A 231,147-nucleotide genomic window follows, 5' to 3' on the forward strand; every position below is an offset into this window, starting at 1 on the left:
GAATTCGCTACACGTGTTGGAGAAAAATGGGCGCTGACGGCATTACGATAACAAACATAATGCCGCATCACGCTTTCACCATGCTATTCGCCATGCCGCTCTCTTGTCAAGGCCAACTACCGCCCTAACTAAACACGCAGAACTACCCCTAAGCGCTAACGTGCACATGGTTGCCTATGTTTAACGATTTTTTGATTGCATTTTTTTCTTTCAAATTAAAATTATTCGGTCACCACAAGTTATATCAGAAAAAATTGAAAGTAGAATTTCAAGTAGGTAGATTTCGAATATAAAATGACACATATACTATGATAAACTTCATATAAAATTAAAGGTGGTTAAAGTTTCAGAAAATAAAAGTTTGTTACTGAAGCACGTAAGTATGGCTTATACATATTTTTTTTTATAAAAAATTGGTGCATCTCTGAAAAATTATCAAATATGATTTTACGGAATTTTACTTTTTCGTGATAAGCTTTATGGAGTAAAAACAATATAGAAGGTAACAGTGTAATAGAAAAAAAGAAAAATGTTTCTTATTTCTTAAAATAAAACACTTGGGGCCCCACAGAAGGTTTCGCCTTCTTTAAAAAGGACAGTTGGGACTCCTGAGAAGTTTTCACATTAAAAAAAGACATTTGGGGCCCCTGAGAAGTTTTTACATTTTTAAAAAGAGACAGTTGGGACCCCCAAGAACGTTTTACATAAAAAATTCATTTGGTGTCCCCGAGGAGGTTTTACTTTCTTAAAAAAGACATTTGGGGCCCCCGAGAAGTTAAAAAAAGGTAGTTGGGACTCCCAAGAAGGCTTCACATTCTTAAAAAAAGACATTTGGTGCCCCCGAGAAAGTTTTACATTTTTAAAAAAGACAGTTGGGAGCCCCCAGAAGGTTTTACAATAAAAAAAAAACATTTGGGGCCCCCGAGAAGGTTTCATACTCTTAAAAAAAGATAGTTGGGACCCCCGAGAAGGTTTCACATTCTTAAAAAAAGACATTTGGTACTCCCGAGGAAGTTTTACATTAAAAAAAAACAGTTGGGAGCCCCCAGAAAGTTTTACATTAAAAAAAACATTTGGGGCCCCCGAGAAGGTTTTCCATTTTTTAAAAAAGACATTTGGCGCCCCCGAGAATATAGTACATTTTTAAATAAAGAGGGGCGTATTCCCACCTTTTCGTGAAAGTGGGGCAATTCTATCAATAAAAAATTTGTCATAAACATAGATAATACACACTGCGAGAGAAAAAGAGTGTTAAATGATGCCACACTTTATCAACAATTCAAACAAAGAATTTACATGATGTTAAATTATGGCCTGATCCAAGAGATTGATTACTTAAAATAATTAGGTTTGAGAGCTCATATCGTGGACCGTCTCCAGCTTATCCCAAACAAACACATGATAAATAAACACAAAATACATCCCTCGTCGCAAGAAATACGTCACGTTGATGTCCGAATGATAACTGCCTAGCTAGTACCTGCTATGATAAGGCTGATTTTGGCAGATGACATACATTCTAAGAAAAGAGAGGGTGGGTGGGCGGGGATAGTACCTGCTAGGGTAAGGCTGATTTTGGCAGATGACATGCCCTCTAAAAGAAGAGAGGGTGGGTGGGCGGGGCTAGTATCTGCTATGATAAGGCTGATTTTGGCAGATGACATACCCTGTAAGAAAAGAGAGGGTGGGTGGGCGGGGCTAGTACCTGCTAAGATAAGGCTGATTTTGGCAGATGACATGGGTGGACGGAGCTAGTATTTTAACAGGTACTAGCCCCAGCCGCCCGCCCTTTATTTTCTTAAAGAATTTGTCATTTGCCAAAATCAGTCTCAACAGGTAATAGCCCCGCCCACTCGCCCTCTCTTATCATAGATGGTGTCTTATTTGCCAAAGTCACTTTTACCTTAGCAGGTACTAGCCCCGCCCACCCACCCTCTCTTTTTTAAGGGGATATATCATTTGCCAAAATCGATCTTATTTTGGCAGGTACTAAACCAGCCCACCCGCCCTCCATCTTTTTAGAGGGTATGTTATTTCCACGGTACTTTTCCCAGAGTGGGACGTTAGATTGATTTAACTGGCGTAAATAAACTATTAGCAATCTTGTGTGAGGAATTAAGAAGTGTTATAATGTAACACTTACGTATAAGCATCCAAAAACCTTATTTATAACTTGATAAACAAAGGATAAGTCCACTAATGATTAAAATCCTAACATGAATTGTGAATTTACAAACAATAAATCAAATTTACACCACAGGTTGGCGTCGGTCTAAAATTCGCATATTTCCGATTCGAAAAAAAGCAATAATTAGTTACGCTTGTTGGGGAAACTGTGCCGTCGTCATCGTTACGATTAATTTTCGTTAAACAAAGGCTCTTTTTTTAACTACCAAACCAACTAAACTTAATCTAGCTACCTTACCGCGTACTTTCACCTATACCAAACAAACAACAGTGACGCATCTCGCCCCTCTAGCAAACAAGTGAATTTCACTACCAACCCTCTCACCAGATATTACCCAAAAATTCCCTACAAGAGCTACCAACTACCAAAAAAAGAACTAAACTTGCACATGGTTGCTTATGTTTAACGATTTTCTTGATTAATTTTTTTTTCAGCGTGAAATTTTAGTTCAAATTTGGCCACCACAGTATTACAGTAAAACCTGTCTATGCCGGAATCGCGCGGGTCCAGAATTTTGATCCGTCTTAAACAGGGTTCCGGCTTTTACAGGAAACCCGCCTATGACGGAAAGTAAACCTCTATAAAACGGAAAACAATTTTTATTAAATTCAATACATATGTACATCTAAAAGAATTATTTGAAATAGTCGTTTATTGTTCTTTGGTTCTTTGGCCATTGAGATATATTTTCCATTCTTGTTGTCAACTGCAAAAGGTTGGCTACACGCTCACCACTTTGGCATTCTTCTCTAATTTATTTTATGTTTTATAATTGCTTTTTTTTGCAACCGAACTTGTTACCAAAGTTCTTTAAGACTCAAATTTTGCGGCCCGTGTACATTAATTAAATCCATTTTGCTGTTGTTGTTGGTCTTGTTTTGGGCCATTACGAACACACATACAACCACGAGACACACTAATCAAATAAGAATTGAAAACAGTGACTTTGTGTTGACAAAAAATGCACCTGCAGGTCTACGAATTGACTTACATGTTTTTCGCAGAAATCATCAATTTTGTTCTCGCTTCCGTTTTACACAGAGTTGGGTGTATGTATTTTGACACGTTGGGACTTACAAACATTTTCCGTTTCCGCGTTATGCAGTTTCCGGCTTATACGGACCAAAATACATTAAATTAGGTATTTGAAAAAACGGGACTGCGGAATATTTCCGCGATGAGCAGTTTTCCGCCTTCTACAGAGTCCGGCATTGACAGGTTTCACTGTAATAATGAGATAATTTATTTTTCGAGGGTATGAATAGACAAGTTTTGGTGAGCATTCGTCATTTATCTTCAGGATAACGTTAGATCCACCTAAAATTTCAATTCGAAAATTTGTGTGTACCTAATAAAATCTTTAAGAGATAAGAGACAGAAGCTGAGAACCGGCGTTAATGGAAGCGACATTATTGAGGAAACTGTATTAATTTCTCTTATTACGAAAAGAAGAACAAAAATTTATTAAATTGTGATGATTCTTTTTTCTTCACCTTCGAAGTGCAACGCGTCTCCAGCTACTGTTTAATGTTATACAGGTTTTACACAGATTCTTAAATTTCTGAGAGCGAAATATACGTGGACCTAAGCCATTTTTGTTAGTTAGTAAAACAGATTGATTGCACCTCCACTTATCTCTTCCTTCTTTCAATGGAAATTCCGAAGACTTTACCATCTCTTCTGAGGGAGTAATGTGTTCAGATGACCGTTTAGATTACGGGTGATGCTTAACAACTTAACAAGTCATTTATTTTTGCGAGTTGCATGTGACTAGACGTGCATAGAAGCTTAAAATGAGATTATTGTTAGTGTTGTGTTTTATCATTTTTTTTAAATATGGTGCAGGCCAGTTCCAAGTTCCAGATGCGCTGGTTGAAGTTTTCCAACCTCGAGGTTTTCGAGTATCAATACCCGGTAGGTAAAATTTCATAAAGTTCAAGAAAAGTGCATAAAAATAATTAGCGGCATTCTTGAGCTGATAACCTCTTTGATACACTTTTAACACAAACTAAACTGATTTTTTTAAAAGTGTCAATAACAACAAGAAAAAGAGAAAATTTAGAAACACCTGTAGCTATCGACAGAAATGAAGGCTAAGTCAGTATTTTCAGGTCAGTCAGAATAACTAGGTTAGCACTAGTAGGTCAGAGTAGTTTATTATGGTTTCGTCTTATTAGTGCTCGTAATGATAGAGATAGAAGGGTCAGCGGTAGGTCTAAAAATAATAATAAACCTCTAGATTAAAAATCAATTAATTATTGTTTTTATATTTTATCAAAGAAATTCGTATTGCGTACCACCCAGAAAATAAAAACGCGTTCTGTTTAATCAGCTTGCAAAATTCACCTAAAAAACCCACAGAAAAACCCACAGATTCTATTTTTATCCGGAAAAACCAGAAATGATATCACACGAAAAGTTTATCTATTGATTTTACATATTTGTATTCTGAAACTGTCACCTCTCTGGTATCTTCAACATTCATATACATACCATGCAATTTCATGAAAGACAATAAATTCTTCATATGGTGAACCAATTAGGAGTTTTATTTTCCAGCAGCAACAAAATTTTATATGTGTACCAGCCTTCCTAAATTTTGATATCTTCTAGACCAGGAAGGCATCAAACTATTTGCTTTCCATGGCAAAATCAACGAAGAAATGAACGGTAGAGAAGCAGGAACATTTTCAAGGGACATAACAAAGGCAAAAAATGGGCGATGGACTTTTGACGATCCAAATACTGAACTGAAAGTCGGTGATGTCTTGTACTACTGGACCTATGTAGATTACTTTGATGGTAGACATAGACGCGGATACCCGAATGACGACCAAGAATTTGTTGTAGAAGAACGACTCGAAAAAGACACACCCAGGCGTAAAATAACTACGCCAGCACCAGAAGAAGTTACAGACTCATCAGGATGTAAATCGAGTGTTACAAGATCGAGCGAACAGGCAACCTGTAGCGGAAAACTCATATTCCACGACGATTTCAACAGCTTCGATAATAACTTGTGGAGTCCCGAAAATAAATTCGCAGGAAGTCCGGTATAACACATTAGTATTTATTTTGTGCTAACAAAAAAATTGTATTTGATTTCTAGGACTACGAGTTTGTATTGTATACCAGTAGACGTGAAAATCTAGAAGTAAATGACGGTCATTTAAAAATCCGTCCTGTTCTGTCTGAAGATTTATTTGGCAAAGGTTTCGTCTACCGGGAAAAAGATTTGGGGGCAAAGTAACAAAAAATCAATTTTGCTTGTGATTCATTGTAACAAAATTATTTCAGTTGTACAGGTGTTCCCGGCTCTCAAGACTGTTCTCAACGGGCTAATATTTACCTGATCCTTCCTCCAGTAGCGTCAGCCCAAATATCCACCAAAAATAAATTCTCTTTTAAATTTGGCAAAATAGAAATTCGGGCCAAGTTACCAAAAGGGGATTGGATCTATCCCGAGTTGTATCTGAATCCATTGAATGAACCATACGGTCCTGACTATGCTTCTGGACAAATACGAATCGCATTCTTGCCTGGGAACGAACATTTGAATAAAAATTTACAAGGGGGTTGTATTTTAGGGAGTAGTCAAGCCGGGAGGAACTACGGGATGAAGACTATTAAGACCGACACCGGGACCTGGGGCGATGACTTTCACGTATTTACACTTATCTGGAAGCCAGGTGAGCATTTATCGTTACTACTTCACTATTATTTATCGCGTTTATTTTAGACCAAATAACCGTTAGCGTTGATGATAGAGTGTATGGAAATATTTATGCACCACCAAGAGGGTTTGTCAGTCAATTCCGCAATTTAGAATTAGGTGACGTCGAGCGGTGGCGTTCAGGAACACCATTCGCACCCTTTGACAAAGAAGTGAGTTGTACATTTTGAACAAAGTGTTTGTTATTTTTGGGGTTGTAGATGTACGTGACTCTTGGAGTTGGTGTTGGTGGTCACACTTTCGAAGATCGAAGTGATGGTAGGAAACCATGGCGGAACAACGATGCAAAGGGACAGAAGAAGTTCTATAAAGCTCGGTCGCACTGGCGATCGACCTGGACAGATGCTAGTGGTTTAGATGTTGATTATATTAAAATTTGGGCTCTTTGATAAATGTATATCAATCTGTACAACGTTAAAAAACTATGCTAATTGCTAATAAATTATCTTCAACGACTTAAAAGATGCTACCTTAAAGCATACTATTTTTTATGCAGGTTTTACGCATTCTTAAATTTCTGCGAACAAATTCTATCTGCACCTCATACTAAACCTGTTTCGTTAGCTGCCAGAACAGATGATTATACCACCACTTATTTATTACTTATTTGAATGGAAATTCCGAAGACCTTGGCATGTGTTTTGAACCAGTAGTTAGTTCAGATGACCGTTTACATTACGGGTGATAAACAATCGTTTATTTTTGTGAGTTGCGTGTAAATAGACATACAAAGAATCATAAAATGAGATTATTAGTGCTGTGTTTTATTACTTTTTTCAAATATAGTGCAGGCCAGTTCGAAGTTCCAGATGCTCTGGTTGAAGTTTTTCGACCTCGAGGTTTACGAGTGTCAATACCCGGTAGGTTAAGATTTCATTAAGTTCAAGAAGAGTGTGTAAAAATAATGGGTCACATTCTCAAGCTGATAACTTTTTTGATACACTTTTAACACAAAATGAAGTGGTTTTTCCAAAAAGAGAAGATTTTTTTTTACAAACAAAACATTAATATATATACATATTTATTTATGTATTCTTATTATGTGTTATGTTTGTTATATTTTTAATGCTACAGAATGTTTTTAAAGTTAACTTTTTAACTTATTCGTCAACCTTCTTTAACGACAATGTCACAGGAAAACAGATAATAGAAAAGTGGCAATTTAAACATTAATAACATTAATTTCATGCAATTGTGGGCCTTATTAGGGAGTAAAAAGGGGCAAGTGCAAGTAAGTGGCCGCGGAGGTGGATTAAGATACTAGATAACAAAAATTGCACATAATTAACAAATACGTATTGTGATAAGCTAAACATCCCGGCTAAATGTGACATATGAAGAAGATTTTAAAAACCGCGAAAAATTCAAAATTCTTTAATTGAAACGCTGCGTCCTAAAGCGGTGCCGTAGAGAATAATTGTTCGAATTCAAGCCGCAAAAATATTGGGAAACCTACAAGAGAATATCATTAATTGCCCTTAGTGTTTTCGGAAATAACATCAACATTTTATTTCCGGAAATTCTGGTGAAAAAAGGTATCGTTATGTTCTTAGACTTTGATATCTTCTACTCTAGATCAGGAAGGCATCAAATTATTCGCCTTCCATGCCAAAGTCAACGAAGAAATGAACGGTAGGGAAGGAGGAACATTTTCAAGGGACATAACAAAAGCTAAAAATGGCCGGTGGACATTTTACGATCCTTCCGCAAAACTGAAGGTCGGTGATGTTATATACTACTGGACATATGTAGACTACTTCGATGGTAAAAATAAACTTGGTTACGCGAATGACGATCTACAATTTGTTGTGAAAGAACTCCTCGAAAAGGATACAAGCAGCACTAAAGCTCCTACTGTTACTACGCAAACAACAGAAGAAGTCACAGAATCGTCAGGTTGTAAATCTAGTCCCACAAAATTAGGCAACGACGCAACCTGCAGCCAAAAAGTCATATTCCACGAGGATTTCAACAGCTTAGACAATAACCTGTGGAGTCCCGAAAATAAATTCGCAGGAAGTCCGGTAAAATTTAAATACTTATCTTTTATTTAACATTAAAAAATGTGTATTTAATTTCTAGGACTATGAGTTTGTAGTGTACACCACTAGACGAGAAAATCTAGAAGTAAACGACGGTCATTTAAAAATACGTCCTGTTCTGTCTGAGGATTTATTTGGCAAAGGTTATATCGATCGTCGAGTAGATTTAGGGATAAAGTAACAGAAAATTCACTTTGGATTTTGATTCATTATAACAAAATATTTCAGTTGTACAGGTGTTCTTGGCTCTCTTGACTGCGTTCAAGAAGCCAATGCTTTCCTGATCCTTCCCCCAGTAGCATCAGCCCAGATCTCCACCAAAAATAAATTCTCTTTTAAGTTTGGCAAGATCGAAATTCGGGCCAAGTTACCAAAAGGGGACTGGATCTATCCTGAATTGTATTTGAATCCGCTGAATGAGCCATACGGTCCTGACTATGCTTCTGGACAAATACGAATCGCATTTCTTCCTGGGAACGAACAACTGAATAGGAATTTACGAGGTGGTTGCATTTTAGGGAGTAGTCAAGCCGGGAGGAACTACGGGATGAAGACTATTAAGAAAAATACTGGAACTTGGGGCGACGACTTTCACGTATTTACTGTTGTCTGGAAACCAGGTTAGTATTTATCGTCGCTACTTCACATTATTTTTATCGTGTTTATTTTAGATCAAATAACTGTTAGCGTCGATGATACAGTGTACGGAAATATCTATGCACCACCAAAAGGGTTTGTCAGTGAATCCCATAATTTAGAATTAGGTAACGTCGAGAGGTGGAGCTCGGGAACACCGTTCGCACCGTTTGATAAAGAAGTAAGTTGTTTAGTACGTTTTCAACAAAGCGTTATTTTTATTTTTAGATGTACTTGACTATTGGAGTTGGTGTTGGTGGTCACGTTTTCCCAGATCGGAGTGATGGGACGAAACCATGGCAAAACAGCGATGGAAAAGGGCAGAAGAAGTTTTATAAAGCGACGTCACAGTGGCGACCGTCTTGGACAGATGCTAGTCTTTTAGATGTTGATTATATTAAAGTGTCGGCTCTTTAATGAGTATAGTGATCTGTGTGAAGTTAAAAACGTAGTTAAAGTAAGGAACAAAAAGACTGTATTTTCTTGCAAAAAAGTAAAAAATATTAATTACCAAAAATGTGTTTCTTTTTGGTTTCAAGAAATTTTTTTACGTGATTTGTATACCATGAAATATCGTTTTTCATACTTCGTTGAACGTATTTTTATTTTTATTTTTTCAAAACAACCTCTTTAGAGCTTATAGTTGTTCTATAAAAAAACTTTCGACAATTTCTTGACTTGACAGAATTTTGCTTCCAGTGCTTCCTCTTTTATATGACTTGGCCCTTTTATTACGTCTCCCGTGACATTAGAATGTAATGTGTCTTGGACCGTATTTCGCGATTTTATAAGGTCTAGTTTTGTCGTTCGTAGGATTTGTGGCGTCATCTTCTTCGTTGCGTCAGCCTGAACCATCTTAGTTTTAAATTTTTCATGACATACTGTACAAAATTAATATTAAATTTTGATATATTCTAGATCTAGAAGACATCACAATATTTGCCTTCCACGGTCAAGTTAACAAAGAAATTACCGATGACTAAGGAAGAACATTTGCAAGGAACATAACAAAAGCAAAAAATGGCCGATGGACATTATATATACCACTGGATTTTGATGCTAAAAAAGTATTTGGATACACGAACAGCAACCAACAATTAGTTATAAAAGAACTACTCGAAAATGATACAACTAGTATTAAAAAAATATATATAGTTTTGCAAAAGGTAAAAGAACATTCGTTGCTAAAAACGGTTTTCTTTTTGATTTTAAGAGTAGTATTTTACATTTTTTGACTTGATTTAGCAGCTTAAGGTCCAAACACAATGCAAGAAATAAGGAACAAGCGGTAAGAAATAAGGAAGGTTTAGTTAACAAAGTCGTAACGTTAAATTTTTGAAAAAAAAAAAGAATTTATCACACGTCTAGCTAAAGTGATAATTAGGTTATTAGTAAATCGAAACGTGTTCTCATTAAATGACCAAATATTTGTTTAATTAACCAAAAGATAACATTTACGCAACACTAAACCCATGTGGGAAATTTGCTCAATAAACGTTATTTTCCTATGACGAATATGGAGATTCCCTGGCCCTGAACTTCAGGAACTAGGTCTTAAAAATTGTTAAAGTATTTTAAATTAAAATGTATTTACAGTTAAATGTGTGCGACTGAAGCATATCAAACTAAAAACGAATATTTTAAAAATGAGGCGTAATATTGAAGTTTATTTATATTACAAAAAAACAATGTAAACAGTAATTGTTTACAAATATGTGTTTATTCTATAAGCACACAAAAATTTCCCGACACGTTAGAAATGAAGAAATTTATGACATTATTTTTAAGAATAGGTATTTAGAGAATGCAGTCAACTGTTCGAAATGATGATCTTAAATAACTTAAAACAAAGAATTTACATGATTTTAAATTAAGCCAGACTTTCAATGATTTCAAACAACAAATAAGTTACACGATGTTAAATCATGTATTATTTCAAGTTATTAATTAAATCATGCCTTCACTGATTACCTTGTGGACCGTAACGCCCGTATCACATGCAAACAAACAAAAATACAAATTCAATGCCATCAAAATCACAGCAAGCTGATCTCGGAAACGCTGCGCTCTAGAGGGGCGCCGTCGGGAATAAATGTTCGAATTTGTGGCGTCGCGCCGCAGGCTGTTCGAAGGACCGTATAACCGTGTCGTACACGGTACGAACACGGCAAGAAAAGAGTGTTGTTTTATAACTATATATTAATAGTGTGTAAATGTATGTACAGTTTGTCGACCGATCGCGTGTACTGCGAGGTGCGTTCTGTCTGGGTCCGTACCACCCCGGTGCCGTCGAAGGGTGGGTGGTGGGGTTGTACCGCTCTTGTGCCGTCGAAGGGTGGGTGGTGGGGTTGTACCGCTCTTGTGCAGGGCTGTACTGCGCATTCCGGCCCCCCTTGAACCTGTGGTCTCAAACCTGGGTGTCGTCGTCGATGGGGAACGGGCAGATTCGGTTTGTGGCCCGCACGACAGGTCCCGATGATGTCCTGATGGTGGCTGTCCGGACGATCCCATCTTTTCCTGGATGTGTCTCCATGACGACTCCCATTCGCCAGCACATCGGATGGAGATTGTCTTCGCGTAGTAGAACGGGAAGTCCTGGCTTCACCTCTGTTTTAGCAGTGCGATTCCACTTCTTTCTTTGTTGCAGCGTGTTTAGGAACTCCCCTGACCAGCGCTTCCAAAAGCTTTGCGCCTGTTGTTGGACGCGTTGCCACCGTGACAGACGATTCTCTTTCACCATTGTAACATCGTCTTCGACTGAGGTTGTTAATTTTCCGCCGATGAGGAAATGCCCAGGAGTTAAGGCCGTGAGATCGCTCGGGTCAGAGGATAATGGAGTCAGGGGTTGGGAGTTGATGCATGCTTCAATCTGCGTCAAAAGCGTATAGAGCTCCTCATACGTCAATAAAGCATTACTCGCAACACGTTTTAGATGATATTTTATCGACTTGATACCTGCCTCCCAAAAACCGCCGCGATGAGGAGAGCGTGCTGGTATGAAGTACCATTTAATATTATTTTTTGCTAGAGATTGAACTACTTCGCTTTCAAATTGTGAAGAATGGAATAATTTGTTTAGTTCTTTATTTGCTGCTGTAAAATAAGTCGCATTGTCAGAATGAATGGTTGAAATTTTGCCTCTTCGCGCCATGAATCGTTTTAGTGTACTCAAAAATGCTTCTGAAGTGCAGTCAGTAACTAATTCTATATGGACAGCCTTTGTTGCAAAACATTTGAATAACGCAATGTAAACTTTGGTGGTTTTTTTACTACGACGGCCACCTTCCTTCATAACAATGGGTCCTGCATAGTCTATGCCGCAATTAAGAAAAGGACGGGATGGCTGCACTCTCAGAGCAGGCAAATTGCCCATTAATTGATCATTAGATTGCGGATTTGCTCGAAAACAAACATAGCATTTGTGTAGCAAATTTCTAATTACTGATCTGCCTGCAATCGGCCAATATTTTTCGCGAACAGCAGCAAGAGTCGCTGCTGGACCTGCGTGTAATTGCTCCTTATGTGTTTTAAGAATAATCAACTTGGTCACGTGATGTTTCGATGGTAGAACGATTGGAAATTTTTGTTCATAATTGATATCCGCGTTGATTAGGCGACCTCCCACTCTTAAAATACCCCTTTTGTCTAAAAATGGATTTAATTTAAGTAGTTTGCTTGACTTGTTAATTTCTCTGCCACGCTGTAAGTCATGTATTTCACTTAGAAATTCTGATGCTTGGACTAACTTAATGATTTTGTTGGTTGCGTCATTTAATTCTTTAGTTGAAAATGGACCTGATAATTTATTGTTACGATCAACTACATAGTTGTGAATAAATCTGAGACAATATGCTAGTATTGACTGGAGTTTATCGAAGGATGAATATTTTGTTAACAATGGAAGTACGTTGTTATTGGTCGCCACCAAAATTTTCAACTTGGCGCGTTTTTCTAAAATTGGTACATTTTGTGCATTTGAACTAACGAATGAAGCTGGCCATTCTGACTTATTTTTTGATAACCAATGTGGACCGTGCCACCACAAATCAGACGTAATAAGTTTACTAGGTAATTCACCTCTTGAGACAATGTCTGCAGGGTTATCAGCAGATTTAACGTGATGCCAATTAGAAATACTCGTTAATGTGCTTATTTCAGCAACGCGATTTGCAACGAAAACGTTCCAGGTACTTGGCGATGATGCTAACCAAGATAAGACTATTGATGAATCTGTCCACAAATACTGCGTTGTTATGTTTAGATTTATTGTAGGTAATAATTTGTGTATTAACCGGGCTAATAGCACGGCTGCGCAAAGTTCTAGTCGAGGCAGTGTAATAGTTTTTAATGGAGCAACACGTGATCGTGCGCATAATAATTCTGTTTTGTACGAATTTGTGTTTAAGTCCAACGTTCGGATATAAACACAGGCACCATAAGCCGACATGGACGCATCGCAAAATCCATGAATTTCGACGTTATTGTATTGATTTGATACAACCTTTCTAGGTATTTGTAGTGTGTTTAATATGGGTAATTCTTGTTCAAGTTTAAGCCACGTTTGTCGTATTTCTTCCGGTAAAGGATCATCCCAGTCGAGTTTAATGAGCCACAACTTTTGAATTAAGATTTTTCCCAAAACAAGGACGGGTGACAAGAGACCTAGAATATCATAAATTCTCGCGATTTTTGATAAGATGGATCGTTTAGTAGTATTTTCCACGGGCTTTGTTTCCACGACATATTTTAAACAGTCCGTTTTGCAATTCCACGTTGAACCTAGTGTTTTGACCTCGTCGTTATGGTCTAATTTAACTACATCGTTATTTTGACTACAATTGGGCAAAATGTCCGGACAATTAGATGCCCACTTTTGTAATTGAAAACCACCCCTATTTAAGGCGCCAATTAATTGATTGCGTAATTCTATGGCTTCTTTGACTGAATTAGTACCCGTAAGCAAGTCATCAACATAGAAATCGCGTAAGATAATTGTCGAGGCTAGAGGAAAATCGAGTTGTTCATCGATGGCTAATTTTTGTAAACATTTGATAGCTAAGTATGGGGCACACGCGGTACCATACGTTACGGTCTGTAACTCATATACCTCAACTGGTTTGTCACTACTCTTGCGCCAAAAAATCCTTTGGTAAGGTGTATCTGAAGGATCGACCCATATTTGACGATACATTTTTACTACGTCGCTACTGAATGCGAATTGGTAGGTCCGAAAGCGCGTAATGATTGAAAACAAGTCTTGTTGAATAGTTGGACCTACCATTAGAATATTGTTTAAGCTGACACCGGTACTTGTTTTGCAGCTTCCGTCAAACACCACACGCACTCGGGTGGTAGTACTCGAACTCTTTATCACCGCGTGATGTGGAAAAAAATATAATTGTTTAGTGTGAAAATCAGATTCACCTGTAACTAATTTCATGTGACCTAGAGCTAAATATTCGTCTAGAAAGTTTGTATAATCGGCTTTAAGAGAATTATTTTTGTTCAAACGAGTTTCTAGTGCCATAAAACGTTTTAGGGCGGTTACATCGGAAACCCCCAGCATGGTAATATCCTTCTTAAAGGGTAGGCGAACCATAAACCGACCGTTAATATCTCTTTTGACCGTTTCTGAGAAATGCCGTTCGCAGGTAAGTTCTTCCACGGAAAAGGAATTACTGGTGTTTACAGCTGTTTCTTCTAATTCCCAAAATTTATGAATTTCTTTGTTTAGCATATCTTGGGGATTTGCGTTTGAAATACAGGCGACAATATTGTTCTGCGAAGGACCGGAAATTTTACCTGTTAAGACCCATCCGAAAACGGACTCACGAAGGAATACTTGATTATTAAATATGTTAATTCGACCGTTACAAATTACTTGCCAAAAGTACTCTGCACCTAACAAAAGATCAACGGTACAGGGTTCATTAAAATTAGGATCTGCTAAATTAATATTTATGGGTATATTGAACTGAGATTTTGAAAAGAATTGGCATGGATATTTTGATGTGATGTTAGGCAATACTAAACAATTGAGATTGTAAAGGGTTGGATTAAAACGAGATTTTATGGTTACCCTAGTCGAATTTTTAACTGGTGTTTCGATTTCGCCTACTCCACTAATCGGGAATTCGATTGATTGTAATTTAAGTCCCAATTTTCGACATAAACTCGTACTGATTAAATTGCTTTGTGAACATGAATCAAATATAATTCTGCAATCTTGATAATTTCCGAAAGCATCTGCAATTTTAACCACTGCTGTTGCAAGAAGTACAGTGGTGTTGATTATATGTGACACTGATAATGACAAATTGCTTGTCGATTGTTCAGGTATATGAAGCAGTGTGTGATGTCGTAAGTGACATTTTTTGCAAGTATTAGTCGATTTACAATTTGACACAATGTGATTAGATTTTAAACAATTCGTACATGATTTGACCTTGTTAATATGAGAGAGGCGTTGTTCTACTGAAAGATTTACGAATTCTGTACATTGAAATATTAAATGCAATTCTGACTTGCAGTAATTACACCTAAGGATGTTTTTGTTAATAATTTGTACCAAAATACGTTGTTTTGTTGTAGACTCGCGCTGACAGTTTTTATTGAAATTATTATTATGTTTGTTGATATCTATGCTATGTGTTTTGTTTACTGATATTTGTTGCATTGATTCCAAAAGTTCGCAACGTTTTTCTAAAAATGAAATCAGATCCGTCAATTTTGGTATTTCACTATTTAATGTTGCCTGCCATTCTTTACGACTTGTATAGTCTAGTTTTTCTACAATTAATGGAACAATTAATGCATCCCAACTTTCTACGGGTAAATTTTGTATGCGAAGTGCTTCAATGTTTGTCGTAACGTCGACACATAATTTTCTCAGAGCTACAGAATTTGTTTTAAGGATAACAGGACTATTAATGATAGCTAAAATATGTTCTTGAGTAATTAGTCTTACGTTATTGTATCTTTTTCTTAACAAGTCATAGGCCGATTTGTAATTATCTGCCGAAATAGTGAGAGCGTCAATTGTCGCTAACGCTTCTCCCTTCAATGAGGATTTTAAATAGTGAAATTTTTGGCAGTTATTTAAACTATTGTTCTGATCAATTAACGAGCAAAATATGTCGTTGAATGACAGCCATTCCGAATATGAACCTGAAAATGTTGGTAAATTTAACGTAGGAAGTTTGATGGACGTTTCTAAGTGATGATTATTGTTAGGATTACTATTATTTTGACTAGACGCCGATGAAGGTGAATATTTATTTAATTTTTCTCGAATGTCAACTATTATGTTGTAATACTGTGCCTCGATAATTTCGCGATCGTTATCTGCGTTGTCTTGCAACTCAATTTGAGTTTGATAACTTTCGTATTCTTTGATCACGTTTTCTAATGTTTCTAACCGTACTTCAAGGTGATAAACGTTATCTGTATTTTTGAAATTTTTAACGAAGTTCTCAATGCGAGTTATTTTGGATTTAGCGATTCCTCGCCTGGAGCGTAATTCGGCTACCGTTTCTACAGGCATTTTAATGAAATAAATGGGATTTTTTGAATCGAATTATGCGTTATTGATATACGAGAACGCGGTACACGCAGATTGGCGCAGATTGAAATAAATATGCATACAGGTAATAGGACTTACTTGGATTGTAGATTTGATGTTTCTTGATTCGATGATTTGTTTGATCGCTGTTCTATCGGGCTCGTAGGACCAAATTCGATGATTTGTTTGATCGCTGTTTCATCCGGCTCGAAGGACCAAATGTGGCGTCGCGCCGCAGGCTGTTCGAAGGACCGTATAACCGTGTCGTACACGGTACGAACACGGCAAGAAAAGAGTGTTGTTTTATAACTATATATTAATAGTGTGTAAATGTATGTACAGTTTGTCGACCGATCGCGTGTACTGCGAGGTGCGTTCTGTCTGGGTCCGTACCACCCCGGTGCCGTCGAAGGGTGGGTGGTGGGGTTGTACCGCTCTTGTGCAGGGCTGTACTGCGCAGAATTCAAGCCGCAAAAATATTAATAAACTTGCAAGAAAATAATCAGACCTGAAACAAGTTATTAAAATTTTTGTTATATTTACAAATGGAAAAGCTGCCTGATTTTTTGCTTAACCGGGGCCTAGTCTTGCCACGGAAAATACAAAGTACGAAGTCATATTTAAATTTTAAACCAACTTCAGCATCGTCGTTGTATTAACTTTTTCAATTATCACTTCAGACGGTAATATTAAAACTCAATCAATGTCTTGGTGTGTTCGCAGTTGTATCTAGTATGAAACTGACAGTGATAGTGTTACTTGTGCAGCTGAAGTTCAGTTTTACTTCGTTCGTCATACCTGCGGCTCGAGTAGAAGAATGCAAACCTACAGGACTACGCGTATCAATTCCGGGTAAAGTAATCTACCTCGTTTTCGTTTAATGTTTGACAAAAATTTTCAGATATTAAAGGAATCAAACTATTTTCCTTCCATGGAAAAATCAATGAAATTTTTAATAAAAAAGAAATAGGGACAATTTCAGCAAATATTGTGAAACCAGTTAATAACAGGTGGACCTTTTATGATCCGAATATTAATCTCAGACAGACCGACATTTTTTATTATTGGTTGGAAATTGTTTACTTCGATGGAAAACACAATACTACATACACATCACCTTTTAAACAACATGTAGTAAATTTGAATAACCCACTTCCCTCGAACAGAACATTTAAAAGAGAATCAAACTCAACTTGTAAACTGGGTGTTACACAAGTTAACCTGCGTCGAGTTTGTAGCGGAAAATTAATCTTAAATGAAAATTTTGACCAACGAAATAGGCACTTATGGCTTTATGAATATAGGTTTTCTGGAAAACCAGTATGAAATACATTGTGTCATACTACTAGATAAAATGAAGGCATATAATTAATACTTTCAGGATTACGAATTTGTTGGTTACACTCCTTTTAGATCTGACATTCTTGGCGTATCAGGGGGTTACTTAAAAATTCGACCCACTTCATTTAGAGACAGTTACATTACCTCTGAAGGAGAAGTCGATTTAGGAAATTTGTAAGTAATAAAGAATACAATGAATTAGTTTAATAGCAATGAAAATATAACACGTTTTCTTAGTTGTACTGGAGTTCATGGTACCACCGACTGTGTCCAAAAACCAGATGCCTTCATAATCCGACCTCCTGTAGGTTCAGCCCAAATTTCAACTCGAACCAAATGGTCATTTAAATACGGAAAAATTGAAATTCGTGCCAAATTACCTGAAGGTGACTGGATCTACCCAGAATTATTCCTAAATCCGGCCAATGACGTCTACGGTCCCGGTTACGCTTCTGGACAAATTAGGATAGCATTCGTTGAAGGTAACAGAGCTACGAATTACATTTTGCAAGGTGGGTGTATTTTGGGAAGTAATAAAGCTGGCAGAAACTACTTGATGAGAAGTACCAGAAAAAACAACGCATGGAGCGCCAGTTTTCATGTTTTTTCTGTAAAATGGCACCCAGGTTGATACAACTTAGTTGTATGCCAGTTTATGACAGCGACGATTTGTTGTAGGTATAATTCAGGTCATGGTTGACAACATGGTTTACGCAAATATATTTCCTCCAAAAGAGGGATTTGTTAAATACGCTGATTATTTGAATCTAGAAAATGTAGAGAAGTGGCGGAACGGTAGTCCTTTAGCTCCGTTTGATAAAGAAGTAAGGAGTTTCTACGTATCAAGTGTTGTGTTAATTGTAACATGTTCTAGATGTATGTAACGCTTGGTGTGGGCGTTGGAGGTCAGAGTTTCGAAGATCGTCGTGCTAAACCTTGGAGGAACGATGATCCTAAGGCTCAAAAAAGATTTTATGAAGCGAAAGCACAGTGGAGTAAGACATGGACCAATTCTACTCTTTTTGTAGATTATGTGAAAATCTGGGCCTTATAATTTTTTAATAAATAATTTTCCAATTTTCATCTTAGTGGCTCTCTTTGGCAGGTTTCATAATTCAAGGTCCATATAAAAAGAGAAATCATAAGTTATTACGATGGTTAAATTATAGTAGTCAAGCAAGAAAAGACCGACGTTGGGCAGCCAACTAGACGGCTTGATTCACTGGCGGCGAAGATCCGCTACTTCAGATAAACATTTACATGAACAATGACATGAATAGTAAAAAAAATGTGTGCGGACTCGACACTCTGCTTCTGCCGCGCGATTGCGTCTGTTTATTTCGGCTAAAGTTAAAATCTCCTGAATTTTGGAGACAGCGTAATTAGCATAGAAATAATATTATATGGAAGTAACTTAGAGAGAGACGCGCGTTGTCAACACAGTGGGACAGAGATAGGCTCTCTGGGTGGCAAAATATTGACGCGAAACTGCAGATCACTGTGTTTCTGGAGGTTTCTTTCGTGCTGTCGCATGGTGTTTGAAGGTGTATTTTTGCAAATTTACGTTTTTTGGGCTCAAGTTACCTTATTTAAATGTCTACAGTCTTCTTAATTGTATTTTATTGGACTATTTGTTAAACACCGTGATGTGCGTATAATTGCATAGAACGTGCAAAGAAAGCAATCCTGTTTCATTTCATAGGTAATAATCACATACACAGACGAAGGATTTCGTAAATAAAAAATTATAATATAAATAAAAATTTTGTTAGATTCCCTAAACATGCCGAGTTACGAAAAAAACCGATTATTGCTACAAAAAAAGGAAATTTTATATCTATTGATTATTGTTTTAGTTATTTGTACGTGGATTTAGAAAAAGGATTTTAGTAGTCTTCCACACAATTTAATATGTTTAATTTAATTAGGCACCCTGTCACTTTTATCGAAAGTTTAATTACATTTATCCTAAAAATTTCAGAATTACCAATGAATATACACTACAAGATTAGTTAACTTGTAGATTATTGTACTAAGTGAATTCGTAATATATTGTAGATTCTGTATACATTTCATTTTATTAAAACACTATCTCCACCACTTAACATGATTTTTGTTGTTTCACGTTACACATAATTTTAATGTAAACTGTAAAAATATAGTTTTCATTAACAGACGTTTGTTATAATTGATTGTTTGAACAAATTCGTAAGAAAACGTATTAATTCCCGTTCAAATGAAGCGTTTCTTGCCACCCAGCACGTGCTACGTGGTCAGCCGTCCTTTCCCCACTGATGCATAACCTCTCTAGCTATTTCTTTCTTATGTTGGTTACACTCGCTTGCGTATGGAAACGTATACAAGGCTCCATCCACTCCTTTATTAGATCAATGGTAATTAGTTATAATTACCAAGAAGGAAACAAACAATCTCTAATTATGCATTAATTCTAGTTATTGATTAAATCATCGTGGACTCAACGTATCCCCATCTCACATAAAACACGGTGAAGATCACAAGAGTAATTCAAGAATAAATGTTCAAATTCAAGTCATAAGAAATTATTAAACCTGCATGAACATATTACAGCGCTCCCGTTTTCGACTCCACGATGATATTAATTTAACGGATAATAATTTTATTTAAGTAGTTTAAATGCAATCAATGAATTATTATAAATCTCTGGTGAGAAATTATGAAATGCGGATATTTTAATGACTTAAGTAAAAAGATCCAGAGCCTGAATAAGTCACTTTCCTGCCACATGTTTGACGTGAACATTTACAGTACACCATTGTTGTAAAATGGCGTTAGAACCATGAACGTTAGAAACCCTAACATGAACTGAATTTACAAACACATGTTAACGAATTCACCAGTTTCATAACATTTCAGATCGTAAAATCGTTAATAACTGATCTTACAATAATTATGCTCGTTGAGGGGGACTGTGGCGTCGAATGCGACTTATTTTTGTTTAAGCAATTGGTGAAATTGCAACCAAAAGTTTACGTACGCTCTCTATTTACAAATACGTGGTTTTCACAAACAGCAAAATAACAAGCGACGCAGCTAAAAACAGGAAGTGAGTGACTTTTTTAAAATTATGTATACCTGCACCTGCACTATCTTACAAAATTCCCTAGAAGTTCTAAGCTAAGGGCAATTTTTTTCGCTGTTCCCCCAAACGTAGTCAAACCTAGACGTGAAATTTAATTTTTCAAATCGGAACACCACAGTATATATAAAAAAAATATAAATTAACGTTTCGTTTTGTGGTTTTGCTAGCACACTTGTCAAATAACATTTTTGTTTAATAGAAACTAAATGTTTATTAATATCTTCTCGTAAATATCAAGATTCATCGAGAATTTTTGAATGTTTCATGGTTAGATATGAGATTTTATTCTAATAAATAATTTAGTAAAAATAAACCTTAGGTATTTTTGGTCTAAAAATAAAGATGATTTCCAAACAAATGAAATCCTCACAAATGACTTGTACGTGCTAAACTATGACTAATCAATAGAAAACCGACAATTTTAACATGAAAAAACTAGTAAACAAAATCGCAATGACTGAAAAATAAAAATATGTAGATTTGAAATTCATATACATATTATTTTTCTGAGTATTGTCAAAACTTACATGATCGTTTTCCGGGTTGGAACCGTGTAAACTGAGTTTTTGAGCTCAACGTTTCGCACACTTTCGTAAGTGGCATCTTCAGGAGCAGGGTTAAGAACAAGGCAAAAGAGCACGGTAACTCAGTAACTCTTAACTCAATTAACAGAAAAAAGATCATGTATTGATTCCGACCGTAGAAACCTCCGAAATTATTGACAAAACTTAGTATAGCGGTATTTTTTAATCTGACGACACTATAACTAATGATCCTTTTGGCAAGGTGTTGTATTTACACATCATACAATAACATAAACAAAAATTTGTTTTATTTACTTTTTTAAAACAACTTTAATCTATTCACAAATTATACACAAAATATTGAATTGTCATATAAAAACAACATGCAAAAATATTACAGTCACAATAATACTTAAGTCAAGTTTGTACAAGTCAACAATTTGTACTATTGCTCCGAACTCCCCCCATCGGTAGATTCGCCCAATCCGGACGTCTCACCATTCTCTCTTCCCTCCGTGTACACCTCATGTAGCGCGTCCAGTTTGTTTGAAATGGCCACACTCCTGCTTGAAGTGTTGGCCACCTGTTGTACTAAACTACTACACTGGCTTTCCAGCCTCATCAGCCTTTCTTCCCTCGCAGACAAAACATCGTCAATCGTTTTTTCTTCATTTTCTTGCTTCGGATTCCCCTCTGAGACGTCAGTTTCGTATCCAGGTTCGTCTTCACTGGAACACTCTTTGTCGTCACTGTATCCACTTTCGACACTGTTGTGGGAATCATCTCCTGCCGCTGTTTTACGTGACGCGAACTCGATCCGCAGTTGTTCCCACTGTTTTTCTGTATTGGAATTCTTCTCTCTGGCTTCTTGCCACTTTTCGCGACTATATTCTAATTCTGCTTTGAGTTCGGTGAGGAGTTTGCGTTTTTGGGCTAATTCGTAACGGAGAATTTTTTCTTGCGTGTGTAGAAGTTGGTGCTTCTTTTGAAGTTTGCCCACCACATGCCAAGTTTCGGACAGTTCGTTGGTGACAAGTTCTAGACGTTTTTCTTGTTCTTGTAGACGGCATTCTAGATGGGTGTTCAAGTGTTTCAAACGACCAGTTTCGCGTTCGAGACTTTTCTTCTCGAGAATAAGATCCTGGAAACGAATGTTAACAACAAAAACAAGACTAAGACATTGGTTTGGATTACCTTCAAACGAATAAAAGTCTGGCTAACGCTGAGGACTGGATTGAGTCCTTTTGGTGTTTGTACTAGTTTATAGCAAGGATTTTCGTTCTTTTGATCCTCGTTGGTGACAGGAGCACACTGGTGACTTAGGAGCTCAATCAGAACTTTCCATACTTTTGGCAAATTTTCAACAATTTCGGACGCACTATTCAGTTGGTTGGAAATTTGCGTTTCTGGGTTTGGTTTTGGTGCTTCTACTTCTTCTGTGTCTTTGGAATCACTAACTTCGTTAACTAGATCTAAAAGAACTTTGGGTAAGGCCGAAACTTGATTAGATTCTTCATTCACGGCAATGTCTTGAAGCAAGTGGTGGTTTTCTTCCAACAATTTGATTAATTTATCCATGTCGATTTCTTGGTTATTGTTGAAACCAAGCAGAATTTGGGAAAACAGCTACAATAACTTTTATTATTTTTTAAATACGTACAAAAAAAGCAAAAATACCTGATTTATAACGGACAATTCTGCTTCATACTGACGACACTCCGCCTTAGTCAAACCTAAATTCGATTCGAGATTCTTTATTTCGTCATACTTCTTCGAGTTTTCTTCTTCTAACCTTTCCAAATTTTCATTTAGCTCTCTATAAACGTTCAATCAAGATAAAACATCAAACTGATTTAAAAACTTACGCATTCTTGTTTCTCTCGTCTTGTAGTTCCTTCTTGACTTCATCCAACAATTTCCTCATTTCTTCTTTTTCCTTTTTGTCAGCGCGTTGTCGCTCTTCGTAGAACACCCTCAAGTTTCTAATATTCTGCAACTGCTTTTCATATTCCGCCCTCAAGTCCTGTGATAGCACTTTCAGTTCTCTTCCGGCTAAAGAAGCTTCAATTTCTTTAACTTTTTCTCTCAGTTCCTTCAACTGCGCTTCTCTGATCATCAACATCTGCTTAGAAACACTCACTACGTCCTTAAGAGCCACCACGTGAGCCTTGTAATCCTGCCGTTCCTTCTCAAAAGTAACCATTTCACCGTTCAAATCCTGTAGATCACTCTGCAGTTTCGCTATCGTCATCTTCAATTCGAGATTCTTTTGTCTAATATCTTCCAAGTCGTTCGTTCCATGTGTAAGTCTCCTATTCGCTTTCAATTCTTCATTTTCCAGTGTCAGCCGTTTCACTTCTTCGCGAAGATCTTCCATTTCTTTGCGCTTCTCCGCGATCAGCTGTCTGCGTTTTTCGTGCTTCCGGGCCAAGTCGAGCTTGAACTCGTCTAGTTCTTCTTTGATGCGGTTTTGTCGATCGAGTTTGGTTTCTTCTTCTATCACTTCGCTGGTGGGAGTGGAAGGTTTGTTGTCCCACCAGATATCAACTTCGTGATCTGCTGCACTCCGCGTGTTACCCATTCTGACTAAATCGTTTTCTGTCGACGAGAAAGATTTGTAGTGAGGGAGAATGAGTTGGATTTATTTTTAAACGACAACTCACGACATCATAACAGAAAAAATAAACGATTTACGCGACACTTTACGATATCAAACTGTATTCCAACAGACTCTACGTGTTATTATCAAAGATATTTTTAGAATTCCGTGAAAATTTCGACCACTGGAGATGCCAAAAGGTTCACGTGTGCGGTGAACAATTACACAGCGCATTTTTAAATATAACCTCGTGAAGCGCGCACAAAGAATTGCGTTGTTTTTACCTGATTTATGGGCAAGAAGGGTTGTTTTGGTGAAAATCGAGGCGTGTGTGGCCAAAGTACATAGCGTGGTTGCCAAAAACAGGAAAAAATTCGGGGCTTTGAAAGGCGTGGAATGCTGGGAATTTTATGGTAAGTGGTGTATATGCAATTTAGTATACGCCAAACGCGAGAAATGGGTCGTCTAAATACGGGATCGTTTTCCTTTAAGAAAAAATAAAATTTCGTGTTTTTTTTAACTCTTAAGATGTTCTCTTGTAATTTTGCTAAAAGCTATATATTTTTAATTGTATAACAACTAAATTCATCAATTTATAAGGTAAATTAGATTTCAAACTTGTAACTCTACGTCATCGCTAGGGTTTAAATGGATCTTCTACGTACAAGTGGAATCAAACTATATTTCTTGATAGTTTTAATATTAAAAAACGAATCCTTCAATAAAAAACACAAACACAAACAAACATATGTTTTGATATAACAGTGAATTAAATTTAAAAGCCAACCAATTTGAACGCATTTGACATCAAGGACTTCTTTTTATGACTTCAAGGCAACAGAAAAATATTTCGAAGTTAAGAAGGTTAAACTCCTTATTAGTTGTTGTACGTGTTTTTGAAACATAAGCTTAAAAATAGATCTGAGTTATCAGTATAAAGGCTGCTCATTAAAACCTGTAACTTAGATGGGTGTTAATTTATACGAGGAGTTGTTCATAATTCAGAATCATTAAAAGAGTAGGTATATTTAGTTTGAATTTTAAAACGTAAATCGTCTGTTTTAGATAGGTAGCATTGTTTTTTTTAGTGTAAAGTTGAGTTTTCGGGGATATTGTCAATCGGCTGCCATCTTGAAAATAAAAATGTAAATATAGTTTTCTGATTTTTCTTTGTAACTATGAGTCTAATTAAGGAATGAAAAATTGTCTTTTTAATTCTACAAAAAAATCTTCAGAGCTGTTTTATAGAGCATTCACTAATAAACAATTTAATCTACTTTTCTATTCGGTTTAGTTTTATTGATTTGTTAGCGTTGCCAAGGGACGTAGTGTTATGAAGCGTGGGCTTTAGGGAAAATCCACTGCAGACGAAAACCGTATGATGGACGCAAATGTTTTGAACTTCTAAGTATAATCAAATAAAAAAAAGAAATCTAAAATTTATAACTTGTGAAATCTTCAATCTTTTGATTGAATCCGTATTTTCTATATTTGTAACCTTAAAATTACAGAAAAAAGGTAAAAGTTTCAAAATATTAAACAAAACAAATCAGTGTTGTACGAAGTCCAATTTTAAATCCTAAACTTAAATTTATGCTAGTATTTATTTCCAATACAACTAGATTAAATTACACATTACACACAATTTAGAGACGCGTAAAAATCTATTACATTCTACCGAGGGAGCAATAAAAACGATCAAAGGAAGCGGTGGATTTTTGAAGGTTTGTCTTTGATCATTACATTTTAAACACCAATTGAAGGTTATCTGACAAGACGAAGATTGTATCAAAAATCCATGACTGCCTTTGATCGTGTTTTTACTGCTTTTTCGATAGAAATGAGTTTTAGAAGCTAAATTCTATTTTTATAAAATATACAAAATACCACGAAATATCCAAAAAAATCAGTCAAGTAGAACAATTTTAATATTGTATGATGCATATTGACAGAATTTTCGTCTTATCAAATTATCGTCAATTTAAATGCGTTTGTTGAAAATGCAATGATCCAAGACAAACTTTTAAAAACCCGTCCGTCTTTGATTGTGTTTTTTATTGATTTTTCGGTAGATTACTTTCGAATAAATAGTAAAAACTCAGTTAGCAACATTTTTAAACAGAAACTTGTCATAGAATGTTGTTAGTTTTTTAAAAACGTAGATGACAATGATATGGCGTCTATAAGAAAAAAATAAAGCCGAGTTATACACTCTAAAATCTAGAGGGTATTTTTTTACAGAGTTCACAAGTAATTTTAAATTTTTCTTCTTTTTTTAACGTAATAATAATTTTTGGCAGTCAGAATTACTAAATTTCGTTTTTATCTAAGAGATTTCAATACATCAAATATACGAAAAAAATAAAACTGACTTATGTAGGTACTCTGAAATTTAGATTTTAAGTTTTTCTTCTTGTTTTAATGTAATAATCAGTTTTGGTAGTCAGAATTACTGAATTTTGTTTTTAATTATAAAATTTCCATACACAGACGTCATCTGTCATAACAGAATTTCAGGGGTTCGACAAGGATGTCATCTTGAACCTGTGCCGTTTTTTTTTTTATGAATGATATTACTTGGGTGTTTTCCCTTTACCAGAAGTAAATTTAAAACCACTACATTTATAAGCCTTTTAATAATAATCCACAACAGACGTTTTATACCCTCGATGTGCAATAACCTTTAAAAAAATTCCTAAAGTTTTAAAAACAGAAATTTGTCAAAGAATGTTCTTAGTATTTCAAAAAACGTAGATGATAATAATATGCGGCACATATAAGAAAAAAATAAAGCCGAGTTATGTGTTCTGAAATCTTACGTTTAAAATTTTTCTGCTTTTTACTTCCTGAGCGTAAGCTAAGGAAGTATAGTAATCGAGTCCATCGGCCGAATTACCTCTTTCATATTTTCTCGATGTGTCATGATTTCTAAGAGTACGAAAAAAGTGATCCCCCGTTTCCGTCTGTCTGTCTGTCTGTATGTCTCTCTGTCTGTATTTTTATTAGACGAGTAATCTCCGAAACTCCTACAGCGATTGTTGTCAACTTTTGTATATATATTAGGAATATCGTGTATTGTAGATGGTTAAATACTAACTAAAATTTGGCTAATCGTCCCCACCACCAATAGGATGACGTCATCTCCAAAATTAAAATATATTTTTTTTAATTTCATAAAATAAGATATTCCTATCCTACACTTGTGGTGTGTGAATCCGTGTCGAATTTTCACCCTAGACTTCTAAAATTTTGAAAAAAATTCAAAACTGAATAACAATATTTTGCAATATAAGTTTGAAACTGCAAAACCGAATGCTCGAAAATATTGTAAATATTTTAAGGTTATCGCAATCATGGTAAATCGTCAAGCAAAATTTATTCGTTTATCTCCTCCCAAAAAATTGATGACGTCATCTCAAAATTTTGTCGAATAAATCCTATCCAAAATGTACAAAATATGACGAGTCTATACTTGTGATTGCTTTAAAAGTTTTTAAATTTCTTATACATGGTGACTCAAAAATAAATGAGAGAGTCAATTTATTTTTATGATTAAATCGGGAATGGCCCACTCCGTTTTCCCGAAAATTTGGGAAAGCAATACTGTTATCACTACACCTATCCAAAGTGATAGACGTGTCTTTGTAAAAATGTTGATGACGTCATCACAAAATTTTATTAAAAAAAAGTCATTTGGAACGTACGCTCAGCATGCTTCTTTACATTTACTTTAACGTTGCATACATATCCTTATTTTAAATTATAAGGGTTCTCATAAAAAAAATTAAATTCGTATAATCAAATTTTATAATTTTTCGAAAAAGCTGGATTTGTTTTATTGGAGTTCAGGAGCGAGGGAAGTTCTGTCGAAATAATCTTAGACCCATTTTTTTAACGTGGGTAATAATTTTTGACAGTCAAATTTGTTGATTTTCATTTGTAACTAAGTAATTTAAATTTAAAACCACTAAATTCATAAGTCATTTAATAATCCACAACAAGACAAAAGTTTTCACTTTCCATCTTATATGTTGAAACTTTACAATTCCAGAAGATCCAAAATATGAAATTTTTGCACAACGCGTGCAACTGATTGCGGTGCTTAGGGGCTAACTAAAATTTTCTTTGTTAAAAAATATAATTTGAAACAGGTACAAAATGATAAAACAAACGTTCTAAAATATAAACCAAAGCTGGAAGTAATGAAGTATGCAATGAAAATTATTTAACAACGTAAAAATCCCCAGCACAAAAAATCATCCCTTAAAAAGTTAGAAACTGGTTAAGATTCGCTGCAACGGTCGACGCGCTGTAAGACAATATTTCGAAGTTTTCCGTTTGGGGTTAAAAATTCAATTTCATTTGTAGAACTCTTAAAATTTTACAAAAAAAAAGTCATTATGTGAGCATGTTCCACGTTTGAGGAATTAAAAAAAATTGATGTAAAAACTATAGGTGTGCATTTACAAGATTAAAAAGCTGTTGAATACCAAATTTGGGTCAGTAATTTGTCACATTGCGATTATTCACGTTTCATGTGAAACGTGAATAATCGCCAAAAACCAAAAAATACGAATGTTGCCAACTTTGACTCAAAATTAGTCAAAGAGAGAATTTTTTAGACTAAATCATAGTTTGAATAGGTAGATTTTACGTCCACTTGTATTCAGTGACATTCTTATCCATTCTTATAGTACCTATTCACATTTTTCTTTTTACTGAATTAGTATGCAAACATTTCTTTAGAAAATACAGAATGGGTATTACTGTTTGTGATTTTTTTTGTCACGTTGGCAACATATTTAAAATTTTATGATGGCATTTTAATTGTAAAATTCTCATTGGTAGACACGCTCATCTCAAAATTGACAACTGTCAACTGATAATAATTCAGAATTGCCAACTCAAAAATTTGCTTCAATCAATAAATATTAGTCATCCGGTATTTAGTATTATATTTAGATCTGATGAAATTATTTCTTAGTTATATGAAAACTCGTAACTGTAATTTTCATTGGTATGTTTATTAGTCAGCGATGAGCACATTAAAGACTAAAATAATAAAATAACCATTAGATGTACCTGAATAAGCCAGGATATTATTCAGATACGACATTTTTCATCAGGCAACGTTTCATTATGTTCAAGGATAATAAATCAATAATTATACATCAGGTGTGAAATTCTAATCCGATGTACTAATTTAAAAGTGTAATAAATAAAAATTTGAAATTATGGTAAAAAATACAAGAAAATATCTAAGACTAACAGTGAAATCACATTTATAACAAAACCATATCGAGTAAAAAAACAGTAGTTTTCGCTGTTGCTCTTATGTTAACTTTTGTATTATTTAGTTTTCCTTTAGACACAATATTCCTTCTTACGAAAACTGGATACATTTTTATAAATTTTATAATGAATCGGGTATAAATAAGCATATAAGAAGTTAGATTTTATTTATTTTGGTAGCACAGGGTAGTGAATCATCTCTGAAATACTGCATTTCAGAGATTACATAACAAGCTTGGCTGCAATGTGATAAAACACTAAAACCGTTTCGGGATTGCAAATTATGGAATTCGTACCAAAAAAGATAAGATGACATCATCTCAAATAAACTGTGAACAAGCTGCAATCAAAATGAGCTCTGAGGTAGAATATATTTTTTAAAATTACTTGTAGGGTATACCTCAAAAATATGTGAACAGTTTTACGCATTCACCTCTGAATAGCATACCACGGATAAAGGAAAAAAATCTACCGTGGATATTGGAAAATTTCCAAGAAGGAAGTTCACACCTACCACGCAAAACTTACACGTGAATGGAAAAAAATTCAAGAAGACAAAAAATCGGCTTCAAAATAGCTAGTCTGGCATTATTTTTATCTTCCAGTGAATTACTGTGAATAATGACCATTCATTTTTTTTTATTTAACAGAAAAGATTTCAGGAACTTTTGATTAAAAAAATTACAGTACACTTAAATGAATCAAATTTAGAATAAAGTTTTCTTTGATGCCAAAGCAAACGTAGTAAAGAATCGGACTGAAAATTGCGTGAAAGTGTTGGCAAAAAGATGGAAAGTCTTGTGGCACACAATAGAAGCGTTATTTTTATCTAAATAAAATCTCACTTGTATTACGAGCTGGCTAAAAAAATTTAAACGGCAGTTTGAACTTTTCATAAAAAGTAGAGAAAAATATTTAAAAACAGTACTCAAAACTGAAACTCCACCTAACAACGTCTTATATTTTTTTTCAGACTGACTCGGAATCAGTTTCATGTTTTCTCGACGTTTCATGCCCCTAGAGTGCGAAAAAATAAGTATCCCGTTTTCGTCTGTCTGTCTGTCGTTTGTCCCGATGTTTATTAAACGAACGAAATAAATCTCACATTCAAAGTCGGTCTGATGTCTCTTTTAAATTTGATATTATTTGAAAACTGCAAATGTTGTGAAGTTGAAATTTTTACTCTTTTACACACTATAAAAATATACACGGTCGGACCGAAATAATTTTTTCTCATTTTTCAGTTCGTTGTTTGTATACGTTGTGTAGTTTTGGGAAAAAGCAAGGCATGCGCGTGACACATCATCAAAATTATATTTCAACGAAGTTAAAATCTGACCTCTACTGGTGTATAAAGTAATAAGTCCGTTTGGCACCTCGAACTGTCGAAAAAATTTTCTTAAAATCTATGTAAAAATTTAAGCATTGCCAAAATGTTTGGTTTATGTGGAAACATTCATGGGGATTTCCTAGTTAGATATAATTCAAGGAATAAGTGTTGTTATTGCACAATGAATGAGTAAGCAGCCTCTTTATACTTTCGTAGAAGAGCTAAGTTTAAAAAGATCATAGATATTTATTTTCAATGTTGCAAAAAACTTCACTGGAGTTTTTTCTTGAAAAAATATACTTCATTAACCGTTCAAATAAACACGTGTAGGTACGTCTATTTAGAAGCGATTTTTTTTCATAGTGTGTTGATATTTTTGTACCCTAGACGTAAACTTAAACATCTCTCCTTTCATTACTAGCATTTAAAAAGCCGATGAACCCAATTAGTGGCCACTGCGGTCTTTATTACAGTAATTTCAAACGAAGACAATCTTCATTCACACAAACCAAAAATAAATACAATGTCAACGTGTTGCTTAGAACACAAATAGAACCGTCATATTCTCCACAAAACAGTGACATATAGTCAAAACAAAATCCCGTCTAGACGACCACCAACTCAGTGCGGTAATCGCAAAAAACGAGCCTTCTGACCCATGGTGAAAAAATTCGCTTATCACACCTCATGATCAAATTAGAAGACAATTTTGGGACAGCCAAGGCCCCCTTTGACGTCACTTTAAATAATAGTTTTGTTTTTGACGCTTTTTTGGCGCACTTTTCGAAAGTTCGGCTCTAATTACAAGAAGGGGTTATGCAACGAGTCCAGATCTTGCTCGCACGTTTAAAAGTGGTAATCTTACGAAACAAAGAAGTCTAAGCTCTTGGCATCACACAGTGTACGTGAAAACACGAAAATCCGTCAGCAAACATCCTATTTACTTACTTCAAGATGGAAACTTACGCGCACTAACTATATAATAATGAAAATCGTACTGGTTCGAGTCTAGCTCTTCGGTCGGGGCGTCGTTATTTTTAGAAATTTATTTATCGAGTACGTAAGCAGTTCGAAGATTCAGTGCCAGGTTTTAAAAATACGGACACTACGTTTTTACTGCCATCTCGTTCCAACAGCGACCTAAATGAGGACGGAAGACCGGCAATACGAAAATTATCTAATAATTTTCAGTTTATTTTACGTTGCGAATTGAGACGTTCACCTATCAATGAGATTAACCTTCGATTTAGTGGGTAAAAGTAATCGTTCGACGCCTCTGCGTGCACCGTATTTATTTTCTTTGTTGCTACGATTTAAACACGGATTAAAGGATTTTCGGGAGAATCGCCTTATCAGGACAAACAAAGAAGTGTTTTCTATTTAAGAGGATCACCACACACCGACAGACCCATTTTGGGTGCTCACAATGAGGTAAGTGATGTTTGGTTTGAAGTTCCCGCTCATTTTAAGATTTCGCGCCAATTTTTTTCCAGGGTCGTAATTTGTTGCGCGCTGCTCTTTGTGTGTCTGGCAGTTATCCCTTCGGTTAACTGTGACAGAAAATATAAAGTTTCCCAGTTCGATGAACGTGATAAACGGGAAACAAGAGAACGCTACTCGAAACGAGATGAAGGTGACCAAAGATATAGAAGGAACAAATACCGAGGGAGTGACAGCGATGAAGACTACAGCGAGAGTAGATCAGATAGACTGAGAAGACTTAAACGAGAGGAAGCTGATGAGGAAGCTCCCCAAAGAACCCGAACCTACAAAAAGTACAACGCGAATGAGAACGAAGAAAGGGTGAGGAAAGTGCGCGTAAGGTTACAAGATAGCGACGAAGATTACACGGATGAAACAGACGAGAATGATCTTAGTGATAGCTGTGTTAATAGAAGAGGACGAAGATGCGAGTCCGACGATCTTACAGACGAAACCAATGAAGATTACACAGATGAAGACGACAGTGACTTTGTAAAGAAAAAAAAGGTCATCTATGTAAAGAAGTTTGCGCATGAGAAGAGGAAACGCAAGCAAGATAAAGAAACAGGCAACATTTTGAAGATACACAGGAGAGCTGGATTGGGCAGGTGAGTTTGCGTTACACGATGATGACCAGTCGTAAAGTTGACGTTTCAGGAGCGTCGACGACGACGACTCTAGCGAAGAAGTCGTTATTCCCAAACGTCGCCGTTTTCTCTTCGATGACGATGAATGAACATGTCTGATTCCTTCTTCAAAAATGTGTCCCAAATTCCGAATCTCCCGTGGATGGAGTCTAGGAAGACTAATCCAATTGTTGCTCAATTTAGCTATAAGAAACCTGTTTGCCTACTTTAGAGGCTTAGCCACCTAATTCCATTGTTAAAAATCCACCATGTATTACACCTTTTGTTACAATAAACATCATTTCTTCGGTTTAGCCTTTGAGACTGTCGTCTTTTTCAAAGCATTTGCCGGTGGGGTGACCTTTACCTTCTGCTCTTCACGGAAACTCCTCGCGGTCAATTGTAGGTCGCTCTCAGTGTTAAATATGTCACAATCTATTCTGTTCAGTTCGTTTTTGTTTTCAAACAATCGCCGATTGTCGAACACACCGGGTGCCAAGATCTGAATCAGCTCGGCACTCCATTCGGGTAAGCTCGCTTTTAACACCGCTAGTTGCCATCCGGGAGCACCTACGTGGGCCAAAGCCATTCGAAAATATGTAACTATGTCCTCACACAGGAAATAGAAAATCTTAGTCTTGTAATACAGCCAAAAGTTCGGTGGAGTGGATGGGTTGAATTGTGCTAGCACCACGTAATTGTTGTCGTCGATTTTGCTCAAAAGGTTGATCTTGTTATAAGGCTCCAAAATTTTCGTCCTACCATCGAACAAGAACATGGACTCGTTTATTGGAACTTGTTCCATTTTGGAAAGTGGGTAGATTTCAATGCCGGCAGTGAGAGTCCCGTTCTCTTCGCTTTCCGGTTTCTCATACTGAAATTTATAACTGAAAGAAAATCCGTTCGTGGAACGAAAAAAATTGCGTAGGTCTTCTGGCAGGGAGAGCTCGTTAGCGGCCTCCCAACACGCAACTTGGTCGTCCGTCGCTGGTTCAAACCGTTCTAAAATAATGTGGCTGACGAACTGACAACTTCTAATTACCGACAGCAGCCCCAGAAGTAGATTTTCATAAAACGAGTCTTCCGTAATTTTGTCAATCAAAAACGCTTTTTTCCTACAAAGAATAAAAATAACACAGTGGTAACTAAATGAAACTGTGTTACTTCAACGACTTCTTCATTTTAGTTAACGCACATGACACAAATTTTGACATCAAATGAATTTTCAAACGTCAGGTACAAAAAAATCAATGTAAAAAATAACATCACAAGTTTATTGAAAAAATCTACAATAATATTAATAATAATAGAAAATTCGAATATCTTCATGGAATTATTTATTAATCGTTTCCATTTATTGTTAGTTCACACCCCAAACTGTCACTGGAATAAGTCTCAAATTTTGCAGCCTTCTTTTGTTAATCCGCTCTTCTTGATTTGCGTTTCCTCGCGTTAGGACTGCTGGGATTGCTCTTACTTTTCTCTTGATCTGACACTTCGGCGTCGTCCAGCAGATCATCCTTTATGTCTTCATCACCCTAAAACATCCCTCGGTCAATAAATACACACGCCAGCCCATAATCCTACCAATTCATCATCAGATTCTTTTAACTTCCTTTTCTCCGTTGTGATTATTATGGGTTGCTTAGGAGGGTAGATAAGATCGATCAAACAAACCAGGACCTACGGACCTACCGAATCAAATAAAGCCTCCCACCGACCCTATAACTTACAAGACCCAGCAGCGCCCCCAAAATGATAGTTGCAATAGCGAAAATCAAATAGGATCCCCACGTCGGGAGACCGAAATCTTCCATCAATTTAGTGTGAATAAGCTTAAAAAACACGTTTTTAAAATTATTTCGATAAATTCGTCTAACTAACCCTTAAAGTTTGCGATAATTTGAAAAATGTGGAAACAATCGACATTTGTACGGAGTTGGGCGATTTCCAATAAGGCACCGGTTCGACTTGCTGCCATTTCTTTTCGACTACGAACGACATAAAGGACTCTTTATCCCTGGAACCTTTATATTGTCTAAATTCGCCGTTGAGGACACTAACAAAAATATTATTATTACTAGTTTTATCGGGGTAAGTACGAAATCATACTGAAATATGGTTGGCAAGGCGGTCACCATAAACCTGCCGCTCAAACCTGGGGATGCTGTAACGTCTACTTGGCCTACTTTGATACCCATATCGATGCCCCACGCAGCGAACTGCTTCCACGTGTCTTGGAGTCCTTTGCAAGCCGGACACCACGGTGCGTAACTGAAAGAAGGTAAAGGAACTATTTACACGATTACTATACTTTTTTTTAGAAAAGCTCACACTTTCGTCATATTAAGGTTGAAAATCTCATTTTTTGTCTTTTCTTTTGGAAAAAAATTATTAGATAAATCTTCCACGAACTGAATACGAAAATAACGCTCATTTAAAAAGTCATCTGACAGTGTAGCAATGCGATAAGTTACAGCAAACTTAAACACGTAACCTTTCGTCATCAGGTTGTTGGGACATTTTATGTGGGTTAAAAGTGCACTTAGTTTACCTAAACGCGATAAGAAGGGAATGTAATTAGTAAACGAAAAATGAAATAAACCTATTGTTTTGGAAATTTCCATTTGGGACAAAAATATTATAAATCAAATGGACTAAACAAATTGCTGCAGCGTGAATGTGGGCGAGGAAAAGAGAGAGAAAGAAAATAAGAGGAATGATAACAAAGCAAGCATACACGATTCGAGTTTATGGAATTTCTAAACAGTGCATCAGGTAATTAAAACTGACTCACTGTTTTGTCTGCATTGGAAAAATTATTTCCACATTTCAAAGCTGGAACGGATAAACTAAATCTCACAAAACGTTTTTTCTTTTGATCTATTTATTTCTACTACTGTTTGTTGACATTTTTCGGCTGTGGATCGATGGCGAGTGTGGTAATACTTTGTAGTTCGGCAATATAAATGGATATATTATAAACAAATAAATGAATTTTACACGAATGTACGTGTTATATTTATTTATATAGCATGTTAAAAAATAAGCAAACATACACTTAAAATTTAATGAGACAGACCGACGGCTAAAAAACTTATCTACAGAGTTACATCAATTAGAGTCAACTTTTGTTTAACATATAGATTACAGTTCGAGGATTATTATTCATAGAATGTGTATCAATAATAATTTCACGGATATATGCCAAGTTCGTGAGTATCAATTTTTTTTGTAATCTTAATTTATTAATTTTTCCCAATTATGAAGACATAACTTCTAATTTTGAAGATTCTTAACTACGACCTTTTACAAATTTAGTCGCAACTGCAGCCGACACTGCCGCTAACCATGAACACAGTAGGCAAACACGGTACCAAAAAAAAATTGTGTCCATGGAAGCGATTAATTTCTCCATTTAAAAGTTTAAAAGTCTGTTTAAAAATTGTTTAATTAATTATTATTTTTTAAACATGATCATGTTACGCTGCTTATAAGTAGTGGGAGATTCTGTACTATCCTGTGATAGTGTACACTTTTCCAAATCTGGTCCCGGACTTGACTTTTTTTGTAAGATTCTTTAAATTTAAAACACATGTAAATCTCCATCGAAAAAAGTTATGGCTAATACCAAAATTTTAACAATGCTTGCAAAAATTTTCAAATCTAAATGCACAGAATGTTCTCTATAAATTTTAACAATTTTGGTTACTTTTATAAGCATAGTTCAAAAATATTTACAATTTTACTAAACTATGTCTAGCTTTTTGTGACTTCTTTAAAGCACCTTCTAGAAAATCATAATTCACCCAGAATACATAATCTTTTGCTAAAAAACGTAACAAATCAGTTTTTCGAATTTGGCGTTTTTACTCACATTTTCAGTTCCTATAGCAATGTTTTTATTTCCCCAACGTAAGCTAAGGAAGTATTGTAATCGAGTCCATCGGACGACTGTCTAATTTCATGTTTTCTCAAAGTTTCATGACTCCCAAAGCACGGAAAATACGTCTCCCGTTTCCGTCTGTCCATCTGTCTGTCTGTCGGTCTTCGGTAGCCACATTTATTAGACAGATAATGTTATTGGACCGAATGTTGGTCAGATTTTATATGTGTATTAAATATATTGTGTAGACGGTAAAACGCTAACTAAAATTTGGCGAATAATCCCCACAAACTATAAGCTGATGTTATCTCAAAAATTTACATTAGTAAAGAAAAAAAAGGTAAAATGTAGCCCCGCCCACCCCCCCTGTCCCAATTGTGATGAATTTTTCATTCGTTGTCAGATCGATGGGCGGGACTTAATTGCAAAATCGATATTTCTCTACAAGAAATTACCATGTAAAACATGTTTTTGAGTATTGTGTTATTTAAAGAATACTATGTATATTAAGAAAAAATTAAAGCCAAAGATTAAGCTCCACCAATACCTGCCCTGATCTAAATAGTAATGAAGTTTTTATTCGTTGGCAGACCCAGGGGCGGAGCCTAATTGCAGAATCCAGATTTCCTTAAAAAAATTACCATTTTAAATGTGTTTTAAGTTTCTAAGAATAAAAAAAATCATCACAATTGAGATGGGGAGGGTGGGCGGGGTTTATATTTGGCCTTTTTTTCTTAATGTACATAGTATTCTTTGAAGAACACGATACTCAAAAAGAGGTTTTTAATTTCTTGTAAAGAAAGTAAGTTGTGATTAATTTTCATTCCTTGTCAGATCGAGGGGCGGGGCTTAATTGCAAGATCCATATTTGTCTAGAAGAATTTACCATTTCAAACATTTTTAAGTTTCTTGTTCTGAAAAGTTTTTCTTGTTTTTTTCTTGTTTTTTTTTTGGTATGTTAACACAACAGCCAAAATATAAGCCCCGCCCACCCACCCTAACTCAATTCTGATGTTTTTTTTTATTCCTCGTAAGCTGAGGGGCGGAGCTTAATTGCAAAATCGTTATTATTTCTCTGCAAGAAATTACCATGTAAGACATGTTTTTGAGTATCGTGTTATTTAAAAAAAACTATGTAAGTATATTAAGAAAAAAATAAAGCCAAAGTTTAAACTCCACCCATACCTGCCCTGATCTAAATAGTAATGAAGTTTTCATTCGTTGGCAGACCTAGGGGCGGAGCCTAATTACAGAATCCATATTTCCTTAAAAAAAGGTTTCTAAGAATAAAAAAAAAACATCATAATCGAGATGGGGTGGGTGGGCGGGGTTTATGTTGTGCCTTTTTTTCTTAACGTTACTAGGTCTTGCCTTACACAAATTCCATGTAGATATTGTAAAAAATTTGTTTTGTTGTATGTTGACGTGTACAAAAACAGTGTTATATGTTTATATGTACAAATAAATATGTTATGTTATGTTAATGTACATAGTATATTTTAAACAACACGATACTCCAAAAAAAATGTTTTTAATTTCTTGTAAAGAAATAAGTATTTTGCAGTTAAGCTCCGCCCCCTTGGTTCACGGCAAATAAAAAATATCATCACAACTGAGATAGGGCGGGTGGGCGGGCTTACATTTTGTCTTTTTGTTTTAATATGTGTAGACTTCTTTTCACACTATGAAACTTAAAACATGTTTAAAATAGAAAATTTGTATAAGGAAATATCGATTTTTCAACTAGGCTCCGCCCCATAATTACAAAATACATATTTCCTTACAAAAACGTACCATTTTAACCATGTTTTAAGTTTCTTGTTGTGATAAGATGGCTATATGTATGTTAAGAAAAAAATGCAAAATGCAAGCCCCGCCCACCCACCCTGTCTTAATTCTGATCATTTTTTTTTTAATCGTCGTAAATCGAGGGGCCGAGCTTAATTGTAAAATTCTTATTTTTCTACGAGAAATTACCATGTAAAATATGTTCTTAAGTAATCGTCTTATACAAAGAAAACTAAATCTTTTAATTAAAAAAAAAACCAAAAGAGAAGTCCCACCCATCCGCCTCGATTTCAGTCGTCATTTTTCATTCGTTGTCAGACCGAGGGGTGGAGCGTAGCTGCAAAATCCATATTTTCCTATACAAATTTACCACATGTTTTAAGTTTCTTGTTGTGAAAAGATGATGACACATATTAAGAAACAAATGCAAAATATAGTACTTGCTAAGATAAGACTGATTTTGGCAAATAATAACTCTCTAAGAAAATAGAGGGCGGGTGGGCGGGGCTAGTACTTGCTAAGATATGACTGATTTTGGCAAATGACTTACCCTCTAAGAAAATAAAGGGTGGATGGGTGGGGCTAGTATTTGTTAATATAAGACTCATTTTGGCAAATGATAAATCCTCTAAGAAAAAAAAGGGTGGGTGGGCAGGGCTAGTACTTTCTAAGATAATTGAATTGAGCTTGACGTAATTTGAATTAAGCCTACTCTAACCAATTATTTAAATTTTATAAACTATAATAACTTAACTTTGAAATTGCACAACCGAATGTTCTATAATTTTGCAAAGGTTTTAAGGTTATCGTAAGCATGGCAAATCATTAATAAAAATGTTTTCATTTATGCCGCCCTCCCAAAAATAATGATCTCATTTTACAAGTTTGACGACTAATCAATGTTTAATTTTATGAAACTCGATACTCCTGCAGGTGTGATTTATGAATCCGTGTTGAGTTTTTACCTTGGCACCCAGATTTAACTTAAAAAACCAAATGCTGATATTTTAAGATAATTGGAAGCACGGTAAATTGTTAATCAAAATTTGTTCGTTTAAGAAAAAATGTTACAATTTAGCGAATAAATTTCTTCAAATTTCTGAGTGTTTCCGCCAGATATCTAATTTTTTGAGAAAAAAACTGAATGTATTTATTTAATCAATTCTCGGCGTTGATGAGACAAAATCAGTCAGATTTTATTTTCTTTTAACCGCCGATGTTTGTAATCTGAACGTGCTTATAGCCGAATTATTTCAAAGTATAAACATGGACACTCGAAGTTAAGAATATATACATTTTTCCCATTGGTTATCTGCTTTAAATATATTTCACATTCTCCACATGAGGTGTGCGGGTGTTATTTACGCCACTGCTTTTTACTTAAAAAAAAAACTAAATTATGGCCAATTTTTTATTTATGATTTTTTTTTGGAATTATGCGTTACAAAAATACTATACCTATTTTATTTAGGAAGAAATTTCCCAAATACTTTAGTTACTAATGCCAAGTGAGGTGACGGTCAGAATATTTTGTTGAAAATTACTTTCACCGTTAGCGTTTACTTAACTGCACCTATGGAGCTCTACAGCAACCGAGTAGTTTAAATTTAGATTACTTTGGGCAATTTCCTGTATTTCGGACGCGAAGATTGCCTTCAGCTTCACACATTGTTAATAATAATAAATTCTTATCTTAAAATTATTTTTGAATACAGTAGACTTTTTTTCATACTTTTAATTAACGCCGTCGAAATATACATTAGCTTACATTTATTCCAAATGACGTCTCAGGATATTCAAAGTCCAATTTAATTTGTTAGTAACAATGCTCCACGGTAATGATCGTTGCCAGATTAATCCACGGAATAAAATTGGTACTTTGTTTTTAATCGTCTTGATAAAACAATAATTGCATACACCTACTAAATTATTTATTTTTTGCATATTTTTACAAGATTAAAATTTACAAAAATACTGCTTGTGTACAACAGCTGTAAACATCTCAGATTTGAAACTAATTTAATACACATGGTTTTTATTGTAACAATAAAACCTGATTAATAGTCGGCTACACGACAAACAATGCTTAAACATTATTACTATTATTATTCCTTCTTGACTGAACACAAATGCCAATAAATAATTTAAGTAACTTGGGTGCGACGGAAATTGTAGATTATTTCTAAATTTGAATTTAGTAATTGGAGTTATTTTTTTATCATTTGTACATATGATACTTTTTGATAAAATTTCAAAATCATGAATCCCAGTATGTACTCAAAGTGGTTAAAGAATTACACTATTTTTTATCAGTAAACTGTTTATTATCAGAATTATAGATTAGATAGTTGGCGGTTTTTAGCAAAATTTACAACATAAAACACACTTCGTATCAGATACTGCGTAGCAGTTAGTTTAACCAAGAAAACATTAAACGTAAGTTTTGTTGTTTAAAACTATCTACACAATTAGCTCGAGTCAAAACAGAGATATGGTCCTCACACTTTTATATTTTTAGTGAAATTGGATGAGTAAACTCTAAACATTTAACAACACCAATCTGTTTCTGATTTTAGTGCTGTGGAATGTACCTACACAAAATCATTGATCGAATATTTTCATCTATCTACACTGTCCGGTCAACGCATGATTTATACAGTGTGATTTTTTAAACTCCTGCTCTTATTGGCCATGACGCGTACGTCAGCAGTGCATAAGAAACGGCTGACGTAAGCGCCATGGCCAACTAAAGCAGAAATTTAAAAAATCACCCTCGCCATTGAAGCTCTTTTGAATCACCTGTTTATTAGTTTTGACTAATTTCGGTATGAATAGCTCTTGAAATTTGTGTGCAATTTTTTCTTAAAGATTTGTACTGGGTTTGTCTTTAATGATATATTTGACCCATTTAAATAGTTAAATAGAAAGGAGCTTTGTAGAAAATATAAATCTGATCCAATAACAACAGGATTGCGGATAAGATAGCACGAATTTTTTGGCATACGCTACCAACGAGAAGAAGACATTAGCTTCAAATGCTTTGGTTAAGAATGTATTAAAAGTAGCCTTACGTGGCTATTTTTAAACGGTTTTTTTGTTTAAATTTAAGTCTTTTGGTTTTTGTACGCCACTGGCATGGTGTCAACATGCTGATGTCACAGCACGAGATTTCAAGTGGGTAATGTAATGTCGCCCCCAAATAAATTAACTCAATTTCCGAAAAATTCCTTCTCCGCATAATTTTTCAATTTAGGCGAAAAATCCAGTTTGGCGAGTTTCTGCAATTAACAAATTGCCGATAATTGACCAATTACACACCCGACAACCGGCGTTGTACTCAGTCATCGTCAACGCCCAGTGTCGATACAAACACCAAGAAACGCCGGAAACACGCTTCACAACCTCCAATTTCATAAAACACGGCACTTTTCCCGATTTTTGTTTCGGTTTCGCATGAGATCATTTGACATGACAGCGGCGTTTTTGTTTTCGTAAAAAAAAACTATTTCTTACAATTCCACCATCCACTCATCCTTCAGCATGTCCGTCCAGTTGTCTTCATTTAATAATATAATGTCTTTTTGTCCTTTTACATTCAGAAAACCACAAATTACAACAAAAATAATCAAACACGTCACTGCACCACGCGCCATATTGGAAAAAGACGACGGAGGCGCCACTCGCGGAAAAACGTGTAAAAACTTCCATTGAAGGATAAAAAAACGTTCTACGGTTACGACGATTTATAGCTTTATTCAAGCAGTTGTAAATGTGCCACGTGTGATTTATGTTGTGTTGACTCGATTCGCCTGGAGATCAATCAACTCCGATTTTACAAAACAGCGAATTCATTCACCAGAGGACGGAATCTACTTTTGTTAGGTCAATAGTCGAACGTCATTTAAATTTGACGTACGTCAAAATGAAATCAGCTGTTCCTTAATTAATTCGTCACATCGAAGAATTCGATTGATTTGTGAAAGTTTTGTGCGTCTCCTAACCACCAGTTTGTCCGCTTGTAATGGACGGTAACAAAGATGAAGCAGATAAATGTATTAAGCTCGCCGAATCGTACATCCAAGAACGCAATCGCGAGAAAGCCGAAAAATTTCTTCACAAAGCTGAACGTCTCTATCCTTCACAGAAAGCCAAAGGTACGTCAAACAACAGTCAGGATAACTGACGTGTCCTTTATCCTTGCGTCTTGCAGATCTCCTTGCCCAAGTAAAGTTGATGGCGGAAAAGAAAGTGGAGACGGAGCAGCCGAGACGGCGCGCCAATGTGGCCCCCAAGCCTGAAGAAACTCCCAAAGCCCCCGAGTACACCCCCGATCAACTGGAGGCAGTGAAGAAAATTAATAAATGTAAGGATTACTACGAGATTTTGGGAGTCAGCAAGGATGCCACCGATTCTGAAATTAAAAAAGCGTACAAGAAATTGGCCTTGCAGTTTCATCCTGACAAGAACAAGTGTCCAGGGGCGGCAGAAGCTTTCAAGAAAATTGGTGAGTTTTGAGGGCGAAAAACATCATTAAGCAAGTGTGGTAGCGAGATATAAAAGATTTCTAAAAAAAGAAACAAAGATGGTGATCGAGTTACACATAAAATTTTCAAAAGTTAATCAAGTATAAAACTTCATATTAATCTTGTGGTGATCTCTGTTTAGCCTGTTTTGATTGGTTCCGCCATTTTGAAGAAAGTGTCAATAAGGTCAACTAACCTCAATTTCAATGCCTTAAAAGGTACTATATAACCTTAAATAGGTCAGCGGTAGTAAATACTATTAAGAAAACTAAACCATTTATATAAATAAGTGCTCAATTGCAACTATTTTAAAATTATATAGGTTACCTCTCAGATATTACTACTAGAGGTGAAACAATTTGAGAATAACATTAAGTGATCCACGTCTGCGCGATATTTGACAAGTAAAGCATGAACAGTGACGCAAACAAATACAATTTAAAAAATGATAGTTTCTCAACTTAAGTTTTTGGTGACTTAAATGGGTAAACCTTCACATTAAAAAAATTCTAATTTCCCTCCATATTTCAGGTAATGCTGTGGCTATCTTAACTGATGTGGAAAAACGTAAACAATATGATCAATTTGGACCCGAAGATGAACGATTATCATCCAGAACTCACTACAATAACACTTTCAGAGAATTTGACGCTGACGGTGCAGATGAAATTTTCAACATGTTCTTTGGATCGGGTTTCAACGGAGCAAACGTATATGTACGAAGGGGCGGAAGATGGCAGCGACAAGGTGCCGGCACTCAGGAAAGTCATCACAACCACCACCATCGAGAAGTAAGTTATCCTAATCAAGTCATTCCACATTTAACTAATTTTTTTCACCCCAGCAAAGCAATTACTCAGCATTCGTACAATTATTACCGATAATCCTCGCTATCGTGTTATCGATGGCTTCAAGCTTTTTCGTATCAGACCCCCCATACAGTCTACAGGCGAATCCGTAAGTTACTAATGACTATTGTAACCAAAATTCGATTGTGCTTTTTTAGGAAATACCCGATCGCGAGAAGTACAGCTAACCTGAAAATACCATACTATGTGAAAGAAAATTTTGCCGCCGAGTTTCAGGGTTCTGTGCGACGGCTCGAAATGTCGGTCGAGGAGGAGTACATCTCAACGTTGAGACATTCCTGTTATCGGGAGAAAAATTATCGTAGGTGTTTGCGACGTGTTTCGATTTTCGTCTCTATGTAATGTGTGTTTTAAGGTGATTCGATGATCTGGAAAGCTAGAAATTTTGGCGATCGGGAATTGTTTCAAGCAGCTCAGAATATAAAAACGCCAGCGTGTGATAAGTTGCAGACTTTGAAGAATTATTAACCTTAACTTTGTTGTTTGTTGTAGACCAGGTTGTTGTTTTATTATAGAGCTGTATTATAATAGTATTTATATTTATTGTAATGTCTTTTTATCATGGCAATCAGTATACTGGAAAAAGTGTTTTACTGTTGGTTGTGATTTATTCATTGACAACAGGAAGGAGGAAGAAATAAAGCACGTAATGCGTAGTTTGCGTGTTTGTATTTCAGGGGTAGAAAGTTACCGCTGATAACAGGGTTTAGCTTCTTTAGATCTTATGTGAATACTAAGTGAAGTGAATAATCTCAATTTGTTTCTAATATTCGTTTGAAATACATAGGAGACTGGAAATTGCTTTCTAGCAAAAATTAAGTTGATTTCTAGAATTAACTGATATTTTATATGCAACTCTTTATACATACACCATAAATCACAGATTTTTTCAAAGTTACACCATTTTTATCAATGCATAGAATTTCATCATCACACAGATTAGCACAGGTTGTTAAAAATGAAACTAAAAACAACTAGTATGATATAGAGTAGTAAACACAAAAATCAGAAATAACCTATAGAACTACTGAGAAGGCACTACATACGTTGGTGAGGACATGTCTGTATTCTGTATAGTGTATGTATAAATTTTCGTCCTCAATCAGGTCTTTGAATGTCATCTAAATAATGTAATAGTTTTCTATATCACTCAGATTATCCAAGTTAACCATTCAGATGATTTTGAAAATTTTAAAAGTTCTATAAGACTGTTTTAGCTTTTTGTTTTTATTGTTATGCACATAAATTTTATTGTATGATAATTTTACTTTTCATGGCTCCTGAACTATAAAAATGTACATCCGTTCGTCTGTCTGTCTGTCTGTCTGTCTGTCTGTCTGTCGTCCCTTGGCGAATTTATTAAGCAAGTAAAGTACATAGAATAAACTATTCTATTAATTATTGTGAAATTTTAAACACAACGTAATGTCATTGTGGGTTACCACAATTATAAAACTTTACCAACAGTGACAAAAATTAACTTGTTTCCCTTTGGATGCAATTACAGAAGAAGAATAAGACATGGTTGATGATCATAGTGACAAGCACAAACAGGTTATAGAAACAATTATGACGTGTGAGGATTATTATGAAATTTTAGATGTCCACGAAATTGCAACAGAGGAAGAAATTCACAAGGCTTATAAAAAATTAGCAGTGTTAGTTCATCCAGATAAAAATAAACATCCTGACGCAACCAAAGCCTTTCAGCTTTTAGGTAAATTATATAGCTCACACATTGTGATAAAGTAAAGGTACGTAATAAAATCTTCATGTTGACTGAACCACATTAGGTACTTATTAAGGACTTGTCAAGACTTACATATGAGACCAGAGCAAGAAGCTGCTTGTAATACGTCTCACATTGATGTTGTGGACTCTAGGCTTATCTACAGGCATGAAGATTTTATTATGCTGGGTGCCTGACTTTTTGGTCACACTGTATAATTTCCAATATGGGCACGTAACGGTTTAAATTCGTATTCTTGTACTGTAGGATCTATTTTATCCATTTTAACTGATGCAAAGGAAAGAGAAAACTATGATTGGGTTTTAAAAAGAAAAAGAGAAGAAAAACAATATAATAGTTACAATGACACAACTGGATTTAGTAACACTGTAAGTGAAAAGAAGTAGATAATAATTTAATTTAAACATAATTAACAAATATACTACAGAATGAAAGAAACTATGAAAATAAATCAAGACAAAGTAGTTATGATTCAGAAACTTATTTTGACTATCACAATTATTACAGTGACTATGAATACAGTTCTTACAATTACTATCAATGGGAGGTAAGTAAACACTATTTATTTTTTATTAATTTATATAATATCCTAACATGCTCTAGGGAGAAAAAGCCGAGAAAAACGAATCGAAAAAAAGTGGCTCAAAATCAAGCACTAGTGTAAGCACTTAAAATTTCAAACGTGGAATATTGATCTGTTTACTATTAATTTCAGATATTGAAGAGAAAATTTTACTCAAAACTTACGTTTTTTTTCCGTAACTTCAATAATAGCGTCAGCTTTAGTTTTAAATTTTTGTTGGAAGTGGTATCAGCAATATGAAATTGTAACTAATGAATCGGTAACTTAACACACTATTTGCATCAAATGTTTAATGTTCGTAATTTCGTAGGAGAAATTTGTATTCAAAGAAAGTTTTGCAACTTGGAATCCGTCAATATTCTGTAAGGAATATACTTTAATTTCGTTACGAACTTTTCGGGATGTTTGTATATACACAAGGAAGTGGTGGAGGAAAATGATTAAGATCTAAACATCGTATTTAAAACACATATAAGAATTATACAGATTATTTTTGTATTATATAAGATCTAAAAAAAGGAGATAAAATTTGAGTGTTGTATTTTTTAATGAATTAATCATTTTAACCGGCGCATCCACCATTATTTAATCCAGTTTGAGAGTAATGGTTGTTATAATGTTGTGTTCTGCAGTCACATGTTTTACACATTTTGAATTCCGTTATCTTTTGTTTTTTTTTTTCAGTTAAGTAGATTTCAAAAATTATTAAAGTAATAATAGTAGTTGTACGGAATTTAATAATTTCTTTGTGCACCTTAAATTACTTACATTCTAAAAATTTGAGTACATCTGCACTGACTTAAACGGATCATAAATTCTTTATTACTATCTCATTTAGGTAAGTAATAAAAAGACACCTAAACAGGATTTTTGTTTTGTTTTCATTTTGCGGTCAAGATTTTACTTTCCATCTCATTTATAAAATCACTTATCACTTATCAGTAGTTGTTTTATTAATATAAAATATTTATATGCACGAATGGTAAGGGCGTACTTTAATGAGTCTAAAAAAAATGTTGCACAATAGAATATTTATTAACAACACATTTCCGTTCTCATTCAATGTTAATATTTAATCTGTGGAATATTGCGATAAGTTACACATATCTAATCATTGTTTCTATGTCATCAATCTAAAAAACAGAAGATAAAGTTCATTACATTCGAAATTCGGCTCACAAAAAAAAACTCATCGATACTTTAAATCCATGTTTTCAATGTTTGCATTAAATTTGACTTTTTTGATGGCTGATAATTTACGTCTGAGAAAAGTTCTTCCCCCTTAAAGTAAAATTGTTTTCATTTATTCAATAATTATACTCTTCTAATTTTTTTTATATTTATTGTAAAAATCTGTTCTCCCAAAAAAAATCAAAAAGTTGTAATTAGGTAATTAACAGTTAATCGAACACATTTTGCCCCTTAGTTCTTTTATTATCACTCTTTGTTTGATTACACAACCTAATCATTATTAAAAATTGTCCGTAATTTGTGTAAAAGCTTTGTAATCAACGGGAGTGGCGTTTATTGTGTTCGCATTTTAACTAATGATTGATGAGACTGTTGCCAGCCAAATTTTTTATTAATAACTCCCAGTAACACTCATTTAAATCATTTAATATTGTCTAAACTACGCCGTAGAGTTGAAGAATATTTTAGTAAATTTATACACTATTTACCTACAAATATTGTTAAAGAATATTCGCTTTCGTTTATATTTGCTTTTTCGAAAAATATTTTGTCATATTTTTGGATATATTTGTAAGTACCGAGTGACTATTATCATTTTTATGATTTTTTTTGTCAGGTTGTCAACATATTTAAAATTTTATGATGTTTTAGTACTTTTGACTCTAATTATAGATGGGACTAATACAGTTCTGAAATTTAAAAAATATGAACGATTTTCATTACTTAAATGGAAATTCTGAGATAAACTTACGCCTAAAGGTGTACAAATGTATTAAATAATTTTATTGTGATAACCCAAACTTCCCGCCTTTAAATTGACCTTGAAAAAGTTTGAAAAGCCCGCGAAAATTTCAAAAATTCAAAATTTGGCCTTGGCTGTGATCGTCTAACAAATGGGAACCTACGTTGTGTTTTTCTTTTTTTTGGAAAGTGGCGGGAAGACGTTCTTTCATACAAGTGAGCACACTGCGTGTGAGTCGAGAGCGCAAGAAATAATAGACAAAAATTTGGGAGGGGATACTTTCTGGCGGTCCAGCAGGGACCAATCGCCATCGTTCTTCATCTCCAAAAACCCCCAAGGGCTATATTCACAGATATATTACATTTCAAACACCTTAAAAATATGAAAGAAAAAAACACTCGCGAATTGACATATGAAAAACGAACAAACACAAAATTCTATACATCTGTTTGGAGTCAATGTAAATATTTGAATATCACAAATTTAATAAAACAAAGCAAAAACTGAATCAAGTAACTGGATGCAAATACACAAGTCATTACGGGCGTGTCGCGTCAAATTTAAAGTTACGGCAGTTAACAGGAGCACAACAAAAGTACCCCTGGGGTGTGCTAGCACAAGCGGAGTTTGGGGCTACCGGTCTGAGGCTGTTCTCCTCCCACGACGGTGATTCTATCTATCGCAAAGCCTACCCGCACTCACACCTCCATTACGATCATGCGTTCGAAACTAGGCCAATACGGTCGCCAGAACCGCAGTGGGATCTCGGCTAAGGACAGAAGCCGAAAACATTACAACATCGGCGGGCGCCCCTGAATCTATCCAAACCTGTGGACTTGTACAGGTGACACGATAAATCTCGCCAGCCCGACTAGGAACCGCACTTCGCTTCTGTCACGTTTTCTCTGTTATTTAAACTCAATTCCATTTTTAAATGTTCAATTTCTTATGACTGATATTAACAACAACTGAACAAGTGTTAAAGTTTCAAAAGAGACATAAACAATATTTAAATTCGCCATACAATCTTGTGAAATTTTTTTATTCGCCGTGAACCAAGCTTAACTACAAAATACTTATTTCTTTACACGAAATTAAAAACATTTTTTTGAGTATTATGTTGTCCAAAGAATATTAAGTATATTAAGAAAAAAAGACAAAGTATAAAACCCGCCCACCCACCCTATCGCAATTGTGATGATTTTTTTATTCTTAGAAACTTAAAACACGGTTAAAATGGTAATTTTTTGTAAGGAAATATGGATTTTGCAATTAGGCTCCTCCCCTAGGTCTGGCAACGAATGAAAACTTCATTACTATTTAATCAGGGCAGGTATGGTTGGGGCCTATTCTTTGGCTTTATTTTTCTTAATATACACAGTATGCTTTGAATAACACAAACAACAAAAACATGTTTTTAATTGCTCCTAGAGAAATAAGGATTTTGCAGTTAAGCTCCGCCCCTCGGCTTACGACGAATAAAAAAAAATCATCAGAATTGAGATAGAGTGGGTGGGTGGGGCATATATTTTGTTCCATGTGTGAAAAAAGTCTACATACATATATTAAAACACAAAGGCAAAACGTAAGCCCGCCCACCCGCCCTGTCTCAATTGTGATGATTTTTTTTATTCGCCGCGTACCAAGAGGGCGGAGCTTAACTGCAAAATACTTATTTCATTACAAGAAATTAAAAACATCTTTTTGAGTATCGTGTTGTCCAAAGAATATTAAGTATATTAAGAAAAAAAAGCAAAATATAAACTCCACCCATCCACCCTATCTCAATTGTGATGATTTTTTTATTCTTAGAAACTTAAAACGCATTTAAAATGGTAAATTTTTGAAAGGAAATATGGATTTTGCAATTAAGCTCCGCCACTAGGTCTGCCAACGAATTAAAACTTCATTACTATTTAGATCAGGGCAGGTAAGATAGTCAAAAACGTGTCTTACTTGGAAATTTCTTGTAGAGAAATAATGAGGATTTTGCAATTAAATTCCGCCCCTTTGGCTCTCGACGATTAAAAAAAAATCATCACAATTGAAATAGGGTGGGTGGGCGGGGTTTATGTTTTTCCTTTTTTTTTTAATATACGTAGTCGTCTTTTCAGTACAACAAACATGTTTAAAAAAGCCCCGCTCCTCGATCTGACAACGAATGAAAAATCTTCCGCTTTACTTTTCTAAATTTACATAGTATTCTTTGAACAACACGACACTCAGAAACATGGTTTTAATTTCTCGTAGAGAAATAAGAATTTTGCAGTTAAGCTCCGCCTTCTTGGCTTACAACGAATAAAAAATATCATCAGAATTGAGACAGGGTGGGTGGGCGGGGCTTATTTTTTGTCTGTTTTTCTTAACATGTGTAGACTTATTTCGGCAACAAGAAACTTAAAACATGTCTAAAATGGTAAATTTCTTTAATACTTTGATGTTCAACGTCAACAGCAAGTTTATAAATCGCACTTAATGTCAGTTGCACAATCGAAAACAGTTCAATTAAAATTATACAACAAATGAAAATTACTGAGGTTAAAATTGTGAGATTAAAGAAATATTGTATGAGGTGAAAATTTGCAGAGTTAACAAAATTTACATGAGATTAATAATTGCCACACTTTTTCAATGATTCAAATAAAGAGTTTACATTATGTCAAATTATATCATGATCTAAGTAATTGGTTACTTAAAAAAAAACAATTTACTTTGAGAGTTTAAAATACCGCGAACTGGTTACCACAACAAAACACATAATAAACAAAGACAAAAATATCCAATCACCGCTCCGAGGGAAAAAGCATCATTCGGTGATGTAAATTTTAAATCGTTGGGAGGAATTGCCTCGATGATGTATATTTTAGCGGTGGGAGGAATAATCCTCGTTGATGTTATTAATGTCTAGCGTTGCGAGGACGAACCTCGATGATGTAATTAATCTGTAGCGTTGTGAGGGCATGCCTCGATGATATAATCAATCTGTAGTGTTGTGAGGAGATGCCCCAGTGATATGATCATGATAACGATGATAATAACGATGATAACCGCCTAAGCGAAGGGAATTATTTAACCCCCCGCCAGTTCGCAGTATAATGAACTTGTTTAACTGCCGTAAATGAACTATTAGCAATCTTGTGTGAAGAATTAAGAAATGTTATAATGTAAATCCAGAAACTTATTCGTAATTAAACAACAAGGTGTTTTCCTAACTAAGTGAATTGCGTGAAATCTTCTAGCAAGTGGTTTATTTAAATAATCCTGATTGTTAAATTGTTTTACCACTGGCTGACGATTAAGAAAAACTAACTTGATTGGTGAATTTACAAACAATGAAACAAATTTACAGCACGTGTTTGACTATCCAGCTAGCGTTAACGTGCACCTGGTTGCCTATGTTTAACGATTTATGATTTGAATTTTTTTTCTTTTCAAATTCAAATTATTCATATTATGATAATTTAAAAAATACTTAAAATAACTCAAAATAGAAAAGTATTTTCTACAACAAAAATTAGTGCTTGCATTCATTTTAATAAAACTTTGATCAAACGTGTTCGGAATTCTTTGAAAAGAAAGTATGGCGTTAAGAAGTTATAGCTTCTAATAAAAGATAAACTTTATAATGTCAATAGAAAATTTAAATTTATTTTAAGTCACTTGTTAATAGTTTGTCTAACACGTCTAACATATGACGCATCCATAGAAGATGTACTCGAGTATATATAGTTTTATCTGTTTACTGAACCACTCAACGTAAAGCAACTTCGCCCGAAAAAATAACTTTTATAGGAACAGCTGGGTCTGCTTTACACATATTTTACACTTGAGAATTAATCCTATTCCTTTAAATTTCGCTCGAAGTGGGGCTCAATAAGCATAAGGACCAGGTGAATGCTATAGGGATGGTATTTATGACGGGTATTTATTTTTTTACAGACAGGATTTCCATTAAAATAAATCAGTGACGTTATAACGTATGACATTATTATTGGGCAAAAATATATATAGTCTAACATGTCAACTTTAATTTTGGCCACTAATAAGTATCGAATTAAATAGTTTATTTTAATCGTTTAAAACTATTTCATGTGTATTAGAGAGATGTACAGATTTATTATTAATATTATAATTTATAAGTATTGTTTATATGTATACTGTGTCTGTGGTAACCAACAGTGACACATATTCGCTGAGTAATAATTCTTGTCTTTTGTTACCTTTCCTTTTTTTTTTTAATGATTTTTGAGTTTCTTTTTCAGATGAAACTGTGTTACTTGACTTGAGAAATTGAGAAATGTTAAAATCTTGTTCATTTTAAATTGAATATCACATAATTATATTAACAAATAAAATGATTATAAGAGCAGTTGTGAATTGTGTAAATATTCCGATAAGGGGTTCTAAGTTCAGTCTGGAATACCAAGCCACTAGGCATTAGGCAATTAGGTACGTAAAACTAAAAGTAAAAAATTATGACCACTGTAAGGATCCAATTCGAATTTTTAAATTTCAAATGGATTTCGCGCGCGCAAGAAACAGTTGGTGAGAAGAAGAAAAGAAGGTTGGCAACCAACCCCAAAGAAACAGACATGCGCAAATGTTAGGGTGTTTTTGTCTCGTGTAAGATCACCCACTTCCTTTTCATCGCTTCGAGAGAACGGTCGACTTTCTTTCGAGCGCTTCGAGCAACAGGTTGTATTTTTAATTGTGAATTATTCTGTGCTTTTTGCTGTTGTGTTTTGTTTTTCCAGTGTTGATCTGTCCCATTGGAAAACCTAGCAGCCCGTTGAGCCATTGGGTGTTCCTGATTTCTCACCGTTCTTACGACGAGGTTTTTGTGTTCCTGTTGGCGGTAAGCCGTGTCGAAATATTCGCATCTTTGGAGAGGTATGTTTTGAACACCTGTTTCGCCGCGAGTTTCAAGTCCCGACGATACTTGTGACCTCGTGACGCAGCGACGCGTGCGCTTGTTTTTTCCACTAATCTCGTTTTTTTTATCTTTCATTTAAAATCCATCGCAGTAGGGCTTTACAGGAAGTGATTTCTAGTTCGGGCCATGCTTTATTTAGCTATATTTGTGAAATCTGTATTTTGGATGGCGGCAAACGAGTTGTTATTTCACCGTTCTTTGTTCAGGCAGCAGCCATTTTGAAGCGTCCATTTTGTTTCTTTTAATCGAGCACATGTTTTAACTGAATCTATTGAACAAATTAACAACATTGTGGGTCATGGGGGGACGTGCCTTTATTCTTTGGATTTAGCACATCGTTTATACAACGCCACAGGATTCATCGTATTTTGCATCGCATATTTTCGACGCCTATTATTTGGAATGACGAATTCGTCCAACGCCATTTTGCAACTGCAGATTGTCTGCCATGTTTGTTTATGTGTTTTGTTTGGGGAAATGTATGTGTAATAATGGCCCACAATGCAGCTAAATAATTTCACGTTTGAATTTTAACCAATAACTTGACTGGACACGAATTAATATTAATCACATGTAAATCTGTTAACTTTACAATCTTCATCTCATGCAATTTGTCTTTGTCTCACAATTTTAGCTTCAGTAATTTCCTTTGCTGTATAATTTTAATTGAACGTAAATTTCCATGTTCTACAGTTTTGACCTAACATAATATTTTATTTGCACAAGCTTATTTCACACCAGATCTTTATTTTATAAATCTTTGCTAAGTTTTGCTCATGTAAATATTTTGTTGATGAATATTGCTATCATGTAAATTATCTGATGTCCAAATTTAATCCCAAGTAAGAATTATTTGTTGACTGAATTTCCGTAAGAGTGTATGGCGAATTTAAATGTTGTTTATTGCTCTTGGTTGAAACTTTAACACTTGTTCGGTTGTAATTTAATATTAGAGTCATAGAGATTGAACATTTAAATGAAATTGAAGTAAATAACACATAACTCGTAGTGTACGTGGGGCGCGCGACTCCTTCTCAAACTGACGGGATCAATCGCGGCACCTGCACAAATCCGCGGGTTTGTATAGCTTCAGGGGGCGATCGCGGGTCTTTGACGCTGTCGACTTGGCCCAATAGTCGAGACCCCACTACGGATCTGCGATCGTAACCGCCTCGTTTCGCAGGGCACGTTCGTAATGGAGAGATGCGTGTGAGCAGGCGTTGGTGTAGATAGAATCACCGTCGTGAGGGAGAACAGTGATGATCAGGAGTCCCAACCTCCACTTGCGCTACAACGCCCCCTCTGGGTATTTTGCTGTGCTCGTAAATGAAATTGATATATTTTGTTCTATGTTTGTTCGATCGCCACACTCTCATAATGATTCGGCTTCTGCCATCCAATTTACATATGTGTAGGTCTTGTATTTGTTCGGTTTTCATATGTGTATGTCTGTCAATTCGCGAGTGTTTTTCTTTCACATATCTTAGGGTGTTTGACATGTAATATGTCGGTGAATAAAACCCCAGGGGGTTTTGGGGAATGAAGACCGATGACACCTTGGCCCTGCGGACTCGCCAGAAGGGCAAACCGAGCGTCTGTCGTTCTTCGTTTCTTTTTCCTCCTTAGGAAGGCTCCTAATTTTGTCTATTATTGCTTGCGCTCTCGACAGTGTATGCACTTGTATGAAAGAACTTCTTCCCGCCATTTTTCAAAACCAAAAAAAAAAAAAAAAAACACACAACGTAGGTTCTCATTTGTTAGACGATCACAGCCAAGGCCAAACTTTGAATTTTTAAATTTTTCGCGGGCCTTTCAAACTGTTTCAAGGTCAAATTTTAAGGCGGGAAGTTTGGGTTATCACAGAATTGGTGCCGTGACCAGGATACAATGTTGCATACTGTGTTAGAGGAGCGCATTTAATGTTGCATAAATACTCATGTGTTTTGATTTAGAACAGGCAAAGTGATCAGCTGAAGAAATGGCCGAAAGACGGGAACGCAGCAGCGATAACCGTGACGACCCCGACTTCCGGATCACGGACGTGTGGACAGATCACACGCAAGCCACGACCTCCAAGGGTAGCCGAAGAAGCCCTAGCAGGGAACCGGAACGTTCCTCCGAAGGACGTTCGAGGAGCCCTAGCCAGGAACGCGGCAGACGCCGAGAGCGACGCGAGAGGACCCCAGAAGAACGACGCCACCGGTCCTACGAGCGAAGCCGATCCAGGTCCCACGACAGGGGCTGGAGGCGATACGCTTTGGACCTCGAGCGACGATTGGCGACGACATCTTTGCCCCGCCCTTCCTTTTCAGGCACGCGAAAGAAGACGCTGGAGTTCTTGCGGGAATTCGAGGATTACTGCGCCGAGACGCACACGCCCTCCTCCAGCAAGCTGGGAGAGGTGTTGAAGTGCCTCAAGGGAGACGCGAGGACATGGGCGACGGCCAGCCAAGACAGCTGGAGCACCTACGAAGACTTCCGCCACGACTTCGTGGAGTTGTATTGGCCTGCACACCAACGCAGGGCCGTGGCTGAGGAGGTCCGGCGAGGACGTTTTGACCCCCACCGAGACGGACTCATGGTGGACTATTTCATCAACAAGTACGGGCTCTTGAAGTCACTGATGTTACCAGACAGCGAGCTCGACACCATAGACGACGTCATGAGGGTGTTCCCGGACGACGTCTGGAGCGCATGGAGCACCATTCCACCGAGGGAAAGGAGTTTTGCCAGGGCTCAAGGGTTCCTCCTCGGACGTGGGTCCGGTCGAGAACACAGGGACTCTGACAGAGGGTCGCCCCATCGAAGGCGTGAGCGCCGGTCACCACCACGCAGGCGTCGTGACGATTCCAGGTCACACGCTCCTGTCCCCGCGTTGCCTGCTCAGGCACCCTTTAACCCCTTTTCGCTTCCTCCGCCCCAACACTTCGGGAAACGCCAGGAGGACACGTTGGTGAGGCAAATGTGTCTGACGAAAAGTTCCGAGTCCTCAAATAACTTCCCACTGATCAAATTCGTCCCTGAAGGGTACACGTCGCCCGAAATTGCTGATGCCCCCTCTGTTCTAGGTTCCCGAAACCGAGGTGTTGTGGTGACGTTTTCGCGCCCACTTGTAGCCCGCAAGCTGAGGACACGCTATGGTCGTGGGTATGCTGGTGTCCGCCGTATGGGGTGGATCAGGCAGATCGGAGGACTAGGCCCAAATCAGGCAGGGATTCCGACGCCACTCTGTGTGAAGCTTCACCCGGTAATCTCCATCCTGCAGCGCACAAACCTTGTGGGGGACGTTTTCGAACACAGCTTTTCCACACTTCAGCAACGCCCTTCAGGACCCCCACCAGATTTCGGAAGCTGCTCTTTTCTGCCCCACATTGCCATCACAATTTTTGGTAGGGAACTTCTGGCTCTGCTTGATTCAGGAAGCGAGGTGACTTGCATTAACGAGGACGAATTTTCCGCACTTTCGAGTGGGCGAAGAATCGCCACACTCCCCGTTTCATCCACCTTCATCCGAGGCGCCACAGGTCATCAAAGCCACCGGATCAAAACGCAGGCATGGTTGCAATTTTCAATTGGTAGCAATTTTCTTTCTTCTGCTGTATTTTTAGTTGTGAAAAATTTGGTTCGGCCTGTAATTTTGGGGATGGATTGGTTAAATAGCGCCAATGCTTCCCTCCTTTTTCAAAGTGGCCAACTCCGGGTTCGTGCAGACGACCGCACACAGAACTTCCCATTTCAAGTGGAATCCGCCGTGTCCGGGCCTGAACCCGCCTTGGACATTTCCCACACTTGCATCGGTGCAGACACCGACGCTCCCAATTTAGCCCAAACCATCACCCCGATTTCGATTCTTGAAGAAAAGGTCCGTTCCATCGCTTCTTTGGACCCCTCTCAACAACGCCTTCTCCTGACATTGTTTTCACGACACCAGACCGTTTTCAATGAACTTCCCGGTCGCACCGACAAATACGTGCACGTCATCCAAATGCACGACACCACCCCTTTTGTCAGGAAAGCATACCCAATCGCCTTCAGCCTTCGACCTGAAGTTGAGAAGGTCATCGAGCAAATGCTTGAATTGGGCGTAATCAAACGCGAGGCTTCACCGTTCGCGAGCCCCATGACTGTTGTGAGAAAAAAGGATGGGTCTGTGAGAATCTGTTTGGACGCCCGATGGGTGAATAAGCAGATGATTGCAGATTGCGAGGCACCCCGCCCCCCTGAAGATCTTCTGCAATCTTTCCGGTCCATCAGGTTCATGTCCACGATTGACTTAAGAGCTTCATATTGGCAAATTCCACTGAGTCCCGAGAGTACCCAGTACACTGCCTTCCTTTTCAACGGTCAATCGTACACCTATCAAGTGTTGCCCTTCGGCCTTAAAACAGCCGTAGGCTCTTTCAGCCGTGCCATGGACCTCATTCTCGGCCCCGAAGTTCGCCAATTCACCGTCAATTATATTGACGATTTGCTGATTGTTTCTGATTCATTTGATCAACACTTGCTTCATCTTGACATGGTTTTAACCCGCCTGCGTGACGCCAAATTGACCATCAACCTTGAGAAGTCCTCCTTTTTGCAAGAAGAAGTTCGCTTTCTGGGTCACATTCTTTCATCGAACGGCATTGCCACCGATCCCGACAAGATCAAGGCCATCCAAGAGTTTCCAGCCCCAAAATCACAAAAACATCTCCGAGCTTTTCTGGGTGTGTGTGGTTACTATCGGCGGTTTAGCGATCGCTACAGTGACTGCATCGCCCCACTCACTCGCTTGCTTCGAAAGGGCGTTCGTTGGATTTGGTCCACCGTTGAACAAGAAGCTTTCGATCGAACCAAACAACTTTTCCTCGACACTGTCATGCTGAAGTTTCCCGACTTCGAGAAAACCTTCTATCTTCAAACTGATGGTTCCGGTGTAGCTCTGGGTGTTGAGTTATACCAACTCCTGGAGGATGGTGAACACGGTGTCATCGGCTTCGCAAGCAGGGTGTTGCGAGGTCCGGAATTGTTGTACACCGTCACCGAAAAGGAGCTTCTGGCGATCATCTTCGGATTGCAGAAGTATCGAACTATTCTTCTTGGGCATAGGTTAGTCATCCGCACTGATCATTATGCCCTCAAATTTCTGAAGCAGTGTAGGCTGTTGAACGACCGCCTCACTCGCTGGTCATTGCTTCTTAACGAGTTCGACTATGAAGTTGAGCACATTCCAGGAAAACAAAATGTTGTCGCCGATGCACTTTCGAGGTACCCCTACGAAAGTAGTGGCATCCCTGTTCGCTCCCACAACTCTCCGGTTGTCGCCACATTTTCTGTGAACGAAACCGAAATCATTTCAGCCCTCTTCACCACTTCTGGCATGGGAGATCTCACGAAACATTTCCACAACCTGAGGAATCTTCAACTTCAGGATGAGTTTCTGGGACCCCTCTTTCTTGCAAAACTCCAAGGGAAAAATCTGTGGGGGAAGAATCGCCTCTATCGCCTGTTGAGAGTCCATGAGAACACTCTCATCTTTTTCCACCCGTCCGACGGCTGCCCCAAGCTACCACTTCCAGAAGTCTTAATCGACGATGTGATCCAAACTTTCCACGAGCAATATGGACATTTTGGCATTTCCAAGGTTCTCTCACTCATCCGTCGCTATTTCTTTTTCCCGAAAATGCGAGCTCGAATTGAGAGGGTTGTTAAATCTTGTGACCTCTGCCAAAGATCCAAATTTCCGAATAGGGCACTTTCCGGGGAAATGCACTCTGTGATTGCCGAGAAACCTGGCGACCTTGTCACCGTCGACTATTACGGACCCCTTCCGCAAAGTCGTTCTAGGGTCGCCTACATTTTCGTGGTCATTGATGCTTTCTCCAAATTTGTCAAGCTCTACCCGCTCCGCCGTGCTCAGGCAAAAATTTCTGCCAAAAAAATCGTCGATGATTTCCATCGAACACTCCCTGTCAGAGTTGTCCTTAGTGATCACGGTACCCAGTTCCAGTCCAAACACTGGCAAGAAACCCTCAAAGAGTGGGGTATACAACCCACTCTCTCCTCCATCCGCCATCCACAGTCTAATCCCACAGAGCGTGTCATGAAAGAACTCAGCCGTCTGTTCCGTGCCTATTGCCATGACTCTCATGCAAACTGGTACTCAATCCTTCCAAATATTGAGCTGCTTTTCAACGTGACACCTCATCTCAGTACTGGCTTCTCGCCATATGAGATCATTTCCGGCAAAAATCCCCCAAACCCCTTGACAAATCTCATCGAGCCTCTTCTTCCAGCCGTCGCAGCAAAACCTCTGCAACAGATTCACAGCGAGGCACTTTCAAACCTCCGTCGTGCCGCAAACCAACGGAAGAATTCCAGGAAAACTCGCTGCGACGTATTCCAAGTAGGCGACTTTGTCCTGTTAAGGGAAAATCCTATCTCAGATGCTGCCAACAAGATTTACGCCAAATTTTCCCTCCTGTATTCTGGCCCGTACCTTGTCACGGACAAACCCCATCCAAACGTCTACACCCTCAAGGATCCCGTCTCGAACTCCATCAGAGGCAACCATAACATCGCCAATTTAAAACTGTATTCATTTCGCCATTGATACTGCGTTTGCTCTGTTCACAGGTACACTTGGAATCGGGGGGACGTGTCCAGAAGAAAGAAGATAAAAATTCGATTGGCCTTCCTTTAGGTTAGCGTTTCCAGTCGCTACGCGTAGCTTCGCTCCGAAAACGCTGGGGGACGACCATAGAATACCCTCACTAGGGTTTTCTATGGGGACGACTGTAAGGATCCAATTCGAATTTTTAAATTTCAAATGGATTTCGCGCGCGCAAGAAACAGTTGGTGAGAAGAAGAAAAGAAGGTTGGCAACCAACCCCAAAGAAACAGACATGCGCAAATGTTAGGGTGTTTTTGTCTCGTGTAAGATCACCCACTTCCTTTTCATCGCTTCGAGAGAACGGTCGACTTTCTTTCGAGCGCTTCGAGCAACAGGTTGTATTTTTAATTGTGAATTATTCTGTGCTTTTTGCTGTTGTGTTTTGTTTTTCCAGTGTTGATCTGTCCCATTGGAAAACCTAGCAGCCCGTTGAGCCATTGGGTGTTCCTGATTTCTCACCGTTCTTACGACGAGGTTTTTGTGTTCCTGTTGGCGGTAAGCCGTGTCGAAATATTCGCATCTTTGGAGAGGTATGTTTTGAACACCTGTTTCGCCGCGAGTTTCAAGTCCCGACGATACTTGTGACCTCGTGACGCAGCGACGCGTGCGCTTGTTTTTTCCACTAATCTCGTTTTTTTTATCTTTCATTTAAAATCCATCGCAGTAGGGCTTTACAGGAAGTGATTTCTAGTTCGGGCCATGCTTTATTTAGCTATATTTGTGAAATCTGTATTTTGGATGGCGGCAAACGAGTTGTTATTTCACCGTTCTTTGTTCAGGCAGCAGCCATTTTGAAGCGTCCATTTTGTTTCTTTTAATCGAGCACATGTTTTAACTGAATCTATTGAACAAATTAACAACATTGTGGGTCATGGGGGGACGTGCCTTTATTCTTTGGATTTAGCACATCGTTTATACAACGCCACAGGATTCATCGTATTTTGCATCGCATATTTTCGACGCCTATTATTTGGAATGACGAATTCGTCCAACGCCATTTTGCAACTGCAGATTGTCTGCCATGTTTGTTTATGTGTTTTGTTTGGGGAAATGTATGTGTAATAATGGCCCACAATGCAGCTAAATAATTTCACGTTTGAATTTTAACCAATAACTTGACTGGACACGAATTAATATTAATCACATGTAAATCTGTTAACTTTACAATCTTCATCTCATGCAATTTGTCTTTGTCTCACAATTTTAGCTTCAGTAATTTCCTTTGCTGTATAATTTTAATTGAACGTAAATTTCCATGTTCTACAGTTTTGACCTAACATAATATTTTATTTGCACAAGCTTATTTCACACCAGATCTTTATTTTATAAATCTTTGCTAAGTTTTGCTCATGTAAATATTTTGTTGATGAATATTGCTATCATGTAAATTATCTGATGTCCAAATTTAATCCCAAGTAAGAATTATTTGTTGACTGAATTTCCGTAAGAGTGTATGGCGAATTTAAATGTTGTTTATTGCTCTTGGTTGAAACTTTAACACTTGTTCGGTTGTAATTTAATATTAGAGTCATAGAGATTGAACATTTAAATGAAATTGAAGTAAATAACACATAACTCGTAGTGTACGTGGGGCGCGCGACTCCTTCTCAAACTGACGGGATCAATCGCGGCACCTGCACAAATCCGCGGGTTTGTATAGCTTCAGGGGGCGATCGCGGGTCTTTAACGCTGTCGACTTGGCCCAATAGTCGAGACCCCACTACGGATCTGCGATCGTAACCGCCTCGTTTCGCAGGGCACGTTCGTAATGGAGAGATGCGTGTGAGCAGGCGTTGGTGTAGATAGAATCACCGTCGTGAGGGAGAACAGTGATGATCAGGAGTCCCAACCTCCACTTGCGCTACAACGCCCCCTCTGGGTATTTTGCTGTGCTCGTAAATGAAATTGATATATTTTGTTCTATGTTTGTTCGATCGCCACACTCTCATAATGATTCGGCTTCTGCCATCCAATTTACATATGTGTAGGTCTTGTATTTGTTCGGTTTTCATATGTGTATGTCTGTCAATTCGCGAGTGTTTTTCTTTCACATATCTTAGGGTGTTTGACATGTAATATGTCGGTGAATAAAACCCCAGGGGGTTTTGGGGAATGAAGACCGATGACACCTTGGCCCTGCGGACTCGCCAGAAGGGCAAACCGAGCGTCTGTCGTTCTTCGTTTCTTTTTCCTCCTTAGGAAGGCTCCTAATTTTGTCTATTATTGCTTGCGCTCTCGACAGTGTATGCACTTGTATGAAAGAACTTCTTCCCGCCATTTTTCAAAACCAAAAAAAAAAAAAAAAACACACAACGTAGGTTCTCATTTGTTAGACGATCACAGCCAAGGCCAAACTTTGAATTTTTAAATTTTTCGCGGGCCTTTCAAACTGTTTCAAGGTCAAATTTTAAGGCGGGAAGTTTGGGTTATCACACCACCAAGCCGCATTTCTGACATCACGGGGATTTTCCCTGGTGATTCAATTAAAAGCGCTCACAAGTAATAGCTTAGAAAACATATTTTTATAAACTGATTTTCTAATGACAGTACAATTATTATCATTATTATTATTATTATTTAATATAATTAAAAATTAACATCCCTGTTATTCTACGTGACATATCACACTTCCTCAAACTTTCTACAAATGGTCTATACGTGACTTCAGTCATTACGTGCAATGCCCTCGACCATATTCCATCGACTTTCATGTCTTTTTTTTGTGCTATGTAAGGTCTGGTGACATTCACTCTTTTGCATCACTATGGAAATTCTGGCGCAAGTTCAAAAAACAAGAAAATCCCTAGGGTCGTCTAGACGGAACGAAACTCCCCACTACCATGACCCAATTTGAAAAATATTTCAAATCGACTCCAGCCTCTTATTGCTACCATCCTTGACCCGGAGTTTAGGAGCATTTATGACGATATTCGCGGAATAATTGATGCAACATGTACTTTGTCACGGTTCCACGAGACAGCGATAATAAATGACGTCATGACTTTCGTTGAGTAAAAATCCTTGCCCGCCCTTGGAATCACCAGTCAAAGTGCAATCGTGGTAAATCGTGCACGAATTGGTAATTTGGAAGTATTTTGTGTTCTTTAAGTTCCTTTATATTTGGTTAACATGTCATTAAGTGAGTGTCCCATCGTTGTTTTATTTTGTATTGTTCTATGGTTTTGACTTATAACCTCAATCACTACATGATGTAATAATTCGCGTGTTATATATAATTGCGGAATTTTCCGCACACAGTTTCATCGTTTTTAAAATTCGTTTCAGTTATGATTGTGTAATAATAGCTACCATTATTGTTGCAGCTACAATGGGTGATAGGAAATTTAGTTTCGAAGAAGAATCTCAGTCGCAAAGGTTAGCGAGGAAATCCAAGGAAACCCCGTTTTTCCCCGTAGGTGAGTAATCACTAATTAGTGTGCTAGCGAACAAAGTTAATGAAAAGTACAGCACGCATCAACATTGATGACACTGACATTTAATATTTTGCAGCTATTGGCGTGTGTGCAATGGCAGTAGGCTATGGGGCGTATATGTTCAAAAATAGAGGGAAAATGAGTCCTAGTGTTTATCTAATGCATCTCCGTGTGGGGGCCCAAGGGGCAGCTGTTGCATCTCTAACTGTAGGTTTAATATATACCATGATAAATGAACATATATTAAAAAAGAAATGAGCCACTAGTATTAAGTTTAGTGCGAGATTAGATTAAAACGTGATCTAATTTATTGAATCTTATCTGATATTTAGTCTTAGTTTCGTTAAATTAATGGTGATCGTTTTTTTTTGTTATATATTTATTTTTATAACAAAAGATACGTAGTAACGTAATTGGATAAAACTTATTTTTATAAATTAATTTATGTGTACATAATTATTAAATAATAATTAAATTATTACACTTTATTTAAAATGTAAGTTGTTCAATGAATGTAGATAATGTTTGTCCATTTTTGTTAATAAAAATTGAATTCAAAATGAACATTTATTGGTCACCTACTTTCCAGACATACAAAAACCATTCATTGAATGCAGTGAAGCCTTTGATACGATCTTCTTATTTTTCTCTAGCAGTATCAGATTTACGTCCAGACAAATACCGGACCAATAACTCCTTAATGTCCCCTAATAACTCTTCAATATAACCCAATTCAAACAATTTTTTGAACATTTCAAATCTATCCTGATCTAGAATATAGCCAACCAAAGCAAACGTTACGCACTCCGTCCTCAACAAATTCGTCCTCGATTTCATGGACCAGTTATAAATTGTGGGGATAGTATCACATCTTAGTCTAAACTTCCACACGTGATTCGTCAAGTACATAATACAATCTTCCAGTAAAAACCTATCGCACAGAGCAATCACATCAAGGTGTGTATGCAAGTCCAAGTCACTATAAACATCCTTATCTATGTCACAGTTCATAAATTGCAGCAAGTATACTAGCGCTTTCTTCGCTACATTAGGTAAGGTTATCACGTCTTGACAAGACTCTTTGAAGTCGCCATCCAAAAGTCGCGCGAAAAAGTCCGACTTTTTGCTGAGCAGATCTCGGTCTGCGCTCACCAAACTACCGTCGTCTAATTTGAATGTGACGACAGTCGAAGGCAAGGGAGGTTCGTCGGCGTTTTTATTTGGTATGTACAGATGTTGGGGGTTTGGAATGCAAAGTCTTTTCGATGCAAGGACGCACAATGCTTGGATGCACTTGTTCTGTAGGGGCGAGTCGTCTTTGAGGAGTTGCATGAGGATTTCAAGACCACCGGAATCGAGCATGAGTTCCAACAGAATACATCTGTCCCTGTGGGAAACGGATTTTAAAATGAAAAATAAATAATAATAAAAAAAATAATTTCTTACCTTATTATATAGGGTATGACTAGTGCCAACTGTTGTTTTGTTTCAATGTCTCCACGTAATAACTTGTGAGCTATGTCGCCTTTTCCACCATCTGATTCAGCTCGTTCGGATATTTTGTTTATGACGATTTTACTGATTTCTTGGAACCCGCGACATTTTGAACACCAAGGGTTAACTGGATCTCCGGTATAATCGCAGACGTAGGGAATGAAGTCGGTTTTCATTAAAGGTAATAAATAATCGTCGGATCTACGACGGTGTTGTATAATTAATTACTCACTAATCTATGCATGCTTACTCAAATATTTTACAGACGATTTGACCAATTTCTACACGTGATTCCCTCTGTGCCCAGTCAAAGTATCCTGAACTTCTGATAAGTCCCAGTAAAAGATCTGGCGCTTCGAACTGTGTTATGGGAGGATTTATTCTGACATAAGTTTTGAGTAGATCAAGTATTTTTTTTAGAAATATTTTTTTGATCTGTCTTCTAGAATAGGAATCCACATTAAAACCTGCAAAATGAAAATTTAGTTTCATGTTTGTGTGTGCAAACGTAAAAATTACTTTGTGAGTCATCTGAATCTTTTGGTTCTGGTTCTACGAGCGGCAAGCAAACGTCATTATCGTCAAATTCGCTACACACAGGAAAGTAGTCACCAGATCCTGAAGTTTCTGAACCACCAGCAAACTGAGGTTGGGGACTAGGTAGTGGAGATAATGCAGACGTCCATGACAATACTGAATTGTTGCTTGACCCTGGACTATAATTATATCTTAGATTGCTTAATTGAACAAATTCTTCGTCACTGCTTGAGGAAGACTCACAATCATCAGAGAGTTTAAGCTTTTTGTTCCCTTTAAATCTGGCAACAAAATGAGTTTTTTTTGTGTTACAATTATGAATAAAGTTCAGTGGTTGAACGGCCCCAACTATTAACTTTATTTTTTCGGTTAATACTGTCACAGCGTTACTATTAATCTGAGCAGTAATTAAATTATTCCTATTTGTGCACTTGTTCAGTGTTGACAGAATCAACAAACAACACTCAATCTGTAAAAGAAAATAATAAATCGATTCATAGCCCACTACTTTCTGTTATAATAAACCTACTTTTCTATTGTTTTCAAAAGTTAGACCCTTTAATACAGTCATCAAGACTGGGATACTCTCCACAAACTTTTCATTTTCTCTATTTTCTGGATAGTCAAGTAAATAGCAAAGACCTCTAATACAATCTTCACACGTCGAGTTAAATTCTGAAAAACGGAAGTATAAATTTAAAACAAGAATATTGTTTTCTATACCTTGAATGATGGATTCATCGCGCAGTACTTTCACAATACTATCGAAAATTTCAAGGAGCGGCAAGTCGGCTTCGGACTGGCTGATCCTTAAAACATTCATCACTATTTTGGCTACTTGTAGTGGGGCCACAAAGAGAATTTTGCTGAGATAGACAATGGAGTCTCCCTTGCCGGTGTTTCTCATCTAACAATTTGTGCAACAATTATTTACAAAACAGAGTGTCAATAAATGACTATATCCAGTAAAACACGGTGTTATTTTGACAATTCGATTATAATTCGTGTCTTGACTAAACTAGAAAAGTCAACGTATAACGTATAAATCATTTATAAACATTCTGTATTCAGTTTACATGATGTAAAAATTACGAGTGTGTGGCGGCACAATAACACGTTGGTAAGCGGAGAAAGATAAGCGGCCTCGTGGTCTAGTGGTACGGGCCCGGCAAGCGGGTGACGTGTGGTTCGATTCCCACCGAGGCAGCAACATTTTTCTTCGATTACGCTCAAGTGTATTATGTCTACAGTGAAAGTGTATAATTGCACTGTTGTGGTAACGGAATAGTAAAAACGAAAGAACAGTTGGAAAGATAAATAAGTTAAATAAATGCTTACATCTAAAATTGATGGATAATATGTGTACCGCGAAAATTCATGCAACCCCTTAATGATGTTCAGAACAACTCCATCGCCTTGTTCAGTAGCTTGCCAAATAGTACCATATTTAATAAGTAACGTCCCCAAAGTTCTGGGGACCCCATATGTCACAACCAACGTTTCAAGGGTTTCTCGACACAATAATTCCCTTAGAGACCTTACTCCCATTGTGACTGTGGCCTCTGATACTTCCCCGTTCTCTTCTTCCACCAAACCATTCAAAAACTTTACAATATGTATTACAATCTCTGGTTCCTTATCAATAATATTGTTAGTCCATTGATACTTGTGTTGACACAAGTTGCCTACAATTTTAAACACGCGTCCGTTTATGCTGTCTTCCTTGGGGTACCGTATCAAAAGTTGGTTGAGATTTGATAAAATGCCATATCGCGTCACCTACAGAGATTTATTACTAACAAACATGACTTAAGTCTATGACGACACAGAACATACCATCTCTCTAGCACAGTTAACGTCCAAACAACAGTGACCAAGAATGCTCAAAGATAGCTTAATTATTCTTTCTTTAGACGTCTGAAGCGACGAAATAATTTGTTTGAAACTACCGCTTTCGCGGATTTTGGTAATGTTGTCATTGCTGTTGGCACAGTCGACATCCACTCTTTCTTTTACTTCAATGAGAAGCTGAAGTAGTTTTGTACTATTTTGAACACCTTGGAGAGACATCAATACGTCGTCGAAACTACTACTGGACATTATTGTATCGATTGTAACATTTCTTACACTTTTATTTGTTTTTTTTTTTGTTGACTTATAATAAAATTTTACAAAACACGAACACACACAAACCACAACATGACACTGAAAACAGCTGAAGCTGTAAACTGAAGACACTACTGAAGTGACAGCACTGACAGCAGTGTTGCCAGAATGAAATTTCGCTATTCGTCGCCGGAAAATTCCACAACACGCTGCCTACGTGCTGCCTACGCCCACTTTTATTTCGACGCGGGGGGGGGGGGGGGGGGTAATAAATAAAATTTAAAATTTAGTACAAAAAAATGTCTACTTTATTTATGACACGAAAGGAGGAAATACAAAAAATATAAAATGTATATAAACACAATAACGAAACAACAAAAAAAAAAACAACGAAACATGTAATTCATAGGTATGTAACTATATTCATAAACATAATTGAATAATATACCAAAACTTAATATCTATACTAACATTATTAGAGTATTGTAATAAATTGAGCTTGAAAAAGTTTGAAAGGCCCGCGAAAAATTAAAAAATTTGGCCTTGGCTGTGATCGTCTAACAAATGGGAACCTACGTTGTGTGTGGTTTTTTTTTTTTAAAGTGGCGGAAAGACGTTCTTTCATACAAGTATGTGCATACACTGCGTGTGATTCGAGAGCCCAAGAAATAATAGACAAAATTGTTTTGGAGGGGGGGCACGGCTGCGAAGATTTACTCCTCAGCGCAAAAACTCCCTTGTTATTATTCACGGACGTATTACATTTCAAACATCTTAAGATATATGAAAAAAGGACACTCGTGAATTGACAAACATACACATATGAAAAACGAACAAACGCAAAATTCTATACATCTGTTTGGAGTCAATGTAAATATTTGAATATCACAAATTTACTAAAACAAAGCAAAAACTGAATCAAGTAACTGGATGCAAATACATAAGTTGTTACGGGCGTGTGGCGGCAGATTTTAAGGTCACGGCGGTTAACAGGAGCATAACAAACGTACCCGTGGACGTTGTAGCATAAGCGGAGTTTGGGGCTACCGGTCTGGGGCTGTTCTCCCCCCACGACGGTGATTCTATCTATCACATCATTGGTCCAAGTCGAGAGCACTACAATATCGGCGGCCGCCCCTAAATCTATCCAAACCTGTGGACTTGTACAGGGGACACGATAAATCTCGCCAGCCCGACTAGGAACCGAACTTCGCTTCTGCCACGTTTTCTGTGTCATTTAACCTCAATTCCGTTTTTAAATATTCAGTCTCTTATAACTCTGACGTTAACAACAACTGAACAAGTGTTAAAGTTTCAAAGAGCAATAAACAACATTTAAATTCGCCATACAATCTTGTGAAATTTTAAACAACAAATAAATCTTACGTGAGATAAAAATTGGACATCAAACAATTTATGGTAGAAACATCCATCAACAAACTATTTACAAAACAAACTTAGCAAGGATTTATGAAACAAAAGATCTGGTGTGAAATAAACTTGTGCAAATAGAAACATTATGTGAGGTTATTATATTTTGTTCATGTTGTGAAAAAAAGTCTACATATAATAAAACAAAAAGGCAAAACGTAAGCCCGCCCACCCGCCCTATCTCAATTTTGATGATTTTTTTATTCGCCGTGAACCAAGGGGGATGAGTTTAACTACAAAATACTTATTTCTTTACAAGAAATTAAAAACATCTTTTTGAGTATCATGTTGTCCAAAGAATATTAAGTATATTAAGAAAAAAAGGCAAAATATAAACCCCACCCACCCACCCGATCTCAATTGTGATGATTTCTTTTAATCTTAGAAACTGAAAACATTTAAAATGGTCCATTTTTGCAAGGAAATATGGATTTTGCAATTATGGGCCGGAGCCTATTTGCAAAATCGTTATTTCCTTATACAAATTATATATGTTAAATATATTTTAAGTTTCATGTTATGAAAAGAAGTGTACACATATTAAAACAAAAAGACAAAATGTAGGCCCGCCCACCCGCCCTGTCTCAATTGTGATGATTTTTCTTATTCGCCGTGAACCAAGGGGGCGGAGCTTAACTGCAAAATATTGATTTCTTTACAAGAAATTAAAAACATGTTTTTGAGTATCGTGTTGTTCAAAGAATCCTATGTGCATTAGGAAAAAAAGGCAAAATATAAACTCCACTCACCCACCCGATCTCAATTGTGATGATTTTTTTATTCTTAGAAACTCAAAATACATTTAAAATGGTAAATTTTTGAAAGGAAATATGGATTTTGCAATTAAGCTCCGCCCCTAGGTCTGCCAACGAATTAAAACTTCATTACTATTTAGATCAGGGCAGGTAAGATAGTCAAAAACGTGTCTTACTTGGAAATTTCTTGTAGAGAAATAATGACGATTTTGCAATTAAATTCCGCCCCTTTGGCTCTCGACGATTAAAAAAAAATCATCACAATTGAAATAGGGTGGGTGGGCGGGGCTTATATTTTTCCTTTTTTTCTTAATATACGTAGTCGTCTTTTCAGTACAACAAACATGTTTAAAAAAGCCCCGCTCCTCGATCTGACAACGAATGAAAAATCTTCGGCTTTACTTTTCTAAATTTACATAGTATTCTTTGAACAACACGACACTCAATAACATGTTTTTAATTTCTCGTAGAGAAATAAGGATTTTGCAGTTAAGCTCCGCCTTTTTGGCTTACAACGAATAAAAAATATCATCAGAATTGAGACAGGGTGGGTGGGCGGGGCTTATTTTTTGTCTGTTTTTCTTAACATGTGTAGACTTATTTCGGCAACAAGAAACTTAAAACATGTCTAAAATGGTAAATTTCTTTAATACTTTGATGTTCAACGTCAACAGCAAGTTTATAAATCGCACTTAATGTCAGTTGCACAATCGAAAACAGTTCAATTAAAATTATACAACAAATGAAAATTACTGAGGTTAAAATTGTGAGATTAAAGAAATATTGTATGAGGTGAAAATTTGCAGAGTTAACAAAATTTACATGAGATTAATAATTGCGACACTTTTTCAGTGATTCAAATAAAGGGTTTACATTATATCAAATTATATCATGATCTATTTAAGTGATTGGTTACTTAAAAAAAAACAATTTACTTTGAGAGTTTCAAATACCGCGAACTGGTTACCCCAACAAAACACATAATAAACAAAGACAAAAATATCCAATCACCGCTCCGAGGGAAAAAGCGTCTCGGTGATGTAAATTTTAAATCGTTGCGAGGAATTGCCTCGATGATATATATTTTAGCGGTGGGAGGAATAATCCTCGTTGATGTTATTAATGTCTAGCGTTGCGAGGACGAACCTCGATGATGTAATTAATTTGTAGCGTTGTGAGGGCATGCCTCGATGATATAATCAATCTGTAGTGTTGTGAGGAGATGCCCCAGTGATATGATCATGATAACTATGATAATAACGATGATAACCGCCTAAGGGAAGGGAATTATTTAACCCCCCGCCAGTTCGCAGTATAATGAACTTGTTTAACTGCCGTAAATAAACTATTAGCAATGTTGTGTGAAGAATTAAGAAGTGTTATAATGTAAATCCAGAAACTTATTCGTAATTAAACAACAAGGTGTTTTCCTGACTAAGTGAATTTCGTGAAATCTTCTAGCAAGTGGTTTATTTAAATAATCCTGATTGTTAAATTGTTTTAGCACTGGCTGACGATTAAGAAAAACTAACTTGATTGGTGAATTTACAAACAATGAAACAAATTTACAGCACGTGTTTGACTATCCAGCTAGCGTTAACCTGGTTGTCTGTGTTTAACGATTTATGATTTGAATTCTTTTTTTCTTTTTCAAATTCAAATTATTCAAATGTGATTTCGCGCCGCTGTTAATTAATTTCAGCGCGAAAATTTTGATTTAAATTCGATCACCACACCACATTTCCAATATTATTAAACAATTGTTCATCATTATTTAAGCTCTTTAATTTCAGACCAAAATTGTACAATATCTGGTTGTGTTAACAACCGATTTTTTTCCTCGCTTGAAAAATATACTGACAACTTCCTTAATTCTAATAGAGCTTTGTCTGGATTAATCAGATGGGCAAGTTTTTTAAAAACCAAGTTACACAAATTTTCATAATTAATGTTCATAGGATTCAGAACATTTTCTGGTAATAGAAAAGATAGTTGCGAGAAAAATATGAACGCCTTTTTGGTAGTTAGAATCCTACAATTTTAATTTAAATTGTTCATTTAACGCTGGATCACAATTTTTTAAACACTGCATGGTTTCATTACCTACAAAGACTTGTTCAATTAGCCAAATACACTGACGTCATCCGAGGTCATCAAGATGGCAGCGTTTGACAACTAGCCGGTTTTCTCATAAGAGTCAATGCTAATATTTTCGGAATTCATTTAAATTTGAGAGTGTGTCAACTATGTTTTTATAGTTTGGTAAGTTTGTTACAGTTTCTAGACTGTGTAGATATCTGTAAAACGCACCATAACGTTTGAATATCCTTAAAAAATAATGTTTTCCAATATGATGTACAGGTTAACTTCGCTGCATCTTATATTATTTGTTTTGCAAATTAATTCTGTGTTAATGTACATCAATGTTTTTTAAATACACTAGCATCTTAATATTATAATATTTTGTATTTTAGGAGAAAATGCCTAAATTTTGTGCTGTTGTGGGTTGCGCGAATCGAAGCACCAGAAATGCGGACAAATTTTATTTTCTTTTCCCAGCAATTAGTAACAATAAAGGTAAATATATACAGGATGGGGAAAAAAGGCGGAAGTTTTGGTTAAAAGCCTTGAAACGAGTACAGTAACTACGTATTAGATTTACAGTTTCTAATAAATTAGGTAGATACTACATTGGTGCTCTTTTAGGTAAACCTGCAGATTTGTCGGATGTGGATCACCCTGATTATGTTCCATCACAAAATGTAGAATATCAAAATAAATCCACTCATAATACTTGTAATGTTGAAAGACACAGTCGTTTAAAAAAGAGAAAACTGAATAAATGCCTCCAGACTTTTGAATGCACGAATTTCATTGTGGGTTGTTTTACTTATTCCAAAAATAAAAAAGTTTAGAATGGTATTCATTGTTATGGTAGGGACATCGTCTAAACACAAAATAAAATCACTTGCACTGCAAGGATCTACGCCGTTTAAATTGTTTAACTTTTGTACATCTGTTTTTCTCTTTGACGGAAAGACATCGTGCATAATCACTTAAATTATCCATACTTTAAAAACAAATCACACCCCATCACTTTAAACCCCCCATCACATTAACCTCACACGAAAATATTAATTTCCGATTTACCGCTTAAAACACACGGATGTAACTATTTTGGGTGACGAGGAATTCAGACCAAAACAGCGTTCTCTATTTTTATTTTTATTATGTATTTTTAAACTCAAATCGCCAAAAAAAGCACCCTGACACACAGAAAAGATATGAAAGAAGCTAGTCACATGTTTATTTTCTAGATAAATACCCACACTTTTAAATAAAATGCGAAAATGTTAACATTGTCACTTATGGAGTTTCACGGCGCTTGTCAAACGCTGAGTTCCCGCCACAGCGTGACGTCACGTGTTATTGGCTAATTGGTAGAAGAACGTGTGGGTGATACACATTATTCAGTTTATACAACTCTTCATTTTGAAAAAATTGCGGTTGTATAAAATTTAGGCATAATTCTCTTACAAATCTTTCACATTCAACAGAGTACATTTATTAAAACTTTTTCGTTTTCGGATTGAAAGATAGCGTTAAATGTATTAAGATGGGCAAAACGGAATTCCGCTACTTCTGGCAACACTGTGACAGTTAGTGGGTTGGGCATAGAAAACCCTACAAAAATTGTTTATAAAACAATCTGTGGTACAGCATAGCGTCATCTCGCGTTTCTACCAACCATATGTCACGCATATGTCATGTGTCAAATAGGTGAAAAAGCAGTGGCGTAACTTAAGGTATATTGATATACGTTAGGAGTATTTTTTTTCACCGTGTGATTTTAAATATGTATTTTTGTGAATTTAAAAATAGTGAAAATAAAATATTATTAGTCTCAATAACAAATATTTATTACTTATTTTTAGATTTTGTTGGAAGCAGAAGTACACCACTTAGACAGACCCGGGATGTTTCTCTGAGAACTACAACGACTCCACGTATGTATTTTAATTTAATGAAAACTCTTATGTTCGTTTACTAATAATTTTTGATTGTCTATCTAATTTTGAGCTAATAACGATAAGCATAATTTGTTTAAAGATATTAAAGAAACTTATAACTGCATGTAACATAATTTTCATTGAACAGAACTGTACATAAAGTAAAAATGATGCAATTAATTAATACCTGTGTACATTTGCAGGTAAAATTTTGGAGCGCATAGGCGTAAAACAGCGGACAACGACCAATTTTACGTCTAACGAAGTAAAACTCTACAGAGAAGCAAAACGCCTGCAAAAACAAGTAGGCCGCTTGCAAAAGCAGGCTGAAAAGCGGAGACATGACCTACAGTCCGCAAGGAAATTTGTTCGGGATCAACGATTGGTTGATCTCGTAGAAGGGTTGACTCCTGTTCAGCAGCGGTTTTTCGAAAATCAGATTAGGAACGTAAATCGTAAACCAAAAGGCAGGAGTTTTACGTTTGAGGAAAAGGCAGACGCCATTGCCATATGGAAACATGGCCCGAAGACGTACAAACTTCTGTCTAAAATGTTTACGTTGCCGTCTATTGACACTCTGAGGGCAACCCTAAATAGAGTTCCAATAGAACCGGGTATCAACAAACCCATATTCGAAGTTCTCGGAAAGCAAGTACGTCGCAAAATGGACCCCAAGTACAATCTGTGTACTCTCATCTTCGATGAGATGTCCATACAGCCTCACCTTGACTACTTGCCTTGTGAGGACAGAGTTGTGGGTTTTGAAGATGACGGTACAACAAGGACGGAAAAAATTGCAGACCATGTTTGCGTCTTTATGCTTAGAGGAATTTTTGGAAGGTGGAAGCAACCTGTTGCTTTTGCTTTTTGTAAAAGTTCTTTAGCTGCCGTAAACATTGTCCGTTTTTATAAAGAGATTGTGAAAGAAGCAACAGCGATAGGCTTAAACATCATTGCTTCGGTTTGTGATCAAAGCACTACAAACAGTGCTGCAATCGATATACTTTTGCAGGAAACCAGGCGACGTGCTATTTTAGAAAATGAAGAGGAAACTGAAGAGAATGTGATAAAAATTGGTGATCACAAAGTTGTCCCTCTCTTTGATCCTCCTCATCTTCTAAAAAGTATGCGGAACAATCTTCTCACCAAAGATCTGCTTTATGTAGATAAAGCAGGTGTGGAGAGAAGAGCTTCTTGGAGTTTTTTTGAAAAGGCATATGGATTAGATCAGACGCTGGGTGACAACCTAAGAATGATGCCAAAGATCACCATAGACCATGTGAAGCCTAACTTAAGAGGCAAAAAAATGAAAGTTCGTTATGCTTCACAGGTCTTTAGCCGTAGTGTTTCTTCTTTCATAAATCTCTGTTCCAGCCGGACATTTGGGGGAATCCTGCCGCCTGATGCTCAATACACTTCCGATTTGTTTATGTTCATGGATTCTGTCTTTGACAGTGTTAATGGAGGATTTGGAGACTGCGGTGGTAAGAACTTACGTAAATTGGTAGGAGTTAAAAATTACCATCACACTTGTTGGCTAGAAGGGAAACGCATGTTCAGCAACATGAGATTTGTACCACGTAAAGCTGGAGACCGAGCAAAACCCCCAGTTTTACAGGGGTGGTATCGTACTTTAAATGGTTTTATGATTATCAAGGAAACTCTAACGAAACTTGGCTATAACTTTTTCCCAGCAAGAGCTTTTAACCAAGATCCGTTGGAAAATTTTTTTGGTCAAATAAGACAATATGGAGGACGATATACAAATCCTACTTGTCGAGCATTCGTGCCATTTTATAAGTCATTGATGATGAAGAATTTTTGCTCCTATCATTCTCGTGGCTCTAATTGTGAACAAGATGAGGACTCATTTGTGATCACAATTCGGGAGTTTCTTGGTCTTCAAATAAATCGGAAGTGTGTCGAAGATCAGTGGAAACCGCCACCAGTTCCTGATACTGTAACGAAGGATAAACTTTATGACCAGAATGTTATAGGCTACATAAGCGGATTTCTAGTCAAACATATGTCAAAAGAACCACTTGGCTGTGAAATCTGTCGATCTAACTTAAAGCACGATGGGGATCCAGATATACAGTATCATGGCTTGGTGGAAAAGAAAGAGTACGATGATAAAAACAGACGGTTACAATATACGAATGTGGGGGTGATTAAAACTCTGATTGAGACTCATAATCACCTGCGCATTCTTTTACCGTCTGCAATTTATCATTCTTCTCTTTCTAGAAGGATTATAAGCCACCTGCGAACTACAATTGATTTTGATTTTCAGGAATGCTTGCATACCGAAGAACTAAAAACTAAACTTTTCCATTTATTTGTAAGAGTGTTTATCTTTGGATACATGAAAAAACTGAGTAATATAGTATTTGGTAGGCAAGAACCGAACAGATCAATTTCGTTGGAGACAGAAATGCAAAAATTATATTTACGTTTTAAAAGAAAATAGAACATTTGTATAATTTTGCATTTTGCAGGTTATTAATCAGCTTTGTTTTGTGCATACCAGAAGAAAATGATGGCTATATGAGGTTAAATATTCGAACATTACCACTGAGATATATTGTACTGTGATACCTAAGGAGGTCGAAATTGCAATCTCCAGATTTTCATTGAGTTGTCTAAATCTTTAACCTATTGTTATGTTATCAAAGTGATTGTATTGTCACATTTCTTAAGGTATGAACAAAAAGTGCAAAGGCAGTTTGCGTTTCTACTGATGGGAGATTAAAAATTAATTTAGTTTTAAAAAGTCTCAGACTTTATTTTGTTATTTTAATGTAGTGGCTATTTTGTTAAGAATATTCTGCTTGCAACAAATACATGTTTTTTACTTGCATTTTAAAAATCTACACACTTTTATTAAGTTGTATATAGGTAATAATTAGGTGTGTATATAGGTATGTACTATTTGTTCTATTATTTTAAATAAAAGTACAAATGTAAGTTATCAGGGCAAGCCAGTTTCATTATCTCGTTTATCATGCGATTTCTGTTCAAAATATTTTCTTATGCTGTTTTATTTTGCACTGTTTTCTTTGACTTTTTGGTACTTTTAGAATTTTGTCATATTATGGTATTTTTATTGTTATTTGTAGTAGTATTTTCATTAATTATTCAATGTTACGGTTAAATATATTGTTTGGAAAATATTCCACATTTTTTATTGTACTGTTTGTGTCTGTGTCTTTTTATATGTTGGTTTCAAAGCCTATTTTGGCATTTTGAAACTAACATATAAAAATGCACAAACAATGTTTTCCCTTTAAATATAAAAAAAATCTATTAGCAAAATTCCCTTTCAAATTTGGCGCCGATTTTAGTTCCGTACCACACCAGTAGAGGCGTTCATTAGGAACAACATACAAGCATTGGAGATCGTATTCTATAGTGAGGGTATTCTATGGGGTTGGGTTTGGGAACATCGAAGTTGAAAAAGATAGAGAGCTCGAATTGGGGTTACAATTTTGAATAAAACTACACGAAAAAGCGCCGTAAAGAAATTACACCAAAATATTCAGGTAGGAGTCACGATGGGATTGATATAAATAATGGAATGCAAATGCATGCTGTGCAGAACTAATTAATCATTGGTAGTTTTAAGGTTAGGATGGCGGAGATAGATTATCAAATGGCCCTTTTACTCCAACACCGATTCGAACAGGAATATAAAGCATCCAGGAACGCGCAGAGCTCAGACGAGCAGTTGGCCCGACAACTTCAAGAGCAGTTTGAGCAAGAAGAAGCAGTCGAAAGACCAAAGTCCGATTTGGTTTATGAGCCTCCAATATCTGAGCACAATACTTCCAGATCACTAGTAGATCCTTCTTGGGAGCTCGTAGATCCCACTCCTGACATTCATAATTTGTTTATGGTTTTTAATCAACGGTTTTTCTGGAATAAATTGTTAGCTGTGTGTGTGGCTTGGAGCAAACGAATGACTTCTTGTGCTGGTATTTGCGCATACAATGGTAGAGGAGGAATGTGTAGGATAACTTTGAGCGCACCTCTCCTTAAGTTAAGACCCAGGAAAGATTTGGTGGAGACACTTCTCCATGAAATGATTCACGCATTTTTGTTTGTTACTCACAATAATAGGGACCGAGATGGTCATGGGCCAGAATTCCATAAACACATGTATAGGATTAATAAAGCAGCAGGTTAGTTTTAGGTATATATAATGATTAGTATTCAGCATTTCAACTGAATGCTGGTTGATCAGTTTAAAATTTTATTCACGTGACAGCTGGATACTGTGTTTGAATTTGGTTAGATGTGAGTTTGACTGTCTTGAGTTGAATTATGTCTGTTTGAGATAATGTATGATAAATTTTCGTGTATAAATTTTGGTACTTTTTTCACAGCAAATGTTTTATGTCACTATCATGGCAATTCTGAAATCACTTATTGTTAGTGATGTGAGAGTACGTATTAAAATATTCGTTTATTCCGAATACAGAAATATTCGGGTGAAGCCGAATATGCCCGAAAGGAACGGATTCGGAATAAATGTTACGCGAGAGTGGTATACGGAACACGGACAATGACAATTGTCGTTCGGAATCGGAAAGAGAATAAGGAATTACCGAGGGATGAAAATTTAGATAGGTAATATTTTTATTAATAAGTACGTTATTAAGGTCATGAAAGTTCGGAAATATTATTTTTTTTAGTTTCAAATATATGAAAAATCAAATTGTTTAAAATTCTTCTCGTTTGCTGCGCTAACTCGAGCGATATTTATAAAAAAAATTATCGAAAATTTAAAATAATCTTGACATTTTACTCAAGAATATTTTTCTTTCCTCGGCTCAACGGTCCAACGCTAGGGGCTGGGGGACTCCAGAAATGGCCCTTTGCGTTCAGTACTAAAGAAACGTAATCGTAAGCGAATTCTGAGTCGGTATCCGGATTCGGAGTACTCGGACTACTCGGTAAATCGGAGGCTCACGTACGAATTCGGAACCGGATGATTATTACGAATATTGCATTCATCCGATTCCGTACAATCCGAATATCAGGATCATCCGAACATTTCCAACGCTACTTATTGTCATATAACACGCACATCGTAACTACTTTTTCTGATACATTAGTTGGGCTCCTCTATTTCATTCCTCTGATTGTTGGTGTACCATTCCTCTATGAATTTTTTCATAAACTGTTGTTTGTAATTTTTGATTTATTCAGTTTCTGTGTAATTTGTTTTTTATGTACGAAACGTCAACTTTTAGGCACAAATATTACTGTTTACCATAGTTTTCATGACGAAGTTCGGTTATACCAACAACATTGGTGGCGTTGTAATGGCCCTTGCCAACACTGGAAACCTTATTTTGGTATGGTGAGAAGGGCCAGTAACAGAGCTCCAGGTCCAAATGATAGATGGTGGGGAGATCACTTTCAGCGGTGCGGTGGCACATTTGTCAAAGTAATTTTCAAATGTAGTTAATTTTTGTAATTCTATTTTTTGGTGTTAGGTAAAAGAACCTGAAAAACGTACTCAGAAGCAAGGAAAACCAGAACAGAAAAACATAGTAAGTGATACGAAATCTAAAGATATTAGAAATTTTATGGTCCCAAGTAGTACAAGTTCGAGTGTTAGTAATGTTAAAGGGTTCAAAGATTTAACAACTAAAGTTCAGGGCAAATATAACTCCTCTAGTACCATAGTCGTTACCAAAAATACTAAAACTAATAGTGAGACTATTTATAAACCGACTGTATTTAACGCCACTACTACGGGTGCTACTGTTAAAAAGACTGAAACTAACAATAGAGTAGACACAAGTACAACCAATGAGTGTACTGGAGATTTTCTTGCCGTTAGAAATCATTGGGCAAACAAGTTTGGTAATACTAGTAAGCCCAATAATAAGCGGCCAGCTCAAAGTGAACCATCTACCAGTTCCAAAATTCAGAGGGTACCCAACTCAGTTCCTCCCGATGATTTTTGTGATTGTCCAGTGTGTAATAAAAAAGTCTTATTGTCAGAACTAAATAACCATTTAGATAAATGTTTGTGTGAACCATCAAAGGCCACAGAACCAGAAGTTCCAGGTTCTTCCAAAGAAGAAACGAACGAATGTCCTGTTTGTAATACACAAATTAAATGTTCTCTTTTCGATGTTCACGTTGAGCAGTGTGTGAAGAGAATTTACGATGGAGTAGAAGAAAAATTAGGGAACAAAGAATCTCCGGAAACGATCTCGTGTTTAGCGTGTGGGAAGAAAATACTTAAAACAAATCTGAGTATACACTTGGAGGATTGTATGATCGATATTTTCGATGTAGATTTTGACGAGGCAAAGGAAGAAGTGAAGAATAGTGTCGATACGGACGATAAGCAAACCAAATCGGAGTTTAATTGCCCTTTTTGTATGAAGTTGGTAAACGAAGCAGGAATGAAGCAACATCTTGATAGCTGTCTACAAGCTGATAGTGCTGACATAGTGGAGTCTTTGGTGGACGATGCCTTTTAAGTTGTTTACATTTTTACGATTTTTGATACTTTAAATACATTTATTTTTTAGAAAATGGAGTTTTATATTGACCTACTAACTATATGATTTTTTTTGTCAAGTTGGCAATCTATTTAAAATGTTCGTAATTAAGTGCTGCCGCTGTAAAATAGAGTTGTAATCAAATTACGTACATATTAGTTACCATTTCTTAAAATTAAGTACAGTGGGCACATGACCAATAACTTCGAAGACAAGAGATTTGCGGTGACTGAATTACACAGGTGGGCTTTGCAAATGTTGCAGTGGACGTCTGGTGTATTTTTTTCGTGGTCACACATTAGTGCATATCTCATCACGTGATCAGTGAGACACCCCTTTGCTTCAAATTGGACTGAAATGAATTGGATACACGTTTGTTATTGAGAATACATAAAACAAATACTTTCTTTAAATACAAAACTGAAACACTGTGTCGTTGAGTAGTTTCCACTGCACATGCGCCTTTCATATTTTTCCTCGCAGTTAGGCCAATTGTTCTGTGGTAGCCACATAGGCTGATGTTCTTTAGGGGATGCCCAGCATTCGTAACAGATTAGATCTGACTGTTCCTCCTGTAAGCTTGTTAAGACAAGAGTGTAGAAAACGGAAAACTTCAATAGAATCATATTTCAACTATTTTTGTCTTTAAACCATGTGTAGAAGGTCGATACATAAAAGTGACAAGAAGGTGACGTTTTCAGTAAAAAATGATCCAAGGAAACGCTGTTTTTCCCGGTAGGTGAGTAATCAGTATATTAGAGTACAAAGTTAATGAAAAGTACAGTATGCTTCAACATTGATGACAATAATATGACGGATGATGACTTGACTGACATTTGATGTTTTGCAGTGCAATTGCATTAGGTTATGGGGCATATATGTTCAAAAATAGAGGAAAAATGAACCCTAGTGTTTATCTAATGCATCTCCGTGTGGGGGCTCAAGGAGCAGCTGTTGCATCATTGACTGTAGGTCAATAATAATATACCGGGTGTCTAGAACTCTTCGCTGCGCTGTTAACAATCAACTGGTGAGTCTGGGAAAAATCGTAAAAAATCCTTCTCACATTTTGGTGGAATTATAATGATTTTAAAATTGGTTATTTTGCTACGTTTAACAACTAAACAACACATTCATTATCACAGTAACTAGTAATAAAACTTTTTGTGAATATTTCTCTCCCCCATGACCATGTTTAATTACCATTTCAGTTAGAATGTTGTGGTAACCCAAAAATCCCGCCTTAAATTGACATGTGAAAAAAAAATTGAAATCCCACAAAATGGAACCTACGTTGTGTGTTTTTGTGGCGGAATGCGCTCAGATGTAAGTGGTGGACCTCAAGGTTGGAAAAATACCGCTAAATAAAACACAAAATATATGGAGGATACAAAATGTTTTATCCGTCCAAACTTTGAATGAAATTAAATTAAACGTTCCGAACAAATGCAAATGTTTAAATATCACAAATTTAATAAAAGCAAATAAAAATCTGAAATAAAATAACTGGATGCACATACAAAAGTTATTACGGACGTGTGGCGGCAAATTTAAATTATGGCAGTCAAGAAAAGCACAAACTTTTAATAAAAAAAACTGCAGCGGCAGCGGCACTTGAGCGCTACAATTGTGTGGCGATCGAACTATTTCAATTTCCTTCTAAAGCACAGCAGAATTACCCACAGGGGGCGTTGTAGCACGAGCGGAGTTTGGGGCTCCTGGTTGTGGCTACTCTCCTACTCACGACGGTGATTCTGTCTATCGGAAGCACTGCCGCACAGCACCTTTCCATTACGAGCAGGCCGTTACGGTCGCAAACTCGCGGTTAAGTGCCGGCTTTGGACAGCACCCGATAGCGTCACGTCATCTTGACATTTAGTTGTCTTTGCATAACACGATTACTTAAGAACATATTTCACATGGTAATTTCTCGTAGAAAAATAAGGATTTTGCAATTAAGCTTACGACGAATAAAAAAATCATCAGAATTGAGATAGGGCGGGTGGGCGGGGCTTATATTTTGCCTTTGTTTTCTTAACATACACTTAAGTTTCATGTTGTGAAAAGAAGTCTACATATATTAAAACAAAAAGGAAAAGTCAACCCGCCCACCCGCCCTATCTCAATTGTGATGATTTTTTTATTCGTCGTGTACCAAGGGGGCGGAGCTTAACTGCAAAATACTTATTGCTTTACAATAAATTAAAAATGTGTTTTTGAGTATCGTGTTATTCAAAGAATACTACGTATGTCTAAAAAAAGGCAAAATATAAAACCCCGCCCACCCACCCTATCTCAATTGTGATGAATTTTTTATTCTTAGAAACCTAAAACACGTTTAAAATGGCAAATTTTTGTAAGAAAATATGAATTTTGCAATTTGGCTCCGCCTCGAAGTCTGGCAACGAATGAAAACTTCATTACTATTTGGATCAGGACAGGTATGGGTGGGGCTTAATCTTTGGCTTTAATTTTTTCTTTATACACGATACTCAAAAACATGTGTTACATGGTAATTTCTTGTCGAGAAATAGTAAGGATTTTGCAATTAAATTCCGCTCCTTTGGCTCTCGATGATTAAAAAAAGGTCCTCACAATTGAGATAGGGCGGGTGGGCGGGGCTTATATTTTGCTATTTTTCTTAACATACGTAGTCGCCTTATCAGAACAAGAACCTTAAAACATGTTTAAAGTGGTAAATTCTTGAAGACAAATATGGATCTTGCAATTAAGCCCCGCCCCTCGATGTGACAACCAATGAAAAATTCATCACAGCTGAGAATTGAGATCTGGGCGGATATGGGTGGGGCCTAACCTTCTACCGTACCTTCACGGTCTTTTCCCATAGTGGGGCAACGTTAGATTGATTTTAACTGCCGCAAATGAACTATTAGCAATCTTGTGTGAGGAATTAAGAAGTGTTATAATGTAACACTTACGTATAAGGATCCAGAAACCTTATTCGTAATTAGGTAAACAAACAACGACTCCTTACTAAGTGAATTTCATGAAATCTCCTAGCAAGTGTTTATCTAAACAAATTCCTGATTGTTAAATTATGTTAGAACTGGTTAACGATTAAAATCCTAACATGAACTGTGAATTTACACCACATGTTAGCGTCGGTTAAAAATTCACTTATTTCCGCTTGGAAAAACCACAAGAATAAGCTACGCGTGTTGGGGAAGCTGTGGCGAAATTTTAATTCAAATTCGGTCTTATTTTAGCAGGTACTAGCTCCCTTGGTTGTTATGGTTATTGTCCTAAAAAAAAAAAATAAAAGGTGGATTTCAATCACCCTCGTTACTAGGAAATCAGAAAGTAAGCCGGAGGTATTCACGCATTAGGTGCGTGCAATGTTGCCAATTTTACTTTTGTAAAACTACGTTTTTTTGTAATCTATAGTCTTTAATTTGCCATTTCTATTGAAACACCACTTGTTGTTCGTAAATTTGGCAACTTTCATATTCAGAGAGTTTTCTAACTAAAAGCCGTTGTCAATCAACTGAAAGTTGTTACCAATTGCTAAATTTTAAGCAAAATCAACAGGTGGTGTTTCAACAGAAATGGCAAAGACAATACATCATAAAGAATTTTTTTATTATTTTCTGGGACTCCCGACATACCATGATAAATGAACACAGGTATATGAAAAATGAATTGAGCCACTAGTAATACGTTTAGTGCGGGATTACATTAAAACGTGTTCTAATTTATTGAATCTTACCTGATCGTTTTTTTTATTATATATTTATTTTTATAACAAAAAATATGTAGTAACGTAATTGGATAAGACTTATTAATTTTTGTGTACATAATTGTAACGCGACTTAAATTATTACACTTTATTTAAAATGTAAGTTGTTCGATGAATGTAGATATGTTTGTCCATTTTTGTTAATAAAAAATTGAATTCAAAATGAACATTTATTGGACACCTATTTTCTACATATAAAAAATACATACATCTAATAAATACAGCGAAGCGTTTCATCACATGATCTTCCCTTTTTCCTCTTGCAATAGCAGAATTGATTTACAGTCATATACCTGACCAGTAACTCCTTAATATCTCCTAATAACTCTTCAGTAAAACCCAGTTCAAACAAATTTTTGAACATTTCAAACCTTTCCCTGTCTACAATATTGCCAACCAAAGCAAACGCAATGCACTCCACCCTCAACAAATTCGTTCGCGATTCCAGCGACCAATTATAAATTGTTGGAATAGTATCCCATCTTAGTCTAAATTTCTCCACACAATCCGTTAAATAAACCCTATACTCTTCCATTAAAAATCTATCGCACAGACCAATCACATCAAGGTGTGTATCCAAGTCCAGTTCAATATCAACAATTTTAGTCTTATCTATATCACATTTTATAAATTGCAGCAAGTATTCCAGCGCTTTATTCGTCACGTTAGGCAAGGTTATCACGTCTTGACACGACTCTTTGAAAGCGCCGTTCAAAAGTCGCGCGAAAAAGTCCGAGTTCTTGCTCAGCAGATCTCGATCTGCGCGGACCAAACTACCGTCGTCTAATTTGAACGTGACGAGAGTAGAAGACATGGGAGGTTCGTTGTCGATCAAGTTGGATTTATATGAACTGGACACTTGCTGGGGGTTTGGAATGCCAAGTTTTTGTGATGCAAGGACGCACAACACTTTGATGCTTTTGTTCTGTAAGTGCGAGTCGTCATTGAGGAGTTGCATGAGGATTTCAAGACCACCGCAGTTGAGCATGAGTTTCACCAGAATACTTCTGTCCCTGTGGAAAGTGGGTTTTAAAATGAAAAATCTTTGTAGTCATTTCTTACCTTATTATATAGGGTATGACTAGTGTCAACTGTTGTTTTGTTTCAATGTCTCCACGTAATAATTTGTGAGCTATGTCGCCTTTTCCACCACCTGATTCAGCTAGTTCAGTTATTTTTCTAATGATGATGCTGCTGATACATTGGAAGTCGCGACATTTCGAACACCAAGCGTTACGTAGAGTTTTGGCACGATCGTAGACGGCGGGAATGAAGTCGGTTTTCATTAGAGGTAATAAATAATCGTGGGATCTACGATTTGCTGATATTTTATAATTACACTCACTAATTTAAGCATTCTTACTCAAATATTTTTTCGACGATTTCCACAATATTTAAAATTGTTGACGTGTGTCCCCAATCAAAGTATCCCGAACTTTTGATAAGTCCCAGCAAAAGTTCTGGCGCTCCCAACTGTGTTATGGGAGGTTTTATCTTGACATAAGTTTTGAGTAGATCAAGTATTTCAATTATAAGTTTTTTTTTAATCTGTTTTACAGTATATGAATCCACACTAAAACCTGCAAGATGAAGATTTAGTTTCCTGTTTGTGTGTGCACAACTAAAAATTACTTTGTAAGTCTTCTGGGTTGTCTGGAATGTCGTCTGAATTCTTTGGTTCTGGTTCTGGATTAGTGCAGTCATCTTCTACAAGCGGCAAGGAAAAGTCATTAGGGTCAACTTCGCTACACACGGGAGAGTAGTCGTCAGAATCGGATCCTGAAATTTCTAACGCACAAATAAATTTGAAAATACACGAATTTTAAGATTTACCAGAAAACTGAAAACGGGGACTAGATTGTGGGGATAATCCAGACGTACATGACAATACATCTGAATCGTTGCTTGACGCTGGACTAAAGTCATATCTTACATTGCTTGAATATAATTGATCAAATTCTTCGGTACTACTTGAGGACGATATAATTTCACGTTCATTCTACAAATACATATTTTTTAGTCGTCATTGTCAACATTAAAAACTACATTCATTACGTCACAATCATCAGACAGTTTAATTTTTTTGACTCCTTTAAATCTGGCAATAAGATTAGTTTTTTCTTTTTTGTTACACTTATGAGTAAGATTCAGTGGTTGAACGGCCCCAACTATCAACTTCAGTTTCTCAGTTAATACTGTCACAGCGTTACATTTAATCTGAGCAGCAATTAAATTACTGCTATACCTGCACTTGCCCAGTGTTGACATAATCAACAAAGAACACTCAATCTGTAAAAGAAAATAATAAATCGATTCATAACCCACTACTTTCTGTTATAATAAACCTACTTTTCTATTGTTCTCAAAAGTTAGACCCTGTAATACAGTTATCAGGAGTGGGATACTTTCACCACACCTTTCATTTTCTCTGTTCCCTGGATGGTCAAGTAAATAGCAAAGACATTTAATACATTCTTCGCACGTCGAGTTAAATTCTGAAAAACGGAAGTATAAAAATTTAACACAAGAATATAGTTTTCTGTACCTTCAATGATGGATTCATCGCGGAGTACTTTCACAAAACTATCGAAAATTTCAGGGACCGGCAAGTCGGATTTGAGCTGGCTGATTCTTAAGAAATTCATCACTATTTTGACTACTTGTCGCGGGGACACAAGGAGAATTTTGCTGAGGTAGGCAATGGAATCGCCCTTGCTGGTGTTTCTCATCTAACAATTTGTGCAATTATTTATAAAATAGAGTGTCAATAAATGACTACATCCAGTAAAAATTATATTATATTATATTGAAAGAACACTTGGGACGATAAATAAGTTTAATAAATGCTTACCTCTAAAATTGATGGATAATGTCTGTACCGCGAATATTCATGTAAAAGCTTGATGATGTTCAGAACAACTCCATCGCCTTGTTTAGTAGCTTGCCAAATAGTACCATACTTAATAAGTAACATCCCCACAGTTTTGAGGACCCCATATGTCTCAACCAACGTTTCAAGCGTTTCTCGAGACAATAATTCTCTTAGAGATCTTACTCCCATTTTCACTGTGGCCTCTGATACTTTCCCGTTCTCTTCTTCCACCGAATCTTTCAAAACTTTTACAATATGTATTACAATCTGTGGCTTCTTATCCATAATAACTTTAGTCCATTGATCCTTGTGCTGACACAAGTTGCCTACAATTCTAAACACGCGTCCGTTTATGCTGTCTTCCTTGGGGTACCGTTTCAGAAGCTGATTGAGATTTGATAAAATGCCATATTGCGTCACCTACAGAGATTTATTGCTACTAAACATGACTTAAGTTTATGACGTCACATAACATACCACATCTCTCGCACATCTTGCGTCCAGACAACAGTTACCCAGGATGCTCAAAGAGACGTTAATTATTCCTTTTTTGGACGTCTGAAGGGATGAAATAATTTGTTTGAAACTACCCCTTTCTCGGATTTTGGTAATGTTGTCATTGTTCTTGGCACAGTCGACATCCACTCTTTTTCTTACTTCAATGAGAAGCTTAAGTAATTTTGTACTATCTTGAACACTTTGGAGAGACGTCAAAACGTCGTCAAAAGTACTACTGGACATTATTGTGTCTATTGCAACATTTCTTACACTTTTGTTTGTTTTTTTTTGTTGAGTTTTACAATAAAATTTAACACGAAACACGCCGTATGTCACTGAAGTGACAGTTGGGAGCACTGAAGTTGAAAAAGATAGAGAGCTCCAATTGGGGTTACAATTTTGAATTAAACTGCACCAAAAAGCGCCGTGAAGAGAATACACCAAAATATAAAGGTAGGAATCACGTTAGGATTGATATAAATAATGGAATGCATGATTTGCAGAACTAATTAATTATTATTATTAGTAGTTTTGAGGTTAGAATGGCGGAAATGGATAGACAAATGGTTCTTTTACTGCCACACCGATTCGAACAGGAATATAAAGCATCCAGGAACGCGCAAAGCACAGACGAGGAGTTGGCCCGACCATTCCAAGAACAGTTTGAGCAAGAAGAAGCAGTCGAAAGACCAAAGTCCGATTGGGTTTATCAGTTTACAACATCTGGCCATAATTCTCCCAGATCACTAGTAGATCTTTTTTAGGAGCTCGTACATCTCACTCCTGACGTTCATAATTTGTTTATGGTTTTTAATCAACGGTTTTTCTGGAATAAATTGCTGTATGTATGTGTGGCTTGGAGCAGACGAATGACTTCTTGTGCTGGTATTTGTGCATACAATGGTAAATGAGGAATGTGTAGAATAACTTTGAGCGCACCTCTCCTTAAGTTGAGACCCAGGAAAAATTTGGTGGCGACAGGTCTCCAGAAAATAATACACCCATATTTGTTTGTTACAGTAATAGGGACCGAGATGGTCATGGGCCAGAATTCCATAAACACGTGTATAGGATTAATCAGGAGGCAGGTTAGTTGAATTGAATGTTGCCTGAATCAGTTGAAAATTTGACAGTGTTTTGAGTAAATTTTAATCGTGTAAGCATGTGATTGTTGAATATTGTGTTTGAACTTGGCTAGAATGTGAGTTTGGCAACGTCTGACTTTCTTTTAAAGAATCTTGAGTTATTTATTATGTCTGTATGAGATAGGGTATGATAAATGCAGAAGTATATATGTATTTCTATCTTTTATTTTTGTGTATAAATTTTGCTAGTTTTTTCACAGGAAATGTTTTATGTTACAATGATGGCAATTCTGATCTAACGTATTATCACATAACACGCATTTCCTACTCACGACATTCCATTACCAAAATCTTAAAATCTACGAAATAGGCTCATGAAACTAATTAAAATTAATCTTAAAAATCCTCTCATGCGGTTAAAAACTTAAGAATAACCTAACAAATCTCTAAATATTTGGGATACATTCTAAAACATAATAATAATACGTGTGTGGTAACTAAGCCTCGAAAACTGCAATTCGAGTAATCTACTTAGTCATTTATTAAACTCCGATTGAGTATTTACAGGCTAGCTAAGTACGCTAAAACCTCTCTACAACGGACAGCTGTGGTGACTAAGAAGGTGTCCGTTATTGAGAGGTGTCCGTTGGAGAGGTTGATAAAAAAATAAATATCTATATTTGTTGTATACATATATTGAAAACCTATTTGATGTATGCACATATAGACATTAAATATTTATATATACTTTTCCACTTAGTGAAATAGCCGCCATTATTTTCATTACGAAGTTTCTATCATATTTGCCAGAAACATACACATACATAGGTAACAATAAGAAGCTTATCGAATTACAAAAACTTAGCAGATTTAAGAATTTAAACAAATAATGAATTATTATTAGTGCAGTGCTGCCGGCAATCATTTGAAAGGATTTAAAATACAATTTTAAAATTAATTTTTGGGAAAACCGGTAAACCTACAATGGATTAAATGGAATAACGAGAAAACCATTAGTATGTCATAATAATTATTATTATAATAGGGTGCCGCGGGCGGTACTCAAAATTAGTTAATCTGTTAAAAGTGCATGAGCTGTTTACCAGGTAAAATCGTAGTAACAAATAAATCTGTCCGTTGTGTAGAGGTAAATTTCTAAGAAATGTCTAGCAAATTTTACTGTCCGCGTCTGTTGTTGAGAGGGTCCGTTGTTGGGAGGTTTTACTTCATTACATTTCCGTGTCCGTTAAGGGAGGTTTTGCTGTACTATTAAAACTGCTAAAAACAATTAAAACGAAAAATCCAGTGGAAATCAAAGAAATCTTCCCCTGAGAATAAAGAAAAACTAAAACTAACCGGATTAAAACATACACTTAAATCTACGCTGAAAATAAGACATTCAAAAAGAGAGATAAGTAATTTTTACTTTAATTAATTCGCTAAATACTCTCATAATTTTCAAGTTCATTTAGGCCAAAACTAAATGCTACTATAACAGATGCTTACACTAATAATAATCTTTCTTTTATTATCCAAAATGTTTCCGAAGATTAAGTTATATCTGTAATGTCAACCTTAGCTAATAAATTGACAGCCGGAGATGATCTCGTTCCTAGTTTCTTGATTCATGATACTCGATTTGTCATTAAGACAGCAACATTTCCAAATAAATGAAAGATAGAGAATTGTTCGTATCTTTAAAAAATGTGATTGCCACTTAATAAAAAACTATAGACCTATTTCAGTCCTTTCCAACTTCGCTAAAATCATCGAAATTCTCCGGTTTATCGAAATATCTATTATAATATTAAGTCATCTCTCCATTCACCAACATGGATTTCTGCCAGCTCGATCAACAATTACCAATTTAGTAATAATTATACAGTTTATCTCGCAAGAATTAGACAGAAATAATAATTAAGTCGATGTTATTTATACTGATTTTTCTAGCGCTTTTGACTCAATAGATCATTATACTTTATTAAATAAGCTAAGCTGTTTTGGATTTGCGGCCAGTTCTCTCAAGTTATTGCAATCGTATTTAAATAACCGTCCTAATTATGTTTCGTACAATGGTTTTAAGTCCAAGAATTTTATTTTCAATTCCGGAGTCCTCCAAGGGTCTAATTTCAGTCCTTTGCTTTTTATTATATTTATCAATGATCTATTAGAGCTTCTTAATTGTAAAGTACTGGAATATGCAGACGGTATAAAGTTATACTCTTCAATTAATAATATCAATGATGTTAAAATTTTTCAAACTAACTTTGATAAATTAGTAAATTACTGCAGTAGTGTTAAACTAGTATTAAATATTGAGAAATGCTTTTATATAACATTCACAAAGAAAGTAAATCCAGTGCATTCTACGTACCTACTATAAATGGTCAACATTTAAAAAAACGCCAAAAGAATATCTGTTACCGCTAAAAATTCCTTCCGCCTCCGGCGCTGTCTGTTCACACCAAATGCATCGAAAACCCCTGACAAAAATCGCATATTTGTGATTATTCAGTTGTTGCAGTCGTATGTGTGATGTGATCGCAGAATTTAGGGTTGTGCAGAGAACTGAGCATAAATTTAATTTGTCAAAAACCTCTTTTCAACACCCAAGTTTGCATTTGCTGATGTCCCACATTTATCGAAATTGATACGAAACCACATTTTTGGACCGTTCAACTTTCAATAATTTCGTTTTTATCATTATTAACTTTCGTTAACCGACAACTAATTGACGTATTTGACAGAGCGATTACAATTCAAGCTGAAATTCTCTAGACTTCCCTAGCGAAGCTCACAAGGTCGTTGATGCCACCTGACGTCACAAATAGATGCGCGGACGATTTTTAAATTGGTACATCGGATGCCTATACCATGTCCCCTTCTACCATGGCGTGGCCCACGGCAACTCGGAACTTGCGTGAAAATCGCTTCTACTGCTTTTATAGGGACTTTTGCCCATTTATTTTGTCTCCCGCGACGTTAGTGAGCCATTATGGGTTGCCCGGAACACGACTTTTAGGCCTTATTTTGCTGTTTTATAAGGCTTAGTTTGGTTTGACTAGGCTTTCGTCTCGGACGGATTTACACGAGTTCGGTGTCGTAAATTTGTCGATTTTTTCAACTTGCATTGGCGGGGTTCTTTGATCTGTTTTTTATGCGTCTGGGTTTTGCCTGCTACTGTTTTAGTTTGGGTAGGAATTCTAATGAAAATAACTGCGATTGGCGGCTTTTGTGGATGTACGGTTCTGCACATGTTGTACGCAATGTCTGACAGGCGCAATGATGTTTGAAATTTACGAATTTTGTTCTTATGTTTGGGGATTGGTGGTAGAGTCTGACTACCTGTTTGAATGGTACTATGTGCAGATTTGGACATGCGTGTTAAGTAATTAACATTTAAAAATTTGCGAATTTTGTTTTTATGTTCTGGAGATGTGTTTTTCGTTTTTTTGTTGTAATTTTCTCGTGAACTGATTTAGTAACGGCCCGTCACAACCAATAACATTGGTGGCGTTGTAATGGCCTTATCTGAGTATGGTGCGGAGATCACTTTCACATTTGTCAAAGTAATTTTTGAACGTAGTTAATTTTTGTAATTTTATTTTTTGGTGTTAGGTAAAAGAATCTGCAAAATCTACTCAGAAAGAAAGGAAGTTGTAAGTAATGCGAAATCTAACGATATTCCTCTGTTCCTCCAGATGTTTTTTTGTGAGTATCCAGTGTGTAATAAAAGTCTTATTGTCAGGACTAAATAGCCATTTAGATAAATGTTTGTGTGAACCATTAAAGGCCAGAGAACCAGAAATTTCAGGTTCTTCTAAAGAAGAAAAGAACGAATGTCCTGGTTGTAATACGCAAATTAAATATTCTCTTTTCGACGTTCACGTTGAACAGTGGGTAAGGAGAATTTACGATGGAGTAGAAGAAAAATTAGGGAACAAAGAATCTCCGGAAGTGATCTCGTGTTTAGCGTGTGGGGAGAAGATACTTAAAAGAAATCTGAATATACACTTGGAGGATTGTATTATCGATATTTTCGATGTAGATTTTGATGATGCAAAGGAAGAAGTGAAGGATAGTGTCGATAAGGACGATAAGCAAACCAAATCTGAGTTTCATTGCCTATTTTGTATGAAGTTAGTAAACGAAGCAGGAATGAAGCAACATCTTGACAGCTGTCTACAAGCTGATGTGCTGACATAATGGAGTCTATGATGGACGATTTCTTTTAAGTTCTTTACATTTTTACGATTTTTGATACTTTAAATACATTTCTTTTTTAGAAAATGGAGTTTTATATTGACCTACTAACTATAGTATGTACCGAGTGAATGTTAATGTTGTGATTTTTTTGTCAAGTTGGCAACCTATTTAAAATTTTGATAACTGTGAACCGACGTAGTAGCATGGATGCCAATAATTCAGAATTGCTAATACAAAAATTTCTGTAATATCGGTATTTGTTTTTTTCGTTTAGCTTATTCTGCAAAAATAGTGAAAATGTTCGTAATTAAGTGCTGCCGGTGTAAAATAGAGTTGTAATTAAATTACATACTGTGGTAAGTTATTATGATAACCCAAACATCCCACCTTAATTGACATGTAAAAGAATTGAAAGCTCGCGAAAAATTCAAAAATTCAAAATTGGCCTTGTCTGTGATTGTCTAACAAAATGGAACCCTACGTTGAGCTTTTAAAAAATGGCGGGATGCGTTCAGGTGCAAATAGTGGACCCCAAGGTTGGAAAAGTACCACTAAATAAAACAAAAAATGTATGGAGACACAAAATGTTTTATTTCTCCACTGACAAAAAAAAAAACGAAAAAAAAGCAAATTTAAAATTATGGCAGTCAACAAGAGAACACAATTTTAATAAAAACTATGCAACGGCAGCGGCACCAAAGCGCTATAAGAGTCTGGCGATCGAACTATATCAATTTCATTCTAGGGCACAATAAAAATACCCAAAGGGGGCGTTGTAGCACGAGCGGAGTTTGGGGCTCCTGGCCGTGGCTGTTCTACCGTCGACGGTGATTCTGTCTATCACAAGCACTGTCGCAAAGCACATCTCCATTACGCACATGCCGTACTAGCAGGCAGTTGCGGTCGCAAACTTGTGGGTGGGTCCCGACAATGGAGAAGACGCCGACAGCGTCACGTCATCTCGACCCCCCTGAGTTTTATACAAAGCCTGCATTCTTTGTGCAGATGTCGCGATAAATCCCGCCAGCTCGACTAGGAACCGCGCACTCCACTTCCACCATGTGTTTCTGTGTTATTGAACCTCAATTCCGTCTGAATGCCAATTTCTATAACTGACATTAAACTACAACTGAACAAGTGTTAAAGTTTCAAAATGAGCAATAAACAACATTTAAATTCGCCATACACTCTTGTGAAATTTGAAACAGCAAGGAAAATTACTGAGGCTAAAATTGTGAGATACAGAAAAATTGCAAAGCTAACAAAAATTACATGATTTTAATAATTTATGTCTATTCGAATTATTGATTAATTTTTAAAAGTGAAGTTATTCAGCTGCATGTTTGGTCATCGTTTACATTCCCCAAACAAACACATAAAAAGCATAGCAGTCAATCTGAAGGTTCAAATTGGCGTCGGACGAATGCGTCGTTAAAAAAAAATGCGTCAAAAATGTGTCTCCCAAAAATGCGATCAATCCTGTGGCGTTAAGCAAATAATGGCCTAAATCAAAGGAATAAAATGCACGTCCCCCCCCCATGATCCACAATGTCGTTAATTTGTTCAATAAGATTTTACAGTTCAAACATATGCTCGGTTTGAAAATACTCTTTCAGTATGGCCGCTGCCAGAACAAAGAATTTAAATAATTAGCTTTGAGAGTTTATATCGTGCAGTGTTTATCCTAAACAAAATGCATGATAAATAAACACAAAATGCGTCCAGCGTTGCGAGGAAAATGCGTCTCGGTGATGTGATGATGGTAACGATGATAATAACTGCCTAAGGGTGAAAATTAATCCCTCAGCCCCTCAGTCCACGATTTCATGAATTCTGCCGCACTTTTCTACGGTCTTTTTCCACAGTGGGACAACGTTAGGTTAATTTAACTGCTGTAAATGAACTATTATCAACCTTGTGTGAGAAATTAAGAAGTGTTATAACGTAACACTTGAGTTTTAGCATCCAGAAACTTATTCATAACCTGATAAACAAAAGACTGAGTCTGACTAAGTGAATTTCATGAAATCTCCTAGCAAATGATTTATCTAAATAAATCTAATGTCTGTTAAATTGTGTTAGAACCAGTTAACGATTAAAATGTTAACATGAATTGTGAATTTAGAAATAAAACAAATTTACACCACCCGTTAGCGTCGATTGAAAATTCACCTATTTCCCCTTGAAAAAAAAAGGCTTCCTCATTTTTATTAACTACCAAACCAACTAAATTTAACCTAGCTAACTCACCACGTGGTTACACTCACAAGCAACACACCAAAAGTGCCGCTCTCCCCAACCTCTAAAAAACAAGCACCCGTCTCTTTACTAACCCTCTAACTAAAATTCCAAGCAGAACTAACAACTACCCAAAAAGCGTTAACGTGCACATAGTTGCCTATGTTTAACGATTTTTTTGATTGAGTTTTTTTTTAATTCAAATTATTCAAATGTGATTTCGCGCCGTTTTTAATTTTTTTTCAGCGCGAAATTTTAATTAAAATGCGGTCACCACAATACATACTAGTTACCATTTCTTAAAATTAAGTACAGTGGGTAGATGACCAATAACGTGGACGTCTGGTGTATTTTTTTCGTGGTCACACATTAGTGCATATCTCATCACGTCATCAGTGAGACACCCCTTTGCTTCAAATTGGACTGAAATGAATTGGATACACATCTATTATTGAGAATACATAAAATAAATGCTTTCTTTAAATATAAAACTGAAACATTGTGTTGTTGAGTAGTTTCCACTGTACAGTTAGGCCAGCTGTTACCTGGTAGCCACCTAGGTTGATGTTCTTTAGGGGATGCCCAGCATTTCTAACAGATTAGAACTGACTGTGCATCCTGTAGGCCTGTTAAGACAAGAGTGTAGAAAACGGAAAATTTCAATAGAATCATGTTTCAATTATTTCTGTATTTAAACTACATTTAGAAGCTCTATACATAAAATTGACAATAAGGTGACGTTTTCACCAAAAAATGATGGCGGTAGCGTTGAAGCTTTGTGTGTAGCTTGCAATATAGAAAAATGTGAAAATTTTGCCACAGCTAAAGTAAACAAAAAGAGACATTTATATATAGTTTTTTATTTTAAAATTGGATGTATAAGTCATACATGCGTCTTTGAAACATCACATTGAATACATTCTTAACAGTAAAAACAGTCTTATAAAGAAAAATACTTTAACAGATTTCTTTCTTTTTCTACTAAAAAAGGACTAGATCGCTATACGATGTGCTCTGAATGAACATCGATGACGTACATCAAACATCTTGATTGACATCGACGAATATCACAAAAATTTAAATAGGGCTTAAAAGTCGTTCTGCACCGCCATCTTGAGTGTCTCCTCGTTGATCTCCGTTACCGACCGTTTTTTCCCCGAAGTATGTTCGATACAGAGCGTCGTCTCGGCCGTCTGCAAACAAATGAAAATTACTGCATACAGATTACTTCCCGATCACTTACAGGAGGTATAGATCCTGTAAAATTGATAGGTTGGGAATGTCTCTGCGATCTCGAGTTCCTTCTCGACGGATTGTAGCAGATATGGTCTTTTGCTTTGTCACCTTGAAAGTATGTGTGACAATCGACCAGTCGCTTGTTGCCGTACTCACCTTGTTTGAGTTTGGGGATGGAATCTAGGCGACATTTGCTGTTGCGGTGGAGTACTCCGTTTGTGTAGAGGGAGCTACATGACATAGTTGTGCATACTGATGACCTGCCCACAACTGATCTAAAAAAAACTGAATTATTTTATTGAATTGGTCGAAGGAACTAGAACCTTGAGAATCTATTCCGGCAGGGGAAGAAGTACTTTGAGTATTTTCGGTTAGCAAGGTATGTAAGAAGGTAATAGAAGTGGGGTTGGATCTCTGATCTGACTTCGCCGTTAAGAAAGCAGTAGAGTATCGCCACGAAGAAGCCCTAGAAATAGATTCGTGAGTGTGACACAAGTACTGATTAATATGTACCTGAAAGCTTCCGAAGAGTAAATCGCAGAATAACCAAACGACTTCCACTATCCAGTGTGTTCCCTTTACGTGGAACAATATCGAAAACAGGGCGTAATGGACTCCAAACAACGGTACTAGGACTAAAGTTGATTTGAACCATTTTTGGTACCTTTGTGCATCTTCATTGATTGGTGATCTGAGTTTGCTGTATAGTACTACCGAGATTCTCGTGAAGAGGCATAAGTTGAGCTACATATCATTCTTTCAAAAATTTTATTCACCATGGGACCAAGTATATAGTTACCAAATTTGATATTATTGTTGGTATTCTGATGATCAAAATTACATGGCTTTCGTCCGTAGTCCAACAGAAACTGTCCTCGACCAGAAGTCTAGCAGGAATCCAAAACCCAATTACGATCAAAGGGAAACCTGTATTCACCACCAAAATTACAATAGACTAGACAAATAGTGTCGTACTTACCCCAACCCATAACGACATACCACTTGATACTATTACTAGAGTCCGTGAATAGTGCCCTGAAGATAAGATTATGCAAGTACAATCCTTCCATTAATATCCACGAGTAGTTTGCAGTGACAAAATAATGCCAGAAGCTCGTGATGAATTTACAGGTCCAGTTGTTTGTCTAAAAAATAAAAAACTAATAAAATAAGAACAACTAAAGAAAGAAAAAATGAACCTCTGAATTGACAGCAAAATACATAGAGCCATTTTGTTTGTTAAAGTCTGACGGCAGACCTAATCCTTCAAGAAAAATAACTTTAAAAACAATCGAGGTAAGGGCTCTGAGAATAAAGGACGCAAACAGATGCATGTGGAGAATGTTTCTAGCGCAGTGAAGTTTTCTTGAAAACAAAAGAGTTAACACAATATTTTTCCGAGCATGACAACTTACTTGATGAAGAGCATGATGGCGAAAGCGATGATGAGAGAAGCCAAGGATATTATATATCCGGTTTGTGATATGACGTGGACGGCAGGAGCATATTGCTGTATGAGAGAAAAGTAGGAATTCTTTTTTTTAACAGGGTTATACAAAACTTACTTCCATGAATCTGGTGTAAAGGAGGTCTGTTTTGTTTAGGTCGATGTATATAGTTGTAATTTTGTCTTTGTAACAACCTGTGTAATTGGTCCAAGGCATGTTGTCGTGAAAGTACCAGTTGCCATTTTCCATGCATTGACGAGTAGCATTGTTTGTCTGGAAAATTGTTAATTATAGAGTGAGATATGTTGTTTCGTTGAGTTGTGGTACCGGAATGAAGCCAGTGAAGTACGATGGACAGTTCTGGACAGCTAGAGTTCCAGCGGGTGTGGCATTCCAGCAGAGGATTTCGTCCCAGAAAGGTGGACACATGTAAGCTACCATTGCCATGAAACAAAATACCAGTTATTGAAAAATGGACTAGAATTGCAAGAGAACTGTTTATAATGTTTTCGTATGACTTTAGAAGTCTAAGGAGCTATAATAATTATAAATGTATATAGTTTTTGCCATTTCTATTGAAACACCACCTGTTGATTTTGCCTAAAATTTAGCAATTGCTAACAGTTTTCGGTTGATTGACAACGGCTTTTAGTTAGAAAATTGTCTGAATATGAACGTTGCCAAATTTACGATCAACAAGCGGTGTTTCAATAGAAATGGCAAAGGCTATACGTGACACGTTGGTTTATATTTCGTAGCTGCTTAATGTTAGCCGTTTTGGAGATAACAAATATAAGCACATCTGCTTTAAGCTACAGGTTACAATTTAATTATTCACCAGAGCAATTAAAACGGGTTTCCTGGTACTAAAATTAAAAAAAATTGTTGCTTTATCAAATTAGGTTAGGTGTTGTATGTAGAGCTTTCAACTCTGCCATTACGAGAGGAAAAGGAGTTCCTAAACACGTTTATTGGTATGGTAATTTTTTTCTATAATTTTAATTTAAATTATGCTACTTTTAGTTTAAAATTTTAGTAGATAAAGCCTTATTAGTTGAGTTGCTAAAATATGCAAAGCGAACGGCAGATATGTTTGTGACCGGGATCATAACTAATTTCATCCGTTTCTAAGTCAGTTTTAACGTTTTCATAATCCCCAATTAAAACTTTGCTCATTCTCATTTGTTATATCAGTTTAAAGCCGTTTAGTTTTTTACTGAAATTTTCAGCGCGTTCACTTTAAAATTAAAAGGTAACAAATCTAAAATTATTTAGGGATGAATTCATAATTCCATATAGCACAAGTTCATGATTCCGTTTTTAAAACTCGACATTCTGAAACCGTGTTGTTTTTGTTGAAATTTTATATGTATGTGAGGCGTTTGCTATAGACGGTAAAATGTTAACCCAAAGGTCACCTCAAAATTTTGGTTTTTAGATGCCATTTAAATTTTAGAAAGGCGGTGAGAAAAGTAAGATATCGCAAGTATTCAAAGCGTCTGTGAGATTCAGTTTTTTAGACGTTCCCTATTTTCAGTTATAATGTATTCCAAAGTCGTAACATTTTACATAAGTATAATGTTATTTGCATGGTGAAGACGTTCACTTTTTGCGTTAGAGGGCATCAAGTATTGACTGTACTCAGTGAAGGAATGCAGACATTTACGACACAATAAATTTTCTAATTTTTTGTTTTCATTTAATAATGGCTTCATGTAAGCAAAAATTAAATTAATTCAGCGTTCGTTTAATGGAAGAGAAAGTTGTCCAGCTTTTGTTCGAGTTTAATTATAGGTATTCATGTTTTGTTATATTTTGAGGGAAGTCAGCAACTAATGTGTTTAGATTGTATATAATTTAATTACAAAGCACGACGGTGTTACTGTTTATAAATTATAATTAATTTCGTAATTAACTTAACTACAATTGTGGTTGCTTTTGCAATGTTGAGATTTTTTTTATAGATTGTTTCTTAATCGGTTGTTAAGTCTGTTTTTCATGCCAAAATTTTAGGAACTTGGAACTATTTTTGGTTAGATGAGAAAGTGCTTCAGATTAATGTTGAACAACGTAAAATTTTAGTGATGTAAAAACGACTTCACGAAAACATCTCCCACAGAGCTAAGTAAATAGATTTTACTATGCAGTTTGTCGTGTCAAACGTTTTAAAAGCCTCGAAGAAGGATGTTAAATAAATACTAAACTTTGGTTTGAAAGTAATCTCACTTGCATCTTTGTTTACCCCTATAATTGATACTTTCAGATAGCTGTCTAATAATAATAATTTTTGAGATATCTCAGTGGAGGTCAAGATTATATTCGTAAATAATAATCGATATACATTATATTGAAATAAATTTACAGAGCTTACATAATTCGAAAATTTTTGCATTAATTTTGGGCTTTTTTGTACTTTTTACTTTACTTATTTTACTTACTTTACTTATATTTTTATGCATCTCTGCGTCATCTTAGAAATTTATTGCTAAAATTTTTAGTGAAAAATATATCTCGAGCGTGTTGCTGTTGAAAGTATTGTTTGTGTTTGTGTAATGTGTTTTTATTTTTTGAATCGCACAGACAGGATGTTTCAATATGAAGTGTGTTATCTCAGGAATGCGTCATCTATTTTTTTTTCATAATTTTGCAGTTTATCTCACAGATTACACAGCTGATTTATTACAAATTTTGTCTGAATATTATTGATTTAACTGATTTGAGACTTATAGAACAGCAACTAAGACTTTTTATTCATTCCTTTCGAAAAATTGATGACATCATCTTAAAAAGAACTATTTATTGATTACTACCTGTGCTTCATAGAATATGCTTTTATTTCCGAGAATTGCTAAGAATTGGTCGGAGATTATTTGAACAGAACTTCCCTCGTCCCTGAAGAACAGTCCAACAAATTCCGCTTCTTTGAGAATAATAAAATTTACTTAAAAAATACATAATACTTGCAGAAACAGTGTAAGAAAAAAAGAAAGGCCCATGAGAGGGGGATTCATAAACGACAAGCATGTTATCACATGATTACATTTTTGGTGTGGAAGATTGGCTAAAATTTTGATTAGCGATTTACCATCTACACGAAATTCTTAACATGCATGCAAAATTTAACAAAAATCGGTTCGGCAGTTTTGAAGATAATGTGTTTAGTAAAAATCGATATGGACGACAGGCGACAGACAGATGAAAACAGGAGACCTATTTTTCGTGCTCTAGGGGTCATCAAACGTCAAGTGTGGTTTCAAATTGTCATTTTTTATTTTTTTTTATGATGTACAAGCGTCTGGTGGTAGAAAATTACACATTTCCTCCAAATTATTGAAAAAAAAAAGTTCAATCCAATTAGGTAGAACTACACTACTAGTCTACAAGTTAAAATATATACAGTGCATCTTTTTAAAATTGGCCACAGGGATTCCTACACACCGGGGTTGTATTTTTTTTTAATGTAACATCTTAGATATATTTTTAGATTTGAATTTTTTACTTCCCGGCCAGTGGCTACTTTCATGCTTTCTCGACGTTCACGACCGACATCTAGAGTGTGACAAAATAGATCTCCCGTTTCCGTCTCTTTGTCGTCTGTATCGGTATTTATTAGACAGATAATTTCTGAAACTACCAGACCGATTTTATAGGTACATAGGGTGATCATAAATCGAAAAAAAGGTAAACTAATCTCTGAACCAAAATTTAAAATGAACTTCATAATTCTGATATGTTTTAATGTGAATTTAATCGACAGATTAAAATTCCGGTAAACATTTTCGAAAATGTTGAAAGTTAAAAATTACGTTGTGGATCGTATTTTAGCATATTATTATTAAATTATTAATAACTTTTTCGAGTTTTCAGGGTCTTCTTCACAACGTATCGTCGAGCTTATCTGTAATTTTTGATCACCCTGTATGTATTAGAAATATCGTGTAGATGGTAAAAGGTTAATCAAAATTTGTTTGATCATCCCCACCAACAATGTGATGACGTCACCTCAAAATTTTGTACGGTACACGTTATTGAAATTTTATGAGATAAGATGCTTATTTTTGTTATTCATACTATTGTAAAATAAATGTTCAGCAACCGATTGTTGGGTCATCGGTTAGAACGAAGTTGATTTCTTACACTGTTACTGGTATTATCTATATTTTTCAAACTGGATTTGTTTGATTATATTTCAGGTGAGAGAGTAGTTTTGTCCAATAACATGAGACAATTTTTTATGAAAAAAAGAAAAAAAAATGGTCCAAAGAGTTTAGACAGTATTTAATCCCTCGCTGTCAGAACCGTGTCTCTATGTCTACCATAATTTCTTCTCATTAGAGTTCTGTGACGGGACATTTTAATAAAATCGCTTCCACTCTGAAACTCACGGCTTGTCCTTAATTTGATCAATAATAAATTGACTGACCCATTAATTTTTTTGAGTCTCATGCTGTGATAAATTACAAGTATAGTCTGACAGGATGGCAGACAGACGGACAGACAGACGGAAATGAGAGACTTATTTCTTCGTACTTTAGGTCGAGAAAACATAAAAGTAGAGGTTCGATCGACGGACTCGATTACAATACTTCCTTCGCTTACGCTCGGGAAATAAAAAAGAAATTAGAGAGAAAGGTGTTTTGAGAAAGAGGTTTTAATATATTTACAGATGGAAATTTGAAATTTCGAAAACAAAACTTTTTATTTAGTTTCTCTTTACAAAGTTATAAGAAATTGGAGTATTGCAAGTCATTTTATCGTATTTTTCAAAATGTTTGCAGAGATTTATCTTGATTATTTTTTACTTGCCGAGCGTAGGCTATGGAAGTATAGTAATCGAGTCCATCAGCCTAATTGCCATTTTCAGATTTTCTCGACGTGTCATGTTCTCTAGAGTACGAAAAAAGTGGTCTTCCTTTTCCGTCTGTCTGTCTGTCTGGTGTCTGGACCCATTTTTATTAGACAAGTAATCTCCGAAACTACTGAACCGATTGTTGGCACATTTTGTACGTATATTAGTAATATGATGTAGATGGTTAAATGCTAATTAAAATTTGGATAATCCCACTACTAATGGGATGACGTCATCTCCAAAATTTATAATATATTTTTTTTAATTTCATAAAATAAGATATTCATGCACTTGTGGTGTGTGAATCCGTGTCGAATTTTCACCCTTGACGTCCAGAATTTTTGGAAAAAATTCAAAACTGTTATCGTACTCATAGTAAATCGTTAAGCAAAATTTATTCGTTTACTCCTTCCCAAAAAACTGATGACATCATCTCAAAATTTTGCCGAATAAATCCTCTCCAAAATGTGCAAAATATGACTCATAAAAATTAGTGAATGAGTCAGTTTATTTTATTGATTAAATCAGGAACGGCTCACTCCGTTTTCCCGAAAATTTGGGTACTGTTATCACTAGTATTAATTACACTGCACCTATCCAAAGTGATACGTATGGAAAAATGTCGATGACGTCATCACAAAATTTTGTTAAGCCAAAACTCATTTGGAGCCTGCGCTCAGCACACTTCTTTACATTTACTTTAACGTTACATACATATCTTTATTTTAACTTATAAGGGTTCTCATTAAAAATGGATTATTTTATTGTATTTCAGGGGCGAGGGAAGTTCTGTCGAAATAACTTTGGACCAATTTTTTGGAATTATTGTTAGGATAAAGGTCAAATCTTACTTTAAGACAAATTGAAAAATGTCAAGAAATACAGCGTATATAAAATTCCAAGTTCTCGTTTTCAAAAATTATGAACTATATAGGTCTGGCAATTCTACATGAACTTTTGACATTTAGAACATTTAGAATTTTTATTGTCACTGAAACTTCACACATTGAAATATTTTTAGTCTCCAAAATTACGCTCTGTGTCAAGTTGTAGTGGCGTTTAAAATTTTTAGCAGACTTTTTTACAAATTTGATACAATGTTTAAGATATGTATGTATTTTTTAGCTTTTCAGCAGTTAAGCACATGGATGCTTTGGAAATAACCCACAGAACAAAAAAGTTTATATATAGAGATAATCACAAACACAGAAAAACTGTCATAATACAAATTTGAAGCTTAATTTTTCACTGATTACTTAAATTAAACCATATCTTAATTCTGAAGTTTATATTTACAAGGTTGTAAAAATATTTAGTAATAATGTCTAGACATTTTTTATTATCAATTCTACATTTGATTATAATAAAGTTGCATGGAAATTATAACCTTTCCCAATATTCAAAGTATCATGACTGAAAAAAAAAAAATGAACTAGTAGGTCATGAAATTTACTTTTATAATAATGATGTTCACAACACCAAAGTATTCCTTGTCCAGTTTGATATTCTAATTTGAGTTAAATAACTATCAAATAACGTGTTTGCATTACCAACATGATTATTTTAAAAATAAATTTCGTGGCCTACTAGAGAACTTTTTTTCGATCATATGATACCACAGGCTTAATTACTGAGATAATTAATTTTTAGATACAAAATTTAAGAGTTCGTAGGTAAATAAACAACTAGAAGTTTTAAAATTAGGGGAAAAAGGAAACAGAGTATTTTAACTTGTTATGTTTGCGATTTTGGTATGTAAGGGATTGTTGAAATGTTTTCTGATAAAATAGTTGACACGTTCCAGAGTAACACTAAATATTTATTTGACCTTTTTTAGGATATCGCAAAAACTTTCACTTTAACAATACACTATAATTTTTTGAAGTATTGTAGGAGGATCATTCCCGACATTTTTCTTTTAACTTAAGAATTGTAACCCGTTGGAAATAAAAGTTAAATCGTTATTGTAGCATCAGCAGGATAAAGTAGAAATACGCTTCCGTGAGCGGAAACGTATAAGTTATAAATTCACAAACTGCTGAGAAAACCACGTGAAATAGAAAAAAAGGTAGGTGCCTACTTACATTTGACAGTTTTATTGTAGAGGGGTGGAATCACGTTCACAACCTCTTCTCCATGAAGTTCAATACACTTCTCCTTCGCCAATGCCCTGGCCGTTTCCTGTTCATTAATTACCTGCTTAACGAAAATATTCGTCATTTTGAAATGTTCAGGTCAAAAATTCTTCTAGGCCTCTTTAATGGAGAGTCGAGGGTGAGCCTTCTCAAACTTCATGGCTGAAAGTTCCGTTAAGTACCTCTCAGAGATGTGTCACAAACTTTCCAGGTGCTCAACACTCGCCAGCAGTTCAAATTGACACTTTATGGACGATTGGTGCGTGTGATCGATACGGTGCGACTGGAAATAAATCCAAATTATGTAATTTGTGAGATAAGTGCGAGATCACTTGTGTTTATTATTAGATCGTTTCAACTTTTTTCGAAAGGAATCATTGTGGGAATGCTAGAAACTGTTTTATGTGTTTGGGTTTGTTCCGTCTAAACCTAATATAAATTCAAATGTGTTGTACACACTCTGGTTTATTATTCATACACAAATCGTCGGACTCGCGGGATGTGACGTCTTGAAAAAGACACTTCAGCCGTATTTACATTAAAATGTATTTTTCTGAGATTCAATGAATGATGTGGTTTGAATTTTCAAGGTTCTGCGAGATTTATCTCAGGTCGGCGTAATGGACTTTTCGAATAGCTGATCAAAGATCGATGAGTGGAAAAAAATCAGCGAGTTTGATTTTACATTTTTGCGATTAGTTGTGGTGTTTTCGGAAAAACCGCAAAGTTGTTTATATCATCGCGTTATCTGAACTTGTTTTGCTAGTTTGTGTTAGAATTAGAAAAAATATGTGGCGATTTATTGTCGCGCACTTCGTAAAATTCCGACGAAAATATTTTACTGGGAATTTAGAAATATTTTTACAATTTTTATACGATTTTTATTGCGAATATAAGTGGTGCTTGCATCGGTTTTGCAACATTTTATTATTTGTATGACCACTACAATATTTTGCCGAATTTTTCTTGGCAGTGGATAATTTTTCCATATATCTATCGAGATTATTGAAATTAGTTTACAACTTACAAGGTTGTTTTTTTTTGTGGATTGTTTTTTCTAGAATTCGACTTATTCATTAGTGGAAATGCCTTGATTTATTCTATATGCAATTAGTTTTGATTTTACCAATTTGAATACCATGAATATTAATGGTTGTTATTTCATTTAAATTTTGTTAATGTTTTTCTAATAAAATTTTGATACCTACCTAGTTTTCTCACAACTGAAAACTGGAAATGGCAGTGACATATTTTTATGCGTTAAAATCTACAAAATTGTCTTATATACCTTAAATAATTATTTTCTGAAAACTCGTCCCTAACGTTTATTGAGGACAATATGTATATCGGGTGTTCAATTAAAAATGTCATCAAGTTGGCCACCATTTTTTGTAAACATTTATTTATTATTTCTACAATAAACTTAAAATTTGTTTTATGACAGCTGACAGCTCGGAAATGTCAATTATACACAACGTTTTTCGTTAGATTTTTTTTCTCAAAAAAGTAACGCCAACTTGTTATCGGACCTGCGACCGTCGCATTGGTAAGACATCATTTGAAGTCAATAGTTACTCTTTATATTAGCATAAAATTTGAATGGCAAGGGTAAAAAATCAAGGCGAGTTCATAAAACACAGGATACAAAATGTTATTTTATAAAATTTAAATAGCAATTACCACGCCAAATTTTGAGATAGCTTCATCAAATTGTTGGTGGAGATGATTATCCAACTTTTGGTTACTGTTTTACCATCTACACGGTACTTACAACACCCTTCTAAAATTTGACAATTTTGGGAGCACCTTTTACAATACTTCCTTAGCTTATGCTCAGTAAGTAAAAATATATTTTTCAGTAATAAGTTTTATGATGATGATCTATGCGTCTACTAGACGGAATAAATAAATAAATTAACTTTAGTTAGCGTGTTTTAATTTCTCCAGCAATACTAATGGTTGTTCAAAATGTCAAAAGTTATCTTGTTTTGAGGTAAACTAAAAAATTTGATAGTTAGTGGCTAATTTTATGTTTCCAACGTTTCATAAGTTCCTAGAAAATGAACAATTAGGTTTTCTGTTTCCGTTTGTCTGTGGTCTGTCGCTGTAGTCCATCCTTCCTTGTTTGGGGGCAATTTTAGTAGAGAGATAATCTCCGAAACTACTAACCTGATTGTTGTGAAATTTTAAGAACATCATGTAGGTGGTAAAACGGTGACAGAAATTAGTCTCATCACCCCTATCAAAAATTTGATAACGTCACTTCAGAACTTTGCTACGTAAATCACATTTAAAATATATAAGATAAAAATTATGCTTCTATATCTTCGATCCACGCCTATTTTAGCCTTCTGAATTATTTACTTCTGAATGTACGTTTTTGGAAAAAAGTTAAAAAATCTAAACTAAACTTTACAATATAATTTAGAAATTACAACAGCATTGTTCTAAAATTTTTGCACATGCTTTAACATGAATTTAACAGAACACATATTTTGTGTGATATATTGTTTTATTTGTTTAACAAACACTGTAAAAAATTTTTAACGATTCGACCACGAGTTATCGTAAAAAAAAATTTAGAAAGAGCAATTTTTACCGTTTGCCTTAAAATCTATGCACGAATTGCGATTTTTTGAAATTTTACTATGATATAGATACCAATTTAATGATTACAGGACAACAATTAAAATTTATTTATCCCCTCTAGAAAGTTATTGACGTCATCACAAAAATTATTTATGAAACACTAATACATACCTACTTCAAAGGTTTGTTAATAATTTTTAAGAATTCCCAGTCGATGAAAAAATTATTTCTTCCCCTAATAATTATGCTGATTTGTTAATATTTACTTACATCGCTTATTTGTGTCAATTTTTGTGTACTTTCTATTTGTATGACGATGAGATAATAAATATAATTTTTTGCGGTTTTAAATTATTATTATACTGTTACTTCCCGAGTTTAAGCTAAGGAAGTATTGTAAGCCATTCCATTGGACGACTAGCTCCTTTCATGTTTTCTCGACATTTCATGATCCCTACAGGACGAAAAAATAGGTCTCCCGTCCGTGTATATGTCTGCCTTCCTGTCTGTCATCTGTCCCGGATTTTTATTAGACAGATAATCTTCGAAAGTACTGCACCAATTGTTGTCAAATTTTATAAGTATATTAGGAATATCGTGTAGATAGCAAAACGCTAACGAAAATTTGGCGAATTATCCCCACCAACAATAGAAGGACGTCATCTCAAAGATTTCCATTACTAAATGTTATTTAAATTTTATAAAATAAGATACTCCTGCACGTGCCAAGTTTTTATCCTAGACATCCAGATTTTTGAAAAAAAAATCAAAATTAACCTTTTTTTTTGAAAGCGTAAAACTGAAATGTTCTTTAAATTTTTTAGAATTACATACTCCTGCATGTGCGATTTATGAAACCGTGTTGAGTTTTTACCTTAGATATTCAGATTTTTGAAGAAAAAATCAAAATTGTATTACAGCTTTTTTACAGTTTAACTTTGAGGCAGCAAAACCGAATGCTCTACAATCTTGTAAACATTTTGAGGTTATAGCAAGCAAGGTAAATCGTTAATGAAAATTTTTTCGTTTGTGCCCCCATCCTAAAAAAAAATGTCATCTTACAATATTGCCAAATAAATGTTTTTTAACAACATGCTCCTGGATGTGTGATCTATGAATCCGTGTTGAGTTTTCATTTTTGGCATTTAGATTTTTGTGAAACGAAACAAAACTGTATAACAACTTAATAATAATAATAATAATAATACCGTAAGCTGCTGACTCTCCCCATATCGGGACTTTTTGGTTTGACATAAGTTCGCGAATACCGAACACAACAGTATGTAGGTAGGTATAACTTTGTTTATTTGTTATCATGTTCCTCAGTGACACAATTTTTAAGTAAACAACACTCAATATACCAATTTATTTTTTTCCTACAGTCTTTTATAAATAAGCAATAGCCCCGCCCACCCTCACCCATTTCATTCCAGTTACTACTCTTAATATTGTTCAGTCTTATCGTTGTAAGTACTAGCCTCACCCACCCACCCTCTATTTTCTTAAAGATAAGTCACTTGCCAAAATCAGTCTTATTGTAACAAGTACTAGCCCTGCCCACCCTCCCTTTTCTCATTTTAGCGACTAATTTATTTCTGTATAAGATTCACCTTTCATTCAGAGCAGATAAAATTAATTACCGAAATAGGGGCGGGTGGGTGGGCGGGATTAAATATATGTTCCTCTGTAGAGTGGCAGTGGGAATTGAGCGAAACTAGACTGTAAAAACAGCGCTAATCGCGACTTTTTTGCAGGATTATTTGTTATAAAAGTTATTTCTTATTTCAGAAGGAAAATAAATTAGAGAATGGGTGGGTGGGCGGGGCTAAGTTTAACTTTTTCCTAGAGAGTCTTTTATAGACCAACAATAGCCCCGCCCACCCTAAACCAATTAATTTTATAATTTAACTCAAAAGCGATTCATCAATTTTTTTTAAATTGTGGAAACGTGCTACTATTTTTATATATACAGGGTGTTTACCAAACATAGGGCAAAAATTCAAAATTTAAGATTTTTTTGTCCTTGAATTGTAAAGTAAAACTACTATGTACTGCACTGGGCCTACGGAATACATGAACTGTCCAGAAATACGTTTTCGTGACGTGTCATCGTTTCCATAGTGGCCTGGATTTGTATTTATGAAGTCATTTAAAAACATTAGTGTACACTACTCTAGTGGAAGGTAAATAATAAATAACTCTGAGAAGATTGCATCCTAACTGATGGTAGTCATTTTCAGCAGTTTTTAAAAAAGGATTTTTATATGCAATAGGAATTATTAAAGTATTGTTTTTTCTCCAAAAAGCTTTTATTGCCCTGTAACTTCGAAACAAAACGTCTTTTTGAAAATCATCTAAGGAAAAAAAAATCTTAAAATAACCCAAGAAATAACACCCTGAACTTATTTTTACCCCATCTTCAGTAAACACCGTGTATATATATTTATGTATTACAGTAAAAATTAGATTTGCAGAATCAACTCTTACAACTTATCTACGAAACTGGACTTAAGCAAGTAAGGGCCAGGGGAAGTTCTATTTAAATAACTTTAGACCGATTTTTGTAGAGCTTATTTTTGTAAAATAAAAAAAAACAGACAAGGGTGATTTATTGAAATAGCTGAAACAAGAACAGCAATGTTTATTGTTAAACGTTAACTTAAATGCTGTGTAGACAAATATATCATTGCTAAATTTATCTTAAATTATCATATCACATGTAATTTAATATTAAGACACCAATCCCTTTCCCCACCGTTCTAAATTCTATGAAGTCGCATTCAATAAAGCAGATGAGAAGAGGGTTAATTTCCGAAGCTGGTTTAAATCTTAGGACACCAACTACAACGTTATAACACAATAATTTCATATCTTGAAAAACAAAGCGAAAGCACCATTAGTTTTCTAATTTTTTTAATAATTTTGCTATTTATTTGTGTTATCGATACCGCAAAAATTAAAAAAGAAGGAATCTTGTATTTTAAATTTGTTCCTTTTTTCATTTTTGTTGTGCTGTTATAAGTTGGGAACGTTTTTTTTGTTTAGATTCAAATCTGGATTTAAAACTGGTGACGTCATTCCGAATAAAACCAGACATACTTCAGTGGAAACTATTTATGATTTAAATTCAAATACAAAGTATCGGGTGATTTTTTAAATTCCTGCTCTAGTTGACCACGACGCTTAGATCACCCACCTAGAGCAGAAATTTAAAAAATCACCCTGTAATAAGCTCGGTTTGCTGCGTCGCATGAGCCACTTCTGCCGCCGGTCATTGCCACTGGTGTTTAAATAATAAAATTTCAATTACTTTTTTAAATAACTTCTTGAAATTTAACCGTTACGTTCCTTAGGCGAAATGATTACACCATTATTTATTTAAAAAATTTCAGACACCAGTAATAAACTAGTGAAAATTATGTGCTATTTATTTGCTTAACCTCTATGGTTTATTCATTGTATTATTAAATTTAATTGTCCAAAAAAAAGGTAATTTCATTCAGCAACGGTCATATAAAAATAATAGAGCTGATACTTTAACCATCTGTTATATCTGTTTATTAAATTTAGTGGTTTCATTGTGATAAAAATGTTTGCTCGCGTGCGGTTAAAATTACTCACATTTACAAATGTTTAAGATAGTGCGTTATTGATAAATAAGGAGGTTACAGTTTTTAAACACCAACAAATTTTATTTAACCATGAGGTAATTATTTACTTGTTCGAAAACAAACTTTTTTGCAAGGAAACCTCAAAAGTAAAACTCCCACCACAGCTTATTTTCCACCGGCGTAACCGTGTCGTCTATCGTAATACCCTCTTCTCGTCAGTCTCACAAACATGAAACAAACAACCAAAATAATACAGCCGACCGAAGTTATCCTCTTATGTCCATTATATTCGAAAGGTGATTCCAGGCAATAGGATTTCGAGCTTTTGCGCAGTTTCAAAGACCAGGTGTCCCTCTAAATTAACTTCGCTACTTGCTTTCCACTGATTTCATGTCAGCGGGAAGAGAAATCTCGATTGAAACGATTCCAGTTTAGCAAATCTCGAAAATACACCGACCGTTATCGGCAACATGAAGCGAAAGGGAAAAAGTGTGGAAGCGGTAATAATAGGAACGGTGCTTGTAATGACTCGATAATCTTGTTGAACACCACTTGCGCGGTAAATTTATCACAAAAGTTAAACATAAAAACATTTACGGATCACGTTAAATTCATTCGTTTACATTACAAATCGCGATAAGTTCATCAAAGCGAGGGTTTCAATAGTGGAGTGTCAGTTTGTTTTGGCAAACGAGGTGCTGATCTTTGGTGAATTGTTTGGCTTGCACTTTAACATTAAAAAAATTCGGTGTGATAATTTTATCTTTTGGTTGGTATTGTTTTATTGTATGTAGATAACGGCATGTTTTTAATTTCTGTGGTATAAAAATTTCGAAAGTTATTTACCTATAACAACTGATATCAGAATTTTACAAATACGCGTACAATAGAAACTCCAAAATATTTTTTTATAGAACAACACGTGTAGCAGCACTACAAATTCGTACCTTATCATTGTGCTGAGAATTTAAATCAATTTACCTTAAAATATTTGAAAATTTTGGCTAGAGTTTTGCCATCTTCAAGATAATTCTAAGTTTGTCTAAATAGCGATCTGGTCCGTATAGTCTGATTAGGTCTATTTGTTTTAAACAGAAACACGAAAAGTGCATTTTGCGACTTGTGATACCCAGAAAACATGAAATTTGATTTTCGTAAAATTACAGGATTAGGCATCACAGTTCGCGTCGAAAAAAGTCCAGTTAGTCAGCTAAATATTTTATTTTAATATACAGGGTGAATCAATAAAAGTGCACTCCTTGGTGTATCATTAATCATTAAAGATAGCGAAAAGTCGGGACCAAAACTATACGGCCTTTTCAGTAGTAAATATACACTAAAATTATTTTTGGACTGTTCGTTTTACAGTGCTAATATAATTACAGAAATATTAATATAATCATTATTGTTATTTTTCACTTTTTCAAAAAGAAAATCATTGCATTTTTTAAATTTCCCGATAAAATAATGTATACAAAATTTTCTCAGTTTACATGCAGGGATTAAAATATAATTTTCGCCAGTCACAGTTCACATTTGTTATATGGTAAAACGCTAACCAAAATTGGTCTGATTATCCCCACCAATAAGTTGATGACGTCATTTAAAATTTGTATGGTAAAGCAATTTAAATTTTCTAAAATAACATACTTTTGTACTTGCGGTTTATGAATCCATCTTGAGTTTTTGATTTCGGCATTTAAAAAATCTAACCTTACTGTAACTGTTATCTATATTTTTAGAACTCTTTGTACAAGCTGAATGTGAATAAATGAACCAGTTTACGTTAACTCAAATTTTATAATATTTTTAAGAGACTGGATTTGTTTGATTGGGCTTCATGGGCGAGGAAAGTTCGGTCTAATTTTTCCTTTCGTTTTTCATTTTCAATTTGATTAATCTGGTTTCCCTCTTAATTTAATAATATTATTTGACTATTCCATTAAATAGATTCTTTGGGTGCCTCGATATTAATCAATTACCTAACCACGAAATTTCAAAGAAGACTATTGAACTAGGTATATTTAAAACATAGATTTTCCGAACTTTTATTTCTGATAACCTTGATTTTTACTTCCCGAGCGTAAGCAAAGGAAGTATTGTAATCGAGTCCGTCGGCCGACTCTCTACTTTTACGTTTTCTCGATTTTTCATGACCCCTAGAAGACGGAGAAATAGGTCTCCCATTTCCGTCTGTCTGTCCGTCTGTCCGTCTGTCTGCCGTCCCGAATTTTTCTTAGACAGATAATCTCCGAAAGTACTGGACCGATTGTTGTGAAATTTTGTAGTTATATTAGGAATATCATGTAGATGGTAAAACGCTAACCAAAATTTGTCTAATCATCCCCACTAATGTGATGACATCACTTCAAAATTGTACATAGTAAATGGCTTTTAAATTGTATATAATAATATAGTCCTAAACATATAGTTTACGACTCCGAATTGGGTTTTACCCGAAACGTCCAGATTTTTGGAAAAAAAATCAAAATTATAAAACAACATTTTGCTATTTAATTTTGAATCTAGTAATCTGAATGTTTTGAAATGTTGCAGATGTTTTAAGGCTATAAAGAGCATCATAAATCTTTACTCAAAATATATTTGGTTATCCCCTCCAAAAACTTGATGACGTCAGCTCAAAAGTTTGCCAAATAAATCCTATGTAAAATGTACAAAATATGATGAGTCTGTGCTTGTGATATATCACTCCATTCATATTTTTTGGATTTGCATATACCGGGTGACTCAAAAAAATTAATGAATGCGTAAATTTATTTTACTGATTTACTCAGGAACTACAAAACCGAATGCTTTGAAATCTTGAAGGTGTTTTAAAGTTATCATAAGCATGGTAAGTTTTTGATTAAAATGTATTTGCTCATACCCCCTAAAAAATTTATGACGTCACCACAAAATTTTGCCGAATAAATCCTATCTAGAATGTACAAAATATGGTGAGTCTCTTCTTGTCATTTATCATTTCATTCAATTTTTTTCGATTTCCATATACAGGGTGACTCAAAAAAATTAATAAATGCGTGAATTTATTTTATTGAGTTAATCAGGAACTACAAAACCGAATGCTTTGAAATTTTGCAGATGTTTTAAGGTTATAAAGAGCATATTAAATGTTTAGTCAAAATATTTTTGCTTATCCCCTCCAAAAAATTGATGACGTCAGCTCGATAGTTTGCCGAATAAATCCTTTCTAAACTGTACAAAATATGATGAGTCTGTACTTGTAATTTATCACTCCATTCATATTTTTTGGATTTGCATATACAGGGTGACTCAAAAAAATTAATGAATGCGTAAATTTATTTTATTGATTTACTCAGGAACTACAAAACTGAATGCTTTGAAATCTTGAAGGTGTTTTAAAGTTATCATAAGCATGGTAAGTTTTTGATCAAAATGTATTTGCTCATCCCCCCTAAAAAAATTATGACGTCACCACAAAATTTTGCTAAGTAAATCCTATCTAAAATGTACAAAATATGATGAGTCTTTTCTTGTAATTTATCATTCCATTCATAGTTTTTGGATTTGCATATACAGGTGACCCAAAAAATTAATGAATGGGTAAATGTATTTTATTGATTTAATCAGGAACTCTAGAACCGAATGTTTTGAAATCTTGCAAATGTTTTAAGGTTATAAAGAGCATAATAAATTTTTAGTCAAAATATATTTGGTTATCTTCTACAAAAAACTGATGACGTTAGCTCAAAAGTTTGCCGAATAAATCCTATCTAGAATATACAAAATATGATGAGTCTGTACTTCTAATTTCTCATTCCATTCATATTTTTTAAATTTGCATATACCGGGTGACTCAAAAAAAAAAATGAAATCTACTGCGAAAAAAAAACATAATAGACATGCAGTCGTCACGTTTCCGACAGCGAGGGAAGTACTGTCTAAACTCTTTAGACCAATTTTTTTTGTTTACGACAGAGAACGACACGCTTTATCTTTTTTAGAAATTCTTGTAGAGCTTGTTTTTCTGAATTCAATAATGTAGCATACTTTAATCACCCATACCCCGCCACTGTCTATGATTCGAATACATTTTGTTACGAAAACACACAAATTTGATCAATAAAAAAATATAAATAATAGCAGTAACAGTGTAAAAAAAAACAAAAAAACTTAGTGTCACCTTGAATGTGCGCCTAATTGCTATGAAAAATTTTGGGGAAATGTTATGATAGTGATGGTAGGGATGATTTATATTGCTAATTTACATATAAAATTTAGCAACAATCGGGCTGGTAGTTTCGGAGATTATCAGCCTAATAAAAATTTTGACAGCCGGCAGATAGATGGAAACAAGAGACCCATTCGTACTCCATGGGTCATGAAACGTCGAAAAAACGTAAAAGTAGTCAGTGGCCCGATGGACTACTTAACCAGCCAGGCCTCAATGTATTTGGCACATTAGGCACATGAAATACATGGAAAATATTGCATGAAAATTTTTTTGTTAGGTTATTGTGGTAAAAATCAAGGTGGATTCTTAAACCAGAAGAACAGAAGTACCTACTTTATTTAATAAAATTTAGATACTTTTACCACGCAAGATAATGAGGGGACGTCATCAAATTCTTGATGGCGATCATTATACAAATTTTGATGACGGTTTCACCATCTACACGATATTCTTAAATTTCATCTAAAATTTGACAACAATCGGTCCAGTATTTTCGGAGATTCTGTTTAATAAAATATGACACAGACAAACGATAGACAGATGGAAACGGGACTTATTTTTGCGTACTGCAGGGGTCATGAAACGTCGAGAAAACATGAAAGTAGTGATCCATCATAAATTATTGGCATATTTTAATAACTATAAAAATCTGTTGATTTTTTACACCTAAAAATCATTATTTTTCTGTCAGTCTGTATTGTAATATCTAATTTTTGGCTAAAATTCGTTTAATTAGACCTAAAAATCGTTTTTGTACTTAACAGCGTTATTTAAGTAGTAGTGTTTTAAAATAATAAAAAACTTTATTTGAGAACATCGAAAACCTAAATCGTTTATGATTATGAATATCTTCTGTAAATTTATTTAAACCGAATTTCCCTCACACCTTTAGTCAAAACATTCAAACAAATTCTGTGTCTACCAGGAGCTTCTCATGTGTGCAAGCCAGACATCGGTTACGTGAAACGCGTTGCACAAAAATATTTGTAAATTAATTGTGATAAAAATGAAGGCGGATTTATAAACCACAAGTGCAGGACTATGTTATTTTATAAATTTAAATATTATTTACTGCGCACAGTTTTGAGATGACGCTATCACATCCCATTTACAAAATATTTCTAACACATATCTAAAATTTGACAAGAATCGGTAGTTTCAGAGTTTGTATGTCTAATAAAAATCAAGACAGACGACAGCCGAACGACAGAAAGACGAAAACGGGACACCTACTTTTTCGTACTCTAGCCATCAAGAAACGCCCGTTAGTGTAGAGCGTCCTGCTGTTCGATCACCTTATGCACCTTACCTTTTTCTTACACTGTTACTGGTATTTCCTATTTAAGAATAGGGATTTGTTGGACTGGCCTTCAGGGGAAGCTCTGTTTAAATAACAGACCAATTTTTTAAGTTGTCATTGGTGTTTGCATAAAGAGAACAAATAAAATCTGTTTCGGTAAGTGGTTTATCACAATTTTTAAATAATTCCAGTTTGTTAATCGGATTAAAAAAGATTCTAAAATTAATTTCTTTTTTCTGATAACCCCGAGGTGCTAAAATAAAAATAACGAATGATATACGTTTTAAGTGAGATTTTCTTCATAAAATGTTAAAACAACGTTTTTTTTTTAGATATATGAGAAAAATAACCATTGTCACAGTAGCATTGCGTTTCGAGGTATATTTTTAGCAATTTGTTTAATAAATTTTTAGAAATAACTTTCTAGAGGATAAATAAACAACACGGAATCTGCATGCTCGACATTGCTTGAAGGTGATTTTTTTCGAAAATTTGGAAAAACACAAGGCATATTCATAAACCACAAGTGTAGGAGTATATTACTGTATAACATTTAAATCATTTTAAACTACAAACTTTAAGGTTACGTCATCAAATTGTCGGTGAGGGAGATTGGACAAATTTTGATTAGTGTTGTACCATCTACACGATATTGCTGTTATGTATATAAAATTTGGCAACAATCGATCCAGTAGTTTCGGGGATTATGTGTCTAATAAAGACGGAAACGGGAGACAGATATTTTCAAATTCTACACTTTGCTGGGTGTTTATCTGTCCTAATAATGTATAAGCAAACAAGCAAACATAAAGTCGTCTGAAAGTGATACAGGGTAAACTGATAATCGTTACGTTATAATAATGCCTAGATAAGTGATAAATATGAGAATTAGTTGTCAAGTGGTTGTCTGTAATAAGTATGATTTCTAATTGATTGACAACTGAAACAAAAAACAATTCTATTTATGAGAAACAGAGCACGATTTTTACACATTGTTACATTTCTGTTATTGTTTACAAATTTAGAATTGAAACAAAATTGCGAAAACCCTTTCTAGATAATAATTCGTTTCCTTCAAATTTTTGTTCAAACAAACATACCAAGTAATATAATTTAGAAGCAATCAAGTGTATAGTGCCCGGGATGCTTTATTTCTGTAGGTAATTAAATGGAGCTTCAAAATTGCATGAAAGCAGTGGCCTAGATGCTGACAATTTTCTAAATGAATAGATTTGTAAAGTTCGTTTCTTGCAAATTGCTGATACAATTTGTTTCTTAACACGCTTTTCCGATGTACTTATTTTAACAAGAGAGATTGGCCGGAAACAGCCCTTGAATAAATGACAAAGCGCTTGTGAAGATCTCATACAACGTCTCAGCTTGCGAATAAAGACACGTTTACTACCTTTAATAAAATAATTTGACATTAATTGTGTTCAGATGGCGCCTGCAAATAATTAACATGATGGAGTTTTGTTCTCAAGTCGTTACACTTTCAAGGAAATTAAGTTACGGTTCTGTCTGTGAAAGCACCCCCTATTAAAAATAATTACAGAGCAAACACGACCTTGATTATTAGGATTACTAGATCAACAAGTAGCTTATTATATAGAAAATAAACAATTAACTAATTGGTATTTATGTCACAGCTAATATATTGCGAAATTAATTTAATAAAAACTGTACACTGACAGCTCGTGGAGGTTGTAGGAAACGTACCTTTGACGATTGTTGTTATTTAATTACTCAGTGACGCAAACACCCTCTGTGACAGCACATACACTACTGATCTATTTTTATGGGTTATGGTCGATCTACACTATTATTATTACCACTAGTAGTCGAGATAATCTTCCTATTTATCTCCGATAAGACGATTTTTAAAGTAGATTGTACTCAGTCGAGTCGAGAATTTGAATGGGAATCCACTTGTAGGAATTCTGGAATTTTTGTAATTGTTTTTTCATTTTGTAATTTTCGTGGTTATCTTAATCTTAAAATTATTGCTAGAAATCAGTCAGAATCGGAATTAATCTGGTTGTTCATTTATCGGTTATTTGTTTAATCCCGAGACGCGAGATTTTTCTGTTTGTTTGGTTTAATCATCTGATATCCGCTGCGTTTAATAGTCTCAAGATAAATCACTTGTTATCGTTGGACAGGGTCGATGTAAATCATTAGGAGACACCCTCTGGACTTATTGTTGCTATGTAATTTGCTGTTATCGTTCGAGGTGTCCTCAATTTGCGGGCAATTCTTTCTGATTTTGCCTCATTAAATGTGTAAGAAAGGAGAAATTTAAAGAATCAATAATATTTTATTCCTTAATTTTGTTTTTTGTAAAAAATTCTTCCTTAAAATTGTTAATTTGTATGTAACATTAAGTTTGTTAAATAATTTTGGACACAAAGGGTGTTCAGAATAACTAAACGTGATAAAAACTACATTTAATGACGAGTTGCGGAAGTGTTCAATCATTAATTTTTTATTTTACGTAATTACTATTTACGAATCTGAAAATCTTTGTTATTCACTGTAAACGGTTATAGATATTTTTTTACTAAATTGTTGAAATTTAGAATATGTTGTTCCGAATTTTGTAGTGCTATGGAACTTTGATGAACATCGGTACAGTGTTGTGGAAATTCAGGAACATTTTTGTTCTATAAATATACAATTATTTAAAATAAATAAACATTAAACTAATAAAAACGCAGTTAGGTACGCTGAAAAATGAAACATATTGCTTAAATAAAGTTAGACAAGAGCAAGTTTCTCAGTCTCAGTTATTAATATTAACACTGTTAGGAAACAGTAAAATTGTATTAATTATGTCGTTAATAAATAATAGAAATGGCAAAGATCACAAGTTTGACCCTTGGAGAACGCCAGATATTGCGGTATGTTTGTGAAAAAAAAAAAAAATCTGTACCTAACACATTGTTTTCTGTGTAATAGAAAACCCTTATATAACAAAGATTTTTAATAAGATGTAGCGGTCCACTTGATCAATGGCTTTCTGAAAGTCCATATATATATCCACTTGACTTTTATCAACAATTGTATCAGCGACAAACTGCGTAAGGCATGTCAGGTTGGTAACAGTATCTTTTTTCCATAAAACAATGTTGATCTGACAAGATAAATTCTAACAGCCACCGAATAATTACCATTTGAATAAAAATTCTTCTATGGAGGTAGCATGACTTACTTCTAACGTCGTAAGATATTTGACGGTAGTGTTGCAAAAATGTGTGCAGTATTTTAAAATGACGCAAGCAGTCTTGTCAATGCCTTGCGTAACTAAATTAGTACTCTTTAATGTTTTAAGAATTTGTTCCTCAGAGAAAAAAATATATAAACATTATTTTATGGAAATACATGGATAAATAACTGACGGAAGTAATACCATATTGATTTTTTTTGTAGACCATACTATATTATTTGTAAATTAAGCGTTTTCATTAAGTAATCATTTATTAGCCGTATCACGTAGTACATATTGATTTTTGACAGAATAAACATATTATTCTTTTGCTATGAATTATTTTTGTTACATGGGATGACATAACTCGATTTGACGTTAGGGTGTAATAAAGAGTGGAAAATTTATTTCATATCACTAGTGAAGTCTCGGAAAGAAGAAAATATACGAGGTGGGTTAAACTAGAAAAAATTGGTGTAAGGTTATTTAGACATAACTCAACAAATCCAGTTTCTATGAAATTTATAAAACTTGATTTTGGAAAATTTTATTTATTTCATAATCTCAATAAGTAAAAAAATATGATAATACCAGTCAGCGTTAAAAAAACATTCTATAGGGATGGGATTAGAGCACAAGCCTAAGAATCCGGCACCTAATCAATTTAGTTAGTAGGTATTTAATGCACCAGCAAGATATTGGCTACATTGTAAACTAATTCTAATAAAAATCAAGGCGGATTCATGAACCACGAGTTCAGGACTCTATTATTTTATAAAATTTAGATAACCCTTAGCACGCAAAATGATAACAGGCGGTCATTAAATTGTTGGTGGGGATGATTATGCAGAATTTGTGTAGCGTTGAACCAACTACATGATTTGAGAACTCTTAGTCCAGTAGTTTTGGAGATAATCTGTCCAACAAAAATGGACATGGACGACAGACGACCAACAGACAGATGGAAAAGAAAGACCTATTTTTTCGTACTCTAGGAGTTATGAAACGTCGAGAAAACATGGACCCTATTAGAAAACTTTCTTTGCTTACGCCCGGGAATTAAAAATATGCATCGTACCAGTCATAGCGCAATAAAAAAAAGTGGTGCACTGTTTTACTGGTCCGGTAGCCGTGTTCTTGTACTGACATAAAATATTAGAGGCCTAAGGTAAAAACTCAAGGTGGATTCATGAACTACAAATATAGAAGTATGTTATTTTATAGAAAGTAAACCTAGATCTCTAACCATTACGCTATCACTAGGAGTTGATAGATCTGTCTGTAAATCACACTATTTATTAAACGTTACACCAAAATTTTTCGTGTACAAAATCTAACTACTGTTTTAAATGGTGTAGGCATGGTAACCAAATAAAAATTTACAAACAAATAAGATTACTTCACACGGTATTTTAAAGTGGGATTTATAAACTTTCTGTTGGTGTTGCGGTTTCTGTTCCCGCTGACGTTGCTTTTAGAGCTAAAAATTGTCATTCATAAACTCCGTTGCCAAGTTGCTGTTGATACAACTTTGACGTTTAACTTTTGACGTATTCAAAGGGGTTGTAACAGAAAAATGGAGTATTTAAGTTGATTACTATAAAAATTTACCATTTTAGACATGTTTTAAGTTTCTTTTGGTCGAATAAGTCTACACATATTAAGCAAAAAAGGCAAAATGTGGCCCCGCCCACCCGCCCTATCTCAGTTGTGATGATTTTTTGTATTAGTCGTGAGGCAAGAAGGCTGAGCTTAACTGCAAAATCCTTATTTCTCTACGAGAAATTAAAAACATGTTTTTGAATATCGTGTTATTCAAAGAAAAAAATAAAGTCAAAGATTAGGCCTCACTCATACGCGCCCCGTTCTTAATTCTCAAGGGGCGGGGCTTAATTGCAAGATCCATATTTATCTACAAGAATTTACAATTTTAAACATGTTTTAAGTTTCTTGTTCTGAAAAGACGACTACGTATGTTAAGAAAAAAGGCAAAATATAAGCCCCGCCCACCCGCACTATCTCAATTGTGATGATTTTTTTTTAATCGTCGAGAGTCAAAGGGGCGGAATTTAATTACAAAATCCTTATTATTTCTCTACAAGAAATTACCATGTAAGTCATGTTTTTCAGTATCGTTTTGTTCAAAGAATACTATGTATATTAAGAAAAAATTAAAACCAAAGATTAGGCCCCACCCATACCTGCTCTGATCTAAATAGTAATGAAGTTTTCATTCGTTGGCAGACCTAGGGGTGGAGCCTAATTGCAAAATCCATATTTCCTTACAAAAATGTGCCATTTTAAACGTGTTTTAAGTTTCTAAGAAAAAATAATCGTTACAATTGAGATGGAGTGGGAGGCGGAGTTTATATTTTGCCTTTTTTTCTTAATACACGTGGTATTTTTTGAACAACAGTATACTCAAAAACATGTTTTTCATTTTTTGTAAAGAAATAAGTGTTTTGCAGTTAAACTCCGCCCCATTGGGTCACGCTGAATAAAAAAAATCATTACAATTGAGACGGGCGGATGGGCGGGCTTACATTTTGCCTTTTTGTTTTAATGTGTGTAAACTTCTTTTCACAACATGAAACTTTAAATATGTTTAAAATGGAAAATTTATATAAGGAAATTTTTGTACCATTTTTAACCATGTTCTAAGTTTCTTGTTGTGAAAACATGGCTATGTATATTTAAAAAATGGCAAAATAAAAGCCCCGCCTACCCGCCCTGTCTCAATTCTGTTGATTTTTTTATTCGTCGTAAGTCGAGTGGCGGAGCTTAATTGTAAAATCCTTATTTTTCTACGGGAAATTACCATGTGAAATGTGTTCTTAATTGTGTTATACAAAGAAAACTAAATGTATTAATTAAAAAAAAAAAAAAACAGAAGAGAAGCTCCACCCATCTGTTTCGATCTCAATCGTGATGAATTTTTCATTCGTTGTCAGAGCGAGGGGCGGAGCGTAATTGCAAAATCGATATTTCCCTATACAAATTTATCATTTTAAACATGTTTTAAGTTTCTTGTTGTGAAAAGAAGGTTACACATATTAAAAAAAACAGGGCAAAATGAGGATGTTGGTGAATAGGTGACTAAATGGTTTAATATTAGTGGACATCATTATTTCTATCAAAATTTGATTTTGGTGGAATTAGTGCTGTCAACCAGAAAAATGACCCCCCTACTTCAGGGGATTTTCCATCAAGTTGGCAGCACTGCACACCACCGCAATTTGATTGGTTGAAAAGGTCAACGGCAACATAACGGCGACGCCAACGGATGATATAAACGACGCATACCTTTGTTTCATATTTATTTTGCAACGGCAACGTCAACGTCGAACAGCAACGGCAGCGGCAAGTAAATCGACCTTATGTGTTTTTGTGAAAATGGATAACAACAGTGATGATGAAATGGTCTATACTCTACCTGAAATTAGGGAAGCTGCTTCACCTGGTACTTTAAATTTGTTGCCGCTTACAATACATTTATGAACTGGAGAACTCAAAAAAACACCATTTCCTTTTCGGAAAATAATATCTTCGCGTATTTTATTGATTTGTCAAAAAAATAGAAGCCATCAGGAAATATAGAAAATTCTTTTTAAAAAGAACATCTGATGGTTACAAACCGGGGAATGCTGCAGTCTTCACAACGGAAGAAATACAGAAATTCATTGACAAAGCTCCTGATGATAAATACCTGGCTACTAAGGTAACAACTTTCTATTTTAAGAATTCATAATTAATTAATAACGTGTTTTCTTTTGAAGGTTGGCCTGATTATGGGAGAGAAGACTTAATCTAATGAAAACAGATCATGAGGAATATCAAGGTCAATAGTGTCAAGAAAAGCTTCGTTAAAGTTAAAAAACTAGTTCTACAATAGTAGCGCGTTAAGAACGCTGAAAATATAGATTCAGAAATTCTTTTTCTTACTTTTGTATCTTTAGCGAGTTTTCTGACACCAAGACACAGAGTATAATGTTATTTTCTCTGGTAATTATGCCCTGAGTGACAGTTGTTAAAAAAACGCTGTTAGTTAACTTACGTTGGATTTAATAATTATCGTAATTTTCCTTCTTCACAAGGTCTAGTTCCACTTTAGTATTGACAATCGATGCAGAGGTAAAAAAAATCAAGTGCGATTGAGCTTTCAAAAGGGCAAAGTTACTATAAGTGCATTAGCTTTGGGTGAACCATCTATTGATAATTTTGTTTGCGTCTCCTTAATTGCATGTACCTTTCCAATCAGGGATGGTCTGTTATTTTAATACGGTTTAAATTAGACATTTTATTGGTGCTCTGAATGTATTTACCTAGACATGGAATATTATTGAAGGGTGTGTCGGAACAAGTCAACCATTTAGAATGAAATTTGCTCGTATATTTCCACTAAATAAATTGTAGGACATCGCCTAGTTTCTTTAAACACTTGGTGCATAGTGTGATATCACATTGATAATAATTTTTGTATGACCGAATTCTACAAAAAGACCTCGATAAGATATCGTATTTTGAAGGTAGCTTGCACCAAATATAAATGTAATCAGCCGCAAATGCCCAAAAATACAGTGATAACAGCTTGTTGTAAATTAATAAAGAATGTTACCTTTAAAATCAAGGAATCTTCCAGGAGCCTGGTTATACCACACGACGCAGTCACCTCACTAAAAAGACTGCGAAACAATGCAAAAATAAAAAACTAATTTCCTTTATGATTATACGAATTTCCATTGTTTCTGTTTTAAGTTGCTACGAATTAATAATAATTAATCTGGTAGTCTGTCGTAAGAAATATTTAATGTTCTGATATGAACGAAATTCGAAGTTGCGAGCTTATTTACATATTTCGTTTCGCAGGGTACAGACGTCTTTCCTAATCGAGATAATGAGAAAAATAAATAATTAATTTCTCCGCCGCTGAATGTCTCGGTCACAAAAACAATTCGCTGAATTTTAAGAGATGTGAAGATGAAAAATGTGAATTATAACAATAGCTGGCAAGACAGGTGCTAGACTCGTGTTCACGTGAAGCGCGACGGGGTAGAGCGTATAATATGCGGCAGGTTTTTGGGGATAGTGATGTGGTATAGAGATGCTATATTTGTCAACATAGTAAAATGAAGGGTGACGAACTACGACGAGGAGCTTAAAATTCTGCTCCCGTTCTCCGTAGCACGTTTGTTGGTTTCTCGTCTGTTTATGTTTAAACTGACTGCCACACAATTCTCTCAGCTACAACTCCTATATTTTCACCGAAGTCTAGTCACTTTATAATCATCATTAATGCTGCTATTGTCCACCCAGCCCCCATAATCCCGTCATAAAATTATAGCGGATACAAAAATAACGCTCTGAGTATAAATACTTTTATTGCAGCTTTCATATTTTCTCGTAAAGACAAACAGAAGTCAAAGCTAAGTCAGTATTTACTTTCCAAAATTGAACAGAGAGCTAAATTTGCATGCAACTACAATGCTTTGTGAAAGTAATTACAAACATGAAAACTACCCTGCGTTGGGAATTATAAACAGTATTTTAAGTTTAACAATTATGAAATTAGATATTCGTAGTAATGTAAAGGAAATGGCTTCATACAAAGACGCAATGCTTTAATTTGAATAAATTAAAGAATTTCCCTTCCCTCGTGTTTTTTTTATATCCTTACACGCCCTCCTTCTGTCAGTTATTTCGTCAATTTTTATCAGAAGACATGTTTCGTTAATACATCTTGTTCGTTCACTAGATAATCTATTGTTAGTGACTTTGGATAATCTAAAAATATAAATTTTGACTTACAGGCGTTATGAAATAAGTAAATCGATCTTAAGGGTTATCATGGAATATGGAATTAATCGATATCCAGAATATAGCATTTACGACCGATTTTTGTTGTCACAGTAAGTAATGATTTGAAGTAATTTGGTCGCTCAATTTGAGTTAAACTCGTGTAGCAATGGTAAAGATCAAGCGTAGATAATAAATCGTAAATAACTGTGTTTTTTTTGCGCTATCTTATCCCTGATATCTAAATTTCGCAATCCAAATAAATCTAAATAAGTTCATTCAGTCCAGTCCAATTCAGAGTCCCGACTCATTCTTGGAACCTTTATCACAATTTCAGTCATTGTGCTGACGTCACCGTTGACCGCAACTTCCATTTCTCGCTGTTTGAGTGTTTGTCCAAAGGGTGAAAACTGTACCGAACGCGGTTTGAATGGTGTCAATTAATTAATGCCCACACACAGTTTAGCAATTAAGTCACGTGCTGGAATTAACAACAATTATCCAACGACGCCATGTTTACGGCGTAATGGAGAGTTGAGAGACAAAGCCGTCTAATTTGGCCGATTTGTCGTGTTTGAATTGCACTAGTTCATTATGACATGAGGAGGAACTCTGTAAAATCTCGGGGGATGCGTGTTCGCACGGTAATGAACAGTGACGTTCACGTGATTACCTACCAGCGTACTCGAAGTCTTTTTGTGTTGAAGAATTATCTAAAAATAGGGCAGTCGATAAGATCTTGTTTATGTAAGAATAATGTGTTTATATTTATCATTTATGTAATCAGGCGATTTTGACGTATCAGTATCATTATCGCGAAAGTTGATGGGGAGTGACCCCGAGATGTCTACGCCAATGGAGTGTAAGTGGACGGAGTATAGATTATTACTGTACGGAACGAGTTAATGTGAACTGACTAGTGGTAATAAAAGTTATAAATAGTTATTTATGTGGCGCTGGTTTTAGTTTGAGGCGTGAAGATTGAAGACTGAGCTTGTAGCGAAGGCTACAATGACTGAAATTTTCAAAATAATTAGATACATTTCTCTTTTTTCAGCGAAAACTGCATGCGAAGTGATTCAGATTTTGTAACTATTTGAACGATTTTGATTAACTTTAGCACACAAATAACCCATTTAAACAAATTACGTCGTAGTGACAAACTATAGCTCTAAAACTGTGTATCTTTTTCTATTCTTGTGTTGTTATATATCCCTTGGCTTGACAAAATTTACGGATACGTTTCTTCAAAACAAAAAAGTTTGCAAGATAATGGCAATTAAATTTATGGTTAACAATCGGTTGATTTAGAAGTTTTGAGCATAACATTAGGAAAAGTATTGTCACAATATAGAAGACATCATCTGAAATTATTGAGAGATTTTTTTAAAGCAGACATAATGGAGGAAGAAATTAGATGATTTATAAACAAGCAAATTTCGAAACTGAAGAAATATTTCCCCAGAGAATGAAACGAATTGTTTCACACTGTGGCAGATTTGAGCCACATCCTTAAATCTATGTAATGCCGGAGAAATCCATACCCTATACACATCAGAAAACATGTATAATTAACGGGCTAAGACAAAAACAACTATACGGAAAATTTCTCAAAAACGAAAATCATGTTAGCACGAAAATGTAATTATGTCATCAAAGATCTGAGTAAAAAATGATTATTGTACACTTTATAAAGAAGATCATTCCGAAGAATTAACGACTATTCAATGAATGGCACAGAACGACTAGGGTTAAGAACCAAAAAAGCGGCGCTCTGACAAGCAACGTGCAAAAACATGATAAAGGCCAGTCATGTATTAGTTGGTTGCTGTCGTATGTTCGGTTAACGTCTTTGACAATGGTGAATTTTTACAATTCAGAGCGTGTCGACATGGTAACGCTTTATGGTGTGGCTGATTCCGTGTGGGCGGATATTCACATCAGTGGTACAGCATCTCCGATATCATGGTACCTTCAAGTCTTAAACTCACGATCGTGGCCGTGATAGGACCGAAAGAATAATGCAAGGTGAGAAGGTTGAGAATCTTGGTACCGGGTATTTCTGTCGAATTGGTACAGGGGCGGCGGTGAACATGGCAGGCTGACCTACGACTCAGCCTCCCCTCAGTACCCGGGTCCATGAAGAGCCTTTTGAACAGGCCTGGGCTAGGTGTGAAGCAGAACGGGGCTCCCGCGACTCATCCTTCGAACTAGATAGGTTTGGGCCCGGAAGTTTGTGAGTCAGCCTTATCCATCAGGGGCAGTTGGACCCTAAGGAGGGCATGTAGTATATGTCCCATCCTGAGGGGATATCTTATACAGCCTGTTAACTTCAGCCAGCTGTCACCAGAACTGACTAACTTCTCGAAGGCAGCACTGGCCAGGTTCATCAATTCCCGTCGAACACTTGTGTTCTGGACCTAACGAATCCTGGGAACCTGAGGGTGGGTCTTCAAGTCCTATCGGGATGGTGTGGATCCACATTGGTGTAGGACTCGAGGTGGTAGTGAAAAGCTTCTTAATAGCATAAATTTTAAACCAGTTAAAGAACTCATTTTAGAATTTGATGCAACGGACTGTGCTGCTCTGGGTTGGGTAACCAACTTTTATAATTTTGTTATAAAAATTACTACCAGCTTAGAAGAACACATAAATCGCTGGCGGAATCAGTTAATAATAATTTAAAAGAATTCGAACAAAATATTGTGAAAGTGCTTGGTTAGTAGGAAATTGAATGCTACTTTAGAAAAGAATTGTGGTTTTAAAATGTTACAAAACATTAACGATATTTTAAATGGTGATTTTAGTGTGACTGTAAGTCTAAACTTCAGAACTGATTAGTATTTTTAGATACGCGCCTATTGCATCTGTTGATGTTGAGAGAGGTTTTTCTAAATATAAAAATATCTTGACCGATAAAAGACGAAGATTTTTAATAGATAACTTGGAAAAGCATCATTTTAATATAATATAAAAATAAAAAATACTTGTTGTGTTTGAATTAAGTATTATGTTTTAACTTTAGTCCTGAAGGTAAGCGGAGAAAAATGTCGCTGCCTCGGTGGGAATCGAACCACACGTTTCTCGCTTGCCGGGCGGGTGCCTTGACCACTAGACCATAAAGCGGCTTATTTTTCTTCGCTTACCAACCTATTATTGTGCCGCCACAGCTCTTTTATGTAATTGTCGTTGATGTTATTTTAATAAAATAATAAAACTTTGTAATTAAACTTGAGTTTTTTTTTAAATATACCTTTTATTGAGTACCCAGCTAAGTATTGATGACGTTCTACCTATTATTCACAAATGCTTTAGTAAAAAAGCGCATCTATTTAAAAAAATATGCATATTTCAGCCAACTTTTGTACATAAAATTCGAATTCTATATATTATTAATTGTTTAAAAACCGTTTTATTTAGTGGTTGATTCTATTCACAATTTGTTTTAAACATTTCATTAAACTATATGTAAAATAAAGTTAACCGGTTTTTTCGTCGGCGGACAAAAACATGTTCACCTCTATTTTTAGAATGACATGTAGAAAATTTCGGTATTCTAAGTGATCAAGTTCTTTTCATGTATCCAAAAATTGATAACTGAATATTAAATAAGTGTTTTTCTACCGCCCACGTTTTTTGGTTTTCTAATAGAGCTATTAACGCACGCAAATGACGTCACAGCAGTTCGTTAATAGAGGAAAGGCGTTCTTTAATAGATCTGGTGTAATTTAGATCGGTAAGATTGGTAGCAATGACGAGAAATGTCAGGTGAATGTCAGTGGCAAATCTAAACTTAAAATTTTCCATGTTTCCGGACACGTAACTTCTTCGCAAGACATTTTAACCAATTTTAAATTACAAAAACTCGAATTGGTTCGAATTACAATTGTTGTTGTGAAAATTCGAACCTCAAATATTTCGTGGTTAGTGTCAGACCGACCCATCACCAACCACGACAAAAGTCCCCAGATTAAAAAAAATGCAAATTTCAATTAAATTTTGGGAAAAAACGTGTGCGGTAGAAAAAATAGTATAAATAACTCGTTCATAAGGCCATTGAGGCACTCATCCTTTATATAACTCGCGGCTTCGCCGCTCGTTCTATAAACTTGGATTCGTGCCTCAATATTTGCCTTATGAAACTCGTTCTTTAATATACTATTATTTCACACTAAATATTATCGAATTCTTTTTATTTTACTTCATCTACTGCTTCTTTAACACAGGTTTTTCTTTTCTTTATTTAAACGTCAACCTGCTATACTGTGTCAGCATAAACTCGTTTTGGAATAAATTTTCTACAATTTTTCAATTCTTGATTTATTTCATTTTTGTTTCCGCATTAATAGGTGCTCTGAGGATCAAATTTTAACACATTGTTCTATCTTTAATTAAAATTCTTATTTCATAAATAAGATAAATAAGATTCATTCTTTTTTTTAGTTACTAAGATAACTGAAGGAATTTTATTATCAATTTTTTCCTCTCGTTCACCCCTGAAGTAGGTATAATAAAACACACCTAGCTTTTTCGAAAACTTATAAAAAGTGATTTTGGAAATTTTATTTCTTTTATAAGAACCCCTATAAGTTAAAATAAAGATACGTATGCAGTGCAACATTAATAATAACAGTACTGTATTTCCAAAATTTCGAGAAAAGGGAGTGGGCCGTTCTTGATTTAATCAATAAAATAAATTGCCTCATTTATCATGTAAACTCTTTTTTTTTCGTAGTAACCCATATTTACATTTTATAACACAACATACTCCTATATTTGGCGTTTATGAGTCTACCTTGATTTTTATCACAATTATTTTACAAAAATTTTTGTGCGCATAGCTGATATTTGGGTTACGTGCATAACGACTGCCGGTGGACGTGCGGATTTCTTAGAAAACTTGAGCTCTGCTGGCGTAAATTCGATCCAATTCTTGTCGACATTTTTTCTTCAACCATTGAATTTGTTTGAATATTTGTCTTCAAGTGCAAGGGAAGTCCTTCCTAAATGACTTTAGACCAACCAATTTTTTTATGTGTAAGTACAGAACGAAGGTCACAACTAAGTGTTATCAAGAGGTTTATGGTTTCCTAAAATTTCAACGGCAGTCTCATTCGATGTGAATTTAATTAACAAAGAACGACATTTGTCGTCAATTTGTCTGGAATAATTTCGCTGTTGATCCCTGGAGTTGAAAGTAATTCCATGAAACGCGACTTCTTGTTCTCAAATTAACCTTAAATTTACGTAAGTTGTATACAATTATATTGGTGGCACGTCTGTATCGATCTTCGATTTCGCTGATAATACCCTTTATTGAGAACATTTTTGGGAAAACAGAGTTCGCTGACCTAGCTTGAGAGCTGTTCAGACAACTTAGTAAAGATACAAATGGTGGTTATGGGTTTACAATTTAGTATCCTACTCTAAAAATCTGTATAAGCATGCATGTAAAGTGGCTGTCTTTATAGTTAGATTGAATAGACTCGTTAAAATATTTATATTATAATAATTAAAGAAGTCATTAGTAAATATAATAAATATTAGTGGTTCTAAATTTGAGCCCTGCACTACACCATTGAACAATTTAAAGGCCTTAGATTTTTTTTATCAAACGGCAACTTTCAATCAAGTACTGAGAAATTTTTTTGTATATTATACGATTACCTAATAAAAATTCAAGTCCAAAAATAAAAACATACTTAGGTGCCATGTTCGGAACAAAAAGGTGATTTCAACACAGCACAGACACTATAACACTTCCGTTCTAAAAAGAACTTAAGCCTTTCACCGTTCACCCTCTTTATATGTATTCGTTAGATCAAAGTGAAAAAACCTCACATTCTACAGTAATACACAAAACTTTTAATATTTATAGAAATGTTACGAAACCACTTTTATCTTTTAAATCTTTCGCTGATATTAACATTTTCATTAAATTTTGTTCGTTTAAAATTATAAAGTGACTATTATTTAATCGGACGAAACATGGCACATCTAAGTATCGACATCCAATAAAAAATCCGTATTTTTGAAGCACCATTCCCGTGTTTCTAATATGACCACAATTTAGTTTGTCACGGTGAGCTAGCAATATTTGCAATTACGTTTTATCGTCCACAGTTAAAACTAAACTTCATACGTAAATACTTCAAAAGATAATTTTATAGTAGTCAAGCCAAGAAACATGCATTCGAAAGTGACTTTTATTATTTGTGAAAAGAAAAAGAAGCATTGCACAGCACCGTGTATCGATTTCCGGATCTGTTTTGTCCCCGTTTGAAAAATTGTTCGTCGGTTGTAATTTATTCTGCAGTATTAGAAAAAAAATATCAGTATCGACACCCGAACAGAGAATTTATTTCTTTTGATTTGCAAAAATGATAATCAGAATCGGTTAGTTGAGCAAATATTTGCTGTATTGGATCGGCAAATACTCGCCGCTTGTTACGTTCGATAATTAAATGCGTTTTTGTTTGTTTAACAACTAGTAAAGGGAGATAAATTTTGTTGCGAGTTGATTTTAGTTTTAATTGTGTCGGATGTTTTTGCGACAGGTGTTGCACAAAAGCCCACCTGTCTGCTTCCGTTATTACAAAAATACGGAGTGTTTATTTTTCACCGCCTACCCGAATCTGTGCCGACATGGGATTTGGAGATAATCAGATACAGTTATTTTAAAAATGTTTAAAATGCAGTTTTTAATCGTCAGTATTTGTGGTAAAAGCGATACCGGAATTTTGCAAATTTTTTGAAATAAATATATTTTTCGTAGATTACCCATACGCATTAATTTTTTATAGGTATCTGATAATCGGATTTTATAGGTTTTTCATAAATGAAACGTACACACACATGACAAAAAACAAATAACGAACATAAAAATAACAATTATGAAATGTGTTTGTTTGGGGGACCTGAAAAAATTTTTAGTTCACAAATTAATTGGTCAGACATTGCTGTGTAACTTGAAAATATTTAGTAACAAAATATAATACCTCAAAACTGATTATGTTAAAAATTGTTTGTTACACTTAAAGAGGTTTTACAATTTTTTTTAAATACGAGTACAATCTTAATTTTATAAAATGTGTTGATGTTCCTACTCGTATAGAAAAGCGCATAGCGTGCTTAATTTCCATGCAGCGCCACCTTGTACCTCGCTCTGCATTTCTTTTAGCGTGCTGTACCTCAGTTCTGGCTGTTGTACTATAAACAACTTTTCTTTTGACTAATTTATTAAGACATATTTTCCTGTACTTTTACCGGTGCAAAAACATAATAATTTCACCCTCTTCCATCACTATCCTCAGCTGCTATATGTAAACACCCCATTCTTCATTATGTCTCTTCTCCGTCTGTTTATCCATCAAATAACACGAAAATAGCCAAACCAATCTGCAGTACCCCATCCATCCCAACACTTTCATTTTTCACCTTCGAAATTAACTTAAAGGAAGTCGGCGTTACTCGATCGGAGCACTTCAAATGAACGACATTTTGACATCCACTATATTTTTTATCGTTTTCTCGCGTTTACGTCATGTCCAGCGTGTTACTTTCAGTATGAAAAAACTAATTAGAAGACGATCGACCCATGGCGTTAAATAAACGAGTTTGTTTTTGCGTTAATTTCAGCGAAATGGGTTAATGATTGGTTGGTGCAATTAGGGGTTGATGACATTATCTTGCTGCAATAAAAGTAAGGTAGTAAGGAGACGAATCGATATGGTCGTTATCCCTTAATTAAAATATGCTGTTTTCGAAGGACGGGATCGAACACTGTTAATTCTCAACTCACTTTCATTAAATGTATCAATTTTCAGTATCCGAGACAGTTTGGACTTGATTAATTAATTACAGTTTTTGTTATAGTTTTGTAAAATAGGACCTCGCGTATATCTTTTTACTTTGTTATTGTCGAAAATTTTATGTGTAGATGGTAAAACACGAACCAAACTTTGTCCAATCGTCCCCGTTGGCAATTTGATGACATCTCCTCGAAATTTTGCATGGTAAATGCTACTTCAATTTTATGAAATAACATACTCCTCTAATTGCGGTTTGTGAATCCGCCTTGATTTTTTTACCTCACCTATTTTGATTTTCGCAAATTTTATGTCATGATGCCTATTCTTACATTGTGTTTTAATATTTTTGAAAAATAAATGTTACGCTAATTTGATAATCCCTTACTGTGATCCAAGTGTCTGTGTTATTTGTCAGGTTGTCTCAGAGTAGTCATTGGAGAAGGTTCATTGTGGCACAAACTTCTGATTGTCTGTTAGAAATTCATTTAAAACGCGAATAATAAAAAAATTATAACCTAGGAATAGTCACAAATTTGCTTTAACGCAAGAATGTGAAGTTGAGCCTTTAGATCAAGTGTATAATGCAGAAAAGTCATCTTTTTATTTGAGAAAAATGAAAGAAATTATGCTTGTACGGGACAATTTTGAATTCAGAAGAAGATCCATTTGTAGTGTGCTCAGATCGACAGGTCTTCCATAAGAGTGAACAGTAACATAACTGTTTCCAGTTCTTGGTGTTTCCTTCCTGAAACAAAAATTGAAGAAACTTGGTGTTTTTAGTTCTATTTTCGAAAGAATTTGGAAAAAGTTTGCGAAAATTTGAACATTTAGGGAAAAAACTAAAAGTGGATTCGTATACTATAAGTATATGAATATATTTTTGTGTAACATTCAAATCATTTTAGAATACTATTCATTGAAATGACATCATGAAATTGTTGGTGGGGATGATTACCCAAATTTTGTTTACCATTTAACCATCTGCATGATATTTCCAATATACACACAAAATTTGACAACAATGGGTACATCAGTTTGGGAGATTAGGTACGTGTCTAATAAAAATGGATACAGACAGACAGATAGACAGACGGAAACGAGAGACAACTTTTTTTGTACTTTAGGCGTCATGAAACGTCGAGAAAACACGCTTACGCTCGGAAAGTAAAAATTGTGAGAGGTATGGCGTTTTATTAAAAAAAAATGTGAAAGAATTTTGAGGCCCCCAAAGAATGAATTTGAAGTTGAGCTTTTAGTTGGTAATCAAGACACATTTTTTTATTCGATAAAATTATATAAAAGAAACTGTGGTTGTATTCTACATCTCTAAATTCAGAAGAAAATTCATTTTCAACTTCGTTAAACCCGTTGCTATGCTCAAATCTACCAGAAACAGGCGCGACTAATCTTCCATAAGAGTTGCAGATCTGGTGTTTCGTTTTTTAAAAAAATTGAAAGGATCTTGGTGGACCTAGTGTTTTTTTTTAAGAATTTAAAAGAATCTTAAGGGTGTTTGGTGTTTTGTTTTTGAAAATTTGAAAGAATATTTAGGGCCGTCGCTTTTTGTATTTTTATTTTGAAAGAAAAGAAAATGGCTGACACTAATACAGTGCAGAAAGCAGCTCTTATTAATTTCAATTGTACCACGTGTAAAAGACCAGTAATTAAGAAAAAAGTGATATGTGTTAATTGTAAAGCTACATTTCATCAAAGTTGTGCACAAAGAACAAATTGCTGTTCCAAGAAATCAACAATTGCGTATCATGAAAACGAAAGTTTCGCTGACGACGGCGACGATGACATTGAAGAAAATGTGACCTCACAAGATATTCTTACGAATTTTCAATGGGAAAACATGAAACTCAAAGCAACTATTGCAGAAATGTCAACAACAATAGAATTGCTTAAAGAACAACTACACTTCTCAAGAACTGAAGTTGATACTCTTACGAAACAACTTAAGCAAGTTAAAAATACTTCGATACTTGGTAAATATGCATCTGTCGACATGGTAAATGAACGCTTCCATCAAATTATTAACGAAATTCACCAAATTAAAATCCACCTATATAATAAAACTGCGAATTCAATCGTGAGCGTTGAAAAACCTCAGTGTGCGATTGATAAAAGACTTATTTCTACAGGTACTGCTGCTGATTATAAGAAAACAAAAAATGCACAGCTGATGCACGATAAACAGCTGCAAATCATGAATGAAATTATCTATCTGAATGAAGATGACAACAAAACTCAACATGACGCAGACGATGATGTCTTCCAGGATGGTTTTAAACTGGTGACTCATAAAAAACGTGGCAATAAGAATGAGAAACAACTTAACTCTGGTAGCAGCCCCAAGGGAAAACCTTCTCTTAACGAGAAAAGGAGATCTAAACCAATAGTTGGCAGTGGTGTTTCGTCAAGTGGGAATACCTTAGTTGGTGTTCCAAAGCGCAATAAAACTTCTAGCTTTCATATAAGCCGCCTTCTTCCTGGTACAACCGTTGAAGATGTAGTTGCATTTTTTGCATCAACGTCATCAGAGATAAACTGCGAGAAAATGAGCTCTAAACATCCAGAAGTATACTCGTCTTTTAAAATCACCGTCCCAAACTCATTAACTGAATCTGTAATGGATCCAAACTTTTGGCCTTCTGGAGTAACTGTCAATAAATTTTTTTGGAAGCGCACGAATCACAACCAAGTGGCCTAGCTATTATTCACCTGAACGCAAGATCCTTGTGTAACAAATTTCACAAGTTCAAAGACATAGTACTCCAACATGATTATTCCCTCATCGGCGTCAGTGAAACATGGTTTCCACCGGATGTTCCAGACGATACTTTTAGCTTGCCAGGCTACAACATCATTCGCAAGGATCGTGCCACAGTAGGTGGAGGTGTTGCTTTATATGTTAAGTCTTTTCTTAAATTTGAAATTTTAAAGTTTTGTTCGGATGAAATTTCTGATAGCTCTATTGAATACTTATTAATTAAACTTAAGATAAACTCACAAGAGATTGCCGTAGGTACATTTTACAGACCACCTGATATTAATTTTAACAATCTAAATTTGCTAGGAGATATTATAAATTTTTTGACCCTTAAAAAACTTGATTTTATATTTATTGGTGACTGCAATGTTGATTTGCTTGTTGATTCTCCTGGTAGCAAATTTCTAAAATCTTTGTTATTTGAACTTGATTGTAACCAATTAATTAATGATCCCACACGGATTACCAAGGATAGCGAATCTCTCTTAGATCTAATTATTGTTAGTTCAAATGTTGAAATTATTAAGTCTTGGGTATCTGATCTTGCACTAGCCGACCACAACAATATTCATTGTATAGTAGATTTTAATAATTATAACGAGATAACTAATCATAAAATTACTAGAAGTTTTAAAAATTTGGACATAAATGAATTTTCCAAGGATGCTGAGAGAATCAACTGGAATCAAATATATATGTTGCCAGACTTAGATGAAAAAGTTAAATATTTTAACGAATGCATTTTAAGTATTTTTAACGTACATGCTCCATTAAGAATCTGTTGTCATAAAACTAAAAGATCTCATCAACCATGGTATACTCACAATCTTAGAAAACTGAGAATCCTAAAAAGGAAAGCTTGGAATCATTTTTGTAGGACAAAGCTTGAACAACATAAAAGGTACTATTGTGAATTAAGAAATTTTTATAATATTGCACTAGAGCAAGAAAAACGTGGTTTTATGACATACAACTTTACACAGAATTGTAAAAATAATCCAAGAAAATTTTGGGCAAGTTTACGGAACTCTAATATAATAGCAAGTAAAAATAATGAAACCATACCTCCTGAACTAGCTAATGCTGACCAGATAAACAACTATTTTATAAATTCTGTTCCTGCGGTCACTACAACATCTAGCTTTCGTGATTACATTAACCGTACAAATTTTTCTAATGACAGTAATTTTGTATTTTCACCTGTGGGAGTAGAGAAAATTGAAGAAGCAATACTGAAATTAAAACTTTCTATTATGGGGTATGACGGTATTTCTGGTAAGATGTTGAGAATTGCTTTGCTATTTGTTAGTGCCCCCTTGACACACATCATTAACCTCAGTTTTGAAAATGGTTATGTTCCCAAATTATGGAAAACTTCATGCGTAACTCCCATACCAAAAAAGAATAAATTTACATCTCTGAATGACATGAGGCCCATTAGCATTCAGCCTGTTGCTTTGATGATTGATGAGTCTGTTATTTATCAGCATCTTAGTGAATTTATTAATTCCAAAAACATCATACCACCGGTTCAATCAGGTTTTCGTAAATGTCATAGTACCGCTACTGCACTTGTGTTGTTAACAGATCATATAATTAGCAATATAGATTTAGGAAATTTAACTTCTGTAACGTTATTAGACTTAACCAAAGCGTTCGACTCATTGAACATAGACTGTTTATTAGAAAAGCTCTACTATTATGGTATCTGTAATCCAAACTTTGATTGGTTCAGAAGCTATTTATACAATCGTAAACAAGTCTGTCGTTTAAATACAACTGAAGGTCAAGTTTTTTCTAGTGAGCGCAGAGTTAGCAATGGGGTTCCTCAAGGCTCCAAATTAGGCCCTCTACTTTTTTCCGTTTTTATATCTGACATCGTTTATATGCCAAAGTTTTGTAAAATTCATCTATACGCCGACGATATTCAATTATTTTTAAGTTTCCCTCCCTGTGAAGTATTACGTGCTCAAGAACAGATCAATCATGACCTAAACGAGATTTACAAATGGACATCATCAAATTCATTATTGATTAACACAAAAAAGTGTCACAATATCTTGTTTGGCACATCACATAAACTTTCAGGCGTCAGTCTTCAAATTACTATTAATAATGAAAAAATAGAGTACGTAGACAAGGTTAACAATCTTGGGGTTATATTCGATTCTGAATTAACATTTTCCTCTCATGTGTCTCATATCTGTAGAGAGTGTTACTTAAAATTTAGGCAACTTATTCCTCTAAAACATATTTTAAATGGAAAAACTAAACTTTTGCTTATGAATTCGTTAATTTTATCACGCCTCAATTATTGCGATCAATTGTATGGTCCTTGCCTTACTATAAATGACAAAGCAAAGCTTCAAAAAATTCAAAACAACTGCATTAGATTTATTACAAATGTTCCTTTTGGTGATCATATTACTCCATATTTGAGATCTTTTGGTTTACTTAAAATGAACGAACAACGTTGTATTCATTACAGTTGTTTTCTTAACAGTGTCTTAAAGGAACATGCATCACTTTATCTTTACGATAAAATATTGAAAAGAAGTCAAGTTCATTCCAGAAAATTACGATTTGTCGATGCACAACTTGATATACCTTCGCATAAAATGTCAATGTTTAAAACTTCATTTTCTTACTTGGCTAGTTACGTTTTCAATAAGTGCCCTGAGTTAGCATGTGGGTACTCTAATTTTAATCTTAAAAACAAAATAAATAAACAAATTTTGACCAATAATTTCAACATTGACACAATAAAATTTTAATGTGTTTCTTTTTTCTCGTCTTATTTTATTTTGTATACTCTTGTTTGTATTTACGGGTTTGGTTTTTAGAAATGTATCAGCGTTGAGCTGTAGCCGAACCTTTTGTTCTCACATTGTCTCTTTTGTAGAACAATAAACGCTTTTATTATTATTATTATTATTATTTAGAAAAAATCGGTTAAAGGTTATTTCGACAGAACTTCGCTCTCCGCTGAAGTACAGTACAACAAATCCAGCTTTAAAATTATAACATTTGATTGTGCGATTTTTATTTTTTAAGAAAACTTTTATAAATTAAAATAAAGATATATGCCTAATGGTAAAGTAAAAATAAAGAAGTTTGCTAGGTGTTCGTTTCAAGTGAGTTTTCCATTGCAAAATTTTCTGATGACGTGATCAATATTTTTGCAAGCACACGTATATGATTTTAGATAAATGCAGTGTAATATTAACAATAACAGTACGCTATTTCCAAATTTTCGGGAAAATGGAGTAAATTGTCACCAGTTGATAAACCACAAGTAAGTATAGGGTCATAATATTTTGCATATTTCAATTTTAGTAGTCAGAATTTTGAGATGACGTCATCAATTTTTTGGGAGGGGATATACGAATAAATTTTGATCAACGATTTACCGTGATTGCGGTAACCTTAAAATATTTTAGAGCATTTGGTTTTGCAATTTTAAAGTAAAATTGCAAAATGTTATACAATTTTGATTTTTTTTCCAAAAATATGGATGTCTAGGGCGCAAAATCAACATGGATTTTTAAATTACAAGTGCAGGAGTATCTTATTTTATAAAATTTGAATGAGATTTGCTATTGTAAATTTTAGAGATGACGTTATCCCATTAGTGGTGGAGATGACTAGCAAATTTTGGCTAGCATTTCACCATTTACATGATATTCTTAAGGTACATACAGAATTTGATAACAATCGGTTTAGTAGTTTCAGAGATGAACTGTCTAATAAAAATCAACACAGACGACAGACAGACAGACATACATTTTTTTCGTGCTCTAGGGGTCATGAAACTTGGAACAAACATGAAAGTGAGTTTACGCTCGGGAAATAAAAATTTAGAAGAATCAACAGATAAAAGAGAATCTAATAGAAAAGAAACGTAAAAAGAAAATAAAATAAGGGATAAATAGGAAGATTATAAGGAGAATAAAAAAATTAAAGAACTAGTAGCAGGATGATTGGAAGAAAGTGGTATATATAAATAGAACAATAGCATTATCTACCTGAAGAAGATACTATGTATCGAAACACAATATAATAATATTAATAATATATAATATCACACAATAAAATATGAATATTTTAAATACAGAAAGTAGATTTATTAACATATGAAAAGTGAATTAATGGACTTTAAAGAAGTAATATGTTATCCCTACAAATGTGGAAGAGATTACTTTTGAAAAACTGTGCTTGAAAAACTGAACATGACTGAGTGACACCGAAAATGACAAATCAAATGAGTGGAAAGAAATATTAATGCTAAAAGAAATACTAAATATTAACCGGAAAAGCGAAAAGCTTCTGAAAATTGGGATGTAGGTGGAAAAATAAACGAACAGAAGAAAAATACATTAGTGACCTTCGTCAGTTTAGACAAGGCCTTCCATAGAGTACATCGAGAAAAACTATGGCAAACTGTGATGAGACGAGTCAAACTAAAATATCTTGAAGCGGTTGAAAGACTGTTGTAAAATAACAGAAATTACGTGAGAACGAAAGAAAGATTGAGACAAGGAAGAGTCTTGAGTCTTACGTTATTTACTGTTGCGATGGATGCGTAATAAGAGAGACAAAAAGCAAAGTAAGAAAATTATTCACTGGACACAGAAACTGAAGCCCCAGTGTGTGTATTTGCAATATGGTCAAGAAATAAAGATGAATAGATGACGACAGCCAAAGACAGAAGAAACTGTAGCTTCACGATAAATAAGGAAAATATTGAAAAAGTGACCACATTGCGCTACTTGGGTGCTATGATAAATACAGAGGAAGCGAAAATACAAACAAGGATACAAAAGGCTGCACAATTTTTTGGGAAAAAAGGAGTACAGCAGAAGATCATAATGAAACCTTGGTACTTAACAACCTTCGGAAAACTATAACCCAAGTTACAGAAATAAAGTACCTAAGAAATGTTAAAAAAGTAACTATCTAGATAAAATCTTGGAGATTCCATAGTGACGTTTTTAGTTTCCGAGCGTAAACCAAGGAAGTATTGCAATACTTTCGTGTTTTCTCGACATCTCATAACCATAGAGCAGGAAAAATAGATCTCCCGTTTCCGTACTAAAAATATGAATATGCTACTAAAACTAAAAAAATATCTAACTAATAGTTGTTTAAAATATTTCATCAAATATCATCATACGTGTTATCGGTTAGTTGAAATTCTGTAAGCAGGTAAAAAACATATTTTGTCCTTGGCTTCTACAATCGAGGGTGGTTTAGAGAAATACATGTTTTTTTTCTTTTTTTTAGCTCTCCATAGCGACGACCAAATCGATTACCTACAAAAACCGAAAAACCTATAGAAGACCAACGCTCCGAGAAGACTGGAATACGCGCTTGTTGTCCAAGGCTTTATTGGGGCTACTCCGAATAAATAAATGTCTGTCACGATTAAGTTGTTGTCCATACCTTTTCAGTGGCGTTAAAAATTAACTTCTTGGAGAGTTTGTTAATGTAATTGCAGAAAATTTATTTTCACAGCCATTAGCTGATCGCATTAGGAACTGCCGAAATAAGTTTAGCTTCCATTTACAACTTGGGTTGGTGTTATTCGAACTGAATTTTCAACGATCTTACCTAATTATTGTTGCAAGTGAAGTGTGAAGAGTTTTAATTAGTTATTGATTAAAAACAGATTAAGTGGGTTCTTACCTACTATCGGAAAATCCTGAGTTTCTGCAACAATTACATAAATACAGTAATTATTACGAAATATAAATTATTCAAACGGAATTAAATTAAAATTGACCAGAAGATATTTGAAAAAAATATTTTGAAGAGAGATGTTTATTGGGTATGTACAAGCGGTTTACCTTTTTTTTTGAAAACTTAATAATGTTGTGATTTGTGTTAACTCATGCATGTTGAAATTAATGATCTTATATTTATTAAATAGTGGATGACGTTGCTATATTGGCAAGGAAAACAAAAATCAGTGAACTTACTTTCTGTGCCTTGAAGTAATTATTTCCTGAGCTACATTACGGTGTCGAAAGAAGGTAAGTAACGTTCATAAAGAAAAACGCTACTTTCGCCACTTGTCGAATAACTTACTATTACTTATTTTCAAAACTCTTTCTTCCTTGAAACTTGTGGAACATTTTTCTGCTAGTTGGACTTCTATCTAGTTAGAGTTTTTAACAACTACTCCAGGTGAGTTTCTCAACTTCATCCTCAATTACAAAGCTCAGTTAGTCCTCTTTTTGTTACTCACCCTCGGAGGTATCATTTCGCGATTTTCCTTCGACTGTTGAAAGGCCACAAAGGGAGAATCTGATGTATGTTACGCCGTGTTTGTATTTCCACCGAATAATCTTTACGCCCGTCCCGGTTTACTGGAGCGGATAGACGTACAGAGATAAAGAGGCTTTCAGGGGTTACTTCAAAGGGTAATTAATTTCTTATTTTTTACTATTCTCCTGTGTGTGGTGTTGTTTTTCATTGTCAATAAATTCCGGGACACGCATTTTTGAGTAGGTACTAAAATCCTGCAATTTAGTAGTAACAGAAAAAATATAATGGCGATTTATCGGTAATTCGTATGCAAACAATCTAATAATAATTTATTTCGGAAAACTGGCACAAGAAGAGATATCTCTGCTTAAATTGATTATACATGATTTATGTTGTGTTTATATTTAACTCTCCATACAAGCTGTTGTCGTTTTAAAAGAATGAATCAATAATCTGTAATTACGAATATTGGTTGTGAGGGAGGAGCGATTGTTTTTTTTACATTTCATATAAATGAAGTGGTATTGGAAATTACTATTTTTTTTGGCAAAAACTCTACGTGCAATATTTCAGGTTTTTAATTATAGTTATAATAGCTTTGTACTTCAATTGTCATTCAGGCAATGGTGAATTAAAATCTATCTACATTTTTTTTAAACAGCTAGAGTTCAACATTTCTTTCAGAACTAGTAAAATATTTTAGTTCTATCACCACTACGGAGAAAGCTGCCATCAGTAGCTTTCTCTCATTTTTTATTTTGTTAATACTAATTTAATTTCTTTTATTCACTGGTAAGTTTCAATATTGTTACTTTTAAGTTTACTTTACAGTTATTTTTTTATTTACGCTCTGATGATGATACTTGTTAGTATCGAAACATGTAAGCGAATATAATAAATATTCTAAAGACTTGTGGCGTGGATATCTAATTTACACGCTCCAGATTTTAAAACACAACTTTCCTCACCCGAGAAGTACAATCAAACAAATCCGAAAAAAAAAAGATAAAACCACTCACAGTGTAAGAAAAAATAAAGCAAGGAGATTGAACGTGTGATGAATCGGAATCTTAAATTAGGTTTGCTCTTTTAAACCCAAGTACTGTTTACTTTACGTACCACATTTATTAGGCAGTAGATATTTTTATGATTCCATTAAAGATAAATATGATTTTATAGTTAGCGAAAAAAGTAATGATTTTAGAAATAAATAAGCAAGGTCAAACACATCACTTTTACGAACATTAATTTTCGTTATCAATCATAAACCTACTGTAAAATATTGCAACTAATTTCAGCTAAATAATTATTTTCAAATATACAGGGTGTTTCATTTGAAACTTCTTAATAACCTTGTTTTAATTGAAGAGTGTTGTAACTTATTTATATAGGGTGATTAAATTAGCAAATTTTCGGTTTTCTCTAGGTTACTCTTCTGTAATACTAAATTTGTTGAAGTTTATTATTCCAGTAGTTTTTAAAAATTATTTTTAGACTTCGTTCCCTTAATATACCTCCATCAGTGGTGATAAATAGCAAATATTAAAACAAATTCCCTTCGCTTAAATTTCGGATGGAAAAGCATTTTTCCGCCTCCTCTCTCCAAAAAGGAAATAAATCTTCTGCAACCTACGTCATTAGCCTTACTTTCTCCACTAATATCTCATAACTACCCCCATAAAACAATATTGGCATTTCAATTATACCCGGATTCTGTAGTAAATAAGACGATAAACCCACCCCCCATAAAACAAGACGGTTTTCAACATCAAGACACAAATCGCTGCCACTTTGGGATAATTCCCATATTATGTAAGCAGATATGCAGATGAACGTCCCAGTTTCCGCAACCACAACGCAACAACTTAATAAACCCTGCGACCTTATTGTCCCAACGCAAACAATTAGAGGAGACGAATGCCCCATAAAAGCGGTTATAACCTTACAAATAACCGCCAGTGATGTCCGAAATTTACGAGGCACAAAACGGATGCATCAAAAAGGCATAATTCGCATCGATCGATCCTGGCATGGACTTCAACTGTTGATTTCTTACTGGAAGAATATTTTCAATTCGAGGGAGAAATGAGGATGAGGGAGATTTCATTTCCACAGAATTAATATTTTGAACAAAAGGAGAGTGGTGTCCCTGCTGCGAGTTCCGCTGTCCCTGACACGAAGATTATTAGAATTTTATAAATAGTTTTCTGTGTAATTCAGCTGCAATTCAACTTAAAATTACTTAATTCTTTTCATTAATTATTAATTATAAAAATAATTTTCTTGCAAAAAAATTGCGACAAATTCCTCAGGGAAGCGCACTTGCACCGTTGATTTTTTTGATATATGTCAGTGATTTTTTAGTATTTTGAGAATTTCAATTAGTGACGTCATAACAACAAATTAGCAATAAATTTGTTCTTGTTGAGCTCCATAACAAATATAAACCTGCAAATAATTTGCAATTTAGCTTTAATCAGAGTTCTAAAGTTCTGCAAATCTGTAAAGTTCCTGAGAGTAATTCTGGATAGACATTTATCTTAGTCTCTCGTACTGATAATGTGTGCGAGCAGCTTAACAAAGCATTTTATCTTATAAATTCTTTAAAATATTTTCTGGGCCGTAACGTATTGTTTGATGTATATGCCTTTGTACAATCCATCATAGTGTAGGGGCAGTCTGTAGATACCAAACGAGCGCACAAAAGAGCAATTTGATTAATTTTCGGCTTAAACTGGGCTGGGTAGAATCATGTGAAGCTCCATTTAAAACCTGTGTTAACACTATTGACATCCATTGGAAATTTTAAAAATAATTACAATAATTAGGAATTTCACATAATGGAGTGAAGCAAACTTGAATTAAAATTAATTTCGTTTGTTAATGTGTTTGCTTAATTATTAAATTTACAACAAATGATGAAAATGTCCACTGCCTTCTAAACATTTCTGGCCCGCCTTTCAATGCACATACAACTAAACGAAATACGGAAATCCAAATGATAGATGTTCCAGTGCTTGTGAATTTGCTAGCACGAATTTTCAAAACAATTAAATTTGTTGTTTTTTATGAAAAAACTCAAAACTGCATTGCTGCAGTTAGTATTTTGTTTAAGGGAGGAAATTATTTATAATTTTTTTTATTTATAAACTATATTACATCTTACATCAAAACTTAAAATTTCACCTTCTGTTGTTGATGTTTCATAACTAGTTTTATCTCTTATAATAAAGTGTTTGTTATTAATGTATTTATTTTTTTTATCTAATTTTTGCTGTATTTAACATAAATACATTTTGAATTTAAAAACTGAATTGCCACGGATGATGCGGTGTCAGTAATAGCAATAACGAATCGCAATCGCGAATCGCAACAACTGTCATCGCATCTTCCATGGCAACGGGACTTGCAACATCGCAGATTGAATTTGAAAATGCCACGTTAGTTGTTAACCGCTAACCAAGTTCTATTTACGACAAAAGATGTTGAAACCAAGATTTGTATTTTCAATCGAACATATCTACGATTGTGTTAAGCACAATTTAATAAGCTAAAATTTTAACTTGCCTTGTTTTATAAGAGTTCCAAGTTTCGTCATACCCAATCTTTATTCTAATTGTAGTTTGATTTATTCAGACCCATTTTAAAATTTAAATGATCACACAATTTTCGAGACGAAACAATACAAGAATGCCTATTTTGAGATTGGTCTATGGTAAGATTAGTCTCGCGAAGTGCTATGTTGCTGTGGAAATCGGCAGTCATTCTTTGAAACCGCTAACCCAAAAAGTCTTATCGTTTGTGTAGTCAATATACATGATAGTCTGTTAACTTACTTAAGTTATAGTGCCCAATATCGTTTATAATAAATAATAAGAATAAAATAGGACCAATATGGGTGCACTGTGGAACTCCAGAGAGAATAGAAACATAATCGGATAAAAATCTTCATATGTGCTTCCGAAAATCATTCAAGAACAAAAAAATCTTAAAATAATTTAAGGAACAATAATTTTTTCGCACGTTTAGTAAACATCCTGTATAAAATCCAGATTGACCAGGTTAGACTGAAGGCACATTGTGTAAAGAAAAATGATGGAATACTATATGGATCAGGATTAAAATCTGTAAGTAAGTGACATTAATTTTCTTAGCAGTAGCGGCTCGTGGTCCTTTCGTTAGGTGAGGCAACAATTTCGTTTCAAAATCAGCAGGTATTAATTAACATGTTGGCAATTACTTTTGTTAAAAGACAGATTGTTTATTCGTTTTTATGAAAACAATACAAATAGCTTTGAGTCAGTAACACATCTCTATTCTATATGAGTACACTTCTCGAATAAAAAACATTTAATTGCTTCACACAAACCAACGAGAAGGTTTAAAGACTATAGAATTTGCTTTCTTAGCATTAAATATTAATTCATATGATCTAGGGCTAATTTAAATATATTAATCAATTAATTAATAAAGTTCTCCTCAAATCTGGATGAGAGGTTCTAAATCTTTGACATACAATTGTTCGTCGTAAGAAAACCGTGCTTAAATATTTAAACTTTATAAGAAATTCTGGAGATTATAGATTCTTATGTTGCTATCAGAATTGCAAAACTGACATTTTCATTGTCCTACTCTGTTCAAGTTAACTTAAAAGTTTTAATACACAACCTTGGCAATGCATATGCAGTGAACACCTTTCCTCGCGTCTAATTAATGCACAACTAAATGCACACTAAATGCATTCAGCATCCCTGTTCAGCATTGTGCAGTTTCACCGTGAGATTAAAAAATCCGATCTGATTGGCTTAAGGACGGTAGGCGTTGGTGCCTCCGCTGGCGCTTTGATAAAGCACTGATGACTATTGTCTTACTCAAAAACATATTAGCGCCACTGACTAATCATACTGAAGATATCCGTCTTTCTGAGGCATGCCTCTGTCTGAAGCTGGCCTACACGGCGGTGATCAGCGCTTATTCCTGTCGAAAGCGCGTACTTCAAAATATGTTTTATACCAAGACGCGTTTTAATAAATCACAGTGTTCCATGAAAGTTATTTGCTATATCTGTAAAATATATTTGAAGTTAACAGATATTAAAACAAAAACTAATAGTCAATTTTTCCAGGGGAGGCACTGCCTCCCCTGCCTCCCCTGACGAGCCGCCACTGTTTCTTAGTACATCAAGACCGTTGTAGAAATGTAAATATTCATTGGTGTTAAATCCTGATGTGTCTAGTGTGACGTTGGGGTCGATAACACCTTCGTTGTAAACGGACTTAAAAAAAATGATGGAAGGTTATTGCGACAGAACTTCTCTTGCCCAGCTTTTTTGACAACTTATAAAATTTGATTTTTTTATTAAATTTTTTTATCAGAACCCCTAGAAGCTAGAGTAAATCTATGTGATTAATGTTAAAGTAAATGTAAGGAAGCCTGCTACGGGTATGTTTCAAATGAGTTATCTTTTACAAAATTTTGTGACGAAGTCATCAACATTTTTGCAAGGACATGGATATCAATTTGGATAGGTGCAGTAATAACAGTATTTTTTCCTAGATTTTTAGGAGTGACCCGTTCCTGGTTTAATCAATAAAATAAATCGACTCATTAATTTTTTTGAGTCGTGATAAGTAATTCTGAAAAATATAATTTCAATGATATATCACAAGTATAAACTCATCATATCTTGCCACATTTTCGATAGGATTTATTCGGCAGAATTTTGAGATGACGTCATCAATTCTTTGGAGGGGATAAACAGATACATTTTGATTACGAATTTACCACACTTACGTTAACTTTAAAACGCCTACAACATTTCAAAGCATGCGGTTTGGCAGTTCCTGAATTAATAAATAAAATAATTTGACTCATTCATGAAATTTTTTGTATAAGCAATTGTAAAAACTATTAATCATAAGTATAGACTTATCATATTTTGCACATTTTAGGTACGATTTTAAGAGGGATAAACGAATAAATTTTGATTAACAATTTACCATCATTACGATAATCTTAAAACGTTTGCAAAATTTCAGAGCATTCGATTTTGCAGTTTTAAAGTTAATTTGCAAAATGTTGTTATATAATTTTGATTTTTTTTTCCAAAAATCTGGATGTCTACGGAACAAAAACTCACGAAGTGCCCTTGGTGGTGTGGATGATTAGCCAAATTTTGGTGAGAACCCCTAGAGCTCCTAGAACTTAAAATAAATCTATGTATGTTAAAGTAAATTTAAGAAAGCCTGCTTCGCGATGAATAGTATATACAAAATTTTACAATAATAATCTGTCCAATAGTTTTGGAGATTATCTGTCTAATAGAAATCTGGACAAACAGCAGAGAGACGGATAGACAGACAGACAGGTGGAAACGGGAGACCTATTTCTTTGTACTTTAGAGGTCTAGAAAACATAAAAGTAGGGAGTCGGCTGATGAACTCGACTACAATACTTCAATAGCTTGCGCTCAGGAAGTAAAAAATTAACAAAATGTTAGCAGTATTATAGGTTTAGGTGGGTCTAAAATTTGTAAAAAATTGTTGCTCTGTTTTTTTTTGTCGCCTACCAACGTTTTTATTGGATAGATAACAATTTTTTTTTGTTTTAGAATCTACGAAAATGTAACAAGATACGAACACTGTTTTAATGATAACCATTAAAATGTATTTATTCCTCCCCTCTAGAAAGGTAATGACGTCAATTAAGGTTATTGACTAAATAAAAACTCCTTTATTTGATTTTCCCAAAATTCTGGGACCACAGTGTTGTATTTATGTTAATATGTATACCTGACCATCAACAAATAAAACTCTAATTAAATTCAATTTTTGTAATGTAGTGAACTCGTTTAAGAGACGGTGTTTCAGGGGCGAGGGAAATTCCTTAAATAATTGTACACGAATTTTCCTTCAAGTCAAAGGTGATTACTAAAGATAAAAACTTTTATTAATTGTTCAGGTAGGTATTTCCAGAATTTAAATAATTTAATTAACTCTAAATAATTTACTTTAAAATGGGCTTTCTCTCTGAGTTACATTTAAAAACGCATCAACACCGTAGGCAGCGCTTTGACATACAACAAATTTTACGTTTTAAATATTTCATCATCTAGAATAAGTACTTTTCAGGTAATTTTTCATAAAATATAAAGCTTTACTGATTAAAGCTTAAACTATTTATTAAAGTTCAGATGGAAATATTTAATTCTGATTTATATATAGTGCACAAATAGATCATCAGACATTATTTTGGATAAATTTGAAATTAACACAATTATTACAATTTTTAGGTAAATTTTATAACTTTGATTTCGGCAAGCAATTCTCATAAGTAGAAAAAGTAAACTTGACTGAATTTCTAATACTCGTTACTATAATTGTTTTGTGCTTATTTCGATTTCCAAATAACCTTCATACCGTACGAGTGCAAAAAAAGAAAATAATTTTCAATTTGATCAAGGAGATGATATATATACTAGCTTTTGTGGCCTCTTCATGATCAAAAGGCATAATTTATGGTTTGCTTATATGTGCGTGGTGAGTGCATCCAAATAATCCAGCCAGAAATAAACGATTTATTTTAAAATTGATTTTACCTCTGGACAGTATTATTCGTCTGAGCACGACGCGACTGGATGATTAATGTTGTAGTATAGTAATCGCATATTAGACACAATACTCGGATTCCACTGGATGTTCACGGTAATTAATTAACACTAATACGTATTAAAGAAACTTTTATTGTAGCGTACTTTATTAAAGTAGAGCTATTTTGTGAAGATTTTCATTATAATATTAGTAATGATGAAAATTATTCAGTTATTAAGTTAATAAATGTAGATAATACCAGTCACAATGTGATTGTTACGGACAGACGGCCTATGACAGACAGACAGATCCACGGAAACGGGATGTCCATTTTTTCATACGCTAGGGGTCGTGAAACGTCGAGAAAATATCTGTGTGCTTCAGAATTAAATATTATCCAAGTATTTCAGATAATTGTTTATTACATATATGTATACAGAAAAATTGACGAAATAACGTCATAAATATGCATTTTACAATTTATTTAAATTCAGTTAATGGGCAACAAAGTGTTATCTATCTAGATAATGTTCTAAATTATTTAACCCAGACAATTTTCACAATGCTGTTTATGACGCATAAAACGCTCATCGATTGGTCTCGGAGTGGACCTCAACTGTTGATCTTGCTGGAAGAATATTTTCCGATTCGAGAGAGGAATGCGGATGAGGGCGTTTTAATTTCGACAAAATTAATAATTTGAGTGACAGCAGCGTGGTATTATCCTGCAAGCGCCGCGTCGGGCGTTGGAGACGTCAGGGGAACAAATTTAAGAGTTTTTTGGGAAGCAAAAACAAAATTCTTCCATTGAGTTACAGTGGAAACATTAAAGTCCAGGTTTTTTGATTAATGCGGTAATAAACTGATCATAATAAAGCCAGATTAATAATAAAAGTTGATTTGGGGAAGCACGTTTTTGGTGATGTGATTTATCACGTTTCTGTAAAATGATGAGAAAACACTGTAAAACTGACAGGTTTGAGTTTAAGGAGAGAAACGTGACTGTCTTTGAGTGTTTTTTATAAAGGTAAAGAAGGAAATTAATGCGTTTGGTCGACGGATTTGTGAAATACGGTTCGGAAATTTTATTCACGGAAGTTACGTAAATTCTGGATCTGATTTGTATAAAAAAATTGTTTGGCTGTGTTGTGTGTTTATCACAGGTTTTGCGGATGATTTATTATCCTCACAAAACTGATGTAATGTTGACTGAAATATCTGAAATCCCTGTTTCCTTTGGACGTAAAAGTGACGCGGGGCAAGTATATGACGTTTCATTCAATACACTGATGTAAGGTCGACAATGTAACATGTCAGAGCTTTCAAAACTGTAAGCTACGGAAATTAACTTGCTAACAAATTAGTGTTATTTATTTGATAGTAAATACAAGTTGCTTGAACAGAAATAGTAAACCGTCTAGTTTGATGGAACAAGATCTCTGAACAGATTATACCTTACTTAGACACTGAATACGAATTTGATATATTGGGGAACAGATTAAAGAGTCGTACTCGAGTTTTGACCGAGCAATGTAATTAAGTATAATGTACGAATTTTACCAAATTTTCGGTAATTCTTGTAAATAAAACCATAAATCTTGAATATTTTTGTAATAATGGCGTGGATGTGCTTGGATCAATAAAAAGACTCAAGTGAAGGAGTTAGCAGGTTCAGTTCAGAAGGCATTGACAATTTTTTTGACAAAATCACAATGCAACATTTGATAATATTGAGAAAGAGTTGGCTTTTAAGACACCAATTTGCTATAGCAGTAATAGTTTTTGAAAGACTACGAAGTCATCTCTACCATTTATGGGTTGGAATAACTTTGGATCATCAGCAAATAGTGACTTCCCTGATTGTATATCTACGATGTCATTAATGAGAGGGAGAAAGAATAAAAGACCCAAATTGGATCTTTGAGGCAATCCAGGTGTAGTATAATCACGTTACAAACAAAACTAGGACAGTTAACATACTGTTATCTCTTTAATATGTATGCATTAATAAGAGTCAACAAAGAATCTGAAAAATCATGATAGACATAATTTCTATAGAATTTTCTGGGTAAGTTATATTTTCCGCTTCTGTACATAGTTTCTTTCCTCAAATTTCACTATTGTCCTATCACATTTACTTGTAGTTTTTCTTTTTACTTTTCGAGCGTAAGCTAAGAAGTATTTTAATAGGATCCATTTGATGAATGGCTGATTTTATGTTTTCTCGACATTTCAGATCCCTACAGTACGAAAAAAGTAAGCTGTCGGTCTGTGTCGATTTTTATTAGACAGATTTATTAATCTGTCTAATAAAAATCGACGAGATATTTCTCCGAAACTACTGAACCGATTGTAGCCAAATTTTATATGCATGCTAGAAATTTTATTGTGTATTGGGTGAAGCAGTAACCATAATTTATCTAATTCAAATTTTTGTAAAATTAATCAAAATTGTATAACAATATTTTTAATCTTGCACACGTTTTAACGTTATTGTAAACATAGTAAAACCTTGATCAAAATTTCTCCATTGATCACCTCCCAAAAAATGTATGACATCATTCCAAAATATTGCTCAATAAATTCTAAATATTATGAATTTATACTTTAGGTTTGTCAATGCATTCATATTTTTTAGAATTACTTATACAGGCCGACTAAAAAAAAAATAATGAGGCAGTCTACTTTATTGGTAAAATTATAACGGCTCATCTCATCTTCCCGAAAATTTAAATATGCAGTACCGCTAATATTAGTATGCACCTATACAAGTTGATATATGTGTCTCTGTTGAAACGTTGATGACGTTATCACACAATGTTGTTGTGGAAAAACTCACTTGAAACATATGCATAGCATGTTTCTTTATTTGTACTTCAACAATGCACACATATATTTATTTAGAAGTATTAGGTTTCATTATGCGAATTTGTAAAGAGTTTAGTGATGCTGAAGCATTGAACATAGTTTATTTTGTTCCGTTACATCTAGACTTGAATATTGCGCTCTTGCCTGGTACGCCTACTACATTAGTTATAATGTAATGCTTGAGTTGGTTCAATGTAGATTTTTAAAATATTTGCTTTTGTTGAGCAAAAAAGATGGCCTACAATTAATTGCTCAAACCAGCTTCTATTGGAAAAGTTTAACCTAGTATCTCTATCTTGTAGACGAGCCATGAATGTGATACCAAGATTAAACACAAGATGTGGTCAGTTTTTATTGCAATACTCTTCATAATAACCTAGGAAGAACAGATCTCATGTATGTCATCTATTCATGGTTAAATAGGTTAGAAAGTAATTTTAATAGTAATTGTGTTGTATTGTAAATTAAGATACTTGAAGGAGTATTTCAGTTTCTGAATTTCGTTGATTTAAATTAATAAATTTCGGTATTAGTATAATGTTTTTTTACTTTTTTAGTTATTTAATATACATCATATTAAATGATCTGTAACTATACTAAACTCACTTGACATACACTTAGTAAAACTTTTGACTTTAATGGCTTAAGCTAAACCATCCTTAAAGTCAAACTGGCTATTGTAGGCTTTATGGACCCGAACCGCTAGGATTATTACTGTCAATTGTTGCTACAATGGAGCTGAAAAGTTTTACTAGGTATATGTCAACTGAGTTAAGTTATACAATAACCAGTTTGACTTATAAAGGTGATTTGGCTTAAGCCGCTTAAGTTTTAAAAGTTTTACTAGGTGTATGTCTAGTGAGTTTAATATATAGTATTTAGTTTTTATTAATTTAATTGCTACTCAATCTTCTTTTATTTTCTTTATTTTCTTTTAGTTATCCATATTTAGTTTATTATATTGAAAGATGGACCATCACGTTAATATTAATTTAATGTAATTAGTCTGTTACTGGGCGTGCTTGTTGGATAATTAATTATTATCATTATTAACTACCAGAAATTATTATAAAAAAATTTTAATTATAAGAATCTGTATTTGATGGCCTGCACTACAGGGGCTAGGCAAGTTCTGTCTAAATATCATTGGACCAATTTTTTATCGTCTTATTGAACCCCTAAGGTCTATCAATATCATTAAATATCAGAGAATTTTTATAAATTATTGGATTTCAAAATATAAATACATAATACACATATAATATACCTACTAGTATTTAAATACACTTTTTTTTCTGTAACTTTAAATAAAAATACTTCTGGGTTACAAGTTTCAACAAATAATAAATTTGTATAACAAAAACATGTTAAAGTTTATCTTACAGTAAATTCCTCTACTCTTCTCTAAATTTTCACTAATAACTAAACAGTCGTTTTTTTCGTTAACATTCAAAATTTAAAACTCCGTTCGCTTCATAAAGTTTTAAAATTTTTCTGGCTAATTTTTTTTATTGCTTTAGCTGTCAACCTTTTTCCAGTCCCGTTGTTGGTTGACCTTTTGTCTCTGACCCTGTCTCTTTTTATTTTTCCAAGATTCTATCACTTTTCTGAATGTCGGTTTATAATTTTTTTCTCTACTGTTTTTTTTTTCTATAAACTTCCATGGCTTCAAGTAACGTCAATCTTCTACTTTTTTCTTCGTTGTGTAACAATTTTACATCCTATTTTTTGAAGTTCTGTTCTGAAGTTTCTCCTTTGTATTAAACTGCAAAGTTCTAATCTTATAAACTTTTCCAATGTTGTATCCACTATTGATTGCTAATTATTTTATCATGTTTTCTTTCTTCTTTTTTCCTTGGAATTATTTTTATCGCTGGTACATAGTTTTAAACGGTGATCATTTTTGGTGAACCCTATATTGTCGTGTTTATGTATTTTAAAAACCTTTATAATTTCTCATTTCGATCTGTCCAAATTCATAGATTGTCGTCTACGTACTACTTATAAGATAACTTAATGCTGGGAGCGGTGGTTTGGGATATTCTATCCTTGATTTTTGTTGCTATATAGTTTTGTTTAAGTTCTAAGTTAAGTTAAGTCAAGTAATTTTAAGCATTACTTTAAGGTACAATAAGAAAACACAGACCAGCGACTGCATGAACAATTACTTAAATGTATAATGAAATTATAACAATTAAAATCATACTTACTGCATACATATTAAACAAAAACATAAAATGCGTCTCCATTAGAAATTTCTTTAATAGATATTTCAATGTTTAGGACTGGAAGACCTACACTTACCAATCTAGTCGTCGTAACTTAACATCTTAGTGAAAGGTTTCATAAACCGGAGCAAATAGACGTTATTTATATTGATGCTTCTGACGTCATCCCAATTATCGCCTTTAGTTTTTTTTATTCGCTCTTAAATTAATGGAATCGTACTTGATCAATCGCACAAACTACGTCAGCTTCTTTTTTTATTTCAATTTTAGGAGCTCCACCGTGGCCAAACCTAGCTCCCCTTCTTTTCAGTTTGTTTGTCAACGATCTACACGAAATGCTCTTTTTTAATATATGCTGATGTTTTAAAAAATTTTTAATTATTATATGTTCAAACTTTCGATTTCTTATTTTCCAGTTTATTTTAATCAGTATATTATTCCGTTTATTATAAATATATATTATAAATCCCAGCTCATATTCTTAAATTTTTTAGCTTCCTTCGATTGTTTGCCTTCTTGTTTACCCAAAAGCTCGATATAATATGAGAAAGTCTGTAATTTCCGCAAATGTTTCTTTTTTATCTACATTGACCTAATTTTTTGTATCATATATTTTTGCAGTTTTTTATCACATCTTTTATTCTTTTGTCACCTTAAGTAACAACTACTAAATCACCGAATCATCCTCATATGCTACGTATCCTTCTTTCATTCTACTAAAATCCGCTTTTTCGTCCGGCAGCACGTAATTTGTTTAGAAGAGGGTTACTGGTAGTTACTTACCTATCTACATCCGTTTTTTATGAATGAACTTTTATACCTTTGCTCGGCTTTCTGATGAAACTCTCTTAGCCACAACTGATTCATTGCTTTCACCACCCTATCAATCACATTTTTTGTAGTAAACATCCATTCCTCATTAGCAATTCCGTCTCCTTTCACTGCGTTACCTTGCTTGAGTTTTCGTATCTACTTTCATTTCAATGTTTAAATGAAAACGTAAACTGTAAACTTCCTAAATGATTGATTTTGTAGATTCGGTAGAGTAGCCCCTATAATTATGTAATAGCTTAAGGTCGTTTGACGGGCTTACTAAAAATTTATTCTGCTATTACTACGTCTATATTTTAAAGTGGGTCTAGAAAGCTACATAATAATTTATTTTTCCTGGCGCTTTTTTCTAGCGCTTTTTATGGAGTTCCATCACGGTTTATTTATAAATTTCTTTTTTTTTTGTTTGTTTTAAAATTTTATTTTGTTCTCTCGGATCAATGGATTTTTGATGAGCGAAAATTTGTAGTCTTTTAAAAATATGGAACGAATTTCCAGGAATGTCAACTGAATAAATTGAGTGTTTTCAAAGATATATATAACACTAACGTATTTAAGAATGATACCCGTCACAGTGTAACAAAAATGGCTCGTCTATTTAGGGTAAAGAATCAAAGCGGTTTCATAAACTACAAATACAGAAGTGTGTTATTTTTTTTAAACAACCTTTACCATGCAAAATGTTTGAGTTGTGGTCTGGATGATATTTTCTCTCTTTAAATAAAATATGCTTTAAAAAGCGATTTACTTAGAATTTAAACGCATTTAATATTAGCAGCAGAAAATGTAATTTTTTTCTTAAAACGTAGGTCGCTAAAAGGCGACTGAGCAGTAGTGTGTAATGAGAATCTTAAAATGAGGTTTTTAAGAGTACGCTGTATGAGGATTTAAACAAAAATGTATCCCCAAAGCATTCTCCTTGTTATATTTTAAATGGCCTGGAAATTTTCAAATATTATTTCTTATATCCTGCGGGCACAACGTAAAAAATATGCCACATTTCGTTATAGAATAGGTATTTTTTTGTAAACAATGCGATGAAGCATAAACGGAAAACGTTCTTTTCAAATTGCCATTTATTATTTTTAACAATGCGTCTTAACTTTTTTCATGTACGTTATAAAATTATAGTCAATTTGTCGTAAAACTAATTTCTTATGAGTAATTGCTAGTCGGATAAATCAGTTTTTATTGTTATAAATAAATAGCGTTTCTTTTGAAGTACTACTTCGTAAAAGTTAAAGCTCACTGGGGTGCTCACCTAAGTAAGTATTTTTAACAATTTTATTCGCCTTTAGTGTTCGTGAATGGCTTATAAAATGTCAAACGGCTACAAAATCGTTTATCATCTTTAGAAATCAATCATTTTTGTTGCTTTATAAATTTGAAACTCGTGTACCAATTTAATACTAAAGCAATTTTCCGGAGCTTTTCCTCCCTTTAGTGTGTACAAAACGTGTACTTTTACCACCCATATTTCGATAAAATCCTAATTTCATAATTTGGCAGACAATGAACTCTTGACGTCCATTAACTCCGCACACCATTAATTATAATCATTTTTTCTCCGAATTTGTTATTAGCCGCCCACTTTACATAAAGCTTAATGTTAATGGACATTAACAGACAATAATCTTCTCCAGCAGACCCAGTAAAATTCTAACAAAGTCCATAAAAGACCGTTTTCGCCGTCACTAAAACTTACGGTTTCTGTCACATTTAGATTAAAGCGCCAATAAATTCCACCTTATTACTTTTAATAAATTTGCGATCGATAGCGGCGAATATCTTCAAGAATGATTTGAATTCGTGTCTAGAAATTCCGCAACACAATCAAAAACCGCCGTCGCGTGTGAAACTGATCACGTACTTCATTACGGAAGCTGTTAAAGTTTTCGACACTGTTTTTGACCAAAAGAGAAATTATGTTTTAATTTCGTAATGCAAACGGTAATCTGTGCGCCATCGATGGAAACTGAGTAATTAATGAAGTTTTAGACGGAACTTTGTGAATACCAAACGGGATTCCGATTGGTAATTTTAAAGTTAACCATGATTTGAATTTCAGATTTTTAGGAGCTAGTGAAATTAATTTTGTTCATACATGATTGTCGGGTCGCCTTGCAGACACGGGTTATGTTTGGAAAGACATTTGGGTAGAGGGTTCCGTGTCCATTAGCCGGTAAAAAGTATACTACTTTTAAACTAAGGACTGAAATATTCATTTACATGTAGGACGACACGTGGGTGTAGAATGGTGATAAAGTAAAACGTAAAAATTTTGAGATCTTCATGTGTACAGATGATGATAAAAACTAAAACAAACGTAAATATATTGCGAAATAGAAGTTTTACTTTCATTAATTAAAATCAATCAATATTGATTGTGAGTCATCCTTTACTTTTCATTTGCATGTCTTTGATAGACTGGTACGGACATGTCAAATAAAATGCCAATGTAAACAGAAAAATGGCTAAATGAAACCCTATAAATGTGTTTTGAAAACCTATGAACAGTTTTGTGTTTGTCTACCTCATCCAACTTTTTTTTAATGACATTATATATTTTTTAGAATTCTTGCAGATATTGTTTTTCTGGAGTAATTAACGTACCATAATTTAATCACCCACACTTCGTCACTGTCTATGATTCTAACGCATTATGTTGCGAAAACACACTTGCTTATATTTGGTATGGAGAGCACTTGCCCTTAGGAAACCAGTTGACAAGTTGATGAGGCCAGGCACAAGTTGATTCCATATCTAAATACCGAAAGAATTTTATTATCGTGTTTGCGCTTTTAGGAGTTTTCGCGAAAAATGAAATTTTGGAAAGATTAAGCAAGTCAAAAACGTGTAATTTTTCTATGCCCGAAAATCTAATTTGTATTTGATTAATGATAATAGCAAGAGTTTAGGAAATTTCTTACCCTGGGAATATTTTAATACGAACCTACTTTGTGAAACAAAATGAGAGTATCAATCTGTTGAAAAATTAATGCGAAAGTTTCTAGAAATAATAAATTTGCCATAAATTACCTCTCTTCTTGATTACCGAAATTAAGTTATGATGGTCCAAAGCACACGCAATAGAAATGTTTAAAACACACCTTATGTGCTGTGCGCTGAAATACCATTCTCTGTCACTGTTGCAAGTACGGAAAATGTGGCTAGTCTCAATTTTATCTTTTTTCAACACATTCCGCTTATGGGTTATTATAACAACTTGAAATCAACATTACAAAAGGCAAAGAGAAAGGTTTTCTTCCTCGATTTTTCGTAGTACGCTCCTAGCTTAACTTAATACTGTGGACAACAGTTAAGTGAATTTAGTTGATTTTCCTTTTAATTCTAATTTGCAGCTTTTTTTCAGACAATAAGCTTCCCAAACCATTAGTCTGTATTAACGTTGAAGACATTTCCGAAAAGTCTTCAAGTGATCATGGTTTCGGCATATTTGGAGGATCGGATATGATTTTGGTCAGCCATCCTGCGGAGTTCTAGTATAATTCTAATTGAGTAGATCAGACGAAAATGCAGAGTTATAGCAAAAGAGTAATTTTCAACATTTAAAAAATTATTCGGAAATTTGTGTCATAATTATCAAAACTAATTTTTTTATTTCGCTCCACTTGTATAATATATAATGTGTCAAAACTTACATCTAAAGATGTTGTGTCTTGGATATATGATATGTTATTGCTGATGAAGTGCTGATAAAAACGGAGACGGAGACCACATCATGGCTCATTTAGACGTTTTGTTTACACTGTTGCCATGGAAACCGTGCGTCTAGTCGCGGTAATGGGCTTGAATCGGGTCCTGTTCAGTGCCCACCAGCAGAAACGCAGTTGCGTGTTTTAATTCTTATTCTGCGCGAGTGAAATTGATTTGAAATAAAAATAATTAATTCGGTGGTGAAATTTTAGTGAAAACTTTTGGGAAGGGCCACCTGCGATTTATTAATAAAAAAAAGTGTTCATGGCAAAACGAGAGACTTTCATGGATATTTTAATAGACGTAACACGTATAGTAAAGATTCGTGGATGTGCGGTTGTGAAAAAATAATAAATCGTTTTGATTTGTGTGTCTCCTCAGTAATGAGTTAAAATCATCGCCGCAGATTAATATTGACGTGGATGATCTATGACACGAAGGACGAAAGTATGTGGACAAATACTTTTATTGAATATATTTTAGTATTTATTTCCCTGACACAATTTCGTCTATTAATTGGTAATAACAACTTGTTTTATAATCATATTGTTATTATCAATCAAATTGTGTCCCCTCATTTTAAAAGGTCACGAGCCGCCACTGAGTTATAGTCGAAATGTCACAACTGACAAATACACACGTTGAAAATTTCAGCGCTTATGGCTAGAGCTGTGCATTTTATATTGAAATCTTTGGGTTTTCGCTTGATACTTTCAAATTTTCTTCAGTATTGAAAAAATATAGATAACAGCAGGAAGAGTATAATAAGAAACAAAAAACTTGTGCCACATTCGAACGTGCGCTCTTTTCGCATTACATGATCGAAAACGTATACGGTAGGCGATAATCTAAAATAACTTTGCAGAAACACCATTTATGCTAAAAAAAAGGTTGCTGCACATTTTCAATGTTTTTTGTGAAAATTTGGAAGCCTCGGAGAAAATCAGAAGACAGATTCATAAAGAACAAGTGTGGTATATTATTTTATAAAATTTAAATCTTACTTACTATGAAAAATTTTGAGGGGACGCCATCACATCGGTCACAGGGATGACTGGGCAAATTTTGGTTAGCGTTTTACTGTCTATATGATATTCTTAACGTATTGTAAAATCACTTTAAAAGCGTACTAATAAAATTTTATGGTATAATTAGGAATATTTGGTTGACGATGCTGAATCGGCTTTTCACATTAGGTTCCTTGTAAACTTGTAAGCCATGTCGCGTGCCTACAGAATTTCCTGTGGTGCCCCAAGCAGACGGTCTTTGGTCGCCGCACCTGTATAATTTATGGTTTTATGGGTTCTTTGACTAAAGTTGTAAAATATTATTAGTACGTGTTTAAAGCGATGTTATAATAACGAAAAAACTTTCAGAGTTTAAATAATATATTCGTAGTCACTGCTACACGTGTTTTGGTACACAGTACCGTCTTCAGGCAGAAGAGAAACTTTGAGGTCGAACTTAAGAGAATAAAAATAATAGCTAAAAACAATGGTTATTCGGACGAGATCATAGATAATATGTTAAAAAAGAAAATTAAAAAAATTACATCAGCATTAATTTATCCTTTAATTAAAGAAACCAATCAGTATAACATTATTACTCATTTTGGAAAACTTTCTATTAAAACTGCAAAAATACTGCAAAATGCAGGCTATAAAATTTCCTTCCGTACCAACAATTCGTTACATAAATTAATAAACAATAGTAAAGACAAGTCACCTAAGAAATCGAATTCTGGAGACGTGTAGCAGTGACTACGAATATATTATTTAAACTCTGAAAGTTTTTTCATTATTATTAAGATTAATATCGAGTTTAAACACGTATCAGCCTCATCAGTACAAAAATCTTATTATATATCGGTGCGATAGTTTCGAAGAATATCTGTCCAATCAAAATTCGGTCAGACGGCAGAGAGACAGTTAGACGGAAACGGGAGACCTATTTTTTCTTACTCTAGAGGTTATAAAACGTCGAGAAAACATGAAAGTATCCAGTCGTCCAATGGACTCGATTACATCCCTAGCTTATTGTCAGAAAGTATTTAAAAAATCAAAAATTGTTACAATTCCGTCTCAAATTATTTGATGCAGTGGGGGAACAGAAGGAAACTAATTAAACATCTAGAGATGACAACCGAGTAAAGTGTAAGACGAGTTTAACAGAGAAACTCGAGGTTCGGTGTGGTCTACGATAAAGGCATTTTTTATCATCGATTCTATTTAATGCTGTGCTAGAAAAAATAGTCCTAGAAGCAGGAATAAATATGTAGATCAGGTCTTTATCAGTAGGTTTTTGCAGATGATGTCACCAGAGACAGAGAGGAACTGAACTCAGTAAAAAAGGGATTAGGAATAGCAACAAAAACAATGGGGTTGACAATAAACCAGGAGAGGACCAAATATATGCGACAACGAATGGAAAAAGCGGAACAAAAGAATAACTAAACATAGGATTAGAAAATGGGGTACAACTCAGCCTTGAAGTGGTGGAACAATTTACATACTTGGATGTTCACTAGAAAATCAGATAGAAACCAAGAAGGGCAAGCAAGAATCATGATTGGAAATAGAAGTTCCTTTGGCTTAAAAAAAATCCTCTGAAATAAATCGCTGTGAAGAAACGCGAAATTGACTGTGTGTAGGTAAGCGAAGAAAAATGTTGCTGCCCCGGTGGGCATCAAACCCAACGTCTCCCACTTGCCGGACGGGTGCCTTGACCACTAGACTACAGAGTGGTTTATCTTTCTTCGCCTACGAACCTGTTATTGTGGCGCCACATGTGTATAACACCATCCTTCGACCAGTCCTCACTTACGCATGTGAATTGTTGACTTCAGATAAAAAGGATGGAAATATATAGTGTAAAAGCGTAGAAGAGGAAAATATTAAGAAAAATATTTGGAGGAAAAGTTGTAAATGGAACATGGGAGGAAGAACGAATCAAGAGCTAGAAGAGCAAATTAGGAACCAAGTATTATTAGAGTAATGAATGAATAACAGTGTAACGAATTCCGAAATAAGTAGTGGAAATGTGCTTTGATGGTAGGAGAAGAAGAGGTCGATTTACAAATATATGGAAACATCTGGCGAAGGAGGAAATAAGAGAGATATGCATCACAAATTGAAGGAAAGAACTGTTATTCGAAAGGAATTGAAGAGGATGCCCGACAAATATGTTCAATGTGTACAACGTGTTACAGAAAAAAGTACATTAAATTTAACTACGAACAGAACTCGCCAACAGAAAACATTTTTCTATTTGGCATTTTTTCAAAAACGGTTTTACCTCCCATTATTTAACGAACCGGCCATGCATTTCTTCAATTGTTGACCGTGAATTTCACTTTCGATGCATCAGGTGGAAAGTGTTTGTTTTTACCCAATTTTTTGGTGAGTTGGCTAGCGATAACGTTTTATCAGCTTCAAAACAGTTAGTTTCTTTCCGACTTTCCTTTGCGGTGTTTTCACTTTTCGTTGTGTGAAGTTATGCCCCGCTATTCGAACAGTGAATACACGGACATGGTGCTAGTGTATGGAGAAGCCCAGGGAGATGCAGTGCAAACATAAAGAATTTTGATATTCTTGAAGTTTTGCGGGAACGAGTGGTACAAACAATGAAATTATGTCACAAAGAGTCAAAGACTCATTTCGTCGCCGTCTTCAGTGTTGTCTAGAAAATAATGGTGGCCACTTTGAACATTTATTATGAAATTTTTGGCGATTTCAAGGTAGGTCTCCATTACCTATTACAGCTTTGCATTCAGATGTTTACATTTTTTGTTCCGTGTTGTGTTCATTTCTTATCCCTCTCCGCAAGAAACTGCTTTGTTAGTCATAACTAATAGTCAAGACTAATTTTAACTCAATCACGAAAGGGTTTACGCCACAATGTTACTTACAAATTTAATTGCTTTGGATTAGTTCTATTACCAGTTAAAATTAATGTACTTTTTTCTGTAACAGGCTGTATACATATACGTACAATTGTTATAAACTTTCTTCAAAAACTCCCTTTCACCTTCATCAGCGAGTTTCCTTCTGTTCCTTTCTTGAAATTTATGAGTCCAAAACTCTAGCAACTCTAGATTGTTGATTTATTCTGTTATATTTTTTAGGAATTCCAAAAACCACCTCTTTAATTCCTACAAATCGTGTTCTAATTTTCTGCATCAGCGGAAAACTTTGGATGTCTAGCCCCATGTCTGATTAAGCCACGACTTGATACCTCGGCAGCCGTCATATTTAATTTCACTAGGGCTGTAGTTAGCTACAATTCTGGGTGTAAGTTTTGGTTGCAAAAGTAGTTTAAGAACATTTCTCCTGTACTGAAATCTAGACTGGTTCCCTCGGGATTGGAAAACCGGGACTAGTAAGCGTAGCCTCCGTATGGATGAAAGGAACAGTATGATTCTATTTGGTACACCTACCGTTAAAAGGAACGAAAACATAGCATTTCTTGTTCCAAGTCAAATCACGTGGTACACGCTGCTTCCATTCTGGGAGCTCTGGCCTAGGCCTATTCAAGGCTTCAGGTCCTTGCAAGAGGGCTGCAAAATTTTGTACCGGGTACTTCTACTACACTGGTATTCGGCTTGTAAGACCCTGTATGTATGTATTTGTATTTCGTGACCCTTGCGACGAAGTGTCTTTGACGGCTTACGGAAAGAGACTAGCTGGTTACCAAGCAAGTAGCGTCGGTACCTAGGTCACGGATTCTTCTAGAACGACCCGAGGCTAGGTGTGTAGTGGCACGGATTTCCACGATTGGTTATCATGTCGATGATATCCTTTAAAGGTCCGGTCCTTCGAAATGAATAGGTCTTGGCTTTGTGAGTAGTTCTATTCGTATGGGAGATGAGGGAACAGTTAAACTCCTCTGGAGGCATTTACTGGGGTCCAGTTTTAGGACGGTTGACACGTATACATAGCCTCTCACGTCACAATCAATCCGCCTGCTTAGGCCACCAACCGCGAAGTTTACTAGATTTCGAAGCATGGCGCTGGCCGAGTCTACCACTACCCGTCGAACTACTTCCTCCGGTGTTAACCCGCGTTGGTGTTAGACTCGATGGTGGTCTCTCCCGTGGTGGAAAGCCTCAGAGCCGAAAGGGGAGCAAGGCGCGTGTCTCACAATCGCTCCCATACGGTTTACTACATACTGAGCACTGAAATTACGATGAATGTTGTTAACGAAACGAAGGGGAAGTCAATAGAAAAGATCTAGTTAATGGTAGTTAATAATATAAAAAAAACCGTTTTGTCTTTTTTTGAGACGTACATTCTGAATTTAGGAAAATTTTATTTTTTTTTAGAATAACCGATCTATCAAACTTCACCTAAAAGAAAATAGCACGCCTTTTAGAAAATTGGGTGTAAAATTTGTTATGACGTCATTAGTTTTGCGGAGAGAATGAAAACACAAATTTTTATTTTGTAATGACTGGATAGATTATTATCTTTTAGTCGAAATTGTCGGTGGGTAGACGATAGATGACCATCTCAGATAGATAGCGAGATGGAAACTAAAAACTTGAGTTATAGAACGTTGCAAGGCAACGAAATTACAGATTAGTTGAAACAAATTATCATCTTATATCTTAACTAATAACAAAGGAACTGTTTTCTTTCACACGTTCTTCCATAATATTAGCAGTTATTCGTATTAAAATTAGGTTTTTTTTTGACAAATAATTTTGAACGCCGAACTAATTTAAATGTAAAATGGGATTGTTATATGCTGGATTTTTTTGTTCAATTGGAATATTTTATATCAATAAGCAGTATAAAGTTGGATGATGAAGTAACAATGCATTGAAAAAGTTTTAATGTTATGAGGCACCTGTTGTTGTGCATTACAGCTTACGCATTGTTGTGATTTCCCATGATGTTCATAATATTGTTCAATATCTTTTGATTCATTATAAATGCATACCTGATATCCTCGGATATGCTACGTCGTGTACATTAAATATTCTCCTTGTTTTACCCCTCGGCTGTGCATTATGTTTGCACCAGTTCCGTGTTTACATTGCTACAACGCACTATTTACAGTTGAGATTAAAATTTTTCACATAAACTTGCAAGAATTCCGATAGCCCTAATAAAGCTTGAAATTTGTGTGGAACATTTTTCAATATTTGAGGAATGTATATTTACAGATATGAAAGTATATTTTTTTACTGCGGTTGTTCAAGTTTCCTTGAATAACTCTAATAATATACAAGGTGACTGTAAAAGATCCTAATCGAGTTGACTTTCAAAGATCTGTCATCAGATACTAGATCTACAGAAGATAGTAAATCTATATTCGAGGTGAATTATTGGTTGCCTATCTATTTGAAGAGTTATAGTTTGTATTAAAGGGCGTTTTATGTCGCAGGACTCGATTAAATACAGCCATCGGTTTTTGAAGATTTGTCTTGGATTGTTGCATTTTAAACTTACACTTTCCAATTGATGTTTCAAGTGGAAAATCTTATCAAACACAACCCATGGCTGCCTTTGATTGTGTTTTTATAGTTCTCTCGGCATCAAAGTGAATAAATCGTGTTAGTTGTTTTCTAACCGCATGCTCAAAATGTGTCAAAATTTGCAGTAATGGTTTTCAATAATCTAAATTATATGGTGTCTTTACTCCTCTTCTTGTTATGGGTACGTATCACTTGTCCGGCCTGGAGAAAACCCCACGAACTACACTTGGGATCAAAATCAGCGTACAGAAATGTAGCAAACCATAATTCCAGTGAAATTAAATATGACAGCTGTCGAGCTGTTAAACTATGGGCTTTAATCAGACATGGCACCAGACATCCAGGCTTCCCGTTGATACAGAAAATTAGAACACGACTTGTGGCGATTAGAGACTTGGTTTTGGAGCTCGTACGAAATGAAACAATAGAAATAAAAAATGTAGAGTCGTTAGAATCTTGGACACCTGAATTCAGTGAAGGGGAAGGAAAGAAACTCACTAGTGAAGGTGAAGATGAGATGTTTTTTTTGGGGCAGCGACTGCGGACACGTTTTCCAAAACTTCTGAGGCCGGTTTACAGCAGTTCTATGTATCATTTCAAACATACCCGTTCCGAAAGAACCGAGAAAAGTGCTGAAGCTTTTGTTAATGGTATTTTTGGTAGGGGTGCAGACAAATACGTTGAATTTCCAGACACACCGGAGTTTGATCCCATTTTAAGGTTTTACAAACTGTGTGACAGGTGGATGAAAAATGTTAAGAAGCATCCAGATGCTCAAATCGAATACGCTAAATTCCGAAGTGGCAATGAAACAGCTGAAACTGTTAAAGCAGTTAATGAACGGTTAGGTCTTGGTAGTTACCTTTCGGTGAATGACGTGCATCTCATGTATATGACTTGCGCTTTCGAAACTGCCAATAATAAGAAAACAATATCACCCTGGTGTTCAGTGTTCACTGTCAATGATTTGATGGTAATGGAGTACGCTGAAGATTTGAAACACTACTGGATAGATGGATATGGATATGAACTGAGTTATAAACAAGCTTGTAAGGCACGGGATGACTTGATTGAGTTTTTCACCAGTAAAGAGACTTTTCCTCAAGCAAAAATTTATTTCACTCACTCAGGAACTCTACTTAAAATGTTAGCTCACTTGGGACTATACAATCAAAGTCGGCACTTATTAGCAGATGACTTTTCTCGAAATGTTGATAGGACTTGGAGAGTGAGCCGTATCGACCCATTTGGAACCAATTTAATATTTGTTTTATTTAAATGCCACGATGAGCAAAAAATTTTAACCTTACACCAGGAAAAAGCAGTACGCTTACCGTGCTGTATGAGCAGTGATTTGTGCTCTCTCAAACAGTTCTTGGATTACTACAGTTTCAAGTGTTTATTCAAAAAAATATGTCGAATCCCATAATGTTTTATTGTGTTAACCTCATTTTTCTTAAAGTAAAATATACAAACAGATTTTTTTACTTTGCTCTTTTTGGTATTTTATTTTTTATTACTGCCGAAGCCTAAGTTAGAAAAATGTTTTAATAGTGTTGATTTCACAAAAAAATATTACATTAAACGCTTTATTAGATAGCATTCGTTATTTATGCTAACAATGCACAGTTAAGCATTTGTTGTGATGAACTGTAATATCATTATTATGTCTGAATCACCCAAAAGTGAGGACATATTGACTTGTCCAGTACGCTAATTTTGTATGTTATTGTGCGTCGTCTTCTCATCAAAACACTCTTTCTTTATCTATCTATAGTAACGCTATGTATGTATTTTATCTACTTCGATTGCGTTTAACATTCCACTCTATATATATAAAGAATACATTTTTAATGAAATACTTGTAATTTCGAAGTACATGAAATCTTGAAGCGGCTTGCTAAATCGAAACCTAAAATAACCGAATATTGTTGAAGGTCAGTTTTTAAATAAATGAACAATTTTTTATTTACTTTACGTAAAAAATGTGCGAACGGTGCCAATATTTAACTTAAAAATCGACAAGACTTGTTTATGTTTATCTTTAATATCCAACAACGTTAACGTATTGTTAATAAAAATTGCACAAGATCTTGCAGACGCAATTTTATCAAACAGCGATTCCCACATAAACTAAATATTTACATATATCGACATGGAAGTTATTAAAAATTGAATTTATAGTAAACAACGCGATCTGATCAGAAGAAAAAGATTTATTAAACTGAGTAAAAAAACACCTTTTTCAATATGAGAAACTTTTGCTTTAGAATTAAACTTTTTCCAAGTTTTTGCTGAAGTTTCAAGGACCACATCAGAAAATTAAAATGGAAAGAAAACATCTGAGTCAACTCTTTTTTCGCCAGAACGGCCACACTTTTTCGTAATAAAATTCTCTGTTTCACCTTTGGCCCCAAGTTCCAAAATAGATTTAATTAAAGATGGATGAGGGCACCCTTCGCACGTGCTGATCTGTATAACGAGAGCGGACAAGTAATGAATAATAAATTTTTTTCGGTGACGAGTGGTGAATTGTTGCGACTTTTTTGTTGTCTAAGCGTTACGAAGAGCGATTTAGCTTCTCAGAGTTAGAGGTGATTAATTAGTTGCGGTGTGGCAATTAATTAAAAGTGTCACCTGTCTTGGTTTACAAGAATTTTATTATATTGGTTTTAATTAGTTATGTTGACGTGATGGTTTATGTACCTACTGTTGCAGGAAGAATTAATAAAATACATGTCATGCTCTTAAGTTGTCTCCATTCTTTCATTTCGTGACATTTAACCCGGGTTATTAATTGCCAGTTTTAATTGAACGTCGAAATTTTTGTATGATTGTATTGTTGTAACGTCATTTCAACGAATATCTGGTTTTATTAAGTGAGTGAGCGTGAGTTTCATAGGCGTAGGTAATGGTGTGTCTATGAGTGTTTCCAGATCATTGGTTGTTTTGTGAAGGATATTCGGTTATTTATTTTATCGAAGTTCTCAACACGTAAAACTTGTTTCAGATAAGTATTGATATAATTTGTTATATTTTGCGTGTTGCGTGAGTGTCTAGTTTTTCTTTTACAGTTAGTTTGTCAATTCTGACTCGAACTTCTAGACTTCTTTTTTTGTTTTCCTGTGCGATGTATGGTTATCCATACATCGCATTTAGTGGGTGTTATTTTAATGAAAATAACCTCCAATGTTGATGATACCTTTAGTAACTGAACAATAAAGACGGCAGGTAACCGCCAAAGTTGGTTTGTTGGATACATGGGTTTTAGTACGAAGCGGGAACGCTATTTCGTCTGAGGTAAGTAGAATTAAACAGGTCAAATGATTTTATGATGTTTGACTTTAATTGTACTAGTCTTCTCATCTGAACATTTCTTTATCTAACTAGGTAGTACTGTATCAGTACTACTTCCACCACACATTCTTAAACTAATCACGTCCTTTGAATAACCGTGATATCGGCTCCTATTTTAGACTCTAAATGGCGCTACGCTTTATTAAGTTTAAAGTGAGCGTGCAACAATGTTTGGAAGGAATGTTTTTGCATGTTAGGGTGGGTAGGATCGAATATTCAGATGAGAAAACTAGTACAATTACCTGTTGACCTGTTTAATTGTACAAACGTCTTCTCATCTGAACATTTTTTTATCTAACGAGGTAAATGTCTAAATAAATATGTAAACAAGTAATATACGCAAAAAAGGTGGAAAGGAATAGCAAAAGAAATGTGCAATTATGAAGCGCAGCGCCAGCTAGAGTCTAAAATAGGAGGCAAGATGGCTATGGTTATTTATAGGACGTGATCAGTTTAAAAATTTGTGCGTGGAAGTAGTACTGGTGCAGTACTACCTAGGTCGATATAGAAATGTTCAGATGAGAAGACGTGTTGTCAGTGGCACAACCCTACAGAGCCACGTGGTTCTAACACTCCTACTGCTACTATTATTAACCACGTATCTGTATAATTTTTGGCATATAAAATTTCGCTTCTGATGAAAGTAATGCTAACAGTTGTCGGCTTTCTGCACGTCCAAACATGGAAGATCTCAACACCTATACAACCAAAATACGTCAAAAGCTATAGGTCTATCATTACAAATTATGCAACTACTAATAATTTTTTTTCAATCTTCAGAGATTTTGTAATTGTGAAATATACCTATATAGAACAAGCTTTAATAAAGGCAATATTAAGGCCTAAAGAAAATGGTTTAAAAACAGAGAAGAGATTTATTATGATTTTTTTGAAAATGTAAAAAAAATAAAGCCTCTCAAGATATTGACTATAAAATATTCTTTTTCATAGAAGACATAGAAAAGTTAAACAATGATCTCAAATTAAAAGGGCAGAGTTGTTCCTGTAAGCTACTTGTCAAAGTTTTATAAAGTTTAAACTGTTCAAATAAACTTTTAATCACTTATTTGCATTTGTTTTTTTTTTTTTGACCTTATGAATATTTATTATTTACAAAATATCAAAACTTTTCTAGTTTCTACACTGCAACAGCATTAATGTTTTTATAATTCATAAATGACATCACTGAAGTTATATTCACAAATAAACTTTTATTCACTGATAATTTAATTTTTTTTTGTCACATACATACTTCGGAGGACTACAGGAGTTTACAATTTACTATTAGTTCTTTCATAAAGTGGGGTAAGAGCAATAGAAAAAAATTAATGAACTGAAGTGTTATACAGGGTGATTTCGAAATATATGTAATATTAAAAAGACGAATTAGGCAAAACCTCCATGCACCACCCTCGATGTGCAGTAAGTGGAAAAACGTTCGAATAAAAACGATATGAACATTCTTGGTTTCAATTAAAAGTAATAGCGACTTTTTGTTGATTATCATTTCTTCATTCATGAATTCGTGAATCATTAAAGGTCAGTGCGAAAGATTATTAGTTGTAGAAACAAATAGTGGTCGATACGATCTGAATTGGAAAAATTCACCATTGTCAAAGACGTTAACCGAGCACACGACGGCAACGAACTGATACGTGACTGGCCCTTGTTAACGGCACTAAGTTGAAACGAGTTGATAAAATTAAGGATTTAGGTATATTACTCGTCCCCAAAATAGCGTTCAACTCCCATGTGGCAGAGATTATTTCTTTTGAAAGTTAGCAGTATCATTAGCGATATCTCAATCAATGAGAAACTGCATCCAACTGTGTTACAATTATTAAAGAACAGATACAACAATAAAGATATCATTCTCAAAAATCTTTTTCGAGAACTAATTAATTTAACAGTTGTTACTAAATACCTGCAAGTAGCATATGTTAATTTACTGACAAACTGAATTCAGTTCCAGCTTTGGAAACAACGAAGTTAGATGTTTCAAGTTGCGATTCCATATTAATTTATTTAATAACCACTAAATTTAATTTCATAACAAATAGAACATGAGAAAACTTGTTAACAGAAATTAATTTAACAACTATAACTGAAATGAAAGGATTTTTGACAAAATCCATTGCAGACATATTTCATATGACGATATCAAAATTATTAAAGGCCAAACATGAGTCTAATTTTATTATAAAATTAATTTCTGTGCCAATCATTTGGATTGTTTAATTTTCGATAAAATTACTTAACAAAAATCACTAGACAATCTTTTAATGCCAGATCCAAATTTTAGTAAGTTACGACCAATTGATTGACCACTTGGTGTAGAAAGCCTCCGCAAATTAATTTTAGCAGGATCATTGTATTCAGGATCTGATTAATTAATCAAGTTCTACTACATATTGTTTTAGAACGACGGAAGAATCACCGACTTGTAAAAACAATGCTAAAATAAACCTCTGTTAAACTTCCATCTGATATTTACATTGTCTACGTTTACGGCCGTTTTTACCTAAATAATACCCACGATGATGAAAATTTATTTTTAGGTTTTTATATTTTTGTTGTAATATTATGATAATATAGTGTGTCCCACACCTGTATTGATTTCCTTTAGGATAATTCCCCCCTCTTTTCATTTACCGTGTAGAAGATAATAAACATTTATTACAATACACTGAAATACCATTTGCAGAGCGATATTGGGAAAATATAATACAATGCGTAGCAGTAGCGTTAGACCATTCAGAACCGAATATAGCGGCGAATAGATATTTATTAATACTGTGGAAATTAGAAACCATGCAGAGAAAGTAAAACAGTAAAAAAATTGGTAATTCCGAAACTAGGTGAAGGTGATCGCTTTTTCACCCTACTTACATCGAATGATGATAACTGTGGATTTTTTAAACCATATTTTGTGTATAAAATTTTGACTTAATACTCTTTGTATATAAAAACTTCCAAATTAAAACTCTCGAACTTTCAACAAGCAGACACCTAATTTGAATCTGTAAAACTACCAGTCAAAATGTTCCCGCAGAAAGTTTTCAAGTTTTGTCGCTAATGAAAACTCTGGATCTTTTGAAATTAATTATGATTAAAAGGCACACTGCTTTCGACAGTTATGGAAGACATTAATAACGTGTTAATGCATTTCGAAGGATCTTTAGTCGGAACGAGACACAGTTTAATTGAGTAAAAGCAATTAGCTGCATAAAAATACTCACACAACATTCAGAAAGACATCTATGCTGTTTAGAGATGAGAATTGAATGTTATATAATTTTGTATTAAAATTCGTGACTAAACCCGGCGCCTCCACCATTCCTTGCAAGCCTAGTTCCACAATAAATAAACCGTACAAGTTTGGTGGCATTAGACAAATTTTAATTAAGGTTAAAATCAACACCCTCCTTAATTATAAATATAAACTAAAACAAGACAAACAGAATCCGCTGAATTATTCAGAACCCGGTCTAGGAATGCAGCCACCTCCTGGATTCACAACATAATTGAACGAAATATCTCGGTTTTGGTAATAATTACGAACATGTAATTTCTAGTTAGAAACTAAGTAGGTAGACCGAATGCTTCTACCTGTTAAATTTAATTAGGCGCTTAATAATTAGGTTTAGCGGCTAATTGCATACGCCGAGCATACCTTGGGCTAATTATTTCAGTAGAGCGCATTTTTCAATCAATTGAGGAGTATTTTAGAAATTGAGTTGCGGTTGCTGGCCCTCGAGGAGTATTTAGGTAAATCCGTGCCAATTTGCGTGTCCTGTAATCAAGAAGATGTCTGGGTAAGACACATTAATTTCAGCCTTGGGAAAAGACGGTTTTAAGTGTTGTTTGATGTTGTGGATTAAGGGTTGTTAAAGTTGGAAGCGGTATTGGGTGTTTGAGTTGTGGAAACGTTTTATAGTGGAGGTTGGTGTGAAAACAATTTTCTGGAGCTTGAACGCGGTAAATTTATTATTAACAGTAGTCATGGGATGTACTATATAATTAAAGTCATGACTGAACGTACTTTTTTTAACGCGATTTTCCGGCTACTGTGTTTCCAGAACTCACACTTTTACTAATTAAAGTGGCTGTAAAACCACTTATTTCATCATGTTTAACTAGTAATTATATTCGTAGCGCCACAGTAGGTACGGAGTAAATCATGGGAATAATGACTATTCGATATCGAAATGTATTACCGATTTATTGCAGGCAAGTGAATGTGGAAACTAATGTGTCTTGCTTCCCTTCCGTATCGGAGGATCGTAATAAATTAATCACGGTCCCGAGAATATATGCAAATGAGCAGGGATTTTTTATTTTTATGTACATCGTTAAATGGCTTTTAACTTTACTTTGTACTGAATTGAATTTTGCACTGAGGAAACTGGCAAAGATTTATTTTTATTTTTCTTTTCTTGTGCAACGGGTTAGTACACTAATAAGCACTACACAACACATTAATAATTTGTGTTTGTTATGAACAAATTCTTCATTGTGTTAAATAATTTCAGTTTATAAATCTGGATATACTGTTCCTTATGCTTGATTACTAGGTTATGTTCTGGTATAATTTTAATATTAAATTTGAATGTAACAGTTGTATGAATATGTAACTAGTTTTAGATGAAAACGTTGGAAATACGGTTTTGCTAGGTTCATTAGTTTGTTTCGTCTAAGCATATTTTCCACATTATTTTTTTTTATAATATTATCTTTATTGTTTCATACAGGGTGTTTCGCAAAATGTGGGTCAAAGATTGGATATCACTTTTTTGGTTAACACCGAAGAAAAAAAGTTCCGACAAATGTTTTCCTAATATAATTTCTTCTCATTCTGCAGTTATTTGGAATGAAACATTTACATTTACATTTACATTATGTACATTTTTTGAATTATATAGCAATGGAAAAATTTAACTCATTTTTATCACGTTTGTCGGTGACAGTTAAAATTTATTTTTACAATTAGAGGGCGGATTTATAAGCACAAAAATTAAAAATAAAACACATTTTCGTTAAAGAAAGCCTTATTTTAAGAAAAAAAAATTTAAAAAACATTTAAGTCACAATCAAAAAACACTTTTCTTAGAACTGTGTTTAAAAAATTATTATAGAATTCTTAACTTTATACCGGGTGTCTGGAAAATGGCGGATTAGCTCTCCGCTACGCTCTTAACAATTAACTGGTGAGTCTAGAAAAAATATTACAAAAATTCCTTCTCACATTTTGGTCGAGTTATAATGGTTTTAAAAGCGTAAAAGTTTTCAAAACCCTACGTTTAAAATGTTTCCAGTGAATTTTACGTCCTGCGGTGTTTTATTTTCGGATAAGTTTAAAGGAGTCTGGTGTTTTCTTGCTGGATGAGCTTGAAAAATCAGGAGTTCTTAGGGTTTTATCTTTTATGGATGTGAAAAAGTCTTGAGAGCCGCAGTGTTTTTGTTCTTTTAATTCGGGAAACTCTTGGGTACACATGGTGTTTTATTTTGGGAGCCCATGGAGATTTTTTTTGTAAATTATTCAAAACAATTTTGAGGGACTTTGGTGTTCTATTTTTGGAAAATTTAAAATAATCTTGAGGTTCTAGGTATTCCTGCTTGGCTTATATTTGCCAAGATAAGACTGATTTTGCCAAATGATATACCCTCTACCCTTCATTTTCTTAGAGGGTAGAAACAGAAAATAAAGGGTGCGTGGGCGAAGCTAGTGCTTAGCAAGATACGGCTGATTTTGCCAAATAACATACCCTCTAAGAAAATAAAGGGCGGGTGGGTGGGGCTAGTACTTGCCAAAATAAGACTTATTTTGCCAAATGATATATCCTCTACCCTTGTTTATGAATCAGTTTATATCTGAGGCTATTGACATTCATGTATCAATATTGACGTTGTATATGTTGATTTTGCCACAGATTTTGATTTTGTTCAGCATGCTTTATTAATAAATACAAATTTTGATTTCTTCATATTTATCTAGGCTTTTGTAGAAGTAAACCGATTAAAATCTAATCCTATTTTCATAATTTCACGTGTCCCTCAGAGGTTAATATTAGGCTCTTTAATATTTATATTATTTACAAATGATGTCGTTAATATATTTCAATAGTCTAAACCACTGATGATTTAAATTTTTTTTTGGAATTCAATGTCGTAGACAATCCGATTTAAACCACATTACTGAATGGAAACTGATTAATGCATTATCTGTTAACACCGATAAGACCAACATCGTATCTTTTTCAAAAAATTAAATATAATATTTTATAATAGTACTATTCACGAATCTCAGCTTAGTAGGAAAAATGTATTTAAGGATTTGAGTCTATATTTTGATTGCAATCTATTGTAGAATTAATTTTACAAAGATATAAGTGAAAGGTCTGAAAGGAGGTTAGGTTTCATATATTGGAACCAGAATGTTCTGGAATATAGTATAATTGTTTCTTCTTTTTACAATCATCAAAAAGTTTTACTTGAGAGAATTCAAACATTAATAAAAAAAATTGGTCGAAATTTATTTTGACAGAACTTCCCTCGCTTTTTTTTGAAAAATTATAGAATTAGATTTTGCTATAACCTCTATAAAGTAAAAACCGGTGGCATAAATAACACTCTCGCAGTCCCTGCACCGTGGGGGCGCAAATTTCAAATGGCACAAGTACGGACAATGTAAAATATAGTTAAAATAAATAACCAATCGTCTCCCAGCAATAAGGACAAGCTTTTTTCCGATGTATAAACAATGTCACGTAGAAATCTGTATTGATTCGAATGGGTTTGTTCCTCAAAACAGGAGACTAAAATTACTGATTTGACTATTTTTATTACATAAAGACGGGTGTATTGTCACCTTTTCGAGAAAGTGGTGTAACTCGTTTTTAATTTTATCAATAAAAAATTTGTGCTGACGTTATAAACATGGATAGTACACAATGCAAGAGAAAAAGAGAGAAAAATAACCGAAAGGGTAAGTTTGGCATCGAACGCGAGACCTACGTTCTGCGTTCCCAACTCTTATCAACTACACCAGAATCGTCAATAGCGTCAACGTGATATAACACCAGAGTGCAACGGAAAACAATATTCTATTAAAAAAAAAACGAAGTGCAGCCCGTAACTGAACTGAATTCCCGTTCCGCACGAGCCATAGAGTTTGATCTTCCTCGACCCGACGGATATCCGCGGCCTGGTGATTATACTATGCATTGTTTTTGTGAAAATTTGGACGGTTAGGGGTAAATCTCAAACCGGATTCGTGCACTACACGTATAGGAGTATGCTGTTGTATAACAGTTAAATCAAATAAACATTCTTCTTTGAAATGACATCATCAAATTGTTGGTGGGGATGATAAGTAAAATTTTGTTTAGCGTTTAACCATCTACATAATATTTCTAATACATACTAAATTTGACAACAACCGGTCCAGCAGTTTCGGAGATTACGTGTCTAACAGGAATAGACACAGACACCAGACAGACAGACAGACGGAAATGAGAAACTGCATTTTTCGTACTGTAGGGGTCATGAAACGTCGAGAAAATATAAAAGTGGCTATTCATCCGGTAGACTGGATCACTATACTTCCTTAGCTTACCTTCAGGAAGTAAAATCGCTATTGACTAATTTTAAATTGTTTATACCTCAAGGGTTTCATCATAAAACACTTCTTAATATGTTTAATTTATAAGAGCAAATGTGTGCAAATTGCAGGCTGTAAAATTTTTATAAAAATGTTTTATAAAAGATTGTTATCAGTTATTATACAGTTCTACGTTACCAGCTAAGAAGTTATCATACATTTCAAAAATTGGTCGAAAGTTCTTCAGAACTTCCCTCGCACCTAAATTACAGTGAAACATATCCAGCATTTTTGAGTTGAGTTTTTCCTTTACAAAATTTTATGATAAGGTCATCAACATTTTTGCAAGCGAACGTATATCAACTTGAATAGGCATCTTGCACGTTTTTGAGTAAAGCCAGAAAATGATTCAGCAGAACTCATAAAACAAGGGTATTGTAGTAAAAAGTGCATGGGATTATTCATAGTGTAGCAATAAATTATTAAAAATTAATATTTAAATCACGCGCACTTTTGGGCGTGACGTAATAAGCCATACATTGTTGCCAAGTCGAGGATGTTTCCGTATTAATATAGGGACTTTTTATGGTTGGCTATATTTGGTTGTACTGTCAAGTGCGGCTCTGCCAAAAAACAGCGTTGGACAAATAGCACGCGATTAAAAAACTGCGACAAAACAGCGCCGAGACAAAAAAGCGCTGTAAAAAATGGCGTAGGACAATATCATTTAGAGTCTAAAGGGCGCTAGGACAAATTAACACGCGACAAAATAGTCTGCGACAATTAATAGTTACCTATTAATTATATTATGTATTGTCTCATTACTACTAGGCATATAGAATACGTCAGAACAGGGTAGACAAGCAAGAATGATGTCCTGATGTGAATATTAATAATATGAATATTGACGTAAATGTTAAAAATTACCTTTACTAGCCCAATAAGACGTCTCAAAACAGTAATACCTTACTATAGCCTCATAATAGATCAGTTATGAATAAACCACACAAAATCAACTCAACTTTAATTCAGAACTAGAAACAGACTATTCAAAAATTAAACAAACAATAAACGATTAAAGCGATAAGTTTAACGCCACAGATTTCAAATAGTTTTCAACATTTGCAAATGAGTACTCTGAAACCAATACTTTCAACCGCTTTCTCAGCTGAACATATTTACAGTTGGCCGATTCTCGATCTCTTATTCCCGATCTGTACCTCGCCATATGCATTTCTGTAGCACTTTGTTCCCTGTCTAATAAGCTTATAGTTTTGAGGGTGTTGGCAATCCAAAGAGTGTTTGAAAGAGTCGTGTCAAGCTTCTAACTAGTTGTTCGTCCTTGGTAGGTCCGTTAACATTCGATCAAACATATTCCAGATGTTGATGTCGTACCTAGGCCTCAAATTATGCATTCGTTTTCCGATGTAAGTTTTCTCCCAATATTCTACTAAAGGTAGCAGTTCATGAGGAAAATTTTCATCGATAATCTCCAACGCAAACTGCACGTCCCTTTCAGGTACAAATGCGAGAGCAAGCAACATCTTACATCCTATTCTGACTTCGCTGTTGTTCCGTTAGATGGGTTTGCTGAATTTTTCGCCATAAATTTTGGCTTAGATGAAAAAACCGCCGGGGGTTCTTGCTTGCCCGAAATACATTCTGACTGCAATCAAAGATGCTATTTCGAAGTCCACCAAAACTGTTTCTGGGCCCAAGTTTGGTTCCACTTCCAGTATGCTTTCACAAAATTTCATGTAAGTTTGTTCTTGCTTGTTGGGCAATAGACCGAATATCACAGGAATCGCTTTTCCGTGCACAGTAAATAATTATTGAAATAATGGAGGCGAGGTCTTGAATGTACCGTCGATCGCCCAGTGTCGAAACTCCTTTAATGTGTCCAAATTCGTTCTGGTGCCAAAAACAAGAATTCTGTGTGTAAAAGCAGAAAATTTTCACCTTTTTCCGAAATCCTGTGGTGTTCTTCAATTACGACTTCCTCTCGGCAGGTAAAATTACCAGAGCTTCTCGAGTCGTATGTCGGTAAGAGGACTGCGGCTTCTTCGGAAGTACCTCCAATGGAGGTTTGAATTATCTACCTTGGTTTTGGAAGTTTCTGCCAATTCCCTCATAGATTGCTTCACACTTCCGACTTCTCTCTTCGCCGGATCTGAGCCGTGACTATGAGCCGTTGTTGGAGTCGGTTCACTTGAATTTTCTGACACTAGCAATCTCCCTTTGCATCCCTTTTGAGAACACCTCCAAGAAACGGAATGGATGTTCTCTTTGTCTTTGCGGTAGCGGTAACCACCATAAAACAATATTCTTCCACCTTTTTGTGATTTCGCAAATTCCATGACGGGCGTTTGAAAATTTGACAAAATGAGAAAAACTTTGGATTGGCACAAACCTACTACAAAGCTAAAAATGCTGCGCTATTTCATGGCGCAATAAAATATCCCAGCGCTATTTAATAGCGTGCTGTTTTGTCTCGGCGCTATTTTTTCCCATATTATTTAATTACTGGGCTTTTTTATCTCGGCGCTCTTTTGTCGCGGTTTTTTTAGTCGCGCGTTATTTTGTCCAACGCTCTTTTTTGGCAGAGCCGCCATCGTAAAATAGGTTATAAAAGTATAAGAGGTTATGTATGACGCGTACATAACCTCAAGTTATGGACGCGTCATTGAAGAACAAGTTCTTCAATGTTGCCATGTTCAGCACTGATATGATTGGACTATGGCTTATGACGTCAGAGACTACGTTCCTCCTTTAAAATAAAACTCAAGAATTAAGACTCTGGATATTTTTTACAATTTTTTTTTTCAACTTTTGTTGAGGACTTTAGGTTCTATATTACATAGAGAACACTTGCACCAATTTTTATTAAAATTGGCAGTTGAGTGCAAGTACCCTATTGGTGTACTGTAATACTAAAATTAAGTAAAACAACAGTATTATATTTTTCTGGGAAAATGGAGTGAGCCGTTCCTGATTTAATCAATAAAATATATTGATACATTCATTAATAAAAAATATGAATGCAATGATAACTCACAAGTAAAAACTCATGATATTTCGGGTAGTGTTGGATGTATGATTGTTATTCATACATACGTACCGAAAAAGATTGATATAAATGAAACACAAACATGTGCTGTGTAACACTGTATTTACTTGTTGTTGACGGCTCGGAGTCTATGTACAAAGTTGTTAAAATCGGAAGCGATACATTGCAGGTAAAAGAGAAAGTTGGGGACGCTTGTTGACAAGGGTTGCGGTTGGTAGGTAAAACCGAAACCCGAACATGGTCCGGCGCCTTGAAAGAACTAACTTTCAACATGACAAAGTATAACAATTACAAATATGAAATACATAATATGTGTCTACATGACAGGTGCATACATTGACAATGAAATAGAGTACAGAACACATAGAAAAAAAGGGGTAAATTTAGACACTGCACATTTGTTTATGTCGGAAGTACACACAGCTTAGTCACTTGCAGGTTAATCACATCATGCGCGGTTCTCACTGTCACTACGCGAATGGGGGCATGTAGACCGGGATAAACAGTAATAACGCGTCCCAGTGGTCCATTTTGGGCGATGATGAAGTTGACCCATATGTTCTGCTGTACACCGTTTCCAAAATTGCTGCTGAGTGCGGCTGAATTGTTGCCACCTGGAGAGCCGGTTCGTTGAGACCGTGGTGACGTTATCCTCTGGAATAACAGTTAGAGGGGTTCCAACGAGGAAGTGACCGGGAATTAAAGGAGTCAGGTCATTTGGATCTTTGGACATGGCGGTTAACGGGTACGAATTCAAACACGTTTCGACTTGTATTTGCAACGTCTGCATTTCTTGCAAATTAAATAAAAATATACCAGTAACGCGCTTCAACTGACTTTTCGCAGATTTGACCATTGCTTCCCCGATAGTCCCCATATGTGGCGCGGAAGGCGGAATGAAATGAAAATTGATGTGGTTAGTTGTCAAATCATTCAGCAAATTTGTATTCGAAGCCTGTTTGGCTAAAGTGACACGTGCTTGGTAAAGCACGGGATCATCCCACCACAAAGTTTTTTCGTATCGTCTGTCTTCGGGTTGAAATAAAATTTGATGATACATGTTACAAATGTCCGCAGTAAAAGCGACCTCATGCGTCCTAGATCGAATTATTGAATCGGAAATGTCGTTTTGTATCTTTGGCCCTGTACTCAGACAAGCATTTATGCTTTTTCCGATTAATGGTTTGACTGACCCGTCAAACACTACGCAAATCTTTTCAGTGACCCCGTCATTTTTGGAAACCGCATGGTGAGGCAAAAAATAACGGGGTTCACTTTCGATTTTTTGCTCTGTCAATGAACCTAGTAAAAGCATGTGATCTAAATTAATGTTTTCTTTTATAAAATTATGATAGTTGATTTCTAACATAATATTTTTTGCGAACTTAAGTTCCGATGAGTACAATCGTTGAAGCGCGATTTCTTTCGAATTCCTCAAAATTGGGAAACTCTTGCTAAAGGTTAATCTGACTTGAAATCGTCCGTTGGATAATTGAGTGGCAGTGTTAATAAAATAGTTCTCATGTTGTATTTCAAGAGCTGTGAGCGGCTTATCATCGTTTGAATAACTTTCAAGTTTCCAGAACTTTTCAACCTGGTTTTCTAAATTGACATTATTGACCGCGCAATGTAGATTTTGACGAGTGTTACTGGTGGGGCATCCATGCAATGGCCCTCCTGCAATCCAACCTAATAAAGTTTTTTGTAATATTAAGCCATGTCCTATCGTTTGAATTTGACCTACACATAACAGTTGCCAAAATAATCCAGTTCCGATTAACAGATCGATTGGCTGTGACAAATTGAAATTAGGATCGGCAAGTTTTACCGCTTCAGGTATGTCCAGCTCATCTTTAGAAAAGGTACGGACAGGTATGTTCTTCGAAATTTTTGGGATTACCAGACAATTTAAAGCTGTTGTAAATGAGTAATGCAACGACTCGATCTGTACCTGAACCTTTTGTCTAGCGGTCGTATTTGAACATTGAATACCTGCTACGACCACATTTGCATTTTCTGTACTTAAACCCAATTTGTTAGTGGCGGCTTCAGTAATAAAATGCGATTCTGAACCCACGTCTAACAAAGCCCGGAATTTTTGAAATTTGTTTTTACAATCCTTTATTAGAATTATTGCTGTAGACAAAACGGCTTGTGGAAAAAGGGTGGATGAGCAATAAACTCCACTGGTACTAGGCTGGTTTTCGTTTGAATGGGAGGGTTGGTCACTATGTAAAAGTGTATTATGTTTCAATTGGCATAATTTACATGACATAGATTTACAGCTATCGGACGTATGCGATGGTTTGAGACAATTTTGACATAATTTCAACCTATCTACCTGAGACCTTCTTTCCGAAACACTGAGTTTTGAAAAGGTAACACAGTTGTAAATTAAATGAGATTTTTTACAAAAATAACAAGTGGATTGTGTACTATTGCGATTTACTGCCGCTGTAAATGTAGACACCTTTTGTGTTTTAAATGTATTATAAAAAGGTAGCCATTCAGTATAAATTCCTCTAAACGGTTTAATAACATTCGGGAGCAACTGCACCGATGGTGACGGTGTGCTCGTAGGTGCGTTACCTTGCGGTGCAGGTGAAGATGTGTTAACGCGTTTTTGTTCAATAGCATCTTCGACATCTGCACATAAATCGTAATACGCGTTTTCAAAATAAAGTCTTGTGGTAGCTTGTTCTAAATCGGGGGTGGCGTCATCAAGAGCTTCAATCTGAGAATGGATTTTGTCAAACTGAGCCTTAATACGTACAAAATCGCGCAATCTTACTCTTAGTCGAGAAGCGGATGTACTTAGATTGTTTGTTTCAAACCACAACTTGAAACGCGATATTTCGTCGTGAATGCGATCTCTTTTTAAGAATAAAATTTGTAAATTTCCTGCATCCTCTGGTGTAGGATTTGAGTCCGAAAATGTTTCGGCATTGTCGTCACCTTCCGCGCCTGCCATGTGTGGAGCATCGAAAGTTTGCGAACGCGTCATAACCATTTGAAAAACCGCTTAATTGAAATACGTAGAACTGGTACAGTTCGGGCAAGGTAAATGGTACTTGCCAATGAAATTTAAATAAAATGACGTACAATTACGGTCGAATGCGTGCTTGACCGGAAATAGATAAAGAAAAGGAATAGTTGGAACCCACTCACCGCAATAAGGCCCTCTGGCACCTGGGACGGCTAGACTGATTCGCTGCTCTCCTGTCCGGTTGGGAATTTCCAATGGCTGGATCCCGTCTTCCGATGCAGGCGTCGAAAATTGCCAAAACCGTAATAAGATCACCTGGAGCCTGGGTGAATTGACTGGATGGGCTGAATTCGCTGCTCTCCTGCTCGGTAGGGAACTCCGATGGCCGGTAGGTCACGTCTCCCGATACAGGCGTCGAAAATTACCAAAAACGTGATAAGGTCACTTGGAACCTTGGATGAAACGACGGGATGGGCTGGATTCGCTGCTCTCCTGTCCGGTAGGGAACTCCGATGGCCGGTAGATCACGTCTCCCGATACAGGCGTCGAAAAATGGCACCACCGCGTTTTATTGTTGAATTCACAGCACTGGATCACACATGTGGAGAGATCCGGCTCGAAGGACCAATGTTGGATGTATGATTGTTATTCATACATACGTACCGAAAAAGATTGATATAAATGAAACACAAACATGTGCTGTGTAACACTGTATTTACTTGTTGTTGACGGCTCGGAGTCTATGTACAAAGTTGTTAAAATCGGAAGCGATACATTGCAGGTAAAAGAGAAAGTTGGGGACGCTTGTTGACAAGGGTTGCGGTTGGTAGGTAAAACCGAAACCCGAACAGGTAGATTTAGGAATTTAACTCGTTATTATGGAAATTTGCAATTTTTAAACACCTTTAAACTTCACAAGTTTTTACAAGATTAATATCGGCAAAATCAGTTTTATCTCAATAAGTACCAGGTCCGCCCACCCGCCCCCTATTTTCTCAGAGGATATGTCATTTGCCGAAATAAGTCTTACCTTACCAAGTACTAGCTCTGCCCACCCACCTTTTACTTTCTTAGAGGGTATGTCATTTGCCAAAATCAGTCTTATATTACCAAGTACTAGCCCCCCCCACCTGCCCTCTCTTTTCTCAAAGAATATGTCACTTACCAAAATAAGACTTATGTTAGTAAGTACTAGCCCCGCCCACTCGCCCTTTATTTTCTCAGAAGGTAGTACTTGCTAGTACTTGCTCAGATAAGATTGATTTTAGCGAACGTCATACTCTCTGAGAAAATAGAAGGCGGGTGGGCGGGGCAAGTATTTGCTAAGATAAGATTGATTTTGGCAAATGCCATACCCTCTGAGAAAATAAAGGGCGTGTGGGCGGGGCGAGCAATTGCTAAGATAAGACTGATTTTCCCCTATAAAATTTGTTAAATTTAAAAGGTATTAAATTGCAAATTTATTGATTGGGTATTTATTTTTTAACAACTCAGTCATTAAGTTTTTGAGTCACCCTGTTTAAGCAAATCTGCAAATCTAAAAAATATAAATGCAGTCATAATATAGTGTGTCTCACATCTATATTAACACTGCAAAAAGAAAGAGACCAATATAGACTGGTCATATTTTGCATATTTTAGATCGTATTTATTCGGGAAAATTTTGAAATCATCAATTTTTTGAAGGGGATAAGCGAATATATTTTGATTAAAAATGATTATGCTTACCATAAATTTAAAACATCTGCAAGAATTCAAAGCATTTAGTTTGGCAGATTCAAAATTAAACTGCAAAATGTTGTTTTATAATTTTGATTTTTTTCAAAAATCTGAACTTTTCGGGTAAAAACTCAACACGGAGTCATAAACTACATGTCCAGCATTTTCGAAAAACTAAAATTTAATGTTGCGAGTTTTATTTTTTTTTAATGAGAACCCCTGTAAAGTAAAATAAACATACGTATGTAATGTTAAATTCAAATTTAAAGAAGTGTGTAACGCGTATGTTTCAAATGAGTTTTTACTTTACAAAATTTTGTGATGACGGCATCAACATTTTTGCAAGGATACGTGTATGATTGGTGCAGTGTAATACTAATAATAACAGTATTGTATTGCCAAATTTTCTGGGAAAATGGAATGAGCCGTTCCTGATTTAATCATTAAAATAAATTGACTCAATCATTAATTTTTTTAAGTCACCCTGTATAAGCAAATCTAAAAAATATGGACGCAATAATAAATCACAAGTGTAAACTCATTATATTTTACATATTTTAGATAGGATTCATCGGCAAAATTTGGAGATGACGTCATCAATTTTTTGGAGGGGATTAGCAAATATATTTTGATAAAAAAAAATTACTATGCTTATGATAACTTTAAAATATCTGCAGGATTTCAAATTATTCGGTTTTGTAGATTCGGGTAAAAATTCAACACGGGTTCATAAACTACACGTGTAGGACTAAGTTATTTTAAACAGTTTAAAACCCATTTACTAAGTATGTACGAGATTACTGTGTCATGAATGAGATTGTTAGTTTTATAAACAATGTATCGACAGTATATTTTAATATTTTTATTGTTATTAATTAACAAATGCAAAAAATAATTTACGCATTTTGACCGTTACAAAGTGTAATTTTTGACTATAAAGACTGTAATTATATAACTCACATTCTTCATCGCCAAGGATTTGCGAAATTTAGTTAATACAATTCGCTGAATAATGAAGGTAAATATTAAATTTCTAACAGTTGCAGAATGAAAAGGAATAATTTTTAGAAAAATGCTAATTAAACTTTTTTTCAATATTAACGACACAATTTACATCCAACACTTGGCCCATATTTTCCGAAACACCCTGTATATGTTCATATGTATTTTTCCAAAATGTTTGAGCGTTAGAAAACATCCTTATCATATCCATCAAATTACTCAAATTATGTGCGTGTTTGGTGAAGTTTTTGAAGGCATAAATTCGGCTTAATAAGAGTCAACAAAGAGAAATTATTTTTAGAAGGAAATTCATTCCGCTTGGGTTAGAACACGAAGAAAATATCCACCATTATTTTCTTAATACAAACTGTCACTTGCATAAACGTGCAGGCTTAGTTTGCATTTAATATACCTAGTAAAGAAATATTCGGTGGATAATGATTTACTTGTGACCCTTTAATACTTTGCAGTTTAAAGCTACCGTCAGAGTGTTATGTTTGTTCATAATTAAAACCGCTGGTAAAACTCTGGAACTTGAGAAGTGGGGCGAACCGAACTTATAATACAAAAAGACTTTTCAACTGATTATTTTTATTTCTATTGGAGTATTATTTTATTCCATTGGATAACTTATACATTTTTAAGCCAATATAGGTATATCATAAAATATGTAAATTAAAGAATAAAATATCGCAGGAGTTTTATTAAAATAAAGAGAAAAAAGTTTCCAAACTTTAATACAAGTTTGTTGGGCTGTCATGCCAGAAATCGTTACTTTTGATGGGGTGTACGTTTCTTGATACTTGAAACTTTTTTTATAATCTTTTATTTTATGCAAAAGACGCCTCGTTTAAAATAAGTTTATTTTTGTATGTAATGTATTTGAAGAGATTAAAGTCGACGCCTGCATTGCTTTAGCTGGGTTTACCCTGTCTTAAACACATGGGAAATAACCGCAGTTTCATTACTTGCAGTATAAAATACAAGATTGAACGCTTTAAAGGAAGGGCTTTTGTTCGTTGTGTTTATTAGTTTTGGTTAGTGCTTTCCGCGTTTTTAAAAAACCACTTCATGTAATCATGTCAATAATAATCCACCAACGAAAATGAGAAACTAGCAACATCAGTCTTGGTTGCATCCACATTAATTTGTAGAGAGCGGATTTCTAGGTTTAATGTTTTTTGGGAAAAATGTAAGCACTTCAAAACTTTCTTATATCTGCAACTATTATACAATTTGGAGTCATTTGACACATTTTTTTTATGCTTATTTGCTTTTTTTTCAATTTTATGCATATTAAAACTTATATGCTTATTTAATGCTTTTTTCGACGAATATGAGTTTTAATGCATATTTTGTTCAAACGCCGGCCTTGTCGGGATGACAAATACTTGTTATTAGCCGTATCGTATCGTATGCATTTTACTTGGACTTGACCATTGAAGTACACTTACTCAAGACCCTTTCTGTGAATAGGTTCCGGTCGTTTGGGTAATAAAATTTTATTATAGGATTGGAAAAATACTCCATAGATTTTATGACTTTAAATCCTTACTTCCGTTGATAATGAATTAAAGCTTTTAACCAGATGTTCTTTTTCGGCATTTTGCGGCAAGACCGTTGCAGATTTTCTAGAAAAAAGGATTATTGTACCCAACTACCTACCTTAAAATTTTTCTAATGGAAACTTTTAAGTAAATGAACCGTTTATTTCACAACCATCAGTCTATCGCATCTGTCGTAGTACAGTGTTATACGTGGTTCTCCCTTGTTACATGTTGAGTTCTTTTTGGTAATATTACTAATGTTTTAAAAGAATGCCGAAAGTAAAATCGATGAGTGGATAAGGGATTTTCCAGAATTTAAATTAGAAAACAACAAAATATTCTGCAGAGCTTGCGTGAAAACCGTAAGCCCACTAATTTTTTTTTATCTATTTTCCTTTGTTAATCCTGTATATGTACGTTGTTTTAGATTCAAAGTGATAAAAAATATAACGTGACGCAACATGTCAGAACGACTCTTCATGTAGAAAGGAAGAAAATGTTTGAAGTATCTAAAATTAAACAGCAGACCATACATGAATCTGTTGCATCTACTTCCACAAAAGATGAGCAGTTTCAGTTTAATTTCGATTTATATAAAATGATGATCCAGTCCAATATACCTTTAAAAAAATTGGAGAAAGGCCCTCTTCAAGAATTCCTTGAAAAACACTGCAATCGAAATATTCCGGTTGAAAGTACTCTCCGAAAAAATTATGTAGGCCCAGTGTTTCGGCAAGTTTACAACGAAATTAAACATCGCATTGGAGATAATTATTTATGGTTCGCTGTCGATGAAACAACCGATAGTTGTGGAAGAAACGTGGCAAGTTTAATTGTTGGAATCTTAAATGAAAATTTCCCTAGTCGAGGGTATGTAGTAAGTTTGAAAATGTTAGATAAAACAAATGGCAATACGATTACCAGATTTGTAAATGACAGTCTTACGTCACTATTTTTGCCAAATGCCGTACCGGCGAATAAAATTTTATTAATGATCTCGGATGCAGCTCGTTATATGTTGAAAGCAGGGAATAATCTAAAAATATTGTACCCCAATTTAATTCACTCTACTTGCATTGCCCACGGTTTAAACAGAGTGGCTGAAGGAATAAGTTTGTAGTTTCCTACTGTTAATAAATTAGTGGCAAATGGTAAAAAGATTTTTGTTAAAGCCCCACTAAGTGTGCAACATTTTTAGGAAAAATTTCCAAACATACCATTGCCCCCAGAGCCGATTATAACGAGGTGGGGAACATGGTTACAGGCCACATTTTATTATGACAAATATATCAAAGAATTTGAGGAAGTAGTTACGGAGTTTAGCGAAGATTCTTCTCAATTGATTAAAGATTGCATAAATATTTTGGAAAACAAAGTTTTGCGACAAGATCTAGCTTTTCTAAGAAGCGATTATCAATTCGTATGTGAGGTAATAGAAAAGTTAGAAAAACCCAGCATGTTGTTGGTAGATGCCATAAACTTAGTGAAAGAATTTAAATAACAAGCAAACGCAGTAAGGGGTGATATTGGTACTAGAGTATCTCAAAAACTTGACGAAGTGTTAAATAAAAATGCAGGTTTCGGTGTTCTTTCCGACGTTGCTCAAGGCCAGAAGTTTTAAAATTTGGAGTTAGATTCAACATTAGTTGCAAAATTCAAATTTGCACCAACAACGAGTCTGGATGTTGAACGCACATTCTCCAATTTTAAACACATTTTAAATGATCGGCGAAAAAATTTTATATGGACAACTTGGAACATATTACACTCATAAATTGTTTTAAAGAAAAGTGAAATACGTGTGTAAAATATAAAGTCTAGGATTATTGTAATAATACTTTATCTAAAGTTCTAAGAAGTGTTCTTTGATTTGTAATATGATTATGTTTTTAATGCTTTTTTGCTTAAAATAAAACTTTTTTAATGAAAGTGTTATGCTTATTTAATGCTTTTTTGCTTAAAATAAAACTTTTTTATTGAAAATGTTGTGCTTATTTAAGCGCTTATTCTTAATTTCTTGTGCTTATAAATCCGCTCTCTATATAATTTGTTGAAAAATAGATTAACACTTGGATGGACGTAGACAAACACAAGGAGAATCCTTGTATATTTTTATCATAAAAAGTGAATTTTCCCATTCAAAGTTATTAGTATTAGTTCTATTATTATAAAAATAAATATTTATCTTTGTTATGAATGTTAATTTAAAACACAATTATCACAACCAATAGGAAATGGAGTAAGAAGAACATGTTTTATTGTAACATTGTTTATGCTATCCTGCAATGTAACGTTGTAGACGTGTTTAACGATCCATTAAAGTTTAATTGAAAATAGAAACCTTTGAAGAGTCCCATTGTAGCCACAATCACAGTTGCTCTATAGCTATTATAAGCGTTGATTAGAACCAATTGAATGTTCACTTGTCCACTATACTCGCCGCTACTTCATAAACAAACTTCTGAGTCTCTGACCGGAAGTTGCCCGACGGACGACATTCTTCAAATACATATTTGTAGACTCTAGTTCACTCTTTGTCACTTTTCTGTCAATAAACTCTCCCCCTTATTAAAAAGCAACCAATGGGGAAAGAGAACGCTTCCAACATCATAGTATCACAGACATACAATTTTCTATTAAAGGAGCGACTCTTTGTGTACTTTACGGCAAATTTGCCGTTGATAGTTCGGTCATGACCCTTGAGCACATGGAATTGTAAATTTGCTCCATGAACGTGGTTTATATTAAAGAGAGGAGAGGAAAACAAAAAGTGGAAACAATCGCGTGTCGACGCCCTCTGGAGACTTCAAAAATTGCACTGAGTGTCACGTTTTCGGACAATTAAAACTACGTCGTGCCGCAAATAGCACGTTAAAAGGGAGTTGATGAATTAAAGTTTGTAGGGGCTAAAATATGAAACACAACGTGATTAAAAATAGCGGCGATTATTTACGGGAAATGGTTTTAATCAGAAATAAAAAAGTGTTTTCCAATTAGTGGAATTTTCGGTTATTACACATTCTAGTTTTTTTTTTATTATTATTTTCATTATTGATTTTGATTAATGGCAGTGAACAAGCTATTTTCATTCATTTATAATTGATTGTATTGATAATGGTATTTATAATGCGTTTGGTTCGCATTACAACACCACATAAATACTAGAAAAGTTTTCATGTAGATCAGACATGGAATATTGGAAGGATAAATTAATAACTTATAAAGAAATAGGACAACTACTTCGTGAGCGACAAGTTAGAGAAGTGTTGTAATAAGGTATTTTAGTTTCAATTCTCTTGACATTTCCCATCTAATAGAATATGCGAAGGTTTTCCGTTTTACTCCGCCTGCGGAACGTATTTTTTACTGATAATTTCCGACACTTTAGATGCATTTTAAACTGATCGTGAAGATCATGTCAACTAAAATCGATTGAAAAATAAGGACACTGTTCTTGTTTTTAAGGTTCGTTTACTTTTTAGAAGATATTATGTTAAAAAACTAGAACTAAATTTTGCTTGTTTTTGGAACTAATGCCATCACACCTTTCGCTATGTAACGTAAGAGCGTTTTTTTTAACTTTTTGTCATCCTCTTCTTTTTAGCATTTTGGTGAAATTTTTCATCACGTATATTTAAAAATCAATATCTCTATTGGAAATTTCGTAACGCAGTTTTCACCACTGTTTTCAGATTAAAATAAAAAAAAAAAAAAACGTTTTCCACATAATGTATAGAGCTTGGTAAACTGAAAACAGTGGTGAATACGGGATGAACAATTTTACCAAAACTTAAAAAAAAATGACAAAGAATTTTTTTATGACTGTAAATTAAATAAATATCTAAATGTTCTATATCATTTAAAATGTACACAATTACGCTGCTTCCTTCAAGCTAAAAACAATGACGTTTAAAGAATTTCTATATCTCTATCCGTTCTCAAGATATTAGACCACGGACTGCCCTGTAATCCGATTTATTGTACTTTATTTTATGTTTAGACAGCGACATATATTTAGAGTGTTTTAAGATGTCAAGGAAAATTCATTGCTCAAAACACTCATTTATTTAAGAGTGTAGCTGCACCGTTAAAAGTTGCAACTGATTTGATTAACCAACCCTCAATATTATCTACTTCAGGGACGATTTTCTGATAGATTTTAGAACTAATGTCACATGCCTATTTTGCACAACGTTATTTTTTCACAGTTTACAATAGGACACAATCAGATCAGAATGATCAAGAGATAAAAAATTAAGGAAACTGCCTGCTTCACGTTCCATTAACGATTTCAAGGTTATTTTACATTTTTTGGCAGTGTGACTGTGACTTCTCTTTTTCTCCCCTATGTATGCAACCAAAAAAGGTTGATTTAGCACAATGTCAAGTATTATGTCACTGATAACGTTCCAAATGTTTTCAGTCATATAAACATGAAGATAAAAAATCCCTAACAAATGACGCGCAGTCATCATTTGTTAGGGATTGCAGTAAATTTGACAGGGCTATTGCAAAGTGAACGAAGTTTAGTTATTTTCTTAGTATTATTATAAATTTGAGTTACTATCAATAAATTTAAGCGTTCTCTACTTTTTTATTCAATTAGAATCCGACAGATTGCCTTCATCTTATTGTCCAGATCCTTGTGCCATTTTGCCTTATTTATACATATCAACAATCTGATGACGTTATTTGAGAAGAACTTTATCCTAAATAGGTAGCGTAAACTAGGGCAATATTGTAATAGATCTATTTATTTATTATTATTTATATTTCTTATTATTAGTTCGTGTTTTTTCGACGTTTCATAGCTTCTAGAATATGAAAAAGTGGGTCTATCATTTCTTTGTGTCTATCGTCTGTTAAGAGTTTATTAATCAGATAATACAATTTTCGAAAATATTAAATTGATAGTTGTAAAATTTTAGGTGTACAGCACCAAACAAGATTTGTCTTATCCTCCCCAATCAAAATCTGATGACGTGGTTTCAAAATTTTGCTAGGGAAACCTTCTAGTCTTAGTTATAGTCTTGCAATTAGTAGCTAAATTATACAAAAATTTTAATGAAGTCTGTTAGTGGTTGCTTGAAACATATAACGGTAAATAATAAGTTTTGGTTTACTACGTACTATATTTTTGGCATCCCGAGCTTGAGCTAAGGAAGTATTGTATATAACAGTATTCATCAGGTGAATGACTATTTTTTTTTCTTAACGTTTTATGACCTCCAGAGGATAAGATGTTTGTCTGTTTGTCGATTTTTATTGCAGATAATCTCTGAAACTACCCGACCGATTGTTGTAAAATTTGATAAAATTCAAAATTATCTAAAAACGTTTATAATTTAATTTTCAAATATGCACATTCGAATGCGCTGAAATCTTGCTAAAGTTTTAAGGTTATCGTAGGATCGATAAATCGTTAATAAAAATATAGTTGTTTATCCCTTTCCAAAATATTGATGATGCGTGATCTGAAAATTTTGTAATGTAAAAACTCACTTGAAACACAGGCATTTCATGCTTCTTAATTTTTACTTGAGCACTACATACATATCTTTATTTCATGTCAAATTTTATGTTTTGTAAGAAAAGAAATTTGTGGGATTGTACTTTAGGGGCTAGGGAAATTCTCGCTATATTGCCTTAGACCCTGTATGTTTTAAATGGGATTTTTACTTAACAAAATTTAGTTTTTTACAGGGACTGAACGGACACGTTGTCGTTGTCTTATAATGTTAATAAATTATAACTACATTCATAAGAAAAGTAATCAATATAAATATAACGTAGATTCATATATGAAAATTGACACTCAGAAATTTATTACATTTATTATATTTTACGTATTTATATGGAACATTAGAAAAAACAACAGTTCAATTACGTATTAGAGCAGTCAAATGAAACTACTGAAATATTTATTGGATTAGCAGAAATTTACTAATAACTACCATATTATTGTTATTTAGACGTACGTTTTTTCACATACCTTTAGTATTCTAATCAAGCCTTTTTCTAAACGCTGTAAAATAGTAGGTAAATTAAAAACAAGCTAGGTAAACTTCGAAGTAAAGAAATATTTACAATATGTTAATGAATTTTAGTTAATTTTACACATAACGAACGCTGATTCTTTAAAAGAAAAATATAAGCGTAAAAAAGCAATATGAAAATTTTTGAATACTTAATTATAGGAAAATAGCTAAGAATGGAACCGCAGTGTGCTACTTCGGAGTTAGTTTGAGAAAAAAAAAATGTAATTCACCGTGTTATAAAAGTGACTGCTCACAGACAGATAATGAAATAAAAATAATCGAGACAGTGAAATAAAGCAAAAAATTCGGAGACAAGACATTAATTTAAGTTATTAATAGGTACGCAGAAACTTTTTTAACAAAGATGTTTTTAGTCGTTCATTTAATCTGTTTGCGCCCGAAAAGTAACACTAGTGTGAAAAATAAAAATTTCTCGCACTAGTGTGAAAGTACCTTTTTTAAAATGGACGTCTCCAGTGAAATACTACTTTTAATATATAAAAATTTTAAAAAGTAGTTGAATTTTTTTAAGTCAATCAAAAAAACTCTTTTGCAAAAGTTCCGAAAATTCTAGAATCACGAGATAAAAAGTACGCTTCGATTGGTCCTCACTTCACAAATATGGGTTCAAGCGCTTTTCTATCAAATTATATATCAAAGGACCTCGGTTATTTTTTCTACAGCGTAAACCATCCTTCCGAATTATTTCCACAAATGTCCAAATTCAATTTACAGTCAAACCCCGCATATTGCGCTAGTAAAAACCAACCGGGGGTTGATAATGAATAGAAAAATAATAATGTCATGTAACAGTAACTTATTGATCTTAAAATGTTGAAAAAACTGGATTATTATCGCGCTATAAAAATGACCGTTCGTTCTAAATTCGCGACCAAAATAAACCCCGCAGAATTAAATAAACAAATTAAAAGTTCAGGCATAATTACTGACAATTCTCTCTCGTATCAACCACACATCGACCGTAAAAAAATCTAAATTTTGCTTGCTTTATTATTAGAAATATCCGGCATTCTGGATCAACACAAAACATTTACAGTTTCTACGTCCTCCTAATTAAACCATATTTCTTGAAAATTTTAATAACAATAACAAGTCAACTCACCAGTTGCAAATTTTATACGAAAAAGCTGTTGTATATTCTTTTATAGTACCTATACCATCTACGTATATACACCGAGAAATTGAAAGCTTAGAATATAGCAGCGGTGGCGCATGTTAGTGTTAGAGATAAGTTAAAATCTCTCAGATAGTGGAACTTTTTTATCCGCTATAATCCTAAACTCGTGTTTTTTAACATCGCGAATTTTTAATAAGCTTAAAAGAAAATATATTGATTGCAGAATTGTCTTGTTTGTGTTCTTCAATATTCCAAAACAAAAGAGTGGGCAGTAGCTTTAGTACAGATTTGAATTTATTGCAATGTTTGTAAACTTTTATCTATTATTCTCTTCCCATTTCCCGTCGTGACTTCTCCGTTTCTATTTTTTTTTGTTCTCTCTGTGTAATTTTAACATGTATTAACATTCGTTTTATTCTAACGAGACTGACTGCGGAGAAGCCATCCATTGTCGGAAACTTATTCCGGTTTTGCTGTGTTTTTCTGAACTAAAACTTTAATCTTGTATTTGCACTCGACAATAAATCACGCAGCTACTCCCAGATACAACTGCTAAAACAAATGCAGTGTAAAAATTATTAGGCCCTTATTTTCCTATTTATAGAAATATTTTCCTAATGGACCAACAGTTAATCATAATCATTAATTCTGGTCATAAACGTATACAAGCAGAACGTTGCATGTTACTAATTATGACCAGCACGATGTGCTAATATAACAGATTCGTCTAAGTTTAGTCCTGAAAATACAAACTTTAATAGAGTCTACATTATCGGTCTCGGTACAGAAATATTGGAGGTCAGTTTTGCTTACTTGTTTAAGTTTAGGAGGCTTAAATCTTCTAAAATATAGGAATTTATTGATATGTGAGTGCTTTAAAAATAAATTTATTTACGATGAAGACGTCAACAGACGACTTGAAATTGTCGTAAAAGAGCAATCGGGTAAATACTCTCGGTTTTCTTTGTTTGTTTTTAATGACAAATAATTTTACTAGGAAAAGCGTTATTATGTAACGTAACAAACAGTATTTGGTTAGGGTTGTTGACTTTGATAGTAAACATTTAACATTGTTAGTTTGTAAGTAAGATGTGATTTTCAGGAAATTTACCCACATCTTGAGGTTTTCTCTCTCTTATTAGTACGTTCATGTTGGTAAGACGCTAAAGCCAAACACAGTTAGGAGATTTTAAAATGATTACATAAATACGCAACAACTTAATTAAATTTTCGTGTAAAAGTACGAAATTTTATTTAATCCAATTTCCAATTTGAAAATTAGCATAATCCGGCAGACAAATTACTTTAACAGAACGTTACCTTGAGCAAAAGCAATAAAAAGGCGACAGAAAAGCCAACAAAAAACACGTGGTGGTTATTATCTCTAAAGTTTTTTTCATTAAAATAAAATTATTTTATATTTAAATTAAAAAAAAAACACAGGCAGGCGGAAACATAAATTAAATCTCTCCATCCGTCAACTTCGAAGAAACTTCCTTTTAATTACAGTCACGACCAGATTCATCGCTAACTCGTTTACTGTCTTAAATTTGGTCAATTACCCCGATAAAATCGTACATCTGCTCATTTTCCTTCCACAACTGCTCCCCATTACCGCGCAGTCAAAACCAACTAATTTTTCGGCACACGCTTGTGAAATTTTCACTTTTCCAGCTATGCGGTTACACAACGCATCTGCTTTAATCTCGAAAACGATCCTCTTGTTTTGAAAACAATTTATTCCTAGTGCAATTTCAGCCGTCACATGGACCATTTATTTATCGGACGGAAAGAACACGATTTGTTTTCCAGTTCGACGCGACAAGATTTAAAAATGTCGACACTGAAACATTGACACCTACCTTGGCGCTCAGACTAATTTTTGGCAAGAGTTCGGAAACTTTTGGAAGCGGTGGCGGTCGTCGGTGGCGGCGGAGCGGCCGTCTTCGGGACGCTTACGCGACGTACTGTGATGATAAAACTGGCGTCGCGACGAAGATGTGCGCTGGTGCGCCACACGACAAGAGTCTTCCGAAATTTTTGATTCGCTCTGGAAGGATAATGAGTCCTGGAGTGCTTCGGGGAGGGAAGGCGGGTTTAATGGTATCAGGCTGGTTCAGAGGTTAGGCAAATGATTAACTCGCTGAAAGCTGAGAGCTTTAAAACTGTTTATTTGTGTTTTTTGTAAACAGGGGTTTGACGTTTACAGTTTCGTTTGGAATTCGGTGTTGAGAGTTGGGTAATTAGCTACTTGTTGCAAAATATTAGCACTTGGAACACATTAAGAGGAGGAAAAAGTTTCCTTAACTGTAGTGACTTTGACGAAAAACTTTTCGAAAAGTTAATTTAATTTTTATTATGATTGATAAGTTGTTGTTTATTTTGTAAATTGGAGAATTAAAGGTTCTCAACATGTTGTAAAGTTTTCGCAGCAAATACGTTAAATACGTTACATACATACAGGGTGATTTTGAAATATATGGAATAATTGGTGGTCCTGAGAAGGACCGATTTTTGGTAATGTGTCGTGCTGATCGACTTTTTTGACGGATGTTGGGTGCAAGCCATAACTATTCCACATTGTTGATTAGAACAAACATAAGAGTAACTAAGAATGCTACTACCTTTCATAGATGAATGTTGAAAATGTTATCCTTGAGTATCAATATAGGGTTCAGCTCGTCGCAATATGTTTGCACGGATACGTAAAAAAATTGGTCTAAAGAGTTTAGACAGTACTTCCCTCGCTGTCGGAAACTTGACGACTGCATGCCTATTGTGTTTTTTTCTCATTACATTTTTGTAGTGGGAATTTAAAAAAAATTGCGATGACGTCATCAACATTTTTGCAAGGACACGTAAATCAGTTGGGATAGATGTAGTGTAATACTAAGAATAAAATTACTGTATTCCCAAATTTTCGGGAAAATGAATTGGGTCGTTTTGAATATTGATTTGTTATAATCAATAAAATAACGAAACAATTTACTCACGTATACGGCGCCGGCGTGTAATATGAGAGTGAACTGAAAATCGTGTATGTATAAGCATTCTTAATTTAAGATGACAAGCGTAACAGCATACGTGAGAATCAAACAGAGAAACTGTAAACAAAACGACCATCGGTTTTATTGCTTCGACTTCCGCTTATTATATAAAACATTGGGTTTTATTTTAATTCTTGACGGTGGAATTCACAATTGGTTGATTATAAACATGTCTATTCCACATTCGCGGAACCTAGTCAGCGCATAAAACAAATGCACGTCTGTAATGTTAAAGTCGATGTAAATAAGCGTACTACCTTTATGTTTCAACCGAGTTTTTACTTTAAAAAATTTTGTGTCTACCAAATTGGGTTGGTCCAATGTAATACTAATAATAAGTGTTGCCTTTAATTTAATCAATAAAATAAATTGACTTCATTAATTTTTTTGAGCCACCTCTTAAGAAAATCTAAAAAAACGAATGGAATGATAAATCACAAGTACAAACTCATCATATTTTTTGCATTTTAGATAGGATTTTTTCAGCAAAATTTAAGGGTGACGTCATCAATTTTTTAGGAGGGATGAACAAATACATTTTGAACAAAAGTTTACCATGCTTATAATAACTTTAAAATATCTCCAAGATTTCAAAGCATTCGGTTTTGTAATTCCTGATTAAATCGGTAAAATAAATTCACGTATTCATTAATTTTTTTGAGTCACCCTGTATATGCAAATTCAAAAATATGAATGGAATGATAAATCACAAGTACAGACTCATCATATTTTGTACATTTTAGATAGAATTTATTCAGCAAAATTTTGGGGTGACGTCATCAATTTTTTAGGGGGGATGAGCAAATACATTTTGATAAAAAATTTACCATGCTTATAATAACTTTAAAACATCTCCAAGATTTCACAGCATTCGGTTCTGAAATTCCTGATTAAATCAATAAAATAAATTGACGCATTCATTAATTTTTTTCAGTCACTCTGTATATGCAAATCGAAAAAATATGAATGGAATGATAAATCACAAGTACAGACTCATTATATTTTTCACATTTTAGATAGGATTTATTCAGCAAAATTTTGTGGTGACGTCATAAACTTTTTAGGGGGGACGACCAAATACATTTTGATAAAAAATTTACCATGCTTATGATAATTTTAAAATATCTTTAAGATTTTAAAGCATTCGGTTTTGTAATTCCTGAGTAAATCAATAAAATAAATTTTGCGCATTCATTAATTTTTTTGAGTCAGCCTGTATATGCAAATCCAAAAAATATGAATGGAGTGATATATCACAAGTACAGACGCATCATATTTTGCACATTTTAGATAGGATTTATTCGGCAAACTTTTGAGCTGACGTCATCAAGATTTTGGAGGGGATAACCAAATATATTTTGACTAAAGATTTAGGATGCTCTTTAGAGCTTTAAAACATCTGCAACATTTCAATACATTCGGGTTAGCAGATTCAAAATTAAATTGCAAAATGTTGCTTTATAATTTTGATTTTTTTCCAAAAATCTGGACGTTTCGGGTAAAAACTCAATTCGGGATCGTAAACTACATGTGTAGGACTATGTTATTTTATACAATTTAAGACCCATTTACTGTGTACAAGTTTGAAGTGACGTCATCGCATTAGTGGTGGGGATGATTAGACAAATTTTGATTAGCGTTTTACCATCTACATGATATTCCTAATATAAGTACAAAATTTCACAACAATCGGTCCAGTACTTTCGGAGATTATCTGTCTCATAAAAATCCGGGACGGCAGACAGACGGACAGACGGACAGACGGACAGACGGACAGACGGACAGACGGACAGACGGACAGACGGACAGACGGACAGACGGACAGACGGACGGACAGACGGACAGACAGACGGACGGACAGACGGACAGACAGACGGAAATGGGAGACCTATTTCTTCGTCTTCTAGGAGTCATGAAAGATCGAGAAAACGTAAAAGTAGAGAGTCGGCCGACGGACTGCTGCTTACGCTCGGGAAGTAAGAACTCAGGGAGTTCCACGAAATGTAGCCGCTGCCACTTCCACTCGTTGTTGAAGCTCTTCGATAGTTTCTGGACACTGTTGATTTCCATAAACTAACTGTTTCATCCAACCCTACAGACAAAAATCACACGGATTGAGATCGGGTCAACGCGGAGACAAAACTTCTGGGCCGTTTCTACCGACCCACTGGTTAGGAAAATGGTTATTTAACCATTCAGTTACTGGCGTAGCAAAATGTGGTGGTGCTCCATGATGCAACTACCACATGCGAACTCGTTCAACTAGAGGTTAAACGTTCTGAATCAATACAAATATTTGAATATCACAAATTTAATAAAACAAAGCAAAATTTGGATGCAAATATACACAAGTTATTACGGACGTGTGGCGGCAAATTTAAAATAATGGTAGTCAACACACGAACAAAATTTTAATAAAAAACTGTGCAGCGGCAGCGGCACCAGAGCGCTATGAGAGTGTGGAGATCGAACTATTTCATTCTAGAGCACAGCAGAATTACCCATAAGGGGCGTTGTAGCACGAGCGGGGTTTGGGGCTCCTGGTTGTGGCTGCTCTCCTACTCACGACGGTGATTCTATCTATTGGAAGCATTGCTGCACAGCATCTCTCCATTACGAACATGCCGTACGAGCAGGCCCATAATTCTATTCAAATCTGCGCCTTTTGTGCAGATGGCGCCATAAATCCCGCCAGCTCGACTAGGAACCGCGCCCTCCACTTCTGCCACGTGTTTCTGTGTTATTTAACCTCAACGTTAGATTGATTTTACTACGGTAAATGAATTATTAGCAATTTTGTGTGGAGAATTAAGAAGTGTTATAATGAAACACTTAGGTATAAGCATCCAGAAACCTCATCCATAATTAGATAAACAACGAATGAGCCCTGACTAAGTGAATTTAATGAAATCTCCTAGCAAATACTTGATCTAAACAAATTCCTGACTGTTAAATTGTGTTAGTAATTGTAACTAGTTAACGATTAAAATCTTAACATGAACTGTGAATTTACAAACAATAAAACAAATTTACAACACATGTTAGCGTCGGTCGAAAATTGACCTATTTCTGCCTCGAAAGCCGTAAAAATTAGCTACGCGTGTTGGGGGAACTGTGGTGTCGTCGTCGTTACGTTTAATTTTCGTGAAAAAAAGGCTTTTTCCCTTTTATTAACTACCAAACTAACTAAACTTGTTATCCTAACTAACTCACCACGTGGTTTCCACTCACAACAACAAACCAAAAGTAAAGCCTCTCACCTCCCTACCAAGCCGCCATCTTCTACCAACCGTCTCACTAAAATTCCAAGCAGAACTATTTATTTTTTTCAATGTGAAATTTTAATTCAAATTCGGTCACCACAGTACGATGAACTACAAACTGTGAAATTCTAACTCCAGTTGACGTCTATATAATAAATAAAAATAAAAATTAAGAAGAATTTGCTACCATATTTCGCAAAAACCGAAAAAATGAAAGGTTGAAATTATAACCAGAACTGCAAAAATTAATGATACTGCCAACTTTTCAGCATTTTTAAAAACAAAAAAAACTTGGATTTACCTATGCAACATCAGGAAGTCTGTCATCTGTAATGATATCCAAAATTATATTGAAAGTCCTCATCAAGATGAAGATACCAATATCTCCGTCGTGACGCTTTCTTGTAAGAGTTAGAATTAATCATTTTGCATTGGAATTAAATTTGAATTGAAAGAACGGCGCGATCTTTTTGTCAAAAGGAATAGTCGTAAGAAGGTTTAACTTTATTTTTAAGAATAGTAGGGGTTTTCAGATAAGTCCCCAAGTTGTTCAAGCAACATAAAGCAATTAATATTCATAGGTCATCGTCAGGGAGGGATTTAACTCGGCCAATTATTAATATTTACAACATAAATATTCAGTGCCTTAGAAATAAGATACGAGGCATTTTTGAAATGTTCAGAACCCCTTGAAATAATATGTTTAAATGCAAATTGCCTGAATTCTACTGAGGTTCAATCATTAAAATTGGAACAATATGAGATTGTTACAAGTTTTTGTCGTAACACTTATTGTGGAGTTTTTATCCTACTCTATAGAAGTATTACAAATATTATTTTGTGTAATTTCGTAAAAATCTTTGAATCGATCATGTAAGTACAAGCAGATTTACTCTTCAGTGAAAGGTTTTATATCGCAAGATCAACATGTCTTCGTGCAAAAAGATCTATAATAACAAATCTGGCGTGTTTCACACAATATAATTCCGAGGCGATGGACAAAAAAAGCCAAGTGGGTACAGTTTTTACAGATTTTCGAAAAGCTTTGGATCAATACTGATTTTAATTTATTTTGTTAAACAAATTTCGAGGGTTTGGCTTTTCAGATTTATTACTCCGATTGTCTTTATCATATATCACTGAAAGGAATCAAGTCGTAAGATATCAAAATTTTTTTTCCAAAGTGTTCACTCCTACATCTGACGTGCCACAGGGTTCAAATTTGGGACCACTGTTATTTATTCTATTTATTAATGATATTGTTCAAAATATTTCTTGTGAGAAGCTTCTATTTCGGCATGCAAAATCAGTTAGTCCACTATTTTGAAACTAATAATCAATTAGCTCATCCTCCCCAATTCAGTATTAGCAATAACCTTTCAACAACTCTTGCTATTAAGACAATTTGTGACATTATATTAGCAACATTGGAATCCAGAAACATGAAACTGTTACTTCTTTGGACCTTTCCAAAGCTTTTGACCTTGTTGATGACGATATATTATGCTCAAAGTTAAAATGGCCTTGTGTTGATCACAATTTCGTAATTGTACTTGAATCCTACTTTTGTTGTAGATGTCAGTTTGTTTATATTGACGGTTGCAAGTCAGAGTTAACGTATATTAAGAAAGGTGTCCTACAAGGAGCGGTATTGGGACCCATACTGTTCCAAAAATATATTGATGACTTGCCACAAGCCGGACCAAGTGACGAAATAACTATCTTTGCAGATGAGGATACAATTACTAGTACAAGAGATGATATTGCAAAGTTAATTAATAACGACAATGTTTCTCATCAATATTTTGCTAGATGGTCATTAAGTAACAATTTAGTGATCAATAAAGATAAAAGCCAAAATCTGATTTGCTCTCTTAGGACAAGAGCGTGCGAAAAAAATAGTGATAAGCTGCCAAGTATTGGGTTAGACTCAACTTTGTGTTAGAATTTTCATGTAAACCATATTCTAACTTATATGCATTCTCATATTTCAGAATATAAAACAGACAATTATGTGTACATGACAAAATCTTGTTACCTCTTTCGCCCTGAATTTACGCGTATTAATAAATCAAGAGGTTCAGACTATTTCGCTGATAAATTTTATAACGCTCTTCCTGTTATTATAAAAACCTTGAGGAAAGGCGTTTTCAAAAAAGAATTAGAACATTTCTGGTTAGAAATGCATTATTGATATGTTATTTTGAATTAGGTAAATTATGGGTATCTATTTATGTATTTATTCTATGTATATTGTTACTTTACTGCAAAACAAAAAGATTTTGCGACCTTTTTGAATTAAATCAAAATTAATTAACATAATTGACAGACTTTTGATAACTGGCCCAAAACAATGAATGCTTAAAGTGTCTGAAATCGCAAATATAACTAAAAACCATCCGGATTAAAACAGATTTCAGACAGCAAAAAAAACACATCGAAATGGCTTTATCAGACACACAGACAAATAAAAGCTGCAAAGTTAAAACAACCCTCTTTTTTTGTCGGTGTTAATAATCTGTCAATTGCAATATCGGAAACTGAAAATCAACAAGCCGTTTTTAACTTTGTCATCGAGGCACAAACGTTAAAATACTTTCATGATCAAAATAAGCTCAAATGTTGATTGTTTACATTTACAGAAGTTGCTAGTTTACGTTCAAATGCTGGAAGAAGCATCCTTTTGTTGCCTGCTGTTTATGCAATAGGAGCACTAAAACTCTTTTTGTTAGAATTTAATGATCTACTTTCACGTGCTTGCTCTGCATAAGACATGACTTTTGTTAGCGAACTGCCGATTGCGAAGATGAAATGCGTATGCTTTCTGTGGCTGGTGCTTGAATTTTATTGATAAACTTGTCGTAAATAATAAACACATCATTACGAGTACGTTGTGCACATGAAACCAATTTGAAACTTTCAGTTCGTCTGAATGTCTAATTTAAAAACGTTACTACCCGAATGATTGCAAATGCAGGTCGTTTAAATTCTCGGCAATTCAGAAACCATATAATTGTAGGCCAAAGTAAATAGAGGTTTTTGACAAATCAAATTAAACTACTGCAAGACTAGTTATCGAATCGTTTGATTGGTTTTTCGGTTTGATGCAATTTACTGCATGGGTTAAACTTAGAAACTAATGCAATCCATTAGTGGATGTACTTATATTTGCATGAAGAACGATGACTGCTTGAAAGTTCGTGTCAGACATGTGTAGACAGCAGTACTTGGATGTCTTCAAATTCAATATGGGTTTAATAAAATTTTGTAAACAAGAATTGTAATGAATATTTTCCTTTGACTGTACCAGAGATAATAACAATAATAATAATACATATTAGAATTCAAAAATTCATGTAACAACTGATATTATCCTGTTTTTTGAATTCGACGCCAAAATCATCTCGGTTATATTTGTACAAAGACATTTTCCGGATTAGGTATATTTGCTTGAAAGTGAAATATTTTATTAAATACTACTTTTTCAGTTATCTTGGAGCCTCTTCTTTCAATAAACGTAAGAATTACAACGAATTTAGAAAACTTTGAATATAACAAGAATAGTGTTCATTACACCGAATGAAAGTTTATAAAATTATTAATATTTACCACGTTCCTTACTGACTTCATTGTATATTTTAAATAAATTAATTGGAGAGTGGTACGAGCAAGTTCATAATGAAATATTTCAAACATTCTTAAACTAATTTACGGCATATTCAGTTTAATACGCTTCAGTAATGACGCAGAATTAATAATTCCGTTGACGATCTGATGTAAAAAAGCTACTGCACTAGAAATCGGATTCCTGTAAAAACTTTTTATAATTGACTTCAATATAACAATAAGTTGTAATTTTACTTATAATATTTTATATATATCCATATCATTTATAAAGAGATTAAAACACACCGGACCTAGTATGGATTCCTGTTCATCATTCCTGGTATTTTAGATACTCAGTACAGTAAAAGATAGGACGTATTAAGGGATCCTTACAGAAACAAAAAACTGTTTGAAAGTTATTTGGACAGAATTTTCTTCGCTCATTAATTGTTTATTCAACTTTTTTTGAAATTGATACTATTTGATTTTGCGAATTTGTTTCATTTTATGATAATTCCTTCCCGATGTAAAGCTAATGTGCTTGTCACTGAGCCACAACCTATGTATTTAAAAAACTTCGTATACTGAATAGTAAAAATTATAATAATGACAAACAAAAACAAGACAAATTCATAAACCACAAGTGTAGGATTACGTTATTTAATAAAATTTATATGACATGTACTAAGCAAAATTTTGAGATGATGTCATCAAATTTTTGGTGGGGATGATTAGACAAAGTTTGGTTTCGAAGATCATCTGTTTAAGAAAAATCGACATAGACGACAGATAACAGACAGATGGAAGTACTTTTCCTTACTTAGGGGTCATGAAACATCGAGAATACGTAAAAGTACGCATTCATCGGATTGACCCTACTGCTCCTTATGCTTCCAATACTTAGCTTACGCTGGAGAAGTAAAATGCTAGCTGGAAATCGTCTTTTTGTCGAAATTTATTAGTTCTGAGCTATATTTCCGCTTTTTTGACAATTTTGAACGCTTTGACACATTAATAATATGCAGTGTTGGGGCAAATACTTTTAAAAGTATCTAGATAAACTTTTTACTTAGCATAGTTATTCAAGACTGAAAAATATTTTCTTTTTTCCTGCAAATAGGCCATCGCTTCGCTGTTTGATGTGTCGCAAATTGTGCAATATTTATTACGTACGCTCAAAAAGATTTTTTTTTGTTTTTATTCCCATACTACAGTGTCCAAATTGTGTTTGAGTATATCTAATAATTATCTCCAGCATTAAAATTAATATTTCAAAAGAAGGGGGGAAATGATTATTCTTTGCTGAAGGTCTGTTGTCGGCAACCTGTCATAAATTATTATTTTTCAATATGGGCTCAGGATGTTTTTATGACCATGTCCGGTAATCGTCTATCCCGGTGCGGCAGGTATATACATTTTAGGAAGAATTGCTGGTTCCGTTTAAGGCAAAATAAGTACAATTTCTTAGAAAGGTATTTAAACCCCTTATAGGATCAAAGGCTGCCTGGCAGGCCGGAATCACCAGAGTGCAACTTTAAATTTTCAGATTTTTGTTGAAACTCATTTTATTTTAATCTCGTTTCACGATTTCTGAGAATATATCACGATAAATTATTCTACCGAGGGTTATAAAAATATTAATTTTATTGTCCAAGATTTACACTTAAACATAATCGGCACATTCCAGGGCAAAACGGACTTGCCAAGCCCGCCCGTCGCGTTAGGTCCAACAATCAAAAAGTGAAGAAATGACACATGTGGCAACAGGAAAAGATGCTACATTTGTGTGAAAAATAAAGGTATAAAACAGTAACAACTATGTGATTTATGCGAGAGAAATGTATGTATTGAACATTCGATTAGTCGACTACATAACTGGTTTGTGCTAATTAAAAAAATTAATCATTATATAACACGCAATTATTATTTTCTAAAAATAATAACATACCTTAAACAAATATTTTTACTATTAAAATTACTCTTGTTTAATAACACAAATACAACCAGCGGGCCTACCGGACCCGGGTTGCTCAGGTACACAGATAAAATGCATCGCCCCGATAAGCGTAAAACGCAGTGAATAGTGAATTGTGGTTTATGGTTTTTAAAATACCATCTTACCATGGCTTAGATTTATTACCCCTCAGGATTATATTTAAAGATGTATAAATACTGAGGGCTACTATGTAGGAAATGATGGTATTTAAAATATGAAAATTTCCGTGACAGAATACTATTAGTGGACCTCTTACCTCTATTTTTGTTTATGTGACCAAAATCACCAAGATTAAGTATCAAAAATTACTACTAGTATAACTCAACTAATAACTACTGAAAAAAAAGTGAAATAAAAAAATGTATCTGTATCTGCGCCATTAATTTTGTATCTAGATACAGATATTTTGTGCTTAAATTCGATTTTATCTAGATACAGATACTAGAAACCCAAAAATGTATCTAGATACTTTATTTAGATACAAGTATCTACGTAGATACTGCCCAACACTGATAATATGCGGAATCGTCTTACTTTACGAAAAGGAGGCGATTGAGTATATTTTCCACGTTCTAGTGTTGGTAGATTCAAGAAATCCGTTCAAAAACTTCAAACTTTAAACTTCAAATTTTGAAGTTTTCTTTTTTTTGGTTTTTTGCAACATACAATACTTTTTTTTCCCGAGTGTAATCTTTAAGGAAGTGTTGCAATCAGGTCCATCTGACGAATACCTACTTTAGTGTTTTCTCAAAGTTTTATGTTGGCTACAGTAGGAAAAAGCAAATTTCGCGTTTCCGTCTGTCTGTCGTCTGTGTTGATTTATTAACCAAATAATCTCTGAAGCTACCGAAATTTGTATAATAACCTCTAGGAACAATTTGATGACATCATCTTAACACGGAATCGGTCTCCAATTCCATCCCGTCATGGGTCTTTCTTTTTTACTTCCCGAAGGCTAAGCAAAGGAAGTATTGTAATAGAGTCCATCGGACGAATAGCCACTTTTATGTTTTCTCAACATTTCATGACCTCTACAGTACGAAAAAATCAGTCTCCGGTTTCCGTCTATCTGTCTGTCCGTCTGGTGTCTGTATCCATTTTTATTAGACACGTAATGTCCGAAACTGCTGGACCTATTGTTGTCAGATTTTGTATGTATATTAGAAATATCATGCAGATGGTTAAAAGCTAACTAAAATTTCGCTAATTATCCCCACCAACAATTTGATGACGTCATTTCAATGAATGGTATTTTAAAATGATTTGAATACACTCCTATGCTTGTAGTGTACGAATCTGCTTTCAGTTTTTTCGTTAAACTTTCATATTTTTGCAAAAACATTTGCAAGCTATAATAACGTTTTATTCCTAACACGGTTTGTATGTTTCCGTGGCGCAGCGGGCGTATCGAAGAGCACGGCGACCTGCGGTACTGTGATTTGTGGGTTCGATGCCGATCTTGGACCAGTCCATTTTTTTTTTCTTAAATTGGTATAACGCTGTGACTACTTTTCTTTTGTTCTGTGATCATAATTATCCATGTTGATGACATCATCCCAAATTTTTTATTGGTCAAATTAAGAACGAGTCACCCTATTTTCTCGAAAATGTGGAGAGTACAACAATGATAAAATAAGAATTATAATATTCAGAACATTTTGTTCGATTGTGGTTTAATTAAAAATTTTAGTCCTGTTCTGATAAGATAAATTTATTCAAATCAAAGTAATTTCTATGTGACATACTTTCGATGCATAAATAAACACTTGAGCTTCAGATTGCCATTAATACCTAGTACTGAAGGACAATTGGTGTTATTTATGCCTCTGGTTTTTACTTTACAACGGTTACTTATTACAAAACGAAAATCGTAAAATTAAATTTTATAATTTTTGTAAAGAGCTGGATTTGTCAGATTATACTTATAGTCTTTGACCAATTTTTTATTGATCAAATGAATTATGATCAAATAAGAATAATAATAATAATCCTAACATTTTGTTCCATTGTGTCATTTACATCATTGTTTTTTTCTATATAAAATTTATCAGAAAACACAAATTTTTTATAATTTTTCAAAAAAGCGAAATTGGTTGGATTGTACTTCAAGGGCGAGGGAAGTTCTAGCGAAGTAATCTTGGAACAATTTTTTCTTGTATTGTGACTAGTATTATCTATATTGTTTTGACTTTATATATGTAGTTTATCGCAAAAAATAAAATTTCATAAAATCATGTTTCATAATTTTTCAAAAAACGGAATTTGTTGTACTTTAGGAGCGAGAGAAGTTCTGTAGAAATTAATTTCGATACATTTTTTACACTAGCAATTCACCTAAAATTGCCTTAAATTAACTTGTACTGTGTACGATCCAATTATGAAGAAAAGATAGTGTCAAAGAATGTCTGAAGTCTCTTGTAAATTAGTTTTTAAATATTCTCACAGCCTTGACAACAGTAGAACTTGTTATCACTTGCTGAATTTTTGATGTTACTGATGGTTAGGTTCTTTTTATTATTATTATTAGTAATCGTATCCCAGTTCGTATCATATTCGTTCGACCAAACCATGAATTCTTGATCTCCATAGTTCATTCTACCTTGGAGTTTTGACAAGTTCTTTTGAGAATAATATGTGTTCAATATCTTCAACGTATCTCTGTCAGTCCATTTTGCTGATCATGTCAAACTGATAATCAGATTTAGTTTTTTTACGAATTTTCCAAATGTATTTTTCTTGTTTACCGTTTTGACTAATTCTTCAAAATACAACTTGGGTTAGATTTTAGGTTGAATTAAAGGTGCAAATGATCTTAGAGAATTCAACATAGAAATATCGGCAGATTAATGTTGATTTGCCTTTTAATCAGCATGTCTTTATAGATTGATACTAACATGTGTAATAAAACAAATATCGAAAAGGCAATAAAAATAATGTCAAAAACCGCTATGGATTTTTGGAAGTTTGTCTTTGAACGTTGCATTTTCAGTTTCAACTTTCATATTGAGGGTAATTTGACAAATTCTATCAACGACAAATCTTCAAAAATCCATGCTGTCTTTGATCGTGTTTTTTATTGATCTCTTGGTATAAACACAAAAATGTGCAAATATGTGGTAGGGCTTTAAGATGCGCCCTTTTGTCCTATGATGTTCATCGATGACGCCCACAAACAAAAATCGATCGTAAATGCTTCTGTTGGGATATCCATTCTGTAGGGTCCTTTTTTTGTGAATATTTCTATATGATTCAGAATAACAACATAAACATGTTATATTTGAGAAAATTAATTTTATTATGCGTTGTGGCACCATCTTGTTGAAAATACTTCGTCGCTAATTCTTCATCAAGAATTGGCACAAGTCTAAATCACTTTTGAGCGTTTCTTGATAAGTACTACAGGATAACTCCATTTGCTGCGGTAAATGTCTTAGAGAGGTTGAAGACGCCTCTTCCATGACCATTCTTAGATATTCAAGGTTTTCCGGAGTTCTCTTAGATTTCGGCCTGCCACCTGATTTTATTTATTCTAAACTTCCGGTTTCTCGAAACTGAGTTACACAACATTTCAGAACATTGGAGAAGTGTGCTTAATCCACAAGATTATTGGGAAATTGTTCACGAAATTCATGGGAAGTTTCCTTTAACAAAACTTTAACAAACACCATTTTAAAAGAACTAATTTTTAATTTTTATAATTCGGTCACACGACAAAGTAAAACCAAAACAATTAATAAATTGATTGATAACAAACTTCGTCTATATTATTTATCCTTTAGAATTTATTCCAGTCTGGGATTAGTAGCTCAATTTTAGGTTGATTTAGACTTAAAATTCTGTAAAAGTAAAAACAATCAGCGCCCTTCCCATTTTAATTATCGCGCTGAACTTTCATTCACACTTTCCATAACTGTCGTAAATCTGTGTTGAAAATGTCACAATTTCAATATTAAAAAAGAAAGCTTTAACCGTTATGAATTTATAAAACTGTGCCTCAAGGAATCAATATTGTGCGTTTTTTTTAGCATCGACCTGCATTAATTTTACACGATTTCAACACCTACGTAGACGCTGATTTAGGGATTTATGGAGATTTTTAAATTTTTAAGTCCAATTGTAAGATCGTTTTTATTTTTTAGTTTCTAAACTTCAACTGGTGGTTAGAAACAAGAAGTGGGGGTGCTTTAAAGTCATTAGCTTGCACTTGCGACATCAGAGATGCTTTGTATCAAATTCGATAACGATAACTAGTTGGAGTATCGCTCGTAAAATTCATTATAGGTCACTCGATACGGTTCTCAATAGACATTCAAAGTATTATCAAGTTGTCAAGACATGCATTAATACGTGATAGATTTCAGTCGCTGATGAAATTATGTTCCTACACTTAGTAAAGCAAATGTCAAAATTAATTAATGGTTTTGCAGGAGGAATATATCAAGGTATAATCTTGGTGTAGCTATGAATAGTCTAACTTAAGATTGGGAAGTTTCTGCACACAAGTTGGACTGATGTTACGTTTGGTGAATGCTCAGGATTGTTCAGAAATGGGGACGTGTTTAATAAGAATCTGTGGGTTTAAAAAGTTAATTAAAAGCCTCGAATAAAAACAAAAACAGTGATAAATATGCAATCATTTACTGTTTAGAGCAACGAACTTTTCATAAAATGTAAATCATATTGTTACCCTCAGATTTAGGACTCAATTTCAGGTTGAATGTTCTGAAGTCTTGCAAATCTTCCAACGTTATCGTAAGCATGGTAAATCGTTAATCAAATTAATTTGCGTGGTCAATGCTATCTAATTTTTATAAGATAGGTGATACTCCTGTACTTGTAGTTTATGTATCCGCCTTGAGTTTTTACCCTAAGCATTAAAATTTTCGTAAAAACAATATTTTTATATCTTGTTACAAAGAACAATAGCATAGGCAAATTTTATTATATTTAGTAAAATTGGCGCTAGGAAGATTTTATTTGCAACTTTGTACTGAGGGCTTTAATGCAAGCTTTCCTATGAAAGCTCGCTTGGAGGTTTCGTATAAAAGTTATCAAATGTTTTATATTTTCCGGGTTTCTAGATAATGTCTCTCTTATAACAGCTTTATTTCACGACTGCCATTGTTAGACGAAAAGAAAACAAAACGTGTACTGCGTGATTTTTTTTGTTTCACTTCGCTACATTTATAAAATAAAATCAGTTCACCTGCGCCTTAATGAAGTAGTCGTTTGAACTTTATTTATTTTAGAGCTTTTCTATGTTTTCTTTCAGAGTTTTATTTCTAATTTTTTTGCTGTCGCAGTATTTTCAATTACAATTTGCATAATGCAGAAGTTGCGGTGAAAAAGGGAATTGTTATCCGGTCATTGTTGGCTACTGGTGACCCTCAATAATTTACATAAAAAATAGTTTAACAGCGCCCCAGTAAGAGCCAAAGCGAATTGTCACTTTCTAGACCACTTTTATGCGCCCCCAAAGAAAACAAAATGTTATTTTTTTACCAACTTTTTCCGGTCGAAAGTTAAAATCGCTCCCAGAACACACAGATTAGATTTCACTTGGAATTTGAATAAGAATTGAACAGCCTCAAGTCGTGTCCTTATCTCATTTCAAACAATAAAAATTCACCAAAGTGAAATTGAATAGATCAGAATGTCAGCAAAAATTTAATAATAAATAACGCGACAGCAGACGCCACCTCGCTTAGGGTGAAATATATTTTCAATTTATAACTTCCTGAGTGTTTTTAGCAAAAATCGAACCCCTCGCTTGACAGACCAAATTTTTCGACGGGGAAACAGTGGGCACTGCAACTGGGTCAGCTGTGATCCAGTAATTATTTGTCCACCAGCTATCAAAAGGACGTTCTGTTATGAACTTCGGAAATGTCGATGCGAATATTGCGCGAAATGTTGTTCGATTGTTGGACCTGCCATTGTGCTATTTATAGGTCTCTGTGTGGTCTTCCACAAGGAATATTACCGAAAAATGGTAATGAGACACCAGAGGGATTTCGCTTTTTTTCGTACGTGTTCGAGGATTGCGGCTGTCTTTCGTTGAGAGAAACATATGGAAAACAGAGCTTTGCAGTTAATAAACGTCACACAACAAGAAGGATAACAAGTCACTAAAAATGTTTTATTTTATATAATAGTTACACGAAAAAACAGAGCAGTTTAAGATAAATATAAATAAACAGTTAAGTAGTATATATTTAAATTAAGTAATTAACTGTTACGTGACAGCTAATAAGCTCTAAAAATGTTAACTCAGGGTAAAAAATAATCAACCCTCTTCCAAGTTACCCCTTTAAAATTAACGATCTCGTTAACTATGCAAATTTTATATTGTTAAAGATATCCCTTATTTAGTGAAGTGTAATAAAATAAGGTGGAAAGTATTTCAATTTTAAAGTATCTTTAAAAGGAAGTTAAGGTTTTTACTTCGTTCTGACACGGAAGTTGATTCTAAAGTATTTCCAGATTTTTATAAGAAATTTCGAAATATCAAAAATTACAAAAATGGAAAAACCATGACACTAGATCTAATTGAACTAAAAAGGAAGAATACAAATAAAGAATTAAATAGATAAGTCTATCTCTTCAAAATTTCTCCACATTAGTTCTAGGTCAACTAACATAAACTCTTAACACCATTTCCTCTAAATTTTCTTCAATCAAACAGTTCGTCGTCTGAAAACTTGTTTGATCTACAGACCAGAACGCACTCATGCCAATGTGGACTCTAAGCGTTCAAAAACGACTTGATCTATAAGCCATGTTCCATGATCACATTCTAACCGGTTTTGACCATAATTTCATAACGAATAAGTGAACATTTTGGTAGGTGCATGTGTTAATTAGCAACATGCAACTATTTTTTGTTTAATTAAGAAATAATTCTTTAATTGCGTTTGGTACTAGCAAAATTTCGGTCATGCAATTCGATTTTTATTTTGAATTTTTAGTAATTTTTTTCGTCTTCAATTTTACGATTTTTAAATATTTCGGTTTTTCAATTAATCAAGATTTTGATTTTACCATTTCTTGACTTTCGACTGTTTCGATTTTTCAGTTTTTCAATTTTTCAATTTTTCGATTTTTCGGGTTTTTGATTTTTCAAATTTTTTTTTCTCGGTTTTTGGATGTATCAGTTTTGGGATTTTTCAGATTATTTATTATTCAATTTAGCGATTTTACAATTTTTCATTTTTTTAGTTTACGTTTTTCTATTTTTCTCTTCAATTTTACAATTTTTAGATATTTGATTTTTCAATTTTTCTTTTTTTGACTTTTCCAAATTTTTTGTCATTGTTTGGCTTTTGACTATTTCGATTTTCCAGTTTTTCGATGTTTCGGTTTTCAATTATCCGATTTTTCAATTTTTTTATTTTTTCAATTTTTTAAGGTTTAGATTTTCGGCTTAATTTTTTTGATTTTTTCATTTCTCAATTTTTCAATTTTTGAATTTTCCAGTTTTTGGATAGTTCAATTTTGAGATTTTTCAGTGTTTCTTTCATTTTTCAATTTTTCGAAATTTCAGTTTTGGGATTTTTCAGATTGTTTATTATTCAATTTTTCAATTTCTGGATTTTCAATTTTTCGATTTCTCAATTTTCCGATGTTTCAATTAATAGGTGGATGTTTTGATTTTCCCATTTCTTGACATTCGAATGTTTCGATTTTCCCGTTCTTTTCAATTTTTCAATTTTTTAATTTCCCAATTTTTGGATATTTCAATTTTTCGATTTCTTAATTTTCCAATGTTTTTCAATTTCTCTCTTCAATTTTACAATTTTTAAATACACGTTTGATTTTTCAGTTTTTCAATTTTTGATTTTTCCAAATTCTCAATTTTTCGATTTTTCAATTAAAGGATGTTTTGATTTTCCCATTGATTGACTTTTGACTGTTTCGATTGTCCAGTTCTTCGATGTTTCGATTTTGAATTACCCGATTTTTCAAATTTTCATTTTTTCAATTTTTTAAGGTTTAGATTTTCGGCTTAATTTTTTTGACTTTTTCATTTCTCAATTTTTATAATTTTTTAATTTTCCAGTTTTTGGATAGTTCAATTTTGAGATTTTTCAGTGTTTCTTTCATTTTTCAATTTTTCGAAATTTCAGTTTTGGGATTTTTCAGATTGTTTATTATTCAATTTTTCAATTTCTGGATTTTCAATTTTTCGATTTCTCAATTTTCCGATGTTTCAATTAATAGGTGGATGTTTTGATTTTCCCATTTCTTGACATTCGAATGTTTCGATTTTCCCGTTCTTTTCAATTTTTCAATTTTTTAATTTCCCAATTTTTGGATATTTCAATTTTTCGATTTCTTAATTTTCCAATGTTTTTCAATTTCTCTCTTCAGTTTTACAATTTTTAAATACACGTTTGATTTTTCAGTTTTTCAATTTTTGACTTTTCCAAATTCTAAATTTTTCTATTTTTCAATTAATCGATGTTTTGATTTTCCCATTGATTGACTTTTGACTGTTTCGATTTTCCAGTTCTTCGATGTTTCGATTTTGAATTACCCGATTTTTCAATTTTTCATTTTTTCAATTTTTTAAGGGTTAGATTTTCTACTTCATTTCTTGACTTTCATTTCTCAATTTTTCAATTTTTAAATTTCCCAGTTTTTGGATATTTCAGTTTTGAGATTTTTCAGTTTTTCTTTAATTTTTCAATTTTTCGAAATTTCAGTTTTGAGATTTTTCAGATTATTATATATTATTCAATTTTTCAATTTCTCGATTTTAAATTTTTCGATTTCTTTATTTTCCGATGTTTTAGTTTTACGTTTTTTAAATTTTCTCTTCAGTTTTACGATTTTTAAGTATTTCGATTTTTCAATTTTTGACTTTTTTAATTCTCAATTTTTGGATTTTTCAATTGATCGATCGATGTTCTGATTTTCCCATTTTGTGACCTTCGAATGTTTCGAATTTCCCATTCTTCTCAATTTTCCCACTTTTTGGATATTTCAATTTTGAGATTTTTCAGATTTTTTTTCGTTTTTCAATTTTTCGAAATTTTAGTTTTGAGATTTTTTGGATTATTAATTATTCAATTTCTCGTTTTTCAATTTTTCGATTTCTCAATTTTTCGATGTTTCAGTTTTAAATTTTTTCAGTTTTACGATTTTTACATTTTTCGTTTTTTTTTTAATTTTCAATTTTTTTAAGGTTTCGAGTTTTCGACTCCACTTTTTTTTCGATTGATCAGTTTTGTAGGTTCTTAGTTTCTCAGCTTTTGAACATTTCATTTTTGCGATTTTTCAGTTTTTCTTTTATTTTTCAGTTTTTTGATATTTCAGTTTTGGGATTTTTCAATATTTCGATTCTTCGACTTTTCGATTTTGACTTCTGGATTTTTCGATGTGTTGATTTTTTACTTTTTTGTTTTTTCAAATCTTCGATTTTTAATTTTTCATTTTAAAAATTTTTCCATTTTTCAGTGCTTTGATTTCCCGACTTTTCCATTTTTTATTTTGGCCTATTTCGATTTCTCAGTTTTTCCATTTTCCGTTTTCTTATTTTTTCGCTTTTAGTTTTTTCGATTTTTTAATTTTTCCGCTTTTAACTTTTCTTTTTTTCAATTTTGGCCGTTTTCGGTTTCTCAATTTTTCGATTTTCGACTTCATGACTTTTTGATTTCTCGATCTTTTGATCTTTCGATTTCTCAATATTTCATTCTTCAATTTTTCAAATTAAATTTTTTTTTATTTCTTGATTTATCTAGATGGTTGTTTCGATGTTTTGATTGTTCAATTTCTCGATTTATCAAATTTTCGATTTTGGCCTATTTCGGTTTTTCAATTTTTCGACTCATCGATTTCTCGATTTTTCGATTTTTCAGGTTTTCGATGTTCCGATTTTCATTACGCGATTTTTAAATTTTTCATTTTTTTTTTCAGTGTTAATATCATACAATGTAACCAAAATAACCACAAAACTTGTCACTAAAAACATTACAAAATTCATACAAAGTAGAACACAATGTATCTAAAACATAAAAATAACTACATCTTCCCGAAATTGGATTACTACGATTTCACCAATATTGTTAATTTAAGACGTTTTGCTAGTATAAAACACAATTAAAGAATTGTGGCGGCACAATAACACGTCGGTAAGCGAAGAAAGATAAGTCGCCTCGTGGTCTAGTGGTTAGGATGCTTGCCCGGAGAGCGAGAGGCGTGGGGTGCTTACCTGCAGAATTAATTCTTAGTTAAACAAAAAAATAGTTGCATGTCAAAATCGAGTGACGCAGTGTCCAAACCAACCCAATCGGTTCTGAACCCTTAGAGTCGACACTGGCTTGAGCGCGCTCTGGTCTGTAGGTCAAATAAGTTCTCAGGTGAGTGGAAAATATAAGATACAAGACGCGAGAGAGAAATTGTCAAATACTCAAGTATTGTTTACGAAGTTTAATTTAGCTGCTTGGCTCTTGTAGAGTCTAGGGCATTGTCAAAAAGCTTAGAATGTCCACAAAATGCAACAAATCCCATTATTTCCATCAGTATGTAACTAAAGTTATAGATATAAAATTATAATTTTTTTTAATTTTTTGAAAAAATTTTAAGGTGAATTTTTTGAAATAATATCATTTTTAGGTGCTGCGATTTTTTACAGATAGTGTGTATAATTCAAAGAATTGAGCCTTGTAAAAACTAATGTAAATTAATATATTTATATTTCAAAATCCACTGGCGATGATAGTGAGGTTATGGACCTCAATCCGTCAAACACATGCAAAATTGGAACAGGTATTGACCTTTCACCACATATCCACCTGTTAATTTTTCTAAACATCAACTGTAGTATTCTCTCCACACGCGCATTTTGAATTGTCATCGAAAAAGCCAATTGTAAGCCAAACTGTCAGCAGCTAAATGTGAACGTTTTTCCGATAAACAAAACCAAAATAAGCAAACGTTCTCACACTCTTCATCATCATCATCATCACTCAATTTTATACATTTGATCATGGATATTGAAAGACGTCGCTCGAACACACTTAACTGCCATGATTGACGGAAAAATCTAATCAGAAAACGACTTTAGACGCCGCTTGCCTTAACCCAATAAAATATGTATTTCTACAACACGAAAAAGTCTCATTTCCCTTGTTAAATCCACTCATTTTTCATCGCGTTTAAACATATACATATTTTTGTAACATTTCCGACTTTTCCGCTGCGTCTCGCACATTGATATTCACATCTCATGCTCATACTTGGAACGTTCTAATGTAAATAACATTTTAACGCAAATTAAATAACGTTTCATTTTTGCACAAATAGCTCCCAGAGACGGCGAGAATGTAAATAGAGCAAGTTGTGGTAGTGTGTTAACTGAGAACTTTATGTGCGAGCTCGAAATAACACTGAAGATTCATACTTTTTGTAAGGGCAGAAAAAGAGGGTAATTTGGGGATGTATTTTTAGAGCGCATAATGGGAAATTACCAAGAAAAGTTGTAATTAATTATTTCTGTGGGCGTTAATTAGTCATATCTAACCGTTTCAGGAGTTCTTGATGATTTGTAAATCTCGTTAAAAGGAGGCTTAATTAACAGGCCTTTGCACTTTTAAACCATTAAGTTTATTAATTTCGGGTAAGTGGAAAATGTTCACTGGATGGGTATGATTTATTTCATTATTCTCAATTTTTTGTGGGTGAAATTAATTTCCGGTACAGACAGGGATTCTTTCTGAGGTTATCAAATCTTGCGGCTATTATTGATCAACAGATGTTCTGACATTGCAAAATAAAACGCTTCGCTGCCTTCTTACTTGCAGGATTACTCGGATAATACCTGTTGACATTAATTCATCGAATATACAGGCTTTTATAAATGATTCTGAGGACGTAGTTGGCCATGGATTTCAAAAGTCCCTCTTCGCTGAAATTATGCCTCATCATGACAGTTTTCATATGTTCACATAAGATATGAACCAGATGCGTGTGGTATTTGTTGTGAGTCCTTGGGCATTTAGTAAAGTCCATATAAGGTGATAGGCGGCACGTTTCCATAACCTGCTTCGAATCATTTATAGAAACCCTATATAACTATGACCTTATTGTCATTTGCAAAGTTGTAATCGCATTTTTGCTTAATCGTTTCATTATTAAGAAAAAAAATGAAAATTATCTCAATGGAAACTTAACAATTATTCCTCCCACGTCAATTTTCCAACCCAGCCTAAGCGAGCAACGCGTGCTGACTAATCTAACTTTGAGACAACAGATTCGCTTTCAAATATTAATAGCATTAGGTCACGGATAGAAGCCATATGTATTGTATGCAGAGTTAATATGTATTTTAAGATAAGGGGAAATGTTTGACGATTTCCAGCTAATTAATTACAGAGAAAACAGTTTTGGTTGATGTGAATTTGCAAGCATCTTAATGACGTTTAATTATAGGCACTTTCGAATTTCATAAAGTTTGTTGTGTTCTAGTCGAGTGCTTTTTGTACGGTTTCCGCTTGGTGTTTTTGATTAATGAGTTCACGACTGGCGTAAAAACGAAATAATAAATTCTGGGAATTTTATGTACACGATCTATTAAAAGTACGAAAAAATACTTTAGTGCATTTATAGTTTCAACGAAAACTGAAAAATTTGCGTTTTTAGTCCACATTCCTTCAAACCGCTCGTTGAACAGTACGAAGAACTAATTAAATGTTATTTGTGATGAAAGGAGTTTAAAAATTAAATTACTTTAAGTGGAAACCAATACACAAGTTGAAGGTCTCGTAGAGATGTTAAACTTGTTAAGCGAATAATTTAAATTTAAACTAACTTTTTACAGCGTCAAGATAATTCATTGTTAAAGCACTTATGTTTACAATTTATGTAATGAATTTAACTTAACGAACTTAATTCGGAAAAGTGTACTTGAATCAAAATTCTCACAAGATATTTTGTAAGAACATTTTTGAAGAAATGGCTGATTTCATATTTTCTTCCATTGTTTCTATTTTTGTTTGTGTGTAGGCTGATTGTGGACCTCTCAAAGTACCGAACCAATTATTTTCAAATTTTCAGTTTAGTCCAAGGTTCTCGTAGTTAAGTGATACGCCAAATTTGGCTATTCAAAACCTTTCAAAAGAAAATGACGTCATTCGCAAGCTTTAATTTAATTCAATTATTATTTAACCTTCATTGGCTTTTTCAATCTGCAATCTAAGTGGGTCAACAATAACTTATCTCTGAAAATGTGTTCCACGAGCCTAAACATAGGGGAACGGGGGGAGTTGGTGGACATGCGGACAGAGTGGAGAATTTTACCATTTTCCAAACGAGATAAATAAGTCAGTAATTGTTATTTTTTAACCGCTGCTTTTAGTGGCCAGTGCCGACAGCAAGTTTTATCCCGATAAAATTCCTGGCGTCATACGCATTTGCAATGCTTCACTTGACGTCCAAACTGATGAGTGACGGATGATTTGGATTGAATTATCGCCCGAATAGTTGGGAGTTTAAGTCCCCACTATGGTTTTCGGACGAACATTCATATTTTCTCTGTCTACGTCGATTTTTATTTAATCTCCGAAACTACTAAAATGGTTGTCAAAATGTATATGTATGGTGAGAATATCAGGTAGATAAAGCGCAAACTAAATTTGTCTAATCATCCCCACCAACAATTTGATGACGTCATGTCAACATTTTGCTTGCTAATTCCAACTGAAATTTTATAAAATAATACACTCCTGTGGAATTAAAAATGACCCTAAATAATACTGTAGCAGATAATATTTCCGAGAAAGGGTTATTATTAAGCACGACAGAGCTTCTAAAAATAGTGAAGACTAGAATTTCGTTGAGCTATATTATCGTTTATGTAAACAAAATTATTTTGACGAGAGACACGCCAAATTTAAGCCACCAAAAACAAAAATTCATTAAAAGAACACCCACACAAGGGAAGCAATTTTTGTTTTGATAACGTAGCCTGTTTGTAGCTTCCTTTATACAACTCGAAAGACCAAATTTATGCGGGTGTGTCTCGAAGGCATCAAAAAATGAAAATTGGTTTCATTGTTTATTTATTACTACATACAACGCCGTTGTTTACGCGAGGATTCTTCGATAACCGCCTATTGATTTCGCTGTATTTCCTCATCGGACCAAAAGGCCATAATTTAGTCCTTCGAATTGGATAAGGTTTCCACATTGTTTTAAAGGAATTTTTGTAAATGAAACTGAAGTGTTCTGTAAGATGACTCTGTTTAAGTAGATACAAAAAATACCTTTTTCAAGTGCCACTTACATTGTTATAAAGGATGTAATAAATAAAACATAACCCTAAAAACGAATAACTGTGACAGTGCAGATTTTACCAACACGATTATTTTACAAATTAATTCTACGGCTGTCCAGCGACTTCTTCTAAGGTCACGTATTCATACTCCTTCCTCTCATTTTATTAAGAGTTAACTTATTATTTAATTTTTTATCACGTATATTTAATGATGAATGGCTTAATTTTTCACAAAAATTTCGGAACGCGGTTTTCACCACTGTTTCAGCTTACAAAACTGTAAATCACAGGAAAAACATTGTCGGCTTCACTCTTTCGACACAAGCTGTTTCCACTGTATCTCGCTAGTGAAAACCACGTACCAGAATTGCCATACATATATAATGAAGATATTGGTCTTTAATAATGCGTGTTGAAAAAATTAATCAAAAAATTGAAAGCAATGGTGAAGATGATATAATTGATATACCGGTTTAAAAAAAATGTTATTGTGTTAAATAGAGAAACTTATGGACAATTACGTCTCCCTTAATTTAGAATAAAATAACTGAAGAAATAAAGCACAATTCATTGAATAATAACCCGATATCTTTTAAATTCTGATTTCCTTTCGTTCCGCGCCGATCTTTGCAGACTCCTTTCTCATGGGCACATCACAATACTTAAGTCCGAATCCAAATTATTTTTAACAAAAATAAGCCACTTAAAGAAACTAGTTTACATACCGGATACGTTCTCAAGTCAAAACCGACAGAACTCCTTTGCGTAACACGAAAAACGAACACAAAAATCTCGCCGATACCATTTTGCAGAGTTTTTATTCATCGATGCGTGGTCCCACAGTAAATGAATCTACTACACTACATGTTTTATCGACGTTTCATAATCATAACCCCAAGAATATAAAAAAAATGGTCGAAGTTTAGTAGACACACAGATGGGGTGCTCTAGGGGTCATGAAACGTCGAGAAAACTGAAAGTTGGTTGATTGAACTGTTTTCAGAGGCGTAGTACATGAAAAAAGCTGCAGTTTGATATATCTATATTAATATTATTTTATTATAAACAAAAGGAAAAAATTGTTCAAACTACCTTCCATAGCTAGCCCTTGGACATATTGCATTTTGAAAATATCCTGAATACCCTACTCTAGATGGTAAAACGCCAAGTAAAATTTGTCTGATCCTTCCCACTAAAAAGTTGATGACGTCATTTGAAAATTTTGCTTGACAAATTCCATCAAAATTTTACAGAATAATGCGTTTTATCAGTTTATCAATTGGCTCTTATTTTTTGTCACAAACAATTAGATTTTTGGGAAAAATTAAAAATTGGGTAATATTTTATAATTTAAATTAGAATGAGCTAAATTATTTAAACTAATTTTGTGCCCACATTTGTTGTTTACTAGTACTCGCATATTTTTAGAACTGCTTATACAGTATGTCTCAAAAAAATTAAAGATCGTGATTCTTACTTACTAGGTATTTTAATTCTTTTACAACTTCCATGTAATTTCCACTAAAGCGTACTCTCGCACCTGACAATGTTATTTTTGTTTTTTTCTATATGCACTCCCTATTTTTGCTTCTTCATGTACTTTTCAAACCTCTCATCATTACCAGGTCGTTGGAATACACTAGGGATTATACTTTTTCTGGATCCTCTACAACTCCCTCGGCTTGTATTTGTTTAAACCATGTGGTCTTTGTCTCTATATATTCGGCAAACAGGCTGGAGCTGAGTGGACATCCCTTGCTCACTCCTTACTTTTACCTCGGTTTTTTTTTCATAAATTTGTTCTTCTCTATTCATGAGATTCTCATTTATTCCATTCATTCTGAAACATTTCAACATTCGTTCCCTGTCAGCTGTATTGTCTTTAACTCCACAAAAAATGTGTACACATATCTGTCATTTATTAATTTCATTTCATGTAAAAATTATAAAAAAGATGTTTAATTTGGAACATCGAAGATAATAATTTTTTTACATTTTTACTTCCCGAGCGTAAGCAAAGGAAGTATTGTAATCGAGTCCGTCGGCCGACTCTCTACTTTTACGTTTTCTCGATCTTTCATGACCCCTAGAAGACGAAGAAATAGGTCTCCCATTTCCGTCTGTCTGTCCGTCCGTCTGTCCGTCCGTCTGTCCGTCTGCCGTCCCGGATTTTTATTAGACAGATGATCTCCGAAAGTACTCGACCGATTGTTGTGAAATTTTGTACTTATATTAAGAATATCATGTAGATGGTAAAACGCTAACCAAAATTTGTCTAATCATCCCCACCACTAATGCGATGACGTCACTTCAAAATTTTACATAGTAAATGGGTTTTCAATTGTATAAAATAACATAGTCCTATACATGTAGTTTACAACTCCGAATCGACTTTTCACCCGAAACGTCCAGATTTTTGGAAAAAAAAATCAAAATTATAAAACAACATTTTGAAATTTAATTTTTAATCTGCTAACCAGAATGCTTTGAAATGTTGCAGATGTTTTAAGGCTATAAAGAGCATCATAAATCTTTAGTCAAAAAATATTTGCTTATCCCCTCCAAAAACTTGATGACGTCAGCTCGAAAGTTTGCCGAATAAATCATATCTAAAATGTACAAAATATGATGCGTCTGTACTTGTGATATATCACTCCATTCATATTTCTTGGATTTGCATATACAGGGTGACTCAAAAAAATTAATGAATGCGCAAAATTTATTTTACTGATTTACTCAGGAACTACAAAACCGAATGCTTTGAAATCTTGAAGATGTTTTAAAATTATCATAAGCATGGTAAATTTTTGATCAAAATGTATTTGGTCGTCCCCTCCTAAAAAATTTATGACGTCACCACAAAATTTTGCTGAATAAATCCTATCCAAAATGTACAAAATATGGTGAGTCTCTTGTTGTGATTTATCATTCCATTCAAATTTTTTCGATTTGCATATACAGGGTGACTCAAAAAAATTAATGAATGCGTCAATATATTTTATTGATTTAATCAGGAATTACACAACCGAATGCTTTGAAATCTTGAAGATGTTTTAAAGTTATCATAAGCATGGTAAATTTTTTATCAAAATGTATTTGCTCATCCCAACTAAAAAATTGATGACGTCACCCCAAAATTTTGCTGAATAAATCCTATCTAAAATGGACAAAATATGGTGAGTCTCTTCTTGTGATTTATCATTCCATTCAAATTTTTTCGATTTGCATATACAGGGTGACCGAAAAAAATTAATGAGTGCGTCAATTTATTTTATTGATTTAATCAGGAATTACAGAACCGAATGCTTTGAAATCTTGGAGATGTTTTAAAGTTATCATAAGCATGGTAAATTTTTTATCAAAATGTATTTGCTCATCCCCTCTAAAAAATTGATGACGTCACCCCAAAATTTTGCTGAATAAATCCTATCTAAAATGTACAAAATATGATGAGTCTGTACTTGTGATTTATCATTCCATTCAAATTTTTTCGATTTGCATATACAGAGTGACTCAAAAAATTAATGAATGCGTGAATTTATTGTATTGAGTTAATCAGGAACAACAAAACCGAATGCTTTGAAACATAGGAGATGTATTAAAGTTATCATAAGCACGTTTAACGTTTTTATCAAAATGTATTTGCTAATCCCCCCTCAAAAAATTTGATGACGTCAGTTCGAAAGTTTGCCGAATAAATCCTATCTAAAGCGTAAAAATATGATGAGTCTGTACTTGTGATTTATCACTTCATTCATATTGTTTAGATTTTCTTAAGAGGTGGCTCAAAAAAATTAATGAAGTCAATTTATTTTATTGATTAAATTAAAGGCAACACTTATTATTAGTATTACATTGGACCAACCCAATTTGGTAGACACAAAATTTTTTAAAGTAAAAACTCGGTTGAAACATAAGGGTAGCACGCTTATTTACATCGACTTTAACATTACAGACGTGTGCGCTGTCTAGGTTCCGCGAATGTGGAATAGACATGTTTATAATCAACCAATTGTGAATTTCACCGTCAAGAATTAAAATAAAACCCAATGTTTTATATAATAAGCGGAAGTCGAAGCAATAAAACCGATGGTCGTTTTGTTTATAGTTTCTCTGTTTGACTCTCACGTATGCTGTTACGCTTGTCATCTTAAATTAAGAATGTTTATACATAAACGATTTTCAGTTGCCATTCATATTACTAGACAGCGGATTTTTGTCGGGCTACGTCACGATTATAGGTGCGGACGCGCTGGATCGCCGGAACTAGTAGCGGGTGATAGATAATCACTGAATTTAATTGGTACTAGTTCCATAAATATAATTAACGATTTATTAATCAAACGGCTAAGTAAATGAGAACGGGAATTAACAGCAGAGTGCAACGAAACAGCGTTATTCTAATCTCAAATAAACGAAGTGCAGTCCGCAACCGCAATGAATTCACATCCCGTACGAGCCGTACCGACTTTGGCCTTGCCTAGCCCGACAGAAATCCGCTCTCTAGATATTACATACCGGCGCCGTATACGTGAGTAAATTGTTTCGTTATTTTATTGATTATAAGAAATCAATATTCAAAATGACCCAATTCATTTTCCCGAAAATTTGGGAATACAATAATTTTATTCTTAGTATTACACTATATCTATCCCAATTGATATACGTGTCCTTGCAAAAATGTTGATGACGTCATCACAATTTTTTTTTTAATTCCCACTACAAAAATGTAATGAGAAAAAAAAACACAATAGGCATGCAGTCGTCAAGTTTCCGACAGCGAGGGAAGTACTGTCTAAACTCTTTAGACCAATTTTTTTTTTTAGTTTTTGCCGCATTGTATTTTATTTACTTTCGTGTCTTACGTAATGTTGTTCTATTCGTACCAGTCTGCATCATCATCAGTGATGACAAAAGTATTCATTATGTATTATGTTACCAGCATAAATCCATAGGTGGTGGATGTACGAAAGGTCAAAAGGTAATATCGATTCATTACTTGCTAGACTCATGTTAATAATTCTGCAATAATATACTCAATCCTGTCAATTTAAAGTTTTACGGCACAGTTAGTCCACATTATCCTAGAGCTTTTATGACATCGATTATTTTAAATTCTAGAATATAATATAACGCATATTAATTTAAAGAAAGTTTTATTGCTAGACAAAGTATGACGCTATCTTGTTATAAGGGTAATATAAAATTTTGTTTAGGTTTTTGTTATAGGTACCTTGTAATTTAGCGTGGAAGTTTCTAAGTATACGACCGATATGACAAACTTTTATTCGCGCTTTCTGGAGAAATGAAAGAAAAACAAGCAACATTAACAGGAAAAACCGAAGTTGTTCTATTTTTAGCTAGCAGTTGAAAAATATTGCAAGGTTTGTTATATGATTTAGCTTATGATCACAATTTTCCATGCAATATTCAATTTACTACAGAAGTAAGCGAATCCTTATTACTGTTACGAATGAAAAATTCCTCCAACAAAAACAACTTGTTCAAGGACATCCAATTAGATTTTGGCCGAATTAGCCTGCAGTTACAAAGCAGATTCACCACAGTGAAAGAAAAAATTTACCATTACAACTTTTAAACTAATTAATTCGAACCAGCGGCACGTTAATAACAACCAAATACAACAACGTGTTAACAGGAGTGTAGCCGATGGATTAAGTATCCAGTACACAAAACCTGTGACCTGGAATTAATCGGAACGAAAAGGAAATGGAGAAACCATTGCCGCAAATAAAGAAGCAGTTGATTTCTATCCTTTTCTTTTATCACACAACAATAAAAAGGTCAAAGATAAAGGGAATTGCAGGAATATGTCGATGGGATGAACGGCGCTTTAGGTAAACCAACGCTGAGCATTTTTGTGGAGAAAAGAGATTTTTGGGAGATTGTTAGCAAATTGTACAGACACGTTGGCCACGTCTGAAAATAAAATTGCTTTTATAAAAAAAATGTTTTCCAGGGGAATATGACAGGTTTGTCAGCGCTTTTTCTCTAAGCAATATTTTTTCGTATTACGGATGTGCCAGTGTTTCTCAAACAGTTGGTAGTCTAGTTTTCATGTAGAGACTCATTATCTGCATAAGCATTTTACATTAGGTAGGAAAATCAGTATTCAGTTTTGCTTAAACTCCGATTTTTCAATGAATGATGTGAAATGAATCCTTGAATCTCTTTGAAATCCATTCAGATGTCCGCTGTGATTCATTCCTCGCAATTAGTGCCTATACCATTCATTTATAAAAAAACATTCCACTGTAATTTAAAAAATGACTCATATTTCATTTTAAACCAAATTTACGATGTAATTAAGATCCTGATTTGTTACTGCTGGAAAGTTAAAAATAATTTTGTTAAAAACTTTTCTACTGATAACTAGACAACAAATTTTGTTAATCGCCCGATATAATTAAACAATATGTGAAATGTGTTAGGTGAATCATTGAGAACAGGAGGAACAATGTAAAAAATAATTTGGGGACTTAAACTGAAGTATAACATTTTATTTCTTGTAATGATTTCTTAATCAGTTCGAACTTCATAAAATCTAACGCAACTTTTGGAAAAAAGCAGAAGTTTGGATATCTTAATCTAGAATTTAATACCTACAATACAATACAAAGTAAAATGACACTCGGTGTTCCAAGATTGTAACGTAATATCCAGTTTAGAAGTATTTACTTTTGGGGAAGTTGAAGCCAAATTTAAACCTGCATCAAGATAAGGTAAATTAGTTGCCTTGAAGCTACGTCCTCTTGGGAAAACAGAGAGCTGACACATCCCTTCACAGATAAAAGATGCAAAACTAAGTGTGACGTCAGTACAAATGTATCAAGGAGGACTAGAAATATTTAACAATTTTTTTACAAAACATGTACGTTATCTACTTATTTTTCTGACTTTATTTTTTCCACTGGCTTTTTCTCCTGTTTTTATTTATTCACCGAAGAAAGTGCTTAAGGAGATTAAGCCAAGGCCGATTAGTAACAAATGCTTTTTTACAGAAACTCTAAATTATAGTAGTTTATTACATTTAAGGGAAATGGTAATTAAACATTACCATGAGAAACAGAAATATGAACTAAATGTTTCATTACTAGTTATTGTGACAACTGAAGCGTTATTTTGTTGTTAAACATATATTTAGTAGAGGAAATGGGCAATAGAAGTACCAGAGTATAGTAAAAATTAGATCACGTGAAGGGAGAAAGAGTGGAAATTATGCAAGAAAACAGGAAGGTAAAGGAACAAAAGCAAGATTACAAGAAAAACTAAACAGATGAGAAAGAAGAATATAGTAAGTAGTACATGGAATACAAGAAGAGACGAACAAGAGTGAAATGCAAATTAAAAGTAAATCGGAGGAAGTTCTGGGTAAAGTGGAAGTGCAGATTATTATAAAGGAGGAAATTACTGAATTAAGAAAAACGGGAGATAGGAGTAGCAATGAAGTAAGACCAATTCTTGTCGAACTGAAAAGCTGGAATAAGAGAAAGGAAACTTTTCAAGCGGCAAAAAAGCTAAAAGGAAGGAAAATATACAAGAAAAGCGTAAAAAACTAGTGAAGAAGAGAGACAAGAAGGATATATGCAAAGATGTAGAAACGCGGAAGATTACAGCCTGTTGTAAATGGAGGAAATTGAGATTATTAACAAAGATTATAAATATTATAAGAAAAAAGAAAAGACCAAAGGCGGAAAATATGGTAAAAAATCCCCAATAGGACAGGAGCAAGGCTGAAAAGAAAAGTTAAAGACAGGCAGATGCATACCCTATTATAATTGATATAGGGTCAAAAAACTAGCAGCGGAAGGAAAATGGAGTAAAAAGAAAAATTCGAAAACGACCTTAGCGAAGAATACATATTGTAAAAGATATTAAAAATAAGAACAGACGAAGTAAAAGGAATAACAATAAGGAAAAAAAGAAGAAAACAATCAAGGGGATGGTAAAAGGAAAGAGAATGAATAGTGGACCGGGAAGAAAACGAAAATCCTTTTTTGGAATGTCGCCGGTCTGAGGAATTAAGAAGATGACTTTTGAGAGTATGTAGCGAATTTTAATACCGTAGTAGAAACAAGGATAGTAAAAGGCTGGAAAAAGATGAAAGAAAAAATGTCAAGAGAAAAGAAAAAAGGAAGAGCTAAACAGGGAAAAATAATGAGGAACAAACCAAAAAAGGAAAGAAATAAAGATGAACTGCAGTGAGGAAGAAGCATTATTGATGTCGACCACATAATAAAAGGAAACAAATTGCACGTTGGAAGAGTAAACAACGGAACATGACAACAACGAAAACAAAATAAAAGACAAACTAGAAATAAATTATAACAACTATGTAATTGTAGGTGGAGATTTCAAAGCAAGAATAGAAAAGAAAAGAGGAAGAATAGGCAATACAAAAGACGACGGAAAAGAAAATCGTCAGACAAAAGTGAGAATAAGGAAGCAAAGTTGTAATTAGTTGAAGAGAGAGGATGGAAGATCCTGAATGAAAAAAAAACTGGCTGCGATGAAAGCAAATTTACCTATGTAGGACCGGGAGGACAATCGGTACTAGGGAATGCAAATTTATGTCAAGAAATTTTTTAGTTCAAAGTAGGAAAACGGATAGACTCCGAACATATGCCACTGGAGGTTGAAATAGAAGAATATGACAGAAAACAAGAAAAAGGGGAGGAGAAAGCAGAAAAATATGTGAGAATAATATGGGATGAGACAATAAATGAGACAACTGATAAAGGATACAGAAATTAATGTAGAAATTAGTGTAAGAAGAAGTAGAAGGAGAAAAAAGACTGGTGGAACGAGGAATGTTAGGCCTTAAAAAGAGCAACAAGGCATTGAGAAGATGGGAAAACCAAAAGACAAAGATTGAAAAAAGCAGCTAATGAAGGAAGATGTACATTAATAAAAATAGAAAGAGGAAAGAAACTAGGAAAAAATGAAGATGCAGAGATTGGAAAACATTTTATGGAATTGCTGGGAGCGAACAAGAAAAGGGTAGACAGTACAGGAAAACAAGAAAAGACTGAAAAAATTATAAGGTAAAACCAGAGCAAGAAGTAAGAATACAACTAGAGAACCAAAAAAGGGAAAGGCAGCGGGGAAAGACGCGGTTCCAAATGAATCATGCCTAAGGCACCTGACACACGGTTAGCTTGAAATACTTTTAATTGAAAATTACTTGCACTTCTAATTTTCTTGCGTAGCATAGTTTCTTTAAGTTTCGTGAACCTTTTAAACAAAAAATGAAAAAAATCGCTACAGCTGTTTTTTAAAAAAAACATGTTTTAGTGAATTCCCTAGAATCAGATCTGTTTAGTTGAGTTGGCTGGGCTTTGAATCGTTTTGTTGTGTGTGAAAAATATGTCAAACGTTGTAACAGTTTAGTGTCATTGGTGCACACAGAAAAATGTTTCAAACAGACCATGAAAAAAATAGAAAAAAAGTTTGTTTACTGTGTTGTTCTGTCGAGTGGGAGTGGCGATTAATACACTCTAGGATGGGAAGAAATAAAAAAAAATACCTAATCATAATTTTTTTTATTATACTATTTGCTATAAAATTTATTTTTTATTTCATGCACCTGACCAGACTCTTGATAATTTACGAAAATAATCGAAAAATGATTGAAAATGTCAAAAGTGCCAAAATATGTCTTATCTTATCAAATACTAGCCCCACCCTCCCGCCCACTACTTTCTTACAAGATATCTCGTTTGCCAAAATCAGTCTCATCTTAGCAACACTAGCCCCGCCCACCCACCCTCCTCTTACTCTAACGACTAATTTGATTTTTGTTCAGTTTAAGACCATTCATTTGGTTCACATCGGTTAAAATCAATCTTTGAAAAGGAGGCAGGGTGGGTGGGCGGGGCTAATTATGTTCTTTTGTCGAGTGGGAGTGGAAACTAATAGACTCTAGGATGTGAAAAAATTAGTAGAATAATAAAAAAAAATAGGTAATCATAATTTTTTTATTATACTATTTGCTATAAAATTGATTTTTTATTTCATGCACCTGACCAGACTCTGGATAATTTATGAAAATAATCGAAAAATAATTGAAAATGTCAAAAGTGCCAAAATATGTCTTATCTTATCAAATACTAGCCTCGCCCTACCGCCCACTACTTTCTTACAAAATATCTCATTTGCCAAAATCAGTCTCATCTTAGCAAATACGCAGTAGAAACGGGAAGGAGAGCCGTAAAATACCAACAGATACTCCAAAAATGCGTGAAAGAGAAAATGAAGGGCTACGAAATAAGAACTTTCGAAGATGAGGGCAAAATAGTACGAACGCAATGCTTATTTCTGGAACGAAGCAGAAAAAGTAAGAAGTTAAGGAAAACAGATGGAGCAGGAGTTCTGTAGACAAGATTTTAATATAGCTATAGAAGAAGGTGGGAATAGGAGAGACAAGAATTTCTAGGTGCAACGATAAATATTTAAGAATAATATGGGGAAGAAGAGCTACAGTGACCAGCAACCAAAAAAGGAGGGAGTAATCAAGGCCAGATTTACATGCGGGAATGAAGACGACCAAGAAACAATAGTATATATGATGAAAGAATGTGATGAATGGCTTATAAAAGAGTCTAGGACGAAGTTAAACTTAGTCCCACCCAGCCACCCGTTCTCTATTTTTTTTTTCTTCTGAAATAAGAAATAAATCTTATGACAAATAATAAAACAATAAAAAATTACTTAGCGCTAATTTCTATTATTTCCCATTCCCACTCTACAAAAGAACATATACCTAAACCCCGCCCACCCACCCGGTTCCATTTCGGTGATTAATTTTATCTGATATGAATGAAATGTGGATCTTAGGCAGAAATAAAAGTAGTCGCTAGAATGAGAAGAGGGAGGGTGGGCGGAGCTAGTACTTGTTTACATAAGACTGATTCTGGCAAGTAATATACTCTGTAAGAAAATAGAGGGTGGGTGGGTGGGGCTAGTACTTGCAACGATAACACTAAACAATATTAATGAAATGGAGGAGGGTGGGCGGGGCTGTAGCTTACTTATTATAAAAGACTGTAGAAAAAGTTATGTCACTAAGGAACATGATAACAAAGAGACAAAGTTATATATACTGTTGTGTAATTTTGTTTTCTCTTCTGAAATAAGAAATAGGTAAATCTTATAACAAATAGTACAACAAAAAAGTTATGATTAGTGCTTTTTTTACACCTT

At 34.4% G+C, this 231,147-nt stretch overlaps 18 protein-coding genes and 1 pseudogene across 24 annotated transcripts; 12 read left to right on the forward strand and 7 right to left on the reverse strand.

The window, feature by feature from the left end:
- Positions 1-3,918: 3,918 nt before the first annotated feature.
- LOC135127953 (beta-1,3-glucan-binding protein-like) lies at positions 3,919-6,400 on the forward strand. The gene is made up of 6 exons (XM_064054665.1): positions 3,919-4,102; positions 4,802-5,241; positions 5,298-5,434; positions 5,486-5,877; positions 5,928-6,073; positions 6,122-6,400. Exons 1-6 carry the CDS (start codon positions 3,982-3,984, stop codon positions 6,308-6,310), a joined length of 1,425 nt encoding a protein of 474 aa, XP_063910735.1. The 5' UTR covers positions 3,919-3,981; the 3' UTR covers positions 6,311-6,400.
- A 122-nt stretch (positions 6,401-6,522) lies between these two features.
- LOC135127952 (beta-1,3-glucan-binding protein-like) lies at positions 6,523-9,116 on the forward strand. The gene is made up of 6 exons (XM_064054664.1): positions 6,523-6,781; positions 7,497-7,945; positions 8,004-8,140; positions 8,192-8,583; positions 8,635-8,780; positions 8,828-9,116. Exons 1-6 carry the CDS (start codon positions 6,664-6,666, stop codon positions 9,014-9,016), a joined length of 1,431 nt encoding a protein of 476 aa, XP_063910734.1. The 5' UTR covers positions 6,523-6,663; the 3' UTR covers positions 9,017-9,116.
- A 1,519-nt stretch (positions 9,117-10,635) lies between these two features.
- On the reverse strand, positions 10,636-16,142 carry LOC135128199 (uncharacterized). The gene is made up of 4 exons (XM_064055093.1): positions 15,176-16,142; positions 11,013-14,626; positions 10,847-10,973; positions 10,636-10,721 (listed from the first exon to the last, which is right to left on the reverse strand). The coding sequence occupies exons 1-4, from the start codon at positions 16,140-16,142 to the stop codon at positions 10,636-10,638; spliced, it is 4,794 nt and encodes a 1,597-aa protein (XP_063911163.1).
- Positions 16,143-16,868: 726 nt separating this feature from the next.
- Positions 16,869-18,555, forward strand: LOC135127954 (beta-1,3-glucan-binding protein-like). The gene is made up of 6 exons (XM_064054666.1): positions 16,869-17,012; positions 17,062-17,480; positions 17,542-17,675; positions 17,739-18,127; positions 18,180-18,325; positions 18,376-18,555. The coding sequence occupies exons 1-6, from the start codon at positions 16,895-16,897 to the stop codon at positions 18,553-18,555; spliced, it is 1,386 nt and encodes a 461-aa protein (XP_063910736.1). The 5' UTR covers positions 16,869-16,894.
- Positions 18,556-21,437: 2,882 nt separating this feature from the next.
- LOC135127951 (myosin-9) lies at positions 21,438-24,152 on the reverse strand. Its single transcript, XM_064054663.1, has 5 exons — positions 24,030-24,152; positions 23,012-23,744; positions 22,824-22,962; positions 22,341-22,772; positions 21,438-22,287 (listed from the first exon to the last, which is right to left on the reverse strand). The coding sequence occupies exons 2-5, from the start codon at positions 23,725-23,727 to the stop codon at positions 21,592-21,594; spliced, it is 1,983 nt and encodes a 660-aa protein (XP_063910733.1). The 5' UTR covers positions 23,728-23,744; positions 24,030-24,152; the 3' UTR covers positions 21,438-21,591.
- A 7,443-nt stretch (positions 24,153-31,595) lies between these two features.
- On the forward strand, positions 31,596-32,797 carry LOC135127956 (DNA topoisomerase 1-like). The gene is made up of 3 exons (XM_064054669.1): positions 31,596-31,798; positions 31,861-32,457; positions 32,507-32,797. Exons 1-3 carry the CDS (start codon positions 31,794-31,796, stop codon positions 32,583-32,585), a joined length of 681 nt encoding a protein of 226 aa, XP_063910739.1. The 5' UTR covers positions 31,596-31,793; the 3' UTR covers positions 32,586-32,797.
- On the reverse strand, positions 32,729-33,697 carry LOC135127955 (tubulin polyglutamylase complex subunit 2-like). Its single transcript, XM_064054668.1, has 2 exons — positions 33,640-33,697; positions 32,729-33,590 (listed from the first exon to the last, which is right to left on the reverse strand). Exons 1-2 carry the CDS (start codon positions 33,687-33,689, stop codon positions 32,774-32,776), a joined length of 867 nt encoding a protein of 288 aa, XP_063910738.1. The 5' UTR covers positions 33,690-33,697; the 3' UTR covers positions 32,729-32,773.
- Positions 33,698-33,728: 31 nt separating this feature from the next.
- On the reverse strand, positions 33,729-41,823 carry LOC135127958 (thioredoxin-related transmembrane protein 1-like). The gene is made up of 6 exons (XM_064054671.1): positions 41,663-41,823; positions 34,588-34,749; positions 34,360-34,534; positions 34,209-34,310; positions 34,063-34,158; positions 33,729-34,013 (listed from the first exon to the last, which is right to left on the reverse strand). Exons 1-6 carry the CDS (start codon positions 41,800-41,802, stop codon positions 33,894-33,896), a joined length of 795 nt encoding a protein of 264 aa, XP_063910741.1. The 5' UTR covers positions 41,803-41,823; the 3' UTR covers positions 33,729-33,893.
- An 82-nt stretch (positions 41,824-41,905) lies between these two features.
- On the forward strand, positions 41,906-44,084 carry LOC135127957 (dnaJ homolog subfamily B member 12-like). Its single transcript, XM_064054670.1, has 6 exons — positions 41,906-42,303; positions 42,360-42,653; positions 43,204-43,463; positions 43,517-43,629; positions 43,679-43,842; positions 43,897-44,084. Exons 1-6 carry the CDS (start codon positions 42,171-42,173, stop codon positions 44,007-44,009), a joined length of 1,077 nt encoding a protein of 358 aa, XP_063910740.1. The 5' UTR covers positions 41,906-42,170; the 3' UTR covers positions 44,010-44,084.
- Positions 44,085-44,212: 128 nt separating this feature from the next.
- On the forward strand, positions 44,213-46,356 carry LOC135127959 (dnaJ homolog subfamily B member 14-like). 2 transcript variants are annotated; one of them, XM_064054673.1, is made up of 7 exons: positions 44,213-44,619; positions 45,052-45,258; positions 45,538-45,659; positions 45,719-45,838; positions 45,895-45,951; positions 46,007-46,133; positions 46,185-46,356. In XM_064054673.1, the coding sequence occupies exons 2-6, from the start codon at positions 45,063-45,065 to the stop codon at positions 46,112-46,114; spliced, it is 603 nt and encodes a 200-aa protein (XP_063910743.1). In that variant the 5' UTR covers positions 44,213-44,619; positions 45,052-45,062; the 3' UTR covers positions 46,115-46,133; positions 46,185-46,356. The 2 variants fall into 2 exon arrangements, with proteins under 2 accessions (XP_063910743.1, XP_063910742.1); XM_064054672.1 differs by having other exon boundaries at positions 44,213-44,591; positions 45,049-45,258.
- Positions 46,357-62,385: 16,029 nt separating this feature from the next.
- LOC135127966 (HIG1 domain family member 1A, mitochondrial-like) lies at positions 62,386-63,390 on the forward strand. Its single transcript, XM_064054681.1, has 3 exons — positions 62,386-62,531; positions 62,716-62,808; positions 62,903-63,390. Exons 1-3 carry the CDS (start codon positions 62,522-62,524, stop codon positions 63,082-63,084), a joined length of 285 nt encoding a protein of 94 aa, XP_063910751.1. The 5' UTR covers positions 62,386-62,521; the 3' UTR covers positions 63,085-63,390.
- LOC135127964 (uncharacterized) lies at positions 62,903-67,118 on the reverse strand. Its single transcript, XM_064054679.1, has 8 exons — positions 66,694-67,118; positions 66,196-66,636; positions 65,581-65,764; positions 65,387-65,532; positions 64,840-65,326; positions 64,571-64,787; positions 64,273-64,521; positions 62,903-64,213 (listed from the first exon to the last, which is right to left on the reverse strand). Exons 1-8 carry the CDS (start codon positions 66,955-66,957, stop codon positions 63,466-63,468), a joined length of 2,736 nt encoding a protein of 911 aa, XP_063910749.1. The 5' UTR covers positions 66,958-67,118; the 3' UTR covers positions 62,903-63,465.
- A 5,647-nt stretch (positions 67,119-72,765) lies between these two features.
- LOC135128200 (uncharacterized) lies at positions 72,766-76,250 on the forward strand. Its single transcript, XM_064055094.1, has 3 exons — positions 72,766-72,808; positions 73,085-73,156; positions 73,363-76,250. The coding sequence occupies exons 1-3, from the start codon at positions 72,766-72,768 to the stop codon at positions 75,627-75,629; spliced, it is 2,382 nt and encodes a 793-aa protein (XP_063911164.1). The 3' UTR covers positions 75,630-76,250.
- Positions 76,251-76,548: 298 nt separating this feature from the next.
- Positions 76,549-79,717, forward strand: LOC135127962 (DNA-dependent metalloprotease dvc-1-like). 2 transcript variants are annotated; one of them, XM_064054676.1, is made up of 4 exons: positions 76,549-76,701; positions 76,778-77,340; positions 78,415-78,611; positions 78,661-79,717. In XM_064054676.1, the coding sequence occupies exons 2-4, from the start codon at positions 76,791-76,793 to the stop codon at positions 79,660-79,662; spliced, it is 1,749 nt and encodes a 582-aa protein (XP_063910746.1). In that variant the 5' UTR covers positions 76,549-76,701; positions 76,778-76,790; the 3' UTR covers positions 79,663-79,717. The 2 variants fall into 2 exon arrangements, with proteins under 2 accessions (XP_063910746.1, XP_063910745.1); XM_064054675.1 differs by having other exon boundaries at positions 76,550-76,701; positions 76,785-77,340.
- Positions 79,718-83,596: 3,879 nt separating this feature from the next.
- Positions 83,597-87,054, reverse strand: LOC135127963 (uncharacterized). The gene is made up of 10 exons (XM_064054677.1): positions 86,790-87,054; positions 86,292-86,732; positions 85,986-86,169; positions 85,790-85,935; positions 85,496-85,729; positions 85,274-85,439; positions 85,073-85,228; positions 84,804-85,020; positions 84,503-84,751; positions 83,597-84,453 (listed from the first exon to the last, which is right to left on the reverse strand). Exons 1-10 carry the CDS (start codon positions 87,051-87,053, stop codon positions 83,652-83,654), a joined length of 2,859 nt encoding a protein of 952 aa, XP_063910747.1. The 5' UTR covers position 87,054; the 3' UTR covers positions 83,597-83,651.
- Positions 87,055-87,173: 119 nt separating this feature from the next.
- On the forward strand, positions 87,174-91,546 carry LOC135127965 (DNA-dependent metalloprotease SPRTN-like). The gene is given in 3 exon segments (XM_064054680.1): positions 87,174-87,263; positions 87,340-87,827; positions 87,830-91,546. Coding segments are annotated over 2 exon segments (549 nt in total). The 5' UTR covers positions 87,174-87,263; positions 87,340-87,352; the 3' UTR covers positions 87,904-91,546.
- Positions 87,761-92,185, forward strand: LOC135127967 (uncharacterized; annotated as a pseudogene).
- Positions 92,186-95,179: 2,994 nt separating this feature from the next.
- Positions 95,180-195,679, reverse strand: LOC135127968 (vasoactive intestinal polypeptide receptor 2-like). 5 transcript variants are annotated; one of them, XM_064054683.1, is made up of 13 exons: positions 195,600-195,679; positions 103,957-104,290; positions 97,351-97,457; positions 97,141-97,296; positions 96,991-97,085; positions 96,775-96,940; positions 96,555-96,720; positions 96,375-96,502; positions 96,089-96,319; positions 95,899-96,041; positions 95,732-95,850; positions 95,583-95,683; positions 95,180-95,532 (listed from the first exon to the last, which is right to left on the reverse strand). In XM_064054683.1, the coding sequence occupies exons 2-13, from the start codon at positions 104,090-104,092 to the stop codon at positions 95,428-95,430; spliced, it is 1,653 nt and encodes a 550-aa protein (XP_063910753.1). In that variant the 5' UTR covers positions 104,093-104,290; positions 195,600-195,679; the 3' UTR covers positions 95,180-95,427. The 5 variants fall into 5 exon arrangements, with proteins under 5 accessions (XP_063910753.1, XP_063910755.1, XP_063910754.1 ...); XM_064054685.1 differs by lacking the exon at positions 195,600-195,679 and adding an exon at positions 140,991-141,009; XM_064054684.1 differs by lacking the exon at positions 195,600-195,679 and adding an exon at positions 130,424-130,448.
- LOC135128415 (multiple inositol polyphosphate phosphatase 1-like) lies at positions 165,384-166,755 on the forward strand. The gene has a single exon (XM_064055321.1). It carries the CDS (start codon positions 165,411-165,413, stop codon positions 166,710-166,712), a length of 1,302 nt encoding a protein of 433 aa, XP_063911391.1. The 5' UTR covers positions 165,384-165,410; the 3' UTR covers positions 166,713-166,755.
- Positions 195,680-231,147: the final 35,468 nt, after the last annotated feature.

The sequence above is a fragment of the Zophobas morio genome, unplaced genomic scaffold, assembly GCF_036711695.1.
Source record: "Zophobas morio isolate AGI-343-1 ecotype UQ-CSIRO unplaced genomic scaffold, CSIRO_AGI_Zmor_V1 ptg000012l, whole genome shotgun sequence".
Taxonomy (NCBI): Eukaryota; Metazoa; Arthropoda; class Insecta; order Coleoptera; family Tenebrionidae; genus Zophobas; species Zophobas morio.

What these genes read in the sequence shown, in the direction of transcription:
- LOC135128200 (XM_064055094.1), top strand. Translation starts at nt 72,766, where the DNA reads ATGGGCAAAACGGAATTCCGCTACTTCTGGCAACACTGTGACA. An exon ending in CTTCTGGCAACACTGTGACA is followed by an intron (nt 72,809 to 73,084) that starts GTTAGTGGGTTG and finishes ACTTATTTTTAG; the next exon opens with ATTTTGTTGGAAGCAGAAGT. An exon ending in GAGAACTACAACGACTCCAC is followed by an intron (nt 73,157 to 73,362) that starts GTATGTATTTTA and finishes GTACATTTGCAG; the next exon opens with GTAAAATTTTGGAGCGCATA.
- LOC135127952 (XM_064054664.1), top strand. Translation starts at nt 6,664, where the DNA reads ATGAGATTATTAGTGCTGTGTTTTATTACTTTTTTCAAATATAGTGCA. An exon ending in CGAGTAGATTTAGGGATAAA is followed by an intron (nt 8,141 to 8,191) that starts GTAACAGAAAAT and finishes AAAATATTTCAG; the next exon opens with TTGTACAGGTGTTCTTGGCT. An exon ending in TCGCACCGTTTGATAAAGAA is followed by an intron (nt 8,781 to 8,827) that starts GTAAGTTGTTTA and finishes TTTTATTTTTAG; the next exon opens with ATGTACTTGACTATTGGAGT.
- LOC135127951 (XM_064054663.1), bottom strand. Translation starts at nt 23,727, where the DNA reads ATGGGTAACACGCGGAGTGCAGCAGATCACGAAGTTGATATCTGGTGG. An exon ending in GACGAGAGAAACAAGAATGC is followed by an intron (nt 22,963 to 23,011) that starts GTAAGTTTTTAA and finishes GAACGTTTATAG; the next exon opens with AGAGCTAAATGAAAATTTGG. An exon ending in AATTGTCCGTTATAAATCAG is followed by an intron (nt 22,773 to 22,823) that starts GTATTTTTGCTT and finishes AAGTTATTGTAG; the next exon opens with CTGTTTTCCCAAATTCTGCT.
- LOC135127968 (XM_064054683.1), bottom strand. Translation starts at nt 104,092, where the DNA reads ATGACGAATATTTTCGTTAAGCAGGTAATTAATGAACAGGAAACGGCC. An exon ending in ACTTCACTGGCTTCATTCCG is followed by an intron (nt 97,297 to 97,350) that starts GTACCACAACTC and finishes ACAATTTTCCAG; the next exon opens with ACAAACAATGCTACTCGTCA. An exon ending in GTATGTCGTTATGGGTTGGG is followed by an intron (nt 96,503 to 96,554) that starts GTAAGTACGACA and finishes TGGTGAATACAG; the next exon opens with GTTTCCCTTTGATCGTAATT.
- LOC135127963 (XM_064054677.1), bottom strand. Translation starts at nt 87,053, where the DNA reads ATGTCCAGTAGTACTTTTGACGACGTTTTGACGTCTCTCCAAAGTGTT. An exon ending in ATTATCCATCAATTTTAGAG is followed by an intron (nt 86,170 to 86,291) that starts GTAAGCATTTAT and finishes ACAAATTGTTAG; the next exon opens with ATGAGAAACACCAGCAAGGG. An exon ending in CTTTTGAGAACAATAGAAAA is followed by an intron (nt 85,730 to 85,789) that starts GTAGGTTTATTA and finishes TTTCTTTTACAG; the next exon opens with ATTGAGTGTTCTTTGTTGAT.
- LOC135127954 (XM_064054666.1), top strand. Translation starts at nt 16,895, where the DNA reads ATGAAACTGACAGTGATAGTGTTACTTGTGCAGCTGAAGTTCAGTTTT. An exon ending in GAAGTCGATTTAGGAAATTT is followed by an intron (nt 17,676 to 17,738) that starts GTAAGTAATAAA and finishes ACGTTTTCTTAG; the next exon opens with TTGTACTGGAGTTCATGGTA. An exon ending in TTCTGTAAAATGGCACCCAG is followed by an intron (nt 18,128 to 18,179) that starts GTTGATACAACT and finishes GATTTGTTGTAG; the next exon opens with GTATAATTCAGGTCATGGTT.
- LOC135127953 (XM_064054665.1), top strand. Translation starts at nt 3,982, where the DNA reads ATGAGATTATTGTTAGTGTTGTGTTTTATCATTTTTTTTAAATATGGT. An exon ending in TTTTCGAGTATCAATACCCG is followed by an intron (nt 4,103 to 4,801) that starts GTAGGTAAAATT and finishes GATATCTTCTAG; the next exon opens with ACCAGGAAGGCATCAAACTA. An exon ending in TACACTTATCTGGAAGCCAG is followed by an intron (nt 5,878 to 5,927) that starts GTGAGCATTTAT and finishes CGTTTATTTTAG; the next exon opens with ACCAAATAACCGTTAGCGTT.
- LOC135127962 (XM_064054676.1), top strand. Translation starts at nt 76,791, where the DNA reads ATGGCGGAGATAGATTATCAAATGGCCCTTTTACTCCAACACCGATTC. An exon ending in TAGGATTAATAAAGCAGCAG is followed by an intron (nt 77,341 to 78,414) that starts GTTAGTTTTAGG and finishes GTCAACTTTTAG; the next exon opens with GCACAAATATTACTGTTTAC. An exon ending in GCGGTGGCACATTTGTCAAA is followed by an intron (nt 78,612 to 78,660) that starts GTAATTTTCAAA and finishes TTTTGGTGTTAG; the next exon opens with GTAAAAGAACCTGAAAAACG.
- LOC135127959 (XM_064054673.1), top strand. Translation starts at nt 45,063, where the DNA reads ATGGTTGATGATCATAGTGACAAGCACAAACAGGTTATAGAAACAATT. An exon ending in CAACTGGATTTAGTAACACT is followed by an intron (nt 45,660 to 45,718) that starts GTAAGTGAAAAG and finishes AATATACTACAG; the next exon opens with AATGAAAGAAACTATGAAAA. An exon ending in GCTCAAAATCAAGCACTAGT is followed by an intron (nt 45,952 to 46,006) that starts GTAAGCACTTAA and finishes TATTAATTTCAG; the next exon opens with ATATTGAAGAGAAAATTTTA.
- LOC135128199 (XM_064055093.1), bottom strand. Translation starts at nt 16,142, where the DNA reads ATGCCTGTAGAAACGGTAGCCGAATTACGCTCCAGGCGAGGAATCGCT. An exon ending in CGAGTCTACAACAAAACAAC is followed by an intron (nt 14,627 to 15,175) that starts GTATTTTGGTAC and finishes TCAATTGTTTAG; the next exon opens with TATTGCCTAACATCACATCA. An exon ending in CAGACAGAACGCACCTCGCA is followed by an intron (nt 10,722 to 10,846) that starts GTACACGCGATC and finishes TCCTTCGAACAG; the next exon opens with CCTGCGGCGCGACGCCACAA.
- LOC135127956 (XM_064054669.1), top strand. An exon ending in AGGAGAGCTGGATTGGGCAG is followed by an intron (nt 32,458 to 32,506) that starts GTGAGTTTGCGT and finishes TTGACGTTTCAG; the next exon opens with GAGCGTCGACGACGACGACT.
- LOC135128415 (XM_064055321.1), top strand. Translation starts at nt 165,411, where the DNA reads ATGGTTTTCAATAATCTAAATTATATGGTGTCTTTACTCCTCTTCTTG.
- LOC135127964 (XM_064054679.1), bottom strand. Translation starts at nt 66,957, where the DNA reads ATGTCCAGTAGTAGTTTCGACGACGTATTGATGTCTCTCCAAGGTGTT. An exon ending in TTAACTGTGCTAGAGAGATG is followed by an intron (nt 66,637 to 66,693) that starts GTATGTTCTGTG and finishes AAATCTCTGTAG; the next exon opens with GTGACGCGATATGGCATTTT. An exon ending in CTTTTGAAAACAATAGAAAA is followed by an intron (nt 65,327 to 65,386) that starts GTAGGTTTATTA and finishes TTTCTTTTACAG; the next exon opens with ATTGAGTGTTGTTTGTTGAT.
- LOC135127955 (XM_064054668.1), bottom strand. Translation starts at nt 33,689, where the DNA reads ATGTCAAAATTTGTGTCATGTGCGTTAACTAAAATGAAGAAGTCGTTG. An exon ending in AAAATGAAGAAGTCGTTGAA is followed by an intron (nt 33,591 to 33,639) that starts GTAACACAGTTT and finishes TATTCTTTGTAG; the next exon opens with GAAAAAAGCGTTTTTGATTG.
- LOC135127957 (XM_064054670.1), top strand. Translation starts at nt 42,171, where the DNA reads ATGGACGGTAACAAAGATGAAGCAGATAAATGTATTAAGCTCGCCGAA. An exon ending in TCCTTCACAGAAAGCCAAAG is followed by an intron (nt 42,304 to 42,359) that starts GTACGTCAAACA and finishes TGCGTCTTGCAG; the next exon opens with ATCTCCTTGCCCAAGTAAAG. An exon ending in TACAGTCTACAGGCGAATCC is followed by an intron (nt 43,630 to 43,678) that starts GTAAGTTACTAA and finishes GTGCTTTTTTAG; the next exon opens with GAAATACCCGATCGCGAGAA.
- LOC135127966 (XM_064054681.1), top strand. An exon ending in AACCCCGTTTTTCCCCGTAG is followed by an intron (nt 62,809 to 62,902) that starts GTGAGTAATCAC and finishes AATATTTTGCAG; the next exon opens with CTATTGGCGTGTGTGCAATG.
- LOC135127958 (XM_064054671.1), bottom strand. Translation starts at nt 41,802, where the DNA reads ATGGCGCGTGGTGCAGTGACGTGTTTGATTATTTTTGTTGTAATTTGT. An exon ending in TGGGGGCGCTGCTGGGTCTT is followed by an intron (nt 34,159 to 34,208) that starts GTAAGTTATAGG and finishes GTAGGTCCGTAG; the next exon opens with GTCCTGGTTTGTTTGATCGA. An exon ending in AAGAATCTGATGATGAATTG is followed by an intron (nt 34,014 to 34,062) that starts GTAGGATTATGG and finishes GGGATGTTTTAG; the next exon opens with GGTGATGAAGACATAAAGGA.